The following is a 230,699-nucleotide window of genomic DNA, read 5'->3' as shown; positions in this document are numbered from 1 at the left end:
AAAGTGAGGGGAGATGACAAGGTCCTTTAGTCCATGAACTTGAGCAAGGCTAGGAAATAACTTGATACTTGAAACAAGGCTTGAATCGTGGAACAAGGTAACGAGGAACAAGAACAAGGTCCGTGGAATAACTTGGTAAAATCCGTGAAACAAGGCAAGGTTTAGTCCTGGGAAACAAGGCAAGGTCCGTAGGTAAACAAAGGCTGGGAAACAGGAGCGAAGGCTGGAAACAAGGACAAGGCTTGAGCAGGAACGAGGCTTGAAACGGAGCGCGCTGTCCAGACACAACTCGCTCCGGAGGCTGACGAATTGACTCCGCGAAGTTACTTCGCGGGTAAAACACCTATATAGAGTCTAACTTTCCCGCCGAAGCAGTTCTCTGGGAACCAGAAACGAAAGCTAAACTCTGAGACCAGATGTTTGACTCCTTAAAGATTCTCACGAAAAGCAGGCTTAATTGGCTACATTCTTAGCTGCTATTCTAGCACTCCTGCGCGAAGCTGCTTCCAAACCCCTCTGTTGTTTACAAAACTCATGGCGAGAGAACACGGGAGATGTAGGCTCAGGGTTTGTTTGACATACTTCTGGGACACAACTTTCTTGCAGGTGCAAGGTTCCCAGATCTGCCTGGGAAAGATCTGGCTGAGAAGATTCCAGTTCTGACTGGGAAGGTAAAAAACCCAAGTTTTCTTCTTCATCAGGCATTACAATGTCATGAGCAGGACTACAAGGCCCATGAGTCATCACACTATCCCCCTCCTCAAGGCCCCTCCCAAACTGGGACTCTCTCCCCGAGGCGCGAGGTCGCGGCTTGGCGGGATAGGTTTGATGAAAGCGACGGGTTAGATCAGGAGCATGGACTGTGGAGGCGTCTTCCCAAGAGCGTTCTTCAGGGCCAAAACCCACCCAGTCAATGAGATATTGTAGGCGGCGGCGGTGAAAGCGAGAATCCAAAATGTCCTCAACCTCGAACTCCTCCTCCCCATTCATCAAAACAGGAGGGGGGGCCGGTTGGTCTGTATCAGGACGCACACCATCCGCCGGAAGGAGCAGGGAGCGGTGAAACACTGGGTGAATGCGCATTGAACGCGGGAGTTGGAGTTTGAAAGTCACGGGGTTTAATTGCGCTACCACTGGATAGGGGCCAATGAAACGGGCATCCAACTTCCGGCAAGGGCGATGGGAGGGCAAAAAGCGAGTGGACAGAAAAACCCGATCTCCTACCTTGATTTCGGGGCCCGGTTGGCGATGTTTGTCCGCGTGACGTTTATAGTCCTCCTTGGCTTGGTCTAGTTGTTGGAGCAAAAGTTGTTGCACCGCTGTGAGTTCCTGCAGCCAATCTTCTGCTGCGGGAACTTCTGAAGTTTCAATGACAGGGGGAAAGAAACGTGGATGGAAGCCGTAGTTTGCAAAGAACGGCGTTTCTTTTGTAGAAGCTTGAACTCCATTGTTGTAGGCAAACTCTGACAGTGGTAACAGAGAAGCCCAATTGTCCTGTTGGTAGTTTACATAACAGCGAAGATACTGTTCCAAAGTGGCATTGGTGCGCTCCGTTTGCCCATCTGTTTGGGGATGATGAGCTGAAGATAAACGAGAGTCTATGCCCAATAGTTTTTGTAGTGCCTTCCAGAAACGAGAGGTGAATTGAGATCCACGGTCTGTGACCAAACTCTTGGGCAATCCATGTAGTCTGAAAACATGTTGAAGGAATAGATCTGCAGTCTCTTTGGCCGTGGGGAGGCCTTCACAGGGAATGAAATGGGCTAACTTGGTGAAAAGGTCCACCACCACTAGGATCGTGGTGAATCCACAGGAAGGTGGTAGGTCAGTGATGAAATCCGCAGAAATTATTTCCCATGGGCGAGATGGGGTAGGAAGGGGGTGTAGAAGCCCTGAGGGCTTCTCCCTTCTTATCTTGGAGCGCTGGCATACTGGGCAGGTGTTGACATATTTTTCCACATCTTTGCGGATCTTGGGCCACCAGAAATCTCTTAGGATCAGATGCATGGTTTTAAATAGTCCGAAATGCCCTGCTGGTTTGCAGTCATGACACAGACGAAGTGTTTTTTCCCTGCCCGGTCCGGGTGGGATATAAACATGATTTCTATAGCAAAGCAGTCCATCTTTAAGCGAAAAGGGAAAATGCAGACCTTGACGAAGTTGGTCCTGCGCCCAGGCATCTGCTTGCTGACTAGCCCTGATTTCTTGAGCACAGATGGGTCCTGGAGTAGAGGAAGTTGAACCAATGGGAGTGGATTTGGTGTTCCCCACTGTGAGCGTGGCAAAGTTCTCGGGTTGTAATAGTTGGGATTCAAGGGTCTCCTTACGTCCTGCAGCGTATTCCGGTTTACGTGACAGGGCGTCTGCTTGCTTGGTTTGGGCTGGGGTCACATAATGAATCTGGAAGTTGAAACGTTCAAAGAATAAAGCCCAACGTTGCTGCCTCTGATTTAGCTTGCGGGCAGTTCTTAGATGTTCTAGATTCCGATGATCAGTGTGGACTTCAATGGGAAATTTGGCCCCTTCTAGCCAATGTCTCCAAGTTTCAAAAGCTGCCTTTATGGCTAATAGTTCCTTTTCCCAAATGGTATAGTTCCTCTCTGGTGCGGTTAGTTGACGAGAATAATAGGCACAAGGATGAAGGTGATCTCCCACCGGTTGTAGGAGCACAGCCCCAATTGCCACATCAGAGGCGTCCGCTTGCACCACGAAAAGGGTTTCAGGATCTGGATGCTGAAGGATTGGCTGGGACGTGAATAATTTCTTTAGTTGCTGAAACCCTTTCTCTGCTTGATCAGTCCAGCGGAAGGGCTGTTTTCCACGGATGCAGCTAGTGATTGGGTCAGACCAGCGGGCAAAATCTGGAATGAACTTGCGGTAATAGTTCGCGAACCCCAAGAATCGCTGCACCTCCTTCTTGTTAGTTGGCGCCCGCCATTCCAATACTGCTGAAACCTTGGCTGGATCCATGGAGAGCCCTAGAGGCGAGATACGGTATCCAAGGAAATCTACCTCTTGTAGATCAAAAGCGCATTTTTCCAGCTTGGCATAAAGTCCATGATCCCGCAATCGTTGTAACACCATTTTGACGTGGTTCTCATGTTCTGATTGTGATCTAGAAAACACCAAAAAATCGTCCAGGTAGATTATCAAGAACCTATCTAGATAGTCTTGAAAAATGTCATTGACAAAATGCTGGAACGTTGCGGGAGCTCCGCATAATCCATAATTCATAACTCGGGACTCGAATAATCCGAATTTAGTCTGGAAGGCGGTCTTCCACTCGTCCCCTTCTCTGATGCGAACTAAGTTGTAAGCCCCCCGAAGATCCAGCTTGGTGTAAACCTTGGCTCCTCGAAGTCGGTCTAGTAGATCCGAGATTAAGGGCAGGGGATAGCTGTTCCGCTTGGTGATATTATTCAATGCTCTATAGTCCACCACCAAGCGTAGTTCCCCTGACTTCTTCTTCACAAACATCACTGGGGAGGCGGCTGGGGATTGAGAGGGTCTAATGAATCCCTTACGAAGGTTTGACTCTATGAATTCCCTGAGAGCTTCTTGCTCTGGTTCAGTCAGGGAGTATAGATGCCCTCGCGGGATTGGGGCCCCCTCCACCAGGTCGATGGCACAGTCATAAGGTCTATGTGGGGGTAATTTTTCGGCTTCTTTTTCATTGAATACATCCCAATACTCGGAGTACTTCTTTGGCAAGGTGATAATGGGCTCGGTGTCTGTGGCATGGCAGACCTTGGCTACGAGGCAATGGTTTTGGCAGTACTTTGAAGCAAACTGCAGTTCTCTGTTGGTCCAGGAGATGCTTGGGTCGTGAAGTGTCAGCCATGGAATCCCCAAAATCACAGGGAAATGGGGAACCTCGGTAACAAAGAAGGAAATTTCTTCCATATGTTCCCTTATCCACATCCTGGTGGGTTCCGACCACTGGCTTACGGGGCCCGTCTTGAGAGGGCGGCCATCGATGGCTTGCACCACACGGGCATTCTTGAAGTCATGATATTGTAATCCCAGAGAGTCGGCATACTCTCTATCAATGAAATTGTTGGTAGCTCCTGAGTCTATCATGGCGTGGATCATGACGGGTCCCCTTTTTACTGACCATAAGGTGACCACTAGAAGGAACAGGACCCCGGTTGGCGGCTCTTGAATGGGTTTCTTGACCGGGTTGGCGAGCCTCTCTACGCCCGGTCGTTGGCTTCCCCCGCCGGCTGTGTGCCAGCCGCCTCAGACACCTTCGTCTCCGTGGAGGACGCCGCCGCAAGACGGGCGGCGGGCTTCCCTTTGGCTGGGCACTCTCTGGCGAAGTGGCCCCCATTTCCGCAATACCAACAGAGATTTAGGCGTTGGCGGCGGGCCTTCTCGGCGGCATCTAATCTGGGACGCACATTGCCCAACTGCATCGGCACCTCCTCGCCCCCTCTGGGGTATGGGGATGGTGGTGGGGGTCTCCACACTGGGCGCGGCTGAACGCTGGCGGGAGCGGGGGGTTTTGCCCCAGCTCTACCGCTCTGGCCTCGTACCCACTGTTTCCTGTTGGCAATCATGACTTCAGCCCGTAAACATTGATCGATGAGTGCCTCAAGCGTTTGGGGAGGATCCACCTTGGAGATTTCCTCCAGCATTTCAATGTTGAGACCCTCCCGAAATTGTCCTCTGAGGGCAACATCGTTCCAGCCGGTGTTGTGGGCCAGCACTCGGAACTCGGCTATGTACTGAGACATGGGTCTGTCTCCTTGGAAGAGGCGGCGGAGTTTGTGACCGGCTGCCTCCAAATTGTCCTCGATTCCCCAAGTCTCCTTAAGGTGGTCCAAGAAGCGTTGCGCTGATCTTAGGTGTGGAGAGGCTTGGTCGAACAGTGCCGTCGCCCAGTTGGCCGCTGGCCCGTCTAGGAGACTGTAAACCCACGCCACCTTGATGTCTTCTTGGGGAAACTCGGCAGCACGGGCCTCTAGATAAGCTTGGCATTGGCGACGGAAAACATGAACCTTAGAAGCTTCTCCAGTAAACTTGGTTGGCAACGCCATGGCCGGAAGACGGATTCCGCGTTCCTTCAAACCCTTTATTTCCCCATCCTGTGCATTGAGCTTATCACGGATTCGGTCCACCTCATCCTTGTCGATGGTGTAGGTAAGCGGCTGCCCACCCGGCACGGTTCCGGTAGACATTCTGGCCTTGGTTAATTGGTGCTTATGGGTGGCGGAGTCAAACTGTCACGACCCAGGCAACAGAGCACCAATAACCATACGCAGAGGCCAGATTCTATCTAATATCTTTATTAAGGAAATATATAAAGTTAATAAAAGCAGATGTAAAAGTTAGTCCAGAAGCAGACCTTTCAGGAAAGGTCAAAATTAGTCCAAAAAAGCAATGTCCAATATAAAATATTAAGGTCCAAAGTTGTAATCCAATAACCGAAACACTCACTTTGCCAGGCAAAGTGAGGGGAGATGACAAGGTCCTTTAGTCCATGAACTTGAGCAAGGCTAGGAAATAACTTGATACTTGAAACAAGGCTTGAATCGTGGAACAAGGTAACGAGGAACAAGAACAAGGTCCGTGGAATAACTTGGTAAAATCCGTGAAACAAGGCAAGGTTTAGTCCTGGGAAACAAGGCAAGGTCCGTAGGTAAACAAAGGCTGGGAAACAGGAGCGAAGGCTGGAAACAAGGACAAGGCTTGAGCAGGAACGAGGCTTGAAACGGAGCGCGCTGTCCAGACACAACTCGCTCCGGAGGCTGACGAATTGACTCCGCGAAGTTACTTCGCGGGTAAAACACCTATATAGAGTCTAACTTTCCCGCCGAAGCAGTTCTCTGGGAACCAGAAACGAAAGCTAAACTCTGAGACCAGATGTTTGACTCCTTAAAGATTCTCACGAAAAGCAAGCTTAATTGGCTACATTCTTAGCTGCTATTCTAGCACTCCTGCGCGAAGCTGCTTCCAAACCCCTCTGTTGTTTACAAAACTCATGGCGAGAGAACACGGGAGATGTAGGCTCAGGGTTTGTTTGACATACTTCTGGGACACAACTTTCTTGCAGGTGCAAGGTTCCCAGATCTGCCTGGGAAAGATCTGGCTGAGAAGATTCCAGTTCTGACTGGGAAGGTAAAAAACCCAAGTTTTCTTCTTCATCAGGCATTACAATGTCATGAGCAGGACTACAAGGCCCATGAGTCATCACAGCTTGAGAGCATAAGGCTACTACAGCCAGTTAGTGGGCAATGGAGCAGGCAACTTGGTATGATCCGAATGCTATTAGGAAGCTGGGGAAAAGAACAATCATCTTCTTCTGTATATGCGGTATAACACTAGAAGTCTGAGAAGATTTCTGAGAATCCGAGTAGAACTCTTTTTTTCCTAGCAGTTTAAATGAATCTTGACAGCAGGCTGCCATTTTCTGCTTTCACAAATGCTATTTGGAGATGTGCCCCAATCCCATCAAGCTGTGGTTGCCAGAGCAAGGAATTTACAAGATAGCAGTGAATATCTTATTCCACAATGTCCATTAATTATGAATATTATTTTGGGTAAGAGATGCACTCGACAAAGATATGAAATATGAAAGAATTGGTGAACCATGATAGGAATAAAATCCCCTTTCTTCCAAAACATTGTTGCATGAAACCTTGGGTTACTTCTGCCATGTGAAGCTTGCTACTGATGCAACATACTCATACAATTTCTCAAAACTATTAAGTTTGCAAGAATTATATACATGCACGAATATGCTCAGGTTGTTTTTTACTCAGAAAATGATAAATTGACATTAGTCATGTGTATCTAAATGATCACAAGAAATGGTTAACATCTTAAATACTTGTATTTAAATAAGATACAAGCAAAATATAGTAATTATTATGGAGTTTCAGGGGGCACAGTGGGTTAAATCCTTGTACTGGCAGGACTGCTGACTTTGAAGCTTGGGTGGCTGACCTGCAGGTTGCCGGTTCGAATCCAACCCAGGGAGAGTGTGGATGAGCTCCTTTTATCAGCTCCAACTCCATGCAGGGACATGAGAGAAGCCCCCACAAGAATGGTAAAAACATCGAAACATCTGGGCATCCCCTGGGCAATGTCCTTGCCAATGGCCAATTCTCTCAAGTCACTCCTGACATGAAAAAAAATTCAGCTAAGTTGACATCAATAACATTACTCCTATTTTTTTAAACATTCCTTTAATTTTACTTATCTGAAATGGACATCTGATAATCATCCTTTCAAAAATAGGTATCTATGAGATCAGAAGTATTCTGGGCAAAGAAGCAGTATACTTTTCAACATATATACAAATTCAATTTGAAAGATTAAAAAATGGCCTCAGAGACCTATAATAACGTTTCACACACATATGCAAAAATCTAAGAAATAAAGCGAAATTATAGCTGATTAGCATATGTTTCAGCATCAGAGCTTTAAGGGGCATTTGTTAAAGAATACATATTTTCAAAAATTATGTCTGCCAATCCTATTGCATTAAATTATGACAAATTATACTTGTTATCTAAAATATGCACCTAATTTCACAACAGATCAGTGGTTCTTACCCTTTTTTGATAATGAAAGTTACACAGAAAAATGCACATTACATTTTACATTATTATTATTATTTTATTGCATTGGAAGTTGCTTCCTTCACACAAAATAAGCATGGAATAAAAATTACATAAAAGAAAATGTGGAAATTTTTGGCTTAAAATTCACCTTGACAGGAACCATTCAAAATAGATAGGAAGGATTGGTAAAATGTGGCCCTTGACTCCTCCAAGTTTCATGGATTGCCCTTTTTTCTAACTAAAGATTTCTAATTCTAAAGATTTTAATATGTATTTATATAAATTCAGATTTAATGTGGATCTTCTATAGAGATATGTATATTTGTTGAATTTTTGCAATGATCATTTTTTTATTGTTCTGTAACCCGCCTCGAGTTGCAAGGAAAGGCGGGTAGGAAATGTAATAATAATGATGATGATGATGATGATGATGAAAATAGAGACGGAGCTTTAATTGCCTTATCTTGAAGCACATAGGAATAATAAGTCTTTTCCCCACCACTGCCACACACTGTTTATTAAAAATGTCAAAAATTCTCATTTTTCAAAATCAGATGTGAAGCTTTGTCCACTACTACTTCTTTTTTAAATTTATTTTTAAAAGGATTAGCAACTTTATAGACATATATGAAAAATAAGCTCGCCATTCTTTTAACATATTTTTCTCCTCTTATTTTCTTTCATCCCTGTGCTAGCTTTGTCCACTTCTGAATTTTCCTTTGGCAGGTTGTAGTCCTATGAACTTAAAAGTGGATTCCAAACAGGCTGCAGCTGTCCATCCTTTCCTTATACAAATACTGTATTGTGCAGTTAGTCAAACACAGCAAAGCTCATAAGGCTCGTTCCATCTTCTGCATAACAAACTGTTCGCTTGGAGCTATCCTTGGTACTGCAGGCATCTGCCTTGCCTTATTGACTCTCAGGTAGTGGTGATTATCTTGGCATCTTATCACCTTTATGCTTTCCTTTCTCTGCAACTGTCATCTATTGTGAATACTATTTATAGACAGATGAGGCTTCCTGGAAACAGCAAAAGAGGGCAGCTACAAGGGAATAACAGCTAACTCCCTCTTTTATCCCACTGAGAAATCAAAGCTCATCACAGAGGACACTGTCTCCCATTTCTCTACAAACGAAGGCATCTGACCATATGCCAGAGAGTTGTTCTCTGACAGACTTTTTCTGATGTATAGCATTAATCGCCTGTCCTGTGCTGTTTGTGAAGAGACTGGTTTGGCTAGTTTTTGCAGGTCATTTTTTCAGACTTGGCAATGAATTGCAATTTCTTAAGCGGTTTTGTGAATAACTGTTCCATGTCCATCTGGTTCAATATGAACTGTGGATCTGACTGGTTTGAATGACTTGGGAAGTTAAGGAGCTGCTCTTCCATAATACTGCTTTTTGTTCCAAACAAGAACATTATTGTCTGTGGGTTTTACTTGTAGATAATATGAAATGTTCTGAAAGCTTGTATAGATTGCTTAATAAACCTTCAGAAAGTATGTGTACACAGTATGTTGTCAAAGGCTTTCATGGCCGGGATCACAGGGTTGTTGTATGTCTTTCGGGCTGTGTGGCCATGTTCCAGAAGTATTCTCTCCTGACGTTTCGCCCACATCTATGGCAAGCATCCTCAGAGGCTGTGAGGAATGAATAAACTAGGCAAGAAAAGGAAAAAATATATATCTGTGGAGAGTCCAGGGTGTGGCAAGAGTCCTTTGTTACTGGGAAGCCAGCATTAATGTTTCAGTTAATCACCCTAATTAGCATTGGAAAGATTTCCTTTCCTTGCCTAGTTTATCCATGCCTCAGAGCCTCTGAGGATGCCTGCCATAGATGTGGGCGAAATGTCAGGAGAGAATATTTCTGGAACATGGCCACACAGCCTGAAAGACATACAACAACCCTGTACACAGTATTGTTGTGAGTTTTCTGAGCTGTATGGCCATGTTCCAGAAGCATTCTCTCCTGACGTTTCATCCACATCTATGGCAGGCATCCTGAAGAGGGTGTAAGTTTTCCAATATACCTCACAACCTCTGAGTACGGCTGCCATAGATTTGGGTGAAACGTCAGGAGTGAATGTTTCTGGAAAATGGCCATACAGCCCGGAAAACTCACAGCAACACAGTGATTTCAGCCATGAAAGCCTTCGACAACACACAGAGCCTTCTTTTTCTCATTTGAATATAGATGTGGGTGAAACGTCAGGAGAGAATGCTTCTGGAACATGGCCATACGGCCTGGAAAACTCACAGCAACACAGTGATTTCGGCCATGAAAGCCTTTGACAACATGCAGAGCCTTCTTTTTCTCATTTGAATATAGATGTGGGTGAAACGTCAGGAGAGAATGCTTCTGGAACATGGCCATACAGCCCGGAAAACTCACAGCAACCCAGTGATTTTGGCCATGAAAGCCTTCGACAACACACACAGCCTTCTTTTTCTCATTTGAATATAGATGTGGGTGAAATGTCAGGAGAGAATGCTTCTGGAACGTGGCCATACAGCCTGGAAAACTCACAACAACCTAGTGATTCTGGCCATGAAAGTCTTCTACAACACATGTGTATACAGCTTCTATCATAATACAGTGGATATGTCAGCTTTTTGAGCAAACCTCTGCAGCCATATGTAGCATCTCAGCTTTTGCTACAGTCAAGATCCATCCTGCATCACTTTATTTTTTATGTATTTATTACAGTGAATATACAGTCTTTTAGCTACCAATTCTTCCAAGGTAGTTTACAAACAACATTGAAGTCAGGAAATCACTACAAATTTAACAAAAAACTCATCAATATCTTTCCCAAAGGAAAGACAGAATTAGCACAAATATTACAATAGCACAAGTAGTAGTTATTCTCTCCATGGACCATACGAATTAAATCTGTATACCACAGTTTAAAAATCTTCTATTGAAGCAGTACGCCTGCCTCAGCAATGCTATATAACTGCCTAATGTTTTAATTACCTGAGAAATGTATGCTCCAGAATAGGTACTTGATTAGCATTTCCATAGATTTTTCCTTTGTCCTTGGATCAGTCTCAGAAAGTTTTTTTGTGTGCTGTGCTAGTTTGATTAAGATCAGCCCTTTCATGTAAACTGTATTCTCACAACCCATTTGCTTTGAGGAGACTAGCATCTCTACAAAATGTGCTTGTTGGTATAGAGCGCATACCAAGCAAGGAGCTGGAAATCATAGGTATGACTGTTTATAGGACAGGCATTTTTACCCTTTAAGAAGTCACTTTCCTGGTGCGGAAAAATATGATGCTGCAAAGTGGGGATAATACTTTGAATTGAAAGAGTTGCAAGGTCTTAGTCTCTTCTGGGTGTGAATGGGTTAAGCAAAATATAATAAAATACTGTGGCAGCAAGAGAGATGTAGGAGTAGTTTTCAATTCTGATACACTGATTTCTTGTGTTTTCAACACAGATTTTTTTCAGTTTTCTTTCTAAATGGGATGTCTTACCCCATTATTGACATTGTCCTCAAATTATTGACAAAAAAGATTCTGGCTTCTCATATGAATTTGCATTTGTGGGTTTAAGGTTCCACATCATTCTTAAATGCCCATCATTCTTAAATTAGTGTATGTGTCACATCACTGACTTGTTTCCTTTTTGGGCTGTGCTAGTTTCAAATAAAGGTCATTGTGGATATCCCAAGCTGTGTCTTATTTCCTTACATAACTGCTCAATGTGATACCTCATTGTCTCCATTTACCAGGGAAACTGTTCTTATCTAACACAGGTCATTTCTTTCCCTTGAAGAAACCTTTCGAGAACTTTGGTTTTGTACGTTGTGGGTATGTTTGTATTTTTTCTTTGTAATCCTGACGCAAAAACTGGTAGGGAGTAGGCTCTGTTGAACATCCTGGAACTTGCTATGCACAGGTTTATGCTATTTTTTTGACCCACTACATGAATAATCCTTATGGACACACACACAAATATATATACACACTAGCTGTGCCCTGCCACGCGTTGCTGTGGCGAAGTATGGTGGTATGGGAAATAAAGTATTGAGGAACTGGTGGTAGTTAAGGTAAAGGGTAAAGGTTTTACCTTACATTAAGTCCATTATAAATGGGTTATATAGCTGTATGGAAGGGCCTTGAGTCTTCACTGCCATATAATCCAGTTAAAATCTGATAATCTGTATTTTATAGGCAGTGTGGAAGAGGCCTAAGTGAGGCTTAACTCTGCCTGTCCCCTGGGCTGAGTGGGTTGCTAGGAGACCAAGTGGGTGGAGCTTAGCCTTCTAACTGGCAGCAATTGGATAAAAACAATTATTCCTCTCCCTCTAATTAGGACTTTATTTTTCTTTTCTTTTTGTTGTATGAACGTAGAGGCATGGATGAGGGGTTGTGCTGCCAAGTTTAGTGTTTCTGGGATGTGTAGTTTGTTGTTTTGTCCTAGGCTGAAATTTCATTACCCTTTTATATATATAGATAGAGAAAGAGGAAGAGAAATTTTATGAACTGTCTGACATATTGTGTATTTTTCCATAGCAGGGGTTGGACTGGATGGTCCTTCTGATCTTCCAACTCTGCGGTTGCTTGTGAAAGGATTTAAACATCAGGATTTCCTGTTATGCTCTAAAGCAATGGTTCCCAACCTTTTGGAGAGTGGCCACTTTGACCAAGGCTCACTCTCCAACATCAGTACCAAAAGGGTTACGAATCCGTTTTTGGTCAACTTGATTTGTTTTCATTATTTGGGGTGCTGATTCAGAAAATTGCAGGCGCCACATGGGGGAGGGAGGGAGGGAGGAGGAGAAGCAGCAGTCAGGAGGCTTTCGTTGGTAGTCAGCTACTCCCTTCCCAACATCCCTATTGCCTTGGAACTATAAGAGGGTTTTGCGAGACCAGTCGCACAGTGTAGTAACAGTGAGCCTGAAGACTATATTTTAGTTCTCAAGGACCACTGGTGGTCCATGGACCACAGATTGGGAACCACTGCTCTAAAGCACTTGAATAATGTATTTGGATGATACACTGATCAGTTCTGCTGTTCTTTACTGGTGTTTTGTTATTACAACTGAGGCGTCTGATTGGAACTTTGCTGTTAATAGTGTTTATAAAAAGGTTGTTGCAGCATTTTAAAGATCTGAATAATTTATTTGAATTATAATATCAGCACTGAATCACTCTGTGCCTAAGGGAGCAGAGAGGGAGACAAAACTGGCCAAGAACCAACACAACAGATAGGCCGAAACAGGCCTAAACTTTATTTACTTACAGCCCACATCACTTGTGTCAAACTCAAGGCCTGCAGGCCAAATCCAGCCCATCATATCATTTTATGTGGCCCTCCAGATGATGAACTATAAACCCTATATTCTCCCTCCTCATTGGTCATCATCACTAGAGCTCATGGGAGTTGTGATACAGTCACATCTGGAAGGCTGCAATTTGTTCTGTTTAGTCAGGAGAGTGAGGTTTGGATTTAGATACAAGGTTTGTGGATATGATGTCTGGCTTTAAGACGTGTTCCCCAACCTCAGAGCTATAAGCACTGTTGATTTGCAATTCCCATTATCCCCAGTTCACATGGTGTATGGGAGAAGTGATGGAAGTTTTTGTTCAACAATATCTGGGGACCCAAATTGGGTAAAACCTAAAGAGCACTGACCACAATGTGAAAACATTACAGTTGGCCCTCAGTATTCATGGCTCTTTGGAGGCAACCAAACAGTTGATATGGCCCTCAGTGAAGTGACCCCCTTTCCTATTCAAGTTTGATGTTAAAGCCTTTTCTCAAGCTGATAATTAAATGTTAAGATTAAGGTTTTTTTGGGGGGGGGGGGGGCTGGTGGTGGCGCAGTGTGTTAAAGTTCTGAGCTGCTGAACTTGCAGACCGAAAGGTCCCAGGTTCAAATCCCGGGAGCGGGATGAGCACCCGCTGTTGCCCCAGCTCCTGCCAACCTAGCAGTTCGAAAACATGCAAATGTGAGTAGATCAATAGGTACCGCTCTGGCAGGAAGGTAAGGGCGCTCCATGCAGTCATGTCGGCCACATGACCTTGGAGGTGTCTACGGACAATGCCGGCTCTTCAGCTTAGAAATGGAGATGAGCACCAACCCCCAGAGTCGGTCACGACTGGACTTAACGTCACGGGAAAACCTTTATCTAAGTTTTTTGAGCAAACATTCAATTTGATAAATTCATCCCTGACCCCCAACAAAGGCTACTTTGGCTATTATTGCTTTCCCAAAACTTAAAAATACCCTCAAATGTATTTGCTTTGCAACCATGCTAACACCTGGACATGTTTTGTTGTGGCACTTGTATTTACAGAATTTTTAAAGAATGTTAAATATATTTTCAATACAAAAATTATGTAAATAATATGATTATACAAAGCATACATTTTAAAAGCACCATCATTACCAAATCAACAAATTCCTTGGACAATGCATCAGTTAAAAATTACAGACTCTCTTCTGTTAATCATAAATTAACATTTCAAAGACTTTGGAGACTGTGACTTAGGGGAATTAATGGCACCAGACCTATAATTTACATACGTAAGAAATGGAGACCAAGCTCTGTGAAAGCTTTCAGTCATTGGTATAATGTTCAAAATTTAGACAAGCGTTATTATTTCCATTACAGCAAAAATCCATCTAGAAACATTTTAGTAATTATAGTCTAATTTCTAGTGGTTTCTAAGGGTTTCCTGCTTGCAGTTAAACTCCTTAACTTTTTAATCTTTTCTTGTGAATCTTTACTGATAAATCACAGGCCAAATTGACCCTGTGACTAAGTTTATTTCTGCAAAAGCATCGATACAGAATCCATGCACACCAGTGCCAAGAATATCACAACCATATTGCATAACCTACTTACTTGTTTTCATGGCATTCAGATTATAGTGATTTCTAGGCAAGAATTTTTGTCCAGAGAAAGTTTGTCTTTTAAGACTCTGGCATATGACTTGCTCAAGGTCAGCCAGTCAATTTTCATGGCTGGGTGAGTATTCAAAGCCCAGTCTTCTGGAACCCTAGCCCAACCTTCCAAATACAACACCTAGACTAGTCAAATATGTATTAAAGTCTAAATCAGTGGTTCTCAACTTGTGGGTTCCCAGATGTTTTGTCCTTCAACTCCCAGGAATCCTAACATCTGGTAAACTGGCTGGGATTTCTGGGAGTTGTAGCCCAAAAACACCCGGGGACCCACAGGTTGAGAACCACTGGTCTAAATTGTGTTTCCAGCATGCCTTTGGTAAAACTACACATTAAGGCTTTAAAACAACTTTTAGACAGCATATTCAGGAGTAGCTATTTTGTTTTGTCCATGCAGCAAAACAAAATCTAAATACGTGTAACAGAAAAAAGGCTTTTTGGAAAATTCAATGTTCTCTGCCTAAGAAAGTGCTCTGTGGTTTCACAGAAAATAGCGACATCCTGGATCACAGGAGGAGTTGTGATACTGAAGCTGGGGGAGTTTAAATTTTACAGTTCTTCGCCTTGATCTTCACATTGCCAAAAAAATAAATAATGGGAATAATATCTGCTTCAAACCAACTAAACAACAACAGGGGAAAAAATCTGCAACAAAATGTAGACCTGTGACTCTTAAGACTTTCTTCTTCTGTATTATTTTTAACATCTTTCCCTGATGAAGAAGCCAGTGGAGGTTTGAAAGCTTTATGGTATATTTTCTCCATTTTGGTCGAACAATAAAGCTCTCATGTGGATTTTGTATTTTTATTACATTTTAAACAAGTATATGGAAAGAAATGAACACATCTACAGAAAAACAGAAGAGGAAGAAATAAATAATTTCATAGAGGCAATTCTCTGCACTACTGATCCTTTCTCAAGAAAATTACAGATGTTGCCAGGAACTTCATTTCAAAGAACAGCAGGAGATGAACTGTATGGCTTTTCATGATACTCTCTAGTGTCAAATGTGTTAAAATGGCTCTGTCCTACTTCTATCATGGCATCATATTACAATACAGCCACATGGAATGATTGCCAGCTTTTTAGGGTTTTTTTTTTCCGTGTCAGGAGCAACCGGAGTTGCTTCTGGAGTGAGAGAATTGGCCATCTGCAAGGACGTTGCCCAGGGGACGCGCGGATATTTTGATGTTTTACCATCCTTGTGAGGCTACTCTCATATCCTCGCATGGAGCTGGAGCTGATAGAGAGAGCTCATCCATGCTCTCCCTGGTTGGGATTCGAACCTGGCAGCCTTCAGGTCAGCAACCCAACCTTCAAGTCATGAGGCTTTTATCCCCTAGGCCACCGGAGGCTGGTGGGATGGGGGTAGTACTGGTTTGCTGTTTTGACTTTACATAATAGTTTAGTCCAATGATTCCCAATCTGTGCTCCTCAGAGACTCAAGGGCTCTGCGTGCACTTCCCAGGGACTTCGGAGCCACTTTGGTTGGATGTACCTGCAACCATAACAGAATAGGGTTAGATTAGATGGCCATTGGGGTCCCCTCCAACTCTAGGATTCTGGTTAACATTCAGCCTGCCCTAGATCGACTTTATTCTTGGACTGTGTGGGAAGTGGCTTTAAATGAATGCCACCCTCTTTCACTCTAGGCAAGATCTATCTATCTATCTATCTATCTATCTATCTATCTATCTATCTATCTATCTATCTATCTATATTGAGCACTGCCTGCCCACTCCGGGGTCCAATTGATAAATTATCGAGATTGGTACCGCATCAGAAAGTTCCAAACAATTGAGGATACAGAGGAGCCAGCAGCAGCTACCAGCGATACACCTTGCAACAATCCTTCCCCTTTTGTTATTAGTTTTATTACAAAGTAACCCTTTGAATAAATGTGCACTGGTACCCTCTACATCTGCTTCTTTGTATCTTCTTCGCTTCCTGAGCCTTTTCCCCTCCACTTTCACCTCTTGCAGCCGGTCCCGGTGGTCACATAGTCCCATGGCCCTTGGAGCGGGGCTCTCCCTCCCCGTTTCCCTGTATTTACTAAACTTTCACCCCAATGAACACCATGTCAACTCCAACCCTCCCACCCCACCCGGTGGATGTCCTGGCTTCCATTTGCAGGATCCCCCTCAGTATCCACAGGTTCACCTTCATATGTGTTCCATTGTCATGTGGACCTTGTCCCTGTTTATATGTAATGCAATATTTTAGCTTCATAAAACTTTGGAGTATGAAGTCACTGATTATGACCTTGGTGACCTTTCACCAGCACCTTGTGATCCCAGAACTCCGTCCAGTTTTTCCCCCTAAACACAAAGGACTCCAGCACCCATAATCACTGGAGCCAATCCATCTCTATTGGCCCCATAACCCCGACTGTGCAGAAGACGACAGGATCAATTTGCAGGGCCACTCGCCCTTTGTCACAGTCACCCGACCATGAAAGAAACATTGATCACCCGGCACTCCTCCAGTATACCAGAAGGTCCTGCCCTGGTCACCCACAATGCCATTTCTTCTTTCCAAGGAACAGTTCACCAAATCCTGTCATCATGGACAATATTCTGCTTTTGAACTCAATTGATACCCTATTTCCCCGAAAATAAGACATCCCCTGAACATAAGACCTAGTAGATGTTTTGCTGAATTGCTAAATATAAGGCCTCTCCTGAAAGTAAGACCTAGCAAAGGTTTTGTTTGGAAGCATGCCCGCCAAACAGAAGACCAGACCATGCAGGATCGGTAAATGTACATAACATAGATTGTTGTACATGGAAATAATGGTAGTAACAAGAAATTCTTGATAGGATTCACAGTTTGTCTGGTTATGCTGGTTTGTGATGACAACTACTGTACAGTATATAATAAATGTTCATTTTTTTCATTCAATAATAAATGTGAATTCTTCTTCATGGAAAAATAAGACAACCCCTGAAAATAAGACCTAGCGCATCTTTGGGAGCAAAAATTAATATAAAACACTGTCTTATTTTCGGGGAAACATGGTAGCAGCACCAGGAGCGCTGAACCCATTCTCTGGGGACTCAGTCATCTTCACAATAGAACCCATGGGAGCTGATGGCCTCCTTTGTTCCCCCCTAAGCTGGGACACAATAATCATTTCAGAACTCTTTGCATTTCCTTTGTCCAACTGGTTATCCTGCCCCACCCCCTCTCCGTCAATCAATGGACAGCAGAAATCTGAAGTGGAAATGGGACACACTCTTTGATAGGCTGGCGGGTGGCTCAGTCCAAGGGAATCCTCTCCAGTTGGCCGTGACATCAACAGAGGCTCCAGCTGGCATGTGAGTGGGAAATACAAATGGTTAGCCTGTATAAAAATTCACAGAAATCTTAACAACTGGTAAACTGGATGGGATTTCTGGGAATTGTAGACCAAAACACCTGGGGACTCACAGGTTAAGAACCACTGCAACAAAGGATTCCCCCAGGCAGGAACCAGCCAGGCTTTGAAGCTGCAAGGCATTTCAATGCTAATCAAGGTGGCCAATTGCAACATTCACACTTGCCTCAGGCGGACAAGAGTCCTTTCTCCCACCCTGGACCTTCCACAGATATATATTGCCTAGTTTCCAACAGAACTCACAAACTCTGAGGATGTCTGCCATAGATGTGGGCGAAACATCAGGAGGGAATGCTTTTGGAACATGGCCATACAGCCTGGAAAACTCACAGCAACCCAGTAAACCCATAGTAATACAGTTTATTTCCATTCCACTCTATCTCCCCAAGGGGACTCAGAGTGGATTACAACATAAAAATTCAATGTCTTTAATGCAGTGGAATAACAATGACATGCAAATAAACAGAACAAAGGTAAAGTCTTCCACTTTCATCTCTGGCTTTCTAGAGGTGTTGTTCATCTCTGCCTAAGGGGAGGTGTTCTTGTTCCATTTCCAAGCTGAGGAGCCTGCATTGTCCATAGACACCTCCTGGTTGTGTGGCCGGCATGACTGCTTGGGGGTATGCCAAAGCAGTACCTATTTATTTACTCACATTTGCATGCTTGGTTGGCAGGAGCTAGGGCTACCAGCAGGAGCTCACTCCAACCAGTGGATTTGAACTGCCGACCTTCAGGACTTGTGCCCTGAGCATTTTGGACCAAGTGAGGCTCAAAACTACCCTTTTGTGATAGATGTGGTTTTGCCATGGAAACAAACAGAAAGGAATACAGTAGAGTCTCGCTTACCCAACATAAATGGGCCGGCAGAGCATTGGATAAGCGAAAATGTTGGATAATAAGGAGACATTAAGGAAAAGCTTATTGAACATCAAATTATGTTATGATTTTGCAAATTAAGTACCAAAACATCATGTTTTACAACAAATTGACAGGAAAAGCAGTTCAACATGGTAACATTATGTAGTTATTACTGTACACTTATCCAATCCTCGCTTATCCAAGTTTCTGGATTATCCAAGCCATTTTTGTAGTCAATGTTTTCAATATATCATAATATTTTGGTGCTAAATTCGTAAATACAGTAATTACAACATAACATTACTGTGTATTGAACTGCTTTTTCTGTTAAATTTGTTGTAAAACATGATGTTTTGGTGCTTAATTTGTAAAATCATAACCTAATTTGATGTTTAATAGGCTTTTCCTTAATCCCTCCTTATTAGCCAACATATTCGCTTATCCAAGCTTCTGCCGGTCCGTTTAGCTTGGATAAGTGAGACTCTACTGTATTTACGAATTTTGCACCAAAACATGGCAATGTATGGAAAACATTGACTACAAAAACATTGACTACTAAAAATTGACTAAAATAACAATAGGTAAAGGTAAAGGTTTCCCTTGACGTTAAGTCCAGTCGTGTCTGACTCTGGGGGTTGGTGCTCATCTTCATTTCTAAGCCGAAGAGCTGGCGTTGTCCATATACATCTCCTAGGTCATGTGGCCAGCATGACTGCATGGAGCGCTGTTACCTTCCCACCAGAGTAGTACCTTTTGAACTACTCACATTTGCATGTTTTCTAACTGCTAGGTTGGCAGAAGCTGGAGCTAATAGCGGGCGCTCGCTCTGCTCCCCGGATTTGAACCTGTGACCTTTCGGTCTGCAAGTTCGGCAGCTCAGTGCTTTAACACACTGTGCCACCGGGGGCTACAGATAGAATTGCATAAAATGAACTTAAAGGTAAAGGTAAAGGTTTCCCTTGACATTAAGTCCAGTCGTATTCGACTCTGGGGGTTGGTGCTCATCTCCATTTCTAAGCCGAAGAGCCGGCATTGTCCGTAGACACTTCCAAGGTCATGTGGCCGGCATGACCACATGGAGCGCCGTTACCTTCTCGCCGAAGCGGTACCTATTGATGATGATGATGATAATAATAATAATAATAATAATAATAATAATAATTTTATTCTTATACCCCGCCCCATCTCCCCGAAGGGACTCGGGGCGGCTTACATGGGGCCATGTCCAAACACAATATAAAAGCAACCAAAACAATAAAGCAAATCACTCAACAATAAGATCTACTCACATTTGCATGTTTTCTAACTGCTAGGTTGGTGGAAGCTGGGGCTAACAGCGGGAGCTCACTCCGATAGAACTGCATAAAATGAACTTACAGTAGCAAAATTGTCGGAAGTTAAATCCATAAAAAGTTCAGCCCTTGCTGCCAAGAGAAACAGCTGCGGATTCGGGTAGGGGGGCAGACTGCACTGAATAATCCAGAACGTTGGATAAGCGAGACTCTACTGTACATTCAACTAGCGAGTTAAAAAAGGATAAGGTTTCCCCTGACGTTAAGTCCAGTCATGTCTGACTCTGGGGTTTGTGCTTATCTCCACTTCTAAGCCGAAGAGCCGGCATTGTCCGTAGACACCTCCAAGGTCATGTGGCCAGCATGACCGCATGGAGCGCCCTTACCTTCCCGCCGGAGCGGTACCTATTGATCTACTCACATTGGCATGTTTTCGAACTGCTAGGTTGGCAGAAGCTGGAGCTAACAGCGGCCGCTCACGCCGCTCCCTGGATTTGAACCTGGGATTTTTCGGTCTGCAAGTTCAGCAGCTCAGCGCTTTAACGCACTTCGTCAAACATTCTTAAGAAACAAGGAGGGCATTCACCAAGCAAAAGCAGGTGTTTGTTTGGGCTGGATTGACTCTGTCAAACGATATCATGGGGTCAGTGTAGACTCCTGTGCTGCAGTTCAGAAGCTCCAGCTTAGCGAGCGTGCCTTATAAGGGTCTGCACTGAGGATGCGGCGAAGACAATGGCGCTCTAGGGCAGCCTTGGGGGTCTCCACTGGCCCTGTTTTTGGAGGGAAACGAGGCGCTCCGCCTCAAGGGCGCGTCAACGGGGCGGGAGCTGCGCCTTAAAAGGCCTCCGAGGGAGGGACGGAGGGAAGGCGTCAGCATTTCGGCCCCTTCTCTCTGCTTTGGCCTGGAGGGAAGAGAGCCTCACACGGGAGGGTTTTCTCCTCAGACTTGCTTGGAGGGGAAGAAGTGGTGGGAGCAGAGGGAAGCCAAGCAAAGACGGAGAAGGTAAGAGCCCCCATTGTGAGGGGAAATAACGGTTATACAATAGTAAAAGCACAGGAGGAGAGCGGGGGCGGGGTTGTAATGTGGTGGTTATAATGTGTGCATCATGTTTATGTTATGTTCAAGCTGCTTCTCAACGCAAGGGTTTCCTGAGGCCCTTTCTACACTGCTATGTTATCTGCTCTGAACTGGATTATGTGAGTCTATATCAGGCAAGGGCAAACTTGGACCCTTCAGGTGTTTTGGACTTCAACTCCCACAATTCCTGGTTGCTAGGAATTGTGGGAGTTGAAGTCCAAAACACCTGAAGGGTCCAAGTTTGCCCTTGCCTGATATAGACTCATATAATCCAGCTCAGAGCAGATCATTTGAACTGCATATGGCAGTGTAGAAGGAGACTGAGGCAAGGAGTATCTAGAAAGATGGTTTGACCACTTACTTGAAATGCAGCCCACAGCCACTTTGTTGTGTGTTTTATTATTTACTAGCTTGGGTACCTGGCGGTGCCCAGGTTATTAGAAGAAATTGTTTGTTTTGGGTAAAGGTAAAGGTTTCCCCTGACGTTAAGTCCAGTCGTGTCCGACTTTGGGGGTTGGTGCTCATCTCCATTTCTAAGCCGAAGAGCCGGCGTTGTCCGTAGACACCTCCAAGGTCATGTGGCTGGCATGACTGCATGGAACGCCGTTACCTTCCCGCTGGAGCGGTACCTATTGATCTACTCACATTTGCATGTTTTCAAACTGCTAGGTTGGCAGAAGCTGGAGCTAACAGCGGCCGCTCACTCCGCTCTCCGGATTTGAACCTGGGACCTTTTGGTCTGCAAGTTCAGCAGCTCAGCGCTTTAGCACACTGAGCCACCGGAGAGATGTTTTGGGATGTTAGGCAATATCACTGAAGTTTGGTTCAGATCTGTCTTTGGCTGGGTTCAGTGCTGTCTGGATAAGGGTGAACTGCCACTCCCAGCTTCCCAGGACAATCACCCCCAAACCCCACCAGTATTCGCAGTTGGCCATGTTGGGTCTGTGTGCCAAGTTTAGTCCAGATCTGACGTCAGCTGGGCTTTCTAGATGCAGGTGAACTATAACTCCCAAAATCAAGGTCCATTCCCACTAACCCCTGCAGTATGTTCAGTTGGTCATGGGGTTTTTCTGTGCCAAGTTTGGTCCCATTTAACTGTTGGTGAGGGGGTCACAGTTTCACTGGATGTAAGTCAACTATAACTCCCAAAATCAAGGCCCATTCCCACTAACCCCTGCAGTATGTTCAGTTGGTCATTGGGTTTCTCTGTGCCAAGTTTGGTTCCAAGCCATTGTTGGTAGGGGTCACAGTATCAGTGAAGTTACTGCTAGTCCCATCATTCATGGCAAGTTTGGTCCAGATCCATTGTTGGTTGGGTGAACAGTAATCTCTAGATGTAGGTCAAGTACAACTCTTGTAAATCATGGTGAATTCTCTCCAAACCTCTTGTTCAGTTGCTGATCAATTCCTATGTTAACTATGTGCTATAGCAAAGGGTAGGAAAGGGTTAAGGTAGAGGCAGTGGGTGGGGTCGTGCAAGTGAAGGAACCCTGGGATGTCCATTCTGGAGAAAAACAGAACATCTAGGATGAAGTGGTCCCTGCAGGAAAGCCTTCACTTGGTTGGGGGGCAGAATGGTGTTTGTGGAGGACACGGGCAGGGTTTGGGCTACATGTTCATGGTGCTCACTATAACCTGCATGTCAGTGGAGGGAGGGCCATTGGTGTCTCCTGCTCAGTGGGAACTATAGCTGTTTGTGAAGGTGGGAGGCTGTCTGTGTAAGTGGACACATCCTCCACATACATATTTTTCACTTTTATCATGTGTATCGACTAGCTTGGATACCTGACAATGCCTGGGTTATTTGAAAAGAGCAGTATTTGCTTTTTAATGTTAGGTAATATCAGTTTGGTCATATGCTGCTCTATTTTTGAGGGAAAAAACAGTCTTTGCTTTTGTTTTTTTATTAATTCTCCCATTAAAAATGCATAAGGATGTGGGTGAACTACAATTCCCAAAAATCTTGGGCCAATCCTCCCCAAACTCCACCAGTATGCACAGTTGGCCATGTTGGGTTTGTGCCAAATTTGGTCTAGGTCTGTCGTCTGCTGAGTTCCGTGTTCTCTGAATACAGGTGAACTTTAACTCCCTGATGCCAATGGAGCTATCCATAGTTCTGAATCATATCCAGCAAAAAGTCGTGGTTAGAAAAGAGTAGAGATAAGTATTACATGGAGGATTAGCTGAAGATTAGTGCCACAGATAAGAAGCATCTGAAAGTAAGAATGTTTGTGTTCCTCATATGCTCCAGAATTATTTTAAAAATCAGTAATGCACATGTCTTGAATCTGACAGGTGTTTTTATTGTAGCACTATAAAAACTTGGGTCCCTAACATTGCCCAGGTTATTTGAAAAAGTCAATTTTTAATTGTACAAAGTGCATAAGGTTGTGGGTGAACTGAAACTGACATCGTGCCAGGTTAACCCTGAGAAACTCCATTAGTACAGTACTTAAAGTTAGTTATGTTGGGCAAGTTTGCTCTTCTATATGCATCATTGGTGGGGTTCAGTGTGCTCTCTGGCTGTAGGGTAAACTACAACTCCCACTATGGTGAGTCAGTCCCCTCAAACCCCTCCAGTAGGTTGAGTTAGTCATGGGTGATCTGTGTGCCGAGTTTGGATCAGGTCCATTATTGGTGGAGGTCACAGTTTCCCTAGTTGTGAGTGAACTACAACTCCCAGAAAGGAAGGTCAATTTCCCCCAAACCCCTCCAGTAATCAAATTTTGCATATAAGTTATGTGTACCAAGTTTGGTCCAGATCAATCTGTGTTTGGGTTGACAGTGCTCTCTGGATGTAGGTGAACTACAACTCTAAGGTACAAATCAAGGTGAATTCCCCCCAAAACCTCCAGTATTTTTTTGCTGGTCATGGGGGTGCTGTGTGCCAAGTTTGGTCCAATTCCATCTTTGGTGTTGTTCAGAGTGCTCATTGATTGCAGGTGAACTATAAATCCCAGTACCTACAACTCCAAAATGTCCAGGCCAATTCCCCTTAAAACCTACCAGTATTCAAATTTGGGCATATCGGGTATGCATGCCAAGTTGGGTCCAGATCCATTATTGTTTGGATTCATAGTGCACTCTGGATGTGAACTACAACTCCTACAAATTCCTTCAAAGACCACCATTATTTTTTCTTGGTCATGGGGGTTCTGTGTGCCAAGTTAGTTCCAGGTCCATCATTGGTGGAGTTCAGAGTGCTCTTAAATTGCAGGTGAACTATACATCCCAGTACCTACAACTCCTATAAATCATGGTGAATTCTGCCTAAACCTCTCCAGTATGTTCAGTTGCTGATCAATTTCTCTGTTTGCTGTGTGCCATAGAAAAGAATAGGAAAGGATTATGGGAGAGGCAGTGAGCAGGGTCATGCAAATTCTTTACCAATGGAGAGAGTAAGGAACGCTGGGATGTCTGTGGTGGAGGAAAAACAGAAAATCTAGGAGGAAATTGTCCCTGAATGAAAGCCTTCTCTTGGTGGTGGGCAGTATGGTGTTTGTGGAGGACATTGGCAGGACTCTTGGACATGTTTATGATGCTGTCTATAACCTGCAATGTCATTGGAGGAGGGTCATTGGTGGCTCCTGAGTAGTGGGAGCTATAGCTGTTTGTGGAGGTTGGAGCTTGACTGTGTAAGTGGAAGCCCCAGCCATATACACATACATATATTTTCACTTTTATTATGTTTATAGATTTATTTACTGCATTTCTATCCTGCTCTATCTCACCCCAAAGGGGACTCAGAGCAGCTTCCAGTCTGGCAATAATTCAATGCCACAGTACAACATAAAAGCATATAAATTCACAACACATTAAACATGCGCTTTCAACTCACCTCTCTGAGGCCCCTTCCACACAGCTGAAAAAAAAATCCCACATTTTCTGCTTTGGAAATATATGGCAGTGCAGACTCAGATAATCCAGTTCAAAACAGATATTGTGGGATTTTCTGCTTTGATATGCTGGGTTATATGGCTATGTGGAAAGGCCCTCAGGATCCTTCCAGACAGGCCCTATATCCCAGGATCTAATCCCAGGTTTTCTGTTTATCCCAGATTATCAGGCAGTGCGGACTCATATAATCAAGTTAAAAGCAGAAAACCTGGGATCATTGCCATAGAACCCAGTTCAAAGCAGATAATCTGGATTCAGAAACTGGATTATATGCCAGTGTAGATGGGGCCTTAAGAGAATAAACTGTAGAATGAATGCAGTTTTATCCTACTTTGGCACCTTCCACACTGCCCTATTTCTCAAGATCTGATCCCAGATTTCTTCTTATCCCACATTATCTGACAGTGGGGAGTCATATACAATAATCCAGTTTAATGCGGAAAACCTGGGATCAGATCCTGGGATATAGGGCTCATCTGGATGGGCCCTTATTTATTTGTTGTGTGGAAGCGCCCTGGGATATACAGTAGGTGTAGATCCAGCCTCATATTATCCAGATCAAAGCAGAGATCCTGGGATATAGGGCAATCTGGAAGGTCCCTCAGGCACCTTCTACACTGCCATATAATCAGATTATCAAATCAGATCATCCACATTCAAAGTAGAAAATCTGGATTTTATATAGCAGTGTAGATCCAGCCAAAGTTATGGCAATCCCATGAATTTCTTATGATTTTTTCTTTTCTTTTCTGAAGTAAGGGATACTCAAGAGGTGCATTCGCCACTGCCTTAGCTCTTTTGAAATATAGCCCACAAAACCTAGTTGTTCCTTGGTGGTCTCACACCCAAGTATTAACCAGGACTGACCTGGCTTCATTCCCACCATCAGACAGGATTGGGTGTTTTTAATAATAATAATAATAATAATAATAATAATAATAATAATAATAATAATAATTCTTAACCACCTCTCCTCTTGGCTCGCGGCCAGGTCACAGCACAGTCAATACACACAAACATTGTAAAAATTCTATAAGCACAGATATTAAAATGTAGTTCTATAAAAGATGCGTATTAAAACATATTTCTATAAAATACATATTAAATACACATGGTAGAGATTATAACACCAGACACAAGTTTCAAATTCAGGCTTAAAACTGGCTGGCTATTTTAGAGTATTTAGGACCCTGTGTTGCCATCAGGCTATGCCAGGTGTGTGTGTTTCTATGTGCCTTCAAGCTGCCTCGCAATTTACAGAAACTCCATGAGGTTCATTGGGTTTCCCGCAGGCAAGGCTGCTTTTGACACTTCTTTGACTTTCTTGAAATATAGCCGGCAGAACTTGGGATGTGTTGGTGGTTTCCCATCAAAGTACTAACAATGGCTGGCCTGACTTAGCTTCCAAGATCAGATAGGATCTTGGTAGTGCCTTTAGGTCACCGTGTCTCATGATACATTGGTGTGTCATCTTCAGTGGATAGGTGTGGCACCCGAATGTAAGTAGAAACCTTTGAATCTATGTGAAATAAAGCATACATCATATGGATTGCTGTGAGTTTTCCGGGCTGTATAGCCATGTTCCAGAAGCATTCTCTCCTGACGTTTCGCCCAGATCTATGGCAGGCATCCTCAGAAGTTGTGAGGTCTATTGGAAACTAGGCAAGTAGGTTTATATATCTGTGGAAAATCCAGGGTGGGAGAAAGAACTTTTGTCTGTTTGAGGTACATGTGAGTGTTGCAATTGGCCACCTTGATTAGCATTCAAAAGCTGTGCAGCTTCAAAGCCTGGCTGCTTCCTGCTTGGGGAAATCCTTCGTTTGGAGGTGTTAGCTAGTCCTGATATTTTATTGTCTGGAATTCTCCTATTTTCTGAGTGCTGTTCATTATTTACACTTCACACTTGATTCAAACAGACAAGAGTTCTCTCTCCCACCCTGGACCTTTCACAAATATGCAAACTGTACTTGCCTAGTTTCCAGCTGACTTCACAACCTCTAAGAATGCCTGCCATAGATGTGAGTAAAATGTCAGGAGAGAATGCTTCTGGAACATGGCCATACAGCCCAGAAAACTCACAGCAACCCATTGATTCCAGCCATGAAAGCCTTCGACAACACATACATCATATATTTTAATATATATATAAATAAAATGTCATGAGATATGTTGTGTACCCATACATTTTGCAATTACTGTTTATGTGTGTGGTCTTATCTCTAAGTGGTTTACTTTACTTCTGGTCTACTAACAAAACTGAATTACTGTGTCCTCAAGTAATGCATGTCTAAAAGGTGTGTCACCAACATGAAATGTTTGGAAAGCCCTGCTTTAGGGTATTTAGGCTTTGCAGAGGGAAAATGAACTCAGCTCCACTCCAAGGCACCCCCCTAGCCCCTCTTCTGTTTGCCCCTTCAGTAATAAATGCTCTGGTTTTGGAAACTATGAAAATTTTTGGGAGAAAAGGGGGCCCTAGATGGGTGCTGTTGGAGCCCCTGGAGTGGAGCTTTCCCCCCAGAATGAATCCTGAAAGGAAGCCAGAGTGATAGGCCAGTATATTGATCATAGGGCTGTATATGAACATTCATATAGGTGTAGATATAGAAATAGATATAGCTGTCTGTCCAGGGCTGTAGCCAAGGGGGAGGGGGGTTAAGGGTTCAAACTGCACCCCCCCCTCAAATTTTCAGGTTAAAAAAAACCTGGTTTATTCACAAATTTTAACTGGTTAACCAAATCCCTATGAGTGTCCACTGAAGTTTATCTCTCTTGAGTGTCCACTGAAGTTTATCGATGGAGCCTGATTTCTAAATTATTTTGCATTATGGAACTACTCTTCATGATTCACTAAAAAAAGTTTCAATCCCCCCCCCCCATTTTTTTCTGGCTATGGCCCTGTGTCTGTCTAAATTCACCCCAGAGCGGGAAAGCAGAGATGTTTTGCCCTGCCTTCTCTGCTGCTCCACAATCTACTTATCTGGTTTTTGGTTAACATCTGCATGGCTCTTCACATGGCTTGCTTGCTGCTGCCGTTTGAAATTTCCATCCAAATAGGCTGCTGTTTAAAGAGACCGACTAATGCTGGACAGCGTTTTGAGCCAGACGCTGCCAACAGCAAGAAATGGAGAGGAAAGGAACCCTATGGTGGACTTCCAGGCCAAGCTATTTCATTGCTCCAGTTGTTGCTCCTTTGCCTTTAACATCCAGTAAACCAAAGTGACTGAGCAAAAACTAAACTCAAGGTGATGACAAGTGGAAAGCTGAGATGTGTTGCTTTGGGTGCTTCTTTGCCCAGTGCGTCATCCTGGTTTTCTTTAACCCTGATCTGGCTTTGAGCCTGACTTAGAGCTGCTTGCTTTTGTGAATAGCTGTGTCTGGCCCTATCACTGCAGTGAAAAGGGTGTGGCTGGTGGTGAGAAAAAACATTCAGAGAAAGGAGTCTGATGATGCTGAGTAGAGTCCTAGAGAAGAAGTGGTACTTTTCCCATACTGTTTCCAGCTCCTACAGGTTGGTTCACATCTGTTTTTTTAAAATAAAAGTATTAACAACTAGCTCCTGAGAAAGGAAGGTGATTTATCAGGCACTGATGATAGCTGCAAGGCAGAGTAATATTCAGGTAAAAGATAAGTACTAATTTGATAGGGGGTTTTATGTGTGTGAGTGGTCAGGGCGATCCCCCCCGCCCCAGATGTCCCAAAGCTTTTCAGAAGGATTTTGTGAATGTATTGTATAAATAACTAGCTGTGCCCGGCCAAATGCTGCTGTGGCATACTCTGCTGATTTTGAAAAAAATAATAATGAGGAAATTGTGGTATTTATTATATGTTATATACTTGTATATATGTACAGTATGCATAAGGTTGTGTGTGAACTGCAACTCACATCATGCCTGGTTAATGCCCACAAACTCCATCAGTACTTTAAGTCTGTTATGTTGGGCAAGTTTGGTCTAGATTCAGTACTGCTGGGGTTCAGTGTGATCTCTGGCTGTAAGATAAACTTGAACTTCCACTATGGTGAGTCAGTCATCTCAAACCCCTCCAGTAGCATATTCCCCTGTTTTCAGAGTGTTGTTCTTTATGTAGTGTCCTGGTTTTAAAGTTTTTTAAATGTTGAGAGCCAGGTTTTGTTCATTTCCAATGGATTTCCCTAGGTAGGAAGCAGCCATGCAAGTGTGGTTTATATACCTGTGGAATAATGTCCAGCATGGGAGAAAGAACTATCGTCTGTTGGAAGCAAGACTGAATGCTGCAATTAGTCACCTTGTTTAGCATTGAATGGCCTTGTAGCTTCAAAGCCTGGCTAATTTCTCCCTGGGGGAATCTTTTGTTGTGAGGTGCTAGCTGGCCCTGATTGTATCCTGTCTGGAATTTCCGTTTCCAGAGTGTTGTTCTTTATTTACTTCCCTTGTTTTAGAGATTATATTGTCTGTATTATTATACCACAGTAATTATTATATATTATATTTGTAATTTTATATTACCTGCTTAGAACTGGATTATATGAGGCCCCTTCTACACAACTGTATAAAATCCACACTGAATTGGATTATATGGCAGTGTGGACTCAAGATAATCCAGTTCAAAGCAGATACTGTGGATTATCTGCCTTGGCATTCTGGGTTATATAGCTGTGTGGAAGGGCCTTGAGTCCACACTGCCATATAATCCAGTTCAAATTAGAAAATCCGTATTTTATAGGCAGTGAGGAAGATGCCTAAGTGCCCTTTCATACAGTCCTTTATCCCAGAATATCAATGCAGAAAATCCTACATTATCTGAGCGTGGACTCAGATAACCCAGTTTAAAGTAGATATTGTGGGATTTTCTGCCTTGATATTGTGGAATAAAGGGCTTTGGGGAAGGGCCCTAAGTGAACCCTGCCTATCCCGCGGGCACCATTGTGGCTGAGGGGGTTGCTATGACATGAAATGGGTGGGGCCTAAAGGGGCCGGGGGGGGGGCTACCCTTCTGACTGGCAGCCAGGGGGAGAACGGCTCTTCCTCGCCTCCCTCCTCCCCCTCTCCACCTTCTAATTGAAGGTTTATGTGTTCTTGTGTGTGCGAAGAGGGAGGGAAGCCCCTCCAAGAAGAACAGCCCTGGCAGCTGGCTCTCTCTATCTGCTCTTCTCCATGCTCTGGGCTCCCCCATCAGCTGTAAACACAGTCTCCCTCCTTAGGCCAAGTATGGAGAGTAAAGAGAGTGTACCATTCAGGTCAAAAATGGAGGGGGGGGGAAGTAAAAAATTAATATAGGCCAATCAGTTTTTTTGGGTGGAGGGGGTTGAGTGAAGGACATACCTTGGATGCATTAGTGTATTGTGGCCAAATTTGGTGGTATTTGGTGCAGTGGTTTTGTTAACTCGGTCCTACAAGTGTACAGTACATTTTTATATATATAGATTATATATATAGATGATGACTTATTCCAGTTCTCACTGGTAATGGAGAGGGAACCGTGGGAGGAGAAGGCAGACCAGAATCAAATGAGTGAAGGAGGCTGGCTTTCTTCCATTGTGAGCAAATGATTTTTTCAGCTTTGTTTCTGCTGGCAGAGGCTAGGCGTTACTACTCACAGCATTCTTTTGGGTGCTGTTGCTCAGTCATTGTTCAGCCTCTTCAGCCCCTTCTACACTGCCATGTAATCCAGATTATGAACCCACACGATCTCTTTGTTTGTCGGGGGAGGCCCTCCTCTCGTTTCCGCCGCCGTCACAAGCGCAGTTGGTGGGGACGAGGGAGAGGGCCTTCTCCGTGCTGGCCCCCCGGCTCTGGAACGCACTCCCAAGATCAATAGGTACCACTCCGGTGGGAAGGTAATTGGCTATCCATGCAATTATGCTGGCCACATGACTACAAGACAATGCTGGCTTTTTGGCTTAGAAATGGAGATGAGCACCAACCCCCAGAGTTGGTCACAACTAGACTTAATGTCAGGGGAAAACTTTCACACTACCATATAATCTAGTTCAAAGGAAATAATCTGGATTTTATCTGGCAGTGTAGAAGGGGCCTTAGAAAACACCTTTTTCCAAAATTCACTAGCCAATCGGGCATGCATTAAAGGGGAACTGACTGTATAAACCAGACTCTCAGAAATGTGAAAGAGTTCATTTCACAACATCAGAAGAGAATAACTGGTATATATTCAGGCAGAATGACTGTATTTTTAATCAGAATTCAGTTTCCTGCCAGCATTTACCAAAATTGAAAATATATATCTGATTTTGGACACATCTGTTTTTCAGAAAAAATAGACCTAAGGATTTGCAGATTTCAGCTTGTGTTTATTTCATGCTGTTAGTCTTGGGATTTATGGTATGCATATGGAAGCCTTGTTACAATGAGTGATCCAGGAGTCTATGGCCACTATGAAAATTATAAGTTGTTTGAGCTGAACAGCTTCTGTGCTTAATGTCTGTGTTGATGAAGGAAGAAATGAAAATTATCCCCCTTTCATTTACCAACCAGTCTAGTAAATATCAAAATCCAGTAGCCTCTGCTTCCTGCAGATCTGAAGGGATCTTTCAAAATGATCCTAGATTGGATCCATGACAAGACAGAATGTCTCTACTTATGTAGAAGAAGGAATCTTAGTAGACATAGTTTGAGTGATGGACTGGGGAGTACCTCCTGGTAATTCTCTCTTCATAATAGCTTTGTTCTTGTTTCCTGCCATTATCTCCCCAAAGGGACTCGGGGTGGCTTACATGGGGCACAAGATGCCTGAAAACAGAACATAAATGGAAACAATTTTAAAATACATTTTAAAAATTGTGTCAGAAGCGGCTTGAGAACATACTTTAAGTTACTTCTGGTGTGAGAGAATTGGCTGTCTACAGAGACGTTGCCCAGGGGACACCCGGATGTGTTACCATCCTGCTGGGAGGCTTCTCTCATGTCCCCGCAAGCTAGAGCTGACAGAGCTCAACCCATCTCACGGATTTGAACCAGCATCCTTCAGGTCAGCAACCCAACCTTCAGGTCAGCAGTCCAGCCTGCACAAGGGTTTAACCCATGGTTTTGAAACAATTTAAAAATACAATTAAATAAAACATATAAGCATATAAAACAATAACACTCAATTAAAAACAGCACTCATCAACCAGTGGCGGTGCTACTATAACTGTGGCCAGACCACAAATACATACAATAAAAAAGTAAACTCTTCTCTTTTTCATGGGATCGCCCTGTAGGTTCCAAACATGAATAAAGGCTATTCATTTTCATATTGCATTCAAAAGTCCTTTAGTTAAAATTACTTATAATATAAGCTCTATACAGCAGTTTGCCTGCAAAATGAGCAGTAGTTGTGTGCACAAATCCCATCCCAAAATCTCTCTGCAAGTCCCTGTGCCCCCGGGAAGAGTTTGGCTGCACAAGCTTATAGTCCTACCTGTGATTGGGAACACTGATAAAACATTGGTAATTGAAGGTGAGCTTTGAAAGTTCTGTACATTTTGCCAAATATGCTTATACAGTCAGCCCTTCATATCCATGGTTTCTTCATTTGCAGATTCTACTATCCATGACTCGAAAAAATACTTGAAAAAAACATCAACTCAGAAAACAAACTTGGATTATGCTGTTTTATACAGGGGACACCATTTTACTGTGCTAAGGTCTATAATGAGACATGAATATATATGGATTTTGGCAACTACAAGGGATCCCGCAACTAAATCCCAGTGGATACCTGTGGTCCACTGTAACCAGTTTTCACATCGAAACACTTAAACATGAAAAACTGAGCTGATGTTACTAAATATATTTGTAAAGCAGATGAACCCATGGACACACTGAGGGTGGGGAATATGCATGCATCCACATCTTTGCCCCACTTCAGTTTTGTTGCAACAAAAGATCTGTATAGTACTGTGTTCCTATGAATAGGAAATGCACATGAGGATGATTGATAAAGATTGGTGAGGAGTTTGTTGACTCCATGATGTATTGCCTTCCACTCACCTGTATTTGGATATCTATTTGTGTGTGTGCGTAGAAATAGATGTGTGGGTGTATGTATGTGGATATGGAGGGGTTTTTTCGTGTCAGGAGTGATGTGAGAAACTGCAAGTTGCTTCTGATGTGAGAGAATTGGCCGTCTGCAAGGAAATTGAAATCAGAAGATATAAGGTAAAGGTTTCCCCTGACATTAAGTCCAGTCATGTCCGACTCTGGGGGTTGGTGCTCATCTCCATTTCTAAGCCGAAGAGCCGGCGTTGTCCATAGACACCTCCAAGGTCATGTGGCCAGCATGACTGCATGGCGCGCCGTTACTATATCAGAAGATATAGTTGTATACAAATGGGAGGAATAGAATTTAAAATGCTAAATAGGAGCCTGACTTCAAAGTAGCATTTTTGGAAATGTTATTTGTAGATTGCTTCATTTCACATTCCTTCTCGTGGATCCTCACCAGTGACATATAATATGCTACTAGATTACAGTGTATATTTATCTTACCTCTACTCACATGTTGTCTTGATTTTCAGAAGTGTATCCTTTTCATTCATTGATCAGTAGTTATGAAATTATATCTTCATGAATTAAATAAAACAGTTAAGACTTTATTTTTTTTACAATTTGGAAAAAAATGAATTGTTGCAGTATATTGCAGATCATATATTGTGTTTGCTTTTTTAGGCTAAACTTTAAAAATGCCCTCAGATGTTCCAAGACAAGTAGGAGTGTGGAGACAAACACGAGCTCTGTTGTACAAGAACTGCCTAGTTAAATGGAGGACTAAAAAAACTAGCTGTCAGGTGAGCTGATTACAAATAGTTTTGTGTTTTTTAACTGTAGAAAAAACTAGCTGAATTATATAAAATGATAATTCATATAATTAGATTCTAGGCTGTATCAATAGGAGTATAATTTGCCTTTTAATGAACGGATTTGTATCTGCGAAGCACCTGAAATTGAGGATATAGCACATATATTATTAGATTATAGATTGTGTCAGAAGGTGAGAGAATTGTACCTTGATCCATATATCAAACGGACAATGTATTGGGAATCTCACATCATAACAACATATTTTATGCGTAGCCAACACCCAAAAATAACATACAAAACAGCTCTGTATTAAGCAAAACAAATGTTTGAGAACCACATATGTGGGGCTGATTGGGGTAAATTGTAGGGGTGATAAGGAAGTATGCTGTATATATTGAATTTTATCATATTTATTCACTGTATTGTCATAAGTGTCTTATTTTGGCTTACTACATAAAGTGCAATCAAGTCTTATCAAGCCTTGTTGTTTGGTTTAGTATTGTGATATGGCCTAAGGGCTAATCAATAAAGAAGAAGAAGATGATAATGATTATTATTATTGGAGTATAGTGTTACGATTGAGTGAAGTCATAGTTCCACTCTATTCTGCTTTGGTCAGACCTCACCTGGAATAACACTGTGTCCAATTATGGGCACCACAATCCAAGAAGGATATTGACAATCTGGAATGTGTCCAGAGAAGGGCAAACAAAATGATCAAAAGTTTGGAAATCAGGCCTTGTGAGGAACGGTTGAGGAAGCTGAATAATATGTTCAGCTTGGAGAAAAGAAAGTTAAGAGGTGAGAGGTGACATGATAGCTATGTTTAAATATTGCAGAGGATATCTTGAAGATGGAGCTTATTTTTTGACTTCTCTAGTGACTAGGGCGTTAAACAGTAAAATTTCAGCAAAAGAAATTCCACCTAAATATTAGAAAGAACTTCCTGGCAGTCGGAGCTCCTTGCTTTGAGTGTGGTGGAGTCTCCTTCTCTGTAGGTGTTTAAGCAGAGGCTGAATGTCTATCTGTCGAAAGTGTTTGAACTGGATGGTTCTTGTACTCTCTTCCAGCTCTATTATTCAATGATTCGATAGGTAATAGTTAAAAGTAGTGTGTTAAACTCCATTGCAGAACTAGAAAAAGTTTTGTTAAATTATCAGGTTATATAAAATTAAAAAGTTTACACTACTTTTAACTATAGAATAATAGTTAAAAGTAGTGTGTTAAAATCCATTACAGAACTAGAATTTTTTTTTGCTGAATTATCAGGTTATGGAATATTTGTCCTTAGAAAGAAAGGATGACTAATATGTTTGCTCAATAAATTGGCTGTATGGTCGCATGCTGGTATTTAGTGTCTATTAGTGTACACATACGACTTCATTGTCTATTGCAGTGATTGATAATGAAACTCAACAGTCCTTGTTTTAGGAGAGAAATTTTCCAAACAATAAGGCTATTAATAATAAAAGTTACATTATTAAAAAATCTCCAATAAAATATACAGTAGAGTCTTGCTTATCCAACATAAATGGGCCAGCAGAACGTTGGATAAACGAAAATGTTGGCTAATTAAGGAAAAGCCTATTAAATGTCAAATTATGTTATGATTTTACAAATTAAGCATCAAAACATCATGTTTTACAACAAATTGACAGAAAAAGCAGTTCAATACACAGTAACATTATGTAGCAATTACTATATTTATGAATTTAGCACCAAAACATCGCAATGTATTGAAAACATTGACTACAAAAACAGTGACTACTAAAAGGCAGACTGTGTTGGATAATCCAGAATGTTGGATAAGCAAGACTATACTGTAGTTTGAAATGTTTAAACACTGTTAATTATAGCAATATGTCCAAAAAGTAAATGTAGAATTATATTTATAATTGCTTTTAAGCCTGCATCCTTGCCCCCAGGCTATAGCTACATTGCCATATAATGCGGCTTGAAACTGCATTAGATTATCTGTGAAGATTCATATAATGTAGTTCAGTGCAGTTCAACTGCATTGTATGGCAGAGTAGGAAGGGCTCCAGGTATATTTGTTTAAGCATATAGATTATGTGAGAGCTGCATCTTGGGGGTCTCTTTTACCATTTTCCATTTGTTTGTTTTGTGCAGGAAGTCCTGATCCCAATTATTTTGTTAGGTTTACTAAAACTAATAATCATGGCGAACCCCAGCAAACCACATGACGAGGTGTCTGATTCATATCCTAAAACTCTAGATCGCTCCAGGATTTCTGAGTTCATTTTTGGCTATACACCAGAGAGTAATGAAACAAATCAAATCATACAAACAGTGTTTTCAGAATGCTACACAGAAGGTACTGTGAGCTTTCATGCTATTTTGTCGTTACATAAATTTGATTTGCCTTTTGTACTTACTTGCAGGTAATAGATATCAGAATAACTGATCAAATATTGTCTTTGCATGGAAAAAGTATTTACTGAATATATCCATGTATAAGTCTAGAAAATCAATCTCAAAAACTGGGTTGACTTATCCACGGGTCAATGTGACTATTACCTTAACTCTTATCAGAAACGGAGCCATCTCCTTCTTTGGGTACAATGGCAAAAGGGAAGTGCTTAGTCCATCCCAGTAGAACCTAAAAGGTGCACCAACCCTTCTATTCTCTTAGTGCTCTTTTGCAGGTAAGTACCAAAGAGCTCTGCTGCTATTTTCCCATCCAGTTGGCAGTGCCACAGTAGAGGAGGGAATAGAGAGAACTTTAAAAAAAAAGTTCTCCCAGGAAGATATCACGCATGTACTGTTTAGTTGTAGCTTGTATAAGAAAGAGAGAAACCAATACCTCGAGCAATACATTATACAAAAGACACACTGGATCCTTATATTAAAACTGCATTTTTATTGGCCTGTCAGACAGCTTTGGTTATAATGTGGGTTGTATGTAGTATGTGTTAAATCTGTCAAATGGGTTGCTGTGAGTCATTCAGGCTGTATGGCTATGTTCCAGAAGCTTTCTCTCCTGACATTTTGCCCACATCTGTGGCAGGCATCCCCAGAGATTGTGAAGTAGTCTCACTTATTCAACACTCGCTTATCCAACATTCTGGATTATCCAACGCATTTTTGTAGTCAATGTTTTCAATACATCGTGATATTTTGGTGCTAAATTTGTAAATACAGTAATTACTACATAGCATTACTGTGTATTGAACTACTTTTTCTGTCAAATTTGTTGTATAACATGATGTTTTGGTGCTTAATTTGTAAAATCATAACCTAATTTGATGTTTAATAGGTTTTTCCTTAATCCCTCCTTATTATCCAACATATTTGCTTATCCAACATTCTGCCGGCCCATTTATGTTGGATAAGTGAGACTCTACTGTACCTCACAACCTCTGAGGATGTCTGCCACAGATGTGGGCAAAATGTCAGGAGAGAAAGCTTCTGGAACATGGCCATACAGCCCAAATGATTCACGGCAACCCAGTGATTCCAGCCATGAAAGCCTTTGACAATACATGTTTGTCAAATGTTTTGATACAGCTAATAGGCTAATCAATAAAACATATTTGTATTTGTTGGTTCTTCCAGGACAGACTAAGCTCTCACCTTTCACCACTCTACTCAAAGAAGGAAATTGTTCCCTTTTTAATGAAATTTAATGCTATACTTTAGTTTTTATCAAAAGCAATGATTCCATTCTCTGAGTAGGGTAGTAAAGGGCCCTTTTGAATGCCTGGATGGGAAATTGGCAGCAGTGAGGTACAGTTTGCCCTGAAAAAGGAGTGGCACTTTCTCCTCTCTGCAGAATGACCCTTGACTTTTCCACAGGTCATATCAAAATCCATAATTTTGGCCTCAAAACCTGCCCTTGACTTAGATATGATGCCAACTTATACCTGTTTACAGTATTTCTCTCTGGTATAAACTTAACTTTTACAGATTCTTTACCTCAATGTTCAATTATACCAAACAGGAAGAAATGCAACAGGATTCCTGAATGAGCAAAAAATGGAAGAGGCTAGGTCTCATAGCCCCAAAACGTTTGTAGGAATAATTTTCAATGACTCAATGTCCTATCATCTCAGATTTCCTCCTGAAGGCAAGTAAAATGATGTGCGCTATGTGTTTTTAAAAGTACCAGATGATGAGATTAGATTTTGGTTAATCTTGTGTCAGTGAAGTGAAGTTTTTTTCCCTAAAGACAGTGGTAGAAGCAAACTTTCTAACCATGTAATTATATGTATGTCTATTATATATATTTCAGAATGGCATTCCATTTAACTTCCACTTCCATCATGTGGAGTCAATCCCCCAAACTCCTCCAGTATGTTTAGTTGCTGCTCAGTTCTGCTCAGTTTGTTATGCAGAGTTAAAAAGAGTAGGAAAGGGTTAAGGGAGAGGCAGTAGGCGGAGTCATGCAAACTTCATACCAATGGAGAGAGTAAAGAACACTAGGATGCCTGCCTGAGGTGGAGGAAACACATAAAATCTAGGATGAAATGGTCCCTGAATGAAAAAATTCCTTGGGTGGTGGGCCCTAGTGTTTGGGGGGGGGACATTGGCAGGGGTTGGGCTACATGTTCAAGTTGCTCGCTATAAGCTGAAATGTTAGTGGAGGGAGGGCCATTGGCATCGCCTGTGTAGTGGGAACTATAGCTGTTTGTGGAGGCAGGAGGCTGTCTGTGTAAGTAGGCACCTCCACCACATACACATATACAGATTTTTATTTTTATTACATGTACCAGCTTAGGGACCCGGTGGTGCCTGGGTTATCAGAAGAAGGCATTGTTTGTTTTAGGATGTTATGTAATATCACTGAAATTTGGTCCAGATCCGTCGTTGGCTGGGTTCAGTGCTGTTTAGATACAGGTGAACTACAACTCCCAGATTGCTGGTCAATCACCCCCAAACCCTGCCAGCATTCACAATTGGCCATTTTGGGTCCTTGTACCAAGTTTAGTCCAGATCTGTCGTTGGCTGGATTCAGGGCTCTCTGTATAAGGGTGGACTACAACTCCCAGATCAGAGGTCAATCACACCCAAACCAGGTCCGTATGCACAATTAGCCATGTTGAGTCTGTGTGCCAAGTTTGGTCCAGATCTGACATCAGCTGGGTTCAGTGCTTTCAGAATGCAGGTGAACTATAACTCCCCAAATCAAGCTCCTTCCCACAAACCCCTGCAGTATGTTCAGTTGGTCATGGGGCCTCTGTGTCAAGTTTGATCCCAGTCCATTGTCAGTAGGGAGGTCACAGTATCAGTGAAGGTATTGCAAGTCCCATTATCTGTGGCAAGTTTGGTCCAAATCCATCATTGATTGCGTTAACAGTGCTCTCTGGATGTAGGTTAAGTACAACTCTTGTAAATCATGGTGAATTCTCCCTAAACCTCTTGTTTAGTTGCTGATCAATTCCTCTGTTAACTATGTGCCATAGGAAAGGGTAGGAAAGAGTTAAAGGTTAAGGGAAAAGCGGGGTCATGCAAATCAAGGACCCTGGGATGTCAATTCTGGAGGAAAAACAGAACATCTAGGAGAACATTGTCACCCCATGAAAGCCTTCCCTTGGGTGGGGGGCAGAATGGTGTTTGTGGAGGACACTGGCAAGGTTTGGGCTACATGTTCAAGTCGCTTGCTATAACCTGCATGTCAGTGGAGGGAGGGCCATTGGTGTCTCTTGCTCAGAGGGAACTATAGATGTTTGTAGAAGCAGGAGGCTGTCTATGTAAGTGGGCACCACCTTCACATACACACATACACATTTTTCACTTATATTATGTGTATAGATATGCAAAAGCTTAATGTCAGGCCTAAATTGTCATATAAAATCCAATGTATCTGCTTTGAACTGGATTATATGGCAGTGTAGTTTCATATAATCCAGTTCAGAGCAGATCATGTGGATTATCTTTGATAATCTAGATTATATGGCAGTGTAGAGGGGGCCTCAGTATTTCAACTTTAGTGCTTTTTAAACAGTTATCAAACAAATCTGGTTTTGCTTCTCATTATTTGTTTTGGACTTTGTTGTTTTTAATAGTCGAAGATTCAATGGATTCTGAAACATGTGAAGCTGAAAAATACTGGCGCTATGGATTTGCAGCACTACAGATCTGTCTTGATGCTGTGTTGATAAAGGTAAATGTCTAGAATGTGATTTTTTTTCATTATATCTAAAGTATTTAAAGTGTTTAAAAAAACTGACATCTTTTCTTATCTCAGTTTTCCCATACATTAGCACTTCTCCTTGTGTATGACAATAACAGTTGGCTCTGTGTGTGATGATTATATTCATAATACTTTCTCAAGAGATATTAGAACTAAGGAGGAGCAGTGGTGAATTGTAGACAGTGTGTCAAACTGTGATTTTCTGCACATATTCATATATACATTTAGAACTTTTAGTCACAAAATCAACTCCAAAAACCTTGGTCAACTTATCCATGGGCCGCTAAAAGTACTATACCTTAACTCTTATCAAAAAAAGGAACCATCCCTTTCTCTGGTAGAGAGGCTTTTTTTATGTTAGGAGTGACTTGAGAAACAACAAGTTGCTTCTGGTGTGAGAGAATTGGCTGTCTGCAAGGATGTTGCCCAGGGAACACCCGGATGTTCTTTTACCATCATTTGGGAGGTTTCTCTCATATCCCTGCATGGGAAGTTGGAGCTGACAGATGGGAACTCACCCTGCTCTCTGCATTCGAAGCACCGACCTTTCAGTCAGCAGTCCTGTTGACACAAGGGTTTCACCCACTGTGCCACTGGGGGCTCCTGGTAGGTGAAAGGTGAGAAATAGTTAGTGAGCTTAAAATAAGCATCACCCCCCTCTGACCTCTCTGATGTGGTACTACTTGTGTCCTTATTGAATGCTGGGGCAGGTAAATAGCAGAGTGACTGGCCCCTAAGGCAACGCTGGCTCTTTGCCCTGTCCACAGAATCACAGTTGACATTCACAGGTCATATCAAAATCCATAATTTTGGCCCTCAAATCTGCCTTTGACTTACATATGAGGTCGACATATACATGAGTATATACAGCAGATTTAAATTGCCTTTCCATGACAGGAACACCAGAAGCGACTTGCAGTACCTCAAGTCACTCCTGACACGAAAAAAAAAAAATGACGGGAACAGCTTTTCTGTTGACAGAAGGTACTTAAGTGGAGTTTTCCAGTGGGAGTAGTGTAGAAAGATGAGTATCCTTTTCCTCTACAGGTTCCTATACTGTTCTGGGAGATTTCCCAGCCACTTGAAATACATTTTTGAGCCATAAAGCAAACAAACAGATATCTTTAGCGGTATAGTTCTCTTTAGAAATAAAGTCTATTAAAATATTTAGGAGCCCCCAGTGGCATAGCACGTTAAACTGCTGAACTGCTGAACTTGCTGACCAAAAGGTCGGCGGGTCAAATCTAGGGAGCAGGGTGAGCTCCCACTGTTAGCCCCAGCTTCTGCCAATATAGCAGTTCAAAAACATGCAAATGTAAGTAGATCAATAGGTATCGCTCCGGCGGGAAGGTAACTGGCTCCATGCAGTCATGCCGGCCACATGACTTTGGAGGTGTACAGACAACACTGGCTCTTTGGCTTAGAAATGGAGATGAGCACCAACCACCAGAGTTGGACATGACTAGACTTAATGTCAAGGAGAAACCTTTACCTTTACTATTAAAATATTTGCTGCAATAAAATGATGCAATATTTCTCCTCTTCCCCTTAGTTCAAGACCAATCATTCAGTTTTGGAAAAGCTGGAATCAACACAAGCCATCATGATGGGAAAGTCTGCTGGTACCGAAATAGATCGTTACATTCGCATGGTTATATTAATTTACCTTGTGGTTGCTTTTTCACCATTTGGTAATTTCTTGGCCATCCACATTGTGACAGAGAAAGAAAAAAACCTGAAAGAATTCTTAATAGTAATGGGACTTCACGACACAGCTTTTTGGTACGTATGTGTTTTAATTCTTTGATATACGTAAATAGAACAGTTGTCATGTTATCTTATGGGAACACAAGGATGTTTCTCCATATGAACAGCTTGGAGTCATTCAGTTTGAAGTTAAATGGTCAGATGTGTATATCATGCACATCTATGTAGAGAAAAAATAATTATTTTTGGGGATTACTTTGAAAATGAATTACTTACAGTTATAGGGTTCCCAATCCGCAAAATAGTTAATATAAAAAACACACTTAGAACAGTAACCCTTCGATTTCCTGTTTGTTAAAAGTAATTTAAACAATATTTAAAAATTGTTTAAAAAACCATTCATTAGAACGTGCATTCTATGATATTCTTCATATAGCATTTAATGAGAACATGCCCCTACAGCAAAATAAGTTACCACTCACTGTATTATGTTACAATGTAACTTAATTGTGATAGGGAACTCAATATCAAATCCTGAGAAGTGGTAACACAGAGAGTCTTGGGTGGCTGTGAGTTTTCCAGACTGTATGGCTATGTTCCAGAAGCATTCTCTCTTGACGTTTTGCCCACATCCAGGGCAGACATCTCTAGAGGTTGTGTGTTTTGTTGGAAACTAGCCAAGTAAGTTTTATATATCTGTGGAATGTCTAGGGTGGGAGAAAGAACTCTTGTCTGCATGTTGCAAATTGGCCACCTTGATTAGCATTGTATGGCCTTTCAGCTTCAACGTCAAGCTGCTTCCTGTCTGGGGGATCCTTTGTAGGGAGGTGTCAGCTGGCCCTGATTGTTTCTTGTCTGGAATTCCCCTGTCTTTTGGGTGTTGTTCTTTATTTACTGTCCTGATTTTAGAGTTTTTAAAATACTGGTAGCCAGATTTTGTTAATTTTCATGGTTTCCTCCTTTCTGTTGAAATTGTCCACATGCTTGTGGATTTCAATGACTTCTCTGTGTAGTCTGACATGGTAGTTGTTAGAGTGGACAATTTCAGCAAAATTAGAGTGGAAAATTTCAACACTCTAGACTTTCCACAGATATATAAACCTCACTTGCCTAAGTTTCCAACAGACCTAACAACCTCTGAGGATGCCTGCTATAGGAGAGAATGCTTCTAGAACATGGCCATATAGCCTGGAAAACTCACAGCAACCCAGTGATTCCGGCCATGAAAGCCTTCGACAACACAGAGAGTCTTCTTTCTCATTTGAATATAGAAACTGACTGAGTCAGTAAACATTAGAAAACATATCCCATCAAATAACAAAAAACAAAAGTATATTGTTTCCTTGGTGACATTTTGTGAGTGTTATTGAATCATTTAGTTGATCATCATTGGAGGAGAGATAAAAATGCCAAATACTCTTTTGATTATCCATTTATATTGTACTGCATAATGTCATATACTCTACTGAATTGAAAGATGTAGGCAATGTACAATTAATGTTAAGGGTGTAGGGTCTGAAATAAAAGGTATGACCCCTGAATCCACTGCCATAAGCTCCCAGAATTTGCCAGAATATGCAGAATTTGGATAATAGTGAATCCTATTGAAATGAAGGACTTCCAGCCAAATAATACAATTCAGTCTTGCATTTAACTATGATGAGTAAAATAGATGGGCCACAGATGGGTTTATCTAATAATCATGTAGGTTAGAGGTTATCAATCATATCTTGTGATGATAAATGCCATATAAAACGCAATCATACCCCTTCAGTTTTAATTGCATATAGAAGACTCAGGCTGGAAAAGTTCAAGGGAGGACACGATGATAAATGTTGTATGAAGGAGCAGATTCTTCTCAGATTCTTTCTGTCTTGGTTACTGGAAATAATATTCAGTAATAGGTTCCTCCAATAGATTGTGGATAAAATTTGCAGATGGAAAGGTTGGTTGTTTTTTTTCTCCTGGAAATGACATGATACTATCACTTTTCTGGAAATAAACTTTGGCCTGACTAGATAAACATACAAACATCCTATAGCCTTCAAAGTTTTTCTTTACCGCTACTTTTCCATGTAATTATGGTCTTTTAGTACTAAGGAAAGAAGAAAATCACTTTCAGTTTGTTTCTCCCTGCCCCCAGGTGTATTTTGGTTTCCACATTCCCTTCCCAAATTTCATTTTTCTATCACCATTTCCGGTTCTAATATATTTCTGCTGTTCTTGTTGCCATTCATTTCTTTTCTCATTCACATTTCTCTTGGAATTTTCTTTTTTCTACAGTTTGCATGAAATTGTCACATTATTTCAATTTAATGTATTTTTGCATCAAATTCATAGTGTAAAATAATTTCAAGTGGAGCAAATAGCAGCATCTCCTACATCAGGATGGATAATGGGACCACAGCATGTTTGGAAGAGAAATCCCTATGCTGTCCAAACATATATATATATATGGAGATACATTTTAAAAATGTTCCAACTTACATACAAATTCAACTTAAGAGCAAACCTACATAACCTATCTTGTTCATATCTTGGAGACTGCCTGTATATGCAAATGCAGCTATTCCAAAATCTGGAAAAATCTGACATCTGAAAAGCTTCTGATCTCGGGCATTTCCAAAAAAGGAGACAACCTGTATTCTATGAATATGAAATAATGCATTTCCATATGTCCACTATTATCCTGTACTTCATTTGTTTCATGCAAAGGCTCCTTTCAGGACTCACTTCCGACAGTGATACTGTTAATAATGTTTAGCTGTAATTTAGTCATTTGTACAGATGGCTATGAGTTTATGAACCTTCATTGTTTTTTCCCCTCTTTCTAGGCTTTCTTGGGTTTTACTCTACGCCAGTCTGGTTTTTGTCATGTCCCTTCTCATGTCGATCATAGCAACATATTCTTCACTCTTTGGTCAAAGTAGCACCTTTGTGATATTTCTTCTTTTTTTCTTATATGGATTATCCTCTGTAAGTGTGTGTACATGTGCATTTTAGAGCAATTTTAGAGTGATCCTTGTTATTGTTACCTACAAAGCAGTTTCATGTCACACAGGCAGCTCCCAGTAAAGGTAATGACTTAAGTATTAGGATAGCCAAATGGGAAAGGAGGAGGGTAGGGCATCTGCACCTCTAGGAAAATCATATAAGGGGCTTCAATATCGTCCTAATCCACCTCCTTGGTCAGTGGAGATAGCTACACCACCATGAGGCCCAACACCTTTTTGTTCCATGGCTAAATAATAAGATAATCTCTTCCCCTGCTAAATAACTGTTTATTTCATGAATTAATCCTTATGTTTAATTGGATTTTCCCTTCTAACAACTATTAATGGCACAGGAGCCCCGTCTGTTTTCTGAGGGACATATAATTTTTGTGTACCTACCGCGGTTAATAAAAATATAAACTGCTTGATAGAGAAACAATGAGAAGTACTGACCCAGCATGTATGGCAATTCTGCTCATCCATCATTCACAGCATTTTGCACATAAATTATTAGTAATGTATGGAAAGAACCAGTCAGAAAATAGAATGAAAGAAGGAACCAATGTAGAAAATATGCAGAACACTATCTAGTAACCAAAAGGATTTTATAGCACCCTGCACACTATGCGCCACCATACCAGTGAATAGTCAAAAAGTGATTCCTCTAGGGTGGTGGTTCTCAACTTGTGGGTCCCCAGGTGTTTTGGCCTACAACTCCCTGAAATCCCAGCCAGTTTACCAGCTGTTAGGATTTCTGGGCGTTGAAGGCCAAAACATCTGGGTAACCACAGGTTGAGAAACACTGCTCTAGGGGGTATATTCTAGTGTGCCTTACAAAAATTCAATTCAGTTTTAGGAATAGCCAGAGATGGACAACTTGTGACCTTCCAGGTGATTTTGTACTCCAGCTCTTATCTGCTCTAGTCAGAATATTTGTTAGCAAGCGGTTAAGGGAGGTTACAGTGCTAAAGCATTTAGAAGGTTGTAATAGATAATTCTGAAAGATCCTTCAGTCAAGGAAGAATTCATTCCATTTCACAATACATCCAGCCACTAAACTTATACAGTAGAGTCTCACTTATCCAACATAAACAGGCCGGCAGAACGTTGGATAAGCAAATATGTTGGATAATAAGGAGGGATTAAGGAAAAGCCTATTAAACATCAAAATAGGTTATGATTTTACAAATTAAGCACCAAATCATCATGCTATACAACAAATTTGACAGAAAAAGTAGTTCAATATGCAGCAATGTGCATTAACGGTAATATGGTGAACCTCAGTAGGCTACTCATGGTGGCTGGTAATAGAACGTATTTGGTGGCTCAGCAGAAATGAAGGAACCTCAATATGAGAAACAGGAAACAAAAGATCAGCTACTCTGAAAACTGAGATACCAATAGTCGCTGTAAAAAAATTTGTTTGGCTAGCAACAGTAATGTCTGGTGACAAAAAGATAGAAACAGGAGAGCTAGAATCCAAAATGCCCATGCCTCTTTGATGATGGAAACACAGGAACAAACACATTACCAAACCTTTATAATTCATCAAAGGCCCAGGCAGACATAAATCATCATAGTGAAGATTCTGGAATCTTGTCCTGTGCCAAAAAAAAAATGCCTTTAGCTTGAGGATAATATCAAGTTCAAGATGAGGAATGAAATGGCCTACAACCATGAACGTAACTGGGACAGTACAGTACTTCAGATAATCTGAGGAGATGTTCATGGAGCAGCTATGGAGCCTCATACAACTAATTGTGTATTTATTTTTCCACAGCTCCTTCATCCCATCCATTCACACTTTGAACTGTAGACATTTGGTGCTTGATAGATAATGTAGTTAGTTACCGAGGCAATACCAATCCGGTGTGTTATGTGCATTTTTGTTTTCTACAAAGTTCTTTGTACTCTACAAAGGAATGAGGACCCTAGAGTTGCTTGGAGGCAACTACTTTATTTACATTCATAAAGGTATATGTGCTTCCCATGGACATAACTGGAGGTATAGGATCTTTACCCATTCCCTGCATGTGTTGGATGTCATTAGTACAAATTAAATGAATTGTTACTAAAATAGATTGTGCACTTCAATTCTTAGCACACTGTACAAATACCAATTTCCTTTCAAAATGTTGCTAGGTTTAAATGACAACCACTTTCTACTGCAACTTCCATTCTTTGCAAAAGAGATATTTGTAACCCAAGATTTTAGTTAACATACATTATAGTTCAAAATCTAATTTATTGTTAAAATTATATCATGCCTTGAATTGTATCTTGACCACCTGTCTTTTTTCTGACTTGTGAAACCATAGAGGTGGTTTTAAAAAGATAACCTGTTTGATTTGTATGCAAATTGTTAAAGAAGAGACTACGGACTTCATCAGATTACATTTGGAAGTGTTCAGAAGAAGAGAGTTCAGTTTAACTCCATTCCGTAATAAAAAGGAGTTTTCCCCTGCCTTGAGATCACACTGTTTAGTGTACTCAGTTGTCATGCATATTTTTCCATGATGAGGTTTCCACACTGCAGACATTTGTCCCTTTCCCTTAATCCCTCTCTGTGCTTTTTGGTACTTCAACTCCCACAATTCCCAACAGCCGAGAGGGAGAGAAAAGGGGTGGGAGGGAATCTCATTTGGAAAGGCAACAGCACTGGCCCTCCCAGAACAGGACACAGACAAATCATGGAAGGAAGGAAAAAGTACCCTAAAAGGCTATTTTATTTTATTTTTTGCAAAGTAGAAGCGTTATGAGGTAGCTTAAAACCAAACCTTCATGCTTGGGGAGCAAAAGGAAATTGCCCAAAAAAGTTTATTTTGACTCCTTCCCCAATTTCTCCTCCCACAAATTGAGTGATTCTAACCCGAGAGCAATGAGTGCTACTTCATTCGAAATTTGGCAAAGTATCAGGAGTTTTGAGAAATATCAATTTCCTCACTTCTTCATGATACATTGGAAAAAATGCTGCTCTCAACGTTTAAAAGACTCAAAAACTGCACTTTAACCAAAACAAATGTAGTGGACCCACAGAATACCAGATTTTAAGTGTAGAACTCAGTGGAATTTAAGTTATGTGATGAAGTGATACATTGTGTTTTCCTGATATGTTCTTAGTGAACATGACCAAAACGTGAACTAATGTTACCTTTCATCAAAGGAGATAATAGTGTTAGGAAAACCAGAATATTGTCCTTTGACAGTATACTATACTATCTGTAGTATAACTGAATGAGCTATATATTATTGTTGCTACTGCTGTAATAATTGCATTTGTCACAACATTTTAATCAAGACTTTTTTTGCAATGATTTTTCCCCATTTCTGTTTAGATTTCATTTGCTTTTATGTTAACTTCTATTTTCAAAAAATCAACGTATGCTGGCTCAGTTCAATACTTTGCAACCCTGGCTTTTGGTATTCTGGGCCTGACTGTTGTCTTGGTGGAAGATTTTCCAAAGTCCTTTATGTGGTCACTAAGCCCACTGTGTGAGTGCACATTTTTAGTTGGCATTGCACAGGTTAGTAAAATATATTATTTGCTTGCTACTGTGAAATATACAACAGGTGGTGAATCTGTGGTATTCTAGTATTGAACTCCAGTTCCCATAAACCAGTGGTTCTCAACCTGTGGTTCCCCTGATGTTTTGGCCTTCAACTCCCAGAAATATTAACAGCTGGTAAACTGGCAGGGATTTCCGGGAGTTATAAGCCAAAATACCTGGGGACCCACAGGTTGAGAACCATTGCCATAGACCTTTGCCAATGACTAGGAACGTCTGAGTTCAATAATATCTGGATATATAACCTCATGCACTGTATAAATAGTAAAACCATTGTGTTTAAAATATAGTGTTAATTTTTTCATCTGTTTTCTATTACACATGCTTATCCTACAAGTTTATGGTGTCTCCAGCATAAAACTATGACTTCCTTGTCAGTGAAATTGCCCAACTTTCCCATTTCTTAACTTGGAGTACAAATCTTAATCACTAATGGTTATCATTAATGTGAGTCTTTGAATGTTTCCTGTACCCGAGCTACTGATTCATGTTAGCTACAGAACAATGTCTACTTCCCACTTTCAGACTTTTGCAGGCATTTTTAAACTCAGAATAAACCTGGATGAGCAGATCATTTGGACACTCCAGGCTCATGTATTACCATGACATTGTTACGTGGCTGTGTCTATGGGCCCTGGCTTGTCCCCAATCACAATAATTTTCTGATTTTTGGTAGGGAAAATGTGTGGTTGTCAATCCAATTTCGGTGAGTATATTATGAGTAAATGTGTTATTAACTGGATGATTCCAGGACAGAGTACTCTGGATTATTTTGCTGGTGTAAAAAAAAAAATCAAATCTATAGTCACTGAAGCAAACCAAATCCAAGCAGATAACCTTTTAAAGCAGCTAAGGAACTGAGAAGGCAGAGGGTTAAGTGTGGCTGTCCCAGCTGAACTGGGACAGTTGCAGGATATGCTGTAGATCTGTAACACTAAGTCCGCTTCATGCAATGAAATATTATTTTCTATCAGATTTTAAGATGCTCTCTCCTCTTTTGTGGTGTCTAAAACTTCCACATTTGTTCACAGGTTATGCATCTGAAAGATTATGAAAGTGGAGCTGTTTTCTCCAATTTAACTCTCGGCCCATATCCACTCATTATTGTTTTTACCCTATTGGCCCTTGATAGCACACTTTACCTGCTCTTGGGAGTTTATTTGGATCAGGTGCTTCCAGGTATGTTTCTTGGGTCTTAAGGAAAAAATACAACAGAACTGAACAATATCGGGGGACGGATACAGTAATCAGTCTATAGCATATTGTGGAACAAAATCAAGGCCAACCAAGGTGTGGGTGGCTAGTGCTGAGTTTAGTGTATTTGAGTGTGATATCTGTTGTGTGCTATGTTGGAAAATTCCTTTTCAAAGTTCTTCCAGCTATTTGTTCCTGTAAACATCCACCCTTCTTTTTATAACTATCTCACCTTTCTCCCAGACTTAGGACTCAAGGCAAATTACTAAAAAGAAAAGAGCCCTCAATTGTGTAGTGGATTAAACCCTTGTGCTGGAAGGACTGCTGACTTGATGGTTGGGTTGCTGACCTGAAGGTTGCCAGTTCGAATCCGGGAGGAGTGCAGATGAGCTCCCTCTGTCAGCTCCAGCTCCATGCAAGGACATGAAAGAAACCTCCCACAGGATGGTAAAACATCAAACATCTAGGTGTCCCCTGGGCAACGTCCTTGCAGACGGACAATTCTCTCACAGCAGGAGCAACTTGGCAGTTTCTCAATTTGCTCCTGACATGAAAAAAAAAACTAAAAAGAAGAACAAACAGTATTAGTATCTATTATAAAATTACAATGAAAACAGTATTAAATAACAACAGAATTAAATCATTAAAATATTACTGTAAGATAAAGCTTTAAAAATACAGCACCTTTTGGTGTTAAAAATCAATTTCCAAAGGCTTGTCAGAAGAAAAATATCTTGGCTTGATGTAAAAAATAAACAAAGAAGGAGCTGTCTTGGCTTTGTATTATGCTCAACATGCCATTAAACCCAGGAATCACAACTGGAAGTTACTTCAGGTTGTAGTTTTCAGCCAGTTTTGCAGTTTAAAATGAAGTACTGCAGTACTCCAAGGCTCAAGGTGGATTACAACATATTTAAAACACAACAGATAAAAACATAAAAGTATTTAAAAGACTCATAGACATAAGATTAAAACACATGTTAAATCATTAAAACCAATAAAATGTCAATTAAAATTTTAGTTTGAAATTGATATGTATACTGTGATATTTAGTATTTTAATACTCTTTTGGGGTGAATTCTATTGCTTAGGGGAATATGGATTGCGACGAAGCTTTTTTTACTTCCTCAAGCCATCATTTTGGATAAAACGAACAAGAAATTATAAAGAATTATATGAGAGCAGCATTGGTGGAAATGTGGATATCAACGAGATCGTTGAACCTGTATCTTCTGAATTTCAGGGAAAGGAAGCTATAAGGTATGACTGATAATGCTGTGGCTTAATCCCAACTGCTGCTGTTAGAAACTGTTAATTTTCTTGTAAGAGTAGTAATTAACTGTGAAACTGTAGTCCTCAAGTACTGTACGAAATAACTATCAATTTAATTATGCTCATAAATTTTGCTACACTCCTGTGATGGGATGTGTGTTTTGTCTCGATAAATATTCAAACTTAATATACAGTAGAGTCTCAGTCATCCAACATAAACGGGCCGGCAGAATGTTGGATAAGCAAATATGTTGGATAATAAGGAGGGATTAAGGAAAAGCCTATTAAACATCAAATTAGGTTATGATTTTACAAATTAAGCACCAAAACATCATGTTATACAACAAATTGGACAGAAAAAGGAGTTCAATACTCAGTAATGCTATGTAGTAATTACTGTATTTACGAATTTAGCACCAAAATATCACGATGAATTGAAAACATTGACTACAAAAATGCGTTGGATAATCCAGAACGTTGGATAAGCGGGTGTTGGATAAGTGAGACTCTACTGTACTTACAAACCAAATTATGTCAAGCTTGTACACATCACTAGTCAATCCAGGGACAGCCATTTTTGTTGTATCTTCTAGGACATTTGTTCTCAACCTGTGGGTCTCCAGATGTTTCGGCTTTCAACTCCAAGAAATCCTAGGTCAGAGGTCCCCAAACTAAGGCCCGGGGGCCGGATGCGGCCCTCCAAGGTCATTTACCTGGCCCCTGCCATCATTTATAATATAATATTTTTATATCAGTTTTAATAATATAATATATTGTATATACATATGATATTAATAATAATATTATCATTTTATACAATATAATATTAGTAATAATACCATATAATAATATTAATTATATGTTATATATTACATATAATATTATAGTACAGTGGTATAGTTCAATATAGTAATGTATAATACTAATATTGTGCTATGCTAATAATATAATATATTGTATGTACATACAGCTGCTCTGAGTTCCCTTCGGGGTGAGAAGGGTGGGATATAAATGTAGTAAATAAAAGTAGTAAATGAATAAATAAATAATTTTGGACTTAGGCTCGCCCAAAGTCTGAAATGACTTGAAGACACACAACAACAACAATCCTAATTAACCTGACTATCTCATTGGCCAGAAGCAGGTCCACACTTCCTATTGAAATCCTGATAGGTTTATGTTGGTTAAAATTATTTTCATTTTTAAATATTGTATTGGTCTTTCATTGTTATTGTTGTTGTTTTGCACTACAAATAAGATATGTGCAGTGTGCATAGGAATTTGTTCGTTTTTTTTTTCCAGATGATAATTCGGTCCCTCAACAGTGAAAGATTGTGGACCGGCCCTTTGCTTTAAAAGTTTGAGGACCCCTGTCCTAGGTAAAGGTTTCCCCCTGACTAGTCTAGTTGTGTCCAACTCTGGGGGGTTGGTGCTGATCTCCATTTCTAAGCCAAAGAGCCAGTGTTGTCCATAGATACCTCCAAGATCATGTGGCTGGCATGACTGCATGGAGTGCCTTTATCTTCATGCCGAAGTGTTACCTACTGATCTACTCACATTTGCATGTTTTCAAACTGTTAGGTTGTCAGAAGCTCTAGCTAACAGCAGAAGCTCACTCTGCTCCCCGGATTTGAACTGCCGACCCTTCTAACAGCTGGTAAACTGGCTGGAATTTCTGGGAGTTGTTGGCAAAAACACCTAGATGTCCTTTTATACTGATGACAACTGAACATACTTCATGTGCTAGAGATGATTACAAGTCACATCTGTTAATATTCATAGTTTCAGGTGATACTTAATCTTTCTTTTTTATGTTTGAACAGGCATTTTCCAAGCATTAAGCTGAAGCCAAGTTCTCTCTGATGCATATACACATCCTATTACACTTGGCTTCATGTACTGTTATCTTATATGCTCTGGTTTATAAATTACATTAGGTTACAATCTGTACTTTATATATCCCCAAGCCTCAAAAGCTGGCACCAAATACATATGGTCTGTAACACTAGGTTAACACAAAGTCCTAGAACAGTGGTTTCCAAATTGTCATGGACCCCTTCTGAAGACTTTTCTCCTGCGCAGAATCCTTACTCTGTCCCCAAGTGTTATGAATCCTCAAGGTTTTCCCTTCCTTGATCTATTCCTCTTGCCTGTGTGTTTTGTATAATACAGTAGCTTTGAAATTAAAAATATTCAGATTCAATTTTTAAGGCAAAGTAGATCAAATTCCAATGAGATCATTCTCTGCATGAGATTTTAAAGATTTTTTTACGGAATCCCTATGATGCTTTTTTTTTTGGAACTCTAGTGTTCCAGGGCACATGAGGATGGCTGATGCAATTAAAAAGGTAGGCAGTCAAAGACTGATGTGAGGTTCCCTCATATTTAAAGGTCTTTATTTTTTATGTATTGTTGAAGACTTTCATGGCCAGAATCACTGGAGTGTTGTGTGGTTTCTGGACTGTATGGCTGTGTTCTAGCAGCTCCTGATGTTTCGCCAGCACTTGTGGCCGTGGATCCTCTAATTGGACAGTTCACATTCTGGCAAAACTCAGGAGTAAATAAAGGAAGCTAACATAGAGCCACAGGTCTAGCAGGCCTGCAGTGATGAAGACCACTGTCTCAGACAGCTGGGCTGTTCCTGACAGGCTGATAGGCTATCCAGACATGCTGAAAGATGGTACTGGTATGATCAACATCTAGGCTATGCTGAAATTTATGAGTATAATAATGCAGAGCTTTCCAAACTTTGTGTTGATGTTGGCAACATTATTTTGGCTGCATTGTGTTGGTGAGTCACGCAAACATAACTAGAAACTTCTCTGTCTATGTAAAATAAACAATAAATCATATATTTTTAAAACATAAATGGCAGATTTTCTTGAGATATGCTGTGTCCCACACATTATGTTATTACAATTTATGTATAATGTCTATATATCTTCCATGAATGAGATTAGTTTAACCTCTGGTGTGCTAGTTAAATTGAATTACTGAAATAATGTCTAAAAAGATGTGTCACCAGTATGAAATGTTGGGAAAGCTCTGGTATGATGAATACTTATTATAGATGTTTACAGTTATAATAGATGCTGTTAAAATTTCACAATGCTCAAGTAGCTTAACCTTTGAATGCCTGTTTAGAGATGTCTAATTCCACAACAGGTAAGATAGTATTCCTTGATGGATAGGTGATGGTGGATGCCTGACTGAATTACTTTGTTTAAGGTGGTAATTGAGCCCCCTGGCTCAATGGGTAAATGCTTGTGCCAGCAGGACTGCTAATCTGAAGGTTGGGTTGCTGACCTGAAGGTTGCCGGTTTGAATCTGGGGAGAGTGTGAATGAACTCCCTCTGTCAGCTCCAGTTCCCCATGTGGGGACATGAGAGAAACCTCCCACAAGGATGGTAAAACATCAAAATATCTGGGTGTCCCTTGGGCAACATCCTTGCAGACGGTCAATTCTCTTACACCAGAAGCTCCTTGCAGTTTCTCAAGTTGCTCCTGAAACAAAAAAAGGTGGTAATGTAGTCATACATGTATTAACTATTAACTAAGACTGTAAAGAAATAAAAAGAGATCAAGGTTCAGTCCTTACAAAAGTCCTTATGAAAATGTTTAACATTTTGATAGCAGTATGATATAATGGAAGTATTGTATAACACTGTATAATGTAATAAGATAAAAGCAAAAATTGACATCTGTTTGTACCTAAAAAAATACATTGGGTTTTATATCTATGAATAGATATAAAACACATAGTTAGTAACAGACAAACAATAATAAAGTGATCTGTAGTATTCAGAAATGTATCATTAGTCTTTTATAACATGTGTGCTATGTTTTGAAGCCCAGTCTCTATTTTAAAAATATGTTTTACCAGGGTGTGGAAGAAATAATAACCACAGCATATATTTAACAAAAAATGTGGATGGTTTAACTGCACCCATTTGGAATATGAAGAGGAGATCTCTTTTAACTTCACTGCCATATTATTTATATTATTATACAGTTACAAATATGTGGTCACTGTATACCATTTACTTTTATTTGCTTGTGGACATTCTGTGAGAGTGCAGCATCAATTTTTTAAAAATAAAAGTAGTTTGTCTTCTTTCAGGATCAGCTGTGTGCAGAAAACTTTTGTCAAAAAAGGTGAAACTGTTGAAGCTCTGAAAAGTAAGAGCCTGTAGGATTTCATCTCTCTTGACTAGTATGAGTTCTTACACTTTAGATGTTGCTCATTCACAGGGCCGTAGCCAGAATTTTTTTTCGGGGGGGGGGGGGGGGGGGGTTGAAAATTTCGGGGGGGGGGGGGGTTAACCCCTAGCACACACCCCTCCCCGCTACAAACCTGTCAATATCTGCTTGAGATAGTGCCTGGAGGGACTCTTAATGTTTGTGTCCCATAGACTTAGCCATGGGGATTTGGTTAACCAGTTAAAATTCATGAGTAAACCAGGTTTCTTTTATAACCTGAAAAATTTCGGTGGGGGGGGGGGGTTGAACCCCTAAAATTGCCCCCTCGCTACAGGCCTGCTCATTCATTATACTCTGGCAAGAGAAATGATAGTGTAGTGTTTTCTTCTAACCTTCACCGCTTTGTTGATTCAGATGAAATCTATTGGTAGTTTTTTTTAAAATTTCTGTAGAGTAGCAAGAGTTTCCATCCCTCAGGTATTCTAATAATTAAAAAAAAAATAGAATTCTATACCTCTGATTGGTTGTCACATCTTATTTTTCACTCTCGGTGATTATTTTACTGTTGCTTATGTGATACTGGATTGTTACCAGCTGGAAGAGGAGTAGAAGGAGGATTGTTTTAAATACTGTAGTAAAAATTAATAATCTGCTGTTGAGCTTGTATCTTAAAAACAGCTCTAGGATGCCTGCTTATACCTTCTGTCTACACTCCAATTTAAAGTATCACTGCTAATTGGGAAAATGTGCTACTGGGTGACTGAATATGATAGTGCAAAATGCAAACACATGATTGTATTTAAACTATATAAAATGCAATAATATATGGGGTGCCCGCAAAAAACATACCACATTTTAAAAGCTGATAGTTTAATTGAAGTCCCCCCACCAGGTTAAACCCATTTGAATTAATAATGAATGCTACTGTAAGTGTGAAAAGGTAGTTGAAGTGCAAAGACAGTTTAGGAGGAAGTTTCAATAATAATTTTATTTTTGTACCCTGCCTCCACCTCCAAAAAGGGACTCAGGGCGGCTTACATGGGGACAAGCCCAATCGACATAGTTAAAATAAATACAGTAGAGTCTCACTTATCCAACATAAACGGGTCAGCAGAACGTTGGATAAGCGAATATGTTGGATAATAAGGAGGGATTAAGGAAAAGCCTATTACACATCAAACTAAGTTATGATTTTACAAATTAAGCACTAAAATATAATGTTTAACAACAAATTTGACAGAAAAAGTAGTTCAATAGGCAGTAATGCTATGTAGTAATTACTGTATTTACAAATTTAGCACCAAAATATCACGATGTATTGAAAACATTGACTACAAAAATGCGTTGGATAATCCAGAACATTGGATAAGCGAGTGTTGGATAAGTGAGATTCTACTGTACAATAAAATACCTAGACAATAAAATAAAACAGAATAAAACAAGAGCATTATAGTAAAATAAGAGCAACAATCAAACCAACCAATAAACCTGAAATAACAATCAGTTCCTGGGCAGACAGGTGGGTGGACTGGTGCAAATAGGTCTTGAGGAGAGGGCTGATGGATAAAGTGCGTGAATCAGATTGCAGAATTAGGGATGGAGGGCAATGTAAAATGGAGCATAATATCTTTAGGTAGAGAACAGTAGTTTCATGCAAGGATGAGATTTTATGTCCTAGTTGGGACCAAATTATCTGGGGGATTTTCTAATAAAAAACGCAGCCAAACAAAGAGGCCCACCAAATGCAAAGCACATTTCAAAGTGCTATCATTGGAAAAGCTACATTCTAAGATTAGTCCATGCTATTAATGAAGATGATCCAGAATGAAGAGTTAAGTATTGCGAGTGGCACTTAGCACAATGTGTAGAGGAGGGGCACTTTCCAACAGCAATTGTGTGGAGTGATGAGACAATATTCAAATTAAATGGTTCAACTCGACTCTTGACAACTCTTCAAAATGCGTTGGACAGACATTTTTGAGATACCTACTTCACAACTTGCTTGTCTGACAGATTTTCTTGGGCTTTAGTGATACGTTTCTAGTACGCTTTCTTCCTTTATGGGGCTTGTCAATGTCTGTGATTTTCCAGAAAGTCTCTCCTAGACATCTATTGGATTCAAACTTACCTCTAAGTCGTGTTGGTGGATCTTTTTGAAACTCCCTCCTAAACTGTCTTTGTACGTCAACTATGTTTTCAGTAGCATTTTAAAATAAATTTCCTTTGTTCAAAGCTTAGTCTGACTTCCATTATTAATTCCAATGGGTTTAAACTGGAAAAAAAAATCAAGTAAGCTATCAGCTTTTAAAGTGTGTATACATTGTGTTGTCGAAGGCTTTCATGGCCAGAATCACAGAGTTATTGTGTGTTTTCTGGCTGTATGGTCATGTTCCAGAAGCATTTTCTCCTGACGTTTAGCCAACATCTATGGCAGGTATCCTCAGAGGTTGTGAGGTATATTGGGAAAAATATTGGAGCTCCTTCTCCCACCCTGGACCTTCCACAAATATGTAAACCTTCCTTGCTTAGTGTTTTCCAATATACCAACCACCTCTGAGGATGCCGGCCATGTGGCTGAAACACCAGGAGAGAATGCTTCTGGAACATGGCCACACAGCCCGGAAAACACACAACAACCCTGTGTATACACACCTTTAGAGTCTCCTTAGAATGCATGCAAAGCTTCGGGTGACTAGTTAAAATGGCCTTGTAACTAAAGCTTTCAAAAATAACGAAACACCCCCTTTTAATGTCTAAAATAATTATTTTTCACATTATGACTTCATTCTTTCACTAGGTCTGTCCTTTAACATATATGAAGGTCAGATCACAGCCTTGCTTGGACATAGTGGAACAGGAAAAACGACCTTAATGAGCATTCTGTGTGGACTGTGCCCACCTTCTGACGGTAAACACCATTGGAACATGTTTGTCCTGATATCTGTGGCCTTCTTTTTTTCTTTTCGGTCTGTCTCGCCCTATTTTTTTTTTGTCATGAAAACTGTAATGGGATTTTTAGAAATTACAGGTGGGATTATTTGACCTTCATATCAATCTCCTGCTGTCTCAGTTTTGCTATTAGCTAAGCCTAGTGATATTTATGTGGTGTCAGGGGCAGAAGACTCCTTATTTTTTAATAGCAACTGTTTTTAATAGCAACTGTTTGCCTATGCAGTAGATCAAGTTCATATGCAGTCAGGTATTTCTACATGTAACTATTTGTTAGTAAATCTGGATAAACATTCTGTGTGGGTAGCTATTTAACTCTCCTCCCTCTCTATTTTCTCACGCATTAGGATTTGCAATGATATATGGATGCAAAGTTTCTGAAATAGATGAAATGCTAGAGATGAGAAAGATAATAGGAGTTTGCCAGCAATTAGATGTATATTTTGATGTGTTAACAGTTCAAGAGAATTTATCAATAATTGCCTCAATTAAAGGCATACCTCCCAATGATATGATACAAGAGGTGAGTAAATCAAACGAAAAGTATATATACAGCATATTTGAATTTTGATTTAATATGCAGGCAGTCCCCAAGTTACAAACAAGGTTCAGTAGGTTTGTTCTTAAGTTGAATTTGTATGTAAGTCAGAACAGGTACATTTTTAAAGTGTAACTCCGGCTCTCTCTGTGTGTGTGTATCTTTGGATAGCATAGTTAAGGGTTAAAACCCCCAATTGTGTGTGTTTTGCTGTCTATGCCCCTCTTCAGAAGATTTAACCTCACTTTCTGTTCCTCTGAAAATTGGATTTTGAAAAATTTGATTTGTTGTGGAAAGGACCGGGCTGTGGCGCAGCTGGTTAGTAGCCAGCTACAATAAATCACTACTGATTGAGAGGTCATGAGTTTGAAGCCAGACTGGGTCAGAGTGAGTGCCTGACCATTAAATAGTCTAGCTTGCTGTTGACCTATGTAGCCCGAAAGACAGTTGCATCTGTCAAGTAGGAAATGTAGGTACCGCTTTATGCAGGGAGGCTAATTTAACAAATTTACAACACCATAAAACCTTCCAGCAGTGTGCGGAAGAATGAGGAAGTACCCCATCAAGGACCCGGTGTCACAAGTGGACGGTAGAGTGGTAGCTCCCCCTGTGGCCAGAATCGAGCGTACCCTCATAAAGCCAGAAGCTGGAATGTTAAATTGCCTCTGTGTCTGTCTATACATGTCGTATGTCTAATGGCATTGAATATTTGCCATGTTTACATGCATTGTGATCCGCCCTGAGTCCCCTTCGGTGTAAGAAGGGCGAAATATAAATACTTTAAATAAATAAACAACAAAGATTGGTGAGAAACAAGGATTGGTGAGTAAGCTTCAATTGAGACATTTTTTTCCAAGATAACCTTTTCAGGACTTAATTTCCCTTCCTAGGGATAGATTTCTCTCACTTCTTGTTGTCGCACCCCTGTTCTTAACTATGAATTGTTTGTAACTTCAGGACAGTCTGTATTAACACCACACATGAAGGTTTTCTGCTCAAGGGTCACAATTAGGTACTCTTGAGCCTGTTTATTTTTTATGGATTATCAGTCTGTATAACTAGATGTATCTGAAACCATTAACAACTCCTTCATGGTACAGTAGAGTCTCACTTATCCAATATTCACTTATCCAACGTTCTGGATTATCCAACACAGTCTGCCTTTTAGTAGTCAATGTTTTTGTAGCAAATGTTTTCAATACATTGTGATGTTTTGGTACTAAATTCATAAATACAGTAATTACTACATAGCATTACTGCGTATTGAATTACCTTTTCTGTCAAATTTGTTGTTAAACATGATGTTTTGGTGCTTAATTTGTAAACTCATAATTTAATTTGATGTTTAATAGGCTTTTCCTTAATCCCTCCTTATTATCCAACATATTCACTTATCCAACATTCTGCCAGCCTGTTTATGTTGGACTGTTCATATAAAATGATAAAAAGTGGCCATTAAAATTTTAGTAATTATGAAGCAGAAAACCTTTAGAATTTGTTGTGTACATTCAAGTCAGTTTAGAGTTATAGCATCTTATAGCGATCTAAAATCAAACATACGATTTCCATGTTCAAACTGTGGTCCCCATAGTCATTGGCTTCCTCTACACTGCCATTATAATGTAGATTGAACTGTATTATATGGCACTGTAGACTCATATAATCTAGTTCAGTGCAGTTTAAACTGCATTATATGGTAGTGTAGATAGGGCCACAATTTAGTGTTCTTTCCATTACACCATGCAGTGGTAGTAAAATGGTGCTAAGCAATCTTTAAATTGACATATTAAACTTGATTATTATACCTTCTTTTAATTTATTTAGTAGCTTAGTTCTGGAATTCTAGTGTTCCAGGCCATTGAAAGTGGACACTGAAAATAATCTTGTTGAAATACGTCCATAGTCTATGTATACTGACTGATTTGGTTCACCTCCTTGTCTTTTTCTGTCTTTCTTTACCTCCTTCTCCATCACAGGGCATTTTTGTTTGATTGTCCTATGGTAGGAGATGGAGAGATAAAAAAACCATGAAGAAAAATATCAAAAGGGGGATATATTTTCACCTATGACTTACCGTTATCTTTTTTTTGAAATCATCTCAGATCCCCTAAATGGAGGCTAAATACAACAATGTGTGAAGAGGACATTCTAAATAGTGGCTGTAATTTATTGCCTCTCCCCAAAATTCCTTTTTTTGGGGGGTAATTTTCATTATGTCTTTTTTTGATACCACTGAATACTTTTGTGCTTATCTTATTAGGTCCAAAGAGTTTTACTAGACTTGGACATGCAATCCATTAAAGATAACCAGGCTTCAAAACTTAGTGGAGGACAGAAAAGAAAACTGGCAGTTGGATTTGCAGTCCTTGGAGATCCAAAGGTAAGTACTTTTAGGACTGAGTGCAACTGAGCTGCTGCGAAGTCCATCATTAGGCTGCTACTAGGCCAGTAAGCCTACACTATTGGGTTTATAGGCAAGTCATTTACTTTCATTTTCTCTCAAGCTCTCAATCTTATCTCTATTTATAAGTAGGTTGGTTACGGGTCCAGAGATAGCATGTACCTGCTCACCCCATATGAGGAGGGGTCTAGAAAAGGTGCCCTAAACATAGTCTGACCTTTGCAGAAGCATACAAAAAGCTTGGCCTCTCACTGAATATCAAGAAAACCAAAGTGCTCTGTTAGCAGACACCAACCAATCCCCCTGCAATGCCAGAAATACAGCTGAATGGTGTAATGTTAGGAAATGCTGACCATTTGTACTACCTTGACAGTCACCTCTCCACAAAAGTCAAGATTGACACCAAAATACAGCACTGTCTGAGCTCTGCAAGTGCAGCATTTTTTTTTCAAATGAAGCAGAGAGTGTTTAGCAATACCAAGATGCTTGTTTATAAAGCTATTGACATCTCAACCCTGTTATATGCCTGCAAAACGTGGACCATCTTCAAATGTCACTCTCAACTTCTGGAACGATTTAATCAGCGTTGCCTCTGAAAAATCCTACAAATCTCTTGGGAAGACAGGTGGATAAATGTCTGCATTCTGGAAGAAGCAAAAACCACCAGCATTGAAGCGATAATCCTCCACCATCAACTTCGCTGGACTTGCCACACTGTCCAAATGCCGATCACCATCTCCCAAAACAGTTACTATACTCTCAGTTCAAGAACGGAAAACTTCCAAACTTGATGGACAGGAAAAGAGATTTCAAGATGGGTTTAACACTAACCTTAAAAACTGTGGTGTAGATATACAGAACTGAGACACCCTGGCCCTCAAGCATTCTAACTGGAGGTCAGCTGTGACCAACAGTGCTGTGGAATTAGAAGAGTCACGAATGGAGGGCAAAAGGGAGAAACATGCCAAGAGGAAGGTGGGTCAAGCCAACCCTTGTCAGAACCACCTTTGGAAATAGGTCTCTACAGTCACCTACAGACCCACCACCAAGACCCTACACTTGGAAGGCACTCATCCTCAGCCATGAGTGATAGCCTATGATTATGATTACTCTTAGATGATGCAGAAGCTGACATGGGTCCGTACTCTTGACATACTCACTGAACAAAGAGTGCTGACTGACTTCTGGAGTATGCACAGAACTGCCAATGAACTTCCCGTCATTGAATCAGCATGTGCCTTCCCCCATTTTAATGCCAGCAAACTTTGGAGTTTCCTTGAAACTTTTGATGTCTGTCACTTGCATTTGCATTATTCTCACTCTATAAGAAATGGCATACAGCTTTGGGATCATTTTGATCCATATTTTAAAATCATGGTGACAGCTTCAGGTGTTTAAGCCTTCACTACTAATAATCCCATAGTCAAATAATGTGTATGTGCTAATAAAAAGGGTCTTTTGTTTTATTTTCTTTGCCCAATACGTAGGTATTACTCTTGGATGAACCAACGGCTGGCATGGATCCATGCTCTCGACATACAGTTTGGAACCTCCTCAAAAACAGAAAAGCCAATCGGGTGACAGTGTTTAGTACCCATTTCATGGATGAAGCAGACATTATTGCAGGCAAGTTCAGTTAGGAGATGTATCATAGTCATAGTTAGCATGAATAAGACACTTGGGAGGTATAGACATCTTGAAGTTCTCTTACATTGAATATTTTATAACAGGGGTGGGAATCATGCTGCCCTCCAGATGTTGTTGGATTACAGATTTCTGCAAACTGAGCCAGCGTACTCCATGGTGATGCTTGTTGGGAGTTGCAATCCAATGACTGGAGGGCTTCATGATTTCTACTATTATACAACTAGAATGATTAAAAGTACCTTTCCTTCTGCTGTTTCTAGATCGGAAAGCTGTGATTTCCCAAGGAATGCTGAAATGTCTTGGCTCCTCTCTCTTCCTTAAGTCAAAATGGGGAATTGGTTACCGGTTGAGGTACCTTTTATTAATCTGCAGGACTATGTTATTATATGTTATTATATAATGCCCAAAATCTCATAAAAGTGTGAGGTTCTCTCAAAGTCGCTGAAATCAATTAATTGTGACCAACATCTAGGTGGATATTGTTGAAAAATTCACATATGAGCTCATATTTCAAAATAATGATTAATCTTTAATCTGATTCTTGTTCTTATAAACCAGAAGTAGGAAAACTCCAGCCCAAGGGCTAGATACAGCCTATGAGAACGTCTCTCTCCCATTATTTTAAAAAGCATCTAAAGGTATCAATGAATATGCATAGGTATACAAAAGACTACGTAATCACCCTGCCCACTTCCCCAGCCTGTTTTTTTGAGGTGGAGTGCGAGCAGAACAGGAAGTCTTTATAAGGAAATTTTACTTTGATAATTTAAAAGTTTAATGGTCTTGTCAATAACAATGGTCACACTCTTGAATTTTTGTTTATCCACTTCTTAGTATGCACATAGACAAGTACTGTAACACCGAAGGCACAGCCTCTTTGATCAGGCAGCACATTCCCGAAGCCAGCTTGTTAAAGCAGAATGAAGAGCAGCTTGTATATGCCTTGCCTTTCAAAGACATGGACAAGTTTTCAGGTACAGGTCATGTTTCCATTCAGTTATGAAATGTGAGGAGCAGATAAAGACAGTGATCAAGACAAATAAAGATACAATTGAAGAACACTCAAAGAGGAACAATTTCAGTTAAACAAGTCTTTGATTTCATCCTTATTATATGGGAAGGGGAAAATAGTGGTTATTTTAAAAGTAATATGTATGCAAATAATCTTTCAACTAAGAAGCTTAAAGAAATAAAATAACATTTTAGAGCAATGTAATGGTATTCCCATGTAGTGGGTTTACATCACCAATAGTTGTTGCTGTTAATGATACAGTAGAGTCTCACTTATCCAACATAAACGGGCCGGCAGAATGTTGGATAAGTGAATATGTTGGATAATAAGGAGAGATTAAGAAAAAGCCTATTAAACATCAAAATAGGTTATGATTTTACAAATTAAGCACCAAAACATCATGTTATACAACAAATTTGACAGATAAAGTAGTTCATTACACATTAATGCTATGTAGTAATTACTATATTTACGAATTTAGCACCAAAATATCATGATATATTGAAAACATTGACTACAAAAATGCGTTGGATAATCCAGAATGTTGGATAAGCGAGTCTTGGATAAGTGAGACTCTACTGTACTTGTTTTGAAATGTTTCTATTACTATCATTTAATACTGTTACTTTTTCTGACAGCACTGTTTGCTGATCTAGATATTCATTCCCATTTGGGAGTTATTTCTTATGGAGTTTCCATGACAACCTTGGAGGATGTGTTTCTCAAGTTGGAAGTTAAAGATGAAATTGACCAAGCAGGTGAGAAGCCGTTATGCAACCTTACAATGTTTTTAAAAAATAATACTGTATTATGATCACAATGGAAAGGATAAATATAATTATATTTCACAGTGTTTTAATTTATAAAAAAATCATTTGCCATTTGAGAATAATTAATCCCCCCCAGGGGTGAGAAAGGCGGTATATAAATATACTAAATAATAAATAAATAAATATGACTACATTCTTACAAAGTGTTCAGAATGGGGATAATTACAATTACAATCCTAATCGTAAATAGTAAACTCATTAGGATGTGTCCTCTGTAAAGATTTATATTTTTTGTGTGTGCATGGTAGTGGTGTGGGAGTCTTGAGTTTGCTTTTCTTAGTAGAGGTAAAGGTTTCCCCTGACATTAAGTCAGGTGTATCCAAATGTGAGGGTTGGTGCTCATCTCCATTTCTAAGCTGAGGAGCCAGCGTTGGTCTTAGACTCCTCCAAGGTCAGGTGGCTGGCATGACTGCATGGAGTGCCGTTACCTTCCTGCCAGAACGGTCTTATTGATCTATTCACATTTGCATGAACTACTAGGTTGGCAGAAGCTGGGGCTAACCACGGGAGCTCACCTGGCTCCCCATATTTGAACTGCCGACCTTTCGGCTAGCAAGTATAGAAGCTCAACAGTTTAATCCGCTGCACCACTGGGGGCTCTTTGCTTTTTTTAGTGTGCCAAAATTATTTTTGTTACCTATTTAAATTATGGTAACTGCAAGTTTTCCCTCTTCTCTGTGGTTACAGTTCTCTATTGTTAACACAAAAGAATATATGAGGGTTCTTCAAAAAGTTTATATACTTTTAAAAACTCCATTAATTTAAAAAACAAATTATGTCACTTTTCTACATAATCACTTGTGCAATGAATTTTTCACAGTATTGTGACTTTTTAATGCCATCAACAAAAAATGTTTTTATTGAGTGCGTAGCCACTGATGGACCACTGCTTTCACATCATCATCACATGAAAGTCTTCTTTCCCTTAAAGCTTGTGCTTATGCTCCTCTGTCAGTTGCTTAAGTACACACGTGGCCCCATTTTACTGAACTTAAGGTTGTCATGTTAGATCTGCATCAGCAGATCCATACTCACATTAAGCTTTCCTTCAATGGCTTCAACTGTCATTTTTTCAGTTTTGCAGATCAGTTACAAGGTTTTTCCTTCATTCCTTGTGGCTGTAGCTGGACATCCAGAGCCCTCAGCATTCGTCACACTAATATGGCCATGGTTGTTGTATGTCTTTCAGGCTGTGTGGCCATGTTCCAGAAGTATTCTCTTCTGACGTTTCGCCCACATCTATGGCAGGCATCCTCAGAGGTTGTGAGGCATGGATAAACTTGCCTCACAACCTCTGAGGATGCCTGCCATAGACATGCGCGAAACGTCAGGAGAGAATACTTCTGGAACATGGCCGCATAGCCCGAAAGACATACAACAACCCTGTAATCCCGGCCATGAAAGCCTCCGACAACATATTAATATGACCATTTTCAAACATTTCAGTCCTGTCATAGACGACTCCATGGGCCTTTCTACGCTGGCCCAAATGTGAAGAAAACTGACATTTAAAATTCCATTTTTTCATGTTTCTAGGCCATGCAGGGAGCTGAAAATCCTCCCTTTTTGCTGGAGGGTGGCCAGATTACCCACCCCTGCCGATTGGGAATTGTTCCTCCATCCCCTTCCTGCCCTCCCATTTATTCTTTAGAAACAAAAGAAAAACCTTGGTAGGCGCTAAAGGGGAGGGGCAGGCAGGGATTGCCACCTATCATTCACAGGCCACCTGACCCTGGGAAGGAGGGATGGCTTTGAGGACTGCCTGGTTGGATTCCAAATGGAGATCCCAGGCGACAATTGCCACTGCCTCTATTCCTGCAAAGATCCAAACTTTTCAATAAGATTTAGACCTTTTTGGGTATCTTTTAATCCTGGAAAAAACCTAGGTAATCAGGTTTTTTTCCAGGTTGAAACAGATTAGCCTGAAACATCATCTGGACGTCTCAGGCTGATGTGTTTCCTATCCCACGTTATATGGCTATGTAGATGGGGCCTATTAGAAAGAACTTTATCCCCATACACAGAGATGAATTTGTGCTCTCGGCATACCTTCTGTTCACAGAAAGCATATGACAGAATGATGTTCCCCTTTGGTGCAATTGATAAGTTTCCCAGCCATCTTCACCACAATGTGCCAACTCTTATTCTAAACTGTGATGCCAGCTGGCTTGCCAGATAGCAGTCACTTGACAGTCTTAAATATGACCAGTTACTACTCTTCCTCCTCTCACTGTTTCCACCAAAAATATAAAAGTGTGGAATTTTTTTAGAAGAACCGTCATATATTTCTAACCATACTTTAGCCCAGGCATGGACAAACTTGGGCCCTCCAGGTGTTTTGGATTTCAACTTCCACTATTCCTAACAGCCGGTAGGCTGTTAGAAATAGTGGGAGTTGAAGTCCAAAACACCTGGAGGGCCCAGGTTTGCCCATGCCTGCTCTAGCCTATATCATTTACATTCTGTACTTCTGCATGTATACATGTGTAGTGTTTGTATGTTAATGGCTCTTGCAATAAACCCTCAAACTGAGGGTCATCAACATGTGACTGCCAACTGTCTTTCTCAGATTTTGGTGCTTCCAATCCTGAGCAAACTGAAGAGGAAGCCAATGGCAAATTCCTTGATGAAGTAGAGCAAAGCCTGCTAATGTTATCTGAGACAAAAGCTACTACTCTGAACAATAAGGCACTTTGGAAAAAACAGGTCTTCACAATAGCAAAAGTTCATTTCCTTAGCATCAAACGTGACACTAAATCAATGGCTGAAATGTAAGTATTGCGTATGTTTTTGTGTGTGCAGTGCTCAGAATTTGAAGTGTTACTGATGTGCCTTTAGGTCAGGCAACAAAAGTGTGGTCTGATGGCCTCAAAGTGCTTAAGATTTTGCCTCGTATATTTGACCAAATATCAATACATTGGATCTTCTGGATCTGTGTGTTCCAAATCCACGATTTCTACCGAAAACTGGCCCCAACCCCTACAAATCTCAAGCATCCACTGTTTATTAAATCTGTGCATGACATTATTTATGCCTTATCCCCAAATGATATAAGGTATATCTTTGAGTAATTTATCACATCCTATCTTTGAGGAGAGGTTGCAGTGATGGTGTGGTGAATTGCAGTCTCCTTATAAAGTGAAGCATTCAAAAGTATAAAGCCTGTTAAAAAGGAAGTGTGTTGATGCATGCTGGAAAGACAACATACATAAATTAAAACTTGAGTGAAGTTGACTCCACATTTGGCAAAGTGCTTTTATCTCAGAATAATTTTGCCTCATATTTTAATAATCTCAAAAACCCCCTCCCCTATATAAAAATAAGGATTTGCTTCCATTTATTCTTAGTTATTGCCATTCCTATAGATAAGTGGTTTTCAACCTGTGGGTCCCCAGATGTTTTTGGCCTTCAACTCCCAGAAATCCTAACAGCTGCTAAATTAGCTGGAATTTCTGGGAGTTGTAGGCCAAAACATCTGGGGGGACATAAGTTGAGAATCATTGGTCTAGAGCAGGGGTCCTCAAACTTTTAAAGCAGCAGGCCGGTCCACAATCCTTCAGACTGTTGAGGGGCCGAATTATCATTTGAAAAAAAATATGAACAAATTTCTATGCACACTGCACATGTCTTATTTGTCGTGCAAAAAAACAACAATGAAAGAACAATACAATATTTGAATATAAGAACAATTTTAACCAACAGGATTTCAATGGAAAGTGTGGACCTGCTTCTGGCCAATGAGATAGCCAAGTTAATTAGGATTGTTGTTGTTGTTGTGTGCCTTCAAGTCATGTCAGACTTTGGGCGAGCCTGAGTCTAAAATTATTCATTTATTTATTATTACAACATTTATTTACTACATCTATATCCCACCCTTCTCACACCAAAGGGGACTCAGAGCAGCTGTATGTACAAACAATATATTATATTATTAGCATAGCACAATATTAGCATTATATATTACTATATATTGAACTATACCACTGTACTGTAATATTATATGTAATATATAACAAATAATTTAATATTATTATATGGTATTATTATTAGTATTATATTGTATAACATATTTTATCAATATTATATGTATATATAATATATTATTAAAACTGATATAAAAATATTATATTATAAAACGGAGGGCAGGGGCCAGGTAAATGACCTTGGAGGGCCGCATCTGGCCCCCGGGCCTTAGTTTGGGGACCCCTGGTCTAGAGGAACATTTACTCCTGCCTATGTTCTATGCTGATTAGTAATTATTTTCATGGTTATGGCAGCTTCCCAAAAATACCAGCCTCTCTCTATATATTTCCCTTCAGTGGAACAGCACATCAACTCTTTCACATCCTTTTTTTAATGATGGTGGTGGAGTTGACATTTAAGTTCAGGGAATAGCAACCATGTCCTCCCGATAATTCTGCCATACCTCTTGGCATTGCAAAAGCACATGGATCTCAGTGCTCCTGTTTATTGGTGTATATTGCAGAATTATGAGTCCAAAGCAAGGATGTGTAGGAAAAGGATTGCAAGCATTTTCTAATGGAAATCATTAGTCAAAGAAATTGCCAAGATTGCTGTACAAGGTGTGCGTTGTCTTGCTTCCACTAGATCAGTGGTTCTCAACCTTCCTAATGCTGCGACCCTTAATACAGTTCCTCATGTTGTGGTGACCCCAACCATAAAATTATTTTCGTTGCTACTTTTATAACTGTAATTTTGCTACTGTTGTGAATCATAATGTAAATATCTGATATGCAGGGTGTATTTTCATTCACTGGACCAAATTTGGCACAAATATCCGATACGTCCAAATTTGAATTCTGGTGTGGTTGGGGGATTGATTTTGTCATTTTGGAGTTGTAATTGCTGGGATGTATAGTTCACCTACAATCAAAGAGCATTCTGAACTCCACCAGCGATGGAACTGAACCATACTTGGCACACAGAACTCCCATGACCAACAGAAAATACTGGAAGGGTTTGGTGGGTATTGACCTTGAGTTTTGGAATTGTAGGTCACCTTCATTCGGAGAGCACGTTGGACTCAAAGAATGATGCATCTGGACCAAACTTGGCACGAATACTCTATATGTCCAAATTTGAACACTGGTAGAGTTTGGGGAAAACAGACCGTGACATTTGGGAGTTGTAGTGCTGGGATTTATAATTCATCTACAATCAAAGATCCCCTTGAACCCCACCAATGATAGAATTGGGCCAAACTTCTCACACAGAACCCCCATGACCAACAGAAAATACTGGTCTTTGGTGACCCTTCTGACACCCCCCTCATGATGCCCCACCCTGGGTCCCAACCCCCAGGTTGAGAAACATTGTGCTAGATCCTTCCTTTGTTCTCATGCAAGAGTACATTCAGGATCACATAGTACTAAATAATTGTCTTGAGAAGAATGGACAGCATTTGGCCCTCCAGATGTTGTCGGACTGCAACTCCCGTCCTAACTTATGTAGCCCATACTGAGGGATTATATGGATTGCAGTACAAAATATCTGGAATAACACAGATGACCATTATTGCTTTACAAGAAAACCATATGTATTTCATTTTATTAAATTTGTTACAGAATATAAGAGTTTCTAGGAAGTAAAAGATTTTTAAAATCCTCTTTCTTTTCATTTTCAGATTCTTGTTTTTTGTAATGTTTCTGGGTATTGAGATACTTATTTTTAATATGTATCATCAGCACTACTTCAAAAATGCTGTCAAAATGTCTCCAGACCTTTACTTCCTTAAACCAAACGAAATTCATAAATACAAAACCAGCCTCCTTGTTTCAGATTTCACTGGTAAGATAAGAAGTAGAAAAACTAACAGAATTGAATTTTAGTTGATCTGCTTTCATGAATGTTACCTCTTTTTTGAATTTTCATGTTTTAATTATGTGAAGAAACCAAAAGCATTAATCACAGTATATCTATCCATTACACAATTCTAGCAGTATAATTCTATTTTAATTGCCATGTTTGCATCCTTTGGGACAGGGATATATAATTTGTTTGGGCACTAGAGCTCTGGCTGAGAATCCTAAAGCCCTCTCCCCCCACTGCCAGTCCCAGGATTCCATAGGATGTTGCTATGGCAGTTAAAGTGGAATCATAATGCTATAACTGAGCAATGTGGCAAGACCCTAGGTTTAAGATTTTTTTTTCCGTGTCAGGGGCGACTTGAGAAACTGCAAGTTGCTTCTGGTGTGAGAAAATTGGCTGTCTGCAAGGACGTTGCCCAGGGGGCGCCCGGATGTTTTGATGTTTTTACCATCCTTGTGGGAGGCTTCTCTCCTGTCCCCGCATGGAGCTGGAGCTGATAGAGGGAGCTCATCCGCGCAGCCTTCAGGTCAGCAACCCAACCTTCAAGTCACAGGGCTTTAACCCACTACACTACCGGGGGTTTAAGAATGATCAGTATCAACTAAAGTGGGGATCATGTATCTCTCTATTGTTGGGTTGCAGCTTCTAATAGCTGGCATGTCAAAGGGAGCTAGCCTATTCAATCATTTGTAATACTAGGGGTTGCAGTCCAACACCATTCCCATCCTATGTGCAATAAAGGCTCATAGCTGATATAAGGGAAAGCCCCAGTAGCGAAGTGTGTTAAAGCACTGAGCTGCTGAACTTGCAGACTGAAAGGTCGCAGGTTCAAATCCCGGGAGCGGAGTGGGCGCCTGCTATTAGCTCCAGCTTCTGCCAACCTAGCAGTTGGAAAACATGCAAATGTGAGTAGATCAATAGCTCTGGCGGGAAGGTAAGGGCGCTCCATGCAGTCATGCCGGCCACATGACCTAGGAGGTGTCTACGGACAACCCCGGTTCTTTGGCTTAGAAATGGAGATGAGCACCACCCCCCAGAGTCAGACATGACTGGACGTAACGTCAGGGGAAACCTTTATCTTTACCTTACTCATACTTTCATTTTGGTGAATCACAAATTGAATCAGAGAGTATGTTTGTAATGAATGAAGACTTTTGATTCAGCATTCACAGTTTAGATTTCTAAGTAAATAAGGGCCACAAAATACATAGGTACAGTGGACCCTCCACAATTGCTAGGATTAAAGGCCTAGGACCACCGCAAAAGTGGAAAAAAATCACAAAAACCCCTGCTATTTTACCTGAGAGAACCCTGTCTATGTCCTTCAGCATGGCTGTATGGTCAGCTTACACTGGAAGTGTGCTGGAGGACTTACAAATGCCTAGACCAGGGGTCCTCAAACTTTTTAAGCCGAGGGCCGGTCCACAATCCTTCAGACTGTTGAGGGGCCGGATTATTATTTGAAAAAAAATACAAACAAATTCCGATGCACACTGCACATGTCTTATTTGTAGTGCAAAAACAACAACAACAACAACAACTATGAAAGAACAATACAATATTTAAAAATAAAAATAATTTTAACCAACATACATTTATCAGGATTTCAATGGGAAGTGTGCTCCTGCTTCTGGCCAATGAGATAGTCAAGTTAATTAGGGTTGTTGTTGTTGTTGTTGTTGTTGTGTGCCTTCAAGTCATTTCAGACTTTGGGCGAGCCTAAGTCTAAAATGTATTTATTTATTATTTATTTATTTACTGCATTTATTTACTACATTTGTATCACACCCTTCTCACCCCAAAGAGGACTCAGAGTGGCTTACAAATTATATGTACATACAATATATTATATTATTAGTATAGCACAATATTAGCATTATATATTACTATATTGAACTATACTACTATACTGTAATATTAGTAATATTATATGTAATATAGAATATATAATTAATATTATTATATGGTATTATTATTAGTGTTATATTGCATTACATTATAATATTATTATCAATATTATATGTATATACAATATATTATATTATAAAACTGAGGGCGGGGGCCAGGTAAATGACCTCGGAGGGCCGCATCCGGCCCCCGGGCCTTAGTTTGGGGACCCCTGGCCTAGACAGTGCTTTCTATAGGAATCTCTAGATCTTCCGCACTACTCTGCAGTCAACTTCCTTCTAAAGTTGCACTGAAAAGCCTAGAGATTCCTAGAAGGAATATAATAATCAAATCCACAAAGGTTAAACTCACAAATGTTGAGAACTTCCTGCAATACTGATTTGCTATTATAATGCATACATTTGATATGTATGTACACATATATAACACACCTGGTGTGTACATGTAGATCCTCATTTTGCTATAGTACCCAGAGCAAATCTATTATTCAGTATGAATTATCTATCTAGAGCTGTCTGACTAAGGAGACCAGGACGCCCTGGAGACTAGGATGCGGAATAGTGGCTTCAAACTACAGGAAATGAGATTCTACCTTAACATTAGGAAGAACTTCCTCATTGTGAGAGCTGTTCAGCAGTGGAACTCTCTGCCTCAGGGTGTGATGGAGGCTCCTTCTTTGTAGGCTTTTAAGCAGAGGCTGAATGGTCATCTGTCGGGGGTGCTTTGAATGCGATTTTCCTGCTTCGTGGCAGTAGGTTGGACTGGATGGCCTACGAGGTCTCTTCCAACCCTATGATTCTGTGATTATAAGGCTTGTGCAGACACTCAAGTTCAAATGTGAGTCAAAGTTCTTTGAGGCTTTAGTATATGAATTTTCTTTCTTTTCTTTTTTTTGTTTTGTTTTTCCTCAGGCATTGATGATATCCTCAGTACCCTTAGGAATCGGAATATTCTGACAGAAACGTTCAATGGCAGCAATTATGTGTCAGTCGCTCCCCACAATGCAGCATTAAACATCTCTCAGTCAGGCAAGGTGAGGAGAAAGGCAGGTTATATTAACTGTTGGTCCAGGGGATGGGTAATAAATTGTAATTTTATGTTAAATCTGGGATGAAGATTTTTTTTTTAAAAAAAAACACCCTAATTTTAATGATTTTAATCACTTAGTACAAGCTGTGTTGAGTCCCTTTTTTGGAGAAAGGTGAGATACCAGGGTTGAATGAAAAGTACTGCCTCTGCCTTCGTTACTTGGGTTTGGATGGGAATATTTTAATAAATCAAACGCAAAAATAATCCTTAGAATGTGCTCTTTAAGTACCATTATTCGCTTTTCCACATAATCACCAGACAATTGGATACATTTCTGCCAACAATGAACATGTTTTCTGAAGCCGTCACGGAAGAAGTCAACACTCTGTTTCCGCAACCAGCATCTTACAGTACACATCGTGCACAGATCTTCCGACAACCAAGCAAAGCAATAATGTGACCCACACATTCTCGTGAAATGCTGATTATGCTTGAAATTTCTCTCTGAGTGATACGACAATTGTCCTGAATAAATCTGTCAACCCTTTGCTTGTGAAATTCGGTGGTTGCTGTCACAGGACATCCAACTCTTTGTTTATCACGCAAGTCAGATATTCCCACCTCAATATCTTTAAACTTACTTGCCCAATGATGCACAGTACTCACATCAACACAATCACCATAAACAGCTTGCATTCTCTGATGAATCTCCTTTGGGGTGACACCTTCTGCTGTCAAGAATTCAATGACTGCACATTGCTTAAGTCGCATTGACCGACAGTCGGTGCAGGTTTCCATACTTCTCACTTTAACAACACAACAGTTCAATGCTAAGGCTTCCCGCCAAATGGAACTGTAGAGGAGAGTCTACTGAACAAGCCAGTACCAGCCACAGACCAGGACTGCCATCTGTTGAGGAATTAAGAAGGTGGAGGCATTACTTTTCATTCAACCCTCATAGAAATCAAAACAATCAGTGATCTTTGTCAGTAAGAGCAGGTGATGAATTAATTAGTCTTCCTGGTTGTGAAATTCTGTGAGGAGACATACATTAGAAGTAAGCTAGCTTTCTTTCCTTTCTTTTCTTCAGTATTTTCAGGGTGGCAGAGAGGGTGGGATCAGAGCTCATTTGGTATATATCCACCACTTTCTGGCCTTGACGCTAGTGTTTTTCCATTTCTGCTAGTGGTAATAAAGATACATTTTGACATTTGAGATTTGGAGCTATTATATTGAATGTCTGTGTTTTTTTTTCAGAGCTACATCTTTACTGCTGCATTTAACTGCACCATGGAGCATTCTTTACCCGTTATAATAAATATTATTAGCAACCTATACCTGCACAGTTTAAATGTAACGGAAAACATATGTGTCTGGACTAGCTCTTTCTTTGGTGTAAGTAAAGACAAATTCTAAAGGCTGGTGCTGTTAAATAAAGGGACATATGTTTGGTAGGGGAACAATTCTGTACACGGTTGTGTTTGCATGCAGTCAAACATACAAATGTACAGACATATATACAAATGAGGTCAAGGTGAATATTTATGCATTGCAGGGTAATTTTAATTTGTAATCCCACAAAGTCATTTACTACCTAGCAGACTTGTTTTGTGAAGCTAGGCAGACAACAGAAGCAAGATTATCAAGTCACTGGCTACATTAGGAACATACTTCACTGTAATCATTTTCTTTAATATCTATTATTTTTCAGAGAGTTACTGATCGATTTTTTGTGATAGTGCTGATTCTTCAAGGCGTTGGTTTAGCAGTCATCATAGCTGTGATACCATCCCTTTATGCCATGGAGAATGCAGAAAACCACAGGGTAAATTTATATATTAAAGCATAAAGCATGTATGTATTAAAGCAAATTCCTCTTAGTTGCTGTGGGTTTTCCAGGCTGTATGGCTATGTTCCAAAAGCGACGTTTCACCCTCATCTATGGCAGGCATCCTCAGAGGTTGTGAGATCTGTTGGAAACTAAGCAAGTGGAATTTATATATCCCTGGAAGGTCCAAGGTGGGAGAAATAACTCTTGTCTGTTTGAGGCAGATGTGAGTGTTGCAATTGGCCACCTTGGTTAGTATTGAATAGCCTTGCTGCTTCAAATCTGGCTGTTTCCTGCCTGGGGGAATCCATTGTTGGGAGGTGTTTGCTGGCCCTGATTGTTTCCTGTCTGGAATTCCCCTGTTTTCTGAATGTTGTTCTTTATTTACTGTTCTGATTTTAGAGGTTTTTTTTAATACTGGTATCCAGATATTTTTCATTTTCACGGTTTCCTCCTTTCTGCTGAAATTGTCCACATACTTGTGTATTTCAATTGCTTCTCTGTGTAGTCTGACATGGTGGTTGTTGGAGTGGTCCAGCATTTCTGTGTTCTCAGATAATATCCTGTGTCCAGGTTGGTTCATCAGGTGCTCTGCTATGGCTGACTTCTCTGGTTGAATCAGTCTGCAGTGCCTTTCATGTTCCTTGATTCGTATTTGGGCAATGCTGCATTTGGTGGTCCCTATGTAGACTTGTCGACAGCTGCATGGTATACGGTAGACTCCTGCGGAGTTGAGAGGATCTCTCACACATTCACACCTGCCTCAAACAAACAAGAGTTCCTTCCAGACTTTTCACATTGGTTTTTAAACATGTAACCTTTCACAACATGGTTACTCAATTTTACTAGAAAACTGGAGTTTTAACCAACTCCTCATAAGATTTCCTACAATATTATATATGTGTAGTTTTTTTTCCATATAATCTTTACAGTGTAAACGGGATTTGGAAATTTTTCCTTTATACTTCTTATGTACTACAGTTGATTCTTGTGTAGTTTCCTCTGTAGCCACTCCATGTGATTAATCATGAACATTGTTTTCAACAGATTTTATTTTTTTAATTAGAAACTTATCAATTTTAGTGATAATTCCTGCAACTCAATAAACAAATTGTGCAAATTATAGAAGTTACCTACACTTGAACAGCATCAGCACTCCACTTCTGTAGTGATTAAACCACTCTGGAGGTTTTTAAACAGAGGCTAGATGGCCAGCCAGGGGAGCTTTATTTGTGCGTTCATACCTTGGTGAGAGGCTTGGACTAGAGTCCTTTGGGGTCTTTTCCAGGGAAATACTTTTCTCTAGAAGTGTTTGAACTGAAGCTAGATGGCTGTCTGTTGGAAGGGCTTTGAGGCCTCATCTACACTGCCATATAATTTAGTTTCTGAATGCAGATTATCTGTTTTAAACTGGATAGTAGAAAGTGTCAATTTATATAATCCAGTTTAAAGCATCTGCATTCAGAAACTGGATTATATGGTCAGTGTAGATGGGGCCTGACTGAAGGGGATTGGACTAGATGCCCTTTGATGGTCTCTTCTAATTCTGTGCTTCCCTTCCTATTGTGGAGCAATTGGGGCGATTTTGAGCAGAACTGCCCATAAGGATCATTACATCTAGAAGAAGATCATGCTGGACCCAGCTCTGTGTTGAAAAAGTTATTGTTAGGTTTTTTTTTTTATCATTTTCCATAACTATTACAAAGTTTTATTTTATTATTACTACTTTTATGATTTGCAGATCAAAGCCTACACTCAACTTAAGATATCGGGCCTTTATCCATCTGCCTACTGGTGTGGAAATGCCTTAATTGACATTCCTTTATACTATGGTTTTCTTCTTCTTATGCTTGGAACATTATATATCGTTCATCGTGATTTTAATTTTATTCCGGTAGAGTTTCTTGCTGTGGTAAGTTCTTTGTTTAATTTCACTTCCTTGTTCTGTGTATTGCCTTAAAACATGTGACAAAATCCAAATTCTTCAACTATCTCTATTTTGGGTATTTGTCTCTGGTAAGGGATGGCTGCAGTTTCGTTCTTATTTTCTGGTGTAAGTTTTTATTGTTGTCATTCTTTTTAAGCAAGCTCCATCCATAGAAATTAGTTATCTAAGTGTGTGGGGTGAGTACTTCTTGTTTCTAGTGCACATAGCAATCAATAGATGGAGATGGATATATTTTTATTCATTTGCTTTTTTTGGGCAGGGGGAAGAACAACAATTCAATGTGGGGGCATCCCTATTTAAAATATCAAAATACAGAAAACAGCTAAAAACCTGGCTGTGCAAGCAGGCATTCGATGAATGACTGCAGTATGTAAGCAGCTATAGGAAACCACAGGATTAGTGCAATGTTTTAAATGCTTTAATGTTAAATATTTTGATGTTTTATGGTATGTCTGATTATTTATATAGTTTTAACTAGCTTATTTATGGTTTATTGTAATGCTTTTCTATATGGCTGTGAAGCATTGAATCTTTCCCATTTACTATGATGTTAAACCGCTTTAAGTCCCCCTTGGGGTTGAGAAAAGCGTTATATAAAACAAACAAACAAATAAATAACACAACCCACATAATCATAGAAACAAAGAAAATGTAAAACAGGAATAAGTGAGGGCACAGCCTGCCGTTTCACATACTATGTCGGGGAGATGGTGGCAGGGTAGAAATGAAAATTATTATTATTATGTTGTTGTTGTTGTTGTTGTTGTTGTTGTTGTTGTCAAATACAGTGAAATATTCCACTGTGGCCCCTTCTACACTGCCTCTATATCTCAAGATCTGATCCCAGATTATCTGATTATTCCAGATTATCTGGCAGTGGAGACCAATATAATCCAGTTTAAAGCAGATAACCTGGGATCAGATCCTAGGATACAGGGCAGTGTAGAAGAGGCCTGAGTGATATTGCAGAATTTACATCATTTCAGTGATGTGTTGTCGAAGGCTTTCATGGCCAGGATCACAGGGTTGTTGTGTGTCTTTCGGGCTGTGTGGCCATGTTCCAGAAGCATTCTCTCCTGACGTTTCGCCCACATCTATGGTAGGCATCCTCAGAGGTTGCCTGCCATAGATGTGGGCAAAACGTCAGGAGAGAATGCTTCTGGAACATGGCCACACAGCCCGAAAGACACACAACAACCCATTTCAGTGATGTTTTTGCATTTAGGATTCATTTGCACAGTTATCTATGGTTTTCTGCCAAAACGTGTATTAGTCCCAAATTATCCCACCCCTGAAAAGTCACTGTGGTATTTTGGGGTATTAGGACACACTTTATTATTTACAAATTTACAAATATTATTTGCATCTGCACTTGTTATGTAGGAAATTGCAATCACTGTTGCTTTCTGGGATCCCTTCTCTTCTCCATGTATTGGGAGCATTTGGCGCACAGCATTTATTCAGCTATCTTCATAATGCTGGGCTTGTCCATAACAATGTCCTTCTACACTGGCCCAAATGCAAAGAAAAACATGCTGGTTTTCTCCACACAGGATAAGAAACCCTGACTTTTTGGCTGGGGGCTGGCCAGACATAGGGATTGCTGCCCTCCCCGTCCCTCCCCGCATATTTAGCCTTTAAAAACTACTAAATGAAAGCCTTAGCAGGAGCCATGAGGGTTGCCTTACCATCCTGGGGCTGGAAAATGAAATTAAAGAACTTTGGGGAAGGGAGGGAAAATCAATTTTCCATCCTTTCTACTGAGGCTTTTCTTTTGTTTTTAAGGGCTGAATGCTGGGCAGGGAGGGAATGTTGGCATTACTATCCCTCTTCGCCAGGCTGCCTGAACCTGAGGAGGAGGGACGGCTGTGGGGACTGTCTGTTTGGATTAGAACAGATATTAGTACAAGGAGGGAATGGGAAATTATAAGGAAATAAAGGAAGCAATAATTGAGTGCACACAAGTGGTGATAGTATTGGGATGGAAAGACAAATCAAAGTGGACAGTAAATAAATGGTATCAGTACATGGTGTAGCAAATGGATTTCAAAATTATGGATGTAAAATTAAATGATTCAAAAGGTAGTGTAAATAGAATGTGAGAAGTTGACGAAAGATGGAACTGGGTCAAGAATTATATTATGAATAAGTCTAGAGATCAGGCCATAAGAAATAGGATGCAAATGTTGTATAGTATGTAAATCTAGAAGGACTGTCTCAAAAAAAATTAATATGTAAAAGAAAATAATCCTCGTGGTGGTGGTTGGAATTGTAAATGCTGTGTATGTGCATGCCCTAAAATAACAATATATTTTTTTTAAAAAAGGAAAAAAATAATGGATATCCCAGGAGACAGTCCCCACTTCCTCAATACCTGCAGAGGTCCATTTTTTTCAATATGATCCAGACCTTTGCAGGTATCTTTTAATCCTGGAATAAATTAGCTGGATGATCAGGTTTATCCCAGGTTATTCCAGGATTAATATATTTCCTATCTCATATTACATGGTTGTGTAGATGGGGCCTTCATTAGGAACAATTCAGAAAACTTTAAACGTTTTTTGTGTTGGGCTTAAGAAATATTCTCAAACCGAAATGGCAAAAAATGTGTGTAAGCTTTCACGATCTCTCAACCCTAGGCAAGATGTTACAGAAAGCACAATGTGGGAGAGGGGATGAAAAGCAGCTGACAATGTTGAAGTTATGTTCTGTTTAACAAATGTAACTTCTCTCTCTCTCTTTCTCTCTCTAGGGTGTTTCCTTTATCGGCTATGTGCCGTCAGTAATTCTGTTCCATTATATTGCTTCCTTTACCTTCAAAACCATACAAAACACTCAGGAGTTTTGGTCTTTCATTTTTTCAGTGGTAAGTAAAAGTACAGTGATCGGTTTGTTTTCCATGTTTACTTGCATTTGTGTATTTTTTTTGTTTCTTATTAAAGAATATTATGTCATTGATATTTTTCTTCATTTAAGTCGAGGTTCAACCCTACACACATTTTTTCTAAACATCTTGCATAATGTGTGTTTTACCCACCAATATGCGTGTGGGAACAATCCAGTACCCAGCAACATGGGAGTAATCCTTGTCTATTGTGGATTGCCATTACTTTTGAAGTCTGGTTGGTGCCAATATTGACATGTTTTCAGTACCAAAAATTGGTGATAGATTGTCTAGGAGATGGATTTCTGTCTTGATGTATGCTTCGTAATGCTAGTCTAAATTGCTATAAGCACTAAAACCTTAAGTGACCAAGTAAAAAGGAATATGATACAAAGAATTTTGGACATAGAAGCACAAAAAGACCTAGCCACCCTCAGTAAGGTTGCCAACCTAGAATGGCTGAGTCAATATAAACATACCTTCCAAATTGCCAGCTACCTAAAAATGCAAATGCCAAAACATTTTAGAGAGGTATTCACTGGAGCAAGATTTGATCAGCTTAATACAATGGTCAGATATGGGAGATTTAACAGCATCCCCTATAATGAACGCATTTGTATCTGAAGAGCACCTGAAATTGAAAACATAGCACACATATTATTTGACTGCAAATTGTGTCAGAAGGCGAGAGACTGCTACCTTGGTCCATATATCAGACGGATAATGTCCTGGGAATCTCACATCACAACAACACATTTTATATATAGCCAAGACCCAAAAAGAACATATAAAACAGCTTTGTGTTTAAGCAAACAATACGTTTTAGAACCACATATGTGGAGCTAATCGATACAGTGTAGGGGTGATAAGGAAATGTGATGTATATATTTAGTTTTATCATATTTATTTACAATATTGTTATAAGTGTTTTATTTTAACTTACTATATAGAGTGTAATCAAGTCTTATCAAGCCTTGTTGTTTGGTGTGGTATTGTAATACGGCCTAAGGGCTAATCAATAAAATTTATTACTATAAGCACTAAAACATCTGTCTAGGCATGCTGCATTAGACCAAGTGGAAATCCATTGAATTAATCCACACAATTAGTCAGGCACAATGGTTAACAATTTCTATATGCCTAAATTTGTATTTCTTCTCCATTGACTACAGCAAAAAAGAAAATCTTGGTGTCTTGGTTTTTATGTCTGTTCCTGGGGTTATTTAGGGCGCTGATTCAGAAAATTGTATTGGGTGGACCAAATGAGCTCTAATTTCTTAGATATGGTTATCATGATTGTTTATGAGTGAGCAGATGAAGTCTGATATATGGGATATGTTCTGTATCTCAAAAATTAGAGTTGATAGGGGGAAACTGGTGCAGTTTTTTTTAATCAGCAGGTCAGATGTACCCAGAAACAGGTGTAACATTTGAGGCACCAAATGTGTGTTATATATTAATAATCTGTCTATAGAGGTTCACCTTAACTCATTCTTTATATAGACAACAAAGGATTGTTGACTGTTAGAGCACATTCACTGAATCAATGAAACTTCATTTTTGACTCATCAGGTTCCGATGAACTCAGTGGATCTCATTTAGTGAGATTAGTTTGACTTGCACTTTAAATAAACTGTATGAATTAGTTTTTCATTTATCAATGTAAATAAAGTTATTGGATATTTAAGCCAGGTGTCTGAGAATGAAGCCATTTTGAAATTTTAGTTTAGAGGTGTCTTTTTGTTTGTTTGTGTGATTTATTTATTTTTTTCTCTTTCAGGGAGCCTTGATTTGTTTTCTTGTTACTGACCTGGCTTATCTTTATTGGTATTCAACAGCTGTTATAATTCACCTTTGCTTTTGTGTATTCATTCCAATCTACCCTCTTATTGGGTGTCTGAACTCTCTTCTCCAGGCAAGTGAACTGAATTATTGACATTTCCTTCTTGTAGCTTCATGAATGTGATGCACAAGGAGAATCAACATATTTAATTTAAATTTAATTGAACAAGAATCATAGCATGGCTTTAGAAGAAGTGACACAGGATAGTCGTTGGGCTGTAGGAGTCAGCTGCTTTGCTTGGAACTGCTAAATACTAGGTTAATTTGTACTCAGTCTAGATGTGAAAGATATAAAGCATGGAAACAAATGTCTGTGAACCTAGCCCCTTTCCATCTTTCTTCTCTGTAGGAGAAATATGACTCTCAAGTGACTATATTATGGCTTTACTTGGCAAGTTTTGTTCAGGGGGGATTTGCCCTTGCCTTCTTCAAAGGTTAAGAGAGTATGATTTGCCCCAAGTCACTCAATGGGCTTCGATGGTCAATTTGAGTTTGAACCCTGATCTCAGCGTCCTAGTCCAATCATCAAGTTGCTGTATCACACTAGCCATCAACCAGCCAATTACATTGATGTTCTAAGAATTACAGTTGACCCGCATTCATAGATTATGTATCCACAGATTCAACCATCCAGTGCTAGAAAATATTCACAAAGAAAAAAATCCCCAAAACAAATCTCAATTTTGCCATTTTAGATAAAGAACACCACTTTCCTACCTCACTGTATATAATGGGATTTGCATTTTGGCATCCATGGAGGCTCCTGGAACCACACCCTAGTTGATACCAAAGGCTCACTCTAGATCTTTTTACCTCTTTTGCATCATTACAGCTGAATCCAAAAAAGATAAGGTTGTAGGCAGAGCTATCACTCCACGATGCATTTCCTAACATGTCAAGAAAAACCGAACAACCTCTGAGACGATGTTGGAATCAGCCAGACTTTTCTGACTTTTGGAGCAGGGGAAGTACTTCAGTTTGTCCATCACAATTATCTGTGTTAGGCTTACTCCTGCACTGGAGAGAAGGAATTTCTCTAAATTCAATCAAAAACAATGTAAAAACATGATTTTAAATTGTAATTGTGTAACTTAACTTAGAATGACTTGTAAGAAATCATTGGAATTGTTAAAGTAAATGTTTACTATCTTGTTAGGCTTTCTTCAAACATGGTCAAAATAGAGAACAAAATACAGAAACATTATTGGCATCAGCAGTAGCGGTAAGCAGCAAATTTCTTCTTATGAATCTATGACATTGGCTCTTTGTATATACTTTGTCATGTAATGACAAGTTTTTATTGTTTATATTAGACATGTTGGGTTGTTGTGTTTCTGGGCTGTATGGCCATGTTCCAGAAGCATTCTCTCCTGACGTTTCGCCCACATCTATGGCAGGCATCCTCAGAGATTGTGAGGTATATAACCTCTGAGGATGCCATGCCATAGATGTGGGTGAAACATCAGGAGAGAATGCTTCTGGAACATGGCTATACAACCCAGAAAACACACAACAACCCTGTGGTTCTGACTATGAAAGCCTTCGACAACACATTAGACATGTTATTCATAATTTGTAAGCATCTTGATAATTTACAAAAGAATGCAGCCAGGACAATCATGGTTTCTTCAAATACTGCCATGAATTATAGCTTGCCTTCCACATTTGTGTGTTAAGACTTCTGTGGAATTAATGATTTACAAATTATTCCCTGCCCAACTTACTGGGCATGGTGGTTGTGGTGGTGGGCATTCCCTCCACCTGCCAATTTTGCTGGGGCTTTTCCTTCCCAGGGAGGCCTGCACCTTCATGCGCTTTTAGCACGCTAAAATGGTGTGACCAATCAGGCTTACACTGATTGGCTGAATGGGGTGTACCTGAGCCTGGCACCACTGCTCCCTGGCTCAGTTGCCTTCAGGGTATCATGTTGCCTCCCAGTCTTCTCTTCTCCATCCAATCTTTCTAGTTCCCTCAGCTGTTCTCCATAGGGACTTGTGATGATATTCTTAAATTATGGTGCCCAGAGCTGCCAATGAATCTTGTTAATTTTTGAGGAGCTGGTGTGTTTCCTTGCAAATGCATTTGGCAATTTTTAAAGTAATCACCTTATTCATCTTTTACTTTTAGCCTTATGTTCATTGTGTGATTTGGCTCTTTCTTCTGTGCTATCTTGAAGTGAAATATGGAGGCAAGTCAATGAGAAAGGATCCAATTTTCAGGTCAGTTTTTTTTGTATTGCCCTTTTAAAAGTCATAATTAAAGTGACTACATCAAGGCAGAATTGCCCAGCAGTTCTGTAATATAGGACACACTGGACATGGCTCTTTAAGGACAGTTTAGCCAACAGCAAATATACACATATTGTCAGAAAGGGTTTCTTGCCATCACACAATTTGCTGAGATTTTTTTTTCACATTTGGGGACATCCGGATGCAGGAATTAGCATGTGTTTTGCAAAGGACAATGTATTCTGTGAAAGATATTGGGAGTTTTGTATAAAAATCGAATTTGCAAACAATTCTTCACAAAACGTCCTAAAATTTAAAACAATGAAAATGTGCAAAAATTCAAGTAATCTCTCCCAACAGGGAGGAAAATGTTGAAAGTATTTGTGTGAGAATTAAATTATTTTAAATTCCCGGGCTTTGTCCATGTCCCTTTGACTGGGGGAAAGTTGGTTCTCGCAGTTGGTTCTCGCAGAAGTAGAGGCAGCAGGAGGACATTTTTGCTCCCTGGCTTCAGGTAGGATTTGGCTAAGATTTGGCTAAGATTTTAAACTGAGTGTGGGCTTGGCTCCTGTGGTCAAAGTCTAACTGTTGTGTGACTGTTGTGTTGAAAGAGAGCCAGGTACTTAAGTTGATTGACAGCAGGCATTGTCCCCTGTTAATTGAGTTTCTGGGAAAGCTGTATTTGCCAGAGGCTGCTCTCAGAAGGGCAGTTGGTTCTCGCAGAAGCAGAGGCAGCAGGAGGACATTTTTGCTCCCTGGCTTCAGGTAGGATTTGGCTAAGATTTGGCTAAGATTTTAAACTGAGTCTGGGCTTGGCTCCTGTGGTCAAAGTCTAACTGTTGTGTGACACCTTTACTAACTATCCTTTGCAGTACATACAGGAAACAAAACAACATAAACAAAGATGCAACAAAAGCAAAACATTCCCATCACATGCACCAGCTGTGGCATGTTCCGCTTTTTCACACAAAAACTAGTCAACTACATCTGCTCCAAATGCAAACAGATGACTCTGATGGAGCAGAGGATCCAACAGCTCGAGCACCGTATTAAGACCCTTAAGACTCATCTGATGCAAGAGCAGGCATGGGCAAAATTTACCCCTCCAGTATGCTGCTAGAAATTATGGGAGTTGAAGTCTAAACACCTGGAGGGCCAAAGTTTGCCCGTGCCTGAGCAAGAGCGTATTTGATCACTCTTGAAATTGAAGAAAGGAGCATTGAAGTACTGTTCTTTTTTTCCAGTTGTTCCTTGAGAAGTTCTTACTAGTTCTTACTCAAAACCAGAAGGGATAAATGAAAATGAGGGGGGAGGGAGAGAGAGAAAGCTGTTGTTGCTCTTTCAGCAGTGGTGGGTGGCTTCAGGAATCTCAGCACTTGAGAACCGTTGCTAGTTAGGTGCTTGCTGGTGGTGCAATTAGTCCTTTATTTGAATGTACCTTGAATTCACTTGATCAACCAATTCTGTAATGTGGATGCACTAGTTAGGTGATTGCCAATTTAGGCTGCTTCTACATAGGAACATAATCCAGATCAGAATGTGGATTTAAAAAATCCAGTCCCAGTGTGAAAAAGCTCATGAGATGTCCATGAAGCTACCCTCATGCCAAATCTATCCAACATGCCTTTTTTTCTTACCCTGTTGAAAGAGATGCACTGATGTGAAGCAGCCATCTAATGGGAATCAGCAACCACAGATGACCTATTACCATGCAGTCTGAGCCCTGCCAGATGGCACAGTGGACAACCTTCTTACAGCAACACCAGAGGCACTCCAAGTGGCTAGCTACTAGTCAAAGGACATTTAGTGTCATGCCAAATTTTTAACTTTGTGTTTTTAAATACATTACAACTGTACCCTCAGTTCGCTTCTGACACGATAAATAAATCATCCAACTCAAAAAGTAAAAAGGGGAAAGCTATTTCTTCTTGGGAAGGGGAGGAAAAGGTGTTTATTTACTTTCCTGAAAGTGGCGTATCCTGTCCCTTTATCCAGTGTTTCCAAAGAAGGTGCTGTTTAGTGCTGCACATGTTTCTCCCATCTGTACACTGATCAGCTGCAGCACACTATCACCAATTTTGGACATTCTTCTGACTTTTCTTAACACATGTTTCCTGTATGAATGCTCATTGTAGTGCACATTAGGGGTGTGTGCTTTCTAGCAAGCCCCCTATAATCCACATCATTCTGGATTTCACAGCATGTGTAGATAAGACCTTAGTTTTACAGGCAGAGTTTGCCACTGTACTAGGTCTGTTTTACTGAGTAGACTGCAGTATTTCTGTTAGTTGTATATGTTCATGAGCAGAGACGGAGCATACTTCTTTGTCTTCAGGACTCGTGTGAAAAACCGGCCATGGAAGTTCCAAGATGTGCCATTGGATGAACACAATGATGAAGATGTTGTGGCTGAGAGGCTGAGGGTTAAAAATATGTCAAGTTGCGAGAGTACTGAGGAGGTAATTTTCCTCTTTCCTCTACTGTAGTTAAAGTTAATACTTACCCGCAAATGATATTAGTACAAACAAATTTAAACATTGTTACTAAAATTCAGTTCTTATAATTTCATTTTTTCCCCAATTTCAATATCTCCCTATTTTTTCCTTATTACCTAGATTGATCTTAACTGTATTTCAGAAATTTTCTTCAATATAATATCTTGTTATAGTCATATTAAGTGTTCTTATTGCTTCCATCCCGTACAGAAAATCTGTATTTTATTTTATTTTCTTCCAAATATTCTATTATTTACCCATCTCTCTCTCTGAATAGGAGGGAAAGGAACCATTAGTACAATGGCAAGTTCTCCAGGGTTCTAATGATAGGTTCGTTTATGCTTCTTAGCATATAAGTTATCATTTCACACATGTGTGAAACCATGTTAAGTTAAAGATGACAATATGAATGGTGAACTAAGCTTTACACAAAGAGTACTAAATAGTTACCAATGTCAGTGTTTGATTAACACCAGAAATTGCTTTTCTCTGTGCACACAAGTTTGGTCACAAGCGGGGTCTCAGTATATTGTCCTCTAAACTGGAAAGAGGACCATCAGTATTGCCCTGACTGATTGTGAATATTTTTTCCTATTAAAGGAATGTCTGTGTATTCCAAAATAAAACTAATTTTGTATTAGTATTCCATAATCAAACCAATTCTGTATTAAGCTGTATGCTTTTTTTATTCTCTTAGAAACCTGCAATTTTGGTCAGCAATTTACATAAAGAATATGATGAAAAGACAGATTTTCTTCTAGGGAAAAAAAGGAAGAAAATGGCAGCAAATCACATCTCTCTTTGTGTGAAAAAAGGTTAGCTTTAGTTCCATGTCTCTGGACATTTACAAAATAAAATAATAATGAAACCTGCAGAATTGGTATGCTTTCTTTTTTCCTTTCAGGGGAAATCCTGGGAGTGCTAGGTCCCAATGGAGCTGGGAAAAGCACACTGATTAATATTCTGGCGGGAGAAGTGGAACCAACCTCAGGCCAGGTACTCAACTGGAGACTCACCTTTCTAGCCTTTTTTCCTCCCAACTTTTCCCATTAACCACTATAGGAGTCGTCCATAAAATCCGTTTCATAAAATCAAAGAATAATCATACGTCTAAGTTAACAGAACTAAAATATAGTATTTTGAAGATGCATATATTTTGTCAGCATCTACAGGGACTTTACACAGGACATGCAAAGACCTCATACTGACAACATAATAGGACACTCAACGCACCTGTGAAAAGGTCTCTGTCTTTTTAATGGCTTTACTTAATTCTCTATCTCTCAAACATAGAATTATAGAATCATAGAATAGTAGAGTTGGAAGAGATCTCATGGGCCATCCAGTCCAACCCCCTGCCAAGAAGCAGGAAATTGCATTCAATTGCAACAACAACAATGAATGAAATGTGTATTTGGAAATTGTTGATTTCTGGCCTTGCGATGTGTAAAAGAAGTCAGAAAGATAGAGAAAAGCTTAAGGGGAATGTTGGCGATTTGGGTACATTTGGGTACATTTTTTCATGTTTTGTAGTTGTTTTCAATTGTACAGGAATTTTAGAAGAGTCTTGTTAAGGAAACAAAATGATTACTAAGAAGGTTAAGAAAAATTCAGGAATATGCCTTTTGGAATTATTTAGGGAGGAGGTTAGTCAAGGTGATAAAGAAATTTGTCAATACAGTTTTGTTGTAGCCAGAATAAATCCTGGAAGGATCAGATAGAATTATCTAAATCCTGGAAGGATCAGATAGAATTATCTAAGAAAGATTGGAGAGCTTTTAGAATATATATACAATTGGCCAAGCTGTCTAATGGACAACGAGATAAAAATAATGAAGAATTTGCATTTTTATTTGGTGTCAAAAGCATTGCATAAATAAATAAGTTTAAAAAACTGATAAAAGAAAGGGATCACAAGCAGCTAAATAGTTTTAGACCAAAAAAAAGGGGAAGGGGACAGCGACTGCATTGTCTGTAGCTTTAAACCAGGCGTGGGCAAACTTTTTTGCCTTGGGACCACATTACGGGATCATCCGGGAGGGCCATCCCTGGAGGGAGGGGGGCTGGGTGGGGAGGGCCCGAACCCGGGAGAAGCCAGGGCCAGGAGGGGGCAGGGCAGGGCTCGGGTCATCCTCAGGTTGTCCTCCCAGCATAAGGACCGGGCTGCTCACCCCATCCTCATGTCGGGTGCCAAGAGGACATGCGGCAACTGCCCCGATCCTCCTCCCCATCTCCCCCCCCCCCCGATTCTCAGGCTGTCCTCTTGGCATTACGCTGGGAGAAGGGCAAGACAGGTGGTGACTGAGAGTGCTCTGGAGGGCTCTCAGCCGCTGCATACCTTCTTTGAGCCATCTTCCTTGCATAAGGATTGGGCCGCTCACACCATCCTTATGCCAGGAGGAGGGTGAGACATACGATGGCTGATAACACTCCAGAGAACTCTCAGCTGGTATGTTCACTGGAAGAAGTGAAGTGAAGTGAAGCTGGTATGTGCCTCCCTGCCCCATCTTTTTGGCATAAGGGCACAGCAGGCTGCCATTTCATTCTGCAAGAGGACAGGGAAAATGAGGAGAGCCTGAGGTAAGCACCCGGGGGCCACATCCGGCCCCCAGGCCTTAGTTTGCCCATTCCTGCAGTTCTTCCTCTGTGCATGAGGCAGGGCATAGTGGGCAAGCATAGAGATGCTGAGTTGTTTGTTCTGCTCCACAGTTGCACAAAGGTGGAGAATTCTTCTAGTGCCATTTCATTTACAAATGAGTGGAGGCTGGCATTTGTATATTTTCAAAGAAAGGCAAAAGTGAATTTTAAGGTAGCTGCAAAGGTATGTAACAGCAGGCATAAGCATTACAGTGAGTCATGACAGAAGTCCTAGGTGATGGGATCACAATCTTTTCCCTTTTCTCTTTGGTTATTGTTTGTACAAATTGGAGGTGTTATACATATTTTATTTTTATATTTCAGTATGTATGTTTTTCACCCCGTATGCTTTTTTCTTTCACTCAATTTTTTAAATAAAGTCAGCATATGCACATTTGAAAAATACTCAAAAACAGCATATATTCTAAAAAGCTCACAAACATGTACTTATAGAAAGCATGCATTTATTATGTACCCCATTGAAAATACATGTGAAAACATAAAGACTAATTTTCCTGGGTTGGGTTGGGGGAAATATAAGGAACTGACATGTATTTGGAACTGGAAGAAGTCTCTTGTTTCCGTGTGTACACACAAAGAGAAGTTCATAGGGTTTTATTAGACAAGGAATCCTCAGAGGTGGTTTTGCCAATTCCTTCCTGTGAAGTGTAGCCTATAATGCCTGATACAAGTTGGAGGTTTCCCATCCAATACTAACCATGGCTGATCCTGCTTGGCTTCCAATATGAGAGGAGATTCAGTGCCTTTAGGGTATATTTAGGCGCCTAATGATATACCCTTGAATTAAATATGATTTAGAAGTGCAAATCAGATTGCAGCCTTACATCCAGTTAGCCATTTGTATGCTGTGATTGGTCGTACTACATGAGAGAGATATCTCAGAATGATTAAAAAATCTAATTCCTGAGCTAATATTTTTGTTCTTGTTTTAATTTACGTATTCATATGAGCAAGTTTAAGTGTTGTTAATTGCAACTGTCATATAAAATATTGTATCCACAGGTGCTGATAGATGATCATTCTGAGGCTGAAAATAACGACAACGATGCCATGAGATTTATGGGATACTGTCCACAAACAAACCCTCTATGGCCCAACATCACATTGCAAGAGCATTTAGAAATTTATGGTACTATTAAAGGAATAAGTGCTAGTGATATGGCTGAAGTCATAAAATGGTAAATATCTCATTTTAAGCACTCAATTTTCAGGAACATTAATTGACATTTGTTCCTTTAATGTGATGTGCATTTCCTGGAAAGGGGTTGATAGCTTGAATTTTTAAAAATACAATAAAACATTGTCTAAAGCTATTTGTTAGTCTCAACTAGAATAGACCTGTTAGATCAGTACAATGTGCATAAATGTTGGTTTTCAATTCAGTGATTGAATCTGAGGGACTTCCATGGATGACCCAGCTCTAGGTAGGTGATATTTCTATATAGGGTGGGGAAATAGAAATTATTGGAAGTAAAATATGGGCTGGTTTCTTACGGTACACATTGGTCTTAAAAGAATATGTTTATCAGTTGTCAATCTACAACAGCATGACCTCTCTCCTTAGTGGATACTATTAATCTTGTATTATCTCCTAATACGTAAATAACATGAGACTGAATTTAGGTATGGAAATGTGTATATTTTTATGAAAAACATAAAGCTATTTCAGGGTGATCTCTTAGAATGCTTCCATATTGACACTATTCCATTGTGGCACTGCAGCGACACAACTTGCAAGACAAGAAAAATATGTTCTTTGTTTTTCTGCAGCATTTCCAATGCACTTGATCTCAAGGAACATCTGCAGCAAACCACAAAGGAACTCGGAACAGGGATCAAACGAAAGGTATGATTCAGGAAGTGAAATTGATAGCATGTACAATGTCAAACATATTCACTTTTCTTTTTTTAATTTCTTCACCCTTTAGTTATGTTTTGCCTTAAGTATGTTTGGCAGCCCCCATGTCACTCTGCTAGATGAGCCGTCCACTGGTATGGATCCTGTAGGAATACAGCAGCTGTGGTAAGTACAATATGCTGTGGAGCCTGTATGCTGAAAATGGTGTCTCAGTGAGTGTCTATAATACTTTCATTGTAACTACATAATTATTTCTCCTTTTGATATAAGTTTGCCCTTGGTTTGGGCTTCTGCCACCAAACAGTACCACCAACAAAAAAGAGAAAAATATCAGAAGACTAGAAATAACTGTGGTTTGGAGATGCTGAAAAAATATTTAAGAAAAACACTAAGGATGCCCAATGAACCCTTGCAGGTGTTTTTATTTTTTTATTATTATTTGCTGAAACCGGTTTCTCAGCTGAGAAGTGAATAGCAAGTTATTTGGAGTGGTTTTCCATGTTGTCCTTGCCATATGTCTTCTATACAATTTTTCCTATGCACTAATACATCCTTGTGGGCCTTTTTAATTATGTGCAGAGTGTAATACATAGTTCCCATAAAGAAATACATAAATAATCTGCCACTCTCAATTTTTCCTCGAACGTGAAAGACGTATGCTCACTTTTGTTAATAGTCTTGCAGACCATAAATTACAGTTGTATTCTATCCATGGGTGCGGAGTAGGAATGTTAACTGGCAATTGCTGGAGGGAGTATGACTGTTGGTGCTTTGTACCCTCACAATTGAACAGTTCAGCCCAAAATAATCACTGTAGCAATTCCATCGATTTTCTTTAAAATGGAGTGAGGCAAATGGATGTTGTCTCTGCCCAGTCTTAAATACAAACACATACAACATGAGAAGTTAACATCTGATTTTGCAGCCTCTACATGAACGAGCAAGTTAATATTAACTTCCTCTCTAGTGTTAAAACTAATTGTATTTTTTAGATAGCAGTGGAACTACTTCCAAAGTTTATCCTTCTTTTGGATAATCTATTTTCCCAGAACAAAACATCTTTGTGGTTTCGGCTCAGCCCCATGTATGAAATACAAGTTGTGCAAATGAACTGCAAAACCCACCCAGTTCTGTCTGAATTGCTACTCCAGGGTTTAGGATTTGGCTCCACCTGCTACTTTTTATGTAACAGTATAAAGGTATTTGGGTGAGCTAAAAGGGCTGGGGCCAAATTTCTTGCATAATCAAATCTTGCTTTTGTGGAAAGTCTAGGAATTGGTGTCATATCCCTTAAAGGCAGCCGTACCAAAATAGCCAACCCATTTTTCATCTACTGTTCATTCCATTTTATAGGAAAGCGATCCGAGCAGCTTTTAAAAGTAAACAGAGAGCAGCTATTCTGACAACTCATTATATGGCGGAAGCCGAGGCTATATGTGATCGAGTAGCTATCCTGGTGTCTGGAAAGTTAAGGTACTCTTTTCCATGTGTCAGGTAAATAAGCTTGGATTTTTTATTTTAAAATGTCATTAGGATTTTGAAACTGAATCCACTTTTCCTCTTCTTCCCTCCACCCCATGCCCCTCAAATAATGTATAGATGTATTGGAACAGTTCAACATCTGAAGAGTAAATTTGGAAGAGGTTATTTCTTAGAAATGAAATTGAAAGAAGTTCCAGATATGTTGCAGAAGGAGCGTATTCAAAGGAAGATTTTCCACATATTTCCAAATGCAATTTGTCAGAAAAGGTAAAAGTCAGCAGTCAGAATATTTAGGCATTAAATGGGAAATGGGAAATTTACACACACACAGCCTTTCAGTGGTTTAATTGTTACAGTTACTTATTTAAACTAAAGATCCCATATGTCAGTCACGCATCACACTACTTTCCTTACTGTCCACTCACAGCCCTTTGCATTTGTAAGGATAGATATTAGAGGTAGTCATTTTTTGGTTTTGGGTTTTTAGTGGTCCCATTAGAGATACTACACATGGCTCTCTAGATGTAGGATACGAAGACCTATAGCTGCCATCTTCCTTGGTCAATCCACCTCAGATCTTACTAGTATTTTCAGTTTGTCATGATGGGTATGTGTGCCACGTTTGGTGCAGATCCATTTTGTGCTTGTCAGCTATAATTCCACCTTTTCTGTCTGGAGCCTTGTCACAGATGGGTACTGATCCATTTGTATTTATTTCCTTGAATAGCACTGATAGAACACAGATGTTACCAGTCCACCGATAGCCACTGAAAATGGTTCATTGCGGTTTTAAAATAGCAGCTGGCCTCTCTGGCTTGGAGATTCTGGGACAAAATAGCACATAGAGGATGCCACATTCTTAAAAGAGATATGTTGAAAACATTGACAAATATTAGCAAATATAACAAATTCTATACATTTTGTGTGTATGGAATTTGTTATATTTGTTAATGTTTGTCAGTTTGCTTAATCCATCAAAGATCCTTGCATTTCCAGCAGTTTCACACTTAACATTACTGAAGCATCTGTTACATTGAGATAAAAAGTCATGCCCAGTTGTTATTATATTTCCAGTATAAATGGAAGGAAGAGGAGGAATTGTATGCCTAAATTTCTGCCTAAAATTTGTGCTGTTTGCAATTTTTTCTCATGGCGTACCAGAGAACAAGCCCATCTATATATATAAAAGAGTGATGGTATCATGGCAGCGGACAAAACAACAAAAGTAAACACTAGGGTTGTCCAAATATTCGTTATGTTTCTCGTTTCGTAATTATTTCGGATTGTTCTCGTTTTTTGAAACGAGTATTGAAACGTTTTCCCTGGGCGCAACTGGCAATGTAATTCGAACCATCGTTGGCCCATTCTCTAATTGTTTCTTAAAAATTTCGTTAAATTTTTTCCTTCCAATTTTTTTTAAATATTTTTTTTAAAAAAAATAATTTTTTTTTGTTTCTGCAACCTAACATGAATGGGAGCCTAGTGCAGCCTAACATGGCTACCGCTCCCTGGCCAATCAGAGACTTCCACGATGGCTGAAAAAGGTGGGGGCTAGCGTCCTCTGCGTCCACGTGGAGGATCTCTATAAAAATCCCTTCCCCAACTGAGCCAAGCCATTCTGGGCTAGGATACCGAGGAGAGAGGGTGGTTCGCGCGCGCTGGGAAGCTGCTTGCTTGCTTGGGGGAGAGAGGGCTAAGTGACTGGGGTAGATTGTTGTTGCTGGTTCGATATTGTGTTTCTTTTGGGGGAAAGTACAGAGCTTGGGGTGCTTTACTTTTCTACTCCTGAGGGAGACCTTTTGCCTTTCTGTTTTCTTTTTTGGAATTTAGCAATCACCACATCAGCCCTTCTTTGCAATCCTGAAAGGGGGGGGGGGACTTGAAAATAATAGTTTCCAAAGGACGTCTGCGTTCCTGCAAGTGCATTGCTTCCCTCCCGCTCCGTTTGTAATCCCAAGCCCCCGGGCTGAGTGTTATTGCAGCAATCACAAAGACACACATTGTTTTCAAACCTAAAGGGTACATTGGAAGAAATAGTTTCCAAAGGACGTGGGCACTCCTGCCAAGGCATTGCTTCCCTCACGCTCCATTTCTATTCCGAAGCCTTGGGCTGAGTTTTATTTCTGCAATCACAAAGTCAGACATTGATTTGATTCAATAGAGGGTCCACAGCAATTTATAGTTTCCAAAGGACGTTGCCAATCCTGTCAAGGCATTGCTTGGCGTGTGCTGCATTTCTAATCCAAAGTCCTCAGCCAGAGTTTCATTTTTGCAGTCACAAGGTCAGCCAGTGGCACCATTGATCAAAAGGTTCAAAGGCAATTTATAGTTTCCAAAGGCCAGTGGCACTCCTGCCAAGGCATTGCTTGGCGTGTGCTGCATTTCTAATCCAAAGTCCTCAGCCAGAGTTTCATTTTTGCAATCACAAGGTCAACCAGTGGCACCATTGATCAAAAGGTTCAAAGGCAATTTATAGTTTCCAAAGGATGTTGCCAATCCTGTCAAGGCATTGCTTGGTGTGTGCTGCATTTCTAATCCAAAGTCTACACAAGTAGAAGAGGGACTTTTACAGTGATAAGAACCCAATTGAACAGGAAATAAGACTTTCAAACCAGGAACAGGTTTCTTCAAATATTGAAAAATAGTGTATTATAAAAAGTTATGAAAATTCGCCAAAAATCATAGGAGACAGGAAACATCCTGCAATTTGTTGAGCAAAGAGTGTGGAATGTGTTCTCCCACTGTACCAAATTTGATGAGAATAGCTCAAGAAATGAGGGCGGGAGACCCCCAGAAAAGTCCCCCCCAGTTTCCTGTTTTTTGGCGATTGCGCATGCGCGTCCGCCATTTTAGAAACATTTTAGAAACATTACGAATTTTCGGAAATATCCAAAAATTTTGGGTGAAACATTAAGAAATAATTTCTATATCGAAGAGCCGGCACCCCCTACTTTAGAAACGAGAATTGAAACATTTTTTCCATCGATCGGACAAGCCTAGTAAACACCCCACAACCTTGAAAATTGACAGCACAACCATGCCTCTAGATTGATACAACAAAAAGAAAAGAAAAATAAAGTCCTAATTAGAGGAAGAGGAATAATTGTTTTTATCCAATTGCTGCCAGTTAGAAGGCTAAGCTCCACTCACCTGGTCTCCTAGCAACCCACTCAGCCTAGGGGACCCTTTACCTTAACTACCATCAATTCCTCAATACTTTATTTCCCATACCACCATACTTCGCCACAGCAACGCGTGGCCGGGCACAGCTAGTAACTATATATAATCTATTTTTAATTTGAGCAATGGCATGTTATGGACTATTTTTTTTTGTCTTCTGTAGTTTTTCCTCAATTTTGGCTTATAAAGTTCCAAAGGAAGATGTCCACTCGCTTGCAGAATCTTTTTCTGAACTAGAGGAAGGTGAGGCAACAGTCTTCTCAATTAACTTATTTTTTAAATGAATTTTAACTGTGAATTTTAAAATCCCATTTATATTTAATTCTAATGCTTGTATATCTTTAGATTTTAAACTGTACTGAAAGGCTTTTAATGTAAGCCACTTTGAGTATCCCTGTTGGAGAGAAAATCAAAATAACAATAGATAAATAAATAAAAGACCATGGAACCTTTTTCATCTGATTTTCAGTTTTCTCTCCCAACCTCTTCATAATCAGAATTCACTCTGTCAAGACTCATCTACACCTTTGTGCCATCCCATAGCAATATGATTCTATATAAACACATTCTTTTATCCAAGGATATGTTTTCTAATCACTATGCTATTTTAGTAAAGGAAGTTTCCGTTTACTTTCTGGGTTGTGCTCCAACTCATCATGCACAGTGAAATCAATCAAATTTCAGTTCTTTAAGGATGTAAAAGCAAACCTTAAGAAGCTCTGGAATGATTTCCTTTCAATTCTTATCATTTTTTCACTGGTACAATCCTTCCAGAAGCACATAGTGCAGTTTGTGCTGGCAAAACATACAGTGGCTTTCCTAGTCATTGCAATGTTAGAGGCAATTGGGTCCCATGTATAGCTATTCATTTATTTACAGTATTTATATTCCACTCTTGCACATATACATGGCAAACATTCAATGCCATTAGACATACAATATATAGACACACACAGAGGCAATTTAACATTTTCCAGCTTCCGGCTTCATTAGAGTTTGCTCGATTCTGGCCACAGGGTGAGCTGCCACTTCACCGTCCACTTGTGACACCAAGTCCTTGATGGTATTACTGTATATACTCGAGTATAATCCTAGTTTTTCAGCCCTTTTTTTAAGACTGAAAAAGCCCCCCTCGGCTTATACTCGGGTGAGGGTCCTGGTTGGCTTATATTTGGGTCAGCGTATACTCGAGAATGCGATTCTAGTCATGTTGTTTTAAAGTTCACATTCAGCCATTTTGATTCCTTCCATGGAGAACTAACCCATTCTTTCTAACCATTGTAACAGCGAAACACACCTTTAATATAGAAGAATACAGCTTCTCTCAAGCAACACTGGAGCAGGTAATTGAGAGCCTTTTTCAAATACCGAATGTAAATTATATCCCTGAAGAATTTTGCCCATGGGCTTCAAATGTATATTAAATAAATATACATTTGTAAATGTATATTGGAAGTAAATTATTATTTAAATTCACAATTTTTGTCAATTCTGTTGAGATTTTATTGTAATTGTATGAAGTATTTTCTGTAATACACCTCAAGTTCTGTATAAAAAATAGCTTCTGCTGTCAGATCTGGAACCCTGTAATTCATGGTTGAGTAACATTCGATAGATAGTGGCTGGACTTCATGTATTCACACATTTCTTACTTGTTTTAGGTATTTGTGGAACTTGTCAAAGAACAAGAAGAGGAAGATAACAATTTTGGAACACTAAATGGAACAATCAGTTGGGAACGATCTCAAGGGGATCGGGTTGTTTTTTGATCTTTTCTATTTTCAATAGCTTCATTTCTCAGGTTTTTAAAGAGGTGATGTTTTGGCATGCCTGGCGAGGATGATAATTTGAAGCCCACATCAATAATAATTTATCTTTTTCCTTATTATTAATGTTATAAATACTCTTAAAGTACCTAATAGTATTGTTACTAGTGCATGACTTCCTTTTTTAATGAAAGTTTCCAATGCTTTTGTTTCTTTTTTGCTTGATAATGGTAGTGGAAAGAAGGCACTATACCAGGCATGAGCAAACTTTGGTGCTCCAGGTGTTTTGGACTTTAACTCCCACAGCTGGTAGGCTTATGAAGTGTGGGAGTTGGAGTCCAAAACTCCTGGAGGACCGAAGTTTGCCCATGCCTGCACTATACAGTTAAGGAGAATTTATTATTTTCTGTTGTATCTTTATTGAGTTTATCCAGATTTACAAGATTAGTGCACAACATATAGCAAGATTCTACCATGGACATTGATTTTTATTGATTTTCCACAAGCTTTCTATCAATTTTATGGCATCAAAAGTTTTTGGTATTGAGTGCTGTAGAGTTTGAGTATTATGATTCCGGAGACAAGGGTTCAGTTCTCTGCTCAGCCATGAAAACCAACTTGGGTGAGTTACAAACTTTCAGCCCTAGAAAAAACCATAATACGGTCACCTTAAGGTTACCATAAGTCAGAAACAACTTGAAGGCATGCAACAACTCTGTTGTATGAGAAAGATTTCTTGGAGAGAAAAAGCCATATTTGTGTCTGGATCCAATCCACTCTTGACCTTCTGTTTATATCACCGTTTTTGAGTACCATTTTAAGAATCACTTGGTACAAAATTATAAGAAGATGATTTCATGACATTCACTTAGAATCTGAAGTACAATTTTGTACTCACTTTTGCCAAGAGAAGTTTGTTTATGATCAACTTGCCCAATTTCCTTCAAGTTTTATTTATTTATTTATTTATTTATTTATTTATTTATTTATTTATTTACAGTATTCTATTTTGCTCTTCTCACCCCAAAGGGGACTCAGGGCGGATCACAGAACATACATATGCGTAAAACATTCAATGCCGTTTATACACTAAAAAGGCTGACAATTGTACATAGACTGAAGTATATAGGCTTTCCCCATCTTCAGCTTCTTGGAGGCTTGTGCTTGGTTCCAGCCAAGGGGGGGGGGGGCAGGGTGCTGTTGCTCCATCTCCCTGCCTTTCCCAAGAGCTTTGTTCGCAAACTTCCTCCTTGATCGAATCACCGTCTTTTTTCTCTCATTTCATTATGGGTGCCTTAAAATACCTCCCCACTTTTAAGCGGAACCTATTTATCTACATACATTTTGCTTTCGAACCGCTAGGTAGGCGGGAACTGGGCTAAAGGCCAGGAGCTCACCCTGACCCGGGCTTCGAACTGTCAACCTCTTGATCGACATGATTTACTACAGCTGGTCGTTTAACCTGCTGTGCTAAAGCCCAGCCCATTTTATTACAGTTTTCTGCTATGATGTTTGTGTGACAATCAAATGATAAATTAATCTCGAATCAGTTGTTATATTGGTGACCCAAGAGTCAAATATAGCTTGTAATGTGCAATTAACTAAAAATATAGAATGTATAATTTTGATGCAAATCAATAATGGAACTTTTGATATACTTTAGCATCTCTATTTGATAATATTTTTCAAATGAAGCCTTAATTTAATTGAGGGACAATGTTGTAGTCCCCTTTTCTCATTTATGTTATATAATCTAAACATAATCTATAGCAATGCAGGTAAAGTTAGTGTAAGTATCATGTTAATATCTGGTAAAACATACTCTTGCTGGACTCAATTGAAGTGTACCTGAAATGTACCTGTACCTTAAGCCATTCTAAATTACCTATTATTCATTAATATCCAAGTACATATACAAAGAATGTAATAAATCCACTACAATATACTTTCTTTTAGTAATCAAAACTATCATTACTGGAGATTGTTACTGTCAATTATCAACTATGCATTGCATGCAGAGATACAGCGAAGCAGAGTTCACGAAATGCTAACTCAAAATTCATGTATATTCCTTGTAAACATTTATTATAGTATTTGAAAATTCACTATAATTTTTGCTGGATTTCAACATACACAATCTATTATATATTTCTCAGGCAAACCTCTTCGCATCCAGTTCTTAAATGTTATGTCTATCTAACTTTGTGGCTTTTCTATACATTATAACTGTATTCTCAATTCACTTCTGACACGATAAATAAATAAATGTCTATCAAAATGTGGATGCAATCCAGCATTTTTCATTTAAATCTTGGTTGTAAACAGCAATTCAATATCAAAGGGTTTAGGCAGAAATATCGCTTGGGCGGGGGGTCATGTTACAGTTTCTAGTTCAGCACATATGGACTATATGTAAGACAATACAATTTTCTGCAGAGTCTTCTGGATCAAAGTGTGAGTCATTTTAATAGAACTTCCTCCTGATTGAATATTATGGCTACATTTTGTTATTATGGCTAATATTGTTAGTTGGCTAATAGCTGATATCTACACAATATAATACAAAATATATAACAACTTCCAAATGCTAGAATGATATTAGTAACAAGAAAACATATCAGAACAAAATCCCTGGAGAGGTCAAATATTTCAAAACCTCTTGGAGCAGTGCACCAATTTGCAATATCAGGAGACAGACTGAGGGCAGAGAAGTCTCAAATTTGTAAGTTGTTCTGAGAGCCTCTTTGGCTGAAGGGCAGACTATAAAGCTCCTAAATATTGAATGGGTCTTTGCCTGCATATATATAGCATAACCATATGACTAATACTGTTTGCACTTACTATTGCACTACCAAACAGTCTTGCAGATGTTATACCAGAATCCAGATTTATTACTAATAATGTGAGTCTAAAGCAGGCATGGGCAAACTTTGGCCCTCCAGGTGTTTTGGACTTCAACTCCCACAATTCCTAATAGCCAGCAAATTCAAATGGTGTGATAATAATAATAATAACACTAATAATAACTTTGTTTTCCTTATAAGGAAGATTGATCCTGTGCCAATGTCTTGTGCCACACTGTCCAATTGAACCAACACATCATTCCCTATCAAATCCTGGTGAAAAATCACACAAGCCAGTCTCACGTCTCTGAATTCAAGCAGAGAACACTTGACTTGAATTAACTGTGGCTCACAATGAGCTCCCCACATTCATGGCTACTACAAATCTGTGATTCAGAGAAGACTCCTCAGTGGAAGGCTGGAGGCACCCATCACGCATCAAGTCTTTCACTGCTTTTGAAACAATTATCTGTCTGTCTGAAATAGAAGCAATAACTACCAAAGAATTTTCAGTACATTCGGACCCATGGGAAATACAGATCTAAATCCTTTTATCAGTGATTGGACCAACAGCTATTGAATCAATTGGATTTACCTATCTGTTTACTAAACATCCAACAACTGGTTTCATACCTCTATTCTAAATCAGACTAACCGGATTCTAGATATGCTTTGCAGGCCACCAATGAAGACAGAAGATTTGCCAGAATTATTACACCCAGTATGTGAGACTTTGCTAGTCCAATGTGTTAGAGACACTGAGTTAGTACCAGAAGCTTTTAGTCTCTTACAATACCTAGATATTTTCCAGCAATCTTTTTAGCTCTCGCCACCAAATACTTTCTCTTTCGTTTCAACCAAAATATTTCCCAAAGGACACCTAAACACTATTCCTCCCTTTAAAGAATAAATAGAAATATGGGGCTTAACCATTTCATTTGACAGATGTTTAGTGGAAAATATCTTCTAGCTGTCATTGTCAGCTGTTGGGGTTATAGAGGTGAACCAAAAATAATCTGAAAATGCCATCATCAACACAGACTCTTTAGCCAATGTATTGATCCCTTAACACAACTCAGTATTGCCAGCAGGGATGCCAATAAATGTCTTGCCTAGATGTTCTCCATACAGACAAAAAGAGTAGCTATTAACAGTAAAAATCCTAGCTACCGGAGAAGAAATGTAAAGTGAATATTTCAAAAAGATTTCAGTCTTTTTATCAAACGCAACCTTTAAATATCATCGCAGTTGACAGGACACATTGCATTTGAAACTAGAGCAGCATCTGCAAAAGATATTTTAACTTTGTCTATAACCCATGGACAAAGGGTATGATTCTTAGAAAAACCACAAGTAGCCTTAGATGCTCCTGCAGTAATCCACTTACAGTATTTTCTATAAAAACTTCAGGGAGGGAACCATATAAAGTCATGTTTTGGGGTGAGATCAAAACACTGGACCTTATTAGGTGATGCTCAGAATGCCCACATCTCAACAGCTTTTGCTAGAGAATAGCCTGTTCAGGACACATCGAAGGAGGTGGTGGTTTAAGAGGAATCTCTTAGTGAATGAATTCCTTTTCTTCTAAGCCACAAGAACCCTTTATTGGGCAATACAAGCAGATGTTCTCCAAACCTTGTTTAAAAAGATTTTTTCCCTACCTTATAGAATCATAGAGTGGAAGAGACCTCACGGGTCATCCAGTCCAACCCCCTGCCAAGAAGCAGGAAAATGGCATTCAAAGCACCCCCGAAAGATATGCCTCATCCCGCAATCTACCTCATTTGAAAGCGTCCACCTGCGGGTAGGAGACCGGGACAGTATAGGGATATTTGTAGTGTACCGTCCACCCCGCAACACTACAAACTCCCTGACTGAGCTAGCCAGGGTGATCTCGAGCTTGGTGTTGGAGTCTCAGCGGCTTCTTGTGCTGGGGGACATACACGCAGAGACCACCCTGTCGGGAGCGGCTCAGGTTTTCATGGATACCATGGCAACCATGGGACTGTCCCAAGTGATTTCTGGCCCTACCCACTGTTCTGGACATACATTGGACTTGGTATTTTGCCAGGGATGGGAGAATGGTGGTGGTGTGGAAGAGCTCTCGGTAGTCCCACTGTCATGGACTGACCACCACTTGGTCAAGTTTAGAATTACTGCAACCCCTAACCTCCGCGGGGGTGGTGGACCCATTAAGATGGTCCGCCCCAGAAGGCTTATGGATCCAAATGGATTCCCGATGGCTCTTGGGGATGTTCCCGCCTCCTCGGTAGGTGATTCTGTTGATGCTCTGGTCACTCTACAATGGGGAGATGGCCAGGGCAATAGACACGATTGCTCCGGAGCGGCCCCTCGCAATGCGCAGAGCTAAACTAGCGCCCTGGTTCTCCGGGGAGTTGGCAGCGATGAAGCGCGAGACGAGGCGTCTTGACCGTGTGTGGCGAAAGCGACGGAGCACGGGTTAAAGCCCAAAGGAAAACATATTGCAAAGCAATGGCTGCTGTAAAAAAAACCTATTATAGTTCTAGAATTGAGGCAGCCAAAAACCGTCCTGCAGAGCTTTTTAGAACTGTCAGAGGGCTGCTTAACAACACCCCTCAAACTGTGCCCATAGATGACGCGGCAGAGAAATGTGAAGCTTTTTCCCAGTTCTTTTCAAAGAAAATCACTTTGATTCGTTCCGAGCTTGACGCCGCGGTTGATGCAATCTCCGAAGATATAGCAAGAGCACCTGCTTGTTCTATTTTGATGGATTCATTTCAATCTGTGCAACCCGAGGATGTGGACAAGGTCCTTGGAGAAGCGAGAGCGACCACATGCATCCTAGACCCCTGCCCATCCTGGCTGGTTAAAGAAGCCAGAAGGGGGTTGGTCGAGTGGGTAAGAGTGGTGGTGAACGCCTCCCTCCGGGAAGGCAGACTTCCAGCCGGCCTCAAACAAGCCGTAATAAAACCGCTGTTGAAGAAGCCATCACTTGACCCCACTAATTGGAATAACTTTCGGCCTGTTTCCAATCTTCCCTTTTTGGGCAAGGTCGTGGAACGTGTGGTTGCCTCGCAACTCCAGGGATTCTTGGAAGCAACTGATTATCTGGATCCGGCACAGTCTGGCTTCAGACCGGGGCATGGAACTGAGATAGCCTTGGTCTCCTTGGTGGATGATCTCCGCAGAGAGCTCGACAGGGGGAGTGTGTCCCTGCTGGTTCTCCTGGATCTCTCAGCGGCCTTCGATACCGTAGACCACGGTATCCTTCTGGGTCGTCTCGTGGGAATGGGCCTTGGGGGTACTGCATTGCAGTGGCTCCAGTCCTTCCTTGAGGACCGTACCCAGAAGGTGTTGATAGGGGACAGCTGTTCGGCCCCACAACCATTGTCTTGTGGAGTCCCACAGGGTTCAGTACTGTCCCCTTTGTTGTTTAACATCTACATGAAGCCGCTGGGTGAGATCATCCAGAGTTTTGGAGTTCGGTGTCATCTGTACGCAGATGATGTCCAACTCTATCACTCCTTTTCTCCAGCTTCCAAGGAGGCCGTCCAGATCCTGAACCGGTGCCTCGCTGCTGTGTCAGACTGGATGAGGGTGAACAAATTGAAGTTGAATCCAGACAAGAAAGAGGTCCTCCTGGTCAGTTGTAAGGCCGAACAGGGTATAGGGTTACAGCCTGTGCTGGATGGGGTCGCACTCCCCCTGAAGGCGCAGGTTCGCAGTTTGGGTGTCCTCTTGGACTCATCGCTGAGCCTGGAACCCCAGGTTTTGGCGGTGGCCAGGGGGGCCTTTGCACAACTCAAACTTGTGCGCCAACTGCGCCCGTACCTTGGGAAGCCTGACATGGCCACGGTGGTCCACGCTCTGGTTACATCTCGTTTGGACTATTGCAATGCGCTCTACGTGGGGTTGCCTTCAAAGACTGTTCGGAAGCTGGTACTAGTCCAACGTTCCGCAGCCAGGTTATTAACTGGAGCGCCGTACAGGGAGCATACAACTCCTCTGTTGAAGCAGCTCCACTGGCTGCCTGTTAGCTTCCGGGCACAATTTAAATTGCTGGCTTTGGCCTACAAAACCCTAAACGGCTCTGGTCCAACTTGCCTCTCCGAACGTATCTCCCCCTATGAGCCGCCCCGCAGATTAAGATCTTCCAGTGAGGCCCTGCTCTCGGTCCCGCCGCCGTCACAGGTGCATTTGGCAGGGACGAGAGACAGGGCTTTTTCGGTGGTGGCTCCGCGGCTATGGAACTCCTTGCCAAGGGAGATTAGGGAAGCCCCCTCACTCATGTCTTTTAGGAAACAGCTGAAGACCTGGATGTGGGACCAAGCTTTTGGCCCATCCTAAGATACGGTTGATATAATCTGATGCATTTATTGGATTAATGTGAAATTGAATACAGACTGGCTCTGACTTTTGGCCCAATGCTACTGGCCCTGTTGTAATGGTCACACAGTGTTTTACTGTTTTAAATGGGGTATGATATTGGTTTTCAAGTGTGTTTTTACGATCGTTTGTTTTTACTATATTTTGTATTATATGTGGCATTAATCTTGCCATTATGTAAGACCGCTCTGGGTCCCCCTGGGGGAGAAGAGCGGTATATAAATTAAATAAATAAATAAATAAATAAATAAATAAGATAGCCATCCAGTCTCTGCCTAAAAGCCTCCAAAGAAGGAGCCTCCACCACACTTCGGAGAAGAGAGTTCCACTGCTGAACAGCTCTCAGAAAGTGCTTCCTAATGTTCAGGTGGAATCTCTTTTCCTGTAATTTAAAGCCATGGAGACTAGGACGTGGAACAATGGCTTTAAACTACAGGAAAAGAGATTCCACCTGAACATTAGGAAGAACTTTCTATATTTATCTCAAATGACACAAGATAGCCCATATGGCAGAAAAAAAAAATTAAAACTCAGAATGAGAAACAATGGAAATTGTAGGAATGGATTCTGTTTAAATAAGCACAAGACAGTTGTAATTTAAACGGTATGTCATTTATTTATTTATAAAAACAGGACATTTGATTCATATTGCTAATATTATCCATATTTAATACTGCAAGTGTTATGTGATTATCACAAATTACAAAATAATTCAGTGTCACTGTGATATTATAACTGAATACTGAGATTTATTAATAATTCTTAATACTGTAAGTTTGAAGGACAGCATTTTTTAAAAAAATTAAAGACCTTTTTTTTTTAAAAAAAAGTATAGTTGATTTTGCCTTGGGTAACTGGATTGGCATGCCATGAACAATCTTGTTATATTTGTACTGCCAGAAATGGGAATGATGCTTGTGAGATTGTCCTGTTCAGATATCAAATACCTTGACTGTTCTTGAGTATAATGCACCTTGGCTTAAAGATGGGAAAGTGTTGTCATTAACACTTTTTGCTTCAGGCAGCAACAGATCTTGTGCTGCCTGTGTTTATCCAATGTCACTTATGTGCCTAAGGTTGGCAAAGTGGATATGGGATTAGGCTCCTATAGCTTTAATCCAAACAGACTGAGAAGTAGGATGAAGTAATCGTCAAGTTAGATTAAGGTACTTCCATTACCTTTCTGTCTTAAGAACAGAGTGTCTACAAATATGACAATGTGACTAATATGGGTGTTAGTAATACATATCTTTTACAATATAGAGCAGGGGTCCCCAAACCAAGATGCAGCTCTCCAAGGTAATTTATCTGGCCCCCGATCTCAGTTTTAGACTTAGGCTTGCCCTAAATCTGAAATGACTTGAAGGCACACAATAACAACAATCCTAATTAACTTGACTATCTCGTTGGCCAGAAGCAGGCCTGCACTTTCCATTGAAATCCGGATAGCTTTATGTTAGTTAAAATCGTTCTTATTTTTAAATATTGTATTGTTCTTTCATGGTTTTTTCGCACTACAAATAAGACATGTGCAGTGTGCGTTTTTCAAACTATAGTCAGGCCACCCAACACTCTGGGGGACTGTGGACTGGACCTCTGCTTAAAAGGTTTGAGGATCCCTGATATAGAGGAATAGGTATCAACTGTATTGTCCTCTTCCATGGGGCTTCCAGCCTAGGATATAAACTAGATGTTATCTTACTGAAAGGCAAAGTTGTTTCTTTGATTATATCAAGTTGTTACCAACTTAGAGATCAGCCTCCTGTAGGTGCTTCCATTCAAAAGCTGTATCCAGAACTGTGTCAGCATCAACTTGTTCTTGCTCTTTGCAAACTTCTAGGAAAACCTAAAGGCATAATAAAAGCTTAGGTCTTTAGCTGCACAGAAGAGTGTTTTAAAGTTACCACATCTATGTTAAGAGGATTATCAGTTGTTTTAATAACTGGAGTTATAATATAATTACATTTTGGGACACATTATGTGGGCTTTTTAAAAATGGTGATATACCTTCAAGACAGTAATTGCCATTTCCTCAAATTTTCTAACAGGTATGATCCATCTATTCTAAACAAATGACCACTGTTGTCAAATATAAGGAAAGCTGGTCAATCCTTCTAAAGCTTATCTTAGATTACTCAAAGTTCTTCTGAGTAGGAGAAAGATTCTATACCTTCTACTTGAAAAACCACATAAAGATAGCTGAAACTCTCCTACCCTACATAAGGCTAAGATAAAGTTGCTGCAAGGACAACATCCAAAGGAAAATAAGGCAACTCCCCCTCCCATGGATGACTCATAATGAAATGACCCCATTACATTTGTCATAGAGAATTAAGTTCCAGTCGAGGCAAAACAAATCAATCCAGACCCATCACAGATTCCCTGACGTCCTTTTAACTCGTAGGCCCTGGTGGTGCAATGGGTAAACCCGGCAGACTGCTGACTTGAAGGTTGGGTTGCTGATCTGAAGGTTGCCGGTTCGAATCCAACTCAGGGAGAGCACAGATGAGCTCCCTCTGTCAGCTCCAGCTCCATGCGGGGCCATGAGAGAAGCCTCCCACAAGGATGGTAAAACATCAAAACTTCCAGGTGTCCCTTGGGCAACGTCCTTGCAGACGGCCAATTCTCTCTCATCAGAAGTGACTTGCAGTTTCTCAAGTCGCTCCTGACACAGAAAAAAAAAACTTGTAGGCTCTCAGTTTTCCTCTGTAACCAAGTAACACCATTACATTTCATTCAGTTAATAGGAAATGGAGGATCCAGGAAAGCTGGCTAATCTTCTCCTAGTCATATTTTAATTTTAGCAAAGATTTCTTTTGGCTTGTATTTCTAATGCTTTGATGAGCATACCTCTCCCCCCAGTTATTTTCTGAGCCTAGCTCATGAGAACTTTATTAGATTTTCTTTTAAAAAAATCTATTAACATTACTAACATTTTAAAATGAGTAGACATCCCTATTTTTTTCACTATAAATCCCACCACATAATTATATTTTTTTAAAAACATTATTTATTTATTTGTTTGTTTGCTTCACTTGTATATCGCTTTTCTCACCCTGGATGGGGGACTCAAAGTGGTTTCCAAACATATTATGACAAAATTCAATTCCTACACAACAATAAAATACAACTATCGATAGAATCATAAAAATGCAATAACATTAACATTAAAACAGAGTTAAAAATATATTAATTTAAACATCAAAATCACATAATCCATTACCTGCTCCAGAGTATTCAGAGAAAAGCTGTATTCCTCCAGGTTGAAGCTTTGTTTAGCTGTGTGGTTACAAAATTAAATCAGTTATATTCTTCTGACTTAAGATTCATTCAGATGATATTCTCTGAATTAGAGTAAAATTCAGATATTGGCTCTATGAAGTGTTGGAACATAATTATGCCTTTTATGATGATGCCTCCATGCCTCACCCACTTTCTTCTACTTACAACCATCTCTCCTGTTTATATGTGAACTTAATATTTCAAGGAGTAAATATTATGTGACATGTATCTACCCATTCCCTGCATGTGTTGGATGTCATTAATAAGAAGTGAATTGTTATTAAAATGGATTGTGCACTTCAATTCTTAGCACATTGTCCAAATATCTTTCCCCCCCCAGAAAGTTGCAAGGGTCAAATGACAACCAAGTTTCCCAAATTTATCAACTCCAAATTTATCAAGGAAGCAAGCATTCAGGTTCCAACTTGATTTGCAAAGTTATGTTCCCATACTATGTTCCTTTATGCCCTCTAACTAATCATATACCCTACTTTTAAACAAAAGTGCAGGACCTACTTATTAAGGCAGTGGTTCTCAACCTGTGGGTCCCCAGATGTTTTTGGCCTTCTACTCCCAGAAATCCTAACATCTGGTAAACTGGCTGGGATTTCTGGGAGTTGTAGGCCAAAAACATCTGGGGACCCTCAGATTGAGAACCACTGTGTTAAGACAGCGTCTCATAAACATGCAGAGGGACAAAAAAAAAACCCCTTTAGAATATTTCTTCCCACTTGCAAGATGGCAAGGAATTTTCTGACAGGATCAGCAAGAATTCTTGCATGTGAGAAATGGTTTTTGCATGATATGTGTAAATCAGATACAGAGAAAACAATAACAAACTATGTTGGTTGTTGCATCATTCAAGCCATTTTTAAAAATCTTAAGTCGTAGATGGGTTGTTTGTGTCCTTTAGTGTGGGGATCAATGATTTCTCAAAGAAGGTATCTCACTGAGAACAGCTAATTTTATCAGAATGCTTTAAATTCCTAACCTGGACACCTTGAGGCATTATCCCAAGGTTGTCCAAGCATGTTGGCTATCTTCTTGTGACTCACTTAAATTACTGATTCATGTGCACTGCCACAGGATCAGGCTTCCTATGTGAATTACCTCCTCCATATATCTAGGGCAGTGGTTCTTAACCTGGGGTCCCAGATGTTTTTGGCCTACATCTCCCAGAAATCCCAGGCAGTTTACCAGCTGTTAGTATTTCTCGGAGTTTAACATCTCGGAGTTCAACATCTGGGGACCCCAGGTTGAGAACCACTGATCTAGGGAGATCTATACTTTACAATGAAGGATGGAAGTCAGAAGTGAAAGATACCAAACTACAAGTGAGTGGGGTCCAGATGCACCACAACCAACCAGAGACTATAGTTGTGTATCCTAATGTGATCAACGTGTTGGGTTGAGTTTGATGTTTCAGTGTGATCTCACTTTGCCTCATTTCCATAGGAGAAGAGTGAAAACGATCAAAGGAAAAGGGGCTGTAGCTAGCTTCCCAACTGGACTGTAAACATCCCACAATTAATAAACTCTATTTCAGAAGAAGGGAATGACAATCTACCTCTAAATAATCCTAGCTTAAAAGTGATCCTCAGCGCACGGTGGCGCAGTGGATTAAACTGCTGACTGCTGAATTTGCTGACTGAAAGGTCGGTGGTTCAAATCCCGGGAGCTTCTGCCAACCCAGCAGTTTGAAAACATGCCAATGTGAGTAGATCAATAGGTACCGCTCTGACGGGAAGGTAATAGCGTTCCATGCAGTCATGCCGGCCACATGACCTTGGAGATGTCTACGGACAACGCCGGCTCTTCAGCTTAGAAATGGAGATGATCACTAACCCCCAAAATTGGACACGACTAGACTTAATGTCAGGAGAAAAGCTTTACCTTTACCTAAGAAAGAGCCTATGAAATTCACGGGGACACCTCAACAAATGACTCGAAGCACATACACAAATATACAAACAATTACATTTACATTATCTATTCGAGACGTACCTTCCTCTAGCATGGAGAATGCTTTGGACAGAGGGAGTGCATCTTCCATTGGGACCTTGTAGATCAACAAAGTAGATATCCTAAGAGGAGAAAAAGATCCATACATCAAAAGTAGCTTTACTTCAGAAGAATAGGATATTTATTTATTTATTTATTTGCGGTATTTATATTCCGCCCTTCTCACCCCGAAGGGAACTCAGGGCGGATCACATTATGTACATATAGGACAAACATTCAATGCCCATAAACACATCGAACCGAAACAGAGACAACAGACAGATAGATCAACCACAATGGCATACACAGTGCTCCATTTTAAAAACCAGGTCCTATGACACACTTATTGCTAAGTATTTCAAAATGGCTCTGTGTACAATATTGGTTGTCCTGTTCAACCTTTTTTTGTTTATTGTCTTATCACAAGTTTGAAACTAAGCATCAGACAAATTGTACCTTTCTTGACGGGCTGCACGTGGGAAGATCTGCAAAATCCTAGTATTCAGAAGCTCTCCTTCCTCTACTCCTTTTACTTTTATTTGGAGTAAATAATTTTTGCCAAATTTGCTTTTCAGATATTGAATAGAGCCAAGGCACCTGCAGAAAAAAGGAATGAACATACAACAGAAGGTCCAAAGGTGTAATGAGTGCAGCTTATCCAAGCCTGGGGAAGTGGAATATGTAGTACAACACTGAATTTTCCAGAATCCCCCACTGTTCACTTAGTATGATGAAAGCTGCAATATAAGAACATCTAGAAGCAAACAATTCTCACAGTTGTCCTAGGCACTGTCATAGACTTTTGCTAGTTAGGATGAGACATCAAAAATACTGCCTAAAGCCAGGATTTTATTATCTGAGGGTTCTTCTGTTTCTATTCCTAAGTGAAGCTGGCCATTTTGGCTTTTATTGATTCCCCCCGTAAAGTTTAGTAAAGGTAAAGGTTTCCCCTGACATTAAGTCCAGTCATGTCTGACTCTGGGGGTTGGTGCTCTTCTCCATTTCTAAGCCAAAGAACTGCCGTTGTCTGTAGAAACCTCCAAGGTCATGTGGCCACTGGCATCACTGCATGGAACGCTGTTACCTTCCCGCAGGAGCAGTACCTGTTGATCTACTCACATTGGCATGTTTTCAAACTGCTAGGTTGGCAGAAGTTGGAGCTAACAGCGGGCCCTCACTCCGCTCCCCAGATTTGAATCTGGGACCTTTTATGACATCTATTTATGACGTCCTTTGTCTTGTCAATACATTGTCTATTCATGTCATCTTACAATGCTGAGAAATAAACATTTATGAAGAAGCCAACCTGAGTTGTCCAGACACCATGATAGCTACTCGGTCACACACTGCCTCAGCTTCTTCCATGTGGTGAGTAGTCAGAATGGCACCCTGGTTGTTGTCCTTCAAAACAGAGCGAATTGCTCTCCTGTAGACAACACAAGATTTTTCTGTAATGGCAGAATGGCTAGCCTTTAGTTTGATCTTGCTTTAGTTTATGGACAGAGCTCTAACATCACCAAGGAATACCAAATAATAACAACAACAACAACAACAACTTTATTTTTGTATGCCGCCTCCATCTCCCCCAACTGAGACTCGGAGCGGCTCACATGGGGACCAAGCCCTAGTAATCACATTTAAAACATCATAAAATCATCAATTAAACAACAACCATCATAATAAAAACAATTTAAACAAGCATAAAATTAAATCAATATCATTAAAGCACAAAACAGTAAGAGGCATCAGCAGATGAAAGCCCGAGGAGGCTGGAAAAGAAGATGCCAAGGCCCCTAAGTACAGAGAAGGGCATGAAAAAGCCCAAGGAAAGCCAAGTTTCATATTTTGTCATTGTTTTGTATCTGATTTTGCTGTAAGCCACCCCGAGTCCCCTTCGGGGGAGATGGAGGCGGGATATAAATAAACATTATTATTATTATTATTATTATTATTATTATTATTATTATTATTATTATTATTATTATTATTATGTGAGTAGGAAATCATATAAGTGCTCTTGGGCCTACATGTCCCGCTCAAGAACCAGAACCAGAACTAGAAAAGACTAATCTGACTACTAACCAGCTGGCCAGGCTGTGGCACAGCTGTTAGTAGTTAGCTTAAATAAATCACTATTGACTGAGAGGTTATGAGTTCGAAGCCAGCCCGGGTTGGATTGAGCCCCCCAACCATTAATAGCCTTGCTCGCTGTTGACCTATGCCGCTTGAAAGACAGTTGCATCTGTCAAGTAGAAAATTTAGGTACTGCTTTATACAGGGAGGCTAATTTAACTAATTTATGACACCATAAAAACTTCCAGCAGCGTGCGCAAAAGGAATGAGGAAGTACTCTATCTGCTCCAGCTCCATGCAGGGACATGAGAGAAGCCTCCCAGAAGGATGGTAAAAACATCAAAACATCCGGGCGTCCCCTGGGCAACGTCCTTGTAGACGGCCAATTCTCTCACACCAGAAGCGACTTGTAGTTTCTCAAGTCGCTCCTGACACGAAAAAAACATACCATGAAACTTTTAAACATTAAGGCATTTAAACATTGCATCGATCCCGTGGTTTTAGCTATGAAGATATTAGGCATGTTGGATCTTTCTTTCAGGCAGAAATTGGGACTCTCCTCTCCTTTGGAGAGCCTTGCTGACCACTCTGTACCATATTCTGCTGTCTAAGGCTCCAAATTTTGAGCAGACAGACCCAGTCCTTTTAGAAGAATGCACTCACTTCACAAGCAAAGTGGATCTCTTGAAAGAACTGTATTGGGACACTGCTACTAACAATCTATTATCTACATAAGAGTAAGTTATTGTATCCAATGTCATGAGATGTGCTGATACCAGTGTTACATCTACATGGTTACATGCTTTGGAGATTATGGGAGAAGAACATTTTCAAGCAGAGATGGGAGATTTTGGACAGTAACCTAGGGCTTAGAATTTGAGGTCTGCTTATAACCGGAAGCCTATAATTAACAGAGAGGCTACTCACCAGACCTGACGTTTTCCTTTGGGATCCATTCCTATAGTTGGTTCGTCAAACAGTACCACAGTAGGATTTCCCAAAATGCTCAGGGCAAAGCATAACTAAAAAGAAAGAAAATTGGTTCTGTCTTCAAGGAGAAATTGTATATATTTCTTTTGTGAAAGTTTCATGTACACACAGGATATAAATTAAATAAATAAATTAAATAAAAAAATAACTGAAGGCCATCTTGGACAATGTGTGTTTATGGTGACAACCAATGTGGTGGGGAAGCCCAGAAATGCCTGAGATGAACTAAAATATTTTGACATTGAAGTACCTAAAGAACACTGGTATTTTCATTAAGACATCCTGGTCTATATATTTGTAGAAATGCTCTGACTCACTGCCTGCATATTATAATTTATTATGCTTTATTTTATTTAATAAAAGAACATTCCTAAAATAAAAAAGTGATACAACAGACCATAGGATAATTCTGCCTGAAATGCAGGCATTTATATTCTACTATCTAAGGAAATACATTAAAAATATTCTTAATGTACTAAAAAGCAAAAATATACTATTCTAGGAGTAAGAACATGATTTATTACTAGCCTTAATGTAATATAGACTTATCATAAATGCACGTTATATTATTCTTCTATATCTCTCTGTTAACAAAATGATGACATACTGCTTGGAAATCCTGACTATTAGTATTACTACAACTACTACTACTACTACTACTACTACTATTATTATTATTATTATTATTATTATTATTATATTTTCCAACTGTCGTACTGGAACAACAATGATAGCTTAGTTTAACTTTAACAGTTTTTGGCAGTTCTTTGTTAGAACATTACCAATGTCAGCTGCTTCTAACCTAGCGATTTTATTCAAAGTGTTTAATGCCAGTGCTAATGCTTTTTGCTTTTGCTTTTCGGTGTGTTTCTTTGCCAAGTACTTTTGCATTTTTATATCGCCATTTGTTCAGTTTTCTTTTCTTTTTTCTGTAAATATGGACACTTTAGTTTTGTTTTTGTTTTTTGGTTTTTTTTTCTCTCTCTCTCCCTTTTTGATCCTTTTTAAATCTCAGTTTTCCTACTTTCTATACAAGCAAATGTTCTCACTCTTTCGATGTTAATTTACTCTATCTTATAAGGTAAAACTTCAATAAAAATATATATTTTTTAAAAAGAAGTGGGTTGGAACCTACCCTGTTTCCCCGAAAATAAGACATCCCCTGAAAATAAGACCTAGTAGAAATTTTGCTGAATTGCTAAATATAAGGCCTCCCCTGAAAGTAACTAGCAAAGTTTTTGTTTGGAAGCACACCTGCCAAACAGAACACCAGAGTGTGCAGAATTGGTAAATATACCTACCATAGATTGTTGTACATGGAAATAGTGGTAGTAACAAGAAATTCTTGATAGGATTCACAGTTTGTCTGGTTATGCTGGTTTGTGATGACAACTACTGAACAGTATATAATAAATATTCATTTTTTGTTCAACAATAAATGTGAATTCTTCTTCATGGAAAAATAAGACAGCCCCTAAAAATAAGACCTAGCGCATCTTTGGGATCAAAAATTAATATAAGACACTGTCTTATTTTCAGGGAAACATGGTATGAAAGCTCATGCTAAGTTAGCCAGTCGGTCTGGAAGATGCTGCTGGATTCCTTCATTCTCCTACCCACCTTTTTGCAGACTTAAAATAGCTTTCTCTTTGAAAATGGTTCTAAATATAATTATTTCCTTTTATTTTCATTAAACATATGCCAGACAATTCCAAAATGAGCAGGATGCATAATCAAAGCAGGACAGTTGACTTTTTATTGATTTTGTGTCAGAAGCATTGTATAAATAAATCAGAATAAAATTGATAAAATAAAGGGAGCAAAAGCAGCTAAATAATTGTAGACCAAGCACGGACAACAGCGACCACATTGTCTGTAACTTTAAACAGTTCTTCCTCTGTGCATGAGGCAGGGCATTGTGGGCAAGCACACAGATGCTGAGTTGTTTGCTCTGCTCCACAGTCACAAAAGGTGGAGGATTCTTCTAGTTAGTGCCATTTTGTCAGGTTGTCTTTTGATCTGCCAACTTCACTTCTGAGTCTGTTCAGGGACTTTCAAGTCGCCCATTCTTGGTTTGCCTCTGGAGGAAGACCCTCATAAGGTACCATCCAGTTGGATTGTTTAATGTCTAGTCCCTAGATGCTGCATGGTCGCATTTGGAGCAGCAAACAATGTGCTCAAAACCAAGTCCATTTTGGAGTTGGTTTTAATATATTTAGACAATACTCTGCAGTATTCTGTTACTCCTTATCATAGGTAAAGGTAAAGGTTTTCCCCTGACGTTAAGTCCAGTCGTGACCGACTCTGGGGGTTGGTGCTCATCTCCATTTCTAAGCCGAAGAACCAGCGTTGTCCGTAGACACCTCCAAGGTCATGTGGCCAGCATGACTGCATGGAGCGCTGTTACCTTCCCGCTGGAGCGGTACCTATTTATCTACTCACATTGGCATGTTTTCGAACTGCTAGGTTGGCAGGAGCTGGGGCTAACAGCGGGCGCACATTCCGCTCCTGGGATTTGAAGCTGGGACCTTTCGGTCTGCAAGTTCAGCGGCTCAGCACTTTAACACACTGCGCCACCACCAGGGGCCTGCTCCTTATCATAGCCTTCCTATATTAACACCACAAAATCCAATAAACGTATAAAACAGTTTGGGAGCCCCTGGTGGCGCAATGGGTTAAACCCTTGTGCTGGAAAAACTGCTGATTGACAGGTCAGCGGTTCGAATCTGGGAAGAGCAGGGTGAGCTCCTTCTGTCAGTTCCAGCTCCCCATGTGGGGACCTGAGAGAAGCCTCCCACAAGGATGGTAAAACATCAAACATCCCTTTGTCCCTTGGGCAACGTCCTTGCAGACGGCCAATTCTCTCAAACCAGAAGCGACTTGCAGTTTCTCATGTTGCTCCTGACGTGAAAAAAATAAAACAGTTTTATATTAAAATGAGGACACCATCTGACCTATAAAGTATGTCTGTATGCAACCAACTCCACATTTTCAATAGCCTCCATAGATGGTTGCCTATGCCAATAAGCCAGTAGTGGTGATGCTTCCCCATGTTTCATCCTATTACAATTTGATTTTAGGAAGGACTCACTGAACAACATCAGGGTGAAACCAACAAAGGATTAATGTCTAGAGTAGGAAGGGGCAGCAGAGACCATTATGAGAAGGAACGGTAAACTGCAAGCAACATTGGAAGGAACAGGTCATTTGTAATACCTAGATTAGTTCAAGACTAATGAAACACAGAACTTACTTTTCTAGCTAATCCAGCAGGTAGTGACTTAACAGTCTTTTTGAAATGTTCTTGGAGTTCTAGAGCTTTTGCTATTCTGAAAGAAAATTAAAACTACAATGTTTGGTTTATCATACAGCTGATCTGTTTTGCACGACAACTGCACAAACAAGACATAGCAGGACTTTCAGGGATGTTATTATAACATTGTAGAAAGATGGAACACATTATTCAAATAGGTACAAATCTTTCATTTTTCTGTCCCACACCCAACACTGATAATGACCTGTGCAAGGTAACAAAGGGGAGCATTTATTTTTAGAAGGTGTGGATTTTACAATGGAAGCAGCATCTTCTGTTCTTACCGATCAACAGCAGAAGCAGTGGCATCTTTCTTTATCCCTTTGACAGCTGCATAAATCTCCAGATGTTCTTTCACCGTCAGGTTGGGCCAGAGAGCGTTGTCCTGAGGGCAGTAGCCAAGAAAGCCACCCGCGTTCTCTTCCACTGCTGATACACGAGCCCCTTTTATCAGCACCTGTTCCAAATAGCAGATATTGTGGCCATATTGAAGTTTCATTCAGTGTAAAAATATATTTTGCAATACAAAAGATTTCATAGGCAGGGCTGTGGCGCAGGCTGGTTAGCAGCCAGCTGCAACAAATCACTCTGACCAAGAGGTCATGAGTTCGAGGCCAGCCTGTGCCTGCGTCTGTCTCTGTCTCCGTTCTATGTTATGTCATTGAATGTTTGCCTTATATGTGCAATGTGATCCGCCTTGAGTCCCCTTCGGGGTGAGAAGGGCGGAATATAAATACTGTAAATAAATAAATGTAATTCATGAACAGTATCCTTCCACATCATATAACACTAAGAATCTAGGGTAGTTTGCGATTTCCTAGTAAGAGGGGGAAATCCTACCAGGATAACTTACAACCTCATCAGATGGGGCTTGTTTCGTCGCATGTACCGGTTCAGCGATAGTCTAGCCATGGAGCCTGCCAACTCCAATCCCACAACATAATACTACTTCCAGTAGGGCTCCGCAGCTAAACTCTCGCAGAACCACCATATGCTTCTGCAGCAGCAACACAGAAGGCTTCCCATGTTGCACTAGCAACAATGGGGGGAAGCCGGGCACCTGACGCTTGGCAATTCTGGCGTTTTCGGCGGCCAGTATGAAAAGGCTGTTAATCATGTAAAAGCAGTATTTGGCAGATCAGATATAAATAATGAACAATGCAATGAAAGAAAACTAATTTGACATTAATTAACATGATAAAATAAAGACACATACAGCAAGGCATTCTCAAACACTGACATATGCAATCTGATTCTGTCTAGGTCAACAGCAGGGGTTCTTTTTTCAGTCTGGGGGCAAAATTCAACTTTACTATCGTTCTCAAGGGTCACATTGCCATGATGTGCAAAAATATGATATTTTAGCTTAAACCTTTTATTGCTATATATTTAGTAAAGGTAAAGGTTTTCCCCTGACATTAAGTCTAGTTGTGTCCGACTCTAGGGGTTGGTGCTCACCTCCATTTCTAAGATGAAGAGCCAGCGTTGTCTGTAGACACCTCCAAGGTCATGTGGCTGGCATGACTGCATGGAGCGCTGCTACTTTCCCACCAGAGTGGTACTTATTGATCTACACAATTCTATTGGAGTGAGCTCCCGCTGTTAGCCCCAGCTTCTGCTGACCTAGCAGTTCGAAAACATGCAAATGTGAGTAGATCAATAGTACCCCTCCGGCGGGAAGATAATGGCACTCCATGCAGTGATGCCGGCCACATGACCTTGGAGGTGTCTACAGACAACGCCGGCTCTTTGGCTTAGAAATGGGGATGAGCACCAACCCCCAGAGTCGGACACAACTGGGCTTAACGTCAGGGGAAAACCTTTACCTTTACCTTATGTGTAAGCTAATTGTTTGACTAACATATTACACATCTGAAAACTAACTGCTTGATCAAGTTGAGAAAAAATTATTTCAGAAATAGTTTTACAGGACAATCCTGTTCTTTTCTAACTCAGAAGTAAATCCCAACAATTTTAATTGAACTTCTTTTTTTAATGAAGGTAGGATTTAGGATTACATTCTTTGTACAATAATAGATTTCTATACAGACTACGTAATATTTAATTAAATTATAATTAGTTGGTTTTGCTTTTAGATTAAATTGTCTTCAAAACTGACATCCCTTACCTGTCCAGCTGTTGGATTTGTGTCTCCTGTTATCAGGCTAATTGTTGTACTTTTACCAGCTCCATTGGGTCCCAATAGCCCTAAAACCTCTCCTAAAATAAACAACAAATACCCGTTGTTTTTTTTTTGAATTAATGACACTCAAATACAATGCCATACCGAGCAAAAGAATCACTGATATTAAAACAGATTTGTAAGAAATATTTCAGGATTATTTGATTGGATGTTCCACTGATCACTGGACAGAGATATACAGGATGAGGGACAACAAATTGAGAGAAAATCCCGACAAGACATATTGTATGGCTGGAGCCAAGGATAAAAGTGTGTGCTCATTCCCCACTATGTATATGATGTGGAAGCAGTCCTGAAATCACCATTCTTCTTGGAGATCAAATAAGCTCTGTGGTAGGAAGCACTAATGATTGTTTTCATTGGGTATACCTATGATATCCTTTTCTAAATAAAAGTAGTCAATTCACTAGTAACTTTGCTTAAGTATACCACAATAGAGTAAGGAGGAAGGCAGAGGGAACGGTCTCATCCTGTTTCCTCCCCATCTTTTGGGATCACCAGTCATCCCACGTCATTTCTGTGCCTTTCCCTGTATTCTCCTCACTTCCCCACTTCCTCTGCTTTCTCCCATTTGGAGTCAACTCCCAAAGATAGTCTTCAGAGTATGCTTCCATGTGCTTAGAAAACAGAGCACCACAGAGTCCAACTGGAAGTGCCCTTACATTATGTGATGGCCTCCGTGGGACTCTATTTCCTAACTCCAAAAACTATCTGATGAAGTCCTTGATGTGGCCATAAATCTCATAATCAGTTCAGAACGTGTGTAGGAGAAAGTGACTGAGATAGTGAGAGGCTAAGCTATGAACAGATTCTGCACCCACGGATTCAACCATTAGTAGCCTGAAAATATTCCAAGCAAGGAAATGACCCTAAAATCAAACTCTGATTTTGTCATTTTTATATAAAGGGGGGGGGGGGGGGGAGGCGAAGCGTGTTAAAGTGCTGAGTTGCTGAACTTGCGGACTGAAAGGTCGCAGGTTCGAATCCGGGGAGCAGAGTGACAACCCACTGTTAGCCCCAGCTTCTGCCAACCTAGCAATTCAAAAACATGCAAACATGAGTAGATCAATAGGTACCGCTCCGGCGAGAAGGTAAGGGCGCTCCATGCAGTCATGCCAGTCACATCACCTTGAAGGTGTCTATGGACAATGCCGGCTCTTTGGCTTAGAAAGGGAGATGACCACCAACCCCCAGAGTTGGACACGACTGGACTTAATGTCAGGGGAAAACCTTTACCTTTTGCCTTTATATAAGGGGTGCCATTTTACTCTGCCATTATATCTAATGGGCTTGAGTATCCACAGATTTTGGTTTCCATGTGTGATCTGGGTCTGAATCCCAGCCGATACCAAGAGCACACATTGTCATTCTGTTGTGATTACACCAGAAAGATAGGCTGTGTACAACAACAATAATTCTTTATTGATTAGTCACTTTTGAGCATATCAAAACATGTAAAACATACAATATGTACTCACTTACGCATACATACAATAAAACCATGTAAAGATACAAAACATCCCGACCTGCGGCCTAATAACCCGCCCCTAGACAGAGTAAAAAGGTTAAAATTAGTAATTTCCTAAGGAAAGGTTTGAACAAGGACAGGGGTAAGTAAAACAAGTGTCTTGTCCGTTTTGTATCTTTACATGGTTTTATTGTATGTATGCGTAAGTGTGTACGTATTGTATGTTTTGATATGGTCAAAAGTGACTAATCAATTAAGAATTGTTGTTGATAGGCTGTGTATGTTTATGTTCATTTTTGATAAAATAATAATGTCCACATTGAAATAATGAAAATAGAAATTGATGCAAATGAATGGAAAGACTCTGCAAGTGCTGTTTCATTTGCCCTTTTTACCTAACTCTAGAATTAAGCTTTGATCCATTTACCTAGACGTGAGTATCACTGAATTCAATGGGACCTACAACTGCAGTGTTAAAACTTTTCTTTTTGCTATTAGATTAGCTTACAGTGCGAAGAAAAGAAATAGCATTTTCAGCCAATAACTCAAATATTTCTGCAAATAATTACAAAATTATAGAAGCAGATATAATATATGTCTTCTAAAGAACTAATGGAAAAAGTTCCCCAGCTCCTGGCAGTTCAACTTGTTCATCGCATTTTTTCGCTGCAGGATGAAAAACTGTCCATATGCCTAACTCTGAATCCAGCCCAAAGTCGTTTCCTTTTTCCCCAGTTCAAAATATTTTTGTGAAACAGCAAAACACTCTTTTTCTGGTCATCTAACCTTTTTTAACACAAAATGAGACAGTTCTAGTGGCCACTTTGCCTCCTGCCTTGTTCTTCAAGCAGGAACAGCTCTTCTTGCTTCTGTACTCCTTGCGTAGGTTGTGGACAAGGACAACTGGTTTCTAAATCGGGACAAGAAAGAAGCTTATTTATGCCACTTATGCATGGCTATTTTATATCATTCTCTTTTGGCCACAACTGACCAAAGTCAAATCAACCTTTAGACAAGGACGGAAACAGAGGAGGTTGTGTTTTATCAAATCAGGATGCCCATCCATGTAACTCTGGGTGGACATATGAAGTGCATCTACACTGTAGAATTAATGCAGTTCGACACCACTTTAACTACCATGGCTTGATACTTTAGAATCATGCAAAATAACAGTTGAAAACCTATGTACATTGCCTCTTTCACAGGCATTATAAATATGTTTTAATTTTGATTATAGTTTTTAAAGTTTTATATCTTTTGACAATTGCATTTGTATATACTGCTTTGAGATATTGTTTAAGTGGTTTATAAATGTATCTAAATACTTAAGAAGTGACGAGTGGAGTGCCACAGGCTTCCGTCCTGGGCCTGGCTGTGTTCAACATCTTTATTACTGACTTAGATGAAGGGCTAGAAGGCATGATTATCAAGTTTGCAAACAACACCATATTGGGAGGGATAGCCAATACTCCAGAAGACAGGAGCAGAATTCAAAACGATCTTAACAAGATGCAAGATGCTCCACTTAAGCAGAAAAAAAATGAAATGCAAAGATACAGAATGGGGGACACCTGGTTCAACAGCAGTATGTGTGAAAAAGATCTTGGAGTCCTCATGGACAACAAGTTAAACATGACTCAACAATGTGATGCGGCAGCAAAAAAAGCCAATGGGATTTTGGCCTGAATTAATAGGATTATATTGTCTAGATCCAGGGAAGTCATGCTACCCCTTTATTCTGCCTTGGTCAGACCACACCTGGAATACTGTGTCCAATTCTGGGCACCGCAATTGAAGGGAGATGTTGACAAGCTGGAAAGTGTCCAGAGGAGGGCAACTAAAATGATCAAAGGTCTGGAGAACAAGCCCTATGAGGAGCGGCTTAAAAGAGTTGGGCACGTTGAGCCTGCAGAATAGAAGGCTGAGAGGAGACATGATGAGATCCATGTATAAAGATGTAAGGAGAAGTCATAGAGAGAAGGGAGCAAGCTTGTTTTCTGCTGCCCTGAAGACTAGGAACAATGGCTTCAAACTAAAGAAAAGGAGATTCCTTCCACCCAGAGCCGGCCCTAGGTAATTTTCAAGTGTAGGCAAACAGAATTTTGCCCCTCCCCCCAAACCAATCACTGAAAATTAAAAGCGTTGGAATAAGCGAAAATGTTGGATAATAAGGAGGGGTTAAGGAAAAGCCTATTAAACATCAAATTACATTACGATTTTACAAATTAAGCACCAAAACATCATGTTTTACAACGAATCAACAGAAAAAGCAGTTCAATACATGGTAATGTTATGTAGGAATTACTATATTTGTGAATTTAGCACCAAACATTGAACAGGGATATAGGGCAGTGTGGACTGAGATAACCCAGAAAGCCCCCGGTATTTAAAAAAACCCTCTAAAATCAGGACATTGGCGCCACAGGCAAGTGCCTAGTTTGCCTTATGGTTGGGCCGCCTCTGCTTCCACCTGAACATTAGGTAGAACTTCCTAACTGTGAGAGCTGTTCGGCAGTGGAACTCTTGGCCCCGGAGTGTGGTGGAGGCTCCTTCTTTGTGTTGTGGCAATCTCTGAGCGGTTAGACTCAATTTAACCCTCTCTGGGGGAGATTCCACCAAAAATCAGCAGAGTAGCAAAAGCAAAGCTTTCAAATGCAGCAGTTAACTTACACGGGGTGAGCAAGAGAAGCCTTTCACCATTTAGGATTGCAATGGCCTGCAGAGTCTCAATAAAAGTTCAAAAAAGGTATTTATTCAGGTAAAAAGAACTCCATTGTAGATAATAATATAATAATAATAATAATAAAACTTTATTTATACCCCGCCACCATCTCCCCAACGGGGACTCGGGGAAGCTTACATGGGGCCATGCCCAAAACCATACAATATGACAAAATATAAAACAACATATCATAACACAATTTAACAATACAATAAATAATAACATACATTACAATCCAAAATTCAGAAAAAGCAATAAAAACCAGGGCAGGCCACATGAACACTAAATTAAAACTTGGTGAGAAAGACATATGAATAAAACCACGGGGAGCAGGGACATAAAATAGTGGAACAGTCTAGAGGATAGACATCCTAAGGGAATAACCGAAGGAAAATATGACAGTTACTCTCCAAAGGCACACCGGAAGAGCCATGTTTTTAAGTCTTTCTTAAAGGCTAGCAAAGTGGGGGCCTGCCTAATCTCAATGGGCAGTGAATTCCACAGTCGGGGGGCCACAGCAGAAAAGGCCCTCTCCCTTGTTCCCACAAGACGGGCCTGAGATATAGGCAGAGGCGACAGGAGAGCCTCCCCTGACGATTGAAGAGAGCGGGCGGGTTTATGATAGGAGATACGGTCACTAAGGTAGAAAGGCTTGGGAGCTGTCTAGTCTACTCTAGACCGGTTTCTAAGGAAAAATAAGAAAGGAAAAATAACAAACATCTAAATAGCTACATCTTGCCAGGAGAAATGGTGAGATGTTTCTTGTTAGCTAGAAGAACAACGGGAGAGGAATGAACCAAAATGGTTCCAACCGCATGGTCCAGTTTATTGGGGCCATAAAAGACATTCTGACCAATGAGAAGTTAGTGTCCCTAGAGATTCACATTTCTACTAACTTCAAAGTAAAGGATGTGACGTAAACAGGATAGAGCGAAACACAGTAAAGCCTGTCTAGGCATGCTTTGGAAACAGGGAAAGGATTCCCTCAATCTAACTCTATCATCTATTTAACCACATTTAGACTTGAGTACTCCAGGATGTTTCCCAACACTTTGGAGGCTTTTAAGCAGAGGCTGGATGGCCATCTGTTGGGGGTGCTTTGAATGAGATTTTCCTGCTTCTTGGCAGGGGGTCGGACTGGATGGCCCACAAGGTCTCTTCCAATTCTATGACTCTATAATTCTATAAAAAAAACTGCATGAGAAAAGTGCATGTTTTACCTCTTCCTGATTTTCAGATGCCAGGGCACTTTGAGCTCTTGCCCTTTCCTCTTTAACATCTCTATCATTTTCACTGGGTTCTTCAGGATTCTGGTGAATGCTTTGGCTCTGCGGAGAAATCCTGCAGATCAAAGGCATCAAAAAAATGGTTGAAGTTACAGCATACTAAAAAGTGTATACAGTTTTCTATGAGGAAAGGAATTAATGGTCCATAATAAAGCCAGAATCTGAATGACTAACAACTCTGAAAATTCTGTCCTTATGATATTATGTTTTCCTATATTTTAACATTACTAATATTTTCAGTTGTAAAAAAATTGTCCCAAATATGCGAATTCTATTTTTGAGAAATTATAGCCATAAAACAAAACAAAAAGTTTTCAAATATACTTAATTGCAGCATTATCTATGAGTGTTGTTTAACTCTTTAAGAATGCAACAACTAAATTTAGAAGACAACTGGATATTGTGCCTGTGTAAGATTAATTAAACCCTTATATTACGCAAAGTAACAACAAATGGTTCATGAAAGATATAGGAAAATAAACATGGATCACTAAATTTTTTTGCCACCATAACAATAAAATAACCTCTGCCATAAGAATGAGGCTAGACATAATAATTCATTATATTGAAGGTAAAGTTTCATTGCTTACTATATTTCCTCATTCTTAAAAATAGAAATAAAACATGATATAATAACATGGACAAGTCCCTAACCTGTCAGTCAATACAAGCCTGAATAAAATGATGGCAAAACGAGGGCTCCTACAATATTAGGAGTTGAACTAGGAAAACAAGCCACTGAAAACAGAACCTGTGGCTATAAAAAAAGGTGTGCTTGTAAATCATTATTTCATAAGAGCAGTTTTTACATCACTACGTTTGTCTGCATGAGCATATGAACAGACCTGTACAAACCTAAAGACAGGATCTCTTCTCATAACTGGCTTGCTATATTTCCTCACCAGCCAGCAAAGTAATAACATCAACGTTGCACTGCTGAGATATGGCTATGTGAAAACAGAACAGAAAAAAAAATTCAACCAGTGTATATATCCCGAACACACATAATTTTGTGTTTGGTTACATTTCTTTAAAAAGATAGTTCACAATTCACTTTAAGGAAGAACCAGTGATAAGAATTGACTAAGGCCTTAAGGACATTTGGATATCGTTAAAGAGAGGCTGGATGGGCATCTTTCAGGAGTGCTTTGGCTATGCATCCTGCATGGCAGGAGGCTGAACCAGATGGCCCTTCCAACTCTAAGATTCAGTTACTCTGAGGACATTATCATATGAAGCTGCTATTCCATGGAAGTTGTGTTATCATCAATAGTGGCAACATATTGGGATTAATACTCTTGCTATCAGACCTCTCTGATTTTCATGTGGCCGTACTTCAACGTAACCTTGTAGCTCTATCTTCCTCTATGTCCACTGCTCCATAATTTTTTGAAATTTTAACCAAGCTTATTTTTAAAATTGCAAATTAAACTTGAAATCTAAGCCTTGGGAGTAGCAAGGACAAGACGGCGAGTGGGAGAGAAGGAGAATCATGCCTTTGCACATCACTTCAGATCAGAAGCAGAAAAGGCTCATTACACTGGGTGAGTGATGGGAATATGATGCGATCTGCAGCTATTGAGGGGTTTCCAATAGAAGGGGGGCGGATTTATCATGGGGGAGGGCAGAGCCACAACAGATGCAACCAGTGTATGCTTCAATACCAGTTTGCCTCCTTTATGTGACAATACCTTACAAAACCATACTCATAATCATTACACTGCTCTCTAAATCAGTGGTTCTCAACTGTAGGTCCCTGTTAGGGATTTCTTTTCTTCAGAAGAGGAAGGGGAGCAGGAAAGTGTTCATGAATCAGAGGGGCAGTTGGAATCTGAGGAGGAGATTTTGCAAGTACCCACATTTCAGGAGAGGTGAAAGGAAACAGAGCAGAGATGTCGTTCAGCTAGAATAGCTGCCAAAAATGCAGCTAAGTAATTAGGAACTGCTCTAGCAGCTATGAAGGGACTCAGGGCTATAAAGCAGAAGCAGGTGCAGCCAGCTCTTGCTGGTAACAAACTGACTCTTTGCTCCCATTGTGCCTGCTTCAAATCTGCATCTGGGAAACTGTTCCTATGGATTTATTGCTGATTCTTTGTCTGAAGTAAGACTGCTATTTGATTTGGAAATTTATCAGAGACTAAGAGCTGTGATTGCCCTAAAACTTCCTTATTTCCTTTTGCATTATTCCACTGAGTGTGCTGTACTTTATGTTTTGCTGAAGTAAAGCAGTTTTCATTTACTTTTCACAGTGTTTTAAGGCTGTTCTTGAAAGACAAAACAAGACAATCCCCAGATGTTTTGGCCTTCAACTCCCAGAAATCCTAACAACTGGTAAATTGGCTGGGATTTTTGGGAGTTGTAGGTCAAAACACAGAGGAACCCACAGGATGAGAACCACTGCTCTAAATTGTGGCGTAAGATATCTGTACCTGGAGTCACATCAGATTGGGAAGTCACAAGATGAGATCAAATAAACATACTCTTAGAGTGCATGGCCCGAGAGGTGGACTCGTGCTGGAAGGTAGAGGCTGCTCCCACTTCTCCCCCCCTCCCTCCCTCCCTCCCTTCCTAGAGAACGTCCTAAGTATATCATTAGGGTACACCCTTGTTAATGTGGGATTTGTGTATTGGTAGTGTTTAAATGAAATTTGTGTCTTGTCTGTATTGCATACTGATTGCATCATCCAGAGTGTACTATAGTCTGTAAAGAGTTAATTATTAAGAAGCTGTGATGACCTTGATGTGTGTCTGGAACTGGGGAGTGTCCAGACACAAGTGTGTGTGCATTGCTGATTGCATCAGTTCTGTTCTGAGTTGAGTTGAGTGCTGTCTGCTGAGAGATTCCTGTGTTCGTCCACTGTCTGCAAGTCTGTTTGTCTTGATTATTACTGAAGTCAGTAAAACTTTGTATATAGTTTTACCAATGTCTCTGATGTCGCTTCATTCTGCTTTCCACTGATTCCATCCAACTACTGCTGTGCTGCAATTACTCTGACAACCCTAGCATGCTCTGGGTGCCCTTGTGTAACCAGGGATGAAAAAGAAGCTTCCACTTCCATCATAAAGCTTCCCTTTCTTCTCCAACCACATGATCTCACTAGGGCTTTAAAGTGGGCAGTCCCACATTTAGGTTTTTTTCTGTTATCTGCAAAATTCTAGTCGTTTCGGGTAGGGCCTTTTGAATTTTCAGCTACAGGGGTCCTCACCATCCCAAATACATTTCCCAGAATTTTGCAGGTGGCAGAATAAGCCCAAAATGCAGGGCTGCTCACTTTAAAGTCCGAGTGTGATAATGTCATTAGTGAACAAGTACAGTTAGAATGTGTCTTAGCACACTCTCATGCCTGAACAGTGAGTAAAATTGCACTCTCTGCTGTTGTGAGACTTTAGCGAAGGACATTGTGCAAGAAGGTACAGAATACCACCTTCTGCTACATTGCAAAGAATACAAGCACTAGGATCATAAGGGCCATCTGGTTCAACTTCCTGCTCTGCTGGAAAAGCCAAGTATTGCCCACGAATCCTTGTTGTGACACTCATTATCCCAGAATAGCAAGCAAAGGGTCACTTGCAGGGTTTTTTTTGGAGCAAAGCTTCTTAAACTATGAGTCACATCCCCATTTACATTTTCATAAATGAATATGCATGTGGGTACATACAAAACCCCTTATCTGTGACAGTAGAATGGTTGTGGGAGCTGAAAAGGACCCATGCCATTCCCATCACTCTCACATACATATATCTGAGGCCTTTTCCACACAGCTGTATAAATCGCACATTACCTGCTTTGAACTGGGTTATGTGGCAGTGTGGACTCAGATAACCCAATTCAAAGAAGATATTGTGGGATTTTCTGCCTTGATATTCTGGGTTATACGGCTGGGTGGAAGGGTGCGAGTTGCCGTTCCCCTTCTCTCTGAGTTTGTCATTTTCTTGCTGTCGAAAAGCAGAACCAGCTGGATGATTCAACAACAACAATCCTAATTTTAGACTATTTCATCATTGTCTGGTCCCCCAACAGTCTGAGGGACCGTGAACCGGCCCTCCACTTAAAAGGTTTGAGGACCCCTGTCCTACAGAATCAAATATTCCACCAAGATTTAATTATTTGTGTAAAAATAAACAAGCACATTCATCTCATTAGTGTGCAAATGTGCTTTTAAAAATATGATAAAGAATGATTTTAAAATAACTTTATTTATGATTTATTACGTTTAATTTGCAGAACTATTTTACATACCTATATAACTGAGATCACATAAAAAAAATCTCAGGCAAAAAAAAGTTGGAGGTAGAAAAAGTTTAAGGCTTCCTCTAGAACACCCGCCCAAAATCTTCATCTGAAAAGGGGGCTCTCCTTCAGAAAGAGCCGCTAAATTCAAAACCAAGCATACAAGTACATTTTAACTACAGTAGAGTCTCACTTATCCAACCTTCGCTTATTCAATGTTCTGTATTATCCAACATAATTTGCCTTTTAGTAGTCAATGTATTTGTAGCCAATGTTTTCCATACATTGCAATGTTTTGGTGCTAAATTTGTAAATGCAGTAATTATCACATAACGTTACCGTGTATTGAACTGCTTTTTCTGTCCATGATGTTTTTGTGCGTAATTTGTAAAATCATAATGTAATTTGACGTTTAATAGGCTTTTTCTTAAGCCCTCCTTATTATCCAACATTTTCGCTTATCCAATGTTCTGCTGGCCCGTTTATGTTGGATAAGTGAGACTCTACTGTATTGGAGGACTAATTTTCCATAGATACATAAGAGTCCTTGTTTTTTATTTCTTTGCCAAATGCATACATTAATTGCTCACCATAAAAGTAGAGCTCCAAAGTTGCTTTAAAGTGCTTGTGTACCATTGCTCGTCCTCAGGCAAAGGCAGGCGCTGTAACTGTAAGAGACAAAGTTGATATCATATAACATTTTCTATAATGATGGTTGGCAACTGTACAGAGTCCCTGGGGAAAAAATGCCTTAGTACATTCTGTATAGTGAGGTAAGCTGGCAATACTGTTTTGCAATTGGATGGAAAGAGTTTTCAATGTTTTCCAGAAGGTCAAGAGGGCTTCCAGGATTGAGCTAATTTTATGTGTTGAAGACTGAACTCAGTTCTATTTAATTTTCACTTTTCCAATTGTGTCTGCATGGGGAAGATGGGAGATAAGAATTTCTTACGTTCTCTACTCTGCCCTTTGTCTGTCATATGCCAAGCTACGTTCCAATTATGTTCTTTTAAAAAAAATAATAATCTTTATTAAAGCTTTTTTCCATTATTGCATCAATCTGTCTAAAGGGGAGAGTAGGGAGGGAGGATCAGGGTAAATGGGAATGGGAGGGGTAGGAAATAGGGAAGGGAATGGCCCTAACATGGATTTAAGGGTGTGAGGGGATAACTCGTGTGAATCGGGGTAAGGTTCTGGATTAGGGGAAAAAAGGGAAAGCAAGGGAAAAAATGGGGATGGGGGTCTAAAAACGACCCCCGGGTTGAGTCCCTATCTAAAGTGGGAGGGGGGTTGGGGGAGATGGACTTCCACTCTTCTTTCTTCCTTCCGCATTCTTTTGTTTCGTTATCCTTTCAATTCTTCCTGTAAATAAACTTCCAGATCCGACCAGTCCGTTTGTTTCATTGCTTTCCCTGTGTTTCTTTTTATCAAATAAGTTAATTTATCCATATTTTTAATATCCAATAATTTTTCCAACCACATTGTTATTGTGGGACTCACGGGGTTCTTCCAATTTTTAGCTAATACCAATCTTGCAGCAGTTCCTGCATATGTGAAAATTTTTATCTTATTTTCTTTTTCTTTTAAAGAGTCTAATTTATCCTGATTTTGTATTTCATATAACCCTAACAGGTAATATTCAGGTTTACATTCCAAGTTGATTTTTAAGATTTTCTTACATTCTAAATGAATTGATTTCCAATAATTTTTGAACCAATTATGTTCTGATGTATTTCAAAGCTGCTGTTATGGTTAACACTTGATCAATCTCCTGGAGGGAAAAAAAAGGGTTTTTGAATTGGGATGATTTTAGGTAAAGCACAGTCACTTGCATCTATATTTCCACCTTAATTAGACAAAATCTAAAGGAGAATGTCTGTGTATGTGTAGGCGGGGATCTAAGCCCAGAGATGGCGGGAGACGAAGGAGAGGAGGACCAGGAAAACTGCAGTGATCTCCTGTAAACCATGCTCGGTGGGAAATCAGAAACTAGCAGGGCGTGGAGTCTTTGGTAAGCGCTGATTGCGAAATTATGTTGTTTCATGTTGTATTGAGGGGTGGGAGGGGGAGGGACAGACAATTAATTTACCGACACTGCTGGACTGTGGGTGTACGGTATCTCATCTCTCCAGTGGTGGCCAAACAGCTGGGGCTATGACTGGAGCAGTTAGAAAGATCCATCGTGTTAACCCAACTGGATGGGACTCAAGGTGGAGGAGCCCCCGTGGAATACAAAACTGAGTTTGTAACGATGAGGGTGGGGTCTCACCAGGAGCTACTACAATTTGTAGTGACCCCCATGAAACAATATCCAGTAATTCTGGAGATGGCCTGGTTGAGAAGAAGGGATCCCCAGGTAGACTGGTTCTGGGGGGTGCTATGATTTGCCAATGGGGTTTACTCCCCCCGGGTTCCAGGAAACCACAAAGTAAGAACTTGCGGGAATGGTAGTCCAAGCGTCATTGCCAGGGATCTAGTGGGATGTCAAAAGTTTACCTTGAGTATTTGGATGTTCTTGATTAAAGGAATCGGACCAGCTTCCCCCATAGAAAGATTGATTGTGCTATAAATATAGACCCACAGGCCAAACTACCAAAGCCAAAGGTGTATACTAATACCATGTCGTAGAGGGAGAAAGACTGCCTGAGGGCAAGAGGGTTTATAAAGCCAGCCAATTCACCTTTGGCTGCTCCTGTTCTGTTTAGACCAAAAAAAAAAGAATGTCACTTTGAGACTTTGTACTGATTTTAGGAGCCTGGATGACATATGCACCTCCAGTCAGTATCCTATGCCTCTAGTAAAAGATATGCTGAGGCATTTATCAAAGGGAAAGATTTTTACAAAGCTGGACTTGCAGGAGGCCTATTTCAGGATCAGGATTAAAATGGGTGATGACTGGAAAACAGCATTCAACTGCCCACTGGAAGCCTTCCAGTACAAAGTGTTATCATTTGGACTATCTGGGGCTTCTCAAGTGTTCATACAAAGAATAAATGAAGTCCTACATCCTTTGCTATATAAGGGAGTTCTAGTTCTTCTAGACGACATATTAATTTATTAGCGAATGCTGGAGGAACAAGTGCTACAAAGGTTAAGAGAGGCACATTTATATGCTAAACTCTCGAAGTGTGAGTTCCACAAAGAGGGACTGGACTACTTGTGATATCATATCTCTCATGAGGGAGTGAAAATAGACCTTAATAAAGTGCAGGATGTTTTGAATTGGGAGGATTCCCGTACCAAAAGACAATTGCAAAGTTTCTTGGGATTTGCAAATTTCTATGGGCAATTCATCAACCCTAATAAAGTGCAGGATGTTTTGAATTGGGAGGATTCCCGTACCAAGACAATTGCAAAGTTTCTTGGGGTTTGCAAATTTCTACGGGCAATTCATCAAAGACTTTGCCAAAATAACAACTCACTTGACAGAACTGTTGAGAACTAAAGGGGAAAGGAGAGTAAGCTAAAAGTGAAATTCCCGGGAGCCAAACTGCAATGAACTAGGGAGTGCCAATTAGCTTTTTATTTAAAAAAAATATTTTTATTTATTACTTGGCACAAACAGTCTGATATACAATCAAAAATATACATTCAAAAATAATGAAATGTGTCTAGATCTGTATTCAAATGACAACTTGCGCAAAATAAATATACCATCCTTTACTGTTCACTCTAATTCAAAATGTTTTCAAAGGAACATCCACCAATTAGCTTTTGATCACTTGAAAATTCTGTTCACCCAGCAACCGATCTTGGCACATCCTGACCCAGAACTGCCTCTTGTGGCAGCTGCCTATGGGGCAGTGTTGTTCCAGAACCTTCCAGGGAAGGGACTGGTACCATGTGCCTACTTATCAAAAAAGGTATCTGAAACAGTGAGAAAATAGCTAGTCTATTTTCTCACTGTTTCAGAAAGGTATTTGCTGTAAAAAGAAGCTGCTTGCTTGGTGACATTTTTTGGAAGGGGCCCAACACCCTTTTGAGGTTTGGACTGACCATAAGAATCTGAAGGCCCTACAGAACCCCCAGGTACTGAGCCTGAAACAAATCAGGTAGGACCAATTCAACTTTACTCTGAATTACTTCCCAGGCAAGAGTAACTGCATGAAGGACGCTTATCTAGAATGTCACAACATGACAGTAAAGCCCCAAAAGTGGTTTGAACAATGTCCACTCCTGAACAGTTGGCGTTGGTGGTTGGGACCTGTTCCCAATCAGAACCACAGGGCCCAGACAGGACTGGCAGTAAGATTTTGGAAGAAAGAGTTTCAGAAAGAACTTTGCAAGTGGTCTAAATTGCTGACTAAATTCTGCAGGGAATGATAGGATTATTATGCATTAATTATTTTTCCTTTTTATTCGCATCAGCTGTCATTAGTGTATTTTATATGTGGCCCAGACTGACTTGTACTGCCACACTCAAACACATACGACTGCCTTCAATGACATGCTGGCTTCAGGTATCTCCTCTTTGCAATCCAGCCTGCTAATGGGGCTTCCTTCCTTGTCTCAAAAGCAGGTGAGGAATGAAGGATCTTCCCTTTGCCCAGCATTGGACTTTTCCTTCCTTCCTTCCTTGCTCTTGGGGAGGCGGCTCCTCCCAGAGCCCTGTTTGCAACCCACTCTTTGCAACTCAGCTCCCTGTCACCTAGGCCTTTAAATGGGGCTCTGGCACCAGCAGGTTCAAGCCCAGGTATGGAAGGAAGGATTCAATGTCTCCCTTCCTACTCCCTCCCTATGTTCAAGGCTTTGCTGCCAGAGCCCCTTTTGCAGGCCGGGTTACAGAGAGTTGGGTTGCAAGGAAGATATTGCAAATGGCTCTGGCAGAAGCAGCAGCCTCCTCAAGAGCAAGCAATGTGCTGTTGCCCCTGGGGCTATAACTCTTAGCGAAAGAGGCATGGACGTGACATCTTTCCCCAGGGGGTTGCTTCTTGCCCTCCTTTAGGGAAACTGGAACTCCCAAGGACCAAAACACTGTAGATAACTCAAAACTGGTTTTATTGTTCACAAAGTGTTATCCTTTTAAGCTGGAAGTTTCAAAGGGGTAAAGGAAAATATACATTATAGTCTTTGGTTGTCTTAAGTCCAAGGAGCTCTGCAGCTGAGAAGCTTTTCCAGGTCCCTCTTTCTCAATGGCTGTGAATGCCGGAGCAATCCTCAGCCTCAGTCCAAATGGCCTATGTTTGAAGACATAGTCTTCCTCTGGTGCCAAAGAACTGATTTGAAGGCACTTGAGACTCCTCAACATCGTTCAGGTTGGCCCTGAACATGAAGCATAAGTCTCAAGGGTAAGAAACTCAGAATTGGTGCTGAGAGGTAACTTAACCAAGGGCTTTGAGAGCCAAGTCTCTCTCTCACGTCCATCTGATAGAAAGCTTGATGGTAGAATGAAAAAGGAAACACTGTCCCACTCCAGGAAAAGGTGGAGTCAAACAATTGAGCTGAGGGAGCTGAGGGAGCTCGGGCTGTGGCGCAGGCTGGAGAGCAGCTGCAATGAATCACTGCAATGAATCACTCTGACCAGGAGGTCATGAGTTCGAGGCCCGCTCGGAGCCTATGTTTGTTTGTCTTTGTTCTATGTTAAAAGGCATTGAATGTTTGCCTATATGTGTAATGTGATCCGCCCTGAGTCCCCTTCGGGGTGAGAAGGGCGGAATATAAATGCTGTAAATAAATAAATAAATAAATAAATAAATAAATAAAACTGGTGCAAACAACATTGATTGACAGCTATGAATAACCAATCAATCCAACTACATTTACAGGTTAAAGGCAAAATCAGGCATGATACAATTCAAATCTTGCAACTTACAGTTCCACATATAGATGGCGCCACTCGCACCGTCACAAGCAAGGAAGGAAGGATCCAATATTGGGCAAAAGGAAGGGGTTGTATCCTTCATTCTTTACCTTCTCTTGAGGCAAGGAACGAAGCCCCACTTACAGGCTGAATTCCAAGGAGGAAGATGCAGCTAAAGCTTTAAGGTCAGTAAAGGTGGGATGGGAATAGCTCTGGCATCACTCATTCCTTGTGTGGAAGTAAGGGAAAGGAAGAAAGCATCTGGGCACTCTTTGCTCCCTTTGGCTGGGGCAGCGGGAGAGGAGGACACTGAGTGTCTATCTGTATCTTGACCTAAGTCTGTACCTTTTTGGAGGGTCGGGAGGTAACACTTGTATAGCGAAGTTAAGCAAGAGTCATTACATAACCCAATGCCTCAAACTAACCCCATCTCCCAACCACATGCTACCAATAACGAACAACAGAGCTAAAATGGATGTTATAATAGTTATAATGGACCACATTATTGTTTGCTCCATTGGAAATATCTGTTCAGTGCATAGAGGATGAAAATAAATCGATCCTTTAGCTTACCACTATGAAAGCTTGTAAAAAGGTGATGCTTGGATACATAGGAATTAAAAACATCAGCACATAAATCATATAGGTCGAACGAAAAAAGGCAATATGGATCACAGTGATAACCAGTGTCACCTAAAATGAAAGATAGAATATTTGTAAACATACTGATCACATAATCCAAAATATTTTCCACAAAGTCTGTGATCCAGCACCTGAATTAGCACTCCTGATAGAACCAAGCTTGAGTATTGGGCATATCTACACTGGTCACATACCTCAAGTTTGCCCACAAGTTGCTCCTGAATGTCTAATTCCTACTGTGAAGGAAAACCCTGACAGCGTGGAGGTCAGGGTGCGTGCTGGGTGGGTTTCTCCAAACTCCATCAATCATCTTCTCCAGGACCTGATGAATTGGTTGCAATCGTCTGCCTCACCAATTCTTCTGTTCAATGTCAGACTCTGAGACACATCTGTTGTCTGAAGTCCAAACATTTATTTCAATATCTATAATACCTATTTACAAAGCATAGCAAAAGCCATTGCTCTGAGCTGGCATTTCTCTTCAGCCTCTTTGCTCGGCAAGCACCAGCTCAACACACACTGAGAGATAAGAAAACATATTCCTCAGTACAAAGGAAGTTCCCGACTTCCAAAGCTGGAAATCATGCCTAATGGGTCAACAGCAGGCTGTCAGTCAAAACTAGCCTGCTGTTAACTGTTTCATTACTGAAACACACACTCTTGCAAAACAGCAGAAACACTTGATTTACATTTCATACACATACAACCACAATCCAACAAACCCCACATTATAAAATTGGGGAATGTTCCAGAGGTTGCTTAAGTCCTGCACTATGGTGTGTGTGTTCAGATTTAAAGTTGGTTCCTCTGTTCACAAGGGCCAGTGTAGCCATCCCACTTTCCCCGTACTCCACAGTGCGAGGAAAAGGGAAAGACACTTCAGGGGTTAAATGGGTGATCTAATGGTGTATTAAATAAGTATGTGGAAGTTTCTTATTTATTTTGCAACTATGTCTGGCTGTTCCTTTTAAGTTTTGACAGAAAATTTGATCACGCTAACCATAGTGAACCCATAGAACAGCCACAATCACATAGAGATTGTGAGACGCAAGAGGGAAAAATGACAACAGCTTAAGGATTTGGAACTGCGGGATCAGCCAGGAGAAGAGATATTTCAAAAAGCTCCTTGTTACTAGTTTTAAATCTTGGTTATATGCTTATATGATTATATGTCCTATGCATTCATGTTTATGTGGTATTATGTTTTAATTGCTGTACGGTTTTTAACTTGTAGTACATTTCCTGTTGTACTGTAAACAGCTTGGAGTCCCTTGAGGAGATAAGGTAAAGGTAAAGGTTTCCCCTGACGTTAAGTCCAGTTATGTCTGACTCTGGGGATTGGTGATCATCTCCATTTCTAAGCTGAGGAGCCGGCGTTGTCTGTAGACACCTCCAAGGTCATGTGGCCGGCATGACTGCATGGAATGCCGTTACCTTCCTGCCGGAGCGGTACCCATTAATCTACTCACATTGGCATGTTTTCAAACTGCTAGGTTGGCAGAAGCTGGAGCTAACACCGGGCGCTTATTCCGCTCCCGGGATTTGAACCTGCGACCTTTCGGTCTGCAAGTTCAGCAGCTCAGTGCTTTAACACACTTCGCCACCGGGGCTGAGGAGATAGGATGGTATATAAATAAATTATTATTATTATTATTATTATTATTATTATTATTATTATAAATAGCATTTCCCAAATTCATCTGACTGCTGTGGGTTCCAGTTGCCCAGCCAGTGCATACCTCACAGTCCTTCCACCTGGCGGTGGTGGAGCAAACACCCTGGGCATGAAGGGTGAGTAAGGCACGGATTGGCTGGGCATGCACACCTTTCCATGACAAATGGATTCATTTGGACATCTACTTTCTCTGTCAACCTCATTTTACAGAGGCTTTATTTAAGTCAACACACATGACTTGGAATCATCTCCTCTCTTTGCTCCCACCATTTCAACGATCATATTTTTAACAGTGATGGAGCAAGAGCTTCTTGAGAAAAACTCAGCAGAAAGTGGCTATGTAGCCAGCCTCCTTCACTCTATCCCTCATTGACAAACATATGCCATTACCAGTATAAGCGGAGCCCCCAGATGGCGTAGTGGACTAAGTGACTTGAAGGTTGGGTTGCTGACCTGAAAGCTGCCAGGATCGAATCCCACCTGGGGAGAGTGTGGATGAGCTCCCTCTATCAGCTCCAGCTCCATGCGGGGACACGAGAGAAGCCTCCCACAAGGATGGTAAAAACATCAAAACATCCAGGCGTCCCCTGGGCAACGTCCTTGCAGACGGCCAATTCTCTCACTCCAGAAGCAACTCCGGTTGCTCCTGACACGAAAAAAAAAAAACCCGTATAAGCAGTTACAAACATCTGATTTACAAACGACTCATACTAAAGAATGGGGGTGAGACAACAGGAAGTGAGAGAAATCTGCCCCTTGGAAGGGAAATTCACTCCTGAAAGAGATATCATGTGGAAAGAGAGTCTCCACTGAAGCTTCATCCCCAATCCTTGTATCCACAACAAGCCAAACCTACAGAACCTATCTTGTTCATAACTTCAGGGGCTGACCTTTCAAATAAGGGAGATTGGATGCCTACTCCTCCACTCTTCTTTCTATATCCCTACTCTTATGGTAGTGTTAGAACACCAAAGTTTCCAGGAGTGGAAAGGAAAACCAGAGAAATGGTTAACTCTTGCCTCAAGGAACTTCTTCTGTTTACCTCGCCTCAGCTTCCTGTAGAATGAATGCAGCTTGACACCACTATAACTGCCCTGGCTAAATGCTATGGAATCCTGGGGACTGTAGTTTTACAAAGTCTTTAGCCTTCGCTGTCAGGGAATAAACTACAAATCCCAGGATTGTATAGCATTGAGCCATGGCAATAAAAGTGGTGTCAGAGGAAAAAAAGACATTCTGTTCTGTTTCCTGAGTTAATGCTCCTCGGGTGCCCTATTCTCAGCAAGAACAGAGTAGGAAACTCACTACAAAAGGTGTAACAAAACACAGAAGAATTTAATTACAGTAGAGTCTCACTTATCCAAGCCTCGCTTATCCAAATTTCTGGATTATCCAAGCCATTTTTGCAGTCAATGTTTTCAATATATCATGATATTTTGGTGCTAAATTCATAAATACAGTAATTACAACATAACATTACTGCGTATTGAACTACTTTTTCTGTAAAATTTGTTGTATAACATGATGTTTTGGTGCTTAATTTGTAAAATCATAACCTAATTTGATGTTTAATAGGCTTTTCCTTAATCTCTCTTTATTATCCAAGATATTTGCTTATCCAAGCTTATTCCGGTCCGTTTAGCTTGGATAAGTGAGACTGTATATTGAAGATCAGCATCCTAACTCCTCCTGGGGTCTGACTAACAAACAAATACTTGATGGAACAGATGAAACTAGATTATATGAGTCTCCGCTGCCGGATAATCTGGGATAAGCAGATAATCTGGGATCAGATCCTGGGATATAGGGCAGTGTGGAAGGGGCCTGAGTAAATAGTTCTAATGCCTCTACTATATTGCTCAGGCAAATAAATATGGAGTTAGGTCACCCCCCCCCCCCACAAAAAAATCCTCCTTTATCACTGTTTAGATCAATTTCTACCAAAATCGACACTTCCTCTTGACTTTTACCAGCTCCTTCATTCCCAAGAGCATCACAAGATGTTTCCTCACCTCCTGAAGGAACTCTACTGCTGTGACGTTGCCTCCTTCACTGCTCCTAACTGGTCTGACCCACATTTTACTCCTCTTTGTACTTTTTTTTTTTGTATCAGGAGCAACCAGAGTTGCTTCTGGAGTGAGAGAATTGGCCGTCTGCAAGGACGTTGCCCAGGGGACGCCCAAATGTTTTGATGTTTTACCATCCTTGTGGGAGGCTTCTCTCATGTCCCCGCATGGAGCTGGAGCTGATAGAGGGAGCTCATCCGCGCTCTCCCCGGGTGGGATTCGAACCAGGCAGCCTTCAGGTCAGCAACCCAACCTTCAAGTCACGAGGCTTTTATCCCCTAGGCCACCGGAGGCTCCTTCCTCTTTGTACTCACCTCATGCTTTCTTTTTTTTTCAATCTTCTGCTGCTACATCTCCTATTCTCTCACCTTGCAATGCCACACATCCTTAGCTTTCCTCACTTCTACCTCTCTTGCTCCTTGTGTCATGCCACTGCACATCTCTCCACCTCTTTCCCCTCTCTCACCTCATTTACCGCAAACCAGCATCTGGCAAAACACTTACCAACATGAGCGTAAATGACCAAAAGCTGCTAGGATACCATCTTTTGCGAAATACAAAGGCAAGCACATATTGCAGTGTGATGATTGATGTGCTGTACCCAAGCAGAAAGAATACCTGTAAGGAAGAGAACCTCATTAACTGGACGTAATGTCTAGAAAACATATGTACAGCATATACATTAGAACATTTATCAGTAGGTAAAGATGAAGGATTTCCCCTGACATTAAGTTTAGTCGTGTCCGACTGACGGTTGGTGCTCGTCACCAACCGCCAGTATTTTACGACACCATAAATAACAAGACCAGAAATGCGGTGATCGAGAGGAAGGTGGAAGGAGGAAGTCCTGATGGCTCTTTGTCATAGAGAATGGAGCAACAGCATCCCCTGTGACTGAATCTGAATGCAACCTCAACCTCCAAGACACCAAAAAACTGGACTTCAAGACTACACACCTCCTTGTGTCTTTCTTGTTCTGCTCTGTCCTGTCTCCAAATGGCACTGAATGTTTGCCGTGTATGTGTACTGTGACCCATCCTGACTGCATGGAGTGCCTTTACCTTCTCACCAGAATGAAACCTATTGATCTGTTCACATTTCCAAGTTTTCAAACTGCTAGGTTGGCAGAAGCTGGGGCTAACAGTGGGAGTTCACCCCGCTCCCCGAATTCGAACCTCTGATCTCTTGGTCATCAAATTCAGCAGCTCAGCGGTTTAACCTGCTGTGCCATTGGAGGTTCCATTTATCAATACTATTCAAATAACAAATGGAAATGAACAGTGCTGAAAATATGGCAAACATGTAATACCTGGAGGGCAAAAGCTTGCCCATGCCTATATTAGAGTACTGAAAATACTCTAATATAATACTCTAATATAGGCATGGGCAAGCTTTTACCCTCCAGTTGTTTTGGACTTCAGCTCCCAGAAATCCCAGCCACCTTACCAGCTGTTAGGAATGCTGAGAGATGAAGTCCAAAATACCCAAAGGACCGAGATTTGCTTATGCCTGTTCTAATACAGTAGAGTCTCACTTATCCAACATTCTGGATTATCCAACGCATTTTTGTAGTCAATGTTTTCAATACATCGTGATATTTTGGTGCCAAATTAGTAAATACAGTAATTACTACATAGCATTACTGCGTATTGAACTACTTTTTCTGTCATTTTTTTTGTATAACATGATGTTTTGGTGCTTAATTTGTAAAATCATAACCTGATTTTATGTTTAATAGGCTTTTCCTTTATCCTTCCTTATTATCCAACATATTCACTTATCCAACGTTCTGCCGGCCCGTTTATGTTGGATAAGTGAGACTCTACTGTGTATGTGCCAGCAAACTGGGAATACCTGGGATTTTATTCATACAACTACATCGATTTAACAATTTCCCCATAGTGGCCATTTTGGCATGCTACGGCAGAAGGAGGTAAACATTAGAAGCTATTTTGCCAGCTCTGATGAAAGAAAGTCTCCTTTAGCTGTAACCAAGAGCAGCCCTTCCATCAAGTCATGACAGAGGGAGATGTGATAAGAAGAGCCATTTCACTACTGCAGAAACATGGCTGGCTTTTGCCTTCTTTCCTTACCAGAGGTCCTTTCCTTCTTTTTGTGTTACAGGAGAGTCTCACTTATCCATACTTCGCTTATCCAAGGTTCTGCATTATCCAAGGCAGTCTGCCTTTTGGTAGTCATTGTTTTTGTAGTAAATGTTGCAATGTTTTGGTGCTAAATTTGTAAATACAGTAATTACTACATAACATTACTGTATATTGAACTGCTTTTTCTGTCAATTTCCTGTAAAACATGATGTTTTGGTGCTTAATTTGTAAAACCATAATGTAATTTTATGTTTAATAGGCTTTTTTTCTTAATCCCTCCTTATTATCCAAGATTTTTGCTTATCCAATATTCTGCCGGCCCGTTTATCTTGGATAAGTGAGACTCTACTGTATGCCTTTTTTATCTGCAAGTCCTTTTATTGACAAATCGCTAGGGAGAGAGTGGGAGCCATTTGCTTGAAAGGACATCCTCCAGCAGAAAGCAATATTTTGCTAGGATGATGAATGGATGTGGAGCACAGAGATTGGGTAGATCCAAGATAGAATTTAGGTACAGTAGAGTCTTACTTATCCAACATAAATGGGCCGGCAGAATGTTGGATAAGCGAATATGTTGGATAATAAGGAGGGATTAAGAAAAAGCCTATTAAACATCAAGTTAGATTATGATTATACAAATGAAGCACCAAAACATCATGTTAGACAACAAATTTGACAGAAAAAGTAGTTCCATACGCAGTAATGCTATGTAGTAATTACTGTATTTACGAATTTAGCACCAAAATATCACGATGTATTATAAACATTGACTACAAAAATGCGTTGGATAATCCAGAACGTTGGATAAGTGAATGTTGGATAAGTGAGACTCTACTGTACCTCTATTTTAACTAATTTACAACAACATAAAATTGCCAGCAGTGCGCAGAAGGAATGAGGAAGTAATACCATCAAGGACTCGGTGTCACAAGTAGATGGTGAAGCGGCAGTTCCCCCTGTAGCTGGAATGGAGCATATTCTCGTGAAGCCAGAAGCTGGAAAAATGTTAAATTGTCTCTGTGTCTGTCTGTATGTTGTATGTCTAATAATAGCATTGAATGTTTGCCATGTATATGTGCATTGTAATCTGCCCTGAGTCCCCTTTGGGGTGAGAAGGACGGAAAATACATACTGCAAATAAATAAATTAATTTCTATATTATTACTTTTTCTGCCCATTTCTGAAATCCACTCATTTCTACATGCTGTGGAGACAATGTCGGATGGGCAACTATTGGAAGCAGCCATTTGATAGGCTCCATGGCACTCTGTCTTTGAAGAGTGTAGAAGCAGATAGAAATGGAGAAAAAGCTTTATATGCTGAAATCAAGTATCTGAATCTCCTAGCTCAGTGGTTCTCAACCTGTGGATCCTCAGGTGTTTTGCCCTATAACTCACAGAAATCCCAGCCAGTTTACCAGCTGTTAGGATTTCTGGGAGACGAAGGCCAAAACATCTGGGGACCCAAAGGTTGAGAACTACTGTCCTGGTTTCTCTGGGTATGTGCTTGCCATGCTTTCTGCAATTTGTATTCTTCAGTATGAATACAGAGGTGGAAGGAGATCTTGATGTTATGTTTGTTCTTTTATTCAAGTGTCCTTTATGTATAAATAAGTGCTCCATCAGGTTCTGGCAAAGAGACAGAGTGTCTTTTCAATGATGGCACCTTCTATCAAATGCCCTCCCTCCAGCAAGGCATAAGGGAATAAGGGCATAAGGAGGAAATCTTCATAGTTTCTCAGCAAATTTAAGAATTGTCTTAGTTCTTTAAGAACTTTACACTTTTATCTGGCAGATGTTTTAAATTTTACTTTATCTGCTATAATGTTTGTATTATTGTTTTATACAATAATAAACTCTGAGGTGGCACAGTGGGTTAAACCCTTGTGCCGGCAGGAATGCTGACCTGAAGGTTGCCGGTTCGATTCCGGAGAGAGCAGAGATAAGCTCTGTCTGTTAGCTCCAGCTCCCCATGCAGGGACATGAGAGAAGCCTCCCACAAGGATGGTAAAAACATCAAAACATCTAGGCATCCCCTGGGCAACGTCCTTGCAGACAGCCAATTCTCTCACACCAGAAGCGACTTGCAGTTTCTCAAGTCGCTCCTGACTTGGGATTTTTTTTCTATATCTGATATTTTCATGCTTTGTACCACCTAGAACAGTGATTCTCAACCTGTGGCTCCCCAGATGTTTTGGCCTTCAACTCCCAGAAATCCTAACAGCTGGTAAACTGGCTGGGATTTCTGGGAGTTGTAGGCCAAAACACCTGGGGACCCACAGGCTGAGAACCCCTGACTTAGAAAAGTCTGATTACTGAGTAATTTAAAAGTTCAGTCATTATACCAAATTCTTAAGATAATATATCATAGTTCACCATGTAATAATCGCCACTGCATAGTTGTTGCATCCCTTCTTTAGCTCCATAAATGAGCTTCCAGCCTTTCATTGTATAATTGTCAGATGTATACTGTAATTAATACAGGTGTTTGATGCTTGGACCCTCCCTTCCTCCCCTTTCCTTCTTGTCTTGATTCGAATGTAAGGCAGTGTCTTAAAAAAAACAAACAAACCAGAAATTGGAGAACCGAAAGCACATTTTTTCTTTGCATAATGTCACACTCCCACTTTTTGGAAAAGTTGGCATGAAAATATAAGTTTATGCAGCAGAATATGGTATCTTATTCTAAGCAAGAATAAGTGAAAAGAACTTTCAACCCAGTATGTATGTATCCCTTATCTACAACAATGCAACTGTAGCAATACAGCTGGTTGGTGTGATAAAGTCAAAAGTTGGCATCTCTGTTTAGTGCACAGACTAGTCCATTGTTGGCTTCTCTGTTATATAGCCTACTATCACTAGTGCTTACCTCTTTTAGATAAGACTCTAATTTCTGTAGGCCTGTGAGTGGTATTAGTTCAAGTTTGTAACTGGCATGAAATGTGATAGGTCTGCTTTTTCAAAATCATACTAAGCCAGACTTACCGAACAGGCAATGATGGTTCTACGAAGACCTTCATATGCAATGAAGAACTGTATCAAGCAAGGCCAAAACACTAAGACACATAGAATGCAAAGCAAGGGAATATCCACCAGAGCTTGTCCATACCAATACGCAGAAGGGAAAATTCCTGAAATCTGCAGCTGAGACCAAGTTTTTATCTGGCAAAGAAAGTGACCACAAATAGTTATACTTTTCAATGCCCATTCCATTGTAATGCATTTTCCATTTTAATATTCAACAAGTTGCATTAAGGTGCGAAGCAGAAATGGGGGGTGGGGGTGGCCACAGACCTCCACAAGATGAGATCACCATCACCACTGACACCACCACATACTACTTGAGATTCTTGCAATGGTTACATTATTGAGGATGGCCATTAATAACGACCTGGTTTTGGAATAGCATCCTGCTACAGGAATAGGGCCTTCCACTGGAAGGGCTTCATTGTACTCATACCATGTTTCCCTGAAAATAAGACAGTGTCTTATATCAATTTTTGCTTCCAAAGATGCACTAGGTCTTATTTTCAGGGGATGTTTTATTTTTCCATGAAGAAAAATTCACATTTATTGTTGAACAAAAAAAAAAGAACTTTTATTATATACTGTACAGTAGTTGTCATCATAAACCATCACAACCAGACAAACTGAATCTATCAAGAATTTCTTGTTACTACCATTATTTCCATGTAAAACAATCTATGGTATGTACATTTACCAATCCTGCATGCTCTGTTTGGTGGGCATGCTTCCAAACAAAAACTTCACTAGGTCTTACTTTCGGGGGAGGCCTTATATTTAGCAATTCAGCAAAATCGCTACTGGGTCTTATTTTCAGGGGATGTCTTATTTTTGGGGAAACTGGGTAGGTATATTTATCTGAAGACACCAAATTATGAAGCTGAGGTGGGGGCTTCCAACAAAAAGCCCTTCATTGGTGTTACAAATAAATATGTCTTTGAGAGTAATGGGACCAAGAGAAGGGCCTCTCCTGAAGACTTAAGATTCCAAGTAGGATCATATGAGAAAATGCATTTGTTACCATGGATGTTTTGGGTACTCCAATAAAGCATATATACATGTACCAGTTACACATCCCCTTAAGATCCTGTCTTCATTGAAATCAGTGCAAAATTCACTGAAATGAAATGTATTCCAAATGTATTCTATGCTCATCTAATAATTTTACCTTGTAGTCACGGACACTTGTCATTGCAAAGTTTGGAGGAAAAGCTGGGAATAAGAAAACAGCTGAAATAAAGTACCCATGAGAAAAAAAATCCCAGAGATCTTCGTTAAAATTTATCTGGGGAAGAAATCAGAAAAACATACTTTAAAGTTGCTTGGTAAGATAGTTTATAGACATTGAGATAACTATAATTAATATGTGTGCTAGGACCAGAGAAAAGACTGAGCATAATATGTAAAGATGACGGTTGGGTAATTTGACTCTTGTGGAATGGAAAGCTCTACACCCCGGGCCGGGCTGTGGCGCAGGCTGGTGAGCAGCCTGCTGCAATATATCACTCTGACCATGAGGTCATGAGTTCGAGGCCAGCTCGTGGCGGGGTGAGCACCTGTCAATTAAAAAAATAAAAAAGAGCCCCTGCTCGTTGCTGACCTAGCAACCCGAAAGATAGTTGCATCTATCAAGTAGGAAATAAGGTACCACTTATAAAGTGGGGAGGCAAATTTAACTAATTTACGACCTTGGAATGAGGAAGTGCCATCACAGTGGATGATGAAGCAGCTGCTCCCCCCTGTGGCCAGAATCGAACAACCCCTCAGGAGAAGGTTAAATTGTCTCTGTGTCTGTCTCTGTTCTATGTGTATATGGGCATTGAATGTTTGCCCTATATGTATATAATGTGATCCGCCCTGAGTCCCCTTCGGGGTGAGAAGGGTGGAATATAAATACTGCAAATAAATAAATAAATAAATAAATAAATAAATAAATAAATAATAATAAATAAATAATAAACTGACATGGAGGGTACCAGCTTCAGGCCAGTTGATGGAACTGAATGGAGGGAAATTTCCTGGTACTCTCTATAACCAATCAGTAGTCATTTGGGTCAGGGGCAGAGCTGCTACCCAGCTGTATCAAGCTGGCATTACACTGCCTAGTCAATATATAAACAAGTTATAAACAATATATAAACAGCTCCCTCCCTCTTGACATTCTGAAAACAGCTTAAAACCTAGGTATGCAAGCAGACACTTGATGAATATTGCAATATGTAAGCAGCTATAGGAAACCATGGGATTGATGCAATGTTTTGACTCTCACTTCTTCAAGACAGATGATATCAAGTTTTCGCTTGCTTAAGAAGTGGTAGATTTGCCTACTTTTTTCTGGTGTAGACATACCTTTTGTATTCCAGGATAATATTTTTAAGCCTGCCATTGATGCAATGTTTCAAAGGCCTTAATGTTAAATGTTTTAATGTTTTATGGTATGTCTGATTATATAGTTTTAATTAGCTCATTTCTGGTCATACGTATTGATTTTAGAGTTGTAATGCTTTTTTATATGGCTGTGAGGCACTGAAACTTTGCCATTCACTATGTTGTTAAACCGATTTGAGTCCCCCTTGGGGTTGAGAAAAGCGGTATATAAATGAAATAAATAAATAAGTTGCTGGAAGTTTTATTGTGTTTCTTTTTTGACTCTGCTAATTAAGAGTAAATTTTTGATTTTTCTTCCATTTTCCTGGCTTGTTTTCTTTTGCTCATTGTGGATACAACAAAGGGCTGGATAAGTCTGGACAGGACTACACGCAGTTTTGTTTTTCAACAAACCCGTAACACTACCAACTAGGCTAATATCACTGTTCATTCAAAAAGAGAATGGTTTTAAAATGCAGTCATTATCAACTTTCAAATTATGTGTTTTGATGGAGTCTTCAAGTAGAGATCCTACTAGTTGCATTAGAAAAGGCAGGAAAACTCTTCGTGATAAGGAGCAACAAAGGAAGAGAATCCGGGAAATACTTATGGAGCCCTCTGATGATGATACCTTTGAGGGTTTTGAAGGGGATTGTGGGACTGGGAGTCAGGAGGATGGGATGTCAGACTCTGGGAGTGAGGTGATGGATTGGACTAAGGTTCAGGAGATCCGGGAGATTCTTGAGGAGCCCACAAGCAGTGGTACATTTGAGGGATGGCACAGAGAAGATACAGATGGATCCTGGGGAGTTATGGGTTTGGATAGAAGGTGGTCTGGCTGGAGAGATCGTAGAAGGGCTGCAGCTGGAGGTGGGGCAATCGGTGACTCCAGCTCTGATGAGGATTTGCAGCAACCAGCTGTGGATGGGGCATTGGCTGGCTCAAGTTCAGAGGAGGACTTGTAGATAAAAGTAAGTTTGTTGCTAATGTAACTTTGCAATCGGCAAGGTGTTTTGTTGGGCACTTTTCGGGATCTCTGTTTCAGAAGACGTGTTTGGAAGACTACTTCGGGACGTAAGTGTTAACCCGGTTTTTAGTGGCAACAGGGGCTGGCATTGTGTGGGTTTGCGCTGGATTGTCTTGTGTTGGTTTTATGCATTAGCTGCTGGCTTGCCTCCGTCGCTTTGGCTCTTTTTGTTTACCTTGGATTGGAATTCAGTGACTGTGACTTCTTCCTGATGACCTGGACTGGAATTCGGTGACTGTGACTTCTCTCTGATGACTTGGACTGGAACTCAACGCCTGTGACTTCTCCCTAACGACGCGGACCGGGCGTGGCAGCTGTGACTTCTCCTTTACAACATGGTTTTGCTTTAGCAACATTTTGGGGCATTGTGTAGCCGTTGGTCACTGTGGGTTACTGCTAGTAGCTTTCATGTGTTTGTTTAGCTCCAACCAGCAGGTGGAGTGAGTTTCCAGCCTTTTCAACTAAGTTTGTTTTAATCTGGATTATTTTCCAGGATAATCCAGATTATACCCCAAGTTTGGGTCTTTTGAGTTCTTTTTGGACATTGTTACCTCACACTGAAGAGAAAGTGTTTTGAGCCTCCTTTTGGTTGTTTCTTAGGCTCTTTTGTGTTGTTTTTGCAATCAACTGAGTTGTTTATATTGGCTGGCGTCTGACTTGTAACATTATGAATATTGTTTGGAATGCTGATCTTCTTTGTACTCTAAACCTTCCTCAATGTTCATATACATTGTTTAACAATATAGTAGTCTCTCGATTATCCAACCTCCGCTTATCCAACGTTCTGTATTATCTAATGCAGTCTGCCTCCCACCCGGATCCACAGCTGTTTCTCTAGGCAACAATGTGCAATAGGCCAACACACCCAACAACAACACAAGTTCAGCCACACTCCCAAACAAGTGGCAGACTTGTTGTAAAACATGATGCTTTGGTACAAAACTTACTGTTAAAAGTGGATGACTGAACAATCGAATACGGGCAGCAGAATTTGACATTTGCAGAAAAGCATTGCTGATTATGTTGACAAGAACAGGATAGCAATTGATTACTTCCATGTGACACATAATTGTGAACCTGTATTTCTGAAGCAAAACAAGACATTAAAATCAAAACTTAAATGTGTCAGTACAGGCAGTGCTACAAAAGCAAGAGTCAATAACTAAAACAATAACAAAACTGCAGTGATTAGCTAAACATTTAATTAAGTTAATGATACAGCGTCCTTTGGTTTTGTGTACTTTTGTTACTGAGGGATGCCATTGGCACAGTCCTTGTCTAACTACCTTTGGAATCAAGCATTCCACAGGAAATTCTTTTATTATAGGTCTTCTAAAAAAGGAACCATATTCAACTAAGCAAGTGTTGCACTTAATGAGACATACCTCCCAAGAGTGAAATTGAGGATTGCCAATTGTGCTTTTAATTTTGCAGCCCTAGATTTGGGAATCTTCTATTACAAACCGTATCTTCTGTCTTTCTGAAAGTAAGATTGCGAATTTGGCTCCAGACTATCTGTTGCAAGGCTAGAGTGAATATTCCAAATGCCAAGAAACAATAATAAATTATATTTCTATAAAAGATTAATGTCAAGAAAAGCTTAAATAAACCAACATAGATAAGATGTGACATTTGGAAACTTGCACGTACTACACATAGAACATAGGAGTAGGCTCATGTACACCCACATCTGTTTTGACAGCCGCAGAATCCTTTTCTTTTGTTTGCTTGCTTTGTCCAAACACAGAGCATCAAGTTCTAGCGAGTGTAATTTTCTCTTAAACCAAGACACCCAGCTCTTAAAATGTTCTTTAAACAACAGCCTGGAAATGGACTCCCAGACACCTTTGGTTTTATTTTAGATTGCGACGCAGTCTAAAGTCAGAAGACTGGATAAATGGCCTTTAGACTTTTCAAGTTTTGCTACCCTGTTGTTCAAGAGACACAATCAGAATTAGCCCTCCATATTTGGCATCCATGGATTCAATCATCAGGTCTTGAAAATACGACACCCCACCCCCTCCGCAAATTGGGAAATAAATTTTTAAAAGCAAAATTTCATTTAGCCATTTTATATAAAGGATAACATTTTGCCATACCGTTGTATGTAATGGGACTTTTATGAATATTAATCCCCATGACAGGTCTCATTTCAGTGACAATCACTATATCTGATGCACTTTATTCTGTTCCATTAGTTGGAAATAATTCCGTCGTTTATCCCATCCCAAGTCTCCTACTAAATGCAGCACTTTTCTCATCTACCTCACCCATTGGGTTTACAATATACACTCCTTGCACTTTGGCCCAGTTCGTTCTCGTTAACTCTTGTTCTGGTTTTTAAATTATGTTTAACTATATTCTTGTCATTAATTAATTTTATTATGTTACTGTGTATAATTGTGTTTTTACCTTGATGTATTTTTATCTGCTGATGAGGTGAATTATGTATGTATTTTATTTCGTTTTATTGTAATTATCCGGGCTTGGCCCCATGTTAGTTGCCCCGAGTCCCTTTGGGGAGATGGAGGTGGAGTATAAAAATAAAGTTGTTGTTGTTATTATTATTATTATTATTGGGGGTCATCCAGTACATATTTTCTTCCAATACAAGTACAATAATTAAAAGTTACCTGGTCTTTCATGGCTACTTTTATCGCTCCATTGTGTACTAACTGGTCACTGATATTACTTCCAGAGACTACATCCAGCAGGATATTCTGTTTCTTCACTGCATGGATAAAACGGTCAATGTTTTCACCTGTGCCAAAGTAAAATGGGTTGGGAGAATGACTATGGAATATGACAAAACAACGCAAAATTCAATATTTAAATCATATTATGTGCATAAGGGAGCCCCTGGTGGCGCAGTGGTTTAAACTACTGAGCTGTTGAACTTGTTGACTGCAAGGTCAGCGGTTTGAATCCGGGAGCAGAGTGAGCTCCTGATGTTAGCCCCAGCTTCTGCCAACCTAGCAGTTCGAAAACATGCAAATGTGAGTAGATCAATAGGTACCGCTCCAGCGGGAAGGTAACAGTTCTCCATACAGTCATGCCAGCCACATGACCTTGGAGGTGTCTACAGACAACGCTGGCTCTTTGGCTTAGAAATGGAGATGAGCACTGTAACGAAGTGTGTTTTTTTATTTACAGATGCCATGTTTAACTGTGTTTTAAAAAGGGTTAATATTTCAGTTACTAAGCACTCAGAGTTGGTTGCCATGGAGAAGGGGGCGGAGCCAACTGGGTTAGCTGAAGAGAGAGCAGATTTTGGAGGGAAACTCAGTCAGTCAGTCTGTGGTCAGTAAACCACAGGGAAGGTTAGTTTTTAGAGTATGTGCCTGAGAAGGTGCCTTTAAGACTGATTCTCAGTTGAGAGGATCAGGGTGGCTCAAAGGTTGAAATTTGAGTCAATTCTAAAATAAGTTTGGTGACTTATTTTAGGTAGTCTGGGCTCTGTTGAAGCTCAGGGAAGGCTGATCCTGAGTTAGGGGATCAGGGATAAAATAAGTTTGGTGACTTATTTTAAGGTAGTCTGTTAGTGGAGAAGGAACTGATGTTTTAAGAAGTTTGGAACACCTCAACATAGCTTTGCAACCATTATCTAAGTGCCTTTAAAGAAGTGACTGTAATCATCAAGCTTGTGCCTAAATAAATGTTATTGTTCCTTCAAACATCTTAGTCTCTGTCATATATACACACATTAAGAATAAACAACAAGAAGAAAGAAAAACAAAAGTCTCCTCTCTAGGTAGCTAGTGGCTACGTATTCCTATAGTGGTGGCAAGAGTTGATAATCCCCTTAACATCTGGTGGCCGCATCATAAACATTTTTACCTCAGGTGGCAGTGTTTAAACAAGACACCTTTAATAACTGGTGGCAGCGGATATACAGTAGAGTCTCACTTATCCAAGCCTCGCTTATCCAAGTTTCTGGATTATCCAAGCCATTTTTGTAGTCAATCTTTTCAATATATCGTGATATTTTGGTGCTAAATTCGTAAATACAGTAATTACAACATAACATTACTGTGTATTGAACTGCTTTTTCTGTCAAATTTGTTGTAAAACATGATGTTTTGGTGCTTAATTTGTAAAATCATAACCTAATTTGATGTTTAATAGGCTTTTCCTTAATCCCTCCTTATTATCCAAGATATTCGCTTATCCAAGCTTCTGCCGGCCCGTTTAGCTTGGATAAGTGAGACTCTACTGTAGTTATAAATATTAATTAATTAATTAATTAAAAACAACCTCCGCAATCGGTGTCAGCGGTGGGATTTAAAAAACGATTTCTCCTCCTGCCTGACATCTTTACAATTGGTGGCAGCGGTGGGATAAAAAGATTCCCCCCTGCCTGAGTTCTTTACAAGCACCAACCCCCAGAGTCGGACACAATTAGACTTAATGTCAGGGGAAAACCTTTACCTTTATCTATGTGCAAAAAACATTTCAGGATGTAATAGTACTACAATGACTGCGCTTCTGAAGTCATGAAGAAGGAGAGCCTCAAGAAGGAGGATATCACACCAAACAAGAGGAAGTGTGTCCTTCCTTAGAAGAGGTCCATTTAGCAGAAAATACACTGATAATCCTCCTACATTAGAGGTACACATCCTGGACGTGAATGGAGAATTCAAATAGTGGGGAAACAACCTCAGCAAGGTTTATGATCGTCATGTGGAGAGAATCATGTGCTTGCCAGCTGGAAGAAAGGCTGGAGATGTCACATGTTATAGATATCCTAATACACAGTGCTGGAATAAAGTCTGTGATTGCAGTGCATGATGGCAACATTGATATACAGTAGAGTCTCACTTATCCAACATTTGCTTATCCAATGTTCTGGATTATCCAACGCATTTTTGTAGTCAATGTTTTCAATACATTGTGATATTTTGGTGCTAAATTAGTAAGTACAGTAATTACTACGTAACATTACTGCCTATTGAAGTACTTTTTCTGTCGAATTTGTTGTATAATATGATGTTTTGGTGCTTAAATTGTAAAATCATAACACAATTTGATGTTTAATAGGCTTCTCCTTAATCTCTCCTTATTATCCAACATATTCGCTTATCCAATGTTCTGCTGGCCCGTTTATGTTGGATAAGTGAGACTCTACTGTACATGTGTAATGTCGTGGGAGACTCAAAGCAAGGACCTACAAGGCAGAATTTCCTGCAATGCTGTCTGTTCCATACACAGGGCCAGTTAGAAAGCAAAATATGTAAAGTCTCAATGCGTAGATGAAGGAACAGTGTTAAGATGGATGAGTTAGAACTACCAACCATGATGCAGCATCCTTATCACTCCAGCATGCTCTACTCTCCTTTGTAAAAATACCATTTCCACCTTCTGTGCCTTTACCTGTATCATTAAGGATCAGAAGTCCCGAGATTCCTGTAAAAAACTGCTTTCCTGGCTCAAAATAAAGTCCAGAATGAAGCTCTGTTTTATGATGGGTAGACCAAATACTAAGAGCAATGTGCTGAATGATCAATGGAGCTAGTATAATTCCAAGAAGAAGTAATCTGTAACAAAGTAGAGACAGAAATTAAGTGCAGGAACCTTCAACCACCCAAAAGATGGAGAAATCAAATCTGTTTCGTCTGATCTTTCCAGATAATGAATAGAACTGAATGCTCTTTTGATTCTTCAAACTACAAGAAAGGAGATTCCACCTGAACATTAGGAAGAACTTCCTCACTGTGAGAGCTGTTCAGCAGTGGAACTCTCTGCCCCGGAATGTGGTGGAAGCTCCTTCTTTGGAGGCTTTTAAAGAGAGGTTGGATGGCCATCTGTTGGGGGTGTGTGCTTTGAATGCGGTTTTCCTACTTCTTGGCAGGGGTTTGGACTGGATGGACCACAAGGTCTCTTCCAACTCTATTATTCTTTCAGTGTCCCAGTTTTTCCTCTCCTCCTTTCAACTTTTCCTTCCATCTCTGGATTGTTTCTACTTCTACAAATTGAGTTCAACAAGTAGGAGGAGAGAGAAAGGGATTTTGGCCTTCCCAGTACTATCAACAAAAGCAAACGGCTACAGCCCATCTTAGCTTTGCAACAGAACTATCTGTGCTATGTGACACTGAATTATTCCTTAAGTAACAAAAAAAATAAACACATATTGTAAAAACGATGGGGAGCGCTCTGCCAATAAAGAAATGTTTTCATTGTGGAGATCCTAGCTGAATTAAAACATCCCTGGTAATGTTCAGTAGATAGTCTCTCAGTTTCACTTTTTCACAAATACACAGATTGCCCATCACCTCTAGGTAAAGGTTTTTCCCTGACACTAAGTCCAGTCGTGTCCGACTCTGGGGGTTGGTGCTCATCTCCATCTCTAAGCTAAAGAGCCGGTGTTGTCCATAGACACCTCCAAGGTCATATGACCGGCATGAGTGCACGGAGTGCCATTACTTTCCCGCTGGAGAGGTACTTATTGATCTACTCACATTGGCATGTTTTCGAACTGCTAGGTTGGCAGAAGCTGGGGCTAACAGCGGGCGCTCACTCCGCTCCCCAGATTCGAACCTGTGACTTTTCGTCCGCAAGTTCAGCAGCTTTAACACACTGCGCCACTGGGGCCCCATCACCTCTAGTATCCCCTAAAAAGGGTGTCTATTGTAGAAAAGCTTTCTGGATTTGAAAATATTTGTTCTCCTCCCTTCGGTTCTAATTTTTAATTCTTTCTGAGATTGGCAACATATTTATATTTTAAAGTTTAGTTTTACTGGTTTTCTTCTCTCTAACTCTTCTTCTTTTGTTTACTAATAATGTGGGCACGTCCACATGGATGTGCACATCCACATACCACTGCTTCACAGTGACATAGAAAGGAAACAATAAGTCATAAAGGTCCAATGTTGGATGACAATTTGTTGTTTGCTTACTTTGAAAGAGGTCAATACAGGCAATCTCTGAGTTATAAACATCTGACTTACAAATGACTCATGGTTAGGAACAGGGATGAGACAACAGGAAGTTAAGAAAAATCAACCCCTCGGAAGGGAAATTCACTCCTGAAAGAGTTATCATAGGAAAGGCTTCATTGGCTTCAAAACAAGCCAATTTTTTTTTCAAAATCCAATTCTCACAGGGACAGAAAGTAAGATGAAATCTTCTGAACACAGGCACTGTTCGCAAGACAAACGCCTATGTTATCCTACTGCTGAAGTTACACTTTAAAAATATACCTATTCCGACTTACAAATGAATTCAGCTTCAGAATAAACCTACAGAACCTATCTTTGTGTTGTCGAAGACTTTCATGGATAGAATGCCCAGGTTTTGTAAGTAACTGATATGTTATTATGTTGTTTTAGGCTGGTGTATGTTGTTTTATACTATATTGTTATACTGTTTTTAATTTCATGGATTGTTTTAACTTATGTCGATGTTGGGCTCGTGCTCATGCGAGTCCCTTTGGGGAGATGGAGGCGGGATACAAAAATAAAGTTATATTATTATTTTATTATGACACAGCAAACAAATAGATATGCTGGATTTCGTATCACAAAATCACAAGTCGAACACTTCCCAAGTGTCTAGGACTGTGTGATGTATTTTCGGATGATGCGCGCAGATCCCAGTAGGGTGGCCTTTTTGCAGTTGGCAGATCATAATTTTGTCAATGTCTATTGTTTCCAAATGCCAAATCTTTTGGCACAACACCATTATTATTATTATTATTATTATTATTATTATTATTATTATTATTATTGTAGTCTGAGACATTATAAAAAGATGGATTTCTGTGAGTTTTTCGGGATGAATGGCCATGTTCTAGCAGCATTATCTCCTGACGTTTCGCTTGCATCTGTGGCTGGCATCTTCAGAATTTCTGTTAGCAGTGAAGCAAATAGAATGTACAGTAGAGTCTCACTTATCCAACACTCATTTATCCAATGTTCTGGATTATCCAACACATTTTGTAGTCAATGTTTTCAATATATCGTGATATTTTGGAGCTAAATTCGTAAATACAATAATTACAACATAACATTCCTGTGTATTGAACTACCTTTTCTGTCTAATTTGTTGTATAACATGATGTTTTGGTGCTTAATTTGTAAAATCATAACCTAATTTGATGTGTAACAGGCTTTTCCTTAATCCCTCCTTATTATCCAACATATTTGCTTATCCAACTTCCTGCCAGCCCGTTTATGTTGGATAAGTGAGACTCTACTCTGTGTGTGTGTGTGTGTGTGGACATATATATATACATATAGTGCTTGCGTAATGTCCTGGGTGTCGGTTTAAAGCAAGTGTGAATGTTGCAGTAGGCAAGCTTAAATTAGCATTTGAGTAGCTATGAAGTTTGCAAAGTCAATCAGTGAAGGTATCTGCATAGAGGTAGCATGACATTTGTTGCCTGGAGGCATCCCCTGTTTCAGAGGTGTTAACTGGCCTTGATTGCTTGTTGTCTGGAGTTCTCCTGTTTCTGAGTGGTGTTCATCATTTACTGTCTTGATTCTGGTGTTTTTTTAAATACTGTTAGCCAGATTTTATTCATTTGCATGGTTTCCTCCTTTCTGTTGAAATTATCCACGTGCTTGTGGATTTCCATGGCTTCTCTGTTTAGTCTGACATGGTGGTTGTGAGTCATAGAATCATAGAATCATAGAATAGTAGAGTTGGAAGAGACCTCAAGGGCCATCTAGTCCAACCCCCCGCTAAGAAGCAGGAAATTGCATTCAAAGCACCCCCGACAGATGGCCATCCAGCCTCTGCTTAAAAGCCTCCAAAGAAGGAGCCTCCACCACGGCCCGGGGGAGAGAGTTCCACTGCCGAACAGCCCTCACAGTGAGGAAGTTCTTCCTGATGTTCAGGTGGAATCTCCTTTCCTGTAGTTTGAAGCCATTGTTCCGTGTCCTAGTCTGCAGGGCAGCAGAAAATAAGCTTGCTCCCTCCTCCCTATGACTTCCCCTCACATATTTGTACATGGCTATCATGTCTCCATGAGTGGTCCAGCATTTCTGTGTTCTCAAATAATTTGCTGTGTCCAGGTTGGTTTATATGTGCTCTGCAATAGCTGACTTCTCTAGTTGAATTAGTCTAGTGCCGTTCATGTTTCATGAAAATATATTTTAAAGGAGAAGATTTGGTACTCACAGTGCTGCCCAGACTTTGCTCTCACGCTTGAGGTTCAAAAAGTGCATTCTTGCTATGCCGCAAACTTGCCGTCTCCAGAGTGCCATGCCTCTAAGTGTTGCCTTTCCTGTGTCTGAGAGCAATGGCTTTTCTTGTTCCATTTGACCCAGTTTTCCCCCTTCCACTTGCTCACCACGATGAACTCCATAATCTAAGATAAAAAGTCAAAATACTCATAATTCATAATCAGTCTAAGAAGAGCCTCCATGCTTACTTATATGCAGCTTGAGTAGCCCTTATCTGGAATTCCGAAATCCAAAATGCCCCAGAATCCAAGTGTTATTGCTATTGTAAATTATACCTTTGCTTTCTGAGTACTGAATACAGTATTCCCTCACTACTTCGCGGTTCTCTTTTTTTGCGGATTCGCTGTTTTCCGGTTTTTCAATAAACTCTAAAAGACTATTATAAATCATAAAAATGTACAATTTACAGCCTAAGGAAGGAGAAGCCGAAGGGAGAGAAAAGGAGCCCAAGTGCCAACAGGAGGAGAAGGAGGCGATTTATCAACACATGATTGTTTGATAAAGACTTAAAATAGTGTATAACTACTAAAATAATGTATAAATATAAAAATAAATATAGTGCCCCTACTTTGCGGATTTTCACTTATTGCGAGTAGTCCTAGAACGTAACCCCGCCGATAAGTGGGGGAACACTGTATATACAAACATGGTTTCATTCACAAAATCATTAAAAATATTACACAAAACCTTCAGATTAGTTATATCTATATCTATATCCATAATAAAAGTGAAAACCCGTATGTGGCACAGATGTCACAGACAGCCTCTGGCCTTCATAAACAGGTTATTGTTCCCAGTGCTAAGCAGCCACCAAGTCACTCCTTTCCACTGACATTACGGTTACAGCAAGCTCCATGAACATGTAGCCCAACCCCTGCCAATGTCCTTCCCAAACACTACTGCCCACCACCCAAGGAATGCTTTTATTTGGGGACCATTATATCCTAGATTTTGCATTTTCCTCCACCACAGGCAGGCATCCCAGGGTTCTCCATTGGTGTGAAATTTGCATGACCCCACCTACTGCCCTTCCCTTTCAAATCTGTCTGCAAAACAAACACAGCAGAACTGAGTTGCAACTAAACTTACTGGAGGAGTTTGAGGGTTTGACTGCACATAGTGGAAGTTGTAGTTCACCCTGCATCAAGTCAGAGCACTGTGACTCCTACTGGGGAATTTAGAGGAGTTGTAGTTCACCTACACCCAGAACGCTATGAACCCAAACAATGATGGGTCTGGACCAAACTTGCCATGCATACCCGATATGCCCAGATTTAAATAATGGTGGGTTTGAGGATAATTGGCCTGGACATTTGGGAGTAATAGGTACTGGAATTCATAATTCACCTGCAATTGAACCCCACCAATGATGGACCAGGACCACACTTGGCACACAGAACCCCCGTAACCATAACCAATAGAACATATTGGACTACTTTGGGGAAAAGAGTTATAGTTTACCTGCATCCAGAGAAACAGTGACCCCCACTGACAATGGACCGGGACCAAACTTCACACAGAGAAGTCTCAAGATCAACTGAACATACTGCAGGGTTTGTGGGAATAGGCCTTGATTTTGTGAGTTGTAGTTCACCTGTATCCAAAGAGCACTGAACCCAGATGACGGATCTGGACCAAACTTGCCACACAGACTCAACATAGCCTACTGTGGATACTGATAGATGTTTTGGGATAATTGCCCCAGGAATCTGGGAGTTATAGGAGTTCACCCCCACCCAGAGAACACTGCAGCCAGGCGATGACCAGCCATTGACAGATCTGGACCACATTTGGTACACAGACCCAAAATGGTCAACTTTGAATACTGGCAGGGTTTGGGCAGGATTGACCCACGATTCCAAAAACTGTCATTCACCCACTCCAAACTGAGAATACATAACATTCAAAGACATATAATGCCCTTCTCAAATGACCCTGGCACCGCCGGGTCACTAAGCTAGTATCAAATATAAATGAATTTTGCATTTAAACTTGGATCCCATCTCCAAGTTAGCTCCTTATATATGCATATGCAAATACAGGTGTTCTAAAAAAATTTAAAATCCAAAATAAAAATTACTCCTGGTCCCAAGCATGAGACTCAATCTGAATTGACCTTTCCCCTTTCATACCAAATTCTGTCCTCCTTCCTGTCTTCACTCCTGCAATAATCTAACCTCTCACTAAAATATTATCCCAAATCCCTTTCCTAGATGAGAAAAGAAGGGAAAAGTGAGTTGTGATAGTTCAAGGTAGTGTGTTCTCCATGTGTGTGTTCCCAAACGCACATATGTGCAAACATAGCAGAAAATAATGATAAAAGGTACATTATTCAAAACAATAATTACCATCATCAATTATTTCATTTCCTTCCAGCTTTAGAAAGACATCTTCCATAGTTGTCATAGTGACCCCATAATGAACAATTCCCAGGTTTGTCTGCTGATCTATGTCACAGAATAGACCTATATCACGGGGGAACAAAATAACACACATAATTATTTGCATTTCTAAGGTTTTGACATGCGTATAACAGCTCCCTTGATTACAATTTAAGAAAAGCAATGTTTAAGGCAAAGCTTGCCTTGTACTTATATGTATTTTCTCCAAGTGCTAACTAAACAAATATATTTATTCATTTGTAACCCCACCTTTCATTCTAAAATTGTAACTCAAGGTCACTAACAGTAAAGTAGGTGGGCTGGGCTGGATGGTGATCCAACCTAAGTTCACTAAGTAGAAAGACCCATAATCTCGGAGAAGTCATTAAGAAAACTTTGAACCACTGTTTCATAGGGTAAAAACTTAGCATCCTAGTAGAACAAAGATAACAGTAATATCTTAATAGCCAAAGCTGAATTTTCTCCACAGTTGTAGATAAAACGCACATGGATCAATGCAGCTGCTGGACTGTTAACTAAGGAAAGCCCTGAGACCCCAGGCCAAAAATATGCCCCTGGAAATGTTTATGTGTCCTTCTAGATCCTATGGTGTGATTCTTTGGTATGTTTCCAGCCCAAGTATAGCCAAGTATAGATGCTTTTATTAATTATATATATATCAGTTTTATCTATTGTGTTCTAAGTGATATATTGCCATTTTGTATTGTATAGGTCATGGCACTACTGTGTGTCATTTTGTAAGCTGCCCTGAGTACTTATGGGAGATGGAGGCGGGTTATAAATAAAGGCTTATTATATTATTATTGGGGCCCCTGGTGGTACAGTGTGTTAAAGTGCTGAGCTGCTGAACCTGTGGACTGAAAGGTCCCAGGTTCAAATCCCGGGAGCGGAATAAGCGCCCGCGGTTAGCCCCAGCTCCTGCCAACCTAGCAGTTTGAAAACATGCAAATGTGAGTAGATCAATAGGTACCGCTCCAGTGGGAAGTTAGCGGCGCTCCATGCAGTCATGCCGGCCACATGACCTTGGAGGTGTCTATGGACAATGCCGGCTCTTCGGCTTAGAAATGGAGATGAGCACCAACCCCCAGAGTTGGTCATGACTGGACTTAATGTCAGGGGAAACCTTTACCTATACCTATATTATTATTATTATTATTAAAACAAAGGGTTCACTATTATCCATTGTTTCAGGTATCCATCAGTGTGGAGGTGAACTGGAACATATTCCCCGAGGACCATACTGTATTACTTTTATTGATTCTATTCAACCATTTAGAGAACTAGACAAGCTCTCTTGCAAGGGTCTTGAAACTTTTTAAGCAGAGGGCCAGTTCACAGTCCCTTAGACCAGGGATTCTCAAACATTTTCAGCCATGGGGACCTTTTTGAAGCAAAAGTTTCTCGTGGAGCCCCAAGAAATGTTTATATATTATATATTTATTTATTATAGTTGATGACCAGCAACAGAAAATGTACAAGCATCAGAATAGAATAGAAACATATACATTTAGATACAGTAGAGTCTCACTTATCCAAGCTAAACGGGGCCAGCAGAAGCTTGGATAAGCGAATATCTTGGATAATAAGGAGGGATTAAGGAAAAGCCTATTAAACATCAAATTAGGTTATGATTTTACAAATGAAGCACCAAAACATCATGTTATGCAACAAATTTGACAGAAAAAGTAGTTCAATACGCAGTAATGTTATGTTGTAATTACTGTATTTACGTATTTAGCACCAAAATATCATGATATATTGAAAACATTGACTACAAAAATGGCTTGGATTATCCAGAGGCTTGGATAAGCGAGGTTTGGATAAGTGAGACTCTACTGTATTAAGAAACACTGTAAAAAACAGGGTTAAAGCACAGTATTGAATATGATAGTTAAAACGGTATTAAACATTTATATGCTAAAATGACAAAGGTAAATGCTGAAGTAAATATGAAAACCTTCTAAAACTGTAACATCTTGCGCAGACAGGGCCGGCCCCACCATAAAGGCCATTGACGCCACCGCCTCGGGCGCAGGTCCCGGGGGGCGCCGTCAGGCTGGGAGGGAGGCGGGGCACCGCTCTGACGGTGCCCCGCCGCCCGACCAGTGTGCCCTGGCCTTGTGGCTCCCTCTTTCGCCGCCCGGGGAGGGGAGGAGGGATCGCCTCCTTCCCTCCCCGGGCGGCGAAGCCTGCTTCTTTCGCCGCCCGGGGAGGGGAGGAGGCGATCCCCCCTCCCCTCCCCGGGCGGCGAAGCCTGGTTCTTTCGCCGCCCGGGGAGGGGAGGAGGCGATCCCCCCTCCCCTCCCCGGGCGGCGAAGCCTGGTTCTTTCGCCGCCCGGGGAGGGGAGGAGGCGATCCCCCCTCCCCTCCCCGGGCGGCGAAGCCTCCCTCTTTCCAACCCTGGCCGCGCCTCCCACGCTGCGTGGGAGGCGGGGCCAGGGCGAATAGCATGGGAGGCGGGGCCAACCCTGGCCCCGCCTTCCACCCAGCGTGCCCTGGCCCCGCCTCCCACGCAGCGCGGGAGGCGGGGCCAGGGCACGCTGGTTGGGAGGCGGGGCCAGGGCGCAGGAGGCGGGGCCGGCGGGGGGCGCTTTTCAGCGCCCCCGCTTAATATTTAAATTTATCTCCGACCGGCCCTGTGCGCAGACAAGCTATTGCTGCTGCACCAAAGCTAGCAACTTTGGCAGTAATTTTGAGGTCTTGGTCCGCCAAAAGATAATCAACATAAAATCTTACAGATCTCCCTGGTAAACTTTCTAAAATTGGATTTATAAAATGTTTACGAAGGTCTCGGTAAAAAGAGCAGTACAACAAGGCATGCTCCACAGTTTCCACTGCCTCAGCCTCACAGGGACATAGGCATTCATTGAATGGTACTTTGTTATATCTTCTCTCAAGTACAGCAGAAAGGAGTACATTGAACTTAGCCAAAGAGAAGGCCTTCCTATGTTTTGGAATAATAAGGTTATCTAAGTACTTTGCAGGAAGAAGTGTCCTCCTATTGTCTTTAATGACTGGAAAAACAGAAGCTGCATTTAGGTAGTTTTGCAGCTCTGTGTCCCAGATACGCTGTTGTATGTTTTCTTTGGCTTTTGTGTAGCCCATAGTTAGGAGGGTGTTTGGTGAGAATCCCAGATTTAGGATTTTCTCATCAACTAACTTTTTTTTTTCAGGGAGCCCCTGGTGGCACAGTGTGTTAAAGCGCTGAGCTGCTGAACTTGCAGACCGAAAGGTTGCAGGTTCGAATCCGGGGAGTGGAGTGAGAACCCGCTGTTAGCTCCAGCTTCTGCCAACCTAGCAATTCGAAAACATGCAAATATGAGTAGATCAATAGGTACCGCTCCGGCGGGAAGGTAATGGTGCTCCATGCAGTCATGCCAGCCACATGACCTTGGAGGTGTCTACGGACAACGCTGGCTCTTCGGCTTAGAAATGGAGATGAGCACCAACCTCCAGAGTCGGACACGACTGGACTTAACGTCCGGGGAAACCTTTACCTTTACCTACTAACTTTTTCCATCTTGAATGAAATAGATCACTAAGAGTCAATGGGGCCAAACCTTTAGACATGAGCATCAGTTTTAACCAAAAGTTTAGTTTATATATCCAGATCTGAGATTCCACAGAGATCTGACCCATCTCAAGTAGCAAGATTACATTAGGCACACAGCTTGGGATACTAAGGATGCTTCTTAAAATTTTTGCCTGGATGGCTTCTAAAGCCTTGACACTTTTGAATGCACACAGTTGTGCTCCATATAACATTTGTGGCAAGATCTTAGCATATATATTATATCATGCAGTAGGAAAAGCACAATCAAAGCATCCCAACAGATGGCTGCCCAGCCTGTCAATAGCACACCTGGCAGAATTCCCTGTGTTTACAAAAAAAAAGCCACCAGAAATATCCTGGCTGGGTTTATTGAGAGTTCAGTATAGTAAATACACTTGTCAGTCTCTCACACATTTATCACCTCCAATGAAAATAGCAAGAGAGGCGGGGGGGGGGGGGGGAGGAAACAGAGACAAAAAAGTACATAAGATTGTTCCAGAGCTGAGGAGGGTTTGGAAGAGGTCCCGCATGGGAAGGTTCTTCGATTTGACTTGATTTTTTCTTATGCAATAATATTCTCCTCTTCCTTAGGAGGAACATGAAATAAATTTGAAAGAAGCTAAAAAAGCGATTTGAAATAATAGCACTGAAATTTATGATCACTTATTTCTACTGATAATTACCTGGAAATCTATCCACGTGTTCTAGAGGCAGTGTATAACTCAGCTCATTTTCACGCTGTTCTGATAATCTAGCATCAGAAATGTGTTGCTTGACCAGGGATGTAGTCCTCTCGGGATCACACATTTCATTTATATGCATCCTGTTCATATTAAAAAGGCATTGAGTCAACACAACAAGGCCCATGACTTGTATTCAGAATTCAGAATGTTGTTGGAGTAAAATAGCCAAAATTTGGTTCCAATTCACAATTATTTTGCTAGCACAACAGAAGCATTTCCAATTTGCCTTCCATTGCTTTCCAATTTGTATGCAATTGTGAGAAGAAGGAGACATACATAAAGATATGTTGTGACTTTATCACACACATTTGCACCCCTTTGAGAAACAAATGATATGAAGCAGGGAAATGTATAACACAAGTGGTACATGTTTCATTATTTTGTAATCCAAGGGTGAATGGATTCAGGATACATAACTTTTTCTTCATCAGTTGCATGCTAACAATTTATTCCCATTTAATTATATTTTAATTCACTGATTCACTGGGTTCCACTTATTTGTAGTCATTTTCCCTCTTGCTTTTCTGATATCGTCATAGTTTTGTTCCCAATTGTGAATGATTGGCTTGAGGAAATGGAAAGGAAGGATATAATTCTCTAATAAACAACTGCATGTTAAGTAAATAAGCAATAGCACATCATAGATAGAAAATAAATGCTACTCTAGCGAAACAGGTAAAAAGAGAAAATTGCTGACTGAAAAAGTACCTCAAATGATAGCCAATTCCCCATTTTTTCTTCAAAAACAAAGATGAACCAACACAGGTCAATTTGCCATATGAAATGAAAGCTTTCCGGTCTAAGGAGAAATAATAAATGTTGAAAACACACACACACACACACTTTTTAGCAATGTCATTCAGTAGCAAGAAACTAGTTTTGCAACCTGACAATAATCACAATTAAATATCTGAAGGAAGGAATACCAGTTAGGCATTTAGGGGCCGTGCTAGCACAGCGGGTTAAATTGCTAGTTGCTGCAAATCTGTCGACCAGAAGGTTGGCAGTTCAAAGCCATGAGTTGGGGTGAGCTCCCGACTGTCAGCCCTAGCTTCTGCTAACCTAGCAGTTCGAAAGCATGCAATGTGAGTAGATCAATAGGTACTGCCTAGGCGGGAAGGTATAAGGGCGCCCTGTGCAGATATGCAAAACATGCAAGCAACAGATTAGAGATATCTCTACAGATAATAGGCTCCTTGGCATGGAAAAATGGAAGAAGAGCACCTCCCTATGGCTGGAATTCAGCATTGCCTCCAGACCCTGGAGATGAAAAAAGGGGGAAGATCTGTGTCTGTGTATTGTATGTCGTTGTGTAAAAGGTACTGAATATTTATCCCATATGTGTCCCTCTGGGGAGATAGAGCGGAATATAAATAAAGTGTATTATTGACACAACGACGTTGTATGACACAGCAAACAAGATAGATATGCTGGATTTCATATCACAAAATCACAAGTCGAACACTTCCCAAGTGTCTAGGACTGTGTGATGTATTTTCGGATGATGCTACAGATCCCAGTAGGGTGGCCTTTTGCAGTTGGCAGATAGTAATTTTGTCAATGTCTATTGTTTCCAAATGCCGGCTGAGATCTTTTGGCACGGCACCCAGTGTGCAGATCACCACCGGGACCACCTGCACTGGTTTCTGCCAGAGTCTTTGAAGTTCAATCTTGAAGTCCTGATAGCGGCTGAGTTTTTCCTGTTCTTTTTTGTCAATGCGATTGTCACTATCATTAACATTGTTATTATTATTATTAGAGGATGATGAATTAATAAGCTGTCTCTAAATATAAATGGCATTAAATGAGAAAATCTACTCACTGGCAAGAATATCCGCTTCCTCCATGAACTGAGTTGTGAACAGAATAATTCGATCTGCTTTGCGTTCATTCAAGATTGACCACACCTGGTGTCTAGAATAGGGATCCAGTCCTGCAGTTGGCTCATCTAAAAGCATGACCTGCCAATAGCAAAGTAATTTTTACTCAGTCATATCAAGAAATTACCTACCAGTTAGCCCTTGGCAATGACATTATTTTGTCATTATGATGAACCAACATCACTGCATAATTCTGTGGTTTTTAAAAATTCATATATACATAGAGTCTCACTTATCCAAGCTAAACGGGCCAGTAGAAGCTTGGATAAGCGAATATCTTGGATAATAAGGAGGGATTAAGGAAAAGCCTATTAAACATCAAATTAGGTTATGATTTTACAAATTAAGCGCCAAAACATCATGTTATACAACAAATTTGACAGAAAAAGTAGTTCAATACACAGTAATGTTATGTTGTAATTACTGTATTTACAAAATATCATGATACATTGAAAACATTGACTACAAAAATGGCTTGGATAATCCAGAAGCTTGGATAAGCGAGGCTTGGATAAGTGAGACTCTACTGTGTGTGTGTGTGTGTGTGTGTGAGAGAGAGAGAGAGAGAGAGAGAGTGTGTGTGTGTGTGTGTATGTGTGTGTGTGTGTATGTGTGTGTGTGTGTGTGTGTGTGTGTGTGTGTATATATATATATATATATATATATATAGTGCGTTTTAACTTAAAGTCATTTTTATTAGTCTAATTTTGACATCCAAGAATATTTTGAGAAAAGTTTTATAGAAGACAGTGGGATCTTCAAAGAAGAGGAACTAATGTCCAATTTTTTCACTTTTCTGGATGAAAAGAACTCATAATATGTATATGTCAAAATATGCAGTAACACAGACCGGAACCCATGTCTTGCCACACAGCAAAGAGATTCATGCAGATGGTCAAAATTCTTCTATACTATACTATACTATACTATACTATACTATACTATACTATACTATACTATACTCCATCTTGGGACTAGTTTGGCACTGTGATTAGATAGGTAGGTCTGGAACTGGTTTGAGGCCAGGTGAGTAATAAGTTACATTAACTATGGAACCTAGTTTCAAATAGTTATATAATTTTTTTTTGTTTTCCATTTCCCAGAGAGATGCACATCCATGCTTTGGAGGCTGGGGTGAAAAACAAGGGAGAGAGAGAATTAGGAGTGAAGCTCTATTACCCTGATGCTGCCCAGCCATGCCCTTGGGATGTTTTTCGGCATCCCACATTCTGGAGTTTATAATGCACTTCAATAGAGAGGGGTCTACTATATGTTCAGCATCTTGGGGAACAGAGTTCTTGTATCTGGGATACACTAGCATCTGCTTTCTGGTGACCTTTTTAAATGCATAATGATGGTGTGCATTTTGTGACATGGATTCGAGTCTGTTTTGAACTGCATTATATGCTCAGTGTAGAAGGGTCCAAAGATTGCAGTCAGGAAAGGAAGTGTACTTGAGCAACATGTAGCACAGTCCATTTACCTGTGGCTCTCCTAAAAATGTGATCGCAAGGGATAATTTTCGTTTTTGTCCACCACTTAAATGGCTAGCTTGAACATTTTGAATGCCAGTGATATCCAAGAGGGTCATCAGTGTTTGGATCTGAAAAGCACATAAATACAATGGTCTGTTCCAAGGATGTTGGATCTTTTGGATTTCACTCTATCTTCCTTTAAGCACTTGAGTTGGTAGAAAGCTAAAAGTTCTGTATTTCCATAGAGCAGTGGTTCCAAATCTTTTTTTGACCAAGGACCATTTGACCAAGGACCAGTTTGACAAGGGACCACTCTCCAACATTATTTATTTATTTTATTTATTTACAGCATTTATATTCCGCCCTTCTCACCCCGAAGGGGACTCAGGGCGGATCACATTGCACACAAAACGGCAAACATTCAGTGCCATAACATAGAACAGAGACAGAGACAAGACGCAGGCACGGGCTGGCCTCGAACTCATGACCTCTTGGTCAGAGTGATTTGTTGCAGCTGGCTTGCTATCCAGCCTGTGCCACAGCCCGGCCTTTAGTATCAAAAGGGTTATGAATCCGTTTTTAGTCAACTTTAGATTCGGTTTGGGACGCTGATTCAGAAAATTGCATTGGATAGACCACATCAGATTTGGTTTCTGATACAGAACATATGGCATTCAGTAGTCGCCATCTGCTCGCCCAAAGAAAACCATATTTAATAATCTAGAGCTGATGTGGTCTATCCAATACAATTTTCTGAATCAGCATCCTAAATAACCCCAGGAAGAGGCCTAAAAACGAAGACACCAAAATGCCCCTACTTCCAGGCGCCACATGGAACAGCTCCACTCAGGGGGAAGCAGGAGGAGGAGAAGCAGCAGTCAGGAGGCTTGTTGTCATGCCTTTCATGGGCAGTCAGCTCTCCCCTCCCAACATCCTCATTTCATCAGCACAATAAGACCAGTTACTCTCATTGCAATGGTAGAGTAATGGTGAGGCCATGGACCATATTTTAGTTTTTGGGGACCACTGGTGATCCATGGACCACAGGTTGGGAACCACTGCCATAGAGGTTTGGATCTCATCTCAGTTAGATGTTATGCAGCCTTTCATTTTTGAGAAACAAATCTTCCAGACTAATTCCTGTTCCCAGAACAGATAGTATTTGTTTAATTGGGTTTTTAGGAAACTTTAGATAACTTATATTCTCAGGAAAGGGCAGAGATAAAAAAAGGCAGACAGGCAGAAGTTTGATATCAGTCTATATGATTCTGTGCAGTTTTGTCATCCATTTATATCCATATTTATTCAATAGCAAATTTAACTGTGATCAATGAGTTTCATTTCAATATACCCATATGGAAAATACAAGCAGAACATAAATGTAACCTTCCCACTCTTTTAGGTAGGAAATTGGGAAAGGCTAGGGGCCTGCATTAATGTTGCTATTTGATCATTTCCTTTTCCCAGGTTACAGATTAAAGCCTTGTGACTTGAAGGTTGGGTTACTGACCTGAAGGCTGCCAGGTTCGAATCCCACCTGGGGAGAGCGCGGATGAGCTCCCTCTATCAGCTCCAGCTCCATGAGGGAACACGAGAGAAGCCTCCCACAATGATGGTAAAAACATCTGGGCGTCCCCTGGGCAACGTCCTTGCAGACGGCCAATTATCTCACACCAGAAGCAACTCGGGTTGCTCCTGACATGAGGGAAAAAAAGTAATTGAAAATATATTGAAACTCCACAAGATACAAAAGCTAAAAGGAAATAAAATAACATCCAGACTAAAACATGTATAATTAAAACACATGCACACCACCAGCACATTATACTAGTGCTATGAGCCTTAGCTAGTTAACCATCAAATTTCTAAATAAAAGAAGTCTTATTTGCAAAAAAGAAAGCAGAGAGAATCTCCCTCTCCTATGGCCCTATCAGAATCCTGGACCTGAACTATATGAGACTTTATAGGTCAAAACCAGCAATTTGAATTGTGCCCAGAAAAGGACTAGTACAAGGAAGCTTTATGTTCCCCGTGGCCAACCAGAGTTTCTGGATACTCTTCATGGGCAACTCCATGCAAACTATATCTGAATGAATACCACCAAACCAAACACACCATGCACACATACACACACAAAGGTCAGCATTTAGAGGTGAGGGCTGTGCCTATCACAAAATCTTGTTACAAAGAAAATACAAGCAACCTCTCAATAGCACTATACCTACCTCCTTTTCTATATCATTGGATGGAACCCCTTTTATTTTAGCAAAAGTCTTTAGGTTTTCCTTCACTGTTAAAAATTCAAACTGAATGTTGAATTGGGGACACACAGCACTTATATTTCTAATTTCTTCCATATCTGCCCTTTCTGATATATCGTAGCCAAATATGGTTGCAGAGCCTGTGTACAGAAACAGAGAGAACAATATGGTAGGTTCTGAAATTATGTGGAGAAGGAGCTATTTAATTCTCGATAATGTTAAACTATTGAGAATGTTGTTAGTAGAGTCTCGCTTATCCAACATAAATGGGCCAGCAGAACGTTGGATAAGCAAATATGTTAGCTAATAAGGAGGGATCAAGGAAAAGCCTATTAAACGTCAAATTATGTTATGATTTTACAAATTAAGCACTAACATCATGTTTTACAAAAAATCAACAGAAAAAAGCAGTTCAATACATAGTAACATTATACAGTGTTCCCTCACTACTTTGCGGTTCACTTTTCATGGATTTGTTGTTTTGCGGTTTTTCAATAAACTCTAAAAGACTATTATAAATCTTAAAAAATTACAATTTACAGCCTAAGGAAGGGAGGAGGGAGAAGCCAAAGGGAGAGAAAGGGAGCCCAAGCAGCAACAGGAGGAGGAGAAGGTGATTTATCAACACACGATTGGTTGATAAAGACTTAAAATAGCGTATAACTACTAAAATAATGTATAAATATTAAAATAAATATAGTGTCCCTACTTCACGGATTTTCACTTATTGCGAGTGGTCCTGGAACCTAACCCCAGCGATAAGAGAGGGAACACTGTATAGCAATTACCGTATAATTTAGCACCAAAACATTGCAATGTATTGAAAAATTTGACTACAAAAACATTGACTACAAAAACATTGACTACTAAAAGGCAGATTGCATTGGATAATACAGAAGGTTGGATGAGCAAAGGTTGGATAAGTGAGACTCTAGTGTATATTTAAAATGTTATTTTTTAAAAACATTGTGGTATATAAGGACGTAGGAAGCTCCCTGCAGGATTCCACCAAAGTCTAATCCACTCAAGAGTTTTGTTTAACATACTGGCCAACCTTCTGCCTTTAGGAAACCCAGGAGGAGGATAGGAGTGCAATAGTACTCTAATGCTCATGTTCCTCCCTGAAGCGTACAGGACAAAAAAGTAATACAATAGAGTCTCACTTATCCAACATAAACGGGCCGGCAAAATGTTGGATAAGCGAATATGTTGGATAATAAGGAGGCATTAAGGAAAAGCCTATTGAACATCAAATTAAGTTATGATTTTACAAATGAAGCACCAAAACATCATGTTAGACAACAAATTTGGCAGAAAAAGTAGCTCAATACGCAGTAATGCTATGTAGTAATTATTGTACTTACGAATTTAGCACCAAAATATCACGATATATTGAAAACATTGACTACAAAAATGCGTTGGATAATCCAGAAGGTTGGATAAGCGAGTGTTGGATAAGTGAGACTCTACTGTATATCAATACTCATCACATCCTTCTATTGTTAAGAGACCACATGTAAAAGGAATATGCCTAAAGTCTCCCTGATCAGAATGAAACTCATTTGCAGACACAACTTAGAATCATAGCATTGGATGTCTTAAGATGTGGTCATGGTCAGCCAATCAGATGGTTATTGTCCTCCTGTCCCACCTTCCCAGTGCTATCTGCTTGTCCATTAGGCAAAACATGTCAATCGACTGGACAGGCCTTTGGTCAGAACCAGCCGGGCTCTTCCTGTTTTATTATTTGTTAATTATAGCATATTGTATATACATATAGAATTCATAATATTATATTGTAATACGATATAATACTAATAATACAATATAATAATATTAATTATATATTATATTTTACATGTAATATTACTAATAATATTACAATATATTGATACAGTACAATATAGTAATTTATTACCAGTATTCTACTATGCTAATATAATATTGTATGTAAATTTAATTTGTAAGCCGCTCTGAGTCCCCTTTGGGGTGAGAAGGGCGGCATATAAATGTAGCAAATAAATAAATAAACAAACAAATAAATATGTGAACATGGCTGAGATTGGGCTAGCCGCATACTTTGTCCCAAAGCACTGATTCTCACCATTTGATGGCTTGGAAAGGCCACTGAGAATGTGTAGCAGAGTCGTTTTTCCAGCTCCACTGTGGCCAAGTATAGCAGTGATCTGGCCTTCATAGATATTCAGCGATAAACCTAATACACAAGAAACAGCATTAGCTTTTAAAGGTACAAGACAAGCTGAGACTGCAATCCTATATATGTGTGCATGCATGGATCTGTCTGACTAAAGCTCTCTCCTGTGAATAATTGCTCTCAGAAGATACTCAGACAACTTTGTCACGTGCTCTGCTTCATCGAGGGGCATGGAGAACCCCACACCCCACATCACCTGGCAATCAGATGGTGGGAAGCATGGAGTAAGCATGGAGCGTGCGGCTTCCCCCATGTATTCCAATGGCAACATGGAAACCCTCCTGTGTTGCCCTCATGGTGGCATGCGCCAACTCCTCCTTCCTTCACTCTAGGAGCTGCACCGGCATCATCTGATTGGAACCGGCAGGCTCTGGGCTATGATCTGGGCTAAACTGGAACATGCCACCAATTTTAGCCCTATTTGAAGAGGTCATTAATGACTAGGTTGTTCTCCTACAATTGCTTTCCAACTTAAATTTTTGCCAATAAATAAATGTTGGTCAAAGTAGATTGTGTTTATCCAATCTCATTGGGGAACACTTCACAAACTGAATTTGCAGGATGGCACCTGAATTAGCAAGAACCCAGCTTCTGGATTCTGGCTGTGTGCTAAGAACAGAAGCCAATGGAAACTGAGGGGATATCAACTTGAGAGGGTTCTGGCCTAGTCTACTGGAAAGTTGACTGACTCTGGAAATGTGGGCTTCAAGGTCAGGGGGAGTATCTAGAGAGAGGAATTAGTTGATTTTGCTAGAATTAGCTTCTTCTGTTTTGCAAAGAAAAAATAAAGACTGAGTTGCTGTGAGTTTTTCGGGCTGTTGCCATGTTCCAGAAGCATTCTCTCCTGACGTTTTGCCCACTTCTATGGCAGGCATCCTCAGGGGTTGTGAGGTCTATTGGAAACTAGGCAAGTGGGTTTATATATCTGTGTAATGTCCAGGGTGGGAGAAAGAACTCTTGTCTGTTTGAGGCAAGTGTGAATGTTGCAATTGGCCAGCTCGATTAGAATTGAATAGCCTTGCAGCATGAAAGCCTGGCTGCTTCCGGCCTGGGGGGAATTCTCTGTTGGGAGGTGTCAGCTGGCCCTGATTGTTTCCTTCCTGGAATTCTAACTGCTGTTCTTTGTTTATACTGTCCTGATTCAGGACACATCCACACAGGTCACATTCACACAGTTGGGCCGGGCTGTGGTGCAGCTGGTTACTACTGACCAAGAGGTCATGAGTTCAAAGCCCGGGTTGGGTTAAGCCCCCGACCATTAAATAGCCCAGCTTGCTGTTGACCTATGCAGCCCCGAAAGACAGTTGCATATGTCAAGTAGGGAAATTTAGGTAGGCTTTATGCGGGAGGCTAATTTAACTAATTTACAACACCATAAAACTGCCAGCAAAACATGAGGAAAGGAATGAGGAAGCACAGCCACTAGTGGACGGTGAAGCAACAGCTCCCCCTGTGGCCGGAATCATGAAGCTGGAAAAATGTTAAATGCCTCTGCGTCTGTCTATACTGTATGTTGTTTGTCTGTTGGCATTGGATGTTTGCCATATATGTGTTCATTGTAATTCGCCCTGAGTTCCCTTCGGGGTGAGAAGGGCGGAATATAAATACCGTAAATAATAAATAAATCAATCCAAAGATCCTCTAAATATCAAGGAAGAAAATATTGTTTAATTTTAAAAGGAAGGGACAACGGAACTGAAAGAAACAGATACTTTCTTACCTCTCAAGGCTTCGGTTTTTGTTTTCTTCACCTCGTATGTTTTTTTAATGTTATTTAGTCTAAACATATGGGAATTAATAAATGGTTAAAACATTCTTGAATTTTTGTCTGCATTCCCACCCCCATTTATTGATTCTGTAAGAGAAAGCCCTAGCCCAAAGGTCTAGATTTTGAGAAATCAAAGCACATGGATCACCATTTTTCTCAAATACTCCTCCAACTGATTAACATTTCCAATAAAAAGCCTGATTCATACACCTGCATTCTTTTCTCTATTTGCAATGTATGTCTCTTTACACTTTCCCCTGTAAAGGCAAGTTAGTTCCTTTTTTTCGTGTCCGGAGGGACTTGAAAAACTGCAAGTCACTTTTTTTCGTGCTTTTTGTTGTATAAAATAGCCCCTGGCTACTGCTTTATAAGCGTCCCAGGTTATTTGTGGGCTCGTCTCTTGAATATCATTAAATTGGAAATATTCTTTAGTCATCATTTTGATCTTTTTAATATCAATTTCTTGTTTCATTAAATTATTATCTAACCTCCAATTTAGAGGTTTCTTTTTATAATTTATATTCATAGTCAATGGACTGTGGTCTGATAGGTCCATTGTTTTTATTTGGAAAAATAAAAAACCACGAATAAAATATAGTATGATGATCACTCCACAGATGAGAGGAGGTTTTGGTCTACCTGACCTACAACTCTATCACGATGCGTGTGCATTGGAATGGGTAATTGACTGGGTTAAATTGGAAAATAAAAAAATACTGACAATTGAAGGATTCAATCTGCGATGGGGATGGCATGGATATCTATGCTATGATAAAGTGAAAATTGATAAGAATTTTGGAAACCATTTCGTGAGGTCTTCTCTGATCAAAATATGGGCAAAATATAAAAGATATTTATATGTGAAAACACCACTTTGGCTCTCCTTTCTAGAAGCAAACCAACGTAGATTACTTGGTTGGAATAATTGGCCGACATATAAAGAAATCATTAAAAAAACAAACCCAATGTTAGGAAATGCAAGCATTAAAGAATTAGAGGAAATCCAAAAAAGCTACAAGAATATATCCTGGTTTCAGTATCATCAAATAAAAGAAAGTTACAATAGAGATAAAGGAACCGGTTTCAATTTGGATAATAATTTTTGGGATAATTTACTCCAGAAAAATAAGAAATTAATAACGATTCTATATAATAAACTAATAGAATGGCATACAGAATCAGAAATAATCAAGGATTCAATGATAAAGTGGTCAAGAAATATAGGCAGATCTATAACTATGGCTGAATGGGAAAATATTTGGAATAAAAAAATAAAATACTGTTACTCAACTGATCTGAAAGAAAACTGGCTAAAAACCATCCACAGATGGTATTTAACCCCCAAAAAACTGGGATTAATGTATGAAAATAGAGACAATAAATGTTGGCGCTGCAAAGAACAAATAGGGTCATATTTCCATATGTGGTGGAATTGTAAAAATATTAAAAGCTACTGGAAATCAATCCATTTAGAATGTAAGAAGATTTTAAAAATCGATTTGGAATATAAACCTGAATACTACCTGTTAGGGTTACTTGAAATGCAAAATCAAGATAAATTAGACCCTTCTAAGGAAAAAGAAAATAAGATAAAGATTTTTACATATGCAGTAACAGCTGCAAGATTAGTCATAGCTAAAAACTGGAAAAACCCCGAGAGCCCCACAGTAACAATGTGGTTGGAAAAATTATTAGACATAAAAAATATGGACAAATTAACTTATTTGATAAAAAGAAATACAGGAAAAGCAATGAAACAAACGGACTGGTCGGACTTGGAAGATTACCTGCAGGAAGAACTGAAAGGAAAATGAAATATAAGAATACGAAAGGAAGAAAGAAGAGTGGAAGTCCATCTACCCCAACCCCCCTCCCATTTTAGATAGGGATCCAACCCGGGAGCTGATTTCCGACTCCCTTCCCCGTTCCTTTCCCTAGGGTTTCCCTGTTTCCCTACCTTTCCAGAACCATACCCCTGTCCCACTCGAAACATCCCTCACATCCCCAAACCCACGATAGGGCTATTCCCTTATTCCCCCATCCCTCCCATTCCCATCTATCCTGATTTTTCCTACCCCATCCTTCCCTTTAGATAGATAAATGTAATATTGGAAGAAATCTCAATAAAGATTATATTTAAAAAAAAAAAAACTGCAAGTCACTTCTGGTGTGAGATAATTGGCCGTCTGCAACGATGTTGCCCAGGGGATGCCTGGATGTTTTGATGTTTTTACTATCCTTGTGGGAGGCTTCTCTTATGTCCCCACATGGGGAGCTGGAGCTGATAGAGGGAGCTCATCCGCACTCTCTCCGTATTCGAACCAGTAACCTTCAGGTCAGCAACCCAACCTTCAAGTCAGCAGTCGTGCTGGCACAAGGGTTTAACCCATTGCGCCACCAAGGGCTCCTAAATTAGTTCCTCTGATAATCCCATAAAGAAGCTAAATAATCTAGAAAGTGACTACAATTAGAAAAGAGGACAGGGGTCTCTGAGGCCCCTTCTACACTGCCATATAAAATTCAGATTATCTGCTTTGAACTGGATAATATGGCAGTGTAGATTCATATAATCCAGTTCAAAGCAGATAATGTGGATTATCTCATAATCTGAATTATATGGCAGTGTAAAAGGGGTCCGAGTGAAAGAACTCTACAGAACAATAAAAACAATGCCACGTCTTTTACCTAATCTCTTCCTTCCCATCAAATTCAGGTGGTACGGGCTCAAAGTTGTCATTGGAGATATTGCTTTGTTCGTTGGTAGAAACATCACCCAATAATCTCTTTCTTGATTTAACCCAGTAGGACTTCTTTAGGAAAAAGAAGGGAGAATAGGGCACTCCATATTTGTCTAAGAGAACATATGAAAACAAGCAAGCATCAAGGCTCTTGTACATCAAAAGGTACTTTAAAATGTAGACTCTTGGCATTGCATAGTTCAAATTTATCACTCTGCACTTGCTGTCTATAGTACAGTCTCACTAAGCAGCATAACATGAAGGAATTGATGTTAAAGGACATTTTGAATGTCAGCTAGTCAGAGAACAAATATATGAAGGGACAAGGAAATAAAAGCATAAGAATGGCCTAGTTCAAATATTCATATTTCAGTTTAATAAACAATATTATCTGCCTTAGGTCTCTTTTAGAATCCCATATAATCCACACTATCAAAGCAGATAATCCACATTATCTGCTTTGAACTGGATTATGTGAGTCTACACTGCCATAGGTAAAGGTTTTCCCCTGACGTTAAGTCCAGTCATGTCTGACTCTGGGGGTTGGTGCTCATCTCCATTTCTAAGCCGAAGAGCTGGCGTTGACCTTAGACATCTTCAAGGTCATGTGGCCGGCATGACTGCACAGAGCGCCTTTACCTTCCCACTGGAGCGGTACCTATTGATCTACTCACATTGGCATGTTTTCAAACTGCTAGGTTGGCAGAAGCTGGAACAACAGCGGGCGCTCACTCCGCTCCCAGGATTTGAACCTGGGACTTTTCGGTCTGCAAGTTCAGCAGCTCAGTGCTTTAACACACTTCACCACCGGGGTTGCCATATAATCCACTTCAAAGCAGATAATCTGGATGTTATATGGCAGTGTAGGAGGGGCCTGATGGCGCTTCAACATAAGACTTAAATGTGTGCAAAAGTGGGTCCCCATGTAAGCTGCCCTGAGTCCCTATGGGGAGATGGTGGCAGGATATAAAAGTAAAGTTGCTATTGTTATCATCATCATCATCATCATCATCATCATCATCATCATCATCAATTTTGACATTGCTTATTACCTATGTTATTTTAAACTGATGTTTATATGTGTGGGCCCCCAAGGTTACCTAGAAGGCTAATGTAGTTATCATGTATTCCCTGCTGGGACACTGCAAATTTTATTAACTGTCACAGGATGCTTTCTATTAGTTTAATTCCAAACGGATATCAGCAGAGAACTCGTTGATTTGTGATTGCTTCAGTTGCGCCCATTACTCGGGAAGACAGACTTGGCCACAGTGGTCAACGCTCTGTTTACATCCTGAACAGATTACAGCAATGCACTTTACATGGGGTTGCCGTTGAAGACTGCTTGGATGCTCCAAATGGTCCAACGTGGCAGTCAGATTGCTCACCGGAGCAGCGTACAGGGAGCATATATTCCTCATTACATCAGCTCCACTGGCTGCCAGTTTGCTACCGAGCACAATTCAAAGTGCTGGCGTTAGCCTATATAGCCTTAAACGGTTCTGGCCCAGCTTACTTGTCCAAACATATCTCCCTCTATGAACCATCGCGGAGTCTAAGATCATCTGAGGAGGCCCTGCTCTCAGTCCTGCCTTCTTCGCAGGCACGATTGCTGGGCACGAAAGACAGGGCCTTCTCAGTGGTGGCCCCTTGACTATGGAACTCCCTCCCCAGGGATATTAGATCAACACCATCCCTCTTGATCTTCCATAAGAGAGTAAAAACCTGGCTCTGTGTGACCAAGCCTTTGGAGAATCATTGCAATAAATAGATATGGACTGACATGTATTGACTATAGGAACAGCCAGATTATGCTTGTGGATTATGTGGTTACTTGTGATTGTTTGGTTTTAAATATCTCTGATTGTTTTAATTGCATTTTATTATTCTATTTTAAATGCCTATTTTAATTTTGTATTGTTTTTAAGGCATTGAGTAGCTGCCTATATGTAAAGCAGCCTTGATTCCCCTTCGGGGTTGAGAAAGGCAGCATATAGGGGCCGGGCTGTGGCGCAGGCGGGTGAGCAGCCTGCTGCAATAAATGCAGCATGACCATGACCATGAGGTCATGAGTTCGAGGCCAGCCCGTGGCAGGGTAAGCACCCATCAATTAAAAATTAAAAATAGCCCCTGCTCGATGCTGACCTAGCAACCTGAAAGATAGTTGCATCTATCAAGTAGGAAATAAGGTACCACTTATAAAGTGGGGAGGCAAATTTAACTAATTTACGACGTTGGAATGAGGAAGTGCTGTCACAGTGGATGATGAAGAAGCGGCTCTCCCCTGTGGCCAGAATCGAACATCCCCTCAGGAGGAGGTTAAATTGCCTCTGAGTCTGTCTCTGTCTCGGTTCTATGTGTATATGGGCATTGAATGTTTGCCCTGTATGCATATAATGTGATCCGCCCTGAGTCCCCTTCGGGGTGAGAAGGGCGGAATATAAATACTGTAAATAAATAAATAAATAAATAAATAAAAAATATCATAAATAAATAAATAATTAATGAAAATACCTTTTATCAATAATTGCATCACCTATAGATCAGCAATGACATGAAGGACTGTAACAAAAATGTATATAGAGTCTCGCTTATCCAACCTTCGCTCATCCAACATTCTGTATTATCCAATGCAGTCTGCTTCCCACTCGGATCCACAGCTCTTTCTCTAGGCAGCTATGCGCAGCAGGCCAACATGCTTAACAACAACACAATTGCAGGCACACTCCCAAACAAGTGGCAGACTTGTTGCAAAACATGATGTTTTGGTGCTTAACTTGTAAAATCATATTGTAATTTGATGTTTAATAGATTTTTACTTAATCCCTCCTTATTATCCAACATGTTTGCTTATCCAACGTTCTGCCAGCCTGTATATGTTGGATAAGCGAGACTCTACTGTATGTGAATTTAAGCTAGTTGATATTAATTAAGATATGCTTACCAGGAATAACTTTGTCAAAATACAATGTCAACAGCATGTATAAAACGCTGTCAAAAAACAGGATATAGACATATGGTTCCTTCATCAGTTGCGTCATATAGAAGGGTTGTCCATATCTTTGATAAATAGAAATCTGTACGAAAGAGCAAAGTTTAAGTCCCCACAGCTCAAAGCCCAACTGAGAATGACAAAAGCTTGAAAGGAACTACAGTGTTCCCTCACTTATTGCTGGGGTTAGGTTCCAGGACCACCTGCAATGAGTGAAAATCCGCAAAGTAGGGACGCTATGTTTATTTTAATATTTATACATTATTTTAGTAGTTATACACTATTTTAAGTCTTTATCAACTAATCGTGTGTTGATAAATCGCCTCCTTCTCCTCCTGTTGCTGCTTGGGCTCCTTTTCTCTCCCTTTGGCTTCTCCTTCCTCCCTTCCTTAGGCTGTAAATTGTAATTTTTTATGATTTATAATAGTCTTTTAGAGTTTATTGAAAAACCACGACACAGCGAATTTGCGAAAAGTGAACTGCGAAGTAGTGAGGGAACACTGTAATCCTTTTCTAAGGATACTTGCAGATACCCTGTTTCCCCTAAAATAAGAAGCCCCAGAAAATAAGACCTAGTAGAAGTTTTGCTGAATTGCTAAATATAAGGCATCCCCTGAAAGTAAGACCTAGAAAAGTTTTTGTTTGGAAGCATGTCTGCCAAACAGAATACCAGAGCATGCAGGATCGAGAAATGTACGTACCATAGAGTGTTGTACATGGAAATAATGGTAGTAACAAGAAATTCTTGATAGGATTCACAGTTTGGCTGGTTATGCTGGTTTTGATGACAACTATTGTACAGTATATAATAAATGTTCTTTTTTTTGTTCAACAATAAATGTAAATTCTTCTTCATGGAAAAATAAGACATCTCCTGAAAATAAGACCTAGAGCATCTTTGGGAGCAAAAATTAATATAAGACACTTATTTTCGGGGAAATTAAGGTAGAAGGCATTTTTTTCCGGCAAGAAAAAAAGTAGCAGCATTAGGAAAGTGGTTAGTAAAGGTAAGGGGTTTCCCTTGTCATTAAGTCTAGTCATGTCCGGTTCTGGGGGTTGGTGCTCATCTCCATTTCTAAGCCGGCATTGTCCATAGACACCTCCAAGGTCATATGGCCGGCATGACTGCATGGAGCGCGGTTACCTTCCCATCAGAGCGGTACTTATTGATCTACTCACATTTGCATGTTTTCAAACTGCTAGGTTGGCAGAAGCTGGGGCTATCGATGGGAGCTCATCTCACTCCCCGGATTCGAACCACCAACCTTTTGGTCAGCAAGTTCAGCAGCTTAGTGTTTAACCCGCTGTGCCACCGGGGAGCTCCAGGGTAATGGTTACAAAATGATAATTAAGATCTTTTGTATTTTACCAGCAATTCCCAGGATGTGAATGGGAGGACATATCGCCAGCTCCTGAGCTGCAGTGGAGGCAGAAAGGAATCCTGACTGTACAATGGTGCCAAACCAGGTTTGGTGTCACTGATGGTCATCCTCACTGCTCTCCGCTGGTTCTTGTCATATTAACAGCCTCCATGCATGACATGACTGATATCCATCACTCACCTAAAGCAATGTCAGCTGAGGCACCAAAGGGATGTGGGAAGGGGAAGGAGGAAGGATGGCTTCACTTTCAACTTGCTCCAATTTTACTCCATTCTCCAAATTGGCGGTCTTTCCATCTCATTATGTCATGTTTTAAATTGGTTTTTACTGTTACTGTATTGCATTTGTATTGATGTCTGATTTTATTGTGTATTTACTTATTCGAAGATACTATTTTTATTTGTTTTACTCTATTTTATTGTCTTCGGGCTTTGCCCTGTGTTAGTTGCCCCGAGTCCCTGTAGGGAGATGGAGGCAGGATAGAAAATAAAGTTGTTGTTGTCGTTGTTATTTGGTTACAGAGATTTTTTTTAGTAAATTAAATCTATATAGAAATCTATTGTATCACTGGGAGTGTGAAGAAGGAGGGAATTCTTATACATATTGTCTAACATTTAAAGGAATTTCATCTACAATATCTTCTGTTCCAAAAGCAAGTGGATTCTTATCATGTGGCATTCATGTTAGTCTTCTATCTTCTTGTTATAGTCCCATCTTTTTCTTTTCTTCTCCTCTGAGCCTGTACAATAAATGCTATTTCTACTTATTTTATTGGTTTACTTATACATACAGTAGAGTCTCACTTATCCAACACTCACTTATCCAACGTTCTGGATTATCCACCACATTTTTGTAGTCAATGTTTTCAATGCATTGTGATATTTTGGTGCTAAATTCATAAATACAGTAATTACTACATAACATTAATGCGTAATGAAGTACTTATTCTGTCAAATTTGTTGTATAACATGATGTTTTGGTGCTTAATTTGTAAAATCATAACCTATTTTGATGTTTAATAGGCTTTTTCTTAATCTCTCCTTATTATCCAACATATTCGCTTATCCAACGTTCTGCCAGCCTGTTTATGTTGGATAAGTGAGACTCTACTGTACTCTATTTTTCCCCCAAGTTTAATAAGATCAATCCATTTACATATCTCAGGGTCAGTTTCTTTTGTTAATACGTTAATAATACATATGTAAATATGTATTATATTTGTCTATCTTCTATGCAGATTCTCTCTGTGTGTATGTGTATATGTCTTCATATATGTGTGTGCATGTTTCTATAATATTCGCATCATTGATATTATATACATTTCTCCATTTTTTATGTTAATAGAAATATTAACCCAACAATTATCTTCAGTCTTTCGGGTTTTAGAATACAGAAATATAGAAAACAGCCAATCTCTGAAGCTGCAAGACTATTCAATTCTAACCAAGGTGATCAGTTACAACATTCACGCTTGCCTCAAACAGGCAAGAGTTCTTTCTTCCACCCTGGACATTATTCCACAGATATATACAGATATATATATACAGGTGAGTGTGAATGTTACAACTATCCACTTTCATTAGCATTGAATAGCCTTGCAGCTTCAAAGCTTGGCTGCTTCCTGCCTGAGGGAATCCTTTGTTGGGAAGTGTTAGCTGGTCCTGATTGTTTCATGCCTGGAATTCCCCTGTTTTCTGAGTATTGTTCTTTATTTACTGTCCTGATTTCAGAGTTTTTAAAATATTGGTAGCCACCAGATTTTGTTCATTTTCACAGTTTTCTCCATTTTGTTGAAGTTGTCCACATGCTTGTGAACTTCAGGGGCTTCTCTGTGTAGCTGACATGGTGGTTGTTAGGCTGGTGCTTCCAACAAACGATTCCCCCAGGCAAAAAGCAGACAGGCTTTTCAATGCTAATCAAGGTGGCCAATTGCAACATTCACACTCGCCTCAAACAGACAATCCTATTGAACATCAAATTAGGTTATGATTTTACAAATTAAGCACCAAAACATCATGTTATACAACAAATTTGACAGAAAAAGTAGTTCAATACGCAGTAATGCTATATAGTAATTACTGTATTTATGAATTTAGCACCAAATTATCATGATGTTTTTAAAACATTGACTACAAAAATGCGTTGGATAATCCAGAACGTTGGATAAACGAATGTTGGATAAGTGAGACTCTACTGTACTCCCAAAAGTCTAACATCATACCTTTGCGAGTCCAGCACCAAAGGCAAAAGGACAGAAGATGCCCAAAATCCATTCCAACGTTACAGAAATTCTAGAAATTGATGTAACAACTCCAAGGGCTCCAAAAAAGAAAATGAGGATGGTAGTAACAAAGGAAGTTGCTTTAGGCTTTTTAAGAATAGAACTGATCATGAAACAGAAGCATATCTGAAAGAAGAAGAAACAATCAGTTTAGTTTCCATTACTAATCAAAAAACACATCAAGTAGAATACAGTAAATTTCCACAGACCATCATTGTCTGTGAGAGCCCTTTTCTACACTGAAAAAAAGAACAATCTGTTCACATGCGTGTACAACATCATGTGTGAGGAATATACATACCGTATAAGCCGACCCGAATATAAGCTGAGGCACCTAATTTTACCACAAAAAACTGGGATTACTTATTGACTCGAGTATAAGCCGAGGGTGGGAAATGCAGCAGCTACGGGTTAATTTCAAAATAAAAATAGATACCAATAAAATGTCATTGATTGAGGCATCAGTAGGTTAAATGTTTTTGAATATTTACCGTATTTCAAAGAAAAACAATAAACTAGCTGTATAAGTGGAAAAGTAGGGGCAACAAAAACAATATGGTATCAACAATAACCTTATATTAATAATAATAATAATAATAATAATAATAACAACAGCAACAACAGCAACAACAACAACAACAACAACAACAACAACAACAATAAAACTTCATTTGGATCCCACCCTATCTCCCCATGGGGACCCAGGCCAGCTTCCAACATAGGAACAGGCAAATATTCAATGCTTATATAAACAACGCAGAGCTAGATATCTATATATATTAATGAGTGATGGCATCACGGCGATGCACAAAACAACAAATCTACAGGCCCCCCAACCTCGAAATTTGACAACACAACTCATCATCCACGGCTCCAGTAAGATACAACACATTTATATGACAAACACAATCACAGGGCCGACAAATGGCCAAAAACCGCAACAGGCGATGTGCGCCTGCGTGCACCCCCCTCTCACCCTTTCGCCTCAGAGCTGGGCCTGGGCTGAAGGAAGGAAGGCAGGAAGGCTGATTCCTTGGTGGGCGCGGGATGCAGGAGGTCGCGCTGGCAGGCGTGCGGGCCTCACGTCTCTCTCTGCCCTCTCCCCTTTAATCCCCTCCCCCCTCAGGGCCCATGGAGGGCCCCCAGTTGCCGTTCAGGCCCCCTCCTCCCGCCCCTCTCCCCTCCCCTCAGCGCAAGGAAGGCCCCGCGGAGCCCCCGCCTCACCCTCTCTCCTCCTCCCTTCTCGGTTCTTCTCGGAGGTCTTCAAGCTCTTCAAGGTGAGGGGGGAAGAGGAGGGCACGGCCCTCGAGCAGGCCTGGACCTCCCCTCGAGTTGTTTTGGGTGCCAATTCCCGCCCTTCCCGGCCTCAGGACCCTTCCTTTTCCCCTTCACCCGGTTAAACGGCTGACGGGGGGGGGGGGAGGAGGAAAGAGCCTCAGGCCAGGAAAGGTGGAAGTTGGTGCCCAAAAAAAGTCAAGGGAAGGCCCAAGTTGGTCCAGGCTGAGCTTCCCCCTTTTCTGTTGTTGTTATTGTTGTTGTTGTTGTTCTCACCCACAAATTACAACCCCTCCAATGCCTCAGAAGCCCCCCTTTTTTCCCTCTCAAACCCTATCATCTTTCCCTTCCCTGTGAGTAATAATTATTATTAATATAATAATAACTGATCATCAGTTAAGAATGTAATAATAACCAATAATAATACTAATTTATTATTATTATTATTATTATTATTATTATACTGATAATCATTCGAGAACATAATAATTCATAATAATAGTCAGTTCTTATTATTATAACACTGACAATCATTCAACAATGTATTAACAAATCGTAATAATAGAAAATTATTATTATTATAGTGATAATCATTCACAAATTAATAAGTATTATTATAACATTGATAATCATTCAACAATATAATAACAACTAATAATAATAAGTTATTATTTTTATCACAATGATAATCATTCAAGACTATAATAATAATAATAATTATAACAGAAGGCGCCTCATATAATCCACTTCTAAACAAATAATATAACATTATAAATATACACTACAATCTCTCTTATCCAACATAAACAAGCCGACAGAACGTTGCATAAGTAAATATGTTGGATAATAAGAAGGGATTCAGGAAAACCAATTACATATCGAATTAGGTAATCATTATACAAATCAAACACCAAAACATCATGTTATACAACAAATTTGACACAAAAAGTAATGCGCAGTAATGCTATGTAGTAATTACTGTATTTACAAATTTACCACCAAAATATCACAATAAATTAAAAACACTCACTCCAAAAACATTGACTATTAAAAGGCAGACTCCATTGCATAATCCAGAACATTGCATAAACAAATGTTGGATAAGTGAGATTCTACTGTAATATGAAATAATTACTGTGGTACAATAATACACAACAATATCATCTCAGGACAGTAAATAAACAACAACACTCTGAAAACACACAAATTCCATCCAGGAAACAATCACACCCAGCTAACACCTCCCACCAAACGATTCTCCCCCCCAGGCACGGAAGCAGCCAGGCTTTGAAGGTACAAGGCCATTCCGTACTCATCACTCTCTCATCTCAGGACAGTAAATAAAGAGCAACACTCTGAAAACACTGGAATTCCATCCAGGAAACAAACAGAACCACCTAACACCTCCCAACAAAGCATTCCCCCCCTCTAACACACGGAACCACCCAGGCTTTGAAACTACAAGGCCATTCCGTACTCTGGGGCCAATTTGCTATATATATATATATATATATATATATATATATATAATACAATACACTACAATATAATACACTACAATATAATACACTACAATATAATATTAATAACAATACAATATAATTATATATATAGATATATATTACTACTAATATTGTGAAATAGTCATATACTATTATATGTTATACTGTAATATCCTATCATATTTCTTTAATATAATAAATGAATAAATAATACTGTATAGTTTTTGTTGACGTCACAACAAAAATAAAACCCAATATAGATTGACCAACACCACTAAAAAAAAGCCACAGCAACGTGTGGCCGGGCACAGCTAGTAGATCTATAATTATAGATACTAATTTCACATATGCATTTCCCCCTGAAACGTTTGCAAATCCACCCCTCTCTCTATGTATGTGTGTGTGCATTTCCCCTACAATATTTTAAGCCATATATATATATATATATATATATATATATATATATATATATTATTTCAGAACCACTAGCAATTATCTTCGAGAGTTCTTGGAGAACGGGAGAAGTCCCAGCAGATTGGAGGAGGGCGAATGTGGTCCCTATCTTCAAGAAGGGAAAAAAGAACGACCCAAACAATTACCGTCCGGTCAGCCTCACATCGATACCAGGCAAGATTCTGGAAAAGATCATTAAGGAAGTGGTCTGCAAACACTTAGAAACAAATGCGGTCATTGCTAATAGTCAACACGGATTTACCAAAAACAAGTCATGCCAGACTGATCTGATCTCTTTTTTCGATAGAGTTACGAGTTGGGTCGATACAGGGAATGCCGTGGATGTAGCGTACCTGGATTTCAGTAAGGCCTTCGACAAAGTCCCCCACGACCTTCTGGCAAACAAACTAGTAAAATGTGGGCTAGACAAAACTACGGTTAGGTGGATCTGCAATTGGCTAAGCGAACGAACCCAAAGGGTGCTCACCAATGCGTCGTCTTCATCATGGAAAGAAGTGACAAGTGGAGTGCCGCAGGGCTCCGTCCTGGGCCCGGTTCTGTTCAACATCTTTATTAACGACTTAGACGAAGGGTTAGAAGGCACGATCATCAAGTTTGCAGACAACACAAAACTGGGAGGGATAGCTAACACTCCAGAAGACAGGAGCAGAATTCAAAACGATCTTGACAGACTAGAGAGATGGGCCGAAACTAACAAAATGGAGTTCAACAGGGACAAATGCAAGATACTTCATTTCGGCAGAAAAAATGGAAATCAAAGATACAGAATGGGGGACGCCTGGCTTGACAGCAGTGTGTGCGAAAAAGACCTTGGAGTCCTCGTGGACAACAAGTTAAACATGAGCCAACAATGTGATGCAGCAGCTAAAAAAGCCAACGGGATTCTGGCCTGCATCAATAGGGGAATAGCGTCTAGATCCAGGGAAGTCCTGCTCCCCCTCTATTCTGCCTTGGTCAGACCACATCTGGAATCACACTGTGTCCAATTCTGGGCACCACAATTGAAGGGAGATGTTGACAAGCTGGAAAGCGTCCAGAGGAGGGCGACTAAAATGATTAAGGGTCTGGAGAACAAGCCCTATGAGGAGCAGCTTAAAGAGCTGGGCATGTTTAGCCTGCAGAAGAGAAGGCTGAGAGGAGACATGATAGCCATGTGTAAATATGTGAAGGGGAGTCATAGGGAGGAGGGAGCAAGCTTGTTTTCTGCTGCCCTGCAGACTAGGACACGGAACAATGGCTTCAAACTACAGGAAAGGAGATTCCACCTGAACATCAGGAAGAACTTCCTGACTGTGAGGGCTGTTCGGCAGTGGAACTCTCTCCCCGGACTGTGGTGGAGGCTCCTTCTTTGGAGGCTTTTAAGCAGAGGCTGCATGGCCATCTGTCAGGGGTGCTTTGAATGCGATTTCCTGCTTCTTGGCAGGGGGTTGGACTGGATGGCCCATGAGGTCTCTTCCAACTCTACTATTCTATGATTCTATATATATTCATATCTATCTAGACATGTCTATATATATTTGTGTGTTCATTTCCCCCCTGTAATATTTCCACACCCTATATATAGATAGGTAATAATATATTCATATCTATCCAGACGTCTCTCTTTATATAGATATTTGCAGAGACTTGCAAACATATGAGGGTAAATTCATATATAAAAATAATGTATATGTATGGCTACAGATGCACAGGTAGATGGATCTATATGTATAAAAGATTTGCAAAGACCTGCAAACATATGAGGGGGAAATTCATATATAAAATTAATGTATATAGATAGATACACATATAAAGGTACTTAGAGATTGCAAAAGCTTGCAAAGGGTTAATGCCTATATATCTTTAGGAGAGTTTAACAAATATTTCAGGGAAAAATGCTTTCATAAGATTAATGAATATATATTTTTCTTCTTCCTGACTTGCAAGGGTGTCTCTCTTTTCAAAACATTCACTTGATTAAGAGCGAGGGAGGCTTTGCAAAAGAAAACACTGATAAGGCAGGAGAAGAGAGAAATACATCACATATTGCAAGCAATAGCCTGCAGACTCCGTTGCCAGCCTTGACCTTGACCCGATTATAAGCCGAGGGAGGCTTTTTCAGCTCATAAATAAGGGCTGAAAAACTTGGCTTATCTTCGAGGTAATCTGTTTTACCACATGATCACACTTTGGGCGCATCCAGACAGCGCCTAAAATGTTTTTATGCGGGGCATCCAAATGACACCCCATGTAAAAACAAATTCTTTCAGAACAAAGCAGGAAAACCCTGCTTTGTCCCGAAGTAATTTGATAGTGGGTTAGATCTGGGACTTCTTGAAAGACCCGGGTCTAACCCACTATGGCCGCTATCTGGACTCTTCCCTCAGACGTTCTGGGATTTCTGAGGCAGCAGTCAAGGCACTTGTTTTACTTACCCCTGTCCTTGTTCAAACCTTTCCTTAGGAAATTATTAATTTTAACCTTTTTACTCTGTATTTGTCTAGGAGCGGGTTATTAGGCCTCAGGTCGGGATGTTTTGTATCTTTACATGGTTTTATTGTATGTATGCGTAAGTGTGTACGTATTGTATGTTTTACATGTTTTGATATGGTCAAAAGTGACTAATCAATAAAGAATTGTTGCTGTTGTTGTGAGGCAGCAGTCCGCATAGCCCTCTCGCATTTTCTGGGCTGAATCAATCCGGAATACCTGAGAAGGCTTTAACCCCTTCCCAAAACCTCACCCAAGAAGACTTTACAAAATAAAATAACTTACTCGGTCACCATTAAACTGCTGATAGAGCTCTCCTGGCATGTAGAAATGATGCGTCAGGAGAAAGGGGGAAGAAGAAAATCACTCCTGGCCCTCCTTCTCCTGGCATGTTATTTGTGCCAAAAGAGCTCCAGCAGCAGTTTAATGGCTGCCAGGTAAGTTATTTTCTTAACGGCACTCCATGCAGTCATGCCGGCCACATGACCTTGGAGGTGTCTACGGACAACGCCAGCTCTTCGGCTTAGAAATGGAGATGAGCACCAACCCCCAGAGTCGGACATGGGAACCTTTACCTTTACTAAGTTATTTCCAAAGTCTTTATTGGGGGGTGGTTTGGGTGTCCTGGTGTTCCCCCAAAAGGTACCAGGAGGACGGAAAGCATAGGCTTTTGGGGTTGGCGTGCAGTCCACCCCGACCCAGATTTTTTAAACCCAGGTTGGCGCGGGCTTTTCCACTGTGTGGAACCGCCCCTTGATTCCAGTTTAAAATTTTTCACCAGTTTGACTCATAACACTATCATAATAGGCTTTCATGTTTTGTCATAGATGCCGAATACTGAGAGCTCCCCAGGCATTTGAAGCCCCAAATAAATTTATCTACTCCAATATATGGGATCTACATCCAAGTTGAAGTGAGAACGCCAGGTCCTTAATAAGGAGATCAAAAGGTCTCCAGCCCACACATCCCGCGTTTCCTGAAAGAAGAAAGGGAAACTGCCAGTGAAAAATTAAAGAAAATAAAAACAACCAGGAGCTATAATAGTGGAGAAAGGAAGGGAAGTCATAACAACTCTGGAAGGGTGACATGAACTATAAAGGGGGGAAGGGAAGGAAAAGAAAGAACTAAAGGTATAACAAGTGATATTTACAAATTGCTAATAGATAAAGAGCAGGAGCAGGATCACCTTAAAGAAATGTGGGAGTTAGGTTGCAATAAGGAAATACACCCTCAAATCTGGAAAGAAATGTGGAATAAGCGTATATTAAAAAACATGTCTATAAGAATACAAGAGAATTATTATAAAGTGGTTTGGAGATGGTACCTCACACCAATTAGATTAACTCAAATGGATAAGAAATACTCTAAGCAGTGCTGGAGGGGCTGCCAGGAAAATGGTACATATATACATATGTGGTGGTCCTGTAAATATGTTCAAAAATTTTGGGAGAACGTTTTTAAAGAAATAAAGGGAATCGCCAAAACAGAAATAATAGGAACGCCTGAAATAGCACTGTTGTCATTTATGAATAATATTCAAATATCAAAAGAGTTAAAGGAACTAATTGCCAACTTGGTAACAGCAGCAAGATTGTTAATAGCCAGGAAGGGAGGAGTGCCAATTGGAAGAATGGTATAAGGAGATTTGGGATATTGCGATAAATGATAAATTGACAAGTAATATTAAAATTAAAAGAGGGTTATTTAAAAAGGATGATTTTGGGAAGATATGGGGAAAATTTATAGAGTTTGTATACGTAGAAGGAAAGGGGGAAAAACATGTAAAAGAAACAATGGAATTTGGAAATAAATATTATAATTGGCTGGTCTGGGATGAAGGGATAGCACTTGGTGAAGGGTAACAAAAGGTAAATAATATGAGTATGTAATATAGTTAGAGAGTGAAAATACCATAGGAGCTATGATGTACATAACTCTGTATTGTAAATATGTTAAAGAATGTATAAGTTTTAATAAAAAATAAAAATAAAGTCAGTGTTGAAGCATTATAATAAGAGGATTGTTGTAGATTGACCCTCCCCCCCCGGGAATGAAAACCTCAAAAGCCCCAACTTGCATCTTTAAAATTCCCAGCAATCGTCTTGGAAAAATAAACAAGTATTTATTCTTTTTTAAAAAGAGAAATTCCACTTCATATAAACACTAGGTGAAACTAGTGATAGCAGTTCTCTGTCAAATACAGTTTTATTCCTGGGTTATAAATGCCATTTCCTAACTGGATCTATCATAAAAACATGGAAAATGTTTATTAAACCGCAAAAGCTTTGTTTTTGCAAGACATCCTGCAGCACATTTTGCTATAGTTTTTCTCAACCAATTCAACATAAGTGTGTGGCAGCCACAAAAACAGGGTTTCTGGAGTATAACAACTACTTTCAAAGAGGTAAAGGTAAAGATTTCCCCTGATGTTAAGCCCAGTCATGTCTGACTCTGGGGGTTGGTGCTCATCTCAATTTCTAAGCCGAAGAGCTGGCATTGTCTGTAGACACCTCCAAGGTCATGTGGCCGGCATGACTGCATGGAACGCTGTTACCTTCCCGCCATAGCGGTACCTATTGATCTACTCACATTTGCATGTTTTCGAACTGCTAGGTTGGCAGAAGCTGGAGCTAACAGCGGGTGCTCACTCCGCTCCCCGGATTTGAACCTGGGACCTTTCGTTCTGCAAGTTCAGCAGCTCAGTGCTTTAACACACTGAGCCACCGGAGGCTACCACTTTCAAAGAAGCCCCACACAATTAAATGGGAAGTAACACTTTCAAACCAGAAACAATTTTTTTTCAAATTTTGTTACATACTGTACCCTACAAACAACACCCAGCAGGCTTGCATACTCGGAGAGCAATTTATTGCTTCTTTCTTGTAGATTGGCATTACAATTGGCATTACAAATGTTTCTAATTCTTCTATTCTTGCTGCCCTTGGCATTCTTCCTTTTCAGAGGTCTTCTCCCAGTCCCACTCTCTCGGCACACATTCCTCCCAGTTTCCCAGCTATTCCATTTCACATTGTTCTGTGCCTCAGCATTTTTGTAGGCTCCAAAAGCTTTACTTTAGGAGCTGCTGGCTTTGTTTGTCTATGGGCATTGTCGTTTTTCTCCACTCTGTTACACAGGTTAAATGCAACCATATGCAGCCAAACTCCACAGAGGCACTTGTAGCAACCCTTGCCTCTTTCCCTATCGCCTGAAGGAAAGTTTACCAGCACCGTGAACCTGAAAGTCCCATTCCTAAAAATGTAACTATAACCTGATCCAAAATTAATGTTCATGGTAATGTCATATTCTTCATTTGACAAACAATACAGCATTATTATATTACCTTAGGTAAAGGTAAAGGTTTTCCCCTGACATTAAGTCTAGTCATGTCCAACTCTGGGGGTTGGTGCTCATCTCCATTTCTAAGCCAAAGAACCAGCGTTGTCTGTAGACACCGCCTCCAAGGTCATGTGGCTGGCATGACTGCATGGAGAACTATTACCTTCCCGCCTGAGCGGTACCTATTGATCTACCCACATTTTGCATGTTTTCGAACTGCTAGGTTGGCAAAAGCTGGGGCTAACCACGGGAGCTAACCCCACTCACTGGATTCAAACCGCCAATCTTTTGATCAGCAAGTTCAGTAGGACAGTGGTTTAATATGCTGCACCACCAAGGACTCCTTATATTTACTTATGCCCCACTTTATCTCTCCCGTAGGAGACTCAAAGCAGCTTAACTTAAAAGCATCAGCATACAATTTAAAATATACAAATATGCAAACATTAAAGCGGGATTAAACATTAGCAGCATTAAGAAATTCTCAGTTAAAAACCAGTAAAACATGTTCAAAGTTAAAAACTACAGCACTTACTAAACTGATCTTTAAAACCTTCTTCTTTAAAAGCCCGTCTGAATAAAAAGGTTTTAGCCTTCCCCCCTCAGATGAGAATTGCTCTATTGCTTCTGAATTCTAAATTCTCTCAGCCAGCTTTCAAAGAATAAGGATACAGAGAACCAGTGCAGAAAACTGGGAAGAAATGCTTGACTTAGCAGAAAGGTATCTTCTCAATAGTAAAGGGATAGTATTCATAATGGGAAGACTACCGCATTTCGAATAACCACCACCAGTGAAAGAGAAACAAAACTTCAATGTACAGTAGAGTCTCGCTTATCCAACGTAAACGGGCCATTAGAACGTTGGATAAGTGAATATGTTGGATAATAAGGAGAGATTAAGGAAAAGCCTATTAAACATCAAATTGGGTTATGATTTTACAAATTAAGCACCAAAACATCATGTTAGACAACAAATTTGACAGAATAAGTAGTTCAATACACAGTAATGCTACGTAGTAATTACTGTATTTATGAATTTAACACCAAAATATCGTGATGTATTGAAAACACTGACTACAAAAATGCGTTGGATAATCCAGAATGTTGGATAAGCGAGTGTTGGATAAGTGAGACTCTACTGTATGTGTGTTATACAAGTTTTTAGCAGCTTTTAGATTTTTCAAACCTGAATGATGAATTTTAATACTAATAATGATTATTACAGTAATTCTTTTATTGTGTCAGAAGTGACTTGAGAACATACTGCAAGTTGCTTCTGGCGTGAAAGAATTGGCTGTCTACAGAGACGTTGCTCAGGAGACGCCCAGATGTGTTACCTCCTGCTGGGAGGCTTCTCTCATGTCCTTGCAAGCTAGAGCTGACAGACAGGAGCTCACCCCATCTCACAGATTGAAACCGGCAACCTTCAGATCAGCAACCCAAACTTCAAGTCAGCTGTTGAGCCAGGACAAGGGTTTAACCCATTGCGCCACCACGGTAATAAGAACTTTTAATTTCTTACCTGCCTCTCCTCACAGCTCAAGGTGAAACAGGATATAGTTTAAACACATCATCATATACATCTATATCTATATATCTAAATCTATATATCTTCTATATCTAAATCTAATCTAATCTAATCTCTAAATCTAAAATTCTTCTAATCTTCTAAACCTAATCTAATCTAAATCTAATCTAATTTAATCTAAATCTAAATCTATCTAAATCCATAATAAAAGTGAAAACCCGTATGTATGTGGCACACATGTCTGCTCACACAGACAGCCTCTGGCCTCCACAAACAGGCTACACTTCCCATTCCTGAGAAGCCAGCAAGTCACTACTTTGCACTAACATTTCGGTTACAGCGAGCACCACAAACATGTATCCTAACCCCTGCCAATGTCCTCCCCAAACACTACCTCCACCCAAGGAATGCTTTCATTTGGGGACCACTTTATCCTAGATTTTGCATTTGCCTCCACCACAGGCAGGCATCCCAGGGTTCTTCATTGTTGTGAAATTTGCATGACCCCGCCTACTGCCCTTCCCTTTCAAATTTGTCTGCATAACAAATACAGCAGAACTGATCTGCAACTAAACTTACTGAAGGAATTTAGGGTTTTTACTCCACATGGTGGACGTTATAGTTCACCCTGCATCAAGTCAGAGCACTGTGACTCCTACTTGGGAATTTAGAGGAATTGTAGTTCACCTACACCCAGAACGCTATGAACCCAAACAATGATGGGTTTCGACCAAACTTGCCTTGCATACCCAATTTGACCAGATTTGAATACTGGTGGGTTTGGAGGGGAATTGGCCTGGACATTTGGAAGTAGTAGTGATATTGAGCTCTTTTAGTTAGGGATTTCCTTTTTGAAGGGAATCCCCCACTCCTCTCTCGGGCATGAGTCTGAGGATCCTGGCAAGAGGGGGAGCCGCTATAGATCAATCAAGGTTTAGCCAAATAATTTCTCACCCGCAGGATGTTGAAGAAAGAACGCCGAGTTGTTTTATTCAGTTTCAGCTGAAAAAGGATGACCCCCGCGATCATTCATCAAGGAACCATAACATGCATTTACAGATCCACGCTACACCTTTCCCCGCCTCCCTATGCGCCGATTGGTCCTTAAGATGGCAGCAGGAACCCTCGTCCAGTCAGAGGGCTACCTATGCCTTGGGGTCCCCCACCAATCAGGGATGAGGAGGCGGGCTTATCTAGGAACAATGGATTTGCCGGGGATTAACGAGGAATTATGATTGAGTCATTGAGTAAATGTCCAGAAGGAGTTTCTAGACTGCTTCTTGGGGTGTAAATATACATATCTGTCTGACAGGCTCTGCCAGACCGTGGTGCTGTATTTGTTTTTGAAAAGTGTCCTGTCCATGTTGACAGCCGAAGTGATCGTGCCTTGATTGTCCCTGTTGTGAAATGGTCCCGGAATCCGGACGGCTGATTTCCCAAAAGATGGCCCTGCTCCGATGTCTTAATGGGAAAAAAACCTAATCTATTGTCCATGCAAGGGGAATCTGACAGTTTCCTGGTGTGAGGAATTATCTCCCTCTGGGGTGTGTTGCAACTTGTCCATTTAATTCCTAGGTCAGGTCTCGGTCATTCTTTAGTATAAGACATTTTTCACAAGAATAAAGAAAAGGAATAGGTAGGGTACATAATTCATACATAGGGAAAAGACATTGCACAAGGAAAATAATATTGGAAAATGTGTGTCAATACAAAGCAGAAAGATAAGCAGTGAGAAATAAGGGCAAGCATGTGGTTTAAAATTGGCTAACTCTTTTGTCTGAATAAACAGGGAGTGCTTTTGTTTGTCAGGAAAGGATTAACAGGGTTGTTATCTCTTGCCTCAGGCTAAAAGGTCAAACACCTTTGGTGCAGGGATTTTAGTAAATCACAGTGGACAGTAAATATCTCAGTTACCTTCTGCTATAAATATATGAAATATAAAGCCTTGATTTTTGAACTATCTTTCACAAAGTCCTGGGGGGGGGGGGGGGGGTTGATCACAGTAGGTACTGGGATTTATAGTTCAGCTGCAACTGAACCCCACTGATGATGGACCAGGACCACACTTGGCACACAGAACCCCCGTAACCATAACCAATAGAACATATTGGACTACTTTGGGGAAAAGGGAATTGTAGTTCACCTGCATCCAGAGAAACAGTGACCCCCACCGACAATGGACCGGAACCAAACTTCACACAGAGAAGCCTCAGGTCCAACTGAACATACTGCAGGGTTTGTGGGAATGGGCCTTGATTTTGGTAGTTGTAGTTCACTTGTATCCAAAGAGCACTGAACCCAGACAACAACGGATCTGGACCAAACTTGCCACACAGACTCAACATAGCCTACTGTGGATACTGATAGATGTTTCGGGATAATTGCCCCGGGAATCTGGGAGTTTTAGGAGTTCACCCACACCATTCACACCATGATTTACAAGACTTGTACTTGACCTACATCTAGAGAGGGCTGTTCACACAACCAACAATGCATCTGGACCACACTTGCCATAGATGATGGGACTTGCAGTACCTTCACTAGTACTGTGACCTCCACTGACAATGGATTGGGATCAAACATGGCACAGAGAAGCCCCATGACCAACTGAACATACTACAGGGGGTAGTGGGAATGCACCTTGATTTTGGAAGTTTTAGTTCACCTGCATCCAGAAAGCATTGAACCGAGCTGACATCAGATCTTGACCAAACTTGGCACACAGACCCAACATGGCCAACTGTGCATACACGCCTGGTTTGGGGGTGATTGACCTCGGATCTGGGAGTTGTAGCTCACCCTTATCCAGATGGCACAGAATCCAGCTGATGTCAGATCTCGACCAAACTTGGCAAACAGACCACCCATGACCCACCCTACATCCTGGCATTGTTTGGAGGAGGATGGACCATGGATGATGGCACTTGCATATGGAAGTTGTAGTTCACCTGCACCTACTGAACCCAGCTGACTTTGGATCTGGACCAAACTTGCCACACAACCCCAACATGGCCAACCGTGCTTACAGGCCTGGTTTCGGGTTGATTGACCTTTGCCCTGGGAGTTGTAGTTCACCCTTATCCAGACAGCACTGAACCCAGCCGACAATGGATCCAGACCAAACTTGCCACAGCCCCAACATGGTCAACTGTACATACAGGCCTGGTTTCGGGGTGATTGAACTTTGCTCTGGCAGTTGTAGTTCACCCTTATCCACACAACGCTGAACCCAGCCGACAACGGATCTGGACCAAACTTGCCACAGAGAGGCCCCATGACCAACTAAACATACTGCAGAGGTTTAGGGAATGGACCTTGATTTTGGGAGTTATAATTCACCTGCATCCAGAAAGTACTGAACCGTGCTGACAGCAGATGTGGACCACATTTGGCACACAGACCCAACATGGACAATTGTGCATAAAGGCCTGCTTTGGGGGTGATTGTCCTGGGGATCTAGAAGTTGTAGTTCATCCTTATCCAGACAGCACTGAACCCAGCCAACGACAGATCTGGACCAAACTTAAGTGATATTTCCTAACATCCCAAAACAAATAGTGCCTTCTTCTAATAACCTGGGCACCTTCGGGTCCTCAAGTTAGTTTTCAATAAAATGCATATATTAAAACATATTTCTGTAAAATACACATATTAAAATTCTTGGAGGTTGCATAAATTTCAAAAGGTTACAAAATGAAGATCAAAGACTTACAGATGAGATGCCATATAAGAAGAACAGATGGAATAAGGCAAAAAAGCTGCACCAGGAAAGATTCCAATGCTTCAGAAAAGCTGCCATCACAGAGGACATAATGGCAGTGTAAATAGCATACAGCAAACCCCAGGATAACCTACAACAAAAAAATGAATCGTTAAGCCTTCTTAGCAAGTTGGACTTTGATATAACACTGACATAAAGCCTTGCACAGTGAGAGAGGGTGAAGAGGACACTGCACATTGGGTGTGTAAGCACAGAATAGTGTGGGTTTATGCATAGGGCCACGATTCTGGAGGCCAAGGTTCGAATCTCTACTCAGTCCTGAAACCTACTGAATGACATTGGGCCAGCCATACTTTCTTGACAAATCATGTTAAGAAAACCCTGTGATATCTTAGGATTGCCATAGGTAAGAAGCACTGCCCTTTATAGCTTTCCTCTGGAACCAACAATAAAAAGACACACTCTACAATTTCTCCTGCACTAGACATTGAAAATCAAAATTGCTGGGTCCATATCATTCCTTTCTTCATCTTCTGACAAGAAGCTGTTGGCTCCAGCTAAGACGAATATATCATTGCTGTTGGCTCCAGCTAAGACGACTATATCATAGCTAGTCTCATCGCTTACCAGAACGCCATATCTTTTAGCCCCATCGTCTTCATCAGCTCCTTTAGCTTCCTTTTCTCTCGTGAAACGTTTTGTGACAAGAAGTACATAAAGGGAGAAAAGCATGCTGCCACGGCAATAAAAAATAGACTGTTTTCTGCACTGCTTGTAGGTGTAACAGAAGGAGATCTCATAAGGATGGCACTAATGGATTTCATCTCATCCCAGACAGAATGATTGGTGATTTCCTTAAAAAGAAGACATTTCAAGAAATATTATTGATTATCTTTCTGGTAATTTTAATGTGCAAAAAAAGCCCAGAAATCTTCCCACTTAAACTGTGCCTGTTATTATAGAAAGAAGTTAAAGGCCATGAAGCCTACTGAATCTGTACACACAATAAAAGTGAAATTGTGTATGTGTGTATGTGGCTGGGGTGTCAACTTACACAGACAGGCTCCCGCTTCCACAATCAGCTATAACCCACAGTGCCGAGAAGCAACCAAAGGCACAACCTCCAATGACATTGCAGGTTATAGCGAGTGCCATGAACATGTGGCCCAAACTCTGCCAATGTCCTCCCCAAACACTATGGCCCACCACCCAAGGAATGCTTTCATTCAGGGACCATTTCATTCTAGATTTTGTGTGTTTCCTCCACCACAGGCAGGCATCCCAGGGTTCCTTTCTCTCTCCATTGGTGTGGAATTTGCATGACTCTGCCTCTCTCTTCACCCTTTTCTATTCTTTTCTATGGCACAGAGCAAACAGAGGAATTGATTAGCAGCTGAACATACTGGAGGAGTTTGGGGAGAATTCACCATGATTTATAGGAGTTGTAGATACTGGGATGTATACTTCATTTGCAATCTAAGAGCACTCTGAACTCCACCAATGATGGACTTGGAATTAACTTAGCACACAGAACTTCCAAGACCAGCAAAAAATACTGGAGATCTTTGGAGGGATTTACAAGAGTTGTAGTTCACCTACATCCAGGCGCATTATGAACCCAAACAATGATGGATCTGGACCCAACTTGGCATGCATACCTGATATGCCCACATTTAAATATTGGTGGGTTTTGAGGGGAATTGGCCTGGACATTTGGAAGTTGTAGGTACTGGGATGTGTAGTTCACCTGTAATCAATGAGTACTCTGAACTGCACCAAAGATGGAATTGGACCAAACTTGGCATACAGAGCCCCCATGACCAGCAAAAAAAAATAAATACTGGAATCCTTTTTGGTAATCCATCCTTGATTTGGGGGAGTTGTAGTTCACCTACATCCAGAGAGCACTGTGAACCCAAACACTGATGAATCTGGATTTGCCCAACATAACAAACTGTAAGTACTGATGGAGTTTCTCAGGGTTTGCCTGGCATGATGTGAGTTGTCGTTTACCCACAACCTTGTGTATTTTGTACAAGTAAAACATTGACTTTTTCAGATAACCCTAGGTACCCAAGCTAGTGCCACAATAAGGACGATTGTATGATGGCACTTCAGTCTAAGGGGAGGGGGATTCAAAATAATGGTTTCCTCGTGATAATTTCCTCTATGCAATCTTATGGATCTGCTCTCATTAAATATTAACAAACAGCTTTAACAGACAGTCCAGAAAATGCAGTGATGAACAGGTTTCCTATTGCTCCCTAGCAAATGGTCCAATGAGGACAGGTTAATAAAAGCCATATTAAATGAAAATTATAATTATTATTGTCTTTCCATCCATCCATCCCATTTCTACACAATTCTACTCTGAGATCTGTGGCACAAACTTCAAGTACAGAGGCAGCTGCTAGTTTTCATGTCAGTCGGATGGTGAATTTGCACTGGATTATAATCTTAGCAATTCCAGGTATTTATGTCATGTACATTGGATATGGACTTTAAAAACTGGACTAAAACCAAGAACAAGTTCACTAGTCTACTGACATGGGAGCCACCAACTGCAACTGTCCTCCTTCTCATGCCCTTCATTAATTGGGTTCCAATTAACCCTCAGAACATGTCATTGATTTATGGTATTTCACCAGTTATCTTTCTTTATTCTTTTATGCCCTTCTCTCCTAACAGGACTCTTGAGCCTTTGATCGTTATATGGAAATCCAGAAATATAACTTTTATAAGAAGGAAGTAATGGTTTGCATGAAGAAAAATAAAATCCAGCTAAGGCAAGGGCCCTGGGTTGGAGGTGTGTCATGGAATCATAGAATCTTAGAGTTGGAAGAGATCTCATGGCATGGGCCATCCAGTCCAACCCCTTCCCAAGAAGCAGGAAAATCACATTCAAAGCATCCCCAACAGATGGCCATCCAGCCTGTGCTTAAAAGCCTCCAAAGAACACTCTGGGACAGAGAGTTCCACTGCTGAACAGCTCTCAGAGTTAGGAAGTTCTTCCTAATGTTCAGGTGGAATCTCCTTTTCTGTAGTTTGAAGCCGTTGTTCTATGTCCTAATCTCCAGGGCAGCAAAAAACAAGCTTGCACCTTCCCCCTTATGACTTCCCCTCACTTATTTATATATGGCTATTATGTCTCCTCTCAGCCTTCTCTTCTGCAGGTTAAACATGCCCAGCTCTTTAAGCCACTCCTCATAGGGCTTGTTCTCCAGACCCTTGGTCACTTTAGTCACCCTCCTCGGGACACATTCCAGATTGTCAACATCTCCCTTAAATTGCCCAGAATTGGACACAGTGGGATTCCAGACGTGGTCTGACCAAGGCAGAATAGAGGGGTAGCATGATTTCCCTGGATCTAGATACTATACTCCTATTTATGCAGGCCAAAATCCCGTTGGCTTTTTAAGCTGCCAGATCACATTGTTGGGTCATGTTTAATTGTTGTCCATGAGGACTTTAAGATCTTTTTCACACGTACTGCTGTTGAGCCAGGCGTCTCCCAGGTGTCAACCAGTTCTGTATGGGATTACACTCTCCCTAAAAGAATGTGTTATATCTATCTGAACTAACATTTGACCCTTTGGACATATTCTTTGCCCACCGCCTTTTTCACATGTCCATGCTTGATATTGTCTAGCTGTAGTACGCCCAGATATTTATAGGCTTCGGGTTGATTGCACTGTATGCTGAAGATTCTGACTGTGTTGGTAAGTGACTGGATTTCAGTTTCTGATTTTCCATAAAGCTTTAGATCATCCATGTACAGCAAGTGGGAAAATTTTTGGTGAAATTATTATTATTACATTATTCTTCTTCTTATTATTATTATTATTAATAATAATAATAATAATAATAATAATAATAATAATAATACTAATAATAATAAGAAGAAGCTTATGTTTATTTTCAGAGGATGAAGGAATCACATATTAATTCAATCAAAGGAAAAGAAAAACTTTCTCATATGAATACTTACTTCTATAAGAGCACTATCAATACTGGATTGCACTGATATAAATCCATGGAACCAGTATCTTGGAACCAAACAATGTGAAGATGAATAGTTGTAACAGTATTCTAAAAGCAATAAACAGAAGTAGAAATGTTACCTAACTGCATATGCAAACTTGTAAATTAAGAGCACTGCAATTAACCGGGGAAAGATAGTATTTCTCTCTATCGTGACCACAGGCATGTTAAATAATTTTTATTTCCATGATTTTTAGAACTTAATTTTTAACCATTTCAGCCACTTCATCGTTATACAGGTAATTTCACCAGGAAATCTTAAACAGTTATTCAAAAGTAATGCCAATAATTAATTTTTAGAATCTTTTAAAAATCTCTGATGCTTTAAATCAAGGAAAGTAGCCTGTACTACTTTTTAAGGCTGGCTTGTTTATTTTGCCCTACATTAAACCTCTGCAGGGGTGGAGGGCCGATTAGGAAGGCCCGCCCCAGGAGGCTTATGGATCCGGATAGATTCCTGACGGCTCTTGTGGATTTTCCTGCCTCCTTGGAAGGTGATTCTGTCGAAGCTCTGGCAGACGTCTACAATAGGGAGGTGGCCAGGGCGGTTGACACAATCGCTCCTGAGCGTTTCCTTTCACAAAGCAGATCTAAGTCAGCTCCCTGGTTCTCCAGGGAGCTGGCGGTGATGAAGCAAGTGAAAAAGAAACTAGAGTTGCATTGGCGTAAAAGTCACAGCGAGTCTGACCGAGCATGGTCTAGAGCTCATTTAAAAGCCTATTCTGTGGCAATGAAGGCGGCAGAAAAAGCGTTCATAGCCGCCAACATTGCATCTGCAAAGAACCGTCCAAAAGAGCTGTTTCGAGTGGTCAGGAGACTCTTACACCCTGCTCAACCAGAGATCCTCCCATTGTGAGGAGTTCGCAAGGTTCTTTGCAGATAAAGTTGCTCAGATCTGTTCTGATTTAGACGTCAGTGTTGATGCAGTCTCTGTGAATGTTTATTGGATTCCTTTCAACTTGTGCAGCCCAAGGACGTGGACAAGGTCTTGGGAGGAATGAAGGCTATCACTTGCTCTCTAGACCCTTGCCCATCCTGGCTCATAAAATCAGCCAGGGGAGGACTGGCAGGGTGGATGAAGGTGCTGGTAAATGCCTCCTTGACTTAAGGCCTAATGCCAAGTATTTTCAAGGAGGCAGTAGTATGACCTCTTTTGAAGAAACTGGCACTGGATCCCTCCCAACTTAACTACTATAGACCAGTGTCAAACTTCCCCTTTTCTGGGCAAAGTTCTGGAGAAAGTGGTAGCCTCACAATTCCAAAGATTCTTGGAAGACACTGATTTTCTGGATCCATCTCAGTCTGGTTTCAGGCCTGGCTATGGGACAGCCTTGGCTTTCGATACCATTGACCATGGTATCCTTCTAGGTCGTCTCTCCAGGATGGGGCTTGGGGGCACTGGTCTGCAGTGGCTCCAGTCCTTCCTGGAGGGTAGGACTCAGAAGGTGGAGCTGGGAAACTCCTGTTCAACTCCCTGGCCATTGACCTGTGGGATCCCTCAGGGTTCAATTCTGTCCCCCATGCTGTTCAATATTTACATGAAACCGCTGGGAGAGATCATCCAGAGTTTTTGAGTTTGGTGTCAAATTTATGTGGACGACACCCAACTCTACTACTTCTTTCCACCTAATACCAAGGATGCTGTCCTGCCCCTAAACCAGTGCCTGTCATCAGTGATGGACTGGATGAGGACTAATAAGTTGAAACTAAATCCAGACAAGACAGAAGTACTCCTGGTCAGTCAGAAGGCAGATCAGGGTGTGAAGTTACAGCCTGTGTTGAATGGGGTCGCACTCTCCCTGAAGACACAGGTGCGCATTCTGGCGGTGCTCCTGGACTCATCGCTGACCCTGGAACCCCAAGTGTTGGCGGTGGCCAGGAGCGCCTTTGCACAATTAAAACTATTATTAGAACCTATGTTTGCCCTGAAGTCAGCTACCAAGAAACCCCAAATTATGGGAGCTGAAAATGGAGTTAAATATTTGGAGAAATAAGGCTTTCTCTCTCGACACTTCCATCATGAAAGAGATATACCAGTGGTTCCCAAACTTATTTGGTCTACCTCCCTTTCCAGAAAAAATATTACTCAGCGCCCCCTGGAAATTATTTTTTAAAAAAATTTAATAGCAATTAAACAGAAAGATACCGTATATACTCGAGTATAAGCCAACCCGAATATAAGCCAGAGGCACCTAATTTTACCACATAAAACAATGCAGAGCTAGATATAAATCTATAATTATATATACTAATTTCACATATGCATTTGCCCTTAAAACATTTGCAAATCCCCCCCTCTCCCTCTCTATGTGTGTGTGTGTGCATTTCCCCTACAATATTTGCAAGCCATATCTATATATATAAAAGAGTGATGGAATCCTGGCGACCGACAAAACAACAAAACTAAAGGCCCCCCAACCTCGAAATTTGACAACACAACCCATCATCCACGCCTCTAGATTGATACAACAAAAAGAAAAGAAAAATAAAGTCCTAATTAGAGGGAGAGAAATAATTGTTTTTATCCAATTGCTGCCATTTAGAAGGCTAAGCTCTGCCCACTTCCATACCTCACAACCTCTGAGGATGCCTGCCATAGATGTGGGCGAAACGTCAGGAGAGAATACTTCTGGAACATGGCCACACAGCCCGAAAGACATACAACAACCCTCTGCCCACTTGGTCTCCTAGCAACCTACTCAGCCCAGGGGACAGGCACAGTTAGGCCTCACTTAGGCCTCTTCCACAGATTATCAGATTTTAACTGGATTATATGGCAGTGTAGACTCAAGGCCCTTCCACACAGCTATATAACCCATTTATAATCTTATATTATCAACTTTGAACTGGATTATATTGACTTCACACTGCCATATCATCCACTTCAGTGTGCATTTTATCCAGCTGGGTAGAGGGGGCCTCATATAATCCAGTTCTAAGCAGATAATATAAGATTATAAATATACAGTACAGTCTCACTTATCCAACATAAACAGGCAGAAGAACGTTGGATAAGTGAATATGTTGGATAATAAGAAGGGATTCAGGAAAAGCCAATTAAACATCAAATTAGGTAATCATTATACAAATTATGCATGAAAACATCATGTTATACAACAAATTTGACAGAAAAAATAGTTCCATGTGCAGTAATGCTATGTAGTAATTACTGTATTTACAAATTTACCACCAAAATATCACAATGAATTTAAAACACTGACTTCAAAAACATTGACTACTAAAAGGCAGACTGCGTTGGATAATCCAGAATATTGGATAAGTGAATGTTGGATAAGTGAGATTCTACTGTAGTATGAAATAATTACTGTGGTAGAATAATACACAACAATATAATCTCTAAAACCAGGACAGTAAATAAAGAGCAACACTCTGAAAGCAGGGAAATTGGACATTCCACAAAGGAAACAATCAGGGCCAGCTAACACCTCCCAAAAAAGAATTCTTCCAGAAAGAAAGCTGACAATGGAGTGAAGCAGTGTTTATTACCAAAGTCATTATTATTATTATTTTGCTGTGAACCATGAAAATGAATACAACCTGCCTCCAAGTATTCAAAAACACTAAAATCAGAATATATAAAATTACTGTGGTATAATAAAACAGAACAATACAATCTCTAAAATCAGAACACTAAATAAAGAACAACACTCTGAAAACAGGGGAATTCCACACAGGAAGCAATCAGGGCCAGCTAACACCTCCCAACAAAGTCTTCCCATCACCAAAGTTTGGCAAATCCTCTGTTTTCTAAGGGCCACAGACAGTAGAAGCACATAAAATATTGCAAACACCACCACTCTGAAAACAATGGAATTCCAGACACGAAACAATCAGGGCCAGCTAACACCTCCCAACAAAAAATTCACTCAGGGAGGAAACAGCCAGGCTTTAAAGCTGCAAGGCCATTACATGCTAATCATTTTCCCTAATTACAGCATTCATTCAGGTTTGAATTGGGGGAGTGGACAGAGCCCCCACTGTTAACCCCAGCTTCTGCCAAACCTAAAGTTCAAAAACATGCAAATGAGAGTAGATGAATAGGTACTGCTTCGGTGGGAAGGTAGATGCGCTCCATGCAGTCATGCCACATGACCTTGGAGGAATCTATGGACTACGCCACCCCTTCGGCTTAGAAATGGAGATGAGCCCCAACCCCCAAAGTCAGACACGACTGGACGTAATGTCAGAGGAAAACCTTTACCCTTTACCTTAACTACCACCAATTCCTCAATACTTTATTTCCCATACCACCATACTTCGCCACAGCAATGCGTGGCCGGGCACAGCTACTATATCTAGACATGTCTATATATATTTGTGTGTTCATTTCCCCACTGTAATATTTGCAAGCCCTATATATAGGTAGGTAAGAATATATATATCCAGACATCTCTCTTTATATAGATATTTGCAGACACTTGCAAACATATGAGGGTAAATTCATATATAAAAATAATGTATATGTATGGCTACAGATACACAGGTACATGGATCTATATGTATAAAGGATTTGCAAAGACCTGCAAACATATGAGGGGAAAATTCATATATAAAATTAATGTATATAGATAGATACACATATAAAGGTACATAGAGATTGCAAAAGCTTGCAAGGGGTTAATGCCTATAGGAGAGTTTAACAAATATTTCAGGGGAAAATGCTTTCATAAGATTAATGAATATATATTTTTCTTCTTCCTGAGTTGCAAAGGTGTCTCTCTTTTCAAAACATTCTCTTGATTAAGAGCAAGGGAGGCTTTGGAAAAGTAAACACACTGATAAGGGAGGAGAAGAGAGAAATAGATCACATATTGCAAACAATAGCCTGCAGGCTCCCTTGCTGGCCTTGACCATGACCCGATTATAAGCCAGGGAAGCTTTTTCAGCTCATAAATAAGGGCTGAAAAACTCGGCTTATTTTCGAGTATATACGGTATATGTACCTGTGGCCATCACCGCCCCCCTGGATCGCTGCAACGCCCACCAAGGGCAGTAGCGCCCACATTGGGAATCACTGAAATAGACTGTCTTGCAGAAAATTGTACGTTTGTTTGTTTGTGAGTTTATTAGGCTTTATGTACGAGTATATGTAGAGAGTGGCAGCCAGATCCAGCACAGAGAGTATCTGTCCTAGATAGGAAAGTTCCTAAAAATTCGGTGGCCTAATTTGCATATTATCCAAATATACATAAGATATCACCACTGCTAATTTCCCCACCCCTCTGCTTCAAAGAGCACCAGCTGTTTTTTCCAGCCACCAAAGATCTACCAGTAACAGATAGCAGCAGTGCAGGATGAGACAATAAACAAGGGAAAGGAAGGACATGAAACTATCATAAAAGGAGATTTTGATACTTGGATCATTTAAAGAAAAATAAAAAAATAAACTGCTAATATTTTAATGCTTTTATACAAAGGGATAGTGGGATTTTCTGAAATAGTATGCGTAGCTCTGATCACATTGGGTATTGTAGAGACAGAAAAAATACTGAAAGGGAAAACAAAATAACCAAAGATAAGTAATGGGAGAAACAATAAAGGTGTTGAATCTTTTTCATGGTGTGGAGAAAGTGAACACTTTTAAAAATCATGTCAGAAGCGACTTGAGAACATACTGCAAGTTGCTTCTGGTGTGAGAGAATTGGCAGTCTACAGAGACACTGCCCAGGGATGTGTTACCATCCTGTTGGGAGGCTTCTCTCATGTCCCCGCAAGCTAGAGCTGACAGATGGGAGCTCTCCCCATTTTGCGGATTTGAACCAGCAACCTTCAGGTCAGCAACACAACCTTTAGGTCAGTCGTACAGCTGGCACAAGGGTTTAACCCATTGCGCCACCTCAGCTCCTTAGAAGAAAACCTATTCATAAAGGTTTTTTTTTTTCGTGTCAGGAGAGAATTGGCCGTCTGCAAGGACGTTGCCCAGGGGACTCCCGGATGTTTTGATGTTTTACCATCCTTGTGAGAGGCTTCTCTCGTGTCCCCGCAAGGAGCTGGAGCTGATAGAGGGAGCTCATCCGCGCTCTCCCCGGGTGGGATTTGAACCTGGCAGCCTTCAGGTCAGCAACCCAACCTTCAAGTCACAAGGCTTTTATTCCCTAGGCCATCGGAGGCTCCAAAGGTAGTCTACATTAGTCTATGGATTGTAGTACACCAAATATACAGTGTACCATTTATTTATTTTTTATCTATTTATTTGGGACATTTCTATGTCTCCTTTCTCCAAAGACCCAAAGTGGTTTACAGCAGCGATTACATACAAATATAAAAACTATCAAATAAAAATCCATCAATAACCCCCCCCCCCCCCCAAACATCCTGATGGACATAAAATTATCATTAAATAATAAACCAGTAAAATTCCCAAGGAACTAAAATAATAGAAATAGTTAGAATGATTAAAATGCAGCTCCGGGCTCCTGTAAATGTTAATTAAAAGCTGTATCACACAGGAGGGTTTTGAGGTTCTTCCTAAAGGACAGAAGAATGGGGGCTGCCCTGATCGATACAGGCAAAGCGTTCCAGAGTTTAGACACCATACCCGTAAAGGAGCCGTCTCTAGCCAATTTTAGGTGCAGTCTGTCCCTGAGCTGAGTGGAGATCCCTGCTTTTTTATATTCAGAAGTGAATGGTTTGGATCCTCACTGAGACCAGCCCTTGTTGAATTACCTATTTGTGCACTTAATTCATCTGGAGATTGCGCCCTATACATAGGAAATCTGAGAGCATAGGAAACATCATCCTGAAATTCGACTCCAATCAGCTCATATTTGTAATCGTCTATCATGTCTTTTTCATCTTTTAGCAATTTTGTCTTTATACCTGTAACACAGAAATATGGTTGTTATTATATGGTATCCTACCTAAAAGAGAGAGAGAGAGAAAATAATTCCCTGTACACTGTAAACTGTAATGATCTTGGCTAATGTATTTCTTCTGCATTTACTGAACTAATTACAGTAATCAAAAGCATGGCTGAAATTTAACGGGACTGGGCTGTGACACAGCTGGTTAGTAGCCTGCTGCAATAAATCACTACTGACCAAGATGTCGTGAGTTCGAAGCCTGAGTCGGATTGAGTGCCCGACTGTTAAATAGCCCCAGCTTGTTGTTTACCTAAGCAACTCGAACGACAGTTGCATCTGTCAAGTAGGAAAATTTAGGGACCGCTTCTGTGAGAAGGCTAATTTAACTAATTTACGTCACCATAAAAATGTCCAGCAGCGTATGTGTCAGAAGATGAGGAAGTCTCCATGAAAGACTCGGTGCCACAGTAGATGAAGCAGGAGCTCCTCCTGTGGTCGGAATCAAGCCAGAAGCTGGAAGATGTTAAATAGCCTCTGTGTGTTGTTTGTCTAATGGCATTGAATGTTTGCCATGTATATGTACATTGTGATCACCCTAAGTCCCCTTTGGGGTGAGAAGGGTGGAATATAAATACTGTAAATAAAAATAAATAAATTAACCTGCAACTTGAATGCTGGTAGCCAGCTAGAGCAATGAAGAGGGGAGTTGAACTGTTGAAATTAAAAGTTATTCTAAGAGCAAAACAGCTGGGAGGAAAGAGGGAAGAGAGCTAATATGATCCCTCACCTTCCCCAAGTTCCTCCCAAACTGCAAAACAAGAAAAAGCATCATGAATTCATTTGCACTTCAAGAAAGCAGTGACCAAAAACACACTTACTAAACACATAGAGACATTTTAGAACTGTTTAATTCCTTAGGAGATAAATGTCTTGTCCCAGATCTGCGTTTCATTTGAAAGGAAAACACCTATTCTGAATCCTAGACAATGATTGTTTAGTGTTGAGAGAAAGACACTCTGAGCAGAGGCAACATCGTTCTCAGTACACGCTAAGCTTTATGAAATAACTGTAATAAGCATGTCTAGAGAGATAATATATACCTTTCACAACAGAGACAGTTTCTAATTTTTCCATTATTTTCCTCGTGAGTTTTGTATCTGGTGTATAGAGAATTGTAGAACCCGTAATATTGAAGACATGGTCATCTAGTCGTCCAAGAGATGCCCCAGGGATTTCCACAGTGTCATGAAGTACAATAATGGCTGACATAATTAAGAATGAAAGGAGAAGGCTCAATGATGAGAACAGTTCCTGGAGATGAGAAAAAAAAGTCAGTGACAATCACTTCCAGGTCAATTCTGGAAGTTTCATGCAGTAATTACAGTATATACTTTTTCAGATTATACAGCCAGTATGAGAATCATTTAGCCTCCTGATTTTGTTGAACTGCAGCTTCTTCACCTTAATAGACAGACTGGTACAACTGCTAGAAGCTGAGGTCCAAAATCATCTGGAGCGCCACATGACTCTCATTCCTGTGTTAATGAAATTACAAGGAACACAGAAGGATATCCCTTCTAGTTACTACATCACATAATACAGTGGTTTCAACTTGGGGTCCCCAGATGTTTTTGGCCTTCAACTCTCAGAAATCCTAACAGCTGGTAAACTGACTGGGATTTCTCGGGGGTGTAGGTCAAAAACATCAGGGTAACCACTGATATAATACATGTGTGTACACACACACACACACACACATGCATGTGGATGACCACACACAAACATATACACACTTTAGGTCAGGGGTCCTCAAACTTTTAAAGCAGAGGGACGGTCCACAATCCTTCAGACTGTGGAGGGGCCAAATTATCATTTGAAAAAAAAAACCGAACAAATTCCTATGAACACTGCATATGTCTTATTTGTAGTGCAAAAACAACAACAACAACAACAACAAAAGAAAGATACAATATTTTAAAATAAAAACAATGTTAACCAACTCAAACCGATCAGGATTTCAATGGGAAGTGTGGACCTGTTTCTGGCCAACAAGATAGTCAAGTTAATTAGGATTATTGTTGTTGTGTGCCTTCAAGTCATATCAGATTTTGGGCGAGCCTAAGTCAAAAATGTATTTATTATTATTATTTATTTATTTACTACATTTATATACTATCCTCTCACCCCCCAAAGGGGACTCAGAGCGGCTTACAATTTATATGTTTATACAATATATTATAGTTTAGCATAGAACAATATTAGCATTATATATTACTATATTGAATTATACCACTATACTGTAATATTAGTAATATTACATGTAATATATAATATATAATTAATATTATTATATGGTATTATTATTAGTATTACATTGTATTACATTATAATATTACTATCAATATTATATGTATATATAATACTATATTATATTATTAAAACTGATATAAAAATATTATATTATAAAACTGAGGGCAGGGGCCAGGTAAATGACCTTGGAGGGCCGCATCCGGCCCCCAGGCCTTAGTTTGGGGACCCCTGCTTTAGGTTATATAAATGCATGTAGAAGGGGTGGAAGAAGAAAATCCCCTCTTCTACTAACCTTCTCCATCCACATACAGTAGAGTCTTGCTTATCCAACATAAACGGACCAGCAGAGCATTGGATAAGCAAAAATATTGGATAATAAGGAGGGATTAAGGAAAAACCTATTGAACATCAAATTACAGTATGATTTTACAAATTAAGCGCCAAAACATTGTGTTTTACAACAAATAGAAAAAGCAGTTCAATACGTTATATAGTAATTACTGTATTTACGAGTTTAGACCAAAACATTGCAATGTATTGAAAACATTAACAAGACCATTGACAAGGCAGACTGCGTTGGATAATACAGTATGTTGAGTGAGCGAAGGTTGGATAATCGAGACTCTACTGTATTTACTCACACACAGAACAAGAGATACGTGAATGGTGGATGACACAGATGAAGTGAAGTAAACGTCAAGCCTTTTAGTCTTAACGTGTAAAGACTCGAAAGACCATTGGAACTTTTGAACATATTACATGCTGATACGTCTTAAATAAAAGAAAACTGCTTTGTTCTATTCACTGAGTGACTCATGTATAATCTACCTCATGTATAAATTGAGGATAGATTTGGGAAACAAAATAATACATTTTGATATGATTGTTGTATTGTTGAAGGCTTTCACAGCCAGAATCACTAGGGTGTTGTATAGTTTCCAAGCTGTATGGCTGTGTTTTAGTGGCATTTTCTCCTGATGTTTCATCTGCATCTGATCCTCTGTAGATACCAGACACAGATGCAGATGAAACGTCAGATGCTGCTAAAACATGACCATATGGCCTGGAATCCACCCAACACTCCATAATGGTTTTGTATCGTCCTCTCCCCGACTGTATCTGATACTACTAGCACTTTTATAGCCCAGTTCTTTTTAGGAGCCAACCCAAGATTTTATCAAGCATGATTGTTTTGTATGATCTTATTTGTTTTATGACTTGCTTTATTGTTGATTGATTTGTTTTATTGTTGTGTTTTATATTGAGTGTTTTGCCCATGTAAGCTGCCCCGAGTCCCCTTGGGGAGATGGGGCGGGTATAAAAATAAAATAATAATAATAATTTGATACAATCCATGAGTAAGTTCATTCCACAAATAAAGGAAAACACCATCTCAAGGAATCAGTTGCTGCTGATTGACACGGCCACCATTTCCCCACCCAAATGTTCAAAAAGGCCTCTTGCTACTATACCCACAACCTTATCACAAAGATCCATAGATTCGCCACACATCATGGCAAGAACCTGTCGCTCCATGCCCTGCATCACGTGACTTAACCAGGGACCCCATCACATGGGGGGAAGTGTAGTTGCCCGGCTTTTCCCATTGTCCTGAAGGCAACATGGGAAGCCTCCTATGTTGCAGCAGCAGAGGCATACACAGCTTCCTCTCCCCTTTTCCAATGGAGCCCCGACAACAATTGTGTAATGGGCTCTGTTGGGAAAGAAGAGAGGAAGCAGTATACGACATCTCCCAGAATTCCCAAAAGTTACTAAATTCACTAGGGTCTTTGAAAGCTGAAGTCTAAAACACTTCTCTTTCCAAGGTTTGGCAACCCCTGTTCTAAACAATGTCTAGTGTAGATAACAGATTTTTTTTGGGGGGGGGGGGGGAATATAAGAAAACCAGACTTTGAATTAAGAATCAAGTGGAAATGTAAAAATGTGTTGACTCTTTAGCAATCTCCCATTTAATTAATAACTAATTTAAACTATAGTGCAGCAAATTGCTACCTGTATTATTGTTGACTTTCCAAGATCTGCTCCCCCGTTCTGCATCCTGCCCTAAATGAATGAAGCTGCTGCACTTGGCCTGAGGCATGTATATCTCAAACAACAATAACAACAAAAGGCTGTCTATCTTTTTTAGCACTTTCTGTTGCTTTCGGCAGCTAAAAAAGCCAACGGGATTCTGGCCTGCATCAATAGGGGAATAGCGTTTAGATCCAGGGAAGTCCTGCTCCCCCTCTATTCTGCCTTGGTCAGACCACACCTGGAATACTGCGTCCAATTCTGGGCACCACAGTTGAAGGGAGATGTTGACAAGCTGGAAAGCGTCCAGAGGAGGGCGACTAAAATGATTAAGGGTCTGGAGAACAAGCCCTATGAGGAGCGGCTTAAAGAGCTGGGCATGTTAGCCTGCAAAAGAGAAGGCTGAGAGGAGACATGATAGCCATGTACAAATATGTGAGGGGAAGTCATAGGGAGGAGGGAGCAAGCTTGTTTGCTGCTGCCCTGGAGACTAGGACACGGAACAATGGCTGCAAACTACAGGAAAGGAGATTCCACCTGAACATCAGGAAGAACTTCCTCACTGTGAGGGGTGTTTAGCAGTGGAACTCTCTGCCTCAGACTGTGGTGGAGGCTCCTTCTTTGGAGGCTTTTAAGCAGAGGCTGGATGGCCATATGTCGGGGGTGCTTTGAATGCGATTTCCTGCTTCTTAGCGGGAGGTTGGATTGGATGGCCCATGAGGTCTCTTCCAACGCTACTATTCTATGATTCTATGATTCTAGTATGGGTGTCACTTTCCTCTTTTTCTCCTTCTCCCTGCTCCTCACTCTTTGCTAAACATCTCCGCCTCGCCTACCCTTCTCTTATTTTTGTATGCCTTTGCTCTGCTCTCTATTTCAGTTCCTAAATCCTAGTTGAAACATTGACTGAAGACCTGTATGGCTCAGCATAGGATAGAACCTCATCACATTGTCTCCTAGGATGCTCCTAGGATGCTGTCAGGGCAGTCAGATGGAGGCCATCGCATGATGTTGGGCTACTTCTAGCGGGGCTCCAACCTTGTAGTGTCCAGGCAGCATCCTAAGATGCTGCCCAGAAAACATGTTCTTCCAGTGTCCTCATTGCCTACAATGGGGAGATAATCTGGGTGGCAACGCTTTCCCCCGTGGGATGGGGAAAGCAGCGATGTGGGAAATGCAGGGCATGGGGTGACGGTTTTCCTCACTGTCTCATGGATTCGCCACGCTGTCTGGCGAATCCCTCCATTGTTCTCCGTGTTGGGGACTTCCATGTTATGAGGTCCTTAGTCAGTCCTCATGTGGATTTATACGTGTTTGAACCATATACCCCTCTGAGTTACTGAATGACTTCCAAAGTCCTCCCTCCTTGCGTGACTATTCCCTGCTTCATGGGGAATAGGCAGTATTGCAGAAACCTGTCAACATCCTCTTAGCACAATGGTTCTCAGCCTAGGGTCCCCAGATGTTTTTGGTCTACAACTCCCAGAAATCCCAGCCAGTTTACCAGATGTTCAGAATTTCAGGGCGTTGAAAGTCAAAAACATCTGGGGACCCCAGGTTGAGAACTACTGCCTTAGCAGGATGCAAAATGAGTCCATTAGTATCGAGATTCCAGCAGATCAAAGTGCCAATACAGTATCTGGAGAAAAAATAGTGTCCAAACAGCATCTCAGTTTGTTGTCGAAGGCTTTCATGGCTAGGATCACAGGGTTGTTGTATGTTTTCCGGGCTGTATGGCCATATTCCAGAATATAAACCTTCCTTGCTTAGTTTCTCCATACCTCACAACCTCTGAGGATGTCTGTCATAGATGTGGGCGAAACGTCAGGAGAGAATACTTCTGGAACATGGCCATACAGCCTGGAAAACATACAACAACCCAGCATCTCAGTTTTCTTTTTACCCCAGTTAGTTCCTTACATATACCTGAACACTTTGTATTCTCATCCTCCATTTCAGAAGTATGTTCTTCCACAAGAGTGCCCCGGTTTGTTGGCATAAACTTCTCTTTTTCTGATGTTCCTTTGGCATTTTGTGCCCTGCTTGAAAAGGAAAAATCTTGACACTGGGTTCAGCAGTAGACAAAAGTTAAACATTGCAACACACCTTCCCCCCTTCTCTTTGTTAGCAAAATACACATTGCATGAGTATTTTCCTGAAAAAAATCAATGCTGGGCTATGTTACACCTGGCAGCTGTGATGGACTGGATGAGGGCTAACAAACTGAAGCTTAATTCAGACAAGTCAGAGGTCCTCCTGGTCAGTTGAGAGGCCGATCGGAGTATAGCATGGATACCTGTGCTCAGTGGGGCTACACTCCCCCTGAGGACATAGGTCCGTAGTTTGTGGGTTCTCCTGGACTCAGCACTGATGCTTGAAACTCAGGTGTGGGCCTTCACACAGTTAAAGTTAGTATGTCAACTGTGACCGTACCTCAAAAAGCCTGATTTGGCAACAGTGGTCCATGCTTTAGTTATATATAGACTGGATTACTGCAATGCACTCTATGTGGGGCTGCCTTTGAAGATGGCTCGGAAAGTGCGACTGGTGGAGAGATCAGCAGCTAGTGTTCTAACTGGAGCTAGGTATAAGGAGCACATGATGCTCCTACTAAAGTAACTCCATTGGTTGCCCATACATTTCCAGTCCCAATTCAGAGTGACTGCATTCCCCCTATGAACTTGCACAGGCTCTAAGATATGCCGGGGAGGCCCTCCTCTGTCCTGCCACTGCCACAAGTGCGGTTGGTAGGGACAAAAGAGAAGGCCTTCTTGGTGGTGGCCCCCCGGCTTTGGAACGTCCTCCCCAGGGAAATTAGGCAGGCAATAATAATAATAATAATAATAATAATAATAATAATAATAATTTTATTCTTATACCCCACCCCATCTCCCCAAAGGGACTCAGGGCGGCTTACATGGGGCAAAGCCCGAACAGAACAATAAAAACAAGACAAGAAAACCAATGAAACAATAATCAAACCATAAGAACAAGTCATAAAAACCACATACAAGATAAAATGTTAAAATCATGGATTAGCTCCCACAGTGCCCTCCTTCCACAGTGCCCTCCTTCCACAGGGACCTGAAGACCTGGTTGTTTAAACAAGCTTTTGAGAATGCCTAGTCCCTAGTTGATTTATGTAATTGTTATGCAGCCTTGCACTTCGTCCCAATGCCCTCATCCCAATGTGTATACAGCTTTGCACTTACCCCATTCCCTTGTCCTATTGTTTACAGCCTGGCCACGTTTATAGTAGCTTACCGCCATTGGTTAATGAGCACTGTTTTAATTGAGTTTTAAGTTATTGTTTTCTATGCCTATATGTTTTATTCAATTGTATTTTAAATTGTGTTTTGTTTACTGCTTTTAGGCACCTTGTGCTGTATGCAAGCTGCCCCAAGTCCCTTCAGGGAGATGGTGGCAGGATACAAGAATAAAGCTTATTATTATTATTATTATTATTATTATTATTATTATTATTATTATTATTAAATGTCATGGCTTACCATATATACTCGAGTATAAGCCGACCCGAATATAAGCCGAGGCACCTAATTTTACCACAAAAAACTGGGAAAACTTATTGACTCGAGTATAAGCCGAGGGTGGGAAATGCAGCAGCTACTGGTAAATTTCAAAAATAAAATTAGATACCAATAAAATTACATTAATTGAGGCATCAGTGGGTTAAATGTTTTGAATATTTACTGTATTTCAAAGAAAAACAGTAAACTAACTCTATAAGTGGAAAAGCAACAATAACTTTATAATCATCATCATCATCATCATCATCATCAACAGCTTCATTTGTACCCTGCCCTATCTATCTCCCCCTGGGGACTCAGGCCAGCTTCCAACATAGTAACAGGCAAACATATAATGCCTACATAAACAATGCAGAGCTAGATATAGAAATATCATTATATATACTAATTTCACATGTGCATTTCCCCCTGAAACCTTTGCAAATCCTCTCTCTATGTGCATTTTACTCCTGCAATATTTCCAAGCCCTATTTATCAATGTTTACATCTATCTAGACGTGTGTGTGTTTGTGTGTGTGTGTGTATGCGCATTTTTCCTCTGCACTTGCAAACATGTGAGGATAAAAATCATATGAAATTCATATATAAAATTAATGTATACATATAGGAACAGATATACAGGTACATGGAAATCTCTAGTTATCTATATTTACATAGGACTTGCAAAGACCTGTAAACATATGAGAGGAAAATTCATATATTAATGTATTTGTAGGGGGAACATCTATATAAATATTTAGAAGCTTTGGGGCATGCATTTACCCAAGGAAGAAATGCCAGCAAAGCCCCCCCTAAAAACAACTTTGTCCTCTTTTCTCCTGCCCTTTCCCACCTCTTTTCTTTCTCCCTTTTTCAAACTCTAAAAGTAGCCAGAAAAGGCTTTTTAAAACTTCTCTCCCCCTCCCAAAAAAGCCCACCTCATTTTTGTTTCCTTAGGAATAAAAAGAAATACACACCTTCTGTTGCTCTCTTTTCCCCCCTTCTCTCCCTTTGGACTCAAATGTTCTTGCAATAGTAGTAGTAGTAGTAGTAGTAGTAGTAATAATAATAATAATAGCAATGAATCGTGCAAATTTGCAAAAATATCTTTTTTTTTCTTCCCCTTCTGCCCATGCAATCTGGCTTGCAAGGGTTTCTCTCACACTCTCCTTTCGCTTTTGAAAACATTTGCTTCTTCTCTGTCTCTCTTTCTCAAAAAAATATAAGATAACCAGCCTGGGAGGAGAAGCAGAGGAGGGAGGTTTTGCAAAAGAAAACCTAAGAATATAAGCTGAGGGAGGCTTTTTCAGCTCATAAATAAGGGCTGAAAAACTCGGCTTATCTTTGAGTATATACGGTAATTCAATTGCTTGGAAATGTGTCCTTTTTCTTGCCAAAATTGGGATAGATTTGGTCAGAGAATAATATGCACTAGGCTCTACAGCAGTGGTTCTCAACCTTTACCTATGCTAAACAAAAGCAGTTCAAGTTTTCTAATTAACTGGCAAAATGATTGGCAATTGAACTAAGAAAAGAGAAGGGGGAATTGACATTAAAATTACAGAAGGGGCAGGAGACTGAAATTGATAATGAAAGTATTAAAAAAATCTTTCCACAGCTATTATTTGATTTTGTATAAATGTCAAGAAATGTCTCTGAAGAAGGTGGACAAATATTTGCACAAAAAGTATTTGCCAAATAGTATTGATAATCAAGCCAACCTAGCAGTTCAGAAACATGCAAATGTGAGTAGATCAATAGATCTGGCAGGAAGGTAATGGCGCTCCATTCAGTCCTGCCGGCCATATGACCCACATGACCACATGATCAAATCATTATTCTCATCTTCTTCAATGTAAATGTGCTTATGTATCCTTTTAATAATAATAGAGTAAAATAATACATGTAATAATAATAATAATAATAAAAATCAGGAATAATAAATAGAGTGAAATAATAAATGTATTAATAATAATAAAAATAGAGTAAAATAAATGTAATAGTAGTGACAATAATAAAGAAAAATAATAAATGTAATAATACCAATAATAATAGAGAAAAATAATAAATGTACCATATATTCTCAAGTATAAGCTGATCCAAATATAAGCCAACCAGGACCCTCACCCGAGTATAAGCCGAGGGGGGGCTTTTTCAGTCTTAAAAAAAGGGATGAAAAACTAGGTTTATACTTGAGTATATACAGTAATCAAAATTAAAGAGAAGGAGATGAACTCTGTTTTGTAATCCCTAAGAAAGGATAAATTCCTCCTGTTATGTTCACTATCACAATAAATGAGGTTAAGGACCTTCACCTGCAAATACCATTTCGGGCACAGAGGAAAATATAAGAAGTATATCTCAAAAAAATATTGTTTCAAAGACCTAGGCTAAAATAATTCATCATAAGAAGTCCAACCAACCTTTCCAAAACTACATAAGAAAGGACTTTAAAAATAACCCTGCTCCTACCTTGTTATTGCTACGTGCAAGTTCAATAGGGAGAGCTGAAACCTTGGCTATCACATTATGATTGCAATAGTTTTAATTCTTGTAGCTTCAGTGTTTTACTATAGTTTAATAGAGAGTGTAGTGTGGTGGTTTGAGTGCTGGACTATGTATGGCTCTGCAGGTCAGGGTTCGAATCCCTGCTTGGCCATTCAAACTGGGGCCCCTTTCACACAGCTGAATAAAATCCCACATTTTCTGTTTTGAGCTGGAATATATGGCAGTGTGGACTCAGATAAACCAGTTCAAAGCAGATATAGTGGGATTTTCTGCCTTGATATTCTGGGTCATATGACTGTATGGAAAGGCCCCTAGTGGGAATTGGGTGACTTTGGGCAAGTCACACTCAGCCTCATTAGAAGACAAAAGCAAAGTCCCCATTAAATAAATCTTGTGAAGAAAATCCCCATGACAGATTTGCCCTTAAAGGTAAAGGTAAAGGTTTCCCCTTGACATTAACTCTTGGGGTTCGTGCCAGCATTGTCTGTAGACACCTCCTAGGTCATGTGGCCAGCATGACTGCACGGAGTGCTGTTACCTTCCCGCAGAAGAAATACCTATTGATCTACGCACAGTTGGATGTTTTCAAACTGCTAGATTGGCAGAAGATGGGACTAACAATGAGAGCTCACCCTGTCCTGCAAATTCGAACCGCTGACCTTCCGGTAAGCAAGTTTTGCAGCTCAGCAGTTTAACCCGCTGCGCCATCGTGGCCTTGGATCACCATAAATCAGAAATGGCTTAAAGGTACACCACAAGTCTTATCTCAGGGCCCTTCCACATAGCCATATAACCCAGAATATCAAGGCAGATATGGAGCCTCCGGTGGCTCAGTGTGTTAAAGCGCTAAGCTGCTGAACTTGTAGACCGAAAGGTCCCAGGTTCAAATCCGGGGAGCGGAGTGAGCGCCTGTTGTTAGCTCCAGCTTCTGCCAATCTAGCAGTTCAAAAACATGCAAATGTGAGTAGATCAATAGATACTGCTCCGGTGGGAAGATAACGGCATTCCATGCCGGCCACATGAGCTTGGAGGTGTCTACGGACAACGCCGGCTCTTCGGCTTAGAAATGAAGATGAGCACCAACCCCCAGAGCCGGACACGACTAGACTTAACGTCAGGGGAAACCTTTACTAGGGTCTTTCCACACAGCCCTATATCCCAGAATATTAAGGCAGAAAGTCCCACAATATCTGCTTTAAACTGGGTTATCTGAGTCCATACTGCCATATAACCCAGTTCAAAGCAGATAATGTGGGATTTATTATATAGTAAAAAAAGAAAGAAAGATAGGGAGATAGATAAATATGATTTGTTTTCTAATTATGGGAAAACAAGATATGCATAAATAGCTTGCTTAAGTAGAATTAATTTGCCTTAGCAGACAATATCAGAGTTCAGTTTCATTTTTATGCAAATATATTCAGCCCCTTTGAAATCAAGGAAGACAACTCATAAGTAATAGCATACTACTTTGGGTCTTTCCAGCGGGAAGATAACGGAGTTCCATGCAGTCATGCCGGCCACATGAGCTTGGAGGTGTCTACGGACAACGCCGGCTCTTCGGCTCAGAAATAAAGATGAGCACCAACCCCCAGAGTCGGTCACGACTGGACTTAACATCAGGGGAAAACCTTTACCTTTACTAGGGTCTTTCCACACAGCCCTATATCCCAGAATATTAAGGCAGAAAGTCCCACAACATCTGCTTTAAATTGGGTTATCTGAGTGAGTCCACACTCAGATAATGTGGGATTTTCTGCCTTGATATTCTGGGATATAGGGCTGTGTGGAAGGGACCTTAGACTGATGTGAACCAAGGGCAGACTTTGAAAAATTGCTGTTGGACTGCAGATGCCAAGCCCGTTGGACAACAAGGGCACAGTTTTTCCAAGCTCTGGTTCAGTAACACAGCTTTCACTTGGCAACATAGTAGTATACAGAGTTCAAGTGTTTCAGTTCAAGTAGTAATTGTTTATGTTTTAATAAATCCAAAAAAGTAATATTAATCCAATGGAGCAAATTACATAAAAACTTACCTTAAGCAATCAATTTAATCTAGAAGTTCTTCAAGATAATTCAGAGATGTCTGCAAAACCCTGGAAACGTTATTTCTTTGTCTGCAGCTGCTCTTTCTGCTCCTTTTCACTCAGGCATCAATGCAGCCAAAAAAGCCACAGTCTTTCGCAATCACTTTGAGTCTTTGCTTTTTCTCTATCCATTACAGTATTTCCTCTCCTCCCCCTCATCCTAAATCTTTCCCCCAAACAGTGCGGCAGCTTTCTGCTGTGAAAATTTAACCCACCTTTCCTGCAGTTGGACCAATAAGTAAAACGATCAGGATTTGGCAGAGTCCAACAGCTTGCTTAATGTAAGAACCATATTGGTTTATGAACTCTATTTCTGTCCACCCGCCTCTCAAAGGATGTACAGTAAAATCCAATAAAAGCACAACAGTATGAAAACAAAAGTTTCTTTCAATAACTGCCAAAAAAGGTCTTTGACAGGCCCCTTTGAGCAAAGGTTGATATCTGTGTCATCACAGTAAGTACTCGTAGATCAATTTGAAATAACATCTTACATCATCCTGAAAGATAGGATTCATTCCAAGCTTCTAAAATAATTATTATAAACTACAACAAGGAAGCAATATTCTAAAGCCCATAGTCCCACAAAGTTGTGCTCATAGATTAATAATTCTGTAACCCACCTCGAGTCACGAAGAGAGGTGGGTAAAAAATAAATTATATTATTATTATTTTACTGACACAAAAACACAGTATGACACAAACGAGATCTATATGCTGGATTTCGTATCACAAAATCACAAGTTAAACACTTCCCAAGCGTTTAGGACTGTGTGATGTATTTTCGAATGATGCGCACAGGTGGCCTTTTGCAGTTGACAGATCGTGATTTTGTCAATGTCTATTATTTTCAAATGCCGGCTGAGATCTCTTGGCATGGCACCCAGTGTGCCGATTACCACCGGAACCACCTGTACTGGTTTACGCCAGAGCATTTGCAGTTCGATTTTGAGGTCCTGATAACGGCTGAGTTTTTCCTGTTGTTTTTCTGCCAGGTTGTACTTGTGAAATAAGTTCCAATTAATCATTTGGGCCACATAGTTGTGCCTCTTTTGTAGTCCATCTTGTTTAGGCTTTTCTGTTATAGCTGAATAGTTTGTTCATGCATTTTTGGAGGATTTTTAAATCTGTAATTCTTTCTAGTTCCCTTCACTGTTGTCTGATAGGGGCCTGTTAAATATGAATTTAATTCACTATTTGACAGCTACTCACTGGAAGTGGAGATGATTTCACAAGCCCCAGTGATAATGTAGACCAGCAGCAGCACTGAATACCAGGAAAAGACATTTCAGGGATTGGGGAGTGGGATGTAGGACAAAGAGCAAGCAAGGTCTGTTTTACAAATTATATTTTCCCCAAACAGAAACATCTATTTATTTTACACTAGTGATTTTAGAGTCAGGGATTTTGATATTTGACCCTTCCGGATATGGCTTGCAGACAAAGATCTTTTGAAACAGACAAACAAAAAAGAATGGCAAGAAATCTGTGAATATAATTGCATGCTCCAAAAGGGTTACTTTAGCAAGATAACTAATGCATTCAAACTGATTATATCTATATCCAGGCAGAAATTAATTTTGGAGTTGTGTGACCAGGTGTGAAGTATACAGTAGAGTCTCACTTATCCAACGTTCTGGATTATCCAAAACATTTTTGTAGTCAATGTTTTCAATGGATTGTGATATTTTGGTACTAAATTCGTAAATACAGTAATTACTACATAGCATTAATGTGTAATGAACTACTTTTTCTGTCCTTTAAAACTCTTTACGGCCAAGGCCCATCGTACCTTAGGGACCGTCTCTCCTTCTCCCATCATCGGAGGTCGCAACGACCATCCCAACGAGACTTACTTTATGTACCGGGTCCTAGAGAAGTGCACTTGGAAAGGACCAGACGCAGAGCTTTTTCTATTTCTGCCCCTGCCTTATGGAATGCCTTGCCGCCCTATATGAGAGCCATGCGTGAGTTAGGGCCTTTTACCCTAGCACTCAAGACCTGGCTCTTTACTAGAGCTTTTAATCTATGTTAATTTTATTAATATTTTTATGTATGTATTTTTATCCTTTACAATTTTATCTTGTAAATCGCCTAGAGCATCGTGGATGGAGGGTGATTAATAAGTAATTAAATGATGATGATGATGATGATGATGATGATGATGATATTTGTTGTATTACATGATGTTTTGGTGCTTAATTTGTAAAATCATAACCTATTTTGATGTTTAATAGGCTTTTTCTTAATCTTTCCTTATTATCCAACATATTTGCTTATCCAACGTTCTGCCAGCCCGTTTATGTTGGATAAGTGAGACTCTACTGTACTTTGCATGCTAAATCCTGAAAGCTATGCAAACATAGTTTGGTGGAAAAGAAAAAAGCCACAATGATATTTGGTTACAGCTGCAGTAAAGGATAGGCCAACCATGAATCTGGATCCAGGTATTGACCAACCCACTTGTTGAACTATGGGCCCTTAGTTCTGAACCAGTGCTGGATCTCCTACAGAAGGCCTGAGATACACCAGTTGTACTGAACCGAGAACAAAAAAACAAACAAACAAACAAAAAACCCAGAACAAATTAAAAAATATGAAGTCCACACAATTGTGGCTAATTAACCTGACTCCAGAGCTAGCTATTTATTTATGCATTTATTTATAGCTTTTTGAAGTGTGGTCAGCATGATAGGGCTGGGTCTGGTGCAATCCAGTGTCCACATTTTTTTTAAAAAAACCCTGCTGCTGTGTTCCTGGCTAGAAGCAGCTCTCTGGCAGAGCCTTGATGGCAAGGTCACTTCTGAGTGCCCTATTTCTACATCACCAGAAGCAACATCACCCTAAAGCTCTGCCAGGGAACTGCTTGGAGGTGCTTCTGGCTGGTGAAACAGTGGTGGCTCCCAGGAGAACAGGGCACTGGTGCTGATATGTGGTCAGGAATCACACAGCTTTGAGACTCCCCATGCTACATCTAGGACAGCTCCAATGCAGTTTTTTCTAAAGTATTTCAACAAGTGTGGATGCAGCCATGGCGGCGGGGGGCGGGGGCACTTTAGATCACTCAGACTATCTGCCATGAGGCATTTTCACATTTCAGTGCTAACCCTTGTTGCATTTCCATCAGCAATGAGTAAGGGAGGCATGAAGAATAACATGAGGTGAGACAAGGACAGGTGAAGAGAAAGTGAGATGTGCAATGGAAGCACAGCAGAGGCAGAAGATGAAGCAAGAGAGATGAACACAGACCACAAGAGAGATTTCTGATATTGCAAGGTTGGGACAAGAGCGAATGAGAAGGGCAGCAATGGGGTTTAACAAAGGAAAGCGACAGTGATGTTGAAGAAATAGTTGAAGAGGGCATGATAGCAACATAATGTGAAAGAGAATGGGAGGAAAGAGGTGAAGCGTCAATAGTGGTAATCTCCCAGTAGTCTCTGTACTTCTTGTTGTTGTTTATTTGCTCAGTCACTTCCGAATCTTCGTGACCTCATGGACCAGCCCATGCCAGAGCTGTGTATTGGCCCTGGCCGCCCCCATCTCTTTAAAGGTCAAGCCAGTCACTTCAAGGATACCATCCACCCATCTTGCCTTGGTCGGCCCCTCTTCCTTTTCCCTTCCATTTTCCCCAGCATCATTCTCTACTCCAAGCTTTCCTATCTTCTCATTATGTGGCCAAAGTATTTCATCTTTGCCTCTAATACCCTTCCCTCCAGCGAGCAGTCATGCACTATCTCCTGGAGTATGGACTGGTTGGATCTTCTTGCGGTCCAAGGCACTCTCAGGATTTTCCTCCAACACCACAGTTCAAAAGCGTCTATCTTCCTTCGCTCAGCCTTCCTTATGGTCCAGCTCTCGCATCCATAGTTTACCATTGCTTTAACTATGCGGACCTTCATTGCCAGTGTGATGTCTCGACTCTTCACTATTTTATCAAGGTTGGTCATTGCTCTCCTCCCAAGAAGTAAACGTCTTCTGATTTCCTGGCCACAGTCTTCGTCTGCAGTTGCCATCATCTTAGTTTTCTTGATGTTTAACTGCAACACAGCTTTTGCACTTTCTTCTTTCACCTTAGTTATAAGGCTCCTCAGCTCCTCCTCACTTTCAGCCATCTATACTTATGCTCCACTGACTGAGGAAACCAGGGGCAGCTGGTGGTTTGTGTCCCTGAAGTGATGAATCTGTGCTGGCTCTTAAGAGTGAAATAATTTTAAATGAGCTACCCAAGATGCTAAACCCAAAATAAGTACTATAGCACATCCAGACAGTACTTAAAGTGCATGCCCTTCCATGTTTTCCTCTGGACGACCTCAGGGAAAAATACGAATGCTTTCGGCACAAAGCAGGAAAAGCCTGCTTTGTGACAAGCTAATTTGTCTGCTGGAAAGACCCAGGTGCAGGGGTTGTATAGATGGGACTGGGTATCACGCTGTGCAACTTCTGATGCCTATCTACACGTCTGTCTCGGGTTTCTTGGCCTCCTGGAGCCCAAGAAACCCAAGACAGCACTGCCCTCTCCCAAAACCCCTTGAAAAAGCTTTAAAACAAGGAAAATAACTCACCTGGCCATCAACTTCCTTCTCCGGAGTTCTTGTGGCACATACCAATGATGCGCCAGGAGAGGGGGAGAGAGGAGGAAAATCGCTTTTGCCCTCCCTTCTCCTGGCACATTATTGGCACGACATGAGAACTCCAGAGTAGGAGGAATGGTGGATGAGTTATTTTCCTTGTTTTATGGCTTTTAAAGGGAGTTTTGTGTCCTGGTGCCCTGCCAGAAAGCCAGGCAGGGCATGTGTACACCCCCACCCCCAGAAAAGTTGACACTTTCTGTGGGTGGATGGACTAGAACCCAGGAACAATTGCATTTTTAAAACGTAATTGCTTCCAGATTAAAGGGCTGTGTGGAGCTGCCCCTAGTATTATTATGAATTCCCACATCACTTTTCATATTCCTTGGGTATTTACAGAAAAGAAATTACAAAGTACACATTTTTGTAAATACAAACAGTGAGTTTACCAGCGGGTTTTTTTTTTTTTTGGCACATGTCGTGTCTTCTTTACCTATAGCTAAGCAAGTGTATATAGTATTGCAATCTATGCTGACAATCTCTTGCATACTGTTGAAAACCTCTGAGTGTACATACATAGAGTTGCATTTATTTATTTATTTATTTATTTGCAGTATTTATATTCCACCCTTCTCACCCTGAAGGGGACTCAGGGCGGATCACATTACACATATAAGGCAAACATTCAGTGCCATAACATAGAACAGAGACAGAGACAGACGCAGGCACCAGGCTGGCCTCAAACTCATGACTTCTTGGTCAGAGTGATTTGTTGCAGCTGGCTGCTAACCAGCCTACACCACAGCCTGGCCTTGTAGCATTGTAGAATTCTTACCAGAATGCCATAACTGGAATTTTCTCATTGATGTATCCAACTGGACATTTTATATTGTTGGCATCTGCCTTAAAGAGTAGTATTTATTTGATGTCTAACTTTATTGTTCTGAGTTTTATTTCAATTATAAACACCAGATCAGCATCAAACTGGACTTGACCTCAACAACACGCCAAGACATATTTGCAATTTAAGTGGGTGGAAACATCTGGAAAAGAAATTAGAAGCTTTATTGGAATCATAGCCATTCATAAATGGAAGAGCTCTTGTAGCACAAAGCTGACAACAAAGCAAAGCTTAGCTATTAGCTCAGGCCAAAGGGGTGGATAGAATCCAGGACAGCTGACCACCTCCATGTATTGTTGCTCTTGGACAGGATGAGAAGAAAGAATGGGAGCTCCTGCCTCCACAGCTGTTGCAAGTCAAAGCAATATAGATGGATGGAGCAGATAAACAATGAACAACTTGTTCTTCATTCATGAGGACAGAGTTTTATTCATGTCCTGAGAAAACCAGGATTAGTTTATATAGCTTCCTAGAAAACTTGAGAGCTGAGTGGTGGAACAAGGTTTTGTTTTGTTTTTTGGCCGAATCAATGTAAAATAAAGTACCGAGTCTTAAAGGTGGCCACAAAGAAACCAGCACATCTACACTGTAGAAGAAATGCAGCTTGACACCACTGTAGGCATCATGACTTAAGAATGCAGGTTTTGTAGACCTGCGTTATCTGCATCAAAAATCAATGCAATAAATAAAATATCTAGGAACTGTATATAATTTTAATGATATGGCAGGAAGAATTTGTCCAAGAGTAAATCAAGTTGAAAAGGTCAGTGTAGTGTCTTACCAGGTTGTATTTCAGGCAGAGAAGATGGCAAAGATATAATTGTTGTTTATTTGGTCAATTGCTTCCAACTCTTCGTGACCTCATGGACCAGCCCATGGCAGAGCTCCCTGTCGGCTGTCACCATCCCCAGATCCTTCAAGGTCAATCCAGTCACTTCAAGGATACCATCCATCCATCTTGCCAGATATATTATAAGACTTTATTTATATTCCGCCCTATCTGCCCAAGAGGACTCAGGGCAGATCACAGTACACATACACGGCAAATATTCAATGCCGTTGGGAGACAGGACAGAACAGAATAAGACAAACAGAAGGAGGTATGTAGTCTTGAAGTCCAGTTTTTTTGGTGCCTTAAAGGTTGAGGTTGCACTCAGATTCAGACACAGGGGGTGCTGTTGCCTCATTCTCTATGAAGAAGAGCCATCAGGACTTCCTTCTTCCACCTTCCGCTCAATCACCGCATTTCTGGTCTTGTTATTTGTGGTGTCATAAAATACCTCCCCTGCTATTTGCGGTACCTAATTTCTCTACTTCCAGCTTATAAGCTGTCTTCAAACTGCTTAGGTAAACAGTGAGCTGGGCTTGAGGTCAAGCGCTCACCCCGACTGGGCTTTGAACTGGTCACCGTTCGGTTGGTAGATCTTATTACTGCTGGTGATTTACCAGCTGTGCTACAGCCCAGCCCATTCCAAAATCGAAGTCCAAAAAGATATGACAAGATTTAGAGATTCTGGGAAACATTATTCAAAGAAGACCAAGTGAAGCTCTACATTGAACTCTGCAAATACCTTTGAGAAGATTATCTGTATAGTATAGATGAGACAATGTGGATACACAGATAGTGGCCTTTGACATGGCTGAATTTAAACTGTGTCATCCTTTAACAAATGTTTGTTCCTCAGTTGCTGTAAGAAAATTGCACAGACAGACTACAAACAGAGGCACAACTATGTGGCCCAAATGATTCATTGGAATTTACTGCCAGCAGTAAAGAACTGGTGGGATCACAAACCTGCAAAGGTAGTGGAAAATAAGCATGCAAAGATACTGTGGACTTTCGAATCCAGACTGACAAAGTTTTGAAACACAACACACCAGACCTCACAGTTGTGGAAAAGAAAAAAGTTTGGATTATTGATGTGGCCATACCAGGTGACAGTTGAATTGATGAAAAACAACAGGAAAAACTCAGCTGTTATCAGGGCCTCAAAATTGAACTGCAAAGGCTCTGGCATAAACCAGTACAGGTGGTCCCACTGGGTGCTGTGCCAAAAGACCACAGCCAGCATTTGGAAACAATAAACATTGACAAAATCATGATCGGTCAACTGCAAAAGACCACCTTACTGGGATCTGCGTGTATCATCCGAAAATACATCACACAGTCCTAAACCCTTGGGAAGTGTTTGACTTGTGATTTTGTGATATGAAATCCAGCATATATATCTTATTTGCTGTTTCATACTATGTCTTTGTGTCAATAATAATAATAATAATAATAATAATAATAATAATAATAATAATAATAATAATTGTATGACACAGCAAACAGAATAGATATTCTGGATTTCGTATCACAAAATCACAAGTCGAACACTTCCCAAGTGTCTAGGACTGTGTGATGTATTTTTGGATGATGCGTGCAGATGAAGATGATGATGATGATGATTATTATTATTGTTGTTGTTGTATTATTTAGCCTTCTCAGCCACATATGGCTGGGCCTCACTAAAACTCTACTCCCAGGATTCCATAGCTTTGAATCATGATAGTAAAACTGCATTAATGCTATAGTGTAAGTAGGTACACCCCAAGGGCACCATTTCATCATGCCATTATACCATATGCTTCAGTTGTACTTGCCAGATTAGCTGATGGCTGATGCTGTGTATAGTTCCTTGAGGTTTCTTTCTACCACACTTTTCCTTGATTTTGCATTGTAATGTATATTATTATTTATTGTATTGTTCACTGTGTTGTGATGTGTTGTTCTTTTATATGCTGTTATATTGTATTGTTCTGGGCATGGCCCCATGTAAGCCGCCCCGAGTCCCTGATGGGGAGATGGTGGCGGGGTATAAATAAAGTATTATTATTATTATTATTATTATTATTATTATTATTATTATTACCTTTCAGTTGCTGCAAATTGAAAGCAAATATTAAAAGTAATCCACACTCAGTTCAGTGGAAGGGAGAGAACAGCATGAGTTCTCGGCCTTCCCAATAGGCTCAGGGAAAATAAACTGCTGCAGTCTGTTCTTGCTTGCCCTTTCTTCCTCTTTGCTAAACCTGACCATAGTCTCATGTTGCTCAGCCACATATGTCTTTGTTTGTGAAATCTTGGAGGATATGAATATAGCATAAGCAGACAAATACAATTTCTGGCCTTTATCCAGCTAAAAACATGAGCAGGAGACATGTGGCTCTCCAGATGTTGTTAGACCATGACTGTCATCATCCTCTACCATTGGGTAACCTGGTGAGCATCAATGGAGGCTGCAGTCAGATAACATCTGGAGAAACGCATGATTGTCTCCCTGGAACTAAAAGTTCACTGTGACCACGTTCCATTGAAACAAGGAACTTTGGCTGGCATAGAGCCATTGAGTTTGAGAAAGGAAAGAAAGAAGGCAAGAGAAAGTACTGAAATACTGGCTTGTCTTCAAATCCTTGCAAAATGCCAGAATAAACAGTAAAATAATTAGGTTACAATTCAGTCAACGTCAATCATCTTTCAGTGGCAGAGGTTAATATATTCTGAATTTTATGCAGTGTGTATACAAATGTTTAATATTGACTGCATTGTGCTCTAAAGTATGGGGAGATTTAGGAGTTATTTGTTTATTAGTTTATTTAAAATATTTTTATCCCACTGTGGAGCTACAAAAGAGGTCCATGATCTAATGATTTAAAGATTCAAAATATCAGGCTTACAATTTAATATATTCAAGACAAGCAGAAAAAAGATTGGGATGATGGAAGGAAGGAACAGCCTCAAGTAGTGGTTTTTAATGATAGAATATAGAGTATTTACTTTATATAATATAATATAATAAAACTTTATTTCTATTCCGACCTATCTCCCCGAAGGGACTCAGGGCAGATACCAACAAACAATGGCATGCATTCAATGCTTTCATAAAACAGATTGATATTGGCATAGAATCTGCTGCTTCATATGAAGAAACAGAGTGCAGTGGTCTGAACATCAGACTATGCCTCTAAGTTCAAATCCCCACTCAGCTATAGAAATCCACTGGGTTGCCTTGGGCCAGTCACATTCTTTCAGTCTCAGAGGATGCCCATAGGGAAACACCCCTCTGGATAACTCTTGTCAAGAAAAGTTCATGTTAGGGCTTCCACAAATCACAAAAGGCTCGAAAGCACTCATCAACAACCACATCATTCAAAGTCCACCATCTAAACAAATATATGGATCAGTTCTAAGATATTCAGCCACAAAGGATACTGAAAGTCTTCCTTTTAATATTCATACTAAAGTCATTTTGGTCTTTGTTTTTTTTGTTTTTTTGAAATCTCAGCAACACCTCCTACACCGAAAATAATATTTTGTTGCCAGAAAAATACTGGTTTTGTGCAGAAAATTCTGTTTTTTGTATCAAACAACTATGTGCAAATTTTGCACAAAACAAGTCTCAGACTATGAAGATTTTCATCGGGATTCTTCAAATCGAGCTTTGTTCATTAGACTGTGGGGTAGGGGTAACAAGTTTTAAAAATATTTTAACACATCAAAATGCAGCAATTGCAACAGATCTACATATGGTGGCTCAAGCAAAGGTCAGCATGTAATCAGCTAATAAAAATACCAAAGGCTCTATAAATGCATTTTTATAATTTGTCCATGAGAGGATAAGCCAAGCAAATCAGATTCAGTCAGAAGGACTTCCACAATCCTTGCTCAGCAGAAAGGCTCCTGTCCAGCCAATCTGCTGCTGCCCATAAATGAACACCTAGCAGTGCCTTATTAGATATAAAGTCATCCCTCCACAGGTAGACTTAGGGTCACTCTCTTGCAGAAGGTAAAACCACAAATAATATATTTATCCCGAGAGAACACCTCTCTAGGAATCTCCAGGACTTACATAATCATAATGCTAGTCCTGGCGATTCCTAGAGAGGAATCTATATAACTATAGATTCCTCTCTAGGAATATATAAGCTTATTCCAGGTTGTACCGGAGATTCCTAGAGAGTTCTTTTTAGGAACCCCTTGTTTCTCCAGCATGATTATGTGATCAGAGGTTAACCATAGAGGTGTACTGGAGATCTAGAGATCTCTAAAGATAACTTTTTCATCAAATCCATGAATAATCAAATCTGCAAAATCAAATCAGCAAATGTAGAGGGTTGACTGTACTTTCTCAGAATTCTACTTTGCTTTATTCCAGATTCAACCCACCTTTAATTGAACTCTTTCCTTAAACTTTTCTAAAATTCTGCACAACTACCCCATACCTCAGCCTTTAGGGAATGACTACACAGTAGTTAGCATAATCATTTCACAATACCTTGAGAAGAGAGATGTAATATTTTTTATTTATTTATTTATTTCCAGAATTTATACCCCGCCCTTCTCACCCGGGGGGACTCACGGCGGCTTACACAGTTGGCAACATTTAATGCCAAGAACATAATAATAAAACAAAAAACAGTACATATAATCAATTAAAACTATAAAAATAAATCATTAAAATACATTATAAAAATTAAAACATAAGTAAATTAGATCCATTTGTCCAAAAACCTCATGTTTCAGCCTTCAATCGGACCATGTCGACATTATCATATTACTCGTTAAAACTTGTGCACACAGCCATGTTTTCACAGCCTTTCTGAAACCCAGAAGAGTTGGGGCTTGTCGGATATTTGTGGGGAGGGTGTTCCACAGCCGGGGAGCCACCACCGAGAAGGCCCTGTCCCTCGTTCCCACCAGCCGCGCCTGCGAGGCAGGTTGGACCAAGAGCAGGGCCTCTCCAGATGATCTTAGGGATCTATCTGGCTCATATGAGGAGATACGTTCGGATAAGTAAATACACAATGGGTTTAAGGAAACACTACATGGTTTTCTCGATATGATCTGATTTTATTCCTGGGAACATTTCCTCACCCCTATTGCTAACCCAGTTCCCCTTCTTGGAAGTCTCCATTGAATTCACTAACACCCTTATCACCCTTTTGTTTATCTAGCTGGCAGCCATTGTACTGACCAGAGTGGAGATATCAAAATCCATCTAAGCTCATTATCTCTTACTCCACCTCCTTCAAATATC

The 230,699-nt window shown here is 40.4% G+C and overlaps 2 protein-coding genes across 9 annotated transcripts; one reads left to right on the top strand and one right to left on the bottom strand.

Moving 5' to 3' along the window:
• The first annotated feature begins 20,714 nt into the window (after nucleotides 1–20,714).
• LOC100565141 (cholesterol transporter ABCA5) lies at nucleotides 20,715–99,445 on the top strand. 4 transcript variants are annotated; one of them, XM_008122002.3, is made up of 39 exons: nucleotides 20,715–21,016; nucleotides 33,634–33,752; nucleotides 35,896–36,100; nucleotides 37,727–37,852; nucleotides 39,792–39,889; nucleotides 41,472–41,701; nucleotides 44,461–44,602; nucleotides 47,955–48,143; nucleotides 49,217–49,364; nucleotides 50,471–50,639; nucleotides 54,772–54,830; nucleotides 57,649–57,759; nucleotides 58,148–58,323; nucleotides 60,599–60,718; nucleotides 62,227–62,365; nucleotides 62,647–62,737; nucleotides 63,221–63,360; nucleotides 64,037–64,156; nucleotides 66,798–66,999; nucleotides 69,873–70,036; nucleotides 72,877–72,998; nucleotides 74,252–74,389; nucleotides 74,706–74,819; nucleotides 76,564–76,734; nucleotides 79,523–79,636; nucleotides 81,435–81,569; nucleotides 82,653–82,718; nucleotides 83,624–83,715; nucleotides 86,060–86,183; nucleotides 86,917–87,034; nucleotides 87,124–87,215; nucleotides 89,880–90,055; nucleotides 90,648–90,723; nucleotides 90,806–90,900; nucleotides 92,089–92,208; nucleotides 92,335–92,484; nucleotides 95,561–95,640; nucleotides 96,685–96,740; nucleotides 97,059–99,445. In XM_008122002.3, exons 2-39 carry the CDS (start codon nucleotides 33,648–33,650, stop codon nucleotides 97,164–97,166), a joined length of 4,881 nt encoding a protein of 1,626 aa, XP_008120209.1. In that variant the 5' UTR covers nucleotides 20,715–21,016; nucleotides 33,634–33,647; the 3' UTR covers nucleotides 97,167–99,445. The 4 variants fall into 4 exon arrangements, with proteins under 4 accessions (XP_008120209.1, XP_008120210.1, XP_062827238.1 ...); XM_008122003.3 differs by lacking the exon at nucleotides 20,715–21,016 and adding an exon at nucleotides 28,347–28,496; XM_062971168.1 differs by lacking the exons at nucleotides 20,715–21,016; nucleotides 35,896–36,100 and having other exon boundaries at nucleotides 33,632–33,752.
• Nucleotides 99,446–104,970: 5,525 nt separating this feature from the next.
• Nucleotides 104,971–219,503, bottom strand: LOC100564947 (ATP-binding cassette sub-family A member 10). 5 transcript variants are annotated; one of them, XM_062971169.1, is made up of 39 exons: nucleotides 219,369–219,503; nucleotides 212,958–213,070; nucleotides 207,791–208,001; nucleotides 206,554–206,706; nucleotides 199,814–199,914; nucleotides 196,453–196,679; nucleotides 195,817–195,955; nucleotides 181,461–181,646; nucleotides 177,810–177,942; nucleotides 174,813–174,978; nucleotides 172,080–172,138; nucleotides 170,249–170,359; nucleotides 168,109–168,284; nucleotides 165,892–166,011; nucleotides 164,351–164,489; nucleotides 163,237–163,327; nucleotides 162,469–162,608; nucleotides 158,179–158,295; nucleotides 155,766–155,955; nucleotides 152,019–152,182; nucleotides 149,282–149,409; nucleotides 147,596–147,733; nucleotides 144,423–144,539; nucleotides 143,216–143,392; nucleotides 138,631–138,744; nucleotides 134,317–134,436; nucleotides 128,534–128,611; nucleotides 124,568–124,659; nucleotides 123,647–123,767; nucleotides 120,491–120,614; nucleotides 118,162–118,253; nucleotides 116,318–116,490; nucleotides 115,974–116,049; nucleotides 112,658–112,752; nucleotides 110,964–111,083; nucleotides 110,114–110,254; nucleotides 109,661–109,740; nucleotides 107,598–107,653; nucleotides 104,971–106,220 (listed from the first exon to the last, which is right to left on the bottom strand). In XM_062971169.1, the coding sequence occupies exons 2-39, from the start codon at nucleotides 213,060–213,062 to the stop codon at nucleotides 106,122–106,124; spliced, it is 4,869 nt and encodes a 1,622-aa protein (XP_062827239.1). In that variant the 5' UTR covers nucleotides 213,063–213,070; nucleotides 219,369–219,503; the 3' UTR covers nucleotides 104,971–106,121. The 5 variants fall into 5 exon arrangements, 4 of the variants coding, with proteins under 4 accessions (XP_062827239.1, XP_008120206.2, XP_008120205.2 ...); XM_008121999.3 differs by lacking the exon at nucleotides 219,369–219,503 and adding an exon at nucleotides 219,103–219,350 and having other exon boundaries at nucleotides 212,958–213,073; XM_008121998.3 differs by lacking the exon at nucleotides 219,369–219,503 and adding an exon at nucleotides 219,103–219,350.
• Nucleotides 219,504–230,699: the final 11,196 nt, after the last annotated feature.

The sequence above is a fragment of the Anolis carolinensis genome, chromosome 2, assembly GCF_035594765.1.
Source record: "Anolis carolinensis isolate JA03-04 chromosome 2, rAnoCar3.1.pri, whole genome shotgun sequence".
Classification (NCBI taxonomy): domain Eukaryota; kingdom Metazoa; phylum Chordata; class Lepidosauria; order Squamata; family Dactyloidae; genus Anolis; species Anolis carolinensis.
This window is presented reverse-complemented; position numbering and strand designations above follow the sequence as displayed.

Coding starts and splice junctions, on each gene's coding strand:
- LOC100565141 (XM_008122002.3), top strand. CDS start 33,648: ATGCCCTCAGATGTTCCAAGACAAGTAGGAGTGTGGAGACAAACACGA. Junction 90,056..90,647: donor ATGGCTGAAGTCATAAAATG/GTAAATATCTCA, acceptor GTTTTTCTGCAG/CATTTCCAATGCACTTGATC. Junction 95,641..96,684: donor TTTTTCTGAACTAGAGGAAG/GTGAGGCAACAG, acceptor CCATTGTAACAG/CGAAACACACCTTTAATATA.
- LOC100564947 (XM_062971169.1), bottom strand. CDS start 213,062: ATGCCAAAGGAACATCAGAAAAAGAGAAGTTTATGCCAACAAACCGGG. Junction 199,915..206,553: donor TGAATTAAGTGCACAAATAG/GTAATTCAACAA, acceptor TATTGCTTTTAG/AATACTGTTACAACTATTCA. Junction 124,660..128,533: donor TTTGGAGCTCTACTTTTATG/GTGAGCAATTAA, acceptor GTTTTCACATAG/CCATATCTCAGCAGTGCAAC.